The 288,358-nt window shown below is 36.8% G+C and overlaps 1 protein-coding gene across 1 annotated transcript; it reads right to left on the bottom strand.

Annotated features, from left to right (window-relative positions):
- Positions 1 to 70,123: 70,123 nt before the first annotated feature.
- On the bottom strand, positions 70,124 to 264,622 carry LOC131076995 (isocitrate dehydrogenase [NADP]). Its single transcript, XM_058014357.2, has 15 exons — positions 264,044 to 264,622; positions 263,914 to 263,957; positions 255,949 to 256,058; positions 223,625 to 223,662; positions 190,762 to 190,839; positions 170,417 to 170,470; positions 170,231 to 170,332; positions 170,001 to 170,092; positions 169,808 to 169,911; positions 139,784 to 139,852; positions 139,552 to 139,667; positions 71,467 to 71,501; positions 71,164 to 71,306; positions 70,627 to 70,749; positions 70,124 to 70,503 (listed from the first exon to the last, which is right to left on the bottom strand). The coding sequence occupies exons 1-15, from the start codon at positions 264,291 to 264,293 to the stop codon at positions 70,413 to 70,415; spliced, it is 1,449 nt and encodes a 482-aa protein (XP_057870340.2). The 5' UTR covers positions 264,294 to 264,622; the 3' UTR covers positions 70,124 to 70,412.
- Positions 264,623 to 288,358: the final 23,736 nt, after the last annotated feature.

Genomic DNA, 288,358 nt, shown 5'->3' with positions numbered 1-288,358 from the left:
GTGCTTAATTACAACAACTTTGATTTCCGCTTTCAAAATCGAATTTTGCGTGAAATTGAGTCAATTTTTAAATTTCAAAACTTGCATTGCTTTTGACATTCCCTCTAAAATCATAAAATTCAAAATTTCAGTTTCCCTCTCTTTTTCAAAATTCAAATTTTGCATTTTTCGACAATCTTGGTAGGGTTCAATTTTGAGATTGTAAATTTAATTTGGCCTATCTATAGATCGTAAAATCACTCAATTTTTTCAGATTAGCTTTAAAATCATCATAACTTTCGTCCCTGCAAATTTCGAAAAAAGTTGCCGGGACCGTGTGCACTCCGAGCGCCACGGTCCTTGACATTTTTTTCGAAATTTCGGGAGACTGTCGTGATTGCATTTAATAGCTTAAATCCAGAAGATTGGCTGATTTTACTGAAAATTGCTACCTTTAAATTCAAAATCTTCTCTCTCTTTCTAGTGCATGTGTTTTACAACAATAAGCCCTACTTACACTATTCCCGTTAGACGAAGCCGTAGAATTAAGTCTTTCCGAGGTTTAACTACCGAGGAGATGGAACCTAATTTGAGTAGCCTTTTTAACGAGGACATGGGTAATTCCTCTAATCCTCCTAATGATGAAGAAGCTCTCCATGAGGTTTCTGTAGAACAACTTGCGAAATTGGATAATCAATTTGATGATTTTCGACAATGGATGTCTCAAGAATACCCCGATAGTCAAGCTCTTCCTTTAATTGAGGGTCTAAAACATATGCTTCAAAGTGATAAGAATGGAATTGATATTTTGCGTGGTATTGCACACATTGTGGATTCGAATGTGATGCCTATAAAGAGTTGTGCCGAATCTTTAGGTTATACACAACCTCCCACTCAAGTTAATCATTCTATTCCTTTGACAACTCCTATTGCTAGCATACCTACCTTTACATCAAACATAATGGCCACTTCTATACAAGACATTCCCCCTGTGATCACCAGTCATGGGGGCAATCCTTCTTCTTCAATTAACCCTCTTCCTTCATTTAATCCGACTTCTTCACTCATTCCTTCAATGAGTGTTCCTATTACATCTTCACAAATGAACATGATGCAAGGGGGCAATTCATTCAATCATTCCATTCCTCCTTGTAGTGTTCCTCCTTTCCAATCATCTCCTATGACTAACTATCATAGGGTCCCACCACCTTACTCTTTACCTTCTTTCAATAACATAACACCTGCCCACATTTGATGTTGCGAGCCCGCTTTCTCTTGACATTGTTAGAGCTATTCCCCTTAAACATGTTGAAATCCCGCATTTGGAGCTTTATAATGGTAAAGGTGATCCTCTAACACATGTTAAGACTTTTCAAACAATTTGTACTGATTTTGCTTATGACCAAAGGTTGCTTGCAAAACTGTTTACTAGAACATTAAGAGACAAAGCCCTACAATGGTATTGCTTGTTGCCTTCTTATTCTATTACTTCTTTCGAACAACTTGCAAATGCTTTCATTCAACAATTTCAAAACAATATAAGTCCTAAAGTTACTTTGATTGATTTAATGCATTGTAAACAAGGTGTTAAAGAAAAAGTGAGTGATTTCATTGGTAGATATAAGCATTTGTATACTCAAATTTCTTTTCCAGTGCCTGACAATGATATTCAAAGAATCTTTATTTCTAATTTACAAAAAGATATTCGAGACAAACTTCTGTTTTCTGAGTTTACTTCTTTCCAACAGTTGTGTGCAATTCTTCACAATTATCAACTGACTGTGAGTCAAATGGAACAATCACATCCTATGACTCCGAGTGATAAGGGTGATAGCAGTCAACAACCATTTGGAAAGATTAAACCGAACAGAGATTCCATCAAATTCAATGAAAACATCATCAACAACAATGTGAATGCAGCATCAGGTGTGCCTCCTATTTCTAAGTTTTCAAGAAAGAAAGAAAGTATACTCCTTTGAATGAATCATTGCATAGTATTATGAATAAGTTATTGGAACAAAATGTCCTTACTCTTCCTCCTATAAGGCAAATAGATCCTACAAAAATTACGTCACCTTATTTTGATAACAAATCTTTTTGTCACTTTCATCGTTAGCCTGGGCATGATACTGAAAAATGTTTTTCTTTAAAGGGTAAAATTCAAGATTTGATTGATAATAATACTATCTCTGTTTCTGGAGTGAATGATAAAGGCAACACATCTGTAGCTCCTCCTAACCAAAATCTTCAGATTTTTACTGATCCACTACCTTCTCACACCTCTAATGCAATTGAGGCTAATGATTCCTCTCTCTCATCTGATGGTCTTGTGTCTATGACTCCGAATGTGATTAACTTTGTAGAGCAGCAAGAAAACCCTAAAGAACCTTCCATCACATTTGATTCTAGTGAAACTATTAGGGCACCCGATGGTCCTTTATACATAGTTGCAAAAGTCAAGAATACACCTTGCCGTGGAGTGCTTATTGATCCTTCGTGCATGGTTAATGTTATTACTGAAGAATTTCTTTTTACTTTGCAATTGAATCAAGTGATTTATGACAAAACAGATGTGGTTGTGAAATTATTTGATGCATTTTCTTCTCCTGCAATTGGTTCTATTACATTACCTATTGAAGTTCATAACAAATCCCTTGATGTGAACTTTGCTATTATTCCTTCTTCCGAACAATTTCGTGTGAAGCTGGGCTATCCTTGGTGTTGGTGTAAATAATTATTCATCATGGATATTATTACACTTACTTAAGTTTCTTAGGATAATGCATTTCATAGTAGTTTGGATATGAGACACTTGGGTGTTTGTGTCACATTGGGATAGTGTGTGTAGGAGAAATTCCACCTCTTATGGTGTTGATCTTGTTATTACACTATCATATCCACTTATTGTGGAGTGATAATTCCACCTTCGGTGGGTGATCCACCTCATGTGGAATATTATATTATTTCTCCTACCTACCCACACCTATTTCCTACCTACCCTTGTTTCTTATTGAGCCACATGTCATATTTGTGTGCTCATACATATCCCTAGCCTTGCCTATATAAGCAGGCCTCTATTCATTGTATTAGTGATAATCCAGTTGATTATTGATCATTTTCTATTGATGAGAATACAGTTTATTCTTGTCCCATATTATGTCTCTATCTTGTACATTTCATTGACCTCTTGATCTTGGCAAAATCCAACACTTGGCTATCTTCCATGAAAGCTATTGCTTCTCCTATACATAAGTGTTGAAATTTCCCCATAATGGTGAAGTTGTTACTGTCAATCATAGTCTCTTTAAACCAGCTGAAAGAACTTCTAGTGTTCCTATTGATTATTTTTGGCCTAAACAATTTCAATCCCTTCCTCCGCGAAGTGATCATCTTTTCAAATCTTATCAAAAGTGGAAAACAGATATGATCCTATCTCTAAGTGAACCTAGAACACCTAAACTTGACATTCCTATCATTCTTGAGAAGGAAGTTCTTCCTTTGAAAGATAAAACTAATGTCTTTCCTCAAGAAGATTCCCAACCCATCCCTATGGATGTGACTATGTCTATGCCTAATAAACCTTCTAAAAGTAGACCTATACCTCCTCGTCATGATGGACTTGGTCTCCTTCCTAAACCAAATATTCCTCCTTTATATGGAGCAGTTCCTCCTCCTTCTTTTTATAAAGAGAAGAGACCTTCCTCTTCTCCTATTATCCAGCCTAAGAGACCACAACCTAAACACCCAAGTGATAAGGATGAGAACATTCCTCCTCCTCAATCTTCTCCACTTCCTACTAAGACTAGACGAAATTGTTCTGCGCGTGAACGCCGACGAAAGCGTCGTCTTAGAGCTCAAGCAGCTGCTTCTCAAACTTTACAATCTCCAAAAACACCTTCAACAAGCATTATTCCATTTTCTCCAAAATCTCCTAAACATAAGATGCATGATGATCTTGATCCTATACGAGTTAAAGATCCTATTTTTATAAATCTTGATGATGATATAGATGAAAATGTTATTCATGATGAACATGTTACTCCTCTTGCTTCTGATAGTGAATATGAACTTGTTGATATTGACAACCATCTATCTAACGAATTTTCTAAAGCACTTATCCTAGCTCCTAGACAAGAACAACGTGGCTTGGAACATGAACATAGCCCTTGTTTGGATCTTGTGATAGCTCCATCTGCTGTGTTGGATGTTCCTCCTCTAGCATGTTCCCTGCCTTCCTGAAACATTGATCAGCAAGATCGGGGGGTAGATGACGTGCTAGACTAGTTTCATTAGCATAGCAGATTCTATCCTCCTCTCTTTTGTTACTTCTTCTATATGTTATTCTCATTCTTCTATTTGTTGTCCTTAGTGTTGTCTACTTGAGGACGATGCAAAGCATTGAGATCTCTTTTGGTCTCTCTCATGTTGACTCAAAAGACACATGTGTTCCCTTCTTCTAGGTGACTTTCCTTGATTGGGGAATGAAGAACAATTATGCATACATACATATGATATATATACATGAATTATCATACAACATACGGACCCCGAGGAAAGCGAAGTCACCTCGTGCTTTGTGTTTTGTGTCTATTATCCTTGGGTTTATCTCACACTTGGGGGCTAAATCTTTGTGATAACGTGCTCCTTTCCTTTCTCATTTCTTATGTGTATCACTACCTTAAAGCAATCACCCCCGTTGAGGAATCACTTTAACGTAGGGGGGCATACACCCCGTCTATCCTTTCAAGATACTTGAAAATTTCTTGGCGAACTTAGCTTTGCCTTGAAAATTTTCGGTATTTCTCTTGCATGACTCATAGTGAGGGAACCTTACTACTGACAGTCATGGTTCTCTCTCGTGATCTTCCCTTTTACTTTGTCAATCAAAGTTGTAAGATCCTTAGTCCACTGGGGACTTGGTGTATCTTGCCTCCTTGACGTGGTGAAAGCCTTTCAATGTTGTTTCCTTGTACTTTACCGGAAGTATGAGCATACATACTCCCGCTAAAGTGGGGGCTAAATGTAGCATCCTAAAATTGCGACACTTGCAATTTCGACTGCATTTTGGTCTTCACGATGGCGACGCAACACGCAACCTGAATGGAGACCCCGAAACCTGATTATGACACTAAAAACTGCATTTTTCAAGCACCCTGGCCTGAACCTCCTTTGCACCCTGCTGTCCCGGGAGGTGGGACCAGAGCGCCCAGCGCCCTGGTCCTTCAGGACCAGGGCGCCCAGTGCCCTGGTCCCCCAGGACCATGGCGCCCAGCGCCCTGGTCCCTGGCCCTATTTTGGGCCCGGTCTCCTATAGGACTTCGGGTCTTTTTGTTTGAAAATTGGAAAATTAACTTTCCTGGTCGGCCTAAGGTCGGGAAAATCAGTCTATTAACCCTAATTGGCAAGTGTATAAACAACATTTCCTCTCCCATTTTGGTAAGAGGATATGACGGAAAAAGCGTGGAAACTATACTCAAGCATTCAAGCATTCAAGCATTCCTTCAAGCAATTGATCATTCCAAGTCTCCATTCAAGGCTAAGTGTTGCATTCAAGACAAGGATTCAACCATTGAAGAGGAGATCACTTACTACATGCTACATACAACATACAACAAACAACAACATCTATACCTTCGCACATAAGGATACAAACAACCTTACAACAAGGTATTAGTACTTGTTTTACATTACAAACATTTACATTTACAACAATCTCTCATTTCTTGGTTAATTCCAAAACTGGGGTTTGACCTAAAGGCAAACCCCTAATCCCTAACCCCCCAATCGTCTTCTCTTTTCTGTGTGTAGGTTGCAGGTACACAGCTGAAATTGAAGATCTGGAATCCTTGTGCAGAGACGAACAGATCCCCCTTCGTTTCGCGGATTTTTCGGAGGACCGTGTGCACGCCGGGCGCCATCGTCCCGTCAACTTTTGCTCAAATTTGCAGGACAATGCCGTATCGACATTTTACTGCTAATTCCAGGTCCGCAACTTCATACTATATCCCTATCTCAGTTTATAAGCAAATCTTTCTCACTTTCTATGCATTCCTAGCTTAATTCTTCTATCAACATTCTTTACAAAAGAGGGTAGCCTTGCTGTCTTAACCCTTGAAACTTATTTAGCATCCAATCTTGCCTTGTGTGGGATTGGATCTTGTGGGTTTCAACCCCTCTTTTGAATGTAAAGTCTCCCAAGTGAAAACCATCAACCCTAGCAACCTCCCTTCTCTCTCCTCGGAGTTGGAAGAGGGGAGAGCAACTAGGGTTCGATTGCGATTTTTTCCGCTTTACACTTCTTCTTAATGTTATTTTGTGCACATTGTAATTGTGTTACAATCATTCTAATTTTTTTATGATATATTTATTTTATCGTAATCTCTTCATAGATTAATCGTAAGTTCTTGATTTTATTATTATTTTAAGAATAGGATGTTATTGTAAATTGAGATAATTATTTTATTGAATTATAAACTGTTGCACTATAAGATGATCAATCACAATGTTAAAATATAAAGTCATAAATAGATCATATATAATCACTAGAGGGCACCAAATCACAAAACAACATCACATATATAGTCACTAGAGGGTGCCAAATCACATAACAAGACTTGATATCATAATAGCAACAAAATGACATAATAAAAAGTCCTATATATAATCACATAACAATTCTTGATGACATAATAACAAGTCCTGAAAAAATAATAACAAGGAAAAGACATTAAAACAAGTCCAAATAACATAATAACATAATAACAAAACAACATCACATTTACAATCACTAGAGTGTGCCAAATCACATAACAAGACTTGATATCATAATAGCAACGAAATGACATACTAAAAAATCCTATATATTGTATACGGTGAAAATGGATACAACAATATTGAAAGACTAAATGAATTCAACCACAAAACCCTAGCCTAACAACAACAAAGATCCACCATAACATATGAAGATTACCTAAGACAATGCAAATCAAATGAAATCACAAAGATTATACCATCACATGTCCAATAGGGTTTGGATCTCCATTCTTCCTATCTCCATTGATCTTGCTTGATATATTTGCTCTCAGATTTTGTGTGCACAAGAGCTCAACAAAGAACAAAATGTGGTTGCAAGTAGGATCTCATATGCCAAGTAGTAATTAGCTCGATTCATTAGCTAGGTAGTTAGGGTTTAATAATGAAGGAAGCATCTCCTTATATAGAAGACACGATATGAAATGGAGGGATAAGATTGAGAGGTGTAAAAGGAGGTCAGCTATGATTAGAGGGTAGGTAAAGAAAATAATAAAATAATGAAAGGGTAGGTAGTGTATGAAATAAGAGATGAATGACATGTGTCATGGGTAGAAAAGGCTAATGAATTAATTAAATAAACAAAGATTTATTTAATTAATAGAAGAAGTAGGATCAATTAAATAAATAAGATATTTATTTAATTTAGGAAAATGACAATTTAAATAAATAAATGTATTTATTTAAATGAGAAATAAGGCTAGAAGAGGATAAATGAATTAATTAAATAAATAAAGATTTATTTAATTACTAGAAGAATTAGGCTTAGATAAATAAATAAATAAAATATTTATTTAATTAGACATGACAATTTTAGGTGTCTACATTTTGCCCCTCTTTGAGACAATGCGGCTTGTTGCATTGTTTCAAAGAAGATAATATGAACTGATACAAAGTTGCCCCAAGATGGGAGTGATATGCCCCCTCGAGAGATTGGATGAAAATGTTTGGAAAGATCGCAGACAATCTCTCGATAAGAAAGAAAGGCTAGAAAGGATTGACCGGATAGGATAGAGTGACAAAGTCACGGAATAAAGAAGACTAACTCGAGAGACGAGGGCTAAGGCTAGGGCTAGGACAGTCTATAAGATAGACCACGAGGGAAATACATCCTCATTGTCATCTACACCTCCAAGAGATTAGAGTGTAGAGAGAGAAAAGAGCAGCAGCAGTCAGCAGCGATGGTTTTGGTTCACAGATTTGACCACGTTCGCCGATTCTAGAGGCCAACAGAGGCAGAAGAGCCAGTAAGTACCACAAAACCTCCTTGTACTTTGTTGCATTTATTGTTGTCATTAATGCATGCTAGATAGGGTAATAAATGTGCTCTAGGATAGGGTCCAAAAAAATGTCAAAACGTGTAGGTGCATCTATGCTCGCTAGGCGTGTCTGCATAGGTGCTAGGCGCGTCTATGCTCGCTAGGCGCGTCTGCATTGGTGCCAGGCACGTCTATGTTAGGAAAAGCGTCTGTGCAGAATCCGGTCGCGTCTGTGTCATGTAGGCGCATCTGTGAAATTCAAGCACGTTTGTGGAAGGTAGGCACGTCTATGTAGAGCATAGGCACGTCTATTTTTTTAGGCGCGTCTGTGCAGAGCAGGCATGTCTATGCAGTCTATAAGTGTGTTTATGTCATGAAGGCGCATTTATGTCTTCAAGGTCAAATCGGCAAGTCTATGATGAACATACGTTGTTGATTGGATAAGTTGCTAAGAGGATACACTCAAGCAGGTCCTCTAGGGAAGACAAGGATAGGTCGAGGCACTTTGTGATGAACAGTGAGTACCAAGACATAGAGAGTACTTTGTGATGAACAGGGAGTACAAATATGAGCAGCACTTTGTGATGAACAATGAGTGCAAATGTGGGCAGAACTTTGTGATAAATAGGGAGTGGAAAACACGTAGTTCTTTGTGATGAACAGGGAGTACCACTAGGATAAAAAGCAACACTTTGTGATGAACAGTGAGTGTCACTAGGATAGAGTATCATATGTATGTAGATAAAAAGTAGCATTTTGTGATGAACAGTGAATGCCACTATGACTGACATGATTGATTTGATTGACTGTAGGAGTATCTACCTATGCTAGAGTCACGGGAGAGATTCCCATTGACTCAGAGGTTGCGACCTGAGTTGACAGCCGAGGACCGAGCTGCGATTGAGGCTATGGGATTGAGACATATTCTGTATGTGCCTGAGTTTCGAGCGAACATGGGTTTGCTGATTGCACTAGTTGAGAGATGGCACTTGGAGACGTGCATGTTCCATTTGCCGATGGGTGAGATGACAGTCACCTTGGAGGATGTATACCAGATTCTGAGGATACCGATCAATGGGGAGTTAGTACCCTATGATCGAGACGGAGACAGGGATGCCCTGAGATGAGTATTCCGAGACCCAGGACTGGATATGAGGGAAGGTTATGTCACATGGGACACCATGATAGCTACAGGATTAGCGCTACCAATAGTGCTAGGGGGAGTGATCAGTGGGTTCCCGTGTCTCGATAAGGCTACACGAGGTTTGGCTGTGGGTTGGGGGAGCACCTTGGAGACGGTGGTTACACAACACACCAGATATGCCTAGGGACCGTGTGTGCTAGCACACTTGTATTACGAGCTGCATCAGTTTGTTTGTCATGGATCCGTAGGATTGGGCTGCAGGGTTACATTTCTACAGGTGTGGGCATATGAGCATCTGCTAGTGACACGACCTAGACACTTCAGGGGCAGAGGTCACAGATGCAGTTTCATGCATTTGTACGATATGATCACCTTACAGCCATAGATTGGTAGGTTGGAGTACTGGTGGCGGGCTATAGATGAGATTGATATGGTTATATGGAGGTTGTACCTGGGATGCGAGCAGTGGGAGGATGATGCAGTAGAGCTACCCTACACCTTTTAGAGCAGGTATCTGATTGGGCGGACACCCTATGTATTGGAGAGGCAGTTGGTTGACAGGGTGGGTAGGCAGTTTGGCAGGATCCAATGGATGCCACGGGGTTCAGGGATGTACGCATGGACAGTTAGGGATCAGGCTCACTTTGGGTTGTTGCTATCATATGATCAAACTGTTACACAACTAGTGGAGATGATGCCCTTACCCTGGGATATGTGGCTAGAGATCGAGGATGCCGACAAGGATGCAGAGTACACAACATATTGGGTCGAGCATCCATTCCCATGCCTGACAGATCTAGGAGAGCTGCTAGATGGAGATGGTGGTGGGGATGTTGATGATGATGGAGATGATGGGGGTAGAGGCCGACGGAGAAGGCGGGGTGCATTTGGAGAGAGGAGGGTGGCACCGCGGAGGGAGGGTGGAGAGGATAGACAGGCTTAGATTGTGAGGGGTCGCGGTGGATTGCCGCTATAGGTGCCAGCAGCACAGGGTCCGAGACAGGTGCAGGGACAGGGACAAAGGCAGGTACAGGTACAACCACAGGCACGAGGACAGGCACCTGTACAGGGGGAGCCACAGGTAGAGGCACAAGGGGCCGAGGCGGAGGAGGATGAGCTTGTTAAGCTGAGGGAGATCTATCAGGGACAGGCAGATGAGATTCAGGACTTGGAGAGGGAGAGGGATAGACTCAGGAGGTGGCTCAGAGATACTGAGTGGGAGCGAGATCAGGCTATACAACGCTACACTGAGGCTGAGACATCACTGAGGGCTGGGAGGTAGGCGACAGAGGACATAGGGGCTGGATATGCCTATGTTCTATGGGCAGGAGAGGAGATAGGCTACTGGCGGGATCTATATTATGGTGCAGTGCCACCAGATTAGTAGGCGAGGAGCTTCCGGAGACCATCATGTACAACGACAGCTATGGGAGGGAGCCAGAGGAGACAGGCGTCCAGTGGTGGGGTTATGGGTCCTCCACTACCACCATATAGGGGGGACAAAAGGGATGATCCTAGGGCGGGTCCTTCCAGGGCTCAGATTTCATCGAGGCCAGGCAGCTCCGAGGGAGGGAGTTCATCATAGCCGTAGAGGGCTCCCTATGTATCAGTATTGTACCATTTTGTATTATGATGTAGACACCTTCGGGTGATTTTGCAGCCATATGATTTTGACATCATTGTATCATGACACTTTATATATATATATATATATGAGATGATTCATCTTTGCAGCAACTATATGCATGTGTACCTATGTGATGAGATGTTTAATGATGTATGTTTTATGTGATGGTTATGATATGGATGCAAATATGTACATGATGAAATGCAATATTTTTGTTCTTTTATGTTTTAAATATTATGCAAATGTGAATGTGAATGTATGAAATGCTTATATGTGGTAATGCAAAAGAACTATTTACATGATAAAAATGTAAGATTGCTAACATGTGTTGCATGCAGGATGTGATGCAATTGTGATATCGATATGTATGTATGAAATGCTTATATGTGGTAATGCAGGTGCTAACGACATGAAATGCAAATATTTTTTTTGGCGTGTCATTATACTCAGTCATGTGATAGCAGGCTCCACGGACTCAAGAGGGACGATGGAGGTCAATCAAGAAAGGGGGATGAAAGATAGAAGATATGAAAGTAAAAGAGCTTCTTGTGCGTTATCATCATTGAGCTTTATTATGGCAAGTAGGTTATGACAATCGAGGCATATGTTCGACCCAGAAAGTCATTGTACCCATTTGCATGGAGATAAGACAATAACAAACAAGGAATGCCCCAGTTCATACTAGACTCACAATATCCTCATATCCTTGGACAAGTCATAGCATTACTAAGAGACAATCCACAGACAACAAAGAAAATAGGTGACGATATCCCATCCTTGCCTTTCTAGTCAAAGACATCCTGAAAAAGCTAAAAGACATGTCACCAGAAAGATAAAATCAAAAGAAAATCAAGACTCAACACCAACATCCACTGTAGTCCTCAAGTTTAGTGTCTATTGTCACTTTTATAAGTCTTATTTGATTGTGGTCACAATGTTTACTTTCACAAAAGGATAGATAGCACTGAATCATAATGTTGTCTGAGTCTGTTGAAAGATTTGATTTGTTGAAGCCCATTGTTGCTGTTGTGTCTCATTTGAAACTGATTGAATCCATGAAACTGATACTTTATTGCGAAGAAGACGAAAATTTATTGCAGACTGGCGATGCAAGTGTTGCTTTATTGTGGATTGTGCGCAGATAGACTGAAGAAAGATGGAAGAAATTGTACTCCTTGAAACATGTGATGCTCTCAGTTCCACACCCATTACTAGACGTAGGATTTGCCTTAGCCACAGATAGGAGCTGATTTATTATGGAAGGAAAGGGATGAAAAAGGAATGTTTATTATGAATGGCTAACCAATCTTAGGTAGATCAACAACAAGCCATGATGGGAATGGGTAAGTTTATTATGGATGGATAGGTTGTGAGTGTGTGCAAAGTGAGAGGATGAAATTGAATCCTGAAGGAGGGAGGAGCAATGTCTCTACGCATGGCGCTGGTGACCCAGTTTTCACCATGGTACTTGCCCAGGGCGCCACCGAAGTGGTTTTCACCATTGGACGAAATGTTTTTCTTTACTTTTTGATTTTGTTTGTGTCACAAGGTGCCTGTTTGCCAGGTTTTCACCAAGTAACGATTTTGATGTTTTATGATTTATTTTTTTGTATTTTTTTTGTATTTTTGAGTTGGGGTACTCTGAAGAGCTATGTCTAAAACCTGCGAAGGTGCATGCTGTTGATAGGATCCTCCAAAGGTTCACCCTCTGTGGTTGAGAGTTGATATGCACCAGATCCATATGATGCTGTAATGATGTAAGGACCAAGCCAATTTGATTTGAATTTGCCCTTCTTCTCTCTATCCTGCTGATTCTTAGGATTTTCTCTGAGAACTAAGTCCCCTACCTCAAGTGTGTGAGGCTTTATCTTATGATAGTAGCTGCATTGTTCCTTGACTGAATGATATGTATAGCTCACGTGTCTGTCTTCCTTGATAAGGGAATTGAAATAGAATTACTAGTATGTGGACTACATAGGTCCATATGCGTGTCACTTGAAGAAGTTTGGGCATCCCTGATAACAAAGTCCTTCAAGGAAGCTCCATTAAAGGTCCATGATGTATCGCCAAAAGGGGATGAATGTGTGGAACAAGTGGATGAGTTATGAAGGCTTATGACTGTGAAAAGAAGTGAAAGTAGGATAGCATGATGGAGACTTAGGATCAACAAGTATGTTTTTTGGCTTGAAATTTTAGAACTTTTGCCCCCAGTTATTTTGGTATTAGGGGAGATGAACTCTTGTTCTTTTTCTTTTACAAAAGTTTTATCCTTGACTTTGATTTTTTCAGAGTCCAATAGCTTTTGATTTGGATTTGGACTAAAGGACTTTTCTTTATTATTGACTTTTAGATTTTTCTTTTCAAAGCTTTATTTTTCATCCTCGATGAGTAAGGGCTTTTGTAATTCTTGTTGATCCAAGTTTGGAAGTGGAGTGGAAATGAAATGAGTGGATGATATGGTAAGGCTATGTGATTTTTCAAGAGGGCTGGTGATATGCTCAATATATTCTTTGTTGGAACCACTCTTAGGACTATTGATATCAAGAGTTGCTTGCACCACTAGAAGAGATTTGCATTTAGACATAGTAGCCACAACACTAGGTGCTTCGTACCCAATTCCTTGGCATTGCAAATTATTTGTAGATTGTTCCTGTCGACTGAATACCTTAGGAGATAGTGGGAGTTGCTCAGTATGAAAGATATACTCACCACATCCCAGGTCTTTAACCTTGAATTTTTCTTTGAGCTCTGTTTGTTTTCATGTAGAAGCTTTCAATGATTCTGGATCCACATATGTTGAAGATGGAACAACTTCTCGATTGACTGGTATTGTTATTTTTGATCTAGGTTGCAGATTGTTGCAATATATGAATGGATTTGGGTCAGCTTTGATGGTCACTTCAACTCCATTGTGTGGAAACTTGATACATCGATGATATGTAGATGGTACTACATTCATCTCATGAATCCATGGACGTCCTAGCAATATATTGTATGTGAGATCAAGATCAAGGACTTGACAAACCACATCCTTTGTAATTGGCCCAACTCTGAGAGGTAAGGTGACTGTGCCTTTGGATGAACGCTCTTCATCATCATATGCCTTGATGGTAATTTTGTTTGTAGAATTCACAGCTTTATCAAAATATCCCAATTGTTTAATAGTGCTCAATGTACAAATGTTTAGACCTGCTCCTCCATCTATCAAGACTCATTTTATTCGATGTTTGTGTATGAAGGCTTCAATGTGTAATGGTGCATTATGTGGATGACTTACAAAGGTGTCATCGGCTTCTGTGAATGTAAGGGAGTGTGGAATGGAAAGGTATCCCACCATAGCTTGAAACTGGTCCACATTCAGATTGGTAGGGATGAAAGTGTCTCTCAAAGTTTTGTCAAGAATGGCTTTATGTGTGGGGGATATACGTAGGAGCTCAAGGATGGAGATGAACGTAGGTGTCTTCCCTAATAGTTCTACAAGGTCATACTCAGGCTTGGTCGATGAGGAAGTGGTGTTTTTGGCTAGAGCACCTTGCAAAGTGAATTCACCTTGACGGGTTGTAATGTGACATTCAAAGGTAGGTTCAGAAGAAGATCCAATTTCTTTCATAACGATCTTGGGTCTCTGGGTAGAATTCTCAGGGGTTTTGTCCTTGATGATAATGGTAGAGACATAATTGTACATTGAGATGTGATTGATAGTTGAATCAAAGTTGTAGGATGCTCTGGTATAGTTGGTTTGATCATCTGTGGCTACAGCTTTTCCCTTGTCATGCTTTGGGAATGGTTCCTTAAACATCTCATGTTCTTGATTGGATGAGTGTCCTTCAATCTCAATGTCACCTCTATCAATGAGATCTTGTATGATGTTCTTCAGTTGGTAACAATTTCTTGTCTTATGACCCTTGCTCTTATGAAATTCACAATATTCATCATCATTCCACCAATTTGGTTTCACCTTTGGCTCATATGGAGGAAAATCTAGAATAGTGATTACCTTATTTGCCACTAGCTTTTTGAAAACTGACTCAAGTGGTTCTCCCAATGGAGTGTACTTCCTTTGTGATTTGGAAGTTGTTTGAGTATTCACCTGATTGCTTGTAGAGCTTGATCTAGAAAAAACAATTTTGGGTCGCATTGTATTGGCATCAACAACACCATCATTCACTGTGTTCTTGTTTTTATTCCAAAATCTTGGCTTGTCTTTTCCTTTAAAGTCATCTTTGTTTTCCTTGAATATCTTAATGACTCCTTGTTCAATTAGGACCTTCTCTGTTGCTAAGCCTTTTTCAATGACGTCCTTGAAGGTGGACAAACAAGCTTTTCTTAGATCATAGCCAATGTCTTTGTTAACATTTTGGGTGAACATCTCTACCATTTGTTTTTGTGGAATTTCACAAGAGCATCTGCTGGCTAGATTTCTCCATCTTTGTAAAAATTATGCAAAAGACTCTCCATCTTTTTGCTTGGTGTTGCACAAAGTAGTGACTGACATGTCTGTCTCCATGTTGTATGAGAAATGTTGGATAAATGCCTCTGCTAAGTCACCCCATGACTTAATTCCAGGTGGAAGTTGGGAGAACCATTCCATAGCTTGATCACCTAAGCTTTGTGGGAATAATCTCATCAAATATGTCTCTTCTGCTGCCACTTCAATGCAAGCTATAAAAAATTGTCTTATGTGTGCCTTAGGATCCCCTTTTCCTCTATATTTATCAAACTTAGGCATCACAAAGTGTGTAGGAAATGGAGGCATTGGAATGCTCTTGTCAAATGGATAAGGACATATGTCTCTCATTGTGTAAATTGGCTTCGGTGTATTTATGTCCTCCATTTTCTTTTGTAAGTCCCTTATTTGTTGCTCCAAATTGTTCTTAGGTGGAGATCGACTCCTTGGACCATACCCCATGCTTGAGGCACAAATTGGAGGAGCATGCTGCATATATGGATGATATTGATCATACACATGTTAATATGGAGGAGGTCTATAATGATGCTGCGTATATGGACCACTTGGTACAGATTCATGTTGAGGAATGAAATATCTGCTTTGTCCATGTATACCATACTCTATAGGAATGTCATGAGTTTGTTCTAGTGTGTTGTCCCCAAATTTGATGCGGGGTTTCCTTGTGTCCAAATTTTGAGCATGCCTTTGAATATCCAATTGCTTTGGTGGTTGATCCTTAGCATTGGTATGTGATTGAGCATATTTTTCTACATAAGACTTCCATAATGGTCTACGAAGGTGAGTATCATATGCTTGGCCATGTGTGTATGGGACCTCTGGTTTTTGAAACAAAGATGATGGTGATTCAGGCACCATATGTGGTCCTCTATTGCCTCCACTATTAGGCCTCCTTTGATCCATGTTGGAGTGAGTTTGTTGCAAAGGTTGATTTTCCATTATTTGAGACATGTCAAAATGATGAGGTATCTTAGCTCCACTTTGTGCCATCACTTGTAGGAAGTATTGTCTATCCCTCCTCATTATTTCCTCCACCAATTGATTAAAATGAGGATTCATAATGGTGTCTTCCACTTCTGCTGAATGTACAGAAAATTTGTCCATATTGTCATTGTGTGTATCATTGTTGTTTGTAGTGTCCATGTTCTCAACATTTGGAATGTTTCGATAAGCATCTATGTCAGGTAATGTAGTATGATCAGAATTGAAAAAGATATCATTGTCATACTCATAGGAACTCATGTTTGCAGACTCTTGAGCCTCTTTAGCTTCTCTCCTAGATTTTTGGGAACGGGTTTCAACCATGAACTAGGTATTGACCAAGATGTGTGAGACTAGATGAAAATGGAAAGAGTATGGAAGACCAAGAGTTGGATGGAATGTAAATGAATCTGAGATGTACTTGCAATGTCCAAAGTGTAAGACCAAGTATGTATGTAGTAGAGTAGGTGTGACTTCCAAAGAGAGGATAGTTTCTCTTGATGAGGTAAGTTGACCTTGACTATAAGTATGACCAAATGAGACCCAAAGGTGATAAACCTTGATGAGGGACCACTTAGCAAAATGTTGTTGTATGTAATGTGTTAACAAAGTGTGATGAGGACAAGCAAGTGACTTTTTGACTCAAGTTTAAACAAATGTGAATGTAATGCAAGATGTAAAGCAATGATGGACTGTGTGAGACCCAAAGACAGGTTGAATGCTAGATGAAAACTTGGAGAAATAACCTAGGAAGCTCAAGAATTCTGAAACTGACTATGTTTGTTTGCTGGACTATAAAAGTTTTTCAATTCTGAACACAGACGTGCTTGTATATTGCACAGATGCGATTTCTTGACACATACGTGGTTCTGTTTAACACAGATGCGGGTCTAAGATTTTGTAAATGCAATGTTGATTCCGAGAACACAAACACGTTTCTGCCCTTCACAGACGTGGTTATATGACACAAACGCTATTATGTCAGACACAGACGCGTTTCTACAAAATTTGTGCAATTTTTTCCAATCTGTGAAGTTATTTTGTGACGAAATTTGAATGTTTGATTGTTTTTCGTGACAAGAGGACACAGTGTTGATGAGGACTCAATGTTTGCAAGTGTCTAGACAAAATCACTCAAAGAAAAGTGTGTTGTTTGATGTAAAATTATTTTGCATACACTTGAAGACACAAAAGACACAAGGTTTTGTTGTTTGGTCTTGAATGTTTGAATGTTTAAAATAAGTCAAGCACAATTCTTATGGCTGGCCAAGACAATAGTTGTTGATCCCACATGGGGTTTTACCCCTGAGGCTACGCTATTCAGAGCGGATACTTAGATGCTTGACCTCACTGACTCCACCCTCGGCACTCACTTCTTGGGTCAGCCAAGCATCAGTCCCCATGAAAACTCCTCGTGGCGAACTTTGTATCTCTACTAAGAACCGTATGTGTGTGGGCCACTACCAGAGGTACGACCTCCTGCCCCAACAACTAGAAGGATTTGGGCTTCTAAAAAAAAAAGGTGCTAGTAAGGGCATCCGCTCGTGTGGCCATACATGCGACACTTTTAGCTCTGTAAATACAGAAGGCTCCCAACCGGTAGGGGTTACGCCCTACAAATGATCAAATAAATTTGATCAAACGGGTTTATGGGGAGACATAGTGTCGGTATGAACTAATCAGCACACATTATTCATAGTTTTCACCATGAATACAGTTATTTATAGTGGTTTGGAAGAAGATGACTTTTCTTTTGCTACCACTTGGGTCGTTCTCTTCTTACTAGTAGTCCTAATGACCACATGGGAAGACAGGCCCTCTAAAGATTTAAACAAAAAGAGCCTATTGCTCAAGACACAAAAGAAAATGGTTCAATTTTAGTGCACCAATTGAAGTGTTTGCTAATCTATGAAAAACAAGGCACACTATAAAAATCCAAAAACCCTTGCCAAGGTTCTGCAACAAAGATTTGTTAGTAGTTTGGATTGTTTGAAATAATCACCCCTTCCTGCAAGCACACAAGTTAGGTAAATTTTAGATCCAAAAGACTTTGTGAAAATAGGGGCCTTCAACAAAACGATTTTGCTTTCGAGACAAGCTGCACCAATTTCGTTAGCTAGATTTGCAAATGTTAGCTCAAAATAATCCAGATCTAAAAAAAATAAAACCGAATGACTAAAAACCGAATCAATAAAACTCCAAAAATGACATCAATGCACACAAACACAGTTACCCCAAACACAAACGCGGCTCTCTGACGCAGATGCGCTTCTGTGAAACATAGACGTGGTTTTAGAACGCAAACGTGGCTTCTAGACACAGACGCGTCTAAAAACACCACAGACGCGACTAAGGAACATAGACGCGATTTTCGGAATCCGCAAAAATAAAATACTGTTGAGGATGTAGACGCGATCCAAGATGTCGCAAACGCGACAAAAAACCAAAAACGCGATCCGAAAGTACGCAGACGCGAAAATACCAAAATGCCATCGAAAATGTCAAATCTGTAACTTCAAAATACAATATTTGCAACAAGGATGTTAAATGCAAAAGGGACAAGAGTCCCACCGGGCGTGCCAAAATGTATATGGTGAAAATGGATACAACAATATTGAAAGACTAAATGAATTCAACCACAAAACCCTAGCCTGACAACAACAAAGATCCACCATAACATATGAAGATTACCTAAGACAATGCAAATCAAATGAAATCACAAAGATTATACCATCACATGTCCAATAGGGTTTGGATCTCCATTCTTCCTATCTCCATTGATCTTGCTCGATATATTTGCTCTCAGATTTTGTGTGCACAAGAGCTCAACAAAGAACGGAATGTGGTTGCAAGTAGGATCTCATATGCCAAATAGTAGTTAGCTTGATTCATTAGCTAGGTAGTTAGGGTTTAATAATGAAGGAAGCATCTCCTTATATAGAAGACACGATATGAAATGGAGGGATAAGATTGAGAGGTGTAAAAGGAGGTCGGCTATGATTAGAGGGTAGGTAAAGAAAATAATAAAATAATGAAAGGGTAGGTAGTATATGAATTAAGAGATGAATGACATGTGTCATAGGTAGAAAAGGCTAATGAATTAATTAAATAAACAAAGATTTATTTAATTAATAGAAGAAATGGGATCAATTAAATAAGTAAGATATTTATTTAATTTAGGAAAAGGACAATTTAAATAAATAAATGTATTTATTTAAATGAGAAATAAGGCTAGAAGAGGATAAATGAATTAATTAAATAAATAAAGATTTATTTAATTAATAGAAGAATTAGGCTTAGATAATTAAATAAATAAAATATTTATTTAATTAGACATGACAATTTTAGGTGTCTACATATATAATCACATAACAATTCCTGATGACATAATAACAAGTCCTGATAAAATAATAACAAGGAAATGACATTAAAACAAGTCCAAATAACATAATAACAAGTCCCAGGATAACATAACAAGTGTCATCATAAAAAGTCCATAATACAATAACATGACATGAGCTAAAATATATAATCTAAGAACTCTCGTGCATCTTATTTGCAGTCCTCTTCACTCCATATGAAGGTGGCTAAGATGAATCATCCTGCTACACGTGGTCCTGAGATGGACCATCCTGTGTGTGTGCAGTATCAGTGTCTCCACCCTCCTGTACATTATTAAAAGATTTTACATGAGAAGAAGTTACTTGCATAATTCACTTATAAAGTAATTAAATACTGAAAATTTAAAATAAATTACCATACAACCATGCTCTACAATGCCCTCACTGGTACGTGGAGGTCCACTATCATGAACAAGAAAAGTGGTTGTAGTCAAGTCCTGTAAAAAAAACATTGTACATCAATTTTCATAATCCCTATAAAAGCCAAGTACACAGTATAAACAAATTAGAAATTATTTTTCTAATCATCACTGCAAATGACAATGTTGACGGTTGCATCTGGCTCAATCCCATAGCCATACCAATACTAGTAGTGGTATCGACCCGAACAACATATATAAAGCATGAATCAAACTTGTATATATACATAAATTATAAAGTATATATATAGACTACAAGTTTATCGCAGAAAAGCATACATATGGTGTTTCATGTGCAGGAAAAGTAACTGATGGGTGAAGGCGTACATGTGATGCACCATCAAACAATCCAGAAGCCTACAATTGCAAAAAATAACGAACATGAATCAGAGTTGTACATAAATTAGTAAGCATATAAACACTTCAAATTAATGGATGAAAAACATACTAGTGGTATATGAGGCTAAGCCTCAGCGGTCAACGAGTCATGTGAAGAACTACCCACCTTGGTGCTACATGAAGCAACCTACAAAATTGAAAAAACATATCATACACATCATTACATTAATTTTTTTATTGTTTATTTTAAATGTACATATCAATACAATGTATCTAGATGAAAGTGCATATCGTAAATGGGGCACCAACATCTCTAGGTGTCGAGGTAACATGATGTCGGTTCCTCAATGATGTGGTATGATCCATCCTTTGTTCAAAAAAAGATGACTCATGTTATGGTTAATATGTGTATATATAAGGAATTTAATATTGCACTGTAAATTATATAAATAAATTTGTACCTCTGTAGGCTGATCATCGTCTGCCCACAGGAGATCAACATATGAAAAGACGACATCAACATGTGCAGCCTCCTCAACATCATCATAACCACCATGGGCAACATCAGCATCAGCATCATCAAAATAACCATCTCCTCGAGGGGCAGCGTCACTCTGTGGACCCGTACATACATTCCTGCAACTCGTGGAAACATGTGCTAAGCTGTGGGTAACCCTCACCTTGCGCAACTACTGTACCAAATTGCCCGACAGGGCACTCAATGAACCAAGAGCAGAATCCATTGCTCATTGATGGGTAGGTGTTGGAACAACCGATGCAGGAAGAGGAACCAAGGGATCATTGTGCACACAGTTTCAAACTCTGTCACTCAATTTGACCGCCAACCTATCCTGAGGCATGCCTCTCCCGACCCCTTGAAATGATCTAATATCAAAGTAATTGGGTTTTTTACCCAATTCAATTTCGGCCCACAATTTTTTCAAAAAATACATGGGGACCTCATGATTGGAGTGTGGCGGATAGTCAAAGACCATCCACCACCACTCCCAAAAGTGTCTAGCTATGCTTGGGTGCCTACGCCATCGAATTGAGATCCATGGCTTCTTCGGATCTATCTCTTCACCCATCTTAGGGTTCACAAAATATTGTTTCAAATCCATATTTGTTATTTTTAATTCATTGACTTGTTGGTATGTTAGGCCATCAGCATAAAATGCACGCAATCCCTCCCTCCAACTACGATAGCTATCCAACTCGCTATCTAAAGCCTATACAAACTGTACAATCCCTTGCATACTATCTGCAAGGCATAACAACTGCGGAGGTGGATGAGGCTCACGTCTAATGGTATGGATATCTCTAATCAAAGAATCAATATTCCTCCCAATGGTCTTCCTCAACTGATCAGGTGGAGGTGGAGGTAGAGGTGGAGGGGGTGGAGGTGGCGCTAGACCTAATAGCTCATCTATCTCAAACTCATCCATTATGTGAAAATAATCTACATATATATACAAACATGAAAATTACAATTACTATTTAATTTACATTTCACCTTCCAAAAAAAAATAATTAAATACAATTTACCAACTTAAATATAAAAAAATGAAACTCACATAGATCTATATTATTAATAGGTAGGTCTATTTTAATAATAAGCATCATTTAAGAAATATTATCCACTTAAATAAAAGTATAAGAAATATTCTACAAAATAAAACATCATAATGCCCATGCAACTCAAACAATACTTTTTAACATCTAAAGATGCATTAGTATAAGTTCCATCAAAATCATAAAAATAATCATGAGAGAGAGAATAGATAATGAATAATCATCTCCTCTAGACTCCACTGAGAGCTCATTCTCGATTAAGATTGTTTTTTAGTTGGCATTTTGGGCCATCATGGTGCATTTTTATGTTTGTTATAGAGAGATGGATGATTAAAATACCTATGATAGTTGTACTTTGGGACCCATAATAGTTGACCATCTTGTCATGAGAGGCTTCTAATCCTAGTTTAATGGTAGCGTTGTGTAGTTCATCTTTTCAAAGAAGGTAACTTCCATGGAATTACAATTTAGTTCCCTTGCAATATTTAACCATTATCTTCAATTAGGCTACCACTTTATATTTTCAAATTGATAGGAATCGATTCAACTACTCTCTTTTGGTTTTAACTAAATCCATTAAAGTCATAAGTTATATCTAAGGACTTGTCAATACATGGACTTCTTTGTTGTGTTCTTTGCTAGAATCATGGGATGATTTAGTGATCGCAACTAGTAGTACTACACTAAGTTGAAGCTTGAATAAATAGTACGTTCTCTACTCTTGGAGGAGTTCAAACCAAAAAAACTCTAATTTTTTTAAAGGATGCATTGGTTATTAGAGGAAGATAAAAGGATAAAGCAAAGAGAAAAAATAAGAAAAAGGACAAAGCTCCAAATCTAAAGTGAGATCTAAGTCTCTCAATAAATCCTATGTAAACTTTTTTAATTATGTCAAGAAAATCCACATAAAAATGAATGCAATAAAAATATTACAAGAATGAATTAAATGATGATTTAGATTCAATAAATTATTAGGATGACAATAGTAATATAATTGTTATATATTTGGAATGCATATATGTGAGGATACATGGATGATTAAATATATAGATTCTTTCCACATGACATTCTATTTCTCATTGAGGCAAAATTTTATATTTAGTGTAATATTTTTTAAGTTCAAAAACATCTTTAGATGTACATTGCGACATTGGTAGAAGGTGGAATTTAGGAGTAGTTGAAATTTATTATAATAATGTCATTTTAGAAACAATTGGGATACTTCACCAATAATGTCACTTTGATGAAAAGTTGAAACTTTCACAACTTTTTATGACACTTTAACAACAATTAATGTTACTTCAATAAGAGCTAACATTTAGTGGAAATCTATCACTTTGGTAGCCATTGGACTTTATGGACATACTACCTCTAGGTTGGCATTTAATATCTAGCATCTCAATGACTCAAATTTAGAAAAAATGCTTTCAATAACCATGTTTTCAAAGCAAAATAGGAATGACTACAATTTTTTCTTTGCTGAGCAGTATAAACAATTGAAAGCATTGCATTTTGGTAAGGATAGGGAGATCACTAAAATGATTAGTGATTCGTGGAATAATCTAAAAGAAGAAGAAAAATCCATGTTTTCAACAACCATGTTTTCAAAGCACAAAGTTTGGAAAGAAGAAAGTTTAGTAGTAGGATTGTTCCACATGTTATTAAAAATATAGGGACTTGTAAACTCAAATTGGATATGGGATGTTGACATTAGGAAGTCTAAGATTGACTATGTATTTAGTCTATGTGGTGGTGCAATTAGTTGGATGAGTAGGTGATAGGTTGTGGTTTCTCTTTCCACTATTAAGTCAAAGTATATGACATGTTATCATGTTTGTAAATATATAGTATATCTTTAGAGATTGGGCTAAGTTAGGAAGTAGTGAGGATTAATAGTGATAGTTAGAGTATTATCAAATTTAAGAACCCTATTTTTCACACACACAAAAAAACACATTCATATTCATTATCATTTTAAAGTTCAATTTAAACATAAATTAAACATCAAAACATAAATTAAACATCTAACTTTTACAAAAAAATCCTATAATTAAATACAACATTTAGAAATATAAATTTAAACATTCAAACTTTTACGCATGATTAAAATAGAGAGAGAGAGAGGGAGAGTAGGTAATTTGATATACAACGAGTTAGAGAGAGAATAGATAATGAGAGATAGAGAGTAGGTAATGATGGAGAGAGGGTAATGAAAGAGAGAGAGGGTAATGTGTGTGAGAGAGAAAGAGGGGGTAATGTGTGTGTGTGAGAGAGAGGGGGTAATGTGTGTGTGTGTGTGTGAGAGAGGGGGTAATGAGAGATTGAGAGAGAGAGAGAGCGTAATGATAGAGAGGGTAATGTGTACATGTGTGTGTGAGAGAGAAGGGGGGTTTATTGTTGATTTTCATCTAGGGTTTATTGTTTGTTAATTTTTTAGGGTTTGTTGTTCGTTTATTTTCTAGGGTTTATTGTTCGTTTATTTTCTAGGGTTTATTGTTCATTTTTTTCTATCTAGGGTTTATTGTTCATTTTTTTGTTCAGGGTTTATTGTCTGTTTTTTGAGTCTAATGTTTGTTGTTCGTTTACATTTTTGTTTTTTGTTTTTTTCCTACAGTTTTAAGTTTTTACTATTTTTTACTTTTCATGTTTTTTTCAATATTTAAAAACTAAAAACTATTTTAAACATGAAATTAAATAAAATAAAAAAATGTTTTTCAAACTTTAAAACACTAAAATAAAAAAATAACAATAAATTAACATTTTTTTAATGAAAAATAATAAAAATAAATAAAAAATAATATAAAAAAAAACTACGTACTTGGAAGGAGGTAAAAAATGGTCTGGGGGGTCAGATGGGATGAAAAAAATGGGTACTTGTGCTCCTCTGAAATGTTTACCCATTTTTGAAACAGTGAAAATGATGGAAAATGGTTTAAAAAAAAAATACATTCAAGAAATGGGTGCCCATTTAGCTTCGGGCATCCAAACCAAAACAGGCGTACGTTTCTGAAAAACGTGCGCTCGTTTTTGAATGCCTCGGACACCCAAAGTGAAACGGGTGCTCGATTTGTATGTGTATGTGTATGTATGTGTATGTATATATGTATACATATATACATATATACATATACATATATAACATTGCAATTTCTTATACTTTATTCTTTATGTATTATATAATACATACATTATGTATATATATATGTATGTAAATATATACATAAATATACATATGTGTATGTATGTACTTATTTATTTACACACACACATATGTATATGTATATATATGTAAACATATATATGTATATATGTATGTATGTATGTATGTATGTATACATATATGTGTGTGTAGATATGTGTGTGTGTGTATAAATAAATAAATACATACATACATCCACATATGTATATTTATGTATATATTTACATACATATATATATACATAATGTATGCATTATATAATACATAGGTATAAGAAATTGCAATAATATACATGTATATACATATACACATACACACACACACATGTGTATGTGTATGTGTATGTGTATGTATGTGTGTGCGTATGCATGTGTATGTGTATGCATATTTACACACACACACACATACATATACATAGATACATACACACATACATACATACATACATATACATATACATACATATACATATATATACACACACATATATATACACATACATACAGACATACATACATATATACATATTTGTATATGCATATGTATACATGTATATTCATACATATAACATTGCAATTTCTCATACGTTATTCTTTAAGTACTATATATATTTGCATCACCTTTCTTTGATATCCTTATGTGCCCCCAAAAGTCATGGAATATAAATTAGACCATTGTTATCAATCTAGATCATAAATCATTGCAAATGAAATATATCAATTACAAAGAAAAGTTGAAAATATCAAGAATGTAGATCTTGCACACCTATAAGTTCTTTCTATAGAGAGACATTTAAGATCAATAAAAATGCTAAAGACACATGGGAAATATGAATAGAATGAGAAGGCCTTGAAAAATCAAATATTTCAACATAGGAGATTAGGCCCCACTAAAGAGAACATGTGCACCAATAGTAAGCCACCACCCAAGAACACAAAACATCTCAATATAATCTTGGTCCCACTATCACCAAAGGCTAAAACTCACTAGAGAGTAGGAACCCATGCAAGATAAGATGAACCACTACCACCAAAGCCAAATAAGACCACAACTATGTATACATATGAAGCCTTAATATAAGTTATCTCCAATTGATAATAGACACATGGATACAAGGGCACATAGGCACATTGAATCAATAATATTAGAAATAATGGCAACACAAGCTTTGGTTGGGGATTAGTGTCATATGTAAACACTACTTTAAATATATCCAAAATTTGGGATGTATACCATAACAATAAGATGATGAGGATCCATAGGTGTAGTGCCCCACTCTCTTTTGGCTTGTCAGACGTTGTAGTTGTGTTTTGTGTGGTTCGACCCTTATTTAGGTGTTGGTCGATTTTGGTTTTGGTTGTGATGTTTGACTATGACTTTTGGATTCTTATGTGATATTCATACCTTGTGCTTTATGATTCATTGCAATAGTGATGTAATTTATGATGTTGTTATATGACTGTGAATGATGTTTTATTTGTCGATGTCTATGATGGATTGATATGATGTTGTTAAAGATGTTCTTATAAGATGTTATTCTTGTTCAGTAGTTAGTTAATTGTGATGGATTACTTATGAGTTCTTTGTGTTTATCAATGCATACTGATTGGTGTACACTACTTCTATGATGTGTTTGGGTGAAGGGGAAAAGCACCACACTTCTCTATATGGGCAAGCTGCATTGGTTCCATTCCCTTTTCACGATGTGATGTTATATGGTTTATATGCACATGTTCGATGATTTGTTTATGTAGCTGTAGGTACCGAGCATCGACTCCACTTGGATCTTTAGGTCTGAGCGTGCTCTATAACCCAATGGTAAAGTGGAAAAAGAGAGATATCAGTCAGACCCCGTGGTATCACCATTCCTACGGAACAAGTCCCCAGTCAGGTATCCTTGCATCATGTTTGTCCGATCTTGTTAGTCGTTAGCCTTGTTGGTCTTGTTGGTATTTTGAGTGGTTTAGTCTTAGTCCCTTACCTTTGTGTTAGTGTGATATTTTATTGGCAAAAATATTAATATTAATAGTTTAAAGGAAATTAAATACTAATGGTTAATTAATTGCTATAGTTGATATTGCGCGTAATTATATTTAGTCAATTACATTAGTATATGATTTAATCTAATCTATAATTTAGAAAATATGTTATTAAAAGGAAAATTAAATATTAATTATGAATCTTATGGTGTTAATGGGAATTAATTTTAAAAGGAGTTTTATTGGAGTGTATTCTATCATTTTCATGAGATAATCCATTAAGTATTATAATTATCTTTTTATTTGTTTTTTAGAATTAAATTATTTGCATGTGCATGTGGGAATTACATAAATAAATATTTTTAATAATTAATTAATTAGATTCTTTGCATGTTGATAATTGTGGGAGTTATATATTTGAAAAGGGGAGTTATTATTATGGGGGATTGCTTTTTAGGAAAAAGGGGGGGAGAGTCTTCCTGAGAATTTTCTTTGCAAAATACATTTTTTTGGTTGTGGGGATTTTCGGAAAAGTTTGGGGAAAACAATATGCTCTTGAAAGAAGATTTGGGAAAATATTGGAATTTCTCACTCGGGATCGCTAGGGTTTATTGAAGGAATTTGTAGATTTTTGTTGAGGTTTTCTGGAATCGCATGTGTTGTCGTGGATATTGTTAATCTTAGAGGATCCAGTTAATACTGAGAGGGGGGTGAATCAGTATTAACACCACTAGAAAAATTGAAACTCAAACTTATGAAACTTTCACCAAATCAAACATAAACCAAGAATAGAATCATTTACCAGTACCGATATCTGCTGATAATCATCCGCTAAACTGATATATCAATGCTGCTCATTAAGTGTTCATTAACCATGGATAAACTAAAAGTAAATCATAACATCACATCAGAAGCATTCACCATATGAACATGTTTTTCATGTGGAAACCCAAATAGGGAAAAACCATGGTGGGAAATGGTACCCACAAGAATTTGCACTCTTTTAGAATGTGCCCTGTTAGGAGCCTAGCCTGATTAGGAGCTTACAAAGATGCCCTCTTAGGAGCAAACCTTGTTAGGAGTCACCCGGTTAAGGGATTTAGATGATGAGCCCTGTTAGGAGCTTTGACTTGTTAGGATCAACCTTGCAAGAGGATTTAAGACTCTGATGTAGAGCTACCCTGTTAGGGGATTTACAATGTAAGGCCTATTAGGACCTACCCGGTTAAGGGATTTTGACTATTGTAACTATTAGGGAACAATAGTGAATGATCTGGGTATAGCACTCAACTGCTTGCTTGATCAGATCCAATTATGCTCCAAATCTAGAACACTCTCTGGTAGATCTCTCACACTCTAGATCGACTTTACACTCTTCTCAAGACCATCGACACAACAAACATCAACTATACCGACATAAATAACTTTTACAACTAGGTCGGCAACTAAACCCTAGATACATCAAGATTTTACAATATAGATCATCTCAGATCATATCAGATCATCATATAGATCATTACAACATTTTACAAGACAATATCAACCGTTGAGTGATTGTAACTCATCACAACAACTCAATCTGATACAAAGTCAAACCCTTAGAACACTCTTCTAAGCGCTTCGCTATTTCCCAAGAAATTCCATCCTTAAACGTGCCAAAACAACAATTCAATTTTTCATGCGGGTTGTGCCACATCATCTTCAACATTTGAACCTGATGTAGATCACCGCCAAACCAAAAATCATTACCGGTTAAGAAAATTATTTACCGTTCCTTAAACCCTTCTTAAACCCTAGCAAAAATATATCAGAAATTATAAACATGATTTCGAATTGTCAAAACATGATGCGGTTCTGGTCAGATACATATTCCAATGATACAAACTCACATTCCAAACCGCAACACTTCAATCATCACCAATCGCCAGATCCAATCCAAATATTTTCTTGTTTATTGGTTAAGGTTCTAATTCCCAGTTTCCTGTTTCATTACCGGTAAGCTCTTTTTGGTAGACCAAAAAGACTAAGATGACAAAATACAACAAAGGTAAACATCATTTGCCACCAATGAAAACATAAATAACTTCTCAAAGTCATCCAATCATGCAATATCAATCTCTTCATCACAATGTCATCACCAACAGTCTTTTACCGGTTCAGTCAACATTCTCCATCTGCATCAGTTATGCCAATCATGCCAACAGATCTCTTGGAAAATTTGTTGCTTCCTTTGTTGTGTTTTTTTCTAGATAGACATAAAGATATGTTCTTGATTCTATTTCCTCTTTTTCAGGTTATAATTTCTTCTTGGTTTGAATATAAAAAAAAAAAAATGTCAATGTGTCGTTTTATTGAATTGAGGAAATGAGTAGGAATAGTTTGATTTTGAGAAATTTGTTCCTTGTTGGATTCTTGAATTTGATATTCCCAAACTAAAATCGATTTCTAGAAAAGATGTATCCTGGGTCTCTTATTTTGCAAGATCTAAATTGTTCTTATTTTAATTTCATTTGAAAATCTGGGGTTTGTTTGTATTTTAATTAAAATATGGGTATTGGGCATTAAAAAATTTGTTTGGTTTATACCTGTTCTTTGACCCATGTTTGCTTATATATATATACACTTATACTTTTATGATTTTATGGTTATTTTTTACCTTCAATTAAATTCTTGCACAATCTATTGCTAAAATTTGTTTTTAATGTAATAATTTTATTTTAGTTGGCAGCATGGGGAGCCAAAGCTCCACCCACAACCTGCCCTATGGACACCACAGGCCATGGTGACCCACAAATGTGGGAAGGCCACATGTCATGGCTACCACATTTGTGGTAACCCACAAATGTGGGAGGCCACAGACTGTGGTAACCCATAGTCGTGGGCACCACGATCTGTGGGGTTCTGCAAACCGTGTCTCGCCAGTTAGGATGGAATAGGTATCAAAATCATATAACGTTTGATGTGTATTTTGAAATATTTATTTAATGAATTCTTAGTGTTATATATATATATATATATGTATGTATGTATGTATGTATATGCGTACCTGTATATCATCTCTTGGTATTTCGCTGCTTCAGTATAAGAGCTCATTTTTTGAATTGATCATTGTGTAGATGTTATTAAAATTATATATAACTTGCTTTAATTTATGAATATGCGTATGCTTCATCTTCGATCTCCGTATTCTTTCTTTACTCTCTTAATGACCAAATCATGCTTGCAATGGCATTAATGTATTATGATATTGAAAACGAATGATTTATGAAAAGTTAGCTCTATAGTGGGATTTATGATAGAATGATTGGTTAATGATATGTTTTGGGTTATTGATAAATTAGAGTTAAATTTGAACTAATGGATGTATAGAAATTAATTTAGTCTTCCTCATATTATATTAAGATCAAATTATTTTATGTATGACTTTATGAGATCCAGTTGTTGCTTTGATTCTTGTTAATCATTGTGGGTTGCAAGGTAATGTCGTTAATTGATGTTAAGTTCCAAAGGCTTGATCTTTGGTTGAGTTTCACCTTGTGCATGTTTTCACTTCATCTTGGAATGTTACATTAGATCAATGTCTTACATGACTTCTTGATAGTTGGACCTTGTTTATTGAGCATTGATGTACTTCTTCTCCTGATATTTTTGGATCAATAGATTTTCTTTTTTGTGTGCTAGATGATCATTCTTAGCCTTTTGTTGTTACACCTTTGGGGATAATTTTCTAGCAAGAGGGATAAGCCTTGCTATGGTTAGAAGCTTGTCACCTTGTGTTTTGGGTGTCATGGCCTTATGTTTTATTTTGATTCCTAGGAGCAAGTTAAGGGGGAGTGGCTTTCATTGGGGGTTGGGACCCAAAGTGATCGCCAAGGTAACTCAATGAGAGTTTGTAATCAAGTGAAAAACTAATTAATGAACTTGGGTGGGTAGTTATTTCACATGAGTAAAGATAATTCTCTGTTGCCTCTTTTGCCCACAAATGCTTGTATAGGTTTGGGGTAAGTAGAGAAGGGTCTGGAATGGCTTCCACCAATCTTGTCTCCACGAAAGGTTGGTGTGGTCCACTAGTTATTGTATGGGGCCTAGGGGTCGAGAGAGGTCACCAGGGTAACTCGGGATGGGGGTTGGGACCTAGTGAAGACCTACTAGGGTAACTCATGACAACCTAGTGATGTCACTCTTCCCTATTGCCACCTAGTGGTAACTTGTGTTTTGTTATCCGTCTGATGATCATTTGAGCCTCTGAAAGTTGGTGGTTTAATGTTTGTGACTCTTGTGATGTTAATGTGGTGATACTCGTGTGTATTTTGTCTTGTTGATTCTTTTGTGAGCCTCACACGTGTTCTATATTGTGGATCCTATTGTGAGTCTCATGTGTGTATAGCTTCATTGTTTATTTTGTGAGTCATGATAGTACCCTTGTATGTTTTGCTTCCACCTTGTGGGTCTAGCTCATACCTCCTATCATGGGGGGTGGACCTTATGGTACCACATGGCTGGGTGGAGTGCTATTCGCACCCATTGGGTTGTGGCTTGTCTTGCTTCATGTTCAAGGAGATTCATGAGAAGATTGAAGACTAATATTATTGTACTATATTCATGTTTTCATCCCATCATGGGGGCTCTTGGAGATTTATATCCTTGTGGATCCATTGTAATGTATTTAATGTTCATATCTAAACTCTCTAGCAATATAATATGTATCATGTACCTTTGTAAAGGATTAATGATGTAAATTGTATAGTAGTTCTTTGTTGGGTTTATTGGATGATGTTCAACCATGAGTTACATCGTTATGGGGCCTTGAGGACAATTGCAAGTTGTTAATTGTGTATCACTTTTTATCTTGTTGGATATATCTCTCTTGCATATGTAATTAAATCCTTGATAAAAAAATATTATTCGCATTTTCATTGTTTTTGTTGTTTAAGTCCTCTTGGCCTCATAGAGGGGCGTGACAATAGGGACCAACAACAAACATAAATTCTTGCACACATAAAAAAGTATGTACATATATACACAATATTGAGAAGTTGAATCTCTTGACATCCAAGCACATAATGAAAACTAATCATTTGCATGGTTACAGGTAGTATCAAATCCATGATGCATGCCAAAAAATTTAGCGAAACTCCAAGACAGAGCAAAGGAAAAAAAATGCTAAAATCCTCTCATCTCTATCAAATGCAAGTTTGATGAGCTAGTAACTCTAGAACTAATAATGTACAACTTTCTCAATTATAAAATTAAATAATTGGTACATTTGTGAATAAACAAACCACCAATGTACAATACACCAAACTAAATCCAAAAATTATGTTTACCATGATAGTTAAGAAGCTCAAAATAAAGTGAACATGAACCATACTATCATACACTCATGAACATTTGAGGTGTTCTCTTGCAATATTTGTTCAATTGAGCTGAAAACCTATTTTATATTTTAATAGGAGATAAAATATTATCATATTCTTTGTTATCTAAAATCTACATAGTTGTAAACTACTTTAGATAATTTAAAATAACTTTAGAAGTCTTACACTTGTAAGGTATACTTGATCTAACTTTTTCCTTGCACAAACAATATAATTTTCATGCACAATCAACTAAAAATTCCTACATCAAGTATGTCCCCAAACTAAACCATAACATGGTAAACTTAATTTCCACTAAAGATTTGCAATCTATCACTTTCATGCCAAGCCAAAAAATATTATGATCACTTACATGCTCATTTGCTTCATAGGTGCAAATCTACTACCACAAACTTTCATTGTAAGTGTTGATACATTGTTTCATGTTCAAACCACATGCATGATCGAAGACCATAGTAAAATCATCAACAAATAAATCATCTTCATGAGGAAACATATATGAGACTTTAGCTCTTCAAGTTTCCTCTTAGTTATAATTTTTTTGAGTGCAACTTGTTGTAGTAGACTTATAATAAGATCTCACTCAAAGAGAAAACCCTCAATAGTAACATACTCACTAATTAAAAAGACATTAGAATATTTTTGACAACAACTTCTTCCATGGAATGAGTTATATCTAATTCTAAATATAACGAGGGAACAAAAACACAACATTAATAAGTATTTGTATAGTTATGACGAGTTGAAAAAAATGATTTCAAATAAACATTTAAAAATTTAGCGTAAAAGGGAAACACCTAAGCTTTGCTACTTAATAAATTATCTTCAAGAGTAAAAACCCTAGATTGCACATTCATGTGTACATCGATATTTTCATTATCAAGTGAAGATTCAATAATCCCATCCTCATGCGCACAAGAGTCACCTTTGTATCCTCAAGGAAAACAAAGCAAGTGAGTTGATAAAACAAGAAGTCGCATTCTTGTTCTTTATTTGACATATCTGCATACACATCTTCAACACTATCATCCATAAGAACCAATTGATACAATTAAAAATTTATGTATATTGTCATCATTATGAACATATTCATCCCATGAAATAGAATCTTACATATCATGCTCATGAGAGAAAATATGTGCTACAGAGGAACCATTGGTGTCATCACTCTACATGGAACAAAGACAAGAAATACATAATGAATGTAGCTATAGTGCTCCTTCACTTGAGCATTTGTATGCATATTATCAACATGAATAATCCAAAGAGTTGATTTATCACACTAAAAACTTTTAAATACATCAATTACATATATATGACTATCATGGGTTACAATTTCATACATTTTCAACTTCTCTATTATAGAATGCATTTTGATTTTCTACTTTATAAGCCTCATTAACACACATAACATCTTCAACATTATTATTTGAAGTAGTTAATCCATCCATAACATTATTTGTATTTCAAGACAGTAAATTGATTATGTATTCATGTCTCATCTCTTCAATAAAATCAACTCACCTCATTGGTTTGGAGAATTCTAGTAGTCTTCATGCCTTTGAGAACTAGACTCAAACCAACCTTATAAGCCTTGAAAAATATATCAATACATGTAGGTATATTAGGCTAAAATCACTTAAGATACTAGAAAATATATTAGAAAACCTATGTTTAAAAGATGACGTGGACCCCCCTCCCCACCCCTTGGTATTTAGTAGTTTTGGGATAAGAATAATAAAGTTAACATCACAAGTGTTTTTATCATGAAAGGTAGTCATAAGGTCTCTCCAAGAGGATAAGTAATTTATAAAAATCTACTAAACCATCTCCTTATGTTCATGTAAAATGAACTAACAAAGAACCTCATCAACATATCTTCAGCTTCAAATTGAAACTTGACTATTAAACCTTCAAATAATTCAACATGCATATTCCTGTACTAGTTGTCAAGCCCATTAGATGTAGGCATTTTCTTTTAGATTATTTCCAACACAATTTCATGTTATAGGTTATCTAGAATTAAGTTAACTACTTATTTAAATATTATCAAGTGGGACAATGGGAGGTCAAGATTTCTAATTTTGAGTAGCAATAAGTTGGGGTTTAGAATACAAATCACATTAAAGAATCCTATTTTGGTTTTTAATTTCCTTTTGCTATCTCTTAATGTTATCTTACTCTTTCCTGGATGCATTTAGATTTGGATAAGGTGCAACTGCTGACATAAATAGAAGAGGCATCACTATAGAATCATGATTATCATATTCTTTAGCGTGCCTAATACTAGATGTATAAGATCAAATAGGTGAAGGAGTATCTCTAGGATAATATTTATACCATGGATCCATGATTTACATGTTCATAGATTCAAGCATGAACGAACTATGCATCTCTTCTAAAGGCACACTTCTTTTTTGTGAAAGAAACTTTATCCTTAGAGAACAAGAAAAATATTATGTATCGTATCCATTATTTGTTACACCTTCTTCAAATGTGGCTTGGGATCATATTAATAGGTTAAATAGTCAACACCAACTTGATCTTTAAAGCAATAATCACCACTCTTTCAAAGACGATTCTTGTAGCATAATTAATCTCTAAGCTAAAAAATATATTTTTGGGTGAATCTAGTAGTAAAGTCATTAGAGAACCTTGAACCTATTTAATTCTCCCTTATAATGATGTCATTTGTTGGATCTCAAAACTTCATTAACATATTCTTAGAATATGACCAATCTTGGAGCCCATATAATTTAAGGGTAGAGACTCATCGACAATACATGGGCAACTAGATACTGATTCTTGTGAGGGGTAAACTCACTTTCACTTTGGGCTTATTTGAACCTAAGAGGGATTTTATAAAGTATTCCTTGCAAGAATATAAAAAATGTTGAAACAATATAATAAACCGATTGGTTGCTACAGCTAATGTATAATAGACCCCAATTTTTTTAATTGAGTATATAAATTATTGGCTACTTGCAAAAAATATCATTAACTTGAAAGTAAATAATGGATGAGAAAAAAATTACACCATTTACTATTACTAAATATGTGTTCAATCTCAAACTATATTTCAATGCATAATTACAAGATTAAGACATAATATACACCCCTCTATAAATGTTACCTGAATGATTCACAATTATATGTATTTATTAAGCAATGGAATATACACTATAGGTTATATAAACCTTATGCTATGCATTATTCTTGAAAAAGGATGGATTATTTGGATTTCCAAATATGTGCCTATTCCATTGGGAAATAGAGTCAAAATTTATACATATAAGAATAAGATGCATGATGCTAAAATGTCCCACATATTTTATTTTTTTTTAAGTTGAAGTTTGTAAATACATTTTTATTCTCACAAAGTATAAAATATTCACTACACAATTGTACTCAAAAATGAGAAATTGATAACCAAATCAAAGGGAAACTTCACCAAACTGAATATATTGGTAAATATTTAAAAAATAAAAAAACAAAGGTCTGTAGCTATTTTATACTATACAATTATTAGATTCACAACGAACACAAATTTGCGTATGAAACTATCAATTTTACTATTCCCAGATCCTTTGAAAATGATCAAAATGATGAAATATGAGCTTGCCCAATTTGTATGATTCAAAATTTTAGGTAAAAATATAGTTAAAAGTTACCACTATAGAGCATCATGATATATATAAGCACCAATCTGCATAGAAGGCCAACATTTTCATAACACCCAATTTCACCTATAAACATAGAAATGGAAAAATATGAACACTATTTAATATTAATTCAAGTATATAAAAATAGGACTCGTGTAAAGTCACAATAACAAAAATAAAAAGTGCAAATAAATCTAAAAATATCACTCTGCAATATGCTCACACAACACACTTTGAAACCCTCCATTTGTAAGAACATTGCCAAACTGGAAAGTTGGAAACTCTAGCTCTTGGGATAGATTATGAATAGTAAAAACAAATAAAAAATAAATCTATAATATAAGAAACACCTAAAGCACTACTAAAATCAAATATCAACATTGAAACTAGTAGAAATTTTCACTTATTGAAGCTCCATTGCAAATCCCTGGAAGAGATTACCCTCATGTACCAAAGAAATTTTATTCTATGATACCAAATATTAATGGATTTTTGTATAGTGATCACCAATCTTCAATGGTTAGATGAAAAGAGATGCAATAACTCTAAATTTGTCTAAAAATATAGAGGAGAAAATTCAAACAAATTCCACTTGAAAAATAAATAAATAATATGGTTTTCATTGATTTTCCTCCAAAGATGCTCACTAAAATGACACTTTCAAGATTCTTCTCTAAAATTAAAAATAACTCCCACTATGATAACTTGTTATAAAATATGTCACAAATTTCATTGAATATTCTAGAATAAGGTGCAACATGATCTTGAGAGTTATGAATTGCGCCATAAGAAACCCCACACTCCATTTTTAATTCCCAACACCAATAAATAATAAAATATATTTAATATTTAAGTGGATCCATTTAAATATCTTGAATATATTAAATAATCATGGGTCCAAAATATTAAATAAATTATTTTTCAAACTCCTTCCTTAACCCACAAAAATTATTAGTGTAGCACTGTAAATAATCACTTTGTCCATTTACACCTTGTGTTTGTGCTCCTACTTTAGTCCGTCCCCCCCTCATCTCCTATCTGGGTCCATTCAATGCCTTAATTCCAACTTTTATGCTTCATACACCTACCAAATGATCCCTTGGGTTTGTGTCCTCCTCCTTAGACCCTAATTTTGGTCCTTGATTGAGGAGGACCAAAGCACCCAGTGCCTTGGTCCCCCTTGTTGGTGTAAATAATTATTCATCATGGATATTATTACACTTACTTAAGTTTACTTAGGATAATGCATTTCATAGTAGTTTGGATATGAGACACTTGGGTGTTTGTGTCACATTGGGATAGTGTGTGTAGGAGAAATTCCACCTCTTATGGTGTTGATCTTGTTATTACACTATCATATCCACTTATTGTGGAGTGATAATTCCACCTTCGGTGGGTGATCCACCTCATGTGGAATATTATATTATTTCTCTTACCTACCCACACCTATTTCCTACCTACCCTTGTTTCTTATTGAGCCACATGTCATATTTGTGTGCTCATACATCCATATGGCCTTGCCTATATAAGCAAGCCTCTATTCATTGTATTGGTGATAATCCAGTTGATTGTTGATCATTTTCTATTGATGAGAATACAGTTTATTCTTGTCCTATATTGTGTCTCTATCTTGTACATTTCATTGACCTCTTGATCTTGGCAAAATCCAACACCCCTCAATGTGGCCCAATTTTCAAGGGAGGGATGAGACCCATCTCTTCATTGGGAAATGAATTTGGTGGCTCTATATGATTGTTGAAGGTCAGCCTAATCGGTAAATTGACCTAGATACTCATGTATAAAGGCATTTGATCAGCCTAGTTTCATAACTAGCATTCCATTCAAGCAATCAAACATTCAAGAATTGAAGCATTCATTATCAAGCATTTTCATAGGTCTTCAAGCCTGTATATTCTTCATTCAACTGTTGTGGAGAAAATTACAACATTCATATGCAAGCATATGTGTGTGATTAGGGCTTTGTCATGTTCACGCCATTTCATACAATATATGTGATTACATTCAAGAAGCAAAGTATTATTATCTGAATCACTAGAGATTTGAGGTATATCCTTTCATTATTTATTTCAGTATTTACAATATTTCATTCAAGGTTAATTCCTAAATTGGGGTTTGACTTAGGCAAACCCTTATTTCCAGCCTATTTCTCCTTCTTTCTGTGTGTAGGAAGTAGGTACAGAGCTCCGATCTTTAGAATAATCTTTATTTACAGAGACAAATCGATCCCCCATTGGAGTGTGAAAAGTGCGGAGGACTAGAACGACCATCACATCGGTCTTGACAAATCAGGAGCTCCGTCTGGGAACAGATCTGAATCCTCTTACAAACCTCAGGTCCAGGTTTGTGGCTTGATCTGATGACTCTAGCTCACTATTCACGCATTTTTACTTCAATTCCAACACATTCACCTCAATTTCACTATCTTCAACAAATTAGTTCAACTCAAGGGAAAGAAGAGGCACATTCAACATCCCCTGGACTTAGATTAGCATTTAGACCTCTTAGGTTTAGATCTATCTAATTCCTATCTTTCCCTAATGTAATGACCCCTAAGCAAAAATTAGTAGTTTTTATACATCTAATGGTGGAAACTCTATTTTTTCACCATTACAGTTATAATGAGTACTTTTTCTATGAAATTGAAGTAATTAAATTTGAGACATTATAAGCCTGTCCTTTCCAAAATTGCTCATCCTCAAGCAATTGCAAACTATGAAGCTCAAGAATCATTGTGTCAGTGTGATGAGTCATTCTATATTGCCCATAGAGCTTGACTCCCATACTTGATAGATGATGTACCTCCTGCTAAAGAATACTATGCATTCCCATATAGTCAAATGTTCATACATGCCAATATCATAAATCAAATGGTAATGTCCATTTAATTTCAACCTTTTGCCTGTCAAGAGAGATATTGTTTGCTAAAAGCTACGAAAAAATCTCCTATTCCTTCTATATAACATAAACACTTTCCTCATAGTATTGAGCTCTTTCCTTGTGTTGAAGGCTTTTTCATTACTTTTTTTGCCTTTTCATCTGATTTTGATTTGATTTTGGGCAAGTTGTGGGCTTGGGGAGTTCACTCTCTCTCTGTTAAGCCTTGGGAAATTTCTTTTAACCCTCTTACTGAACCACTTAATGTGCATCTGATTTGGGCTCGCATTTCGAATCTTCCCCTTCATTTTTGGGAGCATTCTTGGTACGAGGCCATTGGTAACTCTTTTAGTCATTTATTGAAGGTTGATGATGCCACATCTTCAATGGGTCACTCCACCTTTGCTCACATCTTAGTAGATATTGACATCTCTTCGCCTCTCCTGGGGGATGTGGTTCTTAAGGTTGGGGATAGGCCTTGGACCCAACCGTTGGATTTTGAGGGCCTCCCCTTTCACTATTGGAAATGCTTATCTACGGGTCATTTAGCTTCAAATTTCTCTATTCCACATCACAAAGGTGCTTCTACTTGGTGGAAGGATTCTAGAACTGATCACTTGACTATCTATGCTTTTGATTTTGACTTTGTTGGCTCCTCTCAGGAGGATGAGATATCTCTTATTGTTGGTGAAGCTACTATCGATGCCTCTATTGTGACTTCTTTCATCCTTGAGGATTCAACTCCTATTGCTCCTGTTTTGTAACTCCGTTCTACTCCTACTGGTTCTATTGTTGGTGTTGTTCCTCTATAGTAGCCTGCTACTGTTCTATTGTAGCTCTTTGTTGGTGGTATTGATTGTAACTGTAACCTTGTGGGGTCCCCCCCACTTGACCTCTCTTTTGATGGTCCTAATGCTAGTATCTCCTAGACCGTGGTTTATCACAAGTAGAAGGGGAATTCCTCCCCACTCCCCCAAACCCCTCCTTGCCAAGGCTCGGGTGTCTCCCCCCTTCCTTGAGTTGGGTTTGGGTTGTTGCTGGTTTGACAGGTTTTTTCCTTTTTTACTTGTTCGACCTTGTTTTTTTCGGGGATTGCATCCCTATTTTGTTGTATCTCTTACTATTTGCGAGCTCTTGTATTAAGGTTCAACACCCTTGTTTTTTGTTGCTTTCTTAATAAAAAACATAAACACCTTCTTGAATAATATTTCAACCAAATTATTTTCTAAATTCAAATAGATAATAAAAATATAGGCATGCTCACCAAGCCCATCCACGACATAACTATTACCTTTATCATGTATCTTTGGAATAATAAAGATAAATTTATTGTACACACTTTTCCAACCTTTAAAAAGTAGTAAGAATGGCCACAACAAAATTATACAAAAATCTTTCTTTATCTCTCTAAAGGAAGATGATGTAATCTCTAGGGTGTTTCAAAATTTCCTCCTCAAACCTCCTCCATGAGAATCTCTCTTGTTTAGAACTACAAATATTGTAAGATCTAAAATGCCTAACCTTGATTGTCATGCAAAGCTTTCAAAATATTTTACTTCATTTTAGATTCAATCACTAGAAAGGTCATAATCTTATACCAAGTGAGATCATCTACTAGCACATACTTGTTATCTTTCATATATCCACTCAAGTTGTTAGCAACATATGTATACTTGGCATGTTCTATCGTGATAGAAATCTTCCTATGACCAAAAATAACATTAATAGAACCAACAATATGCATTATGTAAAGTACATCAAAAATCACATTTCTTTCCCCCTCTACATACAAATCATATTCTTGGACTTTTATCACCCCATTTTTTGCCCATCAATCAAATCAAGTTGATTCAAGGAGAAATTTGGTCCCTTGTGATTTATCTCCACCACAAATTTACCACAAACCAATTTTTTTTTTTTACAAAGCATACATATGATGGAAACTACCTCCCCATCATACAATAAGAAGCTCAAGATTTTCTACATCTTTGAAATTCATGCTCTTAATTTCTATGAATTTCCTCTTTTTCATTATAATCAATTCAACTCCATTGCTAAAAGCATCAAATTCTATAGAAAATGGTTGTGAAAAACCTAAAATAGAAAATAATTAATATGAGATGATTACATTATAAATACTATCCAAAGTTTCTTCTATTCTATTCCAAGTAGAAGCTCATTTCTTTTTCATGTTGGTTAAGGGTGTTTCCACATATGAAAAATCCTTACCAAACCTCCTCTCATGGCTACATATACTAAATAATATTCTCAACAAGGTTAGAATGATAGTGAATAACAAAACTAGAAAAATTTGAATCCTCTTTTGATCCACCTATTTTACCTATTTTACCATGAATTTGAAAGTAGCTAGAGCATTAAATGTCATAAACAAAAAAAACAATGTATCTCATGAAGCCTCTAAAAAATGTATTTTTAACATGTTCCTTGTAAAAACATATTAAAAAATAACTTATTCTCAAATCAATGTTTGAGACTTAGTAAGTGATAATGTCCTTAAAATTAATTTTCAACTCTTTGACATGTTGGAATCCTCTATCTAAAAGTAACCTAAATAAAAGTGACAAATGTTATAATATATCTTACCATGATACCTCTAGATCTACAATCTAGAAAATGACATGTATCAAATTGTATGTGGTTTTTAAAGAGTCTTCAACAATCATATATCAACTTGAAATTTCTACCAAAACAACACTATATAGGCTAAAATGATGGTACTTACTAACCCTAGTAGCCAAGAACTCCTAAATACCACATTAAGCAATGAGGTATTCCTAAAATTTGCATGCCTATATCTATTATTTGAAGGTAAAATCAGTTGAATGCATGAAATTACGCAAGTGAATAGTGGAAAAATCATACCATGGCAATAACACTACGTCCTTTTTCTTAGGCTCATAAATATCATGGTGGGAACTCACCTTGTGCCACTTGCAAAGACCTTAGTAATGATGGTGGGTTGAAAACTCTTCTTTGGCTACAAAGAAAGTGTCTATGGTGTTGGAAATATCAAGGGAAATAAATATAATATCACGAACCATACTCAAAGTGGTCCATGGGTCATGTCTATTACAACCAATGCTCATTCTTATTATGTCAAATTGGCGATTCTCAAGAAAGTTCTATATTACAATTTTTTTTTTATACCTTCATATGAGTGTAATGTTGAACACATCCAAATTAAACCAAACAATATTTTTATGAGGCATCACACCTTTAGTAAATGATACAATTATCACCCAATGGTCTTCCATCCACACAACCATTTCATCTATTGGATCCCCTTCTTCAATGCCTTGAATTTTTATCTCTTCTTTCTTGAACTCCATGATGCTAAGAACTTGTAATGTCTCATCTTTCATAAACCATACAACTTGATTATAGCTTGATATAAAAAACACCACAACTTAGTGACAAAATATTGAACATTAAAATGATACCTATTTTCTTTGCCAATATCTAGAATTAAACACCCCAAGGTGACTTTCTCCATTTGTCCACCATCCACAATCTTGACTTAAAATGTGTCACTTGGATCCCACAAGTGATCTATAAACCTTCTTTTATTCCAAATGCAAGAGATGGAGAACTCTATAGAAGTTGATGATCTAGCATCACAAGCCAATAATCCTCTATAAGCACACCACCTATCACATTGAGAAATCAAGGATAATTTTCTTAGTACAACTTGATAATTTTGTATTGATTGCACATAAAGATTATGCTTACAAAGAATAGATGAATGAATCCTTATGAAAGGACGAATGAAATCCTGGATGCAAAACTCTAAAGCATGATTAAATTAGTTAGTTCTAAGTGTCACAATCATAATGAACGAGACAACTTAAGCTATTATTAGCTTGATTAAATAAAAGTTAAAAACACCTAAGTTTTTCTTAAGTGAACAAAGTAATTAAAAGACCTAATTAATTAAATAATTATATATTGTCCTACTTACTCCTATACCTCCCCTTTAGATTAACTTAGGGAGGAGCTAAAAATATAATGATGAATGTAAAGATGCAAACATGAATGGGTCTTGGAAACAAGGCTTGACTAGGCACCCATGTACAAAGAAATGTAACTCTCACAAATGGAGAAAAGGAGAAAAAACCAGTGGGAGAAAAATACTCTCCAAAAGATAGAAAAATAAATGACAAAAAAGAGTACACGTGATTAAGCATTAAGAACACCAAATGTACCTGGAGAAAAGAAGAGATGATGTACCCCCCACAATACAAAGGCTCCAATGTCAAAGATGAAAGCTCGAGGATGAAACTAATGAAGATCCAAGAGTGGACAACCACATTCCACCCCTTGGGAAGAGAGAAATAAAATAACCAAGGTAGAAGCAAATCCATGAAAGGAAGTGGAAGGAATAGTCTCATGGTGTGAGTCATGGAAGGTTGCTCAACTATCCACATGTTTGAATCGTGATATGCCAGATCAAATGAAGTAAATCCAAACAACCGTGAATATAACCTAATGAAAAACCTCTAAAGGTACTGAATATGGGATGATATAAATACTCAAGATGCCATCAAAGAGGAATAGAATATCCTCAATGATGTCCCTAATGTATGGAGTTTGTGATTTATCAAATAACCCTACAATATCTGACAAGTACTCATCCCAAAAAGAAAAAAATTGGAAAGGAACTATCAACCTATTGAATTGAATCAATGGAAGCCATGCATGCACCAATGGCAAGGTCATAAAAAAAAACATAAATAAATATTGAGATAATATCTCAATTTTAGGAGTGAGAGTTGAGAGACAAGCTCTAACCCATAAGGACATGAAAGACTTGTGATATACTCAAGAATCTCAAAAGTACCATGACCATAGTGTATACAATATGCATCTGCAAGGGGAAAAAGACAATCTACTACAAGATCCTCTAGAAATAGAGAGATATGAGGTTTTATATATATCTCCCAAAGGTGATTCCAAAGTGTGTAGGGACAATCAATGTCCAATAAATCACACAGTGTCAAAATCAACACTAGAACCAATTACTCCTAAAACATGGTCATTAATGATACTCCAAGCATGCTTACCCCTCTCCGAGGCTGGTTGAGGGATGAGTCCATATATATAAGGGAAAAAATCAAGCCACCTAAGATGTGTCAAGATGCCTTTTTGCCAGGACTCATAAATATTTTTTGCCAGGTTGATTATAGAAGGATGAATAGAAAAACCTATGAACCTGGGAAAAATTCTAGAAAATTGGATTTGAGATATGCGTAGAGGACTCCACCACCTTTCAAATTCCTACTCGTTTGCAAAAATAGAGTCCACGTGCAAAATATGGCACCAAAAATGTGAAACTGAAGATCTAACTTCACAAGATTGGTTTTAAAATTTGGAGTAGAACCTTAAAAAATTACCAACACCATTAGATCGGTACTAGAACCAATTTTTCAATGATATCTCATTTGCATGATTTCAAGTCTGTATGACCAAAAAACTGAGCATAGGTCAAAAAGCCAAAAATGGGTTCCAAAAATGGATTCTCAAAAATATTCCCTATTGCCAAGTAAAGTCAGCTGAAATATTCTTTGATGAAATGACTAAAATCTAAGAAGGAATATGTTAGTTGGTGGACTATTCTCTACCTTGGGAATGTTGACAACATGCCTGCATGTGTAGGTTGATTTAATATATGGCTAAGCTCAACAAATGTCCTTCCCTGCGCAAATCTATGCACAAATTTATTTGAGAAAAATTCAAAAAACATTTGCAAAAAAAATTAAAATTTTACATAAAAAAAATGCAAAATTTTTGAACCTACATTTCTATGGTTGACTAGTAGACCTGCATGGAGTATTAATGGTGGTATGGTCATACAGATCCATATAACTATACGAAAATCTATGTTGCCTAAAAAATATGCCCCATTTTCAACTTGCCAAATTTTGACAATTTTACCTCTTCCTATGTCTTTGGACACATCTCCTTAGTCAATTTGAAATGACTAGCCAAAGGTGTACTAACTGCTTTTGAATTCTGCATGTTAAATCTTTTCAACACCTTCTTTATATTCTCACATGGGATAAAGTTAATGTTCCATTTTTCTCATCCCGTGAAATCCTCATACCAAGAATTTTCTTAGCTGCACCCAAATCCTTCATAGCAAATGACCTTGCTAATTTCTGTTTAAGTTCAAATATATGCTACATGTTAGACCCAACAACAAGCATGTCATCAACATAAAGTAATAGGATACTATAATTGCCATTTTCTAATTTCTTAAAATAAACACAATGATCAGAATGACATCTATGGTAACCTTGTTCCACCATGAAACTATCAAATTTGAAATACCATTATTGGGGTGCTTGCTTTAGGCCATATAAACTCTTCTTCAACCTACACACTAACTCCTCCTTACCTTTGACCTCATATCCCTGTGGTTGCTACATGTAGATTTATTCCTCTAAATCCCCATAGAGAAAAACTATTTTAACATCTAGTTGTTCAAGATGCAAGTCTTCTGCAACCACAAGACTCAGAACAATTCTAATTGAAGTCATTTTTACAACTCGAGAAAATATTTCATCAAAACCGATACCTTTTTTCTATGTAAAACCTTTTACCACAAGTCTGGCCTTATATCTTTTCTATCCTCCCTCCTCCTCCTTCAGCCTATAAACCCATTTTTTGGCAAGAATTTTTTTCCTACAGGTAACAGGACTAAGTCCCAAGTCTGATTCTGCATCAAGGAATCCATTTCCTCTTTCAAGCCTAGCTCCCACTGGTGTTTAAAATCCACCTACATTGCTTCTTCATATCCTTCTGGTTCACCAGAATCAGTTAATAAAATAGAATACAAAGAAGGAGAAAATATTTTAGGAGGTCTTCTTAACCTCGTAGAATGTCTAATACTTGTAGGAGTTTGTGGGATATTTTGTTGTTGTTTAGCATCAGGTACCAATGATATTTTATTCTCAGGAATCTCATCCAGCACCACATATTCCTTCTTGACCTGTTCATGCTTCTTTTCCTGCATCTATTCTTTATACATGACCTTCCCATTGAATACAACATCTCTACTTCTAATTATTTTCTGATTTTCAAAATCCCATAATCAATAACCAAAGTCATCTATTCCATATCCAATGAAGGTACATTTTTTATATTTGGCATCAAGCTTGGTTCTATTTTCTTTATCAACATGGACAAAAGCTTCACAACCAAAGGTTTTCAAAAAAGAATAGTTTACCTTTTTACTAGTCCATGCTTCCTCTGGAATGCCATCATCCAAAGGATTTGAAGGTCCTTTGTTTATTAGATAAATAACAATATGTACAACATCTACCCATAAATGTAGGGGCAGTCCAACATGCAATCTCATGCTCCTTTCATGCTCCATGATGGTCCTATTCATTCTCTTAGACACACCATTTTCTTGTGGGGTTCCTAGAATTGTCTTTTTTCCTTTGGATTCCATTGTAAGAACAATAATATTTAAATGCTTTGTTGCAATACTCACCTCCATTGTCAGATCCGAGACACTTCAAATTTTTTTTGTCTCATTCTCAACCATAGCTTTCCATCTCTTACAAGTTTCGAAAAAATATGATTTTTGTTTTAGAAAATACACCCATATTTTCCTAGTCTCATCAACTATAAAAATAGCATAATAACAAGAGCCACTAAGAGATGATACCTGAGCTGGTCCCCATACATCTAAATGCACAAGCTCTAATTTCTCACTCTTCTTCTCTTTCCCAACCTTGAGAAATTTGACTCTTTTCTATTTACCATAAACGTAGTTTTCATAAAACTCTAAATCGATCTTCTTCAATCCTAGCAACAAATTAAGGTAGAATAAGTATTACCAGTACACAAATACAATGTGCCTACCTTTGCACCTTTAGCTACTACTAATGCACATTTATTGACCTTCCAAATATTGTCTCTAAAGGCAATTATGCCGCCTTCACTACCCATTTCTCCTGTAGAAATTAAATTTCTTCTTAAATTAGGGACTTGTCTTACCTACTACAACAACCAGTCATTTCCATTCTACAATTTAATCTTTATCTTTCCTTTTCCAATAATTTGACAAGGCTCATCATCACCCAAACATACTTGTCCAAAATCACCTTCAACATAATCTCAAAAATATTTTATATGGGGTGTGGCATGAAATGAAGCCCCAGAATCTATTACCCAAGAATCATTAACATTATCTAAACACATAATTAAAGAATCTTGTAAAATATTACTTGCAACGTTGGCTTCCTTACTATCATCTTCATTTCCATCTTCTTGTTTGTTTTTTCGACACCAACAATCTTTCTTTAAATGTCCCGGCTCTCCACAGTACCAACAATGCTTTCTTCCTCTAGAATGAGAGTGTCCTTACTTTGACATCCCTCATAACATCTCACACCCAGTGCCTTTTCTTCTTTCCTTTGATCTTCCCCTATTCTCTACATTCAAAATAGTACCTGATGATGTTGAAATCTCACCTATGTTTTTCCGCCACATTTCCTCGCTTAGGATAACACCAACAACATCATCAAATTTCAAAGTGTTTGTATCAAAGACAAAGTTACTTACAACCATAACCAAGCTATTCCATCTTTTTGGCAAAGAACATTAAATTAAGAGAGCCCTAACCTCTTCATAAAAGTTAACTTTTACAAAAGTCAATTCGCTAGTAACTGTATTAAATTCATTTAAATGATCTACTACACATCGTCCTTCACTCATTTTTATATTAAATAAACGCTTCATAGGAAATGCCTTATTCAAAGTTGGGGGTTTCTCATACAATTTAGCTAGTGCTTGCATCATGTCTACATTCGTTGTTGCCTTTAATATATTGAATGCTACAGACAATGCAAGGCACAACCAAATGGTTCCCAGTGCCTTTTTGTCTAGAATATCCCAACCTTCATCTAACATCATGGTCGGTTTATTTGTCTTTCCTTCCAATGGCTACCACAAATCCTTTTGATATAGGTAATCTTCCATCTGCATTTTCCATAACTGATAATTCTAGCCGTTGAACTTCTCGACCTTGAATTTGGTTTCTTCCATTGCTCCCACTCAAATCTGAAAGTCCTTGCCAATTTACAAAAATACACAACTCTAATGCCAATTGTTAAGGCTTAGGCAGATTTGGAGCAAATACAAATTAACAATTATATATACAGTTTCAAATACACAAAGATGAAGAAAAACACAACACAAAATAACACAGAGGTTTAATGTGGCTCACCTAAGATGGGCTACATCCACAGAACACAGTCGCCCAATCTTTTCTTATTATCCAATAAATCAGTAGAACACCATTACAATTCCTTCTACATCCCAACCGCTTATAACATATAATATTTAGGGCAACATACAAAGTCAGTTAACAAAATTAACCCTAACCCTAAAAGCATATTCTCATAATCTTTTCCTCGTACTCATACTCTCGTATTCTCATACACATGTTCTCGTATTATTATATACGTATTCTCGTACACATATTTTGATTTATTTATTGATAATATTTTTTAAATTAAATTTCATAAATGAAGAAAAATTAATTTTATAAAATTAACTAAAAGTTTAACAAGTAATATGTAATTGAGAAATAGCAATTTCAAGAATAACTCAACAAAATCAAAGATTAAAAATATGATAATAATAATGAGACAAGTTAAAATTTTGGTATCAAAATTCCTTATTTTAAAAATAATGTTGAAAGAAAATCAACTAGTAATAAAAGAATGAATGGAGGAATTTCAATGATGTCCAAAAGAGTGAGAAATGAAGGAGGTAGACTTAAATTATAACATTAGGCTATTTTTAGTCATGTAGACATTAAAAATTATTCATTCAATATGAGGGTGACAAGAACACACCTCCATGTGAAGATGATAAGAATGTCAAAATATTGGTTCATTTGCTAGAAGAGAATAAGGCCAAGAAGAGATTGAACCTTCAAAAAGTTTAGAAAATAAAGAGGAGGGATTTAGCATGCAAAATGATTTGGAGCATCATCGAAGATGAAGGTGGACATGAGATCATTACACATATATGAAGAGAAGGTGGGGTTGAAAGATTGGAATTTAGTAGGGAAAAGATTCCAAGATTAAGTTTTAAGTGTTAATTAAGAAGTTATTTCATACTTCTATGTCATTGTTTTTGGCTTAAATTTGAGTAATTAAAGTGTTCTTATGAAAAATTTTCATTATGGGAAAATGATAACTTGGAAGGTTTTCTAGTTTGAATGGAGCAACTCTGTGTATACCATGTGTCTCCACAAATTTCTTTCATTTTTTAACATTTTATTTCATGTTTTTTTTTTCAAAATTTTAGCTACACAAACTATTAGTGCTATTGCTATAAATTTAAGGCACTTGCTTAAAAATAAGCAGAAAATCAAATATTGAAGGGGCCAATAACTCCACAAATAATATTTCTTAAATAAGTTGAACAGTGGTTGCTAGCCAAAATAAGTTAAGTAGAGATAAGAGGACCTACCATTAGAAATAACAAGGGTTAGAAGAATGAATGCAAATAAAGAAAAGGAGACGACAATAGAAGACTTAGAGAAGGGTACTCAAGCTTTAATCTATACATTTTATATCAAAAGAGGTGAGCACCTATGTCCCCTTCAAAAGAAATGAGAATATCAAGCTAGAATATTTGGGGGCTCAATTCCCCCAAAAGACATTGTTTAATCTATCTATAAACATTAGATGATAAATAAGCAAGATTAAGAAGATTACTCTATTGATGGGGGAGGAAGTCACTAATGTGGAAAATATTAGAAGAGAAGAAAAATAATTATTTCAAGAATTACTGTACAAAATGCAAAAAGATGACATTATGGCTCAAGAACTTCCCCTCAATAATATTCTTGAAGTAGTTAAACATGGTCAAAATGAGGCCCTTATGCCACCTTTTACCTCTAAAGAAATTAAGATGATCATCGTTCAACCCAACAATAAGAATAATAACTCTAGTTGAAGTCTCAACCCTAAGTTTGGACATTCACTTGGTAAAGTCAGTATTTCCATAGCTAGTGTTCATTTGATTGTCAACCCAGGGACGTAATACTTGAAATGGGTCTGCACTATATGTGCACTAAGTTCCTGCAATAGCTACCCTGCATTACTGCAACAACTAACATCTATGCGGAAAAGATAAGCAAGAATTGAAACTATTGAAAGACTACAGGAAAACTTATGTATTAACATAAATTCATTCAAGCAATACTGGCTAAGTTCAATGCTGCTAAACATAAATTACTCTGTTTTGATTTGGCTGCAGGAATAGTCAATGGATCTGTTTCCAATGGCTTCAGGAACAGTCAATGCAAGAATGTCTACTGCAGCAAAAGAAGAAAATTAATCTTAACAAAGGCATAGGAACACTCACCAAGTGGGGCCCCTTGGATGAGTGATTCCAGGCTTCCCAAAAACAACTCTAAGTGCTCAGAATAACATATTTTTATTCATTGTTCTTCGGAAGTCATTACATGATTCAACATCAAAAGAAAAACAAAACACTTGTAACTTTATTTCTAAAATCCTCTGCTCTCTTTTCTCTCTTTTCTTCCTTTTCTATCTAACCTACAAAAAGAGATAAAGACCTTTATTTAAAAGAAAATAATTACTTCCTATTACACAAATCACGCCAATTAGAAGAGACAGATAACTAATCAAGAAAGGAAACAACCGGAGTTAAGTCACCAATAATGTGGATCTAAACCGAACCACAGTCATAATACATCGTGGCGGTATTTTCAGCACTAATGTCTACTTGAGTAAGATGTCAGTAAACATTGCATAATTACTTTTCCTCTGGCGTTCCTTACGCTCATCAACATTTCTACTGATTCGATCTTTCAGTCTCCTTAAATATCTCCTACAACAATTGGCACGATAGGAGATCCTTCCCAACAACATCAATTTATTCCTGCAATCTCAAAAAGAAAGAACATACAAATCTATTTTAATTAATCAAAACATCTATTAATTTCACACATGATATTGCCTAAACAATCCGCATGGCAACAAGAATGAATAACATGGCCGCAGGAATAAACTAGCAAAGACAAAAAATGTTTTAATAGGTTCAGGCTAACATCTAAAATACATATAGTAAACTTTCGATACCTCATTACTAATATGGAAATCAAAATATGAGAAAAACATAAGAGTTCTGAGGATAAAAATATGCTAATGTCTCAACTCATCATGCCCCCCAACTTTAAGGTCTTGCTGATCCTCCAGCAAGAGGAAAATTCCTAATTCTGGCACTAACTCTTAAGTCACTAACGGTTCCTTGACCTGTTCCTTCTGAAGGCAAATTCCAATAAAACCCCTTCATCTTTTCTAATCTAGACCGTCTGGCCTCTTCTGTAGCTGCTTCATAGGGGTGATCTATAACCTGACATCCCAACAATGGTCACATAAGTATAGGGGGCTGAAAGATCAAAGGTAAGCAGTTATTGGTTTTCATCTTGCCTAGTTGGATAAATTTAGGGGCTTTTTGCATAGTTGCATGAAAATTTGACAGTGAATGAGGTTCTCCTTGTTTCAATTCTTCTGGCAAATTATTCCAGCGCTGAGTTAGGCCTTCAATTGCAGCTGCACTTTCATTTCGAACTAAATACTGATATACTTGGAATATTTCTTCCCTCATTGGCAACACTTGATTCCTCACATCTTGCCTTACCAATAGCTTCTGCCATTCATAATAGAGAACTCTTGGCTCTTTCGCTTCCTTCCTCAGTGGTAATGGACAATCAAATTCAATATCCCTATGTGTTATGGCCTGTGCTCCCATGCTGATCTCATTCTGAATCCATGACATTAAGGCTTTTATGTGGATATCACCAATGTATAACAAGGGATTCCACTCACTATCAGAAGTTACAACATAGTTATGCAAGTAAAGCTCACACAATAAATTTTTCACAGCTGTTAGGGAAGTCTGATAGGCATCATAAAATTACTCAGGGGTTTCTAAAGAAGGGCTAAGGTCCTTGATAATGCGGTTTAATTTAAAATTTAAATATCACTCTTTCAAATGCAGAGCATAAAATCTTGGCGGTGCCCTACATTGCATTAACTCTAAGACCATACTAGTGATTGTATAAACTTTGGCTTCTAATTCTTCAATTTTATTATCCCTTTTTTCAATTTCCTTTTGTTGTTTGTCAATAATCCCCTGTAATCTAGCCATTTCTATCTCCCATTTCCTATAAAATGTTAATGAAATAGATAAATTGTTGAGAGATGATGGAGGTCTAATAGCTGTTACCTTTGGATGTGGAATTTCTTCAACAAGTTCCTCAAGCTGTCCTGCCACATATGCCAGACTTGAAAGTCAATCAACATCATCCTCCTTCTGAATTTCAACCTCTGTTGGGCTCTCTTCTTCTGATGCTTCCACTGAAATAACCTTTGTTGCATCACTTACTAGACAGACTTTTTGGGTAGCACTCCTAGTTCTTCTTGCATAAACATTTGGAGTGGCTACAGGAATGGTTTCTACATGTGGCTTTTCTATAGGAGTATTTCTCTTTGGTCTATGCATCTTGGCTGCAGGGGAAACTTGAGTTTCCTGTGGCTGAACCATAGGTTCATATTCTTCATTAATTCCTTCTAATTCCTTCCCTTTTCTTTTAGACAATGTTGATTCTCTTTGAAAAAAAGTGGAAGGCTGCTCCATGTTTGTCTCAACCATCTCTTCCTCCGTAATAGTCACAGTTCCTTCAGCGATGAGCAATTCATTCTCCGCAGAAATTATGGGAGAAGAGGGTTCTCCCATTTCCTTCTTTTCAACTACTAACTCATCTACAACAAGAGCATCTTCAACCCTAAATTGCAATATGTCTTCAAATACCCCCCATTCCATCCATGAAACATCCCTAAGAGAACGTTCTACCAACAATTTTATCAAACCATGATGGCTGATAGAACGATTTCCATTCTTCCGTGTTTCTTTAGCACTTGTGGAAATGAGGGGATATAATTTTTTTGGAACATTCACTCTCTGGCCATGTCATAAATGACTAAGCAATTTGAAATGGGGTGAATGTTAATTTGAATACCTCCCTTCACAAGTAATGTACTTCATTACATATAAAGCCACCTTGGGCCACTCTGCTGGAAGGGAAACCCTCCTAGTTCCTTGCTTGTCCACTATTAGAGGTCCATCTGTGGGGCGTGTAAATTTTGCTCTGGCACTTCTAGCGTCTTTTGATTCTAGAAACAATTCTCATTCCTGTAGCAACCTTGTAACCTCAGTTATCCGCTGCTCTGTAGAAATGACCCTTAATCCTTTAACAACAACCACCCCTTCATTGAATGAATGCATAAACTCAGAGGCAATTTCTTCATTATAATCCGTTATTTTCAGAAAGTAGACAATCCAACCATGTTGCCGGAAATAATGCTCACAAAGAGCATCCTGTAGCAATGCATCATGAATTATTGGTTCATGGCGGATTGGATCTCCACCCATTTCTTAATCTATTAATGTAGCAATCCCTGCAACTGAGAATTGAAACTTCCTTACCTATTTCCAAATTTGGTGACAGAATTCATTGCTTTCTTATGCCAAAAAATATCTCATGAAAGGAATGATGGCAAGCAATCAAATCTAGGTATCAAAAAAGATGAGTAACTACTAATTTTGGAAACTAGACCATAAAACACCCCCCCAACTTACTTTGGCACGTGTCCACACAGGCTGAAAGGATTTAGGGAAGTGTATGTGGATTTAGTAAAGGCAATAATCATAATGAAATCATAAATGCCTAATTAAATTAAAATAAAATATGTACATACCTGCAAGCATGCGAAAAGAATGGCAAAATAAAATGAAATGATAGATAAGGAAATGAGATGCGATGACATGGATGGAAAAATTTATTTATAGAGAATAATATTTATTTTTGGCAGTGGTGCCAAAAATGTTCAACCCAAAAATAAGAATAATAACTCTAGTTGAAGTCTCAACCCGAAGTTTGGACATTCACTTGGTAAAGTCACTATTTCCATTGCTAGTGTTCATTTGATTGTCAACTCAGGGACGTAATACTTGAAATGGGTCTGCACTATATATGCACTAAGTTCCTACAATAGCTACCCTGCATTATTGCAACAACTAACATCTATGCGGAAAAGATAAGCAAGAATTGAAACTATTGAAACGCTACAGGAAAGCTTCTGCATTAACATAAATTCATTCAAGCAATACTGGCTAAGTTCAATGCTGCTAAACAAAAATTACTCTGTTTTGGTTTGGCTGCAGGAACAGTCAATGGATCTGTTTCCAATGGCTGCAGAAACAGTCAATCCAAGAACATCTACTGCAGCTAAAGAATAAAACTGATCTTGACAAAGGCACAAGAACACTCACCAAGTGGCCCCCCTTGGATGAGTGATTCCAGGCTTCCCAAAAACAACTCTAAGTGCTCAAAATAACATATTTTTATTCATTGTTCTTCAGAAGTCATTACATGATTCAACATCAAAAGAAAAACAAAACACTTGTAACTTTATTTCTAAAATCCTCTGCTCTCTTTTCTCTCTTTTCTTCCTTTTCTATCTAACCTACGAAAAGAGATAAAAACCTTTATTTAAAAGAAAAAAATTACTTCCTATTACACAGATCACGCCAATTAGAAAAGGCAGATAACTAATCAAGAAAGGAAACAATCGGAGTTAAGTCACCGATAATGTGGATCTAAACCAAACCATAGTCATAACACATCATGGCGGTATTTTCAACACTAATGTCTACTTGAGTAAGACATCAGTAAACATTATGCAATTACTTTTCCTCTGGTGTTCCTTATGCTCATTAGCATTTTTTTTGATTTGATCTTTCAATCTCCTCCTTAAATATCTCCTACAACAACTGGCGTGATAGGAGATCTTTCGCAACAACATCAATTTATTCCCGCAATCTCAAAAAGAAAGAACACACAAGAACATACACATCTATTTTAATTAATCAAAACATCTATTAATTTCACACATGATATTGCCTAAACAATCTGCATGGCAACAAGAATGAATAACATGGCTGCAGGAATAAACTAGTAAAGACAAAACATGTTTTAATAGGTTCAGGATAACATCTTAAATACATATAGTAAACTTTCGATACCTCATTACTACTATGTAAATCAAAATATGAGAAAAACTTAAGAGTTCCGAGGATAAAAATTTGCTAATGTCTCAACTCATCAATTACATTCTCCCAAGTAGTAAAAAGGACCCTGGGTTGATCGATTTCAACATGGTTCTTTAAAAAATTCTAACAAATTGTGGGATTCGATGTTTGGGAACTAGAAAAAGATTGTAGGAAAAGAAACACAATGTTAAGGAGGCAGAAATCACTTTTTTGTCTCTAATCCTAGGAGATAAGAATCCAAAATACTTTGATGAGTATAGGCCTATTGCTTTGTGTAATACCATTTATAAGATCATGACAAAATTAATGGCCCTCATATTAAAAAAATATTTATAGGAAAATTATGGGGGAACTAAATGTTTTTTAAGAAGAAAACATATTTTGTATGAGATTGCAATTTCCCATAAAGCGATAAGTTCAATCAAGTAGAAAAATGGAGGGAATGCTCCTAAAAGTTGACATGATTATGCTATACGGTAGAGTGGCTTGGTTATTATTGGAGAAAGGAATGAGAAGATTTGGGTATAGTGAGGATTGGTGCAAATGGGTTAGGATATGTTATGCCATGACGCCATTCTTAGTTGTGCTCAATTAGATCTCAATGGATTTTTCTTTAGTGACTAGAGGAATTCAACAAGGTGACCCTCTTTCCCCTTTTCTTCTATAGTCATTGAGAAAGTTCTTTGCCAAAATCTAACATGAAAAGAAAGGTTGAAAATATCATAGCCCTGTAGATTTCCTTGAGACTAGAAAATATCACATATCTCCAATTTGTTGATGACATCCTACTCTTTGGAGAAGCCAATACTAGAGAAGCCGAGATTTTCCAAAAGATTCTTAAGTTATTTGAGGTGAAAGTAGAGAAAAATATTATTGTTGACAAATCTAAAATACTGTTTCTAAAGGAAAATTGTGCTAAGACTTTGGATATTTAGGAGATCCTATGTTTTAATAAAGAGTATCTTCCAACAAAGGAAGATCATTAAATATCATAACTTTAAATATTTCCTCTTGATTACCAAGCACCACACATCTCCAATTTGTTGATGAAAACATACTCTTTGGAGAAGCCATTTCTAGAGAAGATAGGAGTTTCAAGAAGATTCTAAAATTATATGAGGTGACAACAAGGTTGAAAATTAATGTTAACAAATCTAAAATCTTGTTTCTAAAGGAGAATTGTTCTAAGGCTTTGGATATTAAAGAGATCTTGGTTTTTAGTAGTATATTTCAAATTTGCATTTGGAGATGTCACTTGCAAACAAATTATAGAAGGGTGGAAAAAGGTTTTCGATAGGATTTAGAACAAGTTGTCTTCGAGGAATGGTGGTTGGATTTATTTTCCAAGAAGAATCACTCTCATAAAAGAAACCCTTTCTACTATAATTGTATATTTTATATATATCTTTCATATTCTAGTTTGCAAAAGCAACAACAAATATCTTTAGAGCCTTCCTTTAGAATAAGAAAAAGGAGGGGAAAATGTATAACCTTGTAGGGTGGTCAATTTTTGTGAAGGTAAACACATTGGAGGATCAAGCTTCAAGGATTGAAAGTGGATGATTAAAGACGTGGATATGAAAGTATTATGGAGGATGGTGAGTGAAAAAGATAGATCATGGAGTAGTCTTGCAAAGTAAATATGTTATGGTAAGGGAAGTGTATGACAATGTTTACAAAGAGCCATTTCCAAGAGAGTTGGGGCTTTAAAACTTCCTTCCTAGGATGTGCAATAAATGAACAAAAAAGGATTTAGGATGGAAAGTGGTGAAAGGGAATAGATTAAAATTCTTGAGGGAGGATTCAGTAACCATGAGGCCCTTATCAGAGACGAATCACTAAAAACTTTGGTATCCCACTTTCAAGAGGTGATCAAAGAAAGAGTTGAGGACTATGTTGAGGTGGACATGGGGGTTTAAGGCTAGAAAAGAATCATGGCTCCAATCCTAAAGTCGATAAACAATTCCTTCAACTTAATCGATATAGTTTGAATGTGAATAAGATGTGAATTTTAACATAGAATTGGGTGAAAAATCTATGAATATGATGAAATAATTTTAATATGTATGGAATGGGATTGGTGTAGCTTATGGTTACCGACATATAGGGTTTAATGCTCCATTCTTTGTAACTCCTAGGTTTCGTAAACCTAAGTATAACAGTAAATAAGAAAAACATAAAAGAATTAGGTTAATGTCATAAAAAAATTAGAAGAAAAAAATTACTATAATTAAATCTCCACAACTTGGGGACAAGGACACATCCCCCCTACTATCCCCTATAGGGGACATGTCCCTAATACTTCCTCATAGGTAAGGGGATTCCTTAGGATGTTTCTCCATGTAAGAGGTGATGTGAGAATTCCCAACCATCCCCAAGATAGACTAGTGGTGCTTGGGTGTCCCTCCATTGTATTAGGAATGGATGGGAGCTCACTCACACAAAAAACCACTAAATAAACTTGTAAAACATGTATAATAAAACTACATTATTTTTTGGGTTATAATTTTCCTCAATTGAGCAAATCTCTTTCTTTTATTTTGTATACTACTTGGTACTTTTCCTCTTATAATGTATTATCTATTCCACAACACTTGATACTTTTGTCATGAATAATACCTTATTATGTTTTCTTCATCAATAGTGACATACATACGTTCAACACAACCATGAAGCGATATATAAAAAAAGTTTTAATAGTTATAACAACATGGATCAAACACATCCCTTTAAAATCATGGATCTCCCACTTCTCCCCAATGACTCTCTTTCCTCTCTCTCAATTTGAACACTAGTGTCAGTGCCTCTAGTTTGACGATGGTTTCTACTCCTATGATGTTATCTGTTGCGGATGTTTGTGGCGTTCCCTCGTCTTCAGACTTCCCCCCTCTTCCTCTTCGTGTAGGGGTTTCTGCTCTTGTGATTCGCGGACTGTTTGATGTTGCCGCTACTATTTGGTCTAATGCTCCTCTAGTGGTTGTTCATGCGGCTCCCCATGATCCCCATGGGGATTTGTCTGGTGCAACACCCACGCCCTCCGATTCTTTGGCTGTGGGTCCTTCTGTTGTCAGCCCTATGGATTATGGGGTTGAGGCTTTGCCAACTATTGCTGATGTTGTTGGTTCTTTGTCCAAACCTGTTAGCAAGCATAGCTTTTCTTGTGTGGCCAGATCTTCCGCCCAACCCTCGAAGGGGGTCCGTCCTCTTCCCTGTGCTAAATCCTCCCCTATGGTGGTTTGTGGATAGGATGTCGTGGACAACATTGGGTTCTACCAATGTTGTGCTCTTGTGTGAAGAATCTCTGGGCTCTGGCCTTCACTATCAGACCTTCATCACTAGGTAAGTGACTCTTGGCGGCCTTTGGTTGCTTTCAATATTGAGTTTTTTCCCTGTGCTAAAGGTTTTTTTGTCACTTCCTTAACATCTTCCGCTGATCGGGATTTGGTTTTGAGCAAGCTATGGGATTGGGGAGTGCACTCCCTCTCTATTAAGTCTTGGACAACTTCTTTTAACCCTCTCACTGAACCACAAAAATTTGCATCCAGTTTGGGTCCGACTCATCAATCTCCTTCTTCATTTTGGGGATCACTCTTGTTATGAGGCTATCAGTAACTCTATTGGCCATTTCCTAAAGGTTGATGAAGCTACATCCTCAATGGACCCCACTACCTTTTCCCACATTCTTGTGGACATTGGCATCTCCTCTACTCTCCTAGGAGACGTGGTTCTTATGGTGTGAGATAGGCCTTGGTCACAGCTGTTGGATTTTGAGGGTCTCCCCTTCCGCTGCAAGAGATGCTTTTCTTTGGGTCATCTTGCTTTAGACTACTATATTTCATGCCACAAAGGTGAATCTACCTGGTGGAAGAATGTTATTGTTGATCACTTAACAATCAATTCCCTTGACTCTGCGTCTTCTGGCTCTTTTCATGAGAATGATGTCGATGTTGTGCCCCTCACAACTACTTATGCTCTTGTTGCTCCTTTTGTGGCCTCATGTAAAGACTGAAAACGTACTAAATTCAATTATAAAACAAAATACTATTTATTCTTAAATAAACTCATAATTCCTTTAATAAGTCTATTTACTTCCGCTATTCCATCCTTAGCTCTAAATGATCCTTCCATTGATATCATAATAAACACGAGATTTCTATAAAGAGATAAAGATTCCTTATTCAATAAGAATATGTAAGTAGTATCTCAATCATATCTACATACAATACTTAGGCCTTTCCAATGCCTTAAATAACAAGAAAAATATAAAGTAAAGGATGAGATGCATCCATTGATCTGCAATCCAAGTTATCTTCAATGCAATCTTTAGAATGAAGACGAGAATAGGATTCAAGTGCTTTTTCCACCCAACCTTGAAGATTACACTTCCTCAGAATTCTTGGTCAATCAAGAATACTCGACCCTGCACGAATTACTTAGCAAAAAGAATTTGATAGACAAGATGGAATCTGGTGCATGCCTAGAATGATACATGTATTTTCCATTTTATAATTCCATTAAGAAACAAGCAAGATCAATCAAGGATATGGTAGAGAGAATAAAATATATCCATCTATTTCAATGATCAATAAGTTACTCGACCGAATATAATGCCATGCATAGCAATAAAATATAGTTTGGAAAAGAAAACTATTCTCTCTATAATTCCATATTCGGCACCTGTTCAGGAAGGTTACTTTCCCACAAACACAAACATATCTAGTTTTTCTAATATTCATATGAAATCAGGAGAAGTACATAGAAGACAATCTTTCTTTTCTCAACTCTAACTTCCCATTTTCCGCATGATAAAATTAGAAATTTAAAGAAAACAAACTTTCGTTAAAAAGATATAGAAGAAACAATCTTTTGTTTACAATCAATTACATCTAATAAGAAAACAATCTTTTGCTTCTATCTTTTCAAGTAACTCAAGAACAAGAATTAAAAATAAGAAGGTGTAACACATGTATGCATATTTAGCATATAGATAAAAGTAAAATTTAGAAATAGAAATTATGAGTACACATTCTTTTATCTTTTCTCATAAAATCCATATAGCGTAATCATACATCTTATGGTTTGAAATTTCTAAGTTTAGAATGCATAAGTTCTATATCTTTCCACATGTTTTTGACTATCTACTTCTTTTCTCGAATTTGATACTAACAGATGTTTTCCATGATCTAAAATGATAATTCTAATTGCATATACCTATATGGCTTTTTCAAATGAAATTTAAATAATCAAATCTCAAGATAATTATGTTCTTATTCTCTAATTATAAAACAAACCATTGCTCGTTTAAGAGCCTACCTCTTAAATTCGAACCAAGTCTGATATGATCAATGATGATCTTCTCCAATTCTGTCTGCAATACTTCTAGATTTCCAATGCTTTTCTTGTTCAATTCCTTGAGTTCTCTCCTCTCTATTCACTATTCTTTATTCTTTTTGTTCTACTCTCACCATTCTCTACCTATTCTTACTGTCTTTTTCCAATACCGTCTTCTCTCTCTCGGTGTGTGTTTTATGTTCTACTAATGATCCATATTTATGCTAAACGCACGCTATGTTTTTTGCTATAATTCAGCCTTACTCCCACTGTTATAATTGTTTTACCGTGCCACCCATGCATATCTAATGGCACATCGAGCAGTTTGCATGCCATGCAACGTTTATCCCAACAACTTTCACCACGTTTAACAGTCCTTATTCAACCTACAGACCATGTTCTACTCAAACACTAAGTGTCTATTAGTTGCATGGTCGATATTAATATCGACTCCCTTGCAAATCGATTCCAAGTCTTAGTGGCATTTAAGTCATGCCAAGTCGACTTCACTAATATCGACTTCTCCCTATAAACATGTAATATGCTTTGTTAAATATGACATGGCATTAATAAGTTCGCCAATATCATATCAATTATTATGCTTTTTAATTAAATCACTATCATATTTATATTTATATATATAAACAATGAATTTTCCATAAAACAAAATAATCAAATTTCATGAATAATCAAATATATTTACATATAATATAATTGCATACATATATGTTTATATATATGTCATTATCTAGAAATCAAACAGTGGAAATATAAGCACGATATTTCATCCATTTCATTATGAAATTTATTCATTATCTGATCACAAAATGCACATACAATCATCAAAATACATGTATAATCATTTAAAAACATTAAAATCAATCTTTCTTCAAATTAAAGAAATGTCAATTAAGATTACTCATACCAAATTCATCATTCTAATTTAAACAAACACACAAATAAAGTCATTTAAATCATCTATCTTTACAAGATAGAAATTATGAATTCTAATGTGGTGTGTGAGATTCCATCTATTCTAGCGAAGTCCAAGAGCGAAAACAACTCTACTCGAACCATGTTCTTGCCTTCATCTGCGTTCACTTGTTCCTGCATTCACTTGCACTCAATTGCTCATTAGCAATGACAATCCCAATTTCATAATAAAAATAATACTAATTATTCAATTGCATTTAAATCATTTCATTACATTTGAATCTCCTATTTCATTATTATCTTATTTCACTAAAAATTCCATTTCCATTTCATAAATAAAAAAATAAGCATTATTTTCCTAATAAAATAATTATAGATAAATATGGTTCGTGACACCTCATCGCCTGAGTTCCCCACTTCTACTTCTCTTGTTCTGCAGCCACAGTCCCTTGTTGTTGGATTTGCTTATGCTGTTGTTGTTTCGTGATAGCCTGTTGTTGGTCTACATCAGCCTCTTGTTGTTCTGTTGCAGCACCTTGCTGACACCACTATTTGTAACCCTGCAGGGTCCCTTCTAGTTGATCTCTCTTTTGATGGACCTAATGACAACATTGCTTGGACTATGGTTGCTCACATGTGGAATGGGAAGTCTTCTCCCCTTCCCCAAACCCCCCCTCATTGGGGTTTGGGTGGCTTTACCCCCCTTGAGTGGGGTCTTTTCGGTTCTCCGATTGGATATGATTCCTTTCCTATTTGACTATGTTTGTTTCTAACTACCTTTGGGTTGTTGTTCTTTTTGTCAACATCATCTCTCTTGATGTTGATTGTTGCCTGTTGATTGTTTTTTACTTTCTTAAGGGGCAGCGCCCTAGCTACCGCTTCTTTACTAATAAAAAACATGGATCAAACACTAAATGTTGAATTGATACTTCTATTGGGTGTTACTTTTAATGATATATATATTTTTTAAATTGTTACGGCGACAACTCAAAAATGACAATAGTAAGAAAAAAATTATGAGAATGTAACATAAACATATAGACATTTTAGCATATCCACATAGGAGCTCGTAATCCACTATCTAACAGTTCCTTCTCTCATTGTAAAGGTCTAAGTCTCTCCTACCAATTGGAGGCTCTATGACTGGCATATCCTCATTAGATTTGACTACCTCAATAATAAAATCTTCGCCATTATTGATATGGTATCTTGCATAATGTGTTCCAGTGGATTTCTTTTGTTTTTCAGGGGTTGTATTATTATTATATCTCTTCTAGAAGTCTGTGGATCCTGTCAATAGTGGTGTGTTATCAAACTGGTTGTAAGGTCATGTGTGTCCATATCTAACTTCATTCTTGTTAACTTGTACAATACCATCACTCAATAACTTCATAAATTTGAATTTGAAGATCTCCGTTGTCATTGTAACCTACAATGCAACATTGTAAGATATGAGTCTTTTGCAAGACTCAGCAAGGGACCTACCGGCACCCTAAAAAGTTTCCTCATTCCTCGCTAGCCAAATATGCCATAAAATTTCAGTAGAAAAGATTAGCCATAAAGAAATGCTCTGTTTAATCAACCCATTCATAAATCCAAATAATATTTCGTTCTAATTAAAAGTGCGCACCCACCCCAAAAGATTAGAACAAAACAAATTCCATACTTCTTTTGCATAGGAACAATTGTCTTATATTTTTTATTTGTCTACAAATGCTTCATATTTCAACATCAAAACGTTTAATTTAATATGACAACATTTGAAGAATCAACAACCACACAAAACATTTTTTTTTGGTACAAGAATATTATACCAAAGATATTTGAATAAATACTACCATTGCTTATCATTTCAAAGATAAACTCCATTTCATTTTAAGGTATTTAGTCGTAGAAGTTTTATTACATAATGTTTTATAAATCATTTTAGTGTTAACTTTTTGAATAGCAATACCATGATTCCATTTAAGTTGTTTAAAGGTATCTCTATCCAGAATACAATATTTGGGCATTTGAAGTATTTTATGTACCTCTCTAATAATAGAGTAAGTCCTCTTGTTGGAAGGAGGAAGATCAAATTCAAAGCTTAGAGAGGCCCATGATTTTAGTGGGCCTTCACATATGATTCCCATAAAACTCTTTAACTCTTTAGAGGATAAACTCATAGCAGAACAACCTTAAAGTCATGCTAAGGGTTTTCCTTTATGTTCTAACTTCCACCAAATTGACCTATAGGCGTGAAGTTTATTGTGATCATCTAGTGTACCTTTGTTAATGACATTGGTTTCACTAAATCTCAAGCCTTCCAAATGCTTCTAAAAATAGTGGATCCTACAAGAACAACTAGGAAATTGCAAATTAGCAAGTCACAAAAGGGAAGCATTTTGCAAGAGTTGGCTTGTTAAGGGACAACAAGTTAAATATTGTTACTTGTCAGGACCTTCCTTGGCTCATTCCCATCAAGACTTTAAGGATCCACTTGACATATAGAGCTATTTTGTGTAGCCTTCAATATTTTAGATCTCATCCCCCACAAATATTATCCAGACAACACCACTCCCATTTGATAGGGTGCCTCTTCCTCTTCACTTTGCCATCTAACCACAAAAAGTTCCTAGTTTTTTTAATCTCATTGATTTGATAGCTATTGAAAATCCAAAAAAAAGAGAATAATACATTAAAATCTTCTGGCAAACTTGGATTCTTCTACCAAGGATAATAACTTCCTATTCTACTAGTCTAGTTTACTCTCAATATTACCTTTGATACATAGCCACATGTATTTCAATAAGGATTGAGTGTAGAAAGGATCCCAAAATATCCAAGTTGTTTGGAGGGTCCTTCCTAGTGGGATTCATACTTTGCAAACCAATTTGGGGGGTGCCTTGCCATCCAAGCATGATTGATTTGGTCTTAGATAGTTTTTTTTTGTAGAGGCAACATAGAATAAATCCTTTTGAATGAGAGAACTCATGTTCTCATCACTAAGCTCCAAAAACATGGCAGTATCATTTTCAAACATGATATTTAGAAGGTCCTTCCCATTAGGGAGAGAGATACCTTTGATCCTAAGAGTTAAAGGAGATTCCCTCAAAAGGTAAAATGTTGCATGTGAAACAATAACAAAAAATGAAACAGCAAGAAGGCATCCTTGTCTAATAGACCTTTCAAAGGTAAAGGTATTAGATAAGGAGCCATTAACATTAATCTGGGCAAGGACATCTTTCAACAATATTTTAACCATATGGTAAAAGTTGTCAAGGAAACCAAAGGTTTCAAGTGTCATGAGCAAGAAAGACCACTCCACTCTATCATAAGCTTTCTCAAAGTCAAGCAAAAACATGGCATAATTTTGGTTAGTTTACTTAGCCCATTCTTTGGCCTCCCAATTGGTAAGGAGATTTTTCAAGATATATCTACCTTTAATAAAACTGGATTGAGTGTTGCTAATAAAACAAAATGTGCAACAACAATAGGGCATCCTTGTCTAATATACCTTTCCAAGGTAAAGGTCTTAGATAAGGAACCATTAACATCAATCTAGGCAACAATATTTTTCAATAAGGTCTTAACCATATGGCAAAAGTTGTCAAGGAGACCAAAGGTTTCATGTGTCATGAGCAAGAAAGACTACTCCACTTCGTCATAAGCTTTCTCAAAGTCAACCAAAAACATGACAGAGTTTTGATTAGTTTTTATTTGCCCATTCCATAGCCTCCTAGTTGGTAAGGAGAATTTCCAAGATATATCTGCCTTTAATGAAACTAGTTTGAGTGTTGCTAATAAAGGTAGGGATGATGTATACTAACCTTAGGGCAATAAACTTGACGAGGATCTTGTAAGAAACATTGAGTAAAGTAATAGGATGTTAGTTCTTTATGAGTGATTTGTTTCCATCCTTAGAGAGAAGTTTGATCACTCCTTTATTGATGTTGCTACCTAGGGATCCTCTACTTATAGCCTTTTTATAGATTTGTAGTAGATCTTCACTAACCCAATTACTATTCTTCTCGTAAAATTAAACTAGAAATCTTTTAACCCTAGGAGACTTACCATTGTTTAAAATATTGATTGCATTTTTTTATATCCTCAATGACGATCTCTTTATTTAATTTGATTGCATTCTCCCTGGATAATTTTCTAGAAATGAGTTGTTTGCAAAATTCTCTTGCATTATGTCTATTCAAATCATTTCATTCAAATGTGAAAAGATTCTTACAAAAGCCAAATAATTGCTCCTTAATCTCCTTAGGATCATAGATAATCTTATCATTAACCAAGATTTTATCGATTTTCTCCCTAATGCCTTCATTATTTATAAACCTAAAAAAGAATTCGGATGCTTTAACACCATTTTGCAACTAATTCATTTTATCCCTTACTCTAAGGCCTTGTACTTTATTAGTTTGACATTTTCTTAATTCATCTTTGATCATTATTAACTTCATTTAACACCATATTGGTAAGGCCATTCTGAGGTTGATTTTCAAAATTGAGAAGTTTCTTATTGAGACTATCCTCAAGTTCTCTTTTATACATTGCTCTTTTCTTTCCAATGGTTTGGTATATTACTTTCCAGGCACTAGTATTATGTTCTATCATTGTATGGTTGTCATATCTCTTAACATCCATCCATTGATCTCTCTAAGTGTAAAGATAGCATCATTGCAATACTCATCCTTTGGGAACTTGGGTTGAGCATAAAACTCCTTGCATTCTTGTGCACCTTGTCACCAACATTGTTCATAAGAATGCCACTTTAATAGGATGCCAATTTGATAACAAGTGAGGATGTACACTTACAATACATGCATAATCATTTTTGCCAAATATAAAACTATCCCTATTGGCATAAAATTTGTCAAGCCTATAGTAGATTCTTTTATTGCCTTTATGAGAATTACCCCAAGTGAACCAAATATTCGTGCTTTCATTCTTTTTCCTCTTCAAAGGATCAAAGATGTCTAGACTTCACTCTAGACCAAAAACATTTTTCATTGCCTTTCAAATCTAGCACCAAAACCCCAACTTTATCATCGTTTATTCAACTATGTTAAAATCCCCCTTGTAATCAAGGGGAAGTCTTGGAGAATGCAAAGCCATTTCCAAATTTCAGTTTTGACCCTAAAGTCATTAGGGACATAAACTAAACATTGTCCAAATTTGGCATCATCCTTCTCAATGATTACCCACACAACTCTATTACAAGGAGAGGAGCCAAATTTAGTCAGAAATTGCACCCATCTATTAGAGAGCAGAATAACAAAGTTGCCCTTCCCTCTTTTATGGTTAGTAGAGAACTAAGAAAAGTCCCTTTAGATGAAATTAAGATTTGTTTCAAGTGTAAATTTAGTAGCCTTCACTTCCTATAACAATACAACATCTTTGATTCTATTGAGCCTCAAGAATCTCCTAACAATAGACTTCCTGTCAGGTCACTCAAGTCCCCTGACATTCCATGATATGCATTGGAATCCCATCAAAAAGACTATTAGAACGTGTCCATTGTTTTCCTAAAGCTATTAAAGCATTTAGGAATACAGTATTTAGTCTCCTTTCTTTTGGAATAAGTGGTTGAAGATTCCTTGGTTCTTTTTTTCCTTTTGTTCTTTGATATATGCATTTTACCTTGTCCAGTAGGGATTAATTTATCTTTAGCTGCTCTAGCATTGGTGAAGGGAGAAGCAAATCTAGGGAACTGCTTCCTTTCAAAGACTTCTAAACTAAGCACTTGCCCACAAGTTCCTATAAGGAACTCATTGTTGTATTCCAATCTATTAACATTATTTGTTGCATGAAGATTATATAGGATATCATGACTTTCTTCCCTTGGGTTATTATATTTCTCATCCCCTTTGTTAAGGTTATCTAAAGGAACTATTGGCAACTCCCCACCTATATCCAAATCATGAACATTTGTCCATAAGTGGGTATAGTTATGGAGTCCAAGTGGGAAATATTATCACTAGTGCTAACGCTCAAATTACTTGGAATCTACAAAGGTCTATTGTACTAAGCAAATATAATAATATCGTTATTTAAGTAGACGTCTCCTCCATTTTTGGCTTATACACTATTATCAATATTTACCAATAGATTCATTGATTGTCCACCCGTAATATTAGGGTCTAACATAAAGTTAGCCTTCACCTTTTGGTTGCTTTCATAATCAAAATTACAAGGATTTGATAATACATTGGGTATAATGCTTCTAATTAGTGAAGTTGTCTCATTTTCCAGGGTTATTTGGATATTTTTATTACTGCTTTCATTCTTCAACCTCACTTCCTCTATAAGTGAAAATGGTCAAAGTTTCCAGTAACAACAATTTCACAGTTTTCTTGTTTACTCATGTTTTTGCTATTATTTAGGGCAATGTTCAGTCTAATTTTTTCCATCACAATTTATTGAGCATTCTTCTTTTCAAATTACAAGGAGTGCTCTAAACCCTCATTCTTATCATTCACATTGCTTGGGAGAAGCAATTGATTAATTGGCTCAAGCACCATAGAAGAGAGGGGATGAAGAGTTACAAATAAAGGATTCCAAGGAAACATTGGAAGTGCAATTAGTGGTAGATTTCAATGGAGAAAAGTCAAAGCCACTTGAATTATTAGGAGCCAAGTTATCATTAGGGTCAAGTTCCTTATGAACAAACCCACCCATGCTAATGGGTGTTCATCATCTAAGATTAAGTTACTTGGGTGTCTTTTAAACACTAAGGTATCAACATTATTTATTACAACTGAAACATCCATTCTTTTTTATTTCACACCAAAGTCAACAATTTAAACAATCACAACATTAGATCTATTCATCCTAGTTTTGGAGGATTTGAAAATAGGTTTAAAACTCACATTATGCGATGGTGAATTTATATTAGCCAAATTTCCTTCAAGGGGCATTAATAAGAGGTTTTGTTTGATACCCGCATTATTAGGCATGTTGAGGATAATTAGACGATTCCTCTTAATGTGACATCTCCTACAAAGATAGCACACGTTTAGGCCTCCAAGAATCTCAATATCAAATAAGAAGGTAGATTTATATATTGATATCAATCACATTTCTACCCCAAGCAAAAGATACACTAATGCCCTAGCGTCTACATGTGGAATAATTGATTTTGATTCATCAATTCTGAGAATCTTCCCCAAAAGGGACAACATTTATAGCAAAAGGACCCACAACAAAGGGAGGGCGTTTTTCATAGTCAACCACCTAGGGCATGATAGGGCCAAAACCTCCTCGTTTAGGGCACTTGGTGACCATTTTAAGGCATGAAAAACACCATTTCCTATATTCTAGTAATGTTTATCAATGATAGTTTCTTGCATCTTGTGATCTTTAAAAAACACAAAAAAAAGACGTTTCTAAATCATCTCATAGAAAGATACTTGAATGCCAAGTTCTTTCACCCAACTATTTTTAATCCTTTCATCAAGAAATTTACGAGCAGGTAATTTGTTGCAATCAACTACGACTAAGAAAATCATGATACTTTTAAATCTAGATCTTTTTAATTCAATACAATCTTCATCTAGGATTTGGAGATAATTAATTTCTTAGGACTACTACGAGATCCCTTACCATGTTGTCCTCCTCTATGCCATTCTCTATGTCCTTGCCACCAAAATTTGCAACAAAGTAGCAATGATCGATATATTCATATTATCCTTCACAATTACATAGTGAAAGGATTTATTACTGTTTTTATTGTTAGGAGCCCCATTCAAACTGTTAGATGGATCTTGCTCCATAAATGTGAAGTACAACAAATAGAAAAATTACCATAAATGCAATGAATACCATCCACACTAAATGCTTGCGATAAGAAAGAAGAAAATTTTGAAATAATTATGCAAAAATAACACCAAACACTAAATACTACGAACAATAAGAGAAAAAATTTAGAATACAAAGAGGCCACATATGGATAAGAACTCCAAACCTCCATGGAGGAGGGCTTCTGGTGCCTCCACCGCATATCTTGGATGCAAAAACCCTATACCCTTAATTTTTGTGCTTGCTTCTTCTTTAAAGATATGTTTCCAAAATTATATGCTAACAATCAACTTAATTAAAACATGTCCAACGTATAAATGAACTTTAATTTGATGTAAAATTATAATTAAGCGCACCTAAATACCTTCTAAGCTACTTAAACATGATGTCAATGAGTGAAAAATTATAATTAAATGCACCTAAGTACCTTCTAAGCTACATAGACATGATGTCAATGAGTGAAAAACTATAATTAAACGCACCTAAATACCTTCTAAGCTACATAGACATGATGTCAATGAATGTTAAATATTACATTTGATTTCAATTTCTAAATTATACATATTCTGATTGTAATTTCCATACATATTTTTAATGACTAATCTTTCAAAGTACTAAATTATATTGGCACCACCATTCCTTTAACGTCCCCAAAACTCATCCTTCCATTCTAAAACTCCATAAAACATAAACCATTGGAAAGCATTACAAAGAGAAACAATTAAAAACTAAAGTAAAAAGAGATTAAGAATGCAGATCCTACAGACCCGGGAGTCCTGGCTAACACGATTTGCGTATGGAAATTTATTAGCGAGTTTGAAAAATATGTGTCTAGCGTTCTTCAAAGACAAATGACATCTCTCTTGAATAGATGCAAAAATGCAAGATCTTTATTGCAAATGATCATTACATATGCTCATGGAAAAAAATGATGCGATAAGAGAAAGGACCACTTGAACTAGCCCCTCGTTTTTATCTACAAAAAGTAGCTGTCAAATAAGGCCGCATAAATGACATGGCTGTTTGAGAACCCACTACACTACTGCCAGTAATGGAAGTTGATTTACACTCTAGATAATTCGATCTTTGAATTTAGACATTCAGCAACAGCATTAATAAATTCTTCTGTATTCAAGTAGAGATTTCTCGAAACCCTGCAGGCCAAAAAATAACATGAATTGTAAACTATCTGAGAGACGACATAAAAGAGCTTAAAATGTATTGGCCTATGACGTACAAATCTTTTTTCCTATATAAGAAAATTAAAGTTTACTTACTTTGACCCATGAATTAAAATGGCAAGGTCCTTTGTCATTTTCCCAGATTCTACAGTTTCCACACATGAAGCCTCTAGTTTGCGCACGAAATCCAAAAGCTCCTTATTACCATCCAGCTTTGCCCTTTACAAGTAGTTTATGGTCAGTAAAGAGCTCTACCTTTTTTATAAGAATTAGAAGAATTACTGCTCCTCAAACATACAAAAAAAACCACCTTTTTAATGGCATGGATTTTGAAGCTAAAAAAATAGAATTCATATTTAACTCCTCAGATTAATTAGAGATACGTAGGTATGATTTCTATGAGCAATTCATTCTAAGCTTAGCAATTCTTCATAGTGAAGTGCAGAAAAGCAAGACGTATATAATGCCAAAAACACTGGATTCTACGAGTACTTCGTCTCCATGTTCAACAAGAGAGTTATCATAGAAAATGATCAACTACTAGTCTGTAAGTAGACGACACTTTTCCTCACATTTTCAAGATATCAATGTATGTGTTTACAAATTAATCCGATTTAATAAAATCATTTATACCTATGATCAAGGCAACGTGTCCAAGCAAATATTGATGCGATACTGTTAGTACTTGTTTCCCCTCCATTCTGGTGAACTCGAAAATGTCTTGTGACAGTTCCATGTGCAGCCTCAGCTTCAACAGTCTTCCCATCTGAGGATAACTGGTTGTTCACAATAACAGATGTAGGAAAAATAACAATCACATATAAGTATATATATAATCAATAAAAGACTGCAGTCCAGACTTTTTTGAAAAGATAAAACCAAGTCTACAAGACTTAACGCACTAAAAATAACATAACAACTATTAGTAAAAATTACCAGCACTGATGTCATCAATCCTAGGGAACCAAAACCTGTATCACACCAGACAATAACATATAGATAGAATAAGATGAGGACTTAAAATGTTAAAATTAGTATAAAAAGAATCAATTACTAGACTCCATTTGCCTTGCAACAAACATATCGTATTAACCTATAAATATATTGTAAACGATGCTCCCCAAAGTTTCCTGGACGGGGACGGTGGAACATGTTTCCAGCATCAGTACTTTTTGGCCATTTTTTAGGGGATGGCAGGGCACGAATATTAAAAAAAAAAAAATTATTAAAATATAAAGAAATTTCATATATTCATATGATAACATTGGTATAGCATTCTTCATAGACATTATAGAACCTTTGTAAGCATGGGTAATTAAATATTACGATGCTCTTTTTATATATATATATATATATATGAACATGCCTAACTTATGTGTATACTCAAGTGAGGGATTTTAGTATTAGAGTTTTCCTAAAGATTTCAAGACTGCATGTTTTGTTGTCAAACTTATTAACAAAGAGGAATGGTTAAGTAAAAAGATGATTATGTTCTAGTTTGACCTTAGATAGGATTGTTCCATGAGTTGTCTTTGCATAATGAAAATGGCATTTCCTGCTAACTACGACTTAACTCATATTCAAAAATCTAACGACTAAAGCATGCCAACTTTGTCTATGGCAGTCCTTATATACTAAACAAGTTGTCCAATGCATAGTTTGCAAACTCTGCAAGTACTCTCCAAGTTGCCAGGTACTCTACCTTTTTTGCTGGGCAAGATTTCACAAGTTTAACTTGCATTTTTATAGACATGGAAAAACATGGGTAAAAATGTCAATGCACGTAAAACACTGGTTAAAATGCATTTTTCACATGTTTTTGCTAACAATATTTAATTTGATACATTTTGTAATTGAATTTTACAAAAAAAAATATGTTTCTATAAGAGAGATTAATTTTTAGTACTTTCTAAATTGTTGAGTTCTGGCCGAGTTTTTGCTGAGTTGAAATTTTGGGCTTGCTGAGTACTCTCTCAGTCTGAATCTGCGAACTATGGTCCAATGTATGAAACAAGATAATGCTTGATTGTGAAGATGTAGAGATTTCCAACAGGGGATATGTATTTTGTAGATTTTGTGATTATGATTCATCATTGGTCTATTACTTAGTTAGAGTTATAGTTTGATGGGGGTTGAGGGGCAATGCCCCTCATAGATATCAAGAGGCAATACCCTAGGTGTGTTCCTTGTCATAATATGGAGTGGGGTTGAGGGGCAGATCCCCTGCTATAAAGACCAAATTAACACCTTCAAAACCACATAGACCTTCATGGCAACTGCCATTTTCATATTTTTTATAAATCCTAGTTGACCTGTCATAAACCAAACAAGCATTGAAAAGTTGTAATTTTTTTTTTTCAAACATGACTAAAATTGCCCTTGGGTATGTTAGGGGATGGCTAGCCATCCTTGTGACAAATGAGGGACATCTAGATGTCCCCTAGATGTCTTGGGGACAGCTAGCATCACCTAATGTACCCTGCAATTTTTTTAAAGTCCCCATTTCCTAAATTTTGACAAAAAAGGGGATCGGGAAGGGGGGTCAGAGGGGGCTTGGGGGGATGTTTCCTAGGCTTCCCCGAAATGCTCCCTATAGGAGACAAGGATAAAAACTTAGGGACGCATCCCTGGGGAGCGTTGATTGCAAAGTATAGGCTGGGAAGTATGGAAAGAAAATGAAAATGAGAATGAACTGAAAGCAAGGAAATTAAGACTTAAAACCCTAAAATAGCTCTATCTACACTCCAAGCCTATCAATATTTGGTTGAGCCAAAGATTATTAGTATTACAATTTGCCTGAAATATGTGTTAAAAATTAAAATAGGTCTATGTAACAATCCAGGCCTGTTCAAAACATGACTGAACACAAGATGATTGCATGTGTTCCCTGCAACAATACAGGACATTAAGATCCTAGTTCAAAAACTCTGCAGATCCAAATTCGGCTGAGACTCAACACTGGTAAATTTTCTGACTACTAAAAAAACACATTAATTTGTAAAACAATCTTCAAAAACATGCACAAAACTGAATTTAGAGAATTCATGAGCTATGTTCCACAGTGTTTCTGTGGCAGAGATAGCAAGAAATGTGAGGATGTGTTTTGGGATGGCAAGGAACTGGAGGCCACTTTAGAGGGATAGCAGGAGATGACAATGAATAAAATAGTGAAATTTTTGAAGTAAAGGAAATTTCAAATTTAATTATAATATTACATAACATTGGAGCTGAATTGGGAATTTACATGATTCAACATACAAATTAACAAAAAATTTACATGGTTCAACATATAAAACAAAAGGCTGAAAGGCTACAAATACAAAATGAAAAAATGTAAAAAATCTGAGAACCAATATATTCTGTAATTCAGGGAACATTTCTTGATTGGATATTTTATTTAGTAACCATCTCTTTCTCTCTCTAAATAACTTTGACATTTTGTTTGGAGTAAGGTTTTTAATGCTTAGACAACCGACAACCATGGCATTACTGTACTTTGCTAATGCAATATCATTGATGTTAAAATCCCTGCAGTATTCCATTAGTGATGACGCCTAGCACTGCAGTAAAGGTTGATTTAGATCTGGATTCTATAAAAAATCACTTTAACCACATAAAAGTTGCAGCTGTATATGAATGCACTAAAAAATTCGGTATACAATACAGAAAGAAAAAATATTCCTGGGTTTATGGAGCTTCACTGCCACATTGTAGAATTTTTTGGTTTAACTTATTCATAGCCATTTTTAGTAGTATTATGGTAGTGACAGGAATATCGGTTTACGCCAGGTAGTATGGGTATAGCTTTAACAAAGGCAGTCGACATTTCGTTGTTCCACTTTTTAGTAAAGGGGTAAAATTATGGTACACTATAGTATTAATATAATATTGTAATATTGATATAATGGTTATCTTAGTCATTTAGTTAGTATTTAGAAACTTCCTTTCATGTCTTTCACCTTTAGTTAGTTTTAGGAAGTTTCCTTTCTATCTTTTGTGTTTCTATTCTCGACCATTTCCATTATGGAAAGATCCTCTTGTAATCTCTATTCAAGGAGCTTTATTCTCCTTCTGAAATTATCAAATAATCTATAATTATTTCATGGTATCAAACCATAGGTTCTTTTTTGGCGAATTTTTTTAGCAAAAGAATTCATGGGTTTTCTGATTTTTTTCCACAAAAAATCATGGAAGCGTTTTGCTTGATTTTTTTCCACAAAAATCAAGGAATTTATGAGTACAAAACTTGCTAATACTAAGAACAATGACAATAAAGGATGATCTTTTGATAGACGAATTCCATGATCAAGCTTTACTTCGCCATGCACTAACAACTATGCAAAACTGATGCAATCTTCTAAGGAATAATGAAGAGTTTTCATATCATGAACATTCATTCACATACCCAAGATTGGTGCAATTCAAGTGAACATTCACAATCAAACTTGTGCTTAATGAAGTTTAGACTAACCATAAACTGCAACTTATAGTCAACAAATTACAAATGGTATGAACAGGAATTCCATCAAGATATCATGCAACATGTAGAAATTACACATAGAAATTACACAACTTATAGTCACATTTCTCCATTACAATCAATGAACTTCATCTAAACTTGAGAAGTGACAAGAAATCATGCAACATGTAGAAATTACACATAGAAATCCACCATGCTTCAATGAAGATCATGTATTAAATTCAACAAGTCTTAGCAACAATCTCTAGCTTCCTTCTCCTACTCTATTGCTACTTCTAATTGCTAACTATTGTCTATTATTGAACTAGTAACCTTTACAATCAGAAAACTAGGCCTTATATAGAGGTCTCTTTACATTTTGAAGGCTTGGATTGATTCTCAAATCAATGACCAAGATCTAACAATAAAACCCCAATTAGGGTTTGTTACAACAAACTCTTTCTTGACCAATGAAATAATTACAAGATTTTGGACACATGTCCATCTTTGATTGTGCACCAATCAGGAATGAGGTTAGGTATGATGAAACAAACTTCGACGAAGTGCCATGTGTCGCTTGTTCTATCCCTAGCTGAGTTAGGTTCAATGTATTTAGACGCACTAACTTGAAAAAATTTGATGGTGATAAATAGGACGCCACATCAGCTACATCATCACAAAGTTTTTGAGATTGAGACATATCTCCTAATACTCAACATTTCCAACTCGCTCAACATGATGAAGGTAGTGGGACATATTCCCAAATTGTATCATCTAAGTGATCAAACTTTCTAACTTTGATTAACTCTTCTAAAACTGTCTTTCCTTCTTGATCACTTTCAATCTTCCTTCTTTGTATTTGGGAATTCGTCCTTGTGATGTCCCGAACTCGATCTTGCATTGGTGCAGCTCTTGAGACGTGGAACATGTCGTTGCCTTGGAGTGTAGACCTTGACTTTGATCTTGTCACCCTTGTCATATCCTTCTTGTTGTAGAGCAATCTCACACATAGCCTTCATGTTGTAAAGTTCTTCCTTGCTTTGTCCTCATCTTGATGTTATTTGATCGCCTTCAACTCCGGAATAATGAATTACTTCCTTTCTTAGACATTCTTCATGACATTTGGAATTCCTTGTGATGCATTGCATTTATCTTGGACATCTTGACTCCTCCCTCTTGTTAGCCTTTCATCTTGAAGTGTAGAACACAACCCCTTGGATGTGACTGATTTCTTTGTAGTTCTAAAGCATGTTGAATTTGTGATCTTGGAATTCCGAAGGAAATTCAAGATAATTGTAATTGTATGTAATATCCCTACATGAATTTTGCTAGATTCCTAAATCTTTTCATCTTATCTTTGCATTTATTCTTATTTTTTCGTAAATGAATAAACTGTTATTAATTTATTCACAACCTATTAGTTAATATCATGTTTTTTTTTTGTTTAACATCATGATGAAACCCGATGGAAAAAGGGAATCGGACTTCTTCTTAATTCCTCTCGATGTTGATTCCTATTAAATCCTTCCTTCAATTCGCACCCTACCAAGCCTTGAATATGCTGGTCCTCTCCTTGACATCAAAACCTGCAAAGAAAGCAAAGACATTATGAATGAAAGGGTAACACAAATAAGCATACATCACCATTAATCAATTTATCCATCAGTCTGATTTACTCCTATTGACTTCTGATTTACATCATTTCTTGCCTGGAATTTGTACCCCTTTGCCCAATTTCTGCTCTCTAATTGCAGGTCTGCAATTGTTGCTTAGGTCTGCAACTTTATTCTGCGTTTTGAATTGAACTCAAATGATGCTTACATGAGCAGATTCATTCTTAACTTTATATAGCTGATTACACTTTGAATTCAGCCTCTAACCTTCTAGGTCGGCTGCCCTAGGGATCACTCAGTTTGCACTTTAAAACTTGAATTTTCCTTCATCCTAAGCCGACTTAGAACTTGCATCTAGCATGGGCAGGTTTAGGATTATTAAATACATTAAGGTCAGTGCATGGATGAATACTAAGGAGAAGTAGGCTAGGTAAACTTTGATTCAGTTTTCTCCTTTTGATCAGGTTGGCTGAGTGAAAGGTTTTCCCATGAATGGGTATAAATACAAGTTATACAACCCCTACCCAACATCATTCATCACTTCACACATCAAAATAATAGCTCTGCTCTGCATTCACATGTCAGGTGTGCATTTAGGACATTTTAAGTCAGATTTTGTGCTTAGGTCTGAGTTTCAATACTGTTGCTGAGCAAAGCTTGATACATTTCTACAATTTTCTAAGTTTGGAGTTCAATTAAGATTTGCACTATCCCTTGAGGTTGGACTTTACTCAAGTTTTGCATTGTTGAGGAGTTTAGTTGAATTCAACACTTTCCCTCCTTGCCAAGGTGAAAATGGACTTTTGTCTAGTTTTTGCATTATGTATGAACCACAATGCATTACGGATTTAGCACTAAATCAACATTTATGCCCTTCATCTTGGTATACTTTTATGAAGGTTCGGCTTCATTTCACCTACACAAGGCAGAGTTTGATTCAAGTTTGCAATGTTCTACACCTAGGTTGGACTTTCATCCCGATTTGCACAAATGCAAGGTCGGAGTTTAGTTTAGTTTTGCACAAATAGGATCAGAATTTTACAAGCTTTTGCACAAGGTAGATCAGAGTTTGAATTAAATGTGCAATGATCAACAACATGCTAAGTCGGACTTTGTAATGATCTTACATTGTGCATTGATGACAGGCAAAGTTCTCAAACCTTTTGTCACCTAGGTCGAACTTCATTCAAGTTTTGCAATTCTTCATGACAAGTTGGAGTTTGGGAAGGATTTGCATTGATCAGCACTTAGACACAAATGAAAACTAAAACTTGATATCCTTGACACTGGAACGACACTTAATATTTTGACAATTTCACTTGTGGCCCTTGACGATTCTAGTGTCCATCTTCAACATTGTAGAGCAAGACTTGCATATGTAAGACATGCAATTCCTAACGGAATCACAAGTAGATTTTCCACTCCAACATTTTCCAACCTTCCTTGCATCTTTGACAATTTTGATGACAACTTTGTCAGCTTTGCAATATTGAGCCACTTTCACCATTTTGACAACATTGACGACCTAGCAAGCTTACCATCATTGACAACATCCATATGATTGGCATCCATACCTCATTAACCATGCCCTAACAAGACATATCTCCTCTCACAAGCAAAGGCCAGTGATGCTTAAGAAACCACTGCCAAGCTAAGCAAACTAACAAAACAACTACCCTAAAAGCAAAAAAGTGGGGGTCCACATTTACAATGGGGTGATGTGTGATAACGTCACAACAATTTCATCCAAACATAGGAAATGGTCTTCACAATCCTCTCCCTTCAACCTTCTTTGAATAAGGATTGTCCAACCATTTGAAACTTACAAATATTTGCTTAAGAGATGGTAGTGAATCTACAATACTCTACATTATGATGAAATTAGTGGCAAACTGTGTGACTCCCAACCACATAAGCTCCTTTCTATTACTATATACTCTCATAAGATTTAGGACCCATGTGGTTGTAGATGTATTTCACAATGTTCTTTATATCTTCCACCATAGTTTTGACTCATCAACTTTTGTCTATCTTCAAGGAGAAGGTCAAAGACAATGGGTTGCACAAGGGGTACAAAAGAGCATAAGGGTGCCACGCATCACGAAGTTTCCCAAATATCACATATGCAACTGCATTGTCTATCGCAACTTGTGCAACACTCTCCATAACCACCTCCATCACCACCTCATCCAACATGTTGTATATAGTCACAACATTTTTCACTTCATTGGAGGCATCAACTAACCACATGAATACCAATGGTCCACTTGAAGCCACAACAAAGTTGAAAGAGTTGCGGTTTCTGCCATTCATCCAACTGTTAGAAAATATAGTGCAACCTGTCTTTTGCCAAACATCCTTTTGTTCTTGAATTTGAATGTCTATGTTTTCGACATCCTCCAGGCTCCAACAATGGTTCACTCAACTCATAAGGGCTTAGTGCCTCAAAACCTATTTCTTGCTATGGTCAATGCCCTCCCAATAAGGGTTCTTAACAACATTAAATGGTACGTTGTTGTAGTACCAAAAATTGGCAAATGACAACTTGTCCACATGATGTTTTTCTTCTGATTCCACATACTACCTTCCAATGAAAGTTACGCACCATAAGTGTTACCTGAAATGAAAAACCAAGTGTCCTTGATTGTGAATTGTTGCTGCCTACAACATGAGACCTCACATTGGTGAGCCAATGCAAGATGAAGAGCCCCTTAAACTTATCTCTGAAACCTACAAAACTCATGATAGCTAGCAGTGCCTCAGTGGTCCTCCTCTTTTTCTCATAGGATGAAAGGAGAGCCTTAGCCCCTTGCTTAACATCTTTGTTTGTTGCATTACATACACAAAATCTTGACTGCTGATCCGTACAAAGTGAAATTTGAGGTGATTAATGCATCCTCTCATGCACTGCCACAATTGTTGCATATCACCATTTTGGCTTTCTACCTATTTTGCATTGATTGCAAGCAAAGTCTCTAAGCTTGCCACCACTTCTATTGCTTGTGGATGACATTATTCTTTTGAAAAAATGAAATGAAACCTGAGCAAAAAATTAAAAACTAGAAACATTTAAAAACCCTAGCAGCTACAAGAAAACAACTAAAATAAATGTAATCCCTAACAGCTAGAATGAAAACAAAAGAAAAAGTGTTACATGCATGTCAAATGTGGTTGATAAATTTGTTAAAATCTACAAGTGATCACTCAAAATTGCAGAATATTGCTTGCATACAAATGCAATCTGCTCCAACATGTTGAAATATTGAAAGCTCAAACAATACAATGTGTGAGAGACTAAATTTGAGTGGTTTAATAAGTAGGATGAACTATTTTTCCAACTAGTGATTTTTCTTATTGGATTCATGAGATTTTAACGAATTTCGACATTTATTGGTTAACTCACTAACAATGTTGGCTTTGCAAGCAATGAGTAACTCACGAACCATGTTTTGCTCATTACTGGCAAGTAGTGCAGCTCATGAGTGCTTGTGAAATAGCTAGTTACTCATTGAGCTTTTATTTTATGGTTACAATGAGAGTGATTTGGGAAGACACTACCACACAAATAAAACAATCAATACTCAAAAGCTTGGGAGTTACCATGAATAGTTTACTAAAACCATGATCCAATACTAGAACCAAAATGGTCCAAGTCTAACTCCTCTCCAAGACTAACCCTTCCAAGATTAGAATGTAACTCCTTAGTTGATTAGTTGATCCCCATGACCAAGAAGGGTCCAAGTAAACCCCAAGCACTCTATGTGGGTGTAATAGTTATTCTTACACATCAATAATAATAACTAGTCAAAGATGCTAGTCATAATCCACCTAGAAGACCCTTATGTAATGACTTCTTACAACTGTCATAAGACCAATGACATATAGCAAAGTGTGCTTACAATGGAATCTCAAGATTTGACCCATGTGGGCTCCTTATTTATAATATTATATAATATTAAATAATTAATCTAGACCTAGGAGTTGCAAAGTGTATGATACTTTGTTAATCCTAACAGTCTTCCACATGTTGTATAGATTGCAAGAATTATATGATATCTTTCTGTCATGGAAAAGTAACCAAAGCCTATCTCTTGCTCACCCAATTGTTCACATCGCCAAATAACATAAAAACATACCCATCTGAAGACCTTCTACCATCCATATCCCTCGGCCAATTAGAGTTTACAAATCCATGTATGTCCACTATAGAACCCTTTCAGGATTCTTGTAGGTCCAAATCAAGACCTCTAAATGATTATTGATCTACTCCCAGACCTCTACATGATTACAAGTCCACTGACTAACCTCTATAGGATTGGTGTGGATCCATTAACAGACCTCCATAATAGCAAATAGAAATACTCTTAAGTGCCATTAAGGTACCTGGAAATCCTTTTAATTGCAGTCAAATGCTCCTTTGCATTAGCCATATACTGGCTCAAGACTCCAACTACTTTGGCAATATCTGGTTTAGTGCTAATCATAGCATACATTGTTAATGCATGGTAGTTTATGCAAGATAAGATCTTCCTAACCTTCCTTGTTCTGTTATTTATCTACATGCTTCATGTCTGATTTATATTGCATATGATTATCGGATTGTACAAACATTGCTTATCATTATGCTATCGGGCTAACAACCCGATAGCATATTAATGTCAATTGTTAATTGGCATTAATATGCTATCGGGGTATTAACCCAATAGCATATTAAATGCTATAAGTTATCAGGTTAAATTCGCCGATACATACTTGCTATCGGATGCATAAACATTGGCACCGATTCACATCTGTTATCGGGCTTAATTATATCGAGCATATTTGTTATCGGGTTTAATGAATAGACCACTTCATTTGGCATTAACATTGGTTAACAAATGCACCGGTTGGATTATATTCATCGTGCACTTTGAATCATCGGTGTTTATATGAACCGATTCATTAAATTGATCAGTCATTATATTATGATATTACAATATGCTATCAGGGTTTTTGAACCGATAATCAGCATTGTGTTAATGGTATAATTGTAAAGGCACCAATCAATGGGTGCATTGATCGGTCATGCCTAAAAGGCATGACTGGTCAATACACCAATTGACCGGTTGCCTAAATAATATATATGCCAATTGAATTCATTTGGAGAAGATATAGAAAATATTAAATGATCTCTCTCCTTCAGACCTGCAGATAAAAATCAGAATTATTAGACATTGACATAATTCCTCATATCCATATATAGCATTCATAGTTCATAACTTGTTCTTTAATTAAAATTGAAATAACTTTACATGGTATCAGAGCCAAGGTAATCGAACCTAAGGCTATTCAATTTTGATAAAATTCAAGGACTAAGTTACAAACTACATCACATTTCCATAATGGCCAACGCTATCAGATTCGAAGATAGACTCGGAGGTAGCGAAGATTTTTCAGCTTGGAAGTTTAGAATCAAAATGATTTTAAGAGAAAACAAAGTTGATTCATATGTCCAAACTGAAAGTGCACAACCAGAAGATGAAACCGAGAAATCCACATGGATCGAGGGAAATGATAAGGCTATTAAAATAATAGTGGATGGGGTAAGAAATAATATAATGCCCATCATTAGAAAGCAGGAGACAACTTATAAAATGTTCAAGGTACTTGAAAGGACTGTTATCACTTGAACCTGCACCCCTGTTTGCTAAGCTATCAACTCAGCAGGCTTGTGACACATGGGAACCCTCCTAGGCCTGTGGGTTGCCTAAAAAATGGAGTGAACCTCCAGAGTAAGCTGGTTCTTTTCAGATTCTGCACCTAAACTAACAATTTCTTCAGGGAAAAGAGTAAGGAGGAGAAAATGTAAAACTAAAACTTGAATCTAAGGTGATTGCACCAGATGGTATTCTTTTTGAAATCTATCTAAGCAAAAGACACACAGTACAACAATGATAATAAACCCTTTTTTACACTAACCAACAACCCATGACCCTTGCATCAATGCTTCATAAGCAGGCTGGATAATCACAGTCCTAAGAGGGAAAAAACCTTTTCACAACCTAAGACTATTAATCATAAAAACACAGCTAATGACCTGCAAGTAGTATATATGTTTCTGCATAAGGCATCAAAAGGAAGTGTAAATTTTAAGGGGGGCAAAAGCCAACCACCAAAGAACTGACTAACCCTGAAGATGCAGTAACAGAGAAAGATGAGGAGTAGAGGAGTAAACCAAGCTATTGTCCTTGCCAAACAGGTATCACCAAGCTTTATAAATCCTGAAAATGTGTTACAAAGACATCCCTTCTTGCAGAGAGAACTAAAAAATTACAGTCTGCTCCAAGATGAATGAATCAGAACCCTTACAAAAATGAAGGCTCCCAGTATATATGCCTGTTTCCAAAGTTATCAAGAAGACTCCACCTCCTCATTTTTGGTCGAGCAAACTCAAAAACCCTACTTTTTGGGCCTCAAAAAAATCTCAAAAGGGATAAACCTGAGCCAAAAGGCTAAGTCATCCATTCTGCAACCATAAAACCTCATAAATGCAACATAAATGACCCTGAAATGCCCCTGACAGGCCTGCAAGCCCTCATAAATGCAAAAATATCCCTCCCTTTGCCCAAACAAAATATCTAATAAAGTGATTTTTCAAAAAAAGATTTATTATTATCTGGTCAGACATTTGTTTGACTTTATTTTCATTTATATTTAAAAGTTTTAATAATATAAAAATAATAGAATTGTTTTATTTAAAGTGACAAAATAAATAAATCACTTTAATAACACAATTTTATTATTTTTATTTATTAAATAATAAAATGTAATAAAAAATATATTTAATAAAAGTGTTTGATTTACACTTTAGTAAATAGAATTCTTTATTATATTTTATTATTTTTTAAATATAAAATAAAATAAAATCAAACCTATGTTTGATCAAAAAATAATAAATTTTTTAATAAAAAGAAAAACTTTAAAAAACATTTGTTTACATCTTTGAGGGCGTATTTTTGAGTTTTTTCAAAAAATGCTTGCTAAGCAAATTGCAAGGGGGACTAAGTGATAGAAGATCACTTAGGAAGCAAAAGATGTTACAAAATGTTTAAAGTGATTAAAATCACTTGGAGGCATATGCGAACCTTGCCATGTGGCTTCCAACAATTAACGTGGCATAGAAGAGAGGAGAAAGAAAGCGAAGGAAACATAGGCGATTTTTTATGAAGATATTTTAGGGAAACAATAACCCTAAAAGCTCATTTTGCCTCTTCACTTTTGTCTTTCGATAATTCTGGAAACCGGCTCTGCATCCCTCTGGGCGCCGCTTAGGGTTCGAAGAAAAAAAAGTCACACACTCTTCAGTTCTGGGCGCATTTTTGAGCGCTGGGCCTCTGTTTCTCCTTACGGCCTGCTCTTTGTCTGCGTTTTTTGCTAGCTTCGGGCTCATTTTTTGGAGCCGCTGTGGAAATCCGTTGCGTTTCTGGGTACTTTCTGGGTGTTCGAAGTGACTCCTTCCTTGCTGGGCGCGATCCTTCCACTTTGCATCCATTATTCTGCACAGGTCCGCCATTCTCTACCGATTCTGGAAGGAAAAATGCTTTTTTTTTTTTTGAAGTATGCATGGCTTTTCTCTCTGTGTCTTTCTGAAATATTTCATGGCATTCGAACCTGCTCGGCATTTGCTTGCATTTTTTTGTAAAAAATTCATTTATGCAATCTGTTGCACTTCCTGTAAGCTATTAACACAGCACTGCAAAATTATCTTTCCTTTTTCTATCATACTTATGAGAATAATAGTTCGAACTGCAGTGTTTTCCATTTTTCTGAGTAATTGTGCAACTCTGTATGCTATTCTTAATTATAATAACACTCTCTGCTAATAAGTCAGATGCCTGTGATGCTTCCTGAGCACATATTTTTGGGGAAAACTGTTCACTTTGTAAACAAATTCAGCAATATAATTAACAAAGGGTTCTTTTCCAGTGTACAAATTATAACTACTCATTGCAGAGATGAATATTTCTGATTCCATGAGCTTCCATGCTCTACAAGATCTTTTATATGTAATAGGTGAAACCTTTGTCTCCCTACCTTCCTGAGAATGTGAAATGGGAACATGCTAAAGATGAAATGAATACAGCAAAAAAGAATGTAACTGCTGCCAATCGGTTGGTTGGATTGCAGTTGTATTTTGACACCTCCTACAGCTGATATATAAGCACCTGTTGCTCTTCCAGTGAAAGTGTTAAACAATCATTGCATCAACAGTGATTGAAGCCGCAATTTACAGCTACTCACAACTGCAAACCTTAGGAACTACTCTCTCAGCTACCTTTTTCAAAATTTGCACTGCTGGTTCTTTCTTCCCCTTGCAGTCACAACATCCGCTTCATCATTTTGTAGTACCACACTGTATGCTTCATTGCAACTCATACTCTGCAGTCTAAATGGGCAATTTCTACCAACTGGAATTTAGAATGAAACAAGTTAACTTGGTCACCACTATCCCTGAGGCCAAGTGCATCATCTTCATGTGGATCATTAAGATCACTTTCCTCAAGCAGTTTTAAACTGATTTCAAGAACAACTCCTTGCCTAACAGAAAAGGAAATGAGTTCTTCAATATGTAATTTCATAGATCTGCTAGCAACTGCTGGGACACGTATTGTTGAAGAATCTTCAATGCATGTCTCTACAGGTTTGTTGATTATAGAGGGCTTCCCTTCTAGCTGGCAAGGTGCTTGCAGAATTGCAATGCTTTCAATCCCTACTTTTCTTTTTCTGCTTCCAAATAGTGGCCGATGCTCAAGATCAAGCACATCCTCCTTATTAGCCCGATAAAATTTCACATAGAACTTACAGTCACAGCCATCATGATGTGGTTTCTTGTCACTACTTATGATTTTTGCATCATACCATGCCTTTTTATCCAATTCCGATAGAGTATGGATGTTTTCATTTTTACCATATGCTCCTTCCTCTGCACGTTCCAAGACACATCCTGTTTGTTTCTCCCTCATACTATTCTTGGCTGGAGTTTACTGATGTTACCTTCTAAACCGCCTTCAAAAAGGCAATCCAAAGTCTTAAATAGTAACCATCTTGTACAAAGGCCTCATCCATTTTGATGTTACTAACCAAGCAAATCTCTATCTAGATTTTGAACCCTGCTTTGAATGGTTACCAAGCCAGCAACTGATCCCAATGCTAAGATCCCTTGATCGAAAAAGCCGTGCCTTCATAACCTTCCAGATCTTCCTCATAATAGCTCACCACCCAATGATTTATTCCTTTCCCCGTGAGCCATGTTTGTATTGAGTTCGAAGCTTCCTTACTCTGATAAAGCTATAACATATCCTGTTTGTAATCTTTCTTGTGCCCATCTTGATTTGATTATATTCTAGCTTTTTGACAGCTCACTGATCATACGTGCCAGGAAGATCACATTAAGATCCACTTTTAGTTATTCATCCAAAAAGTCTGCATAATTTTAGGTATGTCATATGATTCAATCCTTGTGCTTTTTCTTTTTCTAATGACTCCTCATTCCCTATTCTTGCTCTCATATCCGACTCCATTTTTCAATTATCTTCATGATTAGTCTGTCTTGGAGATGCTTCTCACTCATACCTGAGTAATTGTGCAACTTCTCCATTTCACTGTTTGGAGGCCTGCCTTGCCTAGCTTCTCTGGGTTGTCTGAATCAGACTTCTGGTGTCTCTTCTTTGATAACTTTACTGCTGTGTGCATCCTTGAATGACTGTTTGGACTGAAAATGGTGAAAAACAAACACTAGAAACCATCCCTTTGTTATCTGCCATTCAATGTTGTGCATTAAAATTAGATATTTTATGAAAACTGTAGCTGCCATTTAAACATTATTCTCTTAAAATCTGCATATTATTTCCAAGGACGCAGCTGTCTTGAATTTGTTGAAATGTCTGATCAATCACGCCTTTTCCAGCTTATCATAAGAATCTTTTAGGCTTGATGCATAAAATGTCGTCTTGTTGATCTGATTGTATGAAACCTTGCCATTCTCCACATGAGCTGGGCTCAACCCTTGTGGGAGCCGCATTCATCTCCACTCATCTTAGTGAATTTCATAACCAGCAAGCTGTTCTTTTTCCTTTTCCTGCACATGAAACAAACCTGTTAGCAAAATGCATATTCATGGTGACTTTCCTTTGATCTGATCTTTGCCTTTTGGAGATTCCTTTGTGATGCGAGCTATATGCATTCGATGTATGTAGGGATCATATATATATATGCGTGCATTAGTACATATGTCAGAAATGCAGCCAGCTATTGCTTAGAACAAAATGTTCTAACACATTGTTTGTTTCAACCTCTTGCAGATATCAGAAAGAAAGCCTCAACGGACCAGGGGGGAGCAGCAAGACAAAGGCGACGACGAGCGTACCTCAACTGTTCCAGTCATTCAGGCAATGACTGGTTCCATTCTCGACATGCCTTTTCCTCATTTTTTCCTTTGTACTTGTGCATGCATATATGTATATTTCCTTTCTGCACTGGATGCACGTAGCTAGTCCCACGGCTCTTTGTGTGGGACGCAATTTTGAATATGAATAAAATACTTTTCTCTTGCAATGAGATGTTTCTCTCTTTGTTGTTACAGAATAGAAGTACTTAGAAACACCATCTTTAAAACACAAAAATAGAGAATAAGTATACACTAGCTTTCTTTTGTTCATGCTAGCATTTCTCAACCTATTTTTCAGCCAGGAGCGAAAAATAGGTAACAAGGACATTTGAGATATCAAATGTAAGTCGTACTCTGGCATTAAAACGAGAGATCAACCATATCAGTATGAACAAAGGGGAGACAATTAACTCCTACTTCATGAGGATATCAAGCCTAAGAGATGACCTAGCTTCCCTTGGATACGACATCCAAAGCAAAGAGTTAACACTCATTGCTCTAGATTGATTGCCTAGTGGATGGAACACATTCGTCCAAGGCATCAGTGCTAGGTCCAAATATCCTAAGTTTGAAAGACTAAGAGATGACTGTCTACAAGAAGAATCCCGATTGAACAAGGTAGGAATAAAACAGAAGAATATAGATGAAGACTTGCAAGTCCTAAATACAAACATCAATAAGAAGCACAAAAAGAAGCAATTCAGGAAAAGAAAAGCTAAACAAGGCAAGAACACTTCTAAGAAAGACCTATCACATGTTCAATGTTATAGGTGTGACAAATTCAGACACTATGTTGCAAACTGTCCGGAGAAAGGGAAGCAAGCCACATTTGCAAAAGTGAGGAAATCTAGAAGAGAAAATGACTCTGAGAACTATGTCCTCTACTCAACACTTACAAGCCATGCTTCAAACAAATCTAACTCATGGGTGATCGACAGTGGTTCATCCAGACACATCACCGGCTTTAGAGAAATACTAGACTCCATGATAGAGAAAGATGATGAGGAAGTAACCATCGGAGACGATTCTTCACATCCAGTCAGAGGAATTGGAACCTGCACCATCAAACTGAAGACAGGAATGTCACTAGGACTTGAAGAAGTACTATATGTTCCAGGCATCAAAAGAAATCTAATCTCCATATCAGCACTAGAAGATCAAAGATACAGAGTGATCTTCATGGAAAACAAGGTGTTGGCTTGGCCAAAGAGATCCTCCATCAAAGACGCTAAGGTCATTGGTCGAAGACAAGGCTATTTGTATGAGCTATGTACAGAGCCCAATCTAGCATTGATCCATGAAGCAACTAATGCAAATGAAGTATGGCACAGGAGATTAGGCCATCTGAATTATAGAGCTTTGTCAACCATGGGAAACCTTGTCACAAGTCTACCTAAGTTGAAGCAATATCATTCAGAGGCATGCAAAGGGTGTGCCTTAGGTAAAAATACCAAAAATGCATTTTAGAATAGTACTAGGAAAACTAGCAAAGTTTTGGAGTTAATTCATTTTGATGTATGTGGACCTATGTCCGTACCCTCGCTAGGGGGATTTTTGTACTATGTAATTTTTGTTGATGACTACTCTAGGAAGACGTGGATCTACTTTCTGAAATGTAAAGAATCAGAAGAGATCCTAAGTAGGTTTAAAGAGTTTAAAACATTAACAGAAAATCTCTCTGAAAACAAAATTAAAACCTTAAGAACTGACAATGGGGGGGAATACACATCAGGACTATTTAAAGACTTTTGTAAAAATTCTGGGATTAAGAGGGAGTTGACAATACCTTATAATCCACAACAAAATGGAGTAGCTGAAAGGAAAAATAGGACCATAGTAGAAGCTGCCAAAGCCATGATACTAGATCAAAATCTAAACTTGAACCTTTGGGTAGAAGCAACTAACACTGCTGTGTACATACAAAATAGATGTCCTCATTCACACCTTGAAGATAAAACTCCTGAGGAAGTCTTTACCAAGACAAAACCAGATATCAGCCATCTTAGGATATTTGGGTGTCAGGTCTATATTCATGTACCTAAAGAGAAAAGACTAAAACTAGAACCCTCTGGAAAAAGGGGAAACTTGTAGGATACAGTGAAACTTCTAAAGCCTACAGAATCTATGTACAAGGGCAGAGAAATATTGAACTCAGAAGGGATGTAATCTTCAAAGAAGATTTAGCCTTCAAAAGGGCCCAAAATACAATAGAACCTGAAATTCATAATCCTACTCCTAACCTAAAAGAAGAACCTACTCCTGAGCTTCAAAGGGAGTATCTTGAGGAAACTATAAGTGAAACACAAGACCCACCTATAGATAATCGCAAGAAAAGACCACTATGGGCCACCAAAACTATAGCAGAAGCTCAGAAGTTCGCTGCTCCTTCAGGAACCTTCAGGGAAAACAAGAGGCCTAATAAATTCATCAACTATGTTGCACTTATGAATGATCTCTCTAAAGCTGAACCTAACAATGTTTCAGATGCACTCAAACATCAAGTATGGATAGATGCCATGACTGAAGAATATCAGTCCATTATGAAGAATGATGTTTGGGAGATTGTTCCTAGGCCAACCAAGAAGTCTGTCGTGTCTTCTAAATGGTTGTTTAAAATCAAGCATGTTGCAGATGGCAGTATTGAAAAACACAAGGCCAGATTTGTAGCTAGAGGGTTCTCACAGAAGGAAGGAATAGATTACGAAGAAACATTTGCACCTGTTGCCAGGTACACATCAGTAAGAGCTGTCCTAGCCATTGCAGCAGCAAAGGGGTGGAAGGTACATCAGATGGATGTTAAGACAACATTCCTAAATGGTGAGATCGTGGAAGAAGTCTACTTAGAGCAACTTGAAGGGTTTGAAATTCATGATGCAAAGTCTCATGTGTGTAGACTCAAAAAAACTCTTTATGGGCTCAAACAGGCTCCCAGAGTTTGGTATGAAAGAATTGACACCTATCTCTCAAAGCTGGGTTTCTCTAAGAATGATGCAAATCCTAATCTCTACCTCAAAAGAAATAAAGGTGATATGTTAATATTAATTTTATATGTTGATGACTTATTAATTACAGGAGATGATCACCTAATAGATCAATGCAAGAAAGATCTATCCATAGAATTTGATATGAAAGACTTTGGGCTTCTTCATTACTTCCTAGGATTGGAAGTATGGCAGAATTCTGATAATATTGTACTGAACCAAGGGAAGTACACCTTGGACATATTGACAAGATTTGGAATGCTAAATTGCAGACCCATGACCTCTCCTATGGAAACCAACTTCCATAAACTTAAAGAAGCAGCAGCAGAATCAAGACCTACTGACCCCACTCAATACAGGCAGATGATTGGGTCCCTGATGTATCTAGTAAATACAAGGCCAAATATCTGCTATGTTGTTAATGCCTTAAGTCAGTTCATGTGTGAACCTAAGGAGATACACCTGGTTGCAGTAAAGCATATAATGAGATATCTACAGGTACCCTAAAGCTTGGTCTTAAATATGAAAAGGTTGGCATAGATCTACATGGATTTACAGATTCAGATTGGGCTGGCAGTGTGACTGACAAAAAGAGCACTTCAGGGTGCTGCTTCAGTTTAGGGTCAGCCATGATATCTTGGATCAACAGAAAACAATCTTCAGTAGCTCAGAGTTCCACAGAGGCTGAATATATTGCAGCTTCAATGGCTGCCCGAGAAGCAGTATGGCTAAGGAAATTGCTCATGGGATTATTTGGAGAACCTATGAAACCTACAGTCATTCAGTGTGATAATCAAAGCTGTATAAAACTCTCTATAAATCCAGTATTTCATGACAGGTCCAAACATATTGAGATTCCATATCACTATGTACGAGATATGGTTGACAGGAATGTGATAAAGTTAGAATATGTGTGTACAGGAGATCAGACTGCAGATATTCTGACCAAATCACTTTCCAGAGTGAAGGTTGATCACTTCAGAAAGGGTTTAGGTATGATAGAAAGGTAATCTGCTTTGTAATCTATACTTACATATATTTAAGATGTTTAAGGTGCAAACTTCTTTTTGGACTATCTCTTGGCTTCTTGCCACCTGTGTTCATATCTAAGAGGTGACAATCTCTCAGATACTGAACACTTGTATGTAGACATCATAAGGTGATGATCTTATGATAGTCAAACCAGTAATCATGTTGGATCACTGGTAAGTAATGGATGTGCCATGACTATGTTGTGATACAACATTTGTACAAATGTTATTGCATTATCACAACTTGGATATGATGAGAACTTAAACACTTCTCATATGGTTATCCTTGTATTGCGTGTTAGGCAATACTGATATCACGTGTAGGTGATATCTCAACCATTGATCATGTTGGATCTCTAGTAAGTCATGGATGTGCCATGACTATGTTGTGATAAACATTTATAAATGTTATTGCACTTATCACAACTTGGATATGATGAGAAACTAACCTTTCTCATAGACTTATCCTTAAGTATTGCATGTTAGGCAATACTGATATCATGTGTTAGGTGATATCTTGATGAATCTTACAGATCACATGTTTTGGTGATTTCTCACATGGTCAGGTGATGATTCTCTTACTTTTATCACATGTTAAAATAATACTTTATGTCACATGCTCAAGTGATGTTCTTCTATTTTGTATCATATGTCTTGATGGTACTTCTCATGTATAAATGATTTTTGCTGATTGACATTATCTTAGTTATGAAAAGGAAATGTGATGCAGGTTGCCTTATCTTCCAAAGCTAAGAGGGAGTGTTAATGCATGGTAGTTTATGCAAGATAAGATCTTCCTAACCTTCCTTGTTCTGTTATTTATCTACATGCTTCATGTCTGATTTATATTGCATATGATTATCGGATTGTACAAACATTGCTTATCATTATGCTATCGGGCTAACAACCCGATAGCATATTAATGTCAATTGTTAATTGGCATTAATATGCTATCGGGGTATTAACCCAATAGCATATTAAATGCTATAAGTTATCGGGTTAAATTCGCCGATACATACTTGCTATCGGATGCATAAACATTGGCACCGATTCACATCTATTATTGGGCTTAATTATATCGAGCATATTTGTTATCGGGTTTAATGAATAGACCGCTTCATTTGGCATTAACATTGGTTAACAAATGCACCGGTTGGATTATATTCATCGTGCACTTTGAATCATCGGTGTTTATATGAACCGATTCATTAAATTGATTAGTCATTATATTATGATATTACAATATGCTATCAGGGTTTTTGAACCGATAATCAGCATTGTGTTAATGGTATAATTGTAAAGGCACCGATCAATGGGTGCATTGATCGGTCATGCCTAAAAGGCATGACTGGTCAATACACCAATTGACCGGTTGCCTAAATAATATATATGCCAATTGAATTCATTTGGAGAAGATATAGAAAATATTAAATGATCTCTCTCCTTCAGACCTGCAGATAAAAATCAGAATTATTATTGACATAATTCCTCATATCCATATATAGCATTCATAGTTCATAACTTGTTGTTTAATTAAAATTGAAATAACTTTACATACATAAAGCTATGAACAACGCTTGCATAGAAGATGTGGCTTGTGTCTTCTATCTCATCTAGTGTGGAAGGGTACTGTGCTACAGAAAGCATTGTTTCCACAGGGATGGGAACACTCCTTTGCAAATCTGCATACTGAACTGCTGCAAAGTAGATTTAGCATACCTCTTGTAGCTGATCCAAAAAAATTGCCAACTCTTGTTGGTAACCCTACAAAACTCTGTTTTCAAGACACATTTGCTCAAGTGAATTGTTACTAAATCCAAAAAAGCTTGCATCAAGACCAAGTAAACTTCTGTCATTCAAGTTATTCCACATAAAATTTGGTCCTATCATGGTCCTGTTTGCTAACAGTTTTGCAGGGTGATGTCGATTACCTCAAACCTAATAAGGAATAAACAGAGATGATGTTAGGGGATAGGTCAAAGACAAAAAGATGGATTAGCATGTAAAAACAGAAAATAGGATTAAGACCTAGGTAAATCTCACCAAGGACATAAGAACATTGGTAACGGGTCATGTGAATTCTGTCTTTGAAAGCAATCAACAGAATTAGCAGAGACACCATAGATCCACACCTAAGGAGAAGAACTTAACAAGGCAAAACATGGAGCACAAACGAGGTGATAGAGTCTGTAGAAATAGCCATAAAAAGTGGAAATTTAGTCATGAAAGCACACCCGATGGGGAAAAGCAGAACAGCAGAAAACCAGTCAATCTTGGCATCAGTTCATGAAAGGTGACAATATATGAATTACAACAAAGGTGATAAAAAGAGGGTAATAGAGACATGATTATATGCCAAAAAGAAGGAAGAAGCATTATGAAAACACAGCCAAGGTGGCTAAGTCATTGATAAGTTCTGCCTCAGCACTTAAAACTTGGCAATGACATCTAAAATCCATGCCTAGGCTAAGGGGTGATAAACCAAGAATTCAGCGCACCAAGTGGCAATGCCCTCTCAAAAAGTGACAATGTCCTTAGTATAGCATTCCGGGAATTGATCATAAATGAGCTAATAAAGTGGAAGTGGATGCACCCAATGAAAGTTCTATCCAAAGTTGAGACATTTGCAAAGGTATTACAAAGTTCTCTCATCAATTAAATGATGGATCGTTGTGAGGTGGCATATTATAAATGACCAAATTCTAGGCATCATTGTGAGGTGGCAGTGCCATAATAGAATTCCGCCCAGCATAATTGAAGTGTCAAAAACCTTATGAAACTCCAACCAAGGCAAATTAAGGTTCAAATTAAACATATGCATACTTTCATAAAAACAGTGCCACTTATATTTCATCCCAAGAGCATATTCTAAGTGGCAAAGCCATTGAAAAAATTTGCCTTCCTTTATTCAATTGAATGGACAAAAATGGGTTGAAAAAACATTAAAAGCTTTCTTTCAAGCACTCATGTGCTTATATATGTATGCCATCCATCATTTCGACTCAAGGCAACTCAACCCTGTTATTTCTGGTGGAAGCAAGCTTGTTTGTGTAGGTATATTCTGGGTTTTATGTAATGTCCCCTTCCAATTTTTGTCCTACAATTATAATTATAACAAATTAGCGTTAGGGTTACTATTAACTAAGCAAGGTTTATGATACTTCTTACTAGGAAGATCAACATATTATATTTAAGCCCCAATCCCTACCTCTAACCTAATGCTCAACCCTACAAAGGATGGGAAATATGTAATGTACCCCTTTTTAGATTTACCTAATTTAGTCCTGAGACAACAATTCTAAATTAAAATGACAGTTAAAAAAATAATGAATATGATTTTATCAGAACTGAATGCATTTCATTATAATATTTAACTTAAGATTGTAAGACTAGTTTGGAAGATAGAACTTATCTTGATAGCTTCCTCTGATTTGTATACTTGAAATATATGCCTCATTGCTATAAATTGCTGCTGCTCAACTGAGCCTTCAGATTAGAGTAATAATAAAAAAGGTTCTTCACAACTTATGCTGTAGTTCTCTCTTTCAACATGATCTTCAAATGCTATAAAGTGACTATAAGTCTGCCACACGATTCCCTTCACAATGAAGTTCTTTATGTCATCTTTGAAACTACTATAAATCTGGTCACAAGTCTGATACAAAGAGATCACAATCTCTTCCTTATAATCTGCCCATCAAAATCATATACACTTCTGAATTAATCTTCTATATAATGCCTTATCTCCTTGGTGTATATATTCCAACTATCTTCTTCTAATACACTTACAACCCACTCCCTTAAATATGTTCTTTTATTTCCATACTCCATACACCTATCTCACTTAAAGATTTCTTTATATCTTTCTAAAGAGACATGATTATATCCAGGGACACCCTCTTTCACTTTGAAACATCATACTCTTTCACTACACAAATCGCATCCTTTAGTTTTGTTTATTTTCTTTGAAAACAAATCATGTTTCTTAATTAAACAGGTCACACCCTTTGCTGTTCTAATCTGGGTGCTGTCTTTGATGATCTCCAGTTTTCTTCAGATCTGAATATATTCTTTTCAAATCTCTCTTCTCATACGTCTGCTTGTGTATTTATATTTATCTTTTCACTTCAAATTTGCATTCCTTTATATACTCCTATCATTTACATGAAGAGAGACGAGTCTTTCAAATGGAGACATCTTTCCAAGAGTGGAAATTTAATTAAGAAGTCAGCCACAATTTGATTATTGTTTGTTTTAATAATAGTTTCCTTTGTTGTAGCAATCTCTGTCATTTAATAATCAACAATCACTCTATTTAACTTTTGTTAATGATATTAATCAACCTCTCTACAATATTGTCTTGTTTACAGGTATCAAGGTTGGTGTTGAGAAAGATAGATCTTGCACTAAGATTGTGTTAAAACACTTGGACCTTCACTACCGCTCTATGTCTTCATTGATGGATATTGAGGATTTTCTCTACTGTCTTTAGTGACAAATATTTGTTTTTTATTCAAATGGTTATCTCATTTTAGCGCACACCTATTCACTTCTACTTCTTCAATCACAAGCTTTGTTGAAGTAACTTTTGTGATATTGGTTGCCTTATACACAATTGGCATCAAGCACTTGTCTTCTCATGATAATGTTGGTTAGAACTCTAGGTTCGATTTCTACTATAATTGCGACTACGACATCCTTGACTGTAATGATCATGGCTTGGACATAAGCTATAACTGCAACTCTGACTTCAGGAATAGCTGCTTGATACCTTGTCTTTTCTAACCCTTATGTATGAACGAGAGAAAGGATTACGGAACTCCGAGTCATCAAGTTTCCTTATCGCATACTTCATCTCTTCATAAGATGTATACTCCACATCTCCCACAGTACCACTTCTTTTGCGATATACTTCTGCAAAGCATACATCAATAGCATGTTTCATGGGATCCTTTAAATCTTGGCACGATGCAGGAAGAGGTAATCCAAACACAAGAAGAGGGTATCCAAAGCATCTATACAAATTTCTTGAATGAATACCAAAATAGTAGTTACGGCTCTCATAGAATTGTTGATAGCTTGGATGAATCAATCTACTCACTCCATCATAATCTTTTATAGACTCTTTAGTATATTGTCCTTGAATTACTGATCGTCATTAATCCCATATGTTCTTTGCACCTCATCCTTCAGAATATGATTCTCAATTCCAGATATCATAATTGGTGCTCTTGAACCTTTGATGACTAAACTTCCAATCATGATGATTGTCTTCAACGTATTTCATACTATTGATAACATATCTGAAATCTTTTGATACAATTTTGTCTCTCTAGAAACTTCACAAAATTGTAGAACTTGGTTGCCATGATGTGAAAAGGGTGTGGACATTACATTTTGAGTGCCATATTTGAAGATTTCAAGGAAATTCAGCAATTTCAAGTCGAAAATTGCTTCAAGTTGCCATCACAAAAGATTCAAGAAATCAAATGGCTGCTAAAGAAATACTTAACGTACAAAAGACTGACATATTATCTAACCAAAGGTTTCATCAAGATTGTTGAAAAGATTTTAATGTTTCTGACGGTGGAGGTTCTAAATTCAAAAAAGAATGACATATCAATATGGTAGGCTACGAGTGAATTCATCATGATCAGGGTTTATGTTTCAAGTCATCAAGTTGATATTAATAGGCATTCATTAGATTCATGCTCATAGAAATTCAGCTACCTTACTAGGCTCTAGGAAAAAATTTGGCCATATTCTAGAGGATTTAATCAAGTTTTCAAGTAAAAATTGCATTAAACTTTTAAATATCACTAAACTTCCAAAAGTTTCTATTTAATTAATTCTTCTAGAATTAGTTTTCTTTAAAGTTGTTTTGTTTCAGTTTTTTCTCCAAATAGGGATAGGATCACTTTAAAGTAGTACTTTTGGGAATGTTTTATCATTATTTTAATTCCTTAAAAATGTTTCTGAAGAGCTTGTAAATAAGTGCTTTGAACACATAATTTGTTGATGATAGTTGAAGTCAAACTTATGCTGCAAAAACTGTTATTTGAACTTTGAAGTCAAGGTTGCTATGTTTGTGTGAGACTGCCACTCCCACTAGCTACAAGAACATCATGTGCAGGAGCCTCATTGTCATCTATACTAACTTTGCCAAGCTCTAAAGAATACATCCAAATTGGCACACTTAGAGGCTATATCCCAATTCTCTGTTGCCCCTTCGTCGTAGTTAATTTATGTCATAAGAGACACAAGTTGGAATGGACATAGATCAGATCTTCTACCTTTTTTGCAACCAACCAATTGTTCTTAACTGAGAGGATAAAGGAGTATGGACTTCAATTCCACTCAATGGAAAAACTCACTACCTGTTGGGATTGGAGAGAAAGTCAATACAACTTAAAAATATGAAAGAATGCTAAGAATGTTAAATCTTAAAAATTCAAAATGCTTACTTATAATAGAGTTTTGATTGCAAACGTTATGGGAATATTAAACTTTTCCCAAGGAGGTACCACCATGTATGAGGATCCATCTTTTACTTGTCTTGAAGAGCACAAACACTATGATTTCATCTCATGATGAAGCTACCAAATCATGCCACCACTTTCGGGTCTAAGAATTTTTTTTTAAAATGCTTTATTCTACCCTTCAACAACTTTTTTGTCTCTATATGATACCATTCTATTAGGCAAAGAAAGTTTGTTTGTGTAATATCTAAGAGATAATGCATATGCAAGGAGATGCAAGGGTGTAGTGATCTTGTTCCAACAATCAAGAATTAGTTTTTCCAACTTTCGGAAATATGTATCTTTGGGGTCTTTCTACTCTTCTACTCTTATGGACTTTTTTTTCTATCATTGAGTACATGCCATCATAAATTTTCTTGCCCGTATCTTTGTATTCACAAAAATAGACAACCCCTTTAAAATTTTTGTTAAAAAATGAAAATTTTACTCTAAGGCACACTTCCCGAGGTAAAAAAAAAGTCTTCGCGCTTGGACTGGCTTAATCCTCAATCCATCCTCAATCCACGTTTCAAATTTCATCGCATTCTGAGTTCATTTGCTGTGTTTTTCCTTCAATTTCCGGTTTTTCCTTCCTGACTGCAGGTGGGAAATTTCCTTGGATTGCAAGCTTTATTTTTCTCTTGTTTTAGTGTTGTAGGGAAATTTTAAGTCAACTACAAGTGCACTTTATGTAATTTTTAAATTTGTAACTTACTTTTTATTTCCCCCTTGTCGCTTTTTGTCTTTTAGTCATTGTAGGAACTTTTTGAACATATTACAAGTGAACTTTAAATTGTAAAGTTAAAATAAAACTTGTAATTTATTTAAAAAGTTTCACTTAAGTGATTTTAAGTTATGGTAGGGGTTTTTCTCCTCCATTACAAGGTTTATAGAGTCACTTTAAGTTGTAATAGGGATTTTATTTCCCTATTACAAGTTTTATTTTTAAGTTATTTTTGTGACTTGTTAAAGGAATTTTATTTTCCCTTTACTAGTCTTTTGTTGAGTTGTTTTAGGGGGTTTTATTTCCCTATGACATGTATTTTAAACTTGTAGTTTTCTCTCACAAACCCAATTTTGCCTTAATGCATGAAAAGTGAACAAAACTTGCAAATGGGTTTTAGAAACCCGATTTCATATGTTCTTTGCAAATTTTGAACTTCTTGCCCTTCTCCAAGAACTCAACCAGCTATTGAAGTCGAATTTGTTGAAGGATTTAATCGATTTTTGTGGAGAGATTTTAGGAGGAGGAAGGCATTTTGAATCCTAAGCAGTTTTCATGCATTTTGAAACTCTTTTTGTGCCATTTGGTAATCATTTTTGCTGATTCAAAGGTGTTAAAATAGCAAACACGTGTTCTTCAAATGCCACGATTTACCTCTTGGAAGTGCCACGAATCCTTCTTCTCCTAAGTCGTTTTGGCTTCTCTTACCTAGGCGTGGGGATTGGAAGCTTCATTTGACCGATTCTTCATGCATTTGTTAGGTGTTTTTGCTGCATATGATGTTTTTGAAAAACGTGGCTAGGGTTTGAATCTTCTTCTTTTGTCTATTTAAGAGATTCATTCTCTTCTTTCAAGGATTGCTTCTTGTTCTTGGGAGATCGTTTTTGTTGATCAAGGTATGTTTTCTTCTCTTGTTCTTGCTTTCTTTTCTTGTTTTAGTTTGTTGTAGCTTCCTTGATCAAGTTGTATATATGTTAGTTTTGTTTTGCTCTTGCCTAAAATCGGTTTTGTGAGAGATTTTCCCCTTTTGTTCCAAGTTTGCAAAGCAATTTGCAAATTGCATTGTCTTTCCCCATTTTCCCTCTTTGCTTGCATTCGGGATTTAAAAACCCGATTGCAAGTGAGATGAAAATAATTGATCTACCCCTTTGGTTGAAAAATCTTAACCATCTTTTGTTGAAATTCCAAGTTTCAAAGTTGGAAAAATGCTCATCCTTTCAAAATCGGGTTTTTAAAACTTGATTACAAGTTGAAAGTTCTTCCCATTTTCATAAAGATGATCTTCCCAAAATCTTTTCATTTTCACTCATATTCATTGCTATCATCTGTACATACCATTCCCACCATTTCCTACATGTCAAAATCTCATTTTTCACCCACTACTTCATTTTCTTTTTTACAAGTATAATTGCATTCGGGTTTCAAAAGACCGATTGCACATTTGTTCTTCTCCACTTGTATACTTGTAAAACATTCCCCAAGATCTGAAATTGGTCAAAAGCCAAGTTCCAAGCATCCCTATTTATTTCCCATCTTCCTCTCACAAAGTTGTGAAGTGCAAGAGTTAGAATTTTTCCCATTTGAAGAAGACAAATGATAGTTGCAGCTAATCTTGATGTTGCTTTGACACTTTTAAGTCTTCATCATAGCATATTAGGTTGTTCTTCAATGTCAGATTTACCATCATCTTCCGCTCCAAAGAAGATGAAATACAAATTTGATAAGTACTCGAATGAGGTCTCCTCTTCACAAGTTTCCTCTCCTATGGATCATATCAAGGATACGTAAATAGGGCATGTTGACATGTCAAATTTCATCAAAAGGGTGGAGGATCCAAAGGATAGCAATATGCAACGATTGTTGGACAGCCACATTCACCATGCTTCTTTTTTTTTGGTGGCTGACCTAGAACCCGAGTTCGTTCTTGCTTGTGCTCAGTATTTTGACAAGGAGACAAGAACCATCAAGAATGATGATGGAGAAGCCATAATCCATCTTGATGCGGACACCATTGAGAAAGTTTTCAGAATCCCATCTGCTGCCCTATACATGGAGATTTCCAAAAGTAGTGCAATTGATTACTATACCAAAAGGGAAAAGGATTGCAAGTGCCACATTAACAGGTGGATTCATGAACCACGAGTAGCTCTCACAAGATGGGCCAAATTGCATCATTGTGATTTCAAGTGGGAAATCGGAGACACCATCACTCTCCTTAGCAGAATGTTGGGTTTGGAACATTCTAATATTTTTGAACCCTGGATGTATCCATTTATCATGTTCATAAGGCAGTCCCATCACATCTCTTGGGGAGAAGTAATCAATGATGCTTTGTGTGAACAACTTGCAGCAGTTCCTACCACTATGAAGTTCTATATGAACTCATATCTTGTGTATATAGCAGCATCACTTAGACATTTCCCTGGTCTTTCTACCAAGGGTGATCGCTCACTTATACCTGTGTGGGAGTACTATGATCAGTTGCCCTTGAGGCCCAACAGATTGCATTACAGGAGGGTTCAAGATGCATTCTTTGGTTATTTTATGTGTCAGTTTGACAAGACACTAAAGAATAGAAGAGTATCAGATGAGGCATGGGAAAGGGTGAATAAATATGGCTACTTATTCCTTCAATTCCCGATTTTCATTTACATGAGAGTTGGATGTTACAGCGGACCGCCATACATGCTTCCTCGATACCCAATTGATAAGATTATTCTTATGGAGTTGGGAAGATAGATCATGGCTGTTCATGCACATCAATCTGTCAAGCATAAGGTGGGATGGGGATTTCTACAACTAACCCATTGAAGACTGGCCAATACTCCCTCATTACATCCACCAAAGCCAAAGCCATGGAGACCGAAATGCGGGAGATAAAACTCAAAAGGTTTAAGTCAAGAGCAGATTTTGACTACCAGAATATGAAGGAGAGAATCAAAAAGTCCTTCATACATGTGCATCGCATAGAGGATATTTGGGTGGATCTTCGTACAGAGAAAGAAGTCCGTAAGATGGATTATTGTAGGCTCGCCCTTGAGCAAATTGTTGATCTGAACTTGGTGGACATTCCGCAAATAATGATTGATGATGGAAATGTACTCGATTCAAAGTATGTTGAAAAGAGAGTTGATGAAGCACCACTTTCATCAATTTATTGGTCACATAAGGAGGGTACTTCCATTCTTGACAAATTTCAGCCCATCTTAGCTAACACTAACACTTGGCTCAAAAATAACGGTGTTAGACTCATTAAGATCAAGGTTGGAAAAGAAGATGATTCTACAGGACCTCTCGGACGTAAGTCTAAAATCCAAAAAGATAACAAGCAAGGTGCATCATCTTCAGGCACAAGAATCAAGCTGAGCATTAGTCGGGTGATGGTACTTCCTCCTAAGAAGGAGACAGTTCGTGGGAAGGAAAAATCCCAGCTTCGTATTCTTGTGATTGATCATGAAGATCTAGAGGAAGAACAACAGTCAGATGATGCTCCTAAGTCGCCAGCTTTGGAGTCACCTCATGAGGTTCCTTCCTCAATCCCCATGGAGCTACCTTTATCTCCTCCTGACACAGACGTGGATGCTTCTTCCATTATTCATGATGTTCTTGTAGTAGTGGATGAGTCCCCTTAGAATGCCATTTCGTTTTCAGCAATTGAGCCACCTCTTGATCATCAACAAAAGAGTATGTTGGAAATCTTCGAGGATATTCATGCATGTATTCATTTGTCAGAAATTGATACCTCTACTTTCGGCTTTGAGGAGTTTATGAGACAATCTTCATGCTCTTTGGTTACCGAGCAAACCATGGTTGCCATCCAGACAGATACTTTCCCCAGGATGACCACGGTTGTTCAAACAAAAACTGCTTCTCCTTTACTTTCAACTGCTACTAAAGGAGAGCTAATGGCTTTACCTCCATGGCTCAATTATTTCACTCCCAAGAGAAAGAAGTAGGAAATTTCTTCCGATGTCTTTGATTATCAGCAGCTTAAGCAATCTAGGCCCAAGGTTGCTAAAAGAGCCAAGACAATCTCAAGGGTAACAGTTGACAACAACAAGATGAAGGTGCCTGAAATTGTTGAGCCTCTTGTAGACAAGCCACATGAGGAGATGCAAGTTGTTGATTACAAGATCACAAGGGTAGAGTTGGGTAAGCAAACACATGAAGTAGTCAAGCGTGATGCCCAACAATCCGTAGCTTCACTAGTACAACGATATGATGAGATTCTAGCGAAGAAGGACAAGCTAGAAGAGGAGGATAGGCAATTGTTGCAGTTGTTGAAAAGATCACTAAATCCGCTAGTGAAGGGAGCAATCCTTCAAGTTCTTCTGGTCCACGAGAATCAAATCAAGGAGTTGAGAAAGTTGCTCAAAAGGTACAAGCATTGGAATCTTGGGTAGATCAGCTTCATGATTTATGTGCACAGGTCTTGAAGGAGGTTTTTCAAATGATGGTCAAATTGAAGAACATTGAGGAACAATTGAACCAGGGTTCTGACACTTTCAAATAGAACTTGGGAAAGGTGGAAGATAGCTTGACAACTTGGCTCAAGATGTAAGTGTTTTCAATTTTCTATTCAATGAGCAAGATATATAATGTTATTGTATTTTTAATGTAATTGTCAATTCACTATATAATAAATCTGATTATTATATTGTATGTTGCAGATGGAGAGAGAGCATTAATAAATTTCGATAATCCTCCAACATCCATCAATCGGTATATATACATGCAAGCAAAGGGGATCAAGTAATACCTTGACCGGTCATGTCTATTAGACATGGCCGTTCAAGATATTGCTTGATCGTGCCTTTTTAAAACCATAATCGTATTTAACCGATACCAATCGGTGTGAATGTATTTAATAAATACAACCGATACTAATCGGTGTTTGTGCATTACAAATTATGACCGATGCTAATCGGTATTTAAGCATTGGTTAAGAACCCGATATTAATTGGGATTTGTTTGCAAGGTTATGTATATACAAATCAAGGAATACGATCACAGCAAGATCGTATATGTGAATATCAACATAAGTTTGAATGATCATGCATACGATCATCATTATTGGTATAAGAAAAACCGAAAATGCAATAACATATAGAAGAGTAATTATAATAATCATCAGACAAAGGAATGATAAATGAAGTCTTATCATAGTCTATCGATGAGATAGATGATTGAATGAGAGACTTCATTTATCTCTCATTCAATCATTTATCTTACCGAGGCTATCATGTATCAACACTCCCTCTTAGCTAGGGAAGATAAATGAAAGACAACATATCTAGCATCACATTTCTCATAATGGTCAGTATTCCTTATGTAGTCTTATAATCTCACTCTCCAAGGGATCATATCACCTAGACATGTGACATGAAGTATCATCAATCATATGATACAAGAAATCACATCACCTAAGCACGTGACATGAAGTATCACCTAAACACGTGATACAAAAGTTCATCACATCAACTTGTGATGACAAGATATCACCTAAGCACATGATATCAGTATTGCAAAGTAAGCAATACTAAGGATAAATACATAAGAGTAATTAAATTCTCATTTAATCCAAATTGTGGTATGTGCAGTGACATTTCCAAATGTCTTTACCACAACATAATCATGGCACATCCATGATATACCAGGAATCACACATGATATCTGGTTTGATCATTATAGGATGGTCACCTTATAATGTCTACATACAAGTGTTCATCATCTGAGAGATCGTCACCTCTTAGAAATGTACACAGGGGGTGGAGCCCATAAAAGTCATATCACGACAAAGAAGTTTACACATTAAACATCTTAATAATATAACTACATGAATACAAAGCAAATTAAATTTCAATCGTACCAAGACCTTTTCTGAAGTGCTCAACTTTCACCCTGGAAAGTGGTTTGGTAAGAATATCTGTTGTCTGATCTCCTGTACAAATGTATTCCAACTAGATCACATTCCTGTCTACCATGTCTCGCACATAATGATATGGAATCTCAATATGTTTGGATCTGACATGAAACACCGGATTCACTAATAGTTTTATACAGCTTTGGTTGTCGCAATGAATAACTGTAGGTTTCATTGGTTCACCGAATAACCCCACAAGCAACCTAAGCCATACTGCCTCTCGAGCAACCATGGAGGCTGCAATGTATTCGGCCTCAGTGGAACTTTGTGCTACCGATGACTATTTTCTGCTCATCCAGGATATCATGGCTGAACCTAAACTGAAACAACATCCTGAGGTGCTTTTCCTATCAGTTACACTTCCAGACCAATCTGAATCTATGAATCCGTGTAAATCTAGTTCAACTCTCTCATATTTGAGACCAAGGTTTAGGGTACCTTGTAGATATCTCATGATATGTTTTACTACTACCAGGTGTATCTCCTTTGGTTCACACATAAACTGACTCAAGGCATTAACTGCATAACAGATATTCGGTCTCGTATTTACCAGATACATCAGGGACCCAATCATTTGCCTGTATAGAGTAGGATCTGAGGGTTGTGATTCTTCTATTGCTTCCTGAAGTTTATGAAGGTTTGTTTCCATTGGAGAGGTCATGGGTCTGCAGTTTAGCATTCCAAATCTCTTCAAAATGTCCACGGTATACTTACCCTGGTTTAGTATAATGCCATTAGAATTCTGCCATACTTCCAAACCTAGGAAGTAATGAAGAAGTCCCAAGTCCTTCATGTCAAATTCTTTAGCAAGGTCTTTCTTACACTGATCTATGAGGTGATCTTTTCCTGTGATTAACAAATCATCAACATATAAAATCAATATCAGCATATCACCTTTGTCTTGGTTATAGTAGAGATTTGGATCTCCATCATTCTTTGAGAAGCCTAGCCCTGAGAGATAAGTGTCAATTCTTTCATACCAGGCCCTGGGAGCCTGTTTAAGCCAATAAAGAGCTTTCTTGAATTTACATACATGAGATTCTACATCATGAATCTCAAACCCTTCAGGTTGCTCTAGATATACTTCTTGTGCAATCTGTCCATTAAGAAATGTTGTCTTTACATCCATCTGATGTACTTTCCATCCTTTTGCTGCTGCAATGGCTAAGACTGCTCTTACTGAGGTATATCTGGCTACAGGTGCAAAGGTTTCTTCATAGTCAATTCCTTCCTTTTGTGAGAACCCTCTGGCTACAAATCTAGCCTTGTGTTTCTCGATGCTGCCATTTGCAACATGTTTGATCTTGAAAAGCCATTTCGAGGAGACAATAGATTTTCCAGCTGGCCTAGGAACAATCTCCCAAACATCATTTTTCATAATGGACTGGTATTCCTCAAACATGGCATTCTTCCATACTTGATGTTTAAGTGCATCTGATACATTGGTAGGTTTAGCTTATGAAAGATCATTCATGAGGGCAACATAGTTGATAAATTTGTTAGGCCTTTTGTTTTCTCTGAAGGTTCCTGAAGGGGCAGCATACTTCTGAGCTTCTTCTACAGTTTTGGTGGCCCATAGTGGTCTTTTCTTGAGATTTTCTATAGGTGGGTTTTGTATTTCACCTTCATTTTCCTCAAGATTCTCTGTTTGAAGCTCAGGGGTAGGATCTTCATCTATGCTAGGGGCAGGAACATGGATTTCAGGTTTCAGGTTCCATGGAACTTTGGGCTCTTTTGAAGGCCAAGTCTTCCTAAAAAATTACATCCCTACTAAGTTCAATATGCCTCTAACCAGGTATATAGATTTTGTAAGCCTTGGAGGTTTCACTATACCCAACAAGTATTCCCCTTTTTCCAGAAGGCTCTAGTTTTGATCTTTTCTCCTTAGGTACATGAAAATCAACAGGGCACCCAAATATCCTAAGATGGCTAATATCTAGCTTTACTTTAGTAAAAGCTTCCTCAGGAGATTTATCTTCAAGATGAGAGTGAGGACATCTATTTTGTATATACATGGCAATGCTGGTTGCTTCTGCCCAAAGATTGGTATTGAGGTTCTGATATAGGATCATAGCTTTGGTAGTTTCTACAATTGTCCTATTTTTCCTCTCAGTTACCTCATTTTGTTGAGGATTATAAGGTATAGTAAGCTCTCTCTTAATCCCAGCATTTTTTCAAAAATCTTTAAACAAATCTGAGGTGTATTCCCCCCCATTGTCAATTCTTAAGGTTTTAACTTTATTTCCAAAGGAGTTTTCTGTTAGTGATTTAAATTCTTTAAACCTATTAAGGATCTCTTCTGATTCTTTACATTTCAGAAAGTAGATCCAAGTTTTCCTAGAGTAGTCATCAACAAATATTACATAATACAAGAATTCCCCTAGAGAGGATACAGACATAGGTTCACATACATCAGAGTGGACTAATTCTAAAACATTACTTGTTTTCCTAGTACTATTTTGAAAAGAACCCTTAGTATTTTTACCTAGGGCACATCCCTTGCATGCCCCTGAATGATACTGCTATAACTTGGGTAGACTTGTGACAAGGTTTACCATTGATGATAAAGCTCTAAAATTTAGGTGACCTAGTCTTCTATGCCAAACTTCATTAGCATCTGCAACTTCATTGATTAAGGCTAGGTTGGGCTCTGTGCACAGCTCATATAAGTAGCCTTGTCTTTGACCAATGGTTTTAGCTTTCTTAATGGATGAATTCCTTGGCCAAGCCAACACTCTGTTGTCCGTGAAGGTCACTTTGTACCCATTATCCTCTAGTGTTGAGATGGAGACTATGTTTCTCTTGATGCCTGGTACATATAGTACTCCTTTAAGCTGCAATGATACACCTGACTTCATTTTGATGGTGCAATGTTCCAATTTCTCTGATTGGATGTGTAGAGTCATCTTTGATAGTCACTTCCTCATCATTCTCCTCTACCATGGAGTCTAGAACTTCTCTAAACCTTGTAATGTGTCTGGATGAGCCACTGTTGATCACCCATGAGTTAACCTTGTTTGATGCTTGGTTTGTAAGTGTCGAGTAGAGTACATACTTCCAGTTCTGGCAAATGTGGCTTGTTGTTTAGCTCTTTCCGGACATTTAGCAACATAGTGCCCGAATTTGTCACACCTGTAACATTGAATATGAGAGAGATCCTTCTGGGAGGTATTCTTGCCTTGACGACCTTTCCTCTTCCTAAATTGTTTCTTCTTGCTTTTCTTATTGGAGTTTGTATTTAGGACTTGGAGATCTTCATCTATATTCTTTTGTTTGATCCCTTTCTTATTTAACCTTGATTCTTCTTGGAGACAGTTTGCCCTTAGCCTTTCAAACTTTGGATATTTAGCCCTTGCACTGATGCCTTGGACGAATGTTTCCCATATACTAGGCAAGCCATCTAGAGCAATGGGTGTTAATTCTTTGCTTTGGATCTCATATCCAAGGGTTGCTAGCTCATCCCTTAGGGTTGATATCCACATGAATTAGGCATTGACTGACTCCCCTTTGATCATAGCTATATGATTTATTTCTCTCTTTAAAGCCAAGGTTCTACTTGCATTGGATATCTCGAATGCATCTTCAAGTGCTTTGAACATGTTGTAGGCCGTTTCATGTTTCCTTATGATGGGCATAATATTATTCCTCACCCCATCAACTATGATTTTGATGGCTTTTTCATTTCCCTCTATCCATGTCGCTTTGTCAAGTTCAGTCTTAGGTTCTGTAGTTTCAACTTTTACAAATGATTCAACTTTATTTTCTCTTAGAATCATCTTGATTCTAAACTTCCATGCTGAGAAATCATCGCCTCCTCCGAGTCTATCTTCGAATCTGATAGTGTTGGCCATTTGGAGAAATGTGATGTTGGATATATTCTTGACTTGAATTTAACACAAAATTGAAAAGCCGCAAGTTTGATTTTACTATAGCTCTGATACCATGTAAATGTTTTCAATTTTCTATTCAATGAGCAAGATATATAATGTTATTGTATTTTTAATGTAATTGTCAATTCACTATATAATAAATCTGATTATTATATTGTATGTTGCAGATGGAGAGAGAGCATTAATAAATTTCAATAATCCTCCAACATCCACCGATCGGTATATATACATGCAAGCAAAGGGGATCAAGTAATACCTTGACCGGTCATGTCTATTAGACATGGCTGATCAAGATATTACTTGATCGTGCCTTTTCAAAACCATAATCGTATTTAACCGATACCAATCAGTGTGAATGTATTTAATAAATACAACCGATACTAATCGGTGTTTGTGCATTACAAATTATAACCGATGCTAATTGGTATTTAAGCATTGGTTAAGAACCCGATATTAATCAAGATTTGTTTGCAAGGTTATGTATATACAAATCAAGGAATACGATCACAGCAAGATCGTATATGTGAATATCAACATAAGTTTGAATGATCATGCATACGATCATCATTATTGGTATAAGAAAAACCGAAAATGCAATAACATATAGAAGAGTAATTATAATAATCATCAGACAAAGGAATGATAAATGAAGTCTTATCATAGTCTATCGATGAAATAGATGATTGAATGAGAGACTTCATTTATCTCTCATTCAATCATTTATCTTACCGAGGCTATCATGTATCAACACTCCCTCTTAGCTAGGGAAGATAAATAAAAGACAACATATCTAGCATCACATTTCTCATAATGGTCAGTATTCCTTATGTAGTCTTATAATCTCACCATAATCACTAGTACTTATATATTTGTTGCGTTCTAAACTTCTAACAGTCTGTTTTGCAGGACACAACATCTTATATTTCATTATCATCGATGTTTCATGTCTGCATCTACATATTCCTTAATTACTATTATTGTTCCTAAGTACTTACAAATACGCTGCATGCATGCATATATTTATTGTTACATACCCATGAGACAATATTATTATACTACTATAAATCTGCCCAAGAGATTGGTATACTATCTCACATACGACAGAATCCATATTAATATATATGTGTGTGTGTGGTACACACGTCCACACACATATGCACCCTTGTGGCGTGGAAGTTAATCGCTTATCTGTTTGCAGTCCGCATTCCACAGCTCCTCTTCCTTCACGCTTCCTCTTTTCCGTTTTTCTCTCCCTCCTTTGATGATTTGTCCTATCTTTTTATATCTTCCTCCCCATCGAAGGGGCATAGCCTTTGGGATTATAAATCTCTTTCCAAATAGGACATGTCTTATGTTCATTAATTACTAATCACACCACTTCCTTGCTATTATGACTATCGATGTAGCCTTTGGTAATTAATCAATACCTTTCCAGTGTATGCTGACTGCTGCTAATTATATGTCCTTTATTAAACATTGGATATCACATCATTCCTTAAATTATCGGTTTATTACTTTACCTAATGATATCGATATGTTTTGTAATCATTACTGATGTTTGATTATTGTCTTGATAGTTGTTATCAGAAGTTAACCAATCACATCCTTATTTATTATTGCAGCCACCCAATAGTATACACCCATTATTTTAGACGCCAATCTTTGTATTATCAACTAATCAATATTAACTCATCTCTTACTTCCCTTATCAATTACTACTGGTCTCTTAACACTTTGGGACTGTGGATGAATCGCTCCACATCACTTGGTCTTAGACTGTACATTTGGTTGGGTCGACATATCCTTGCAGTCAATAAAGAAATATCTATCTCCTTTCAATAAATATAATCTCTGCTCATGTTGTTACTACTTACTAGTCATCACTTGGCCCAATCAATGAAATTCATCATTAATATTACAAATCGCTGCTTAAGATTGGGATAATCTCCATTTGTTTTATGGAGTTTCCATGTCGCTGAAGTTATTTCGATGCCTTCTCTTTTCTTAGTCGATCTATCTTGTTTGATCGCTTGCATAGACTCCACAACTTCAAGACTATTCATGCCATACAAGGCGCATGGGATCAATTATTGACCATATAGAGATTACTGGTTATCTAACATATCCGACTTCTTTACGTATGATAATTTGATTCATTATCTCAATTTCTAATATTTATAATAATATTGCTTTATTCTTATTTGAATATTTTCAGAATATTATTAAATAATAATGTTTAATAAATAAACAAATATTTAATAATTTCAATTAATCTTTCATTAATAAATATTATATTAATAATATTTATTTCATTTAGGTTTTATATATATAATGATCAAGGAGGGGACATGACAAGTACTTACCTTTGATTGATAAATCTCCTTTGTGCAAGCTAGTTCCTTCACATAGCCTAGCAAATGAATTTAGCATCTTTGCAATCCCCACTTTTCAAAAAACCATCTTCACAAATGTGAAAATGGTGAAGAGAAATGATATCGGTTGTTTTTGCGCTTTGTAACTATGCAATGAATGATATTGGTCACTCTCAAGGTTGTATTCATGTTTTAGGGTTTTGTAAGCTTTTAAAAAATGTATTTTTAAGTCTTTTTTTGGGGCAAAAGACACGGGTAGGTCTTTGCACGCAAGCCAAAGTATCTAGGCATGTGATGTCCCTAGCTAGAATCTAAGAGCGACAACCTCTCAAAGAAAAAAGTCTACGAATCTTTGATCAAGGTATTAAAAGACAATTGAAGAACTAATTGGATCTCAATACATATAATAGTATCCCTTGCCCCTAGTGCTTGCACAAATTTCATGGCAAATGGCATGCCTAAAAATAAAGTGCTTAGTCTCGAACTCTTGGGAGGGGCAGAGAAGGAAAATTCTTCCATCCTACGAGATAAGTTGGTCAATCTCAAGTTTCAACACATAATTGGTGGAAACATACCCTTAATTGGCCAAGGGGAATTCGTAAGCCATGTGACCAACAATGTTGAAGACAATTTTGTTAACTGATGATACCATCTACAATCTATTAGAAACCCATAATAGAAAGCCAACTTGGGATAGGTAGGTATGCAAAAGTCTAGGTGACCTTGATGCATAGTCAATAATTATCCTCTCTAACAACTCTATTGATGATCTTTGAAGGAAGAAGGCTAGGAAGGCTTTTTATAAAATACCTGAATAAAGGAAGACTGTCAATAGGGATATCATTTAATTGAAGGAGTATGCTATTTGTTCAATACCAACAACACCAATGACTAGGAATGCCCAAGCACACAATCCTCTCTAAAGAACAAAGCATCAAATAAGAATATATCTCATGGCCTAAGTCTGAATCATCCAAGGATCTAAGCTTGTAGATAGATAAGGAAAGAGTAAAAATACATTCAGGGAAAAAAGGTTCGGTGGTAAGTTTTGCATGGATGGTGCATTGAAGAACTATGTGCTTTAAATGATTTGTACACTATAGAGTGGCAATCTCAACCTTCCTCATAAGAGCCAAGTAAGAAGACCCATCATAGGGCAACAAACCTAAAACTTTGAAGGAATATCCTCAAAATGTATTTGAAAACACTATCCGATATCTCTTACAAAGTAAGGCATATCCATTACGAAGATGCAATTGTTGAAGCATGCTTCAAATCAAAAGACGATCCAAAAAATTGAATTCCTAAATGTGTAAAAAAATTTGTTACTTCTATAAGCTCACCATTGTAAAAAAATTGAAACCTTGATAGAGTATCACTAGTTGTGTTGAAAATATTGAACTTAGTTTTACTAAGGTTCACCAAAAGATGGCAAAACTTGCAAAAATGAGCAATAACATCATGTTGTCTCTATAAACCATTGACAAAGTAAGCTAACTAAACAATATCAACAAACAAACAACAATTTAGCAATCAAAACATGATGTAACCTACAACCACTATCAACATGACCACATTGATGAAGAAAAACTTCAAGCCCATCAATGTAAATAACAAAAAAGAATTGGTACAAAAGGAAAGCCTTACTTAAGTTTGATGGTACTCATAGAGCCTCATGATGGCAATATTGAAAGACTTTAAAACACCAATATCAAATAATTTTTGGTGTCTCAAAATATAATATAAGAGCTTCCTTAAGTCTACAAAGCAACAAAATAATTTGGAAGACCATCGAGAAGCCCCATTAATAATAGTCAAAAGTTGGAAAGCACGATCGATAGTTTAGAAGTCACTCCTAAACTCAGATTCCAACTTCACTCTATGATTATCACTCTTCAAATACTTAGAAAGCTTCATGTTTACAATGTGGGCAACTTGGCATATTTTGGTAAATGTATGCCCAACCATGATATTCTTGTCATTATTTGGGTTTGAACTATCTCCCAAATTTTGGCTGGGGTATTTAATATGCTAAAACCAAGAAGAGGGTAACATCAAGCAAACAATTTTATTAGATTGATTTATTTAGACTTAAATCATCCATTTTTCCCCTTCTCAAGATTAATATCAAAATACATAAATCCTTAAATCCAAGCTATGAGATGAAAAGAAATAATACCAACAAAACTATGCAAGACAAACAATGCTAATAGAAAATTAAATCCAGTAAAAAATATATTAATGGCAAACACAAATTAAAACATATTATTTAGACTAGGAAACCCTTTTAGGAAAAACCTAGCAAAAACAAGGCTCACAATTTTAACTTGTAATGTCCCCAACAGATATTAATACTAATTTTCCTTCAATCCCTACTAATATTACTCATAAGTAAACACTTTAACCAGCTCTAGCAAAACTAGCTTCGATATGTAATGTCCTTGCTAATATATTAATGCAAATATTTATTAACCCTTCTATAAATATTATTTTTAATTGGCCGTTCTAAACCTTATAATACCATGACCAAATATTTAAGTTGCATATTTGACAAATTTAATAATATTATATTCAGCAACATACAAGCCCTAATATTGTGGGTAGGGTTCAACACTAAAAATAAATTGTAGTTTTAAACACACATATCAAGCTTAACAAAACCAAGTTTAGCAACTAATCTCAACAAGCCCTAATCTCTCTTCCCATATTTAGCAAACCCAAATGATTTCCTTTACAATCACACATAACATCAAATCTAGTATTAACACGTGGGTTGACAAATAAGAATAATTTGTACATTAGCACATTTGCTCAGATTTGATAAACCTAGTTCGGAAATATGGATTGGCATTCATTGGTACCTATTTAAACTTCATTCACAGCACACATGGCCATTCATGTACATACTTACATTTATAAAAAGAAATAAGTACATTACAAACATTGTTTTAGTAGCTTTAATGGATTTGGAGAAAGTCGTGTTGACATTCACACCCTATGTACTTCACTCTAGCTCAACAACTTGGGTAAGCATCACCATGAATGCCTCTAGAGTAATATCTTCTCTCTCAATAACTATAAGTGTAATTCTATCTTGCTATCATCAACCACCATTAAAGTTCAAATGCGGCATTTGGCTGTGCTGTCCTCATTTTTGTTTTCAAAATTGATGGACCATTACATAAAAAAAATTGTCAAAAAATGAAATTTTACTCTATGGTGTAAATGATGTTCAATTTTCCATTCAATATGCAAGTTATATTCTAGTTGATATTATCTTGTTCTATGTATTATCTATTTATATTATAAATCTGACTATCTTCTTTTGTATGGCAGGTGAGAGGAGCATTTATTGATTTCAATGTCCTTTCTCACAAATGCCATTTGATAAATATATGCAAGCTGGGTACGATCAAGCAATGCCTTGACCTGTCATGTCTTTTAGACATGACCGATCAAGACATTACTTGATCGTGCCCCTTTGCTAATCGCAGTGATAACAAACGGTGTATGTTTAACAACCGATACCAATCGGTGTATGTTTATCTTAACAACTAATACCAATCGGTGTATGCTTAACTTCACAGCTCGATATCAATTAGTGCGTATTTACCTTGCCACCCAATATTAATCGGTGCATACATAACCCAATATCAATCGGTGCAAGCTTATATTGACACCCGATACTAATTGGTGTTTGGTTGATCCGATAATCATTTGTTTACTATTAAATATGTTAACCGATATAAATCGGATTGCATTGGTTAGCCCGATTTAATAATCGGAGAACACAAATAATGTAACCGATATTAAATTGGGATTCTATGTTATAGGATGATTATCGATAGTTAAGCATTTAACCGAACTAAGTAGATTGATCATATACGAATGAAGAATGGTTATCAAATGAAGGATTAATAGCTTGAAGTTTTTCATCATAATTATCGATAGAATAAATGATTGAATGAGAGACTTCATTTATCTCTCATTCAATCATTTATCTTACCGAAGCTATCATGCATTAACACTCCCTCTTAGCTAGGTAAGATAAATGCAAACAATATATCAAGCATCACAATTCAAATGATAGTTAGCATTCTTTACACAATCTGACTCTCTAGAAAATCATATCACCTAATCACATGATATGAAGTATCACCTAAACACGAGATACAAATGTCCATCACATCCATCTTGTGATGACAGGATATCACCTAAGCATGTGATATCAGTATTGCCTAAACACGCAATACTTAAGGATAATCATATGAGAAAGATTAAATTCTCATCTTATCCAAGTTGTGATATGTGCACTAACACCTTATACAAATGTTTTACCACAACACAATCATGGCACATCCATGACACACCAGAGATCCAACATGATAACTGGTTTGGACATCATAAGATCGTCACCTTATAATGTCTACATACAAGTGTTCATTAACTTGAGAGATTGTCACCTCTTAGATATGAACCCAGGGGATAAAATCCAAAATGTCCTATCATGACAAAGAAGTTTACACATTAAACATCTTATTGATATGCAAATATAGATTACAAAGCAAATTACCTTTCTATCATACCGAAACCTTTTCTGAAGTGATCAATCTTCACTCTGGAAGGAGGTTTGGTCAGAATATCTGAAGTTTGATCTCTTGTACAAACATATTCTAATTGGATCACATTCCTGTCTACCATATCTCGCACATAGAGGTATGGAATCTCAATATGCTTGGATCTGTCATGGAACACTGGATTTACTGAAAGTTTTATGCATCTCTGATTGTCACAACGTATAACAGTGGGTTTCATAGGCTCTCCAAACAACCCCACAAGCAACTTTCTAAGTCATACTGCCTCTCGGGCAGCCATAGAAGCTGCAATGTATTCGGCTTCGGTGGAGCTTTGAGCTACAGAAGAATGCTTTTTGCTGATCCAAGATATCATGGCTGAACCTAGATTGAAGCAACACCCTGAAGTGCTTTTTATGTCGGTCACACTTCCAGCCCAATCCGAATCTGTAAATCCATGTAGGTCTATATCAACTTTCTCATATTTGAGACCAAGTTTTAGGGTACCTTGTAAGTATCTCATAATGTGTTTTACTGCAATCAGGTGGATCTCCTTAGGCTCACACATAAACTGACTCAAGGCATTAACTGCATAATTGATATCTGGTCTCGTATTTACAAGATACATCAGGGACCCAATCATTTGCCTATAAAGAGTAGGATCTGAGGGTTGTGATTCTACTATTGCTTCCTTAAGTTTATGAAGGTTTGTTTTCATTTGGAGAGGTCATGGGTCTGCAGTTTAGTATTCCAAATCTCTTCAAAATGTCCAAGGTATATTTATCCTGGTTTAGTATGATGCCATCAGAGTTCTGCCATACTTCCAAACCTAGGAAGTAATGAAGGAGTCCCAAGTCCTTCATATCAAATTCTTTAGTAAGGTCTTTCTTACACTGAACTATGAGGTGATCTTTTCCTATGATTAACAAATCATCAACATATAAAATCAATATTGGCATATCACCTTTTTTTTGCTTATAGTAGAGGTTAGGATCTGCATCATTCTTGGAGAAGCCTAGATTTGAGAGATAAGTATCAATTCTTTCATACCAGGCCCTAGGAGCCTGTTTAAGCCCATAGAGAGCTTTCTAGAGTCTACACACATGAGACTCTGTATCATGAATCCCAAACCCTTCAGGTTGCTCTAGGTATACTTCTTCTGAAGGTTCCTGAAGGAGCAACATACTTCTGAGTTTCTTCTACAGTTTTGGTGGCCCATAGTGGTATTTTCTTGAGGTTCTCTCTAGGTGGGTTTTGAGTTTCACCTACATTTTCCTCAAGACTCTCCCTCTAAAGCTCAGGAGCATAGTCTTCCTCTATTATAGTGGTGGGGATATAGACTTCAGGTTCTATTGACCTTTGGGCTCTTTTGAAGGCTAAGTCTTCTTCAAAGATTACATCCCTACTTAGTTCAATATTCCTCTGACCAGGTATATAGATTCTGTAGGTCTTGGAGGTTTCACTATATCCTACAAGTATTCCCCTTTTTCCAGAAGGCTCTAATTTTAATCTCTTCTCCTTAGGTACATGAGTATAGATAGGACACCCAAATATTCTAAGGTGGCTGATATCTGGCTTTGTTTTAGCAAAGACTTCCTCAGGGGTTTTAGCTTCAAGATGGGAGTGAGGACATCTATTTTGTATATATACAGCAGTGCTTGTTGCTTCTGCCAAAAGGTTGGTATTTAGATTCTGATCAAGAATCATGGCTTTGGCAGCTTCTACAATTGTTCTATTTTTCCTCTCAGCTACCCCATGTTGTTGAGTGTTATAGTAAGCTCCCTCTTAATCCCAGCATTTTTACAAAAGTCTTTAAACACATCTGAGGTGTATTCCCCCCCATTGTCACTTCTTAAGGTTTTGATTTTATTTTCTGAGTAGTTTTCTATTAGTGATTTAAATTCCTTAAACCTATTAAGGATCTCTTCTGATTGTATACATTTCAGAGAGTAGATCCAAGTTTTCCTAGAGTAGTCGTCCACAAATATTACATAATACAAACATCCCCCTAAAGAAGGTACAGACATAGGTCCAGATATATTAGAATGAACTAACTCTAGAACTTCGCTTGTTTTCCTAGTACTATTTTGAAAAATACCTTTAGCATTTTTACCTAGTGCACATCCCTTGCATGCCCCTGAATGATATTGCTTTAACTTAGGTAGGCCTGTGACAAGGTTTCCCATTTGATGATAAAGCTCTAAAAATTCAGGTGACCTAGTCTTCTATGCCAAACTTCATTAGCATCTGTAGTTTCATGGATTAGGGCTAGGTTGACCTCTGTGCATAGCTCATACAAGTAGCCTTTTCTTTGACCAATAAATTTGGCTTTCTTGATGAATGAATTCTTTGGCCAAGCCAACACTCTGTTGTCCATGAAGGTCACTCTATATCCATTGTCCTCCAATGCTGGTATTGAGACTAGGTTTCTCTTGATGCCTAGGACATATTGTACTCCTTTAAGTTGTAATGATACACCTGACTTTAGTTTGATGGTGCAGGTTCCAACTCCTCTGACTGGATGTGTGGAGTCATCTCCGATAGTTACTTTCTCATCATTCTCCTCTTTCATGGAGTCTAGCACTTCTTTGAATCCTGTAATGTGTCTGGATGAGCCACTATCGATCACCCGGGAGTTAACTTTGTTTGATGCTTGGTTTGTGAGTGTTGAATAGAGTACATACTTCTCGGGGTCTTCTTCCCTTTTAGATTTTCCTGGTTTGGCAAATGTGGTTTGTTGTTTGGCTCTTTCTGGACATTTGGCAACATAGTGCCCAAATTTGTCACATTTGTAACATTGAATCTGTGAAAGGTCCTTCTTGAAGGTGCTCTTTCCATGACGACCCTTCCTCTTTCTAAATTGTTTTTGCTTGCTTTTCTTGTTTGAGTTTGTATTTAGAACTTGGAGATCTTCATCTATATTCTTTTGCTTGATCCCTTTCTTATTTTGCCTTGATTCCTTTTGGAGACAGTCAGCCTTTAGTCTATCGAATTTTGGAAATTCATCCCTTGCACTGATGCCTTGGACGAATGTTTCCCATATGCTAGGCAACCCATCTAGAGCAATGAGTGTTAATTCTATGCTTTGGATCTCATATCCAAGGGTTGCCAGTTCATCCCTTAGGGCTGATATTTGCATGAAGTAGGCATTGACTAATTATCCTTTGATCATGGCTATGTGATTTATTTCTCTTTTTAAAGCCAAGATTCTACTACCATTAGATATCTCAAATGCATCTTCAAGTGCTTTGAACATGTTGTAGGTTGTTTCATGTTTCCTTATGATGGGCATAATATTATTTCTCACCCCATCAACTATGATTTTGATGGCCTTTTCATTTCCTTCTCTCCAAGTTGTTTTGTCAGGTTCAGTCTCAGGTTTTGCAGTTTCAGTTTTTACAAATGATTCGACTTTATTTTCTTTTAGAATCATCTGAATTCTGAACTTCCATGCTGAGAAGTCATCACCTCCTCCGAGTCTATCTTCAAATCTAATAGCGCCTGCCATTAGAAGAATTCTGATGTTGAATATATGCTTTGCTTTGAATTTTTCACAAAATTGAACAGCCTCAAGTTCGATTTAACTATAGCTCTAATACCATGTAAATGATGTCCAATTTTCCATTCAATATGCCAATTATATTCTAGTTGATATTATCTTGTTCTATGTATTATCTATTTATATTATAAATCTGACTATCTTCTTCTGTATGGCAGGTGAGAGGAGCATTTATTGATTTCAATGTCCTTTCTCACAAATGCCATTTGATATATATATGCAAGCTGGGTACGATCAAGCAATGCCTTGACCGGTCATGTCTTTTAGACATGACCAATCAAGACATTACTTGATCATGCCCCTTTGCTAATCGCCGTGGTAACAGACGGTGTATGTTTAACAAACGATACCAATCCGTGTATGCTTAACTTCACAGCCCAATATCAATCGATGCGTATTTACCTTGCCACCCGATATTAATCAGTGCATACATAACCTAATATCAATCGGTACAAGCTTATATTGACACCCGATACTAATCGGTGTTTGGTTGATCCGATAATCATTTGTTTACTATTAAATATGTTAACCGATATAAATCGGATTGCATTGGTTTGCCCGATTTAATAATCGGTGAACACAAATAATGTAACCGATATTAAATCGGGATTCTGTGTTATAGGATGATTATCGATAGTTAAGCATTTAATCGAACTAAGTAGATTGATCAAATACGAATGAAGAATGGTTATCAAATGAAGGATTCATAGCTTGAAGTTTTTCATCATAATTATCGATGGGATAAATGATTGAATGACAGACTTCACTTATCTCTCATTCAATCATTTATCTTACCGAAGCTATCATGCATTAACATATGGAATGCTTCCCGAGGCAAAATTTCGCCTTACCCTTTGACTAGACTAATCCTCAATCCATCCACAAACCACGTTACAAATTTCATCGCATTTTGGTTTGGTTTGCTATGTTTTTCCTTCAATTTCGAGTTTTTTTCTCCCTGACTACAAGTGGGAAATTTTACTTAAGTTGCAAGTTTTAATGTTTTCCTTTGTTTTAGTCTTTGTACGAAAAGTTTAAGTTAATTACAAGTGCACTTTATGAAATTAGAACTTGTAACTTACTTTTTATTTCCCCCTTGATTTTTTTTGACTTTTTAAGTCATAATAGGAACATTTTGGATAAGTTACAAGTTAATTTTAAATTATAAATTTTAAAATAACTTGTAATTCTTTTATAAAGTTCCTATTTAAGTGATTTTACTTGTAACAGGGATTTTATTTCCCTATTACATGTTTTATTTTCAAGTCGCTTGTAAAGGGAATTTTATTTCCCCATTACAAGTTCTTTTTACAAGTTATTAAAACTTGTTAAGGGGATTTTATTGTCCCCTTACAAGTTATTATGACTTGTAAATCTCTCTCAAAAACCCAATTTTGCCTTGTGCATGAAAAAGTAAACATTGTAAATGAGTTCCTAAAACCCGATTTGCTCTAGAATGGAGATAAAGTTATTTTTAAACTTGTAATATGGAGAAAGAAAACTGATTTTCATGTTATTGGCAAAATTTGAACTTGTTCTCCCTCAAGAACCCTGGGAGCAAATTTGTTGAAAGTTTCAATCGGTTTTTGTGGAGATTTTCTAGAAGGAAGAAGGCGTTTTGAATTCTTAGCTATTTTCATGCATCTTGAAACTCTTTCCATGCCATTTGGTGGATTTATTTGTTGGTTTGAAGGTGTTATAACAGCAACATGTGTTCTTCAAATGCCACGAATCTTTCATCTCCTAAGTCGTTTTGCCCTCTCTTGCCTAGGCATTCGGGTTTGATGTGGTTTTGACCTCTTCTTATGCCATTTTGTTAGGCATTTTCGCTGCATAAGACGTTTTTGAAAAACATGGCTAGGGTTTTGGGAGTTCGATTTGTTGCTTATTTAGAGGTTTTAAGTCTTCATCACAAGGATTGTTGCATTTCCTTGTGTAGCGTCGTAAATTGTACGCACTTGCCACCGTGGTACAATTTCACACCTAGTTTAGCACCCGCCTTGGTGCATTTTACATTTTGCATTGCATGTCTCCTTTAGCACTTAATTAATCAAATTAATTAGGTCTAAGGTCCTATTTCATTATCCTGCACATCATAAAGTTGGGCCCTTTCGCTAAAGCGTGCCCTTTTCATTTTATTCCTCCAATACATCATTCAATCAAAAACCCTAATTAAGTCCTATTTTGAACTTGGGGGCTTGGTTTCGGGGGTCAAAACATCTCGAAATCACCTGTAACTTCGGGATTCTCTCTAAAATCATCATATCCGAGGCCCTGAAAATTTGGTGAAAAGTTGTCGAGACCATGGCGCCCAGAGTGCACATGGTCCTGGACATTTTTCTTGAAATTTTAGGAGCACAATCCAATCATAAAATAAAGCTTAACCCCAAGAAATTGGCGGGAGATTCAATCTCTAGGTCGGCCAAAAGACGAAATTACGACCTAGGGTTTCATACATAAGAGCTCTCTTTCTTCATTTGAAAGGATCCGAATTTTGTTTTGAGGAACCTCATATGCAGCGAAAGAGCAGATCTTTGAAGACTTCAACAACATTCAATATTCATCTATCAAGCATTTATCAATTTCATTCATCCATTTAGGGCTTTGAAGGCATTGAAGAACAATAGGAGATTACCGACTGAAGATTGGCTTGTACCTCTCCCTTGGGTTGGGTATGATTTCATGTTGTTTTCATGTCTTTGCATAAGCTTCAATACATCACTTATTCATGCTTTAGATCACTTTGCATCTTGATTTAGAGCATTTACATTATCATTTACAAGCAATTAGGGTTTACTTTCTAGGTTGCTCTAGTTTGCTTACTCGCATTTTAGGATCTTGCACACACACAAGGTCTGCACACACAATACATTTTACAACTTGGCTATTCGTGGAGGTGGAAATCACCGAAGCGGGGGTTTGACTAAGGCAAAACCCTATATAGCCACCCACCATACCCCTTTTCCAGATATAAGTGCAGGTTTCGGAACTCGGACGACGTCGCAGGTTACAGATCCGGGAAGAGCAGGTCAAAACAGCACTCCACACCAAATTGCAGAGCAAAAGACCTGGACAGGGGCGTGGGGCGCCCTGGTCCTGCCAGGACAGGGGCGCTGGGCGCCCTGGTCCATGGGACAGAGGCGCTGGGCGCCCTGGTCCTCCTGACAGACAGCATTTCCGACAGTTTCCAAAGTGCAAGACAGCAGTTTCAGGAGCAGTTTCTGGCACAGTATCAAGACAATGGCGCCCGCGCCCCCGTCCCGAACATTTTCAATCAGATTTTGACTCCGGGTACACATCTGCATTCTTATTTCGTCCTTGTGTTTATAGTTGTTCATTGTTTAATCTCAATTCTGCAATCTTGTTATTAGTTCGTGCATGTATTTTGGGATTAGGACTTGAACTTGTATCATTTTATTCTTCAATTTAAACAAGGGAATAGAAATCCTAATAGGTAGCCTGTGGCTCTCTCTTTCACAAAAAGAAGTAGCCAATTGTGTGATACCTCTAGGCTCTTTCGTATTCCGTAATGTGTGTCAAAAGGTAGGATTAGGGCATGTTAACCTAGTCTCGCTTTTTCCCCCACACACCTTGGAAGAGCATTTGTATTGAAGCAAGGTATGATTTCTTTTCATTTTGTTTTTATTTCTTGTCTTGTTGTTTTTATTTCCTTGCTTAATCATGTTAATTTTGATAGTTCTTGCCTAAAACCGTTTTGTGAGAGAGATTTTCCCCTTTGCAAAGCAATTTGTAAATTGCATTGATCTTCCCCATTTTCCCTCTTTACTTGCATTCGGGATTTTAAATCCCGATTGCAAGTAAGATGAAAATAATTGATCTACCCCTTTGGCTGGAAAATTTTAACCATCTTTTGGTGAAATTCCAATTTCTAAGTTGGAAAATACCCATTCTTTCAAAGTCGGATTTTTTAAATCTGATTACAAGTTAAAAGTTCTTTCCATTTTCTTGCAAGTGATCTTCCCAAAATCCTTCCATTTTTGTTCATACTCATTGCCTTTATCCATACATACCATTCATGCCATTTCCCACATGTCAAAATCTCATTTTTCACCCGTTTCTCCATTTTCCTTTTTACAAGTATCCTTGCATTCGGGTTTCAAAAATCCGATTGCATGTTTGTCCTTCCCCACTTGTATACTTGTAAAACGTTCCCCAAGATCCGAAATTGGTCAAAGTCAAGTTTCAAACATTCCCATTTATTTCCCATCTTTCTCTCACAAGTTGTGAAGTGCAAGGGTTGGAGTTCTTCCCATTTGAAGAAGAAAAAATGTTAGTTGCAGCTGATCTTGATTTTGCTTTAACACTTTTAAGTCTTCATCACAACATAACAGGTTGCTCTTCAATGTCAGATTTACATTCATCTTCTATTCCAAAAAAGATGGAAGTATAAATATGACAAGTACCCGAATGAAGTTTCCCCTTCGCATGTTTCCTCTCCTTTGGATCATATCAAGGATACAGAAATAGGGCATGTTGACATGTCAGAATTCATTAAAAAGGTAGAGGATCCGCAGGATAGTAATTTGTTGCGGTTGTTGGACAGCCACATTCATCATGCATCTTCTTTTCCAGTGGCGGCCCTAGAACCTAAATAAGTTCTCGCTTGCACTCACCATTTTGACAAGGAGACGAGAACCATTAGAAATGATGATGGTGAGGCAATAATCCGCCTTGATGCGGATACTATTGAGAAAGTCTTAAGAATACCATTAGCACCTGTGTATATGGAGATTTCAAAGGGTAGTGCAGTTCAATACTATGTCAAGAGGGAAAAGGACTGCAAACACCATATTAATAGATGGATTCATGAGCCACGAGCCGCTTTCACAAGATGGGCTAAATTGTACCGTTGTGACTTCAAGTGGGAAATTGGAGACACCATTACTCTCCTCAGCAGGATGTTGGGTCTTGAGCACTCTAATGTTTTTGAACCCTGGATGTATCAATTTATCATGTTCATAAGGCAGTCCCATCATATATCATGGGGAGAGATTATCAGTGACGCTTTGTGTGAACAACTTGCAGCAATCCCTACTACCATGACATTCTACATGAACTCATACTTAGTGTATTTAGCAGCATCACTTAGACATTTCCCTGGTCTTTCTACCAAGGGTGGTCGCTCGCTTATACCTGTGTGGGAAAAGTATGATTAGCTGCCCTTGAGACCCAGCAGAATACATTTCAGGAGGGTTCAAGATGCATTCTTTGGTTACTTCATGTGTCAGTTTGACAAGACTCTAAAGAACAAAAGGGTGTCAGATGAAGCATGGGAAAGAGTGAATGAGTATGGTTGCTTGTTCCTTCAATTCCTGACTTTCACTTATATAAGAGTTGGATGCTATAGTGGGCAGCCATACATGCTTCCTAGATACTCAACTGATAAGATTATTCTTATGGAGTTGGGAAGATAGATCATGGCTATTCATGCACATCAATTTGCCAAACATAAGGTTGAGATGGAGATTTCTACAAACCAACCCATTGAAGGTTGGCCAGTATTCCCTTATCACATCCACCAAAGCCAAATCTATGGAGACCGAGATGCGGGAGATTAAACTCAAAAGGTTTAAGTCAAGGGCAGATTTTGACTATTGAGGTATGAAGGAAAAGATCAAAAAGTTCTTCATACATGTGCATCGGATTGAGGATATCTGGGTGGATCTCCATACAGAAAAGGAGGTTCTCAAGATGGACTATTGCAGGCTCACCCTTGAGCAGGTTATTGATTTGAACCTGTGGACATTCCGCAAGGGATGATTGATGATGGAAATGTGCTTGATCCAGAGTATGTCTCACGAAGGGTTGATGAAGCCCCACTTCCTTTAATCCAGTGGTCACACAAAGAATGCATTTCCATTCTTGAAATATTTCAGCCCATCCTAGTGTTGATGTGTCTTTTGTACACGACCAAACACAGAATAAAATATCTAAAGGTGCCTTATCCTTTCGCAGAAGGATCAATCAGAGCAACTCCAAGGTTCTTATATGTAGGTTCTCTACTTGTGGATAAGCACCAGTGTTCATTGTGTTTGTTGTTTTATCAAGGGGCCTTATGTACTTTCTAAGAAAGCTAGTTCTTGCAACTACTTTTCAATGAGGAAACTGGATATTCCTAATACTAACTGATATTTCAAAAAGGCAAAAGATAGGGGATTCGAGAGGGCTATGTTAAACTAGGCATAAGAATGACTAAATGGAGAGTGATCTTGGTGAAACTTTACCAATCTTAGTATTGCCAAAGAACAACAACTCTACTGGAATTGGTGCGATCTTCTAAGGGAATTCAGTGATTTTCAAATCATTAATGAACATAGATACTATCAATTGGATACATATCGGTATTCAAATGATGATTGAACTCTGAACAATTTCAATATCTCCAGTTGACCACATAGGGCACACTTACAATCAGTAAGAGGCTAGTGGTTTGGATTGTGAGCTTCACTATAAGATCAACCACAGCATTTATCACTGAATATAACTCTAACACCTAAATACTATCTTCAATAAGAGCGATTCAAGAAAATGAACAACCATGTACGAAGCCACAAAGATTGCAATAAAACATCATAACTTCAATATATCATTGATCTCATAGCAAGATAAAACAGCAATTGTTCAACTTTCTCTCTTCACCAAATTTGTATACCTACTCTTCTTCTCTGCCGCAAATAAACTTATTCCTCTTAACTCTAACCTACAAAATGAAATAAGTGAGAGCTTATATAGCCTTCTCAAATACAATGAATGGCCTAGATTTAAAGAAGATCAAGGGCTGAGATTTTGACACCTAAACCCTAATTAGGGTTTGCCACAAAAATAACCCTTATCCGATAAGCATTATCATAACATAGCCAATAAAAATTGGCACAAATAACGAGGAAACATCGTCCAATAGGAATTGAATTGCCACACCATTTCATAACAACTTCTCATCTAGAATTTTGTTCCCTTTCCCATGTTCCTTTCTGGCATATTCAATGAATCTGGACGTAATCCCTTCAATCTCTGCAATGGGAATCTCAGGCAGGTTCTTCATTCGCTCTTCCAAGTGAATGACCTCATCAAAGGCCGAAAGAAGAGTCATCTCCCATCCATGTTCCAACTCTTTTGTCTTCCCAATCAAGAACATAGTAGTATACATCTGATTTCACTGCTCTTCTATGATTATGTCTTCCTCTCTACAAAAGGTGACCTTGATCCTGTCCTCCAATTCTTGGGCGTCCACATCTGTTTCAATCCCTATCCTTCTATCAAGGATTGCACATAATACATCAAACAACTTATCCTGAATAGGATGGATAGTGTCCTCAATTCGGCTGCACCTACTATTGATGTCCTTGAATTGAACTTCTTTCATTTGGAGCAAAGTTGACTATTGTTGGAGATTGCGGGTTCCACCATCAATTATCCTTTCTTGTGCTAAAACCTGCCTTGATGTCCTTCTTACCACTTGCAATACAGGGATGACAATGTCTCTAGTGTGAGTGAACGCATCCACAGTCACCACTAGATTATGAATGATCTCAAGGACTTGGACAGCTCTGTGGATTGTCTTCATCATTCTTGCTACAAATTCCATGGCCACCTTGTAGAATCCATCAATCCATGTATTCATGAGTTGGACCAAATTCTTCATCTTTTCTGCCTGATTTATTCACTCAAGAGGGAGTGCCTGCAAGGGTGAAACTACTGGATCATGTCGTCTCAACGGTCGGTTAAGGTGGCTAAAATAATTTCTCCAAGCGTTAATCTCCTTTTCCAACCTTTTATTCTTTTCCATTTCTTCCTTTAGTTTATCATTAACTGCCTTGACTAAATCAGTCACATCTTCCATGGCTTACTCAGAGGTAAGTGGACCAAGGTCAAATGTCTCTAAATCATATTCCTCTGCCATAATCTCATCATCGTACTTGTCAACTGCTGGTGTAGCTATCTGTATCTTTCTCGATCTTGCATCATCTCTAATTACCTTTGACATCTTTGCAGCCTTCTTCCTTTCGATCTCTTCTTGAGAGTTTCCTAGAAGACTTTCCAAATCAAATACTTGCTCTTCATCTTCAACCACAACTACCTTTGTAAGTCTTTCTCTAAGCCAATTTGGAATGGAAGATTTTTTCTCCCTTACTTGTATTTCCTCAAGAAAAAGGTCTCTCGGCTCTAAAAGGAGATGTTGCTTCATCATCATTCTTTTCTTCTTGTTGCTCATTAGCACCAACTTGGAGAGGAAGAGACTGATTCGATGAGTGCTAAGGTGTCTTTCCTTTGTCTTGTTTGTCATTTTGTACTGTGGATTCCATGGACTCATTTATCTCATACACCTTCTCTCTTTGATCCTCTCCTTGACTTATCTCCTTTTCATGTCTAGAAGAAGAACTCGAGGGATGATCAAGATTCACCTTTTTTCTCTTCTTGGACGATTCTCTCTTTTCAGGTCCCTCCTTTCCCTTTGATCCCTTAGAATGAGAAGTGTTCTCACTTGCACTAGCCTCTCCTTTCGTTCTTGTTTCTAAGCTGAATGTCATAGCTATGTTTTGTTCCTTCAACTTTTGATGTTGGACATCCACCCATCTGCGAGTACAACTCAGGACTAGATCCATTAATGCCCTTAAGTCTACAACTTCTTGCTCATCCCAATCTATCTTCACTTCCGTGTCTTCCTTCTCATAGGAGGATTGGAGATATCTACCATTGTCCTGTGCTTGATCAGCTACTCTATAAACATTATATTTCATGATAAGATCCAAAGGTAATCTAGAGTGCATCTTCCTTTATACCTCCACATCATCCTAAACATTCATCCAGAAGTCCTCTACTTGAAACACATGCATGTACTTCTTCCCAACTGTCTCTTCCATATGACCATTAGGATCGAAATTCTCTCTCGAGGTGAAGGATGTGAATGAATACAGAGATAGTTCCTTTTCTGCATCTTCGACTACTTGAGAATTAGAACATACTTCAATTGAATTTCCTAGTGAAATAGGTATGGGGATACCATTCCCATGCTTATGTCTTGATGCTTTAGCACAAGCTGCCAACTGTCTAGTCACTTCAAGTAGTATTATTCTATCCATAGGATACCTTGGCAACATATAAGGAGGTGAAGGACATCCATGGACCCTAATGTAGGTGAATTTAGGAAATTGAATGAACCATGCACCATGTTTCTTCACAAGTTCTTATGCTTCTAGAGATAGTCAATGGTGGATCCCTCCTTGTAATGTCCTGGTGATATGCATTGTGAAAGTATCGTTGACTAGCTTGTAGTAATTCTTAGGTGGATGATGCAATTGAGCATAAGAATCACATACTCTTATCTCTCTGGGTCCTCTCCCAACAACTCCTCTGTGTGGTAATCCTACATATTCAAAACATATGGCTAAAGAATATATAACATATGAACTCATGTGGAATGACTTAGTAGGGACTAGCCTCCTCAACTGCACATCTAGGTTATTGCTAATAATCCTGGCCTAGTTGAACATTCCTTTCCCTTAAACGATCACATGTATAAAGAAGAACAACCATCTGTCGAAAAAGAAGGCTTGGGAAGCACCTACAATTCGATTGAGCATGGTTATCAAGCCCCTGAATTCCTCTTGGAAATCAATTCTGTGAGGTGTATTGGGTATCTTATTCAAGCGAGGCCTACTCTTGAGTAACCAATTCTTATTGATGAAGTTCAGACAAATATTAGGGTCATCTTTGTAGATAGACTTAGCTCCTTCTAGGCTTTTGTAGATCATATCCCTCTATTCTGGAAGATGAAAAGCTTCACTTATAGCTCCTTCTGAGAGATAGGCGAGGACAGTTCCATCTTTGGCTACAATTGCCCTTGAATGTGAATCATAGTGCCTGGTGCATTCAATCATTAGCTCATGACATCTGCTTGCGGGAGGGAAGCCTACGGCCTTGATGATTCCACTCTCAATCATCTTCTTGGCTATGGGTGATGGCTTGCCGATGTAGGGTGCTTCTCGAAACTTCCTCACATTGAAGTTTTCTAAGTTGGTGTCTCCAAAACTGCTCCATTTGGATACGATCTTTGTCTCCAAGTCGTCACTCTTTTGATCTTCTTTAATAAGAGCTTGTCGGGTAGCGGATCCACCTACCTTGGGGGCCGCCATTTGCTACCTACAAAAAGGCCTCAATTAAGTTTAGGTATAGTACCCTAGATAGGTGATTTGAGACCTTTAAAGAAATAATTGAACTTTAATTTGAAAATAAAATGATAAACCCTTAAAATTGTGAGTTTCAAAATTGATACCACCTATGAATCAAACCAGATTATTGAAGACTTAACCTCAAAAAGATTGATATAGAAATTTGAATCAGATCTTCAATACACCTTCAAAAATCTGATTGTGTATACCTTATCCTTGATTTCTAGCTATCAACCTGAAAAGATGGGTAAAAAAGGGAGATTGCTGCCGAAAAGCTTCAGGGCTGCACCTCCGGTTTGCCCTTGCTGATTCAGACCTTAACTAGCTTCATTCAATTGACTCCGACTTGACAGAAGACAAGACTCAGGCCTAAAAACTTACAACCTTGACCCATCTTGACTCAAACATTTCAACCTCTTTGCAAAATATATACCCTTTCCATCTTTGAAAGGCAAGATCCCTCTAAAATTACATCAGGGCTCTAGGCATAAAACAAATTACTTTCCCAAGCCGAAGTCAAATTTGGCTTCCAAAGGAACCCTAAGCAAGCTCTACAAGCGAAACCCTAACCTACCCAACCTAGGTGACCACCAACTCACTCAAAACATCAAGCAAGCAGAGAAAAAACTAAGCTAAGAGAAAGCAAGACCAAAAAAAGAGAGGGGGTCCCCATTTTGATGGGGCGATGTGTGAAATGGTCACAACACCTAGCTAACATCAACACTTGGCTCAAAGGTAATGGTGTTAGACTCATCAAGATCAAGGTTGGAAAAGAAGATTATACGAGGTCTCTTGGACGTAAGTCTGAGATTCACATCGACAACAAGGTGCGTCATCTTCAGGCACTAGGATCAAATTGCGGGTTGGTCGGGCAATAGTGCTTCCTCCTGAGGATGCGACAGTTTGTGGGAAAGAAAAGTCTCAGATTCACATTCATGTGATTGATCCAGAGGAAGGACAACGATCAAATGATGCTCCTAAGTCACTGGCTTCGGAGTTACCTCGTGAAATTCCCTCCTCAGTTTCCATGGAGCTGCCTCTATCTCCTCCAGACACAGTAGTGGATGAGTCTCCTCAAAATGTTGTTCCCATTTCAGCAGTTGAGCCACCTCTTGATCATCAATAAAAGAGTTTGCTGGAAATCTTCGAGGATACTCTTGCATGCATTCATTTGTCAGAGATTGATACCTCTGCTTCCGGCTTTGAAGAGTTTATGAGACAATCTTCATGCCCTTTGGTTACCGAGCAAACCACGGTTGCCATCTAGACATATACTTCTCCTAGGGTGACCACGGTTGTTCAAACAGAAACTGCTTATAGTTTACTTTCAGTTGCTATTGAAGGAGAACTAGTCGTTTTACCTTCATGGCTTAGTTCTTTCACTCCCAAGAGGAAGAAGCAGGAAATTTCTCCTGATGTCTTTGATTCTCAGCAGCTCAAGCAATCTAGGCCCAAGGTTGCTAAAAAAGCCAAGACAATCTCAAGGGTAACAGTTGATAGTAATAAGATGAAGGTGGCTGAAATTGTTAAGCCTCTTACAGATAAGCCACGTGAGGAAATGCAAGTTGTTGATTACAGAGTTACAAGGATAGAATTGGGTAAACAAATGTATGAAGTGGTCAAGCATGATGCCCAACAATCCGTAGCTTCACTAGTACAACAGTATGATGAACTTCTAGCGAAGAAAGACAAGCTAAAAAAGGAGAACAGGCAACTTGTTGCAGCTGTTCATAAAATCACAAAACTTGCTGGTGAAGGAAGTAATCCTTCAAGTTCTTCCGGTTCACAAGAATCAATTCGAAGAGTTGAAAGAGCTGCTCAAAAGGTACAAGCGTTGGACTCTTGGGTGGATCAACTTCATGAAGTGTGTGCACAAGTGCTAAAAGACATATTGCAAATATTGGTTAAGTTGGAGACCATTGAAGAAAAATTGAATCATACCTCCGAGACTTTCAAACAGAACTTGGAAAGGGTTGAAAGGTGCTTGACGGTTTGGCGCAAGATGCCTCGACAACAGTTGAGTATTCTTCAGGAGCATGCCATTATTCCTTCCAGGGTCATGTATCTGAAATTTAAAGAGCTTCTAGAGAACAAAGCTCTCATTCTCAAATCCCTCATTGAAGAGATTGATGACGCAATGAGATTGCGAGTTGAAGTATTCCAAGGTGTTGTTTCTCACTGTGAGAAGGCCTCTTGCAATATCATGGGTCAGAATGGGAAGTTGATACCAGAAGAAGTGCTCGCAGTTATACAGATGAAGATTCATAATGAGTGGAGGAGTGAGCAATTTTCAGCTGCCTCAATTCAAGTTTTGATGAAACATCAAATCTTCTTGCATGAAATCCAATTCACTTTGGAGAAGAACAACTCTATGCTTCTTCAATGCCATGATACCATTGTGAAGACCATGACTGTTGCCAAGAACACCCACGAGCTGAATCCTACTGAGCTACGAACGATCATCTAGAAGTTTGAAGGATTCATGTCTTCACATGCTCCAACTTAAGTGTTTTTCAACACTTGGTTGCATTTTTTTCAAAATTATAATCTCTTAGTTGTAGTTTTTCTTTTGACAAGTTACTTGTAAAAACATTTTGTAAATTGCAAGTCAAGTCATTACTTGCACTTTTGTAATTACAAGTAGACGAGTAACAAGTCAATTTAGAATAGGACTTGTAACTTTGAATAAGTCATAGTTATTGAATAAGTCTTGGTGGTTGAGAGAATTTCTCCAGTTAGTTAGGATCCTCCCACCTTTTTCTCAAGACTCCTCTCCTATAAATACTTGAGGGGGTCTATTGTAATCTTTATCTTTTGGAAAGCAAGCAAAAACTCTGTCAAATTTGTAGCAAAGAAGACTTTGAGCTTTTATGTGTAAATTGAAGAATTGAAAGGAATAGAAGAAAATTACTCAAGTGTTGAGACTTTGTGCTATATTATTGAGTTTATGTTCAATATTACCTTTCTTGCAAGTGTTTCTTAAAGAGCTTAATCAAATTTGATTTGCAGACTTTGTGCTGCAAGTATTGGAGATTGATTTAGTTAAAATAGAAGTTCTATTGAGAAAAGTCGTAAGACTTTGTGCTTACACTCATTCTTGAGGGAGATTAGAAGTAGATTTTATAATAAGAAATAGCTGTGAAACTTTGAGCTCACACTAGTTCTTGTTGTCTTGTGTAAAAAGAAATAAGTTATTTTAGACTTTGTGCTATCATAATTTGTTCTTGATATAATTAAAATAGAAAAGGGTAGATAGGACTTCACATAGTCAAGACTTTGAGCTTGATATTGCTGTCCCGTCCCGAAGGAAGTGACGGAAGTCTTTGAACTTTCAGGAAACTTCATTTCATTTCTCTCATTTCATTTCAAAAACTTGTTATTGTTGTTTTATGTTAAATTGCTATCACTTTTATGTGAAGAGAAAAGAATATTGGCTTTTTTGAAAAAAGAAGAAAGACTATTGTTCCATCCTATTTTAGTTTTAGTATTAGATAGATAGGGGGAGTCTTCCCTTAATTAGGAGAGTTTTACTCACACATTGTCATTGAAGCCACAATTTTGTATATTCCCCCAAGTGTACAAAATTTTCAACCAACAGGCTGAGAGTCACTCCAACCAATAGGGTTTTCATCCCTCACCACTCACAAACTAGTGGGCTTTTTGTTCTTGAATTGTTATTGATTCACGGGTTTTAGTCATTGAATTTATTCTTCTAAACATGAGTGCTCAAGACAATTTTTGTTAGGGTTTGGTGTTTGTTCAAAATTTATTTTCCTTCTCAAGCTTCCAATCCAAAATGCCATCCACAAAGAGGCCAAAACTGGCATGGAGATCGTTGGGTGCCAAAGTACATAGATAGGCATGCTCATATCTTGCCAACGTAATCCCACACAAAATCCTCATCCAAGTGCACTTAAAGATACGGGGGATGTATGAAGGAAGATACTCAAAACCTACAACTCCCAAAAATAATCGTGTGAACATCTATAGCCATAAACCCCAACTACTACATTAATGCTGACTAGGATAAAATATTTAGCTCCCATGGCGAGAAATACACATGGAGCCACGTCCTCCAAGAAAATAATATTGTTGGCAATAAGGCACCACAATTGGAGACATATATTGAAAACAAGCATCACAAAGCATGTTGTGTCTATTGGTAGGAGGGATCAACAATAAGAAATGGCAGTAGTGGTTAGAGTTTGGGCACCACGGATACCCTACAACTCATACCACAAGTTACGGATTGAGAGTTGGAATAAAACAGTGCACGACATGCAATGGATTTCAAAGAATTGATTCATTTACAGAATGAGCAAGACGCTCATAAATAATACAAGGGTATTTACAAGAATAGCAAGTTTCTAATAAGAAACTACTAAGAAGATCGTAGAAGATCTTACTAAAATAGAATATACACTATTGAGCATTACTACTAAAATTAACATTATTTTAATATTCTAATACCCTCCCTTAATGCTCAATCTATTAACTACACCTATAGACCGCCTGAATTTTACAAATTTATCAAGACCAAGGGGCTTGGTGAAGATGTCTGCTGGCTGCTCCGAGGTAGGAACATACAGCAACTGGATAGATCCGTCTTCAACCAGCAATCGAATATAGTGACAATGAGTTTCCACATGCTTGGTTCTTTCATGGAAGACTGGATTCTTGGTGAGTTTGAGCACTCCCTGATTATCACATAACAAGGGAGTTGGACCTACCTGGGAGACATGCATATCCGCAAGCATTCGTCGAAGCCAAACCGCCTCACAAGATGCCTTAACTACTCCCCGATACTTTGCTTCTGTCGAGGAGAGAGCCACTGCCTGCTGCTTCTTACTAGTCCATGTGACAGCACCAGATCCCAAACTAAACACATACCCTGTTGTAGATTTACGGTCATCAACCGAACCTGCCCAGTCAGAATCTGTGTAACCACTGAGTGTAGGATCAGAACTCCGAGTGTACAGAAGTCCATAATCTGGAGTGCCACTCACATAACGCAGCACACGCTTCGCTGCTATCCAATGATCAGCCTTGGGAGCTATCATGAAGCGTGAAATGTAGCTCACTGCAAAACTAATGTCAGATCTAGTGGCAATAAGATAGATGAGGCCGCCCACTAGTTGCCTGAACAAAGATTCATCCACAACTAGTGAAGATGACTAAGCTGAAAGTTTGAGCCCGAGTTCCATAAGAGTAGAGGCAGGTTTGCAATCCTACATTCTGAATCTATCCACAAGACTTTTGGCATACTTGGATAGAGAGAGAAAGATACTGTTCTCAGTCTGCTAGACTTCAACTCCTAAGCAGTAATGTAGAAGTCCCAAATCTGTCATATCAAAGGTGAGGCACAAATCCTGTTTGATCCCAGTGATCAAATGTGTTTGAACTGCCAGTAATGATTAAGTCATCCACAAACAGAACATCATTACTAGTATGCTTGATATACAGGTTTGCATCAGATGGACTCCGTTGAAAACCATGATCTGTCAGGTACTTATCAATTTTCATGTACCAAGCCTGAGGAGCTTGTTTCAGACCATAGAGTGCTTTGACTAGTCTACAAACCTTCTATTCTTAACCAACAACCTTGAATCCTGGGGGTTGCGTCATGTAGACTTCTTCCTGTAAGTCACCATTCAGAAAAGCACTATTGACGTCCATCTGATGGACTTTCCAATTGAACTGGGCTGCCAAGGCAAGAACAAGTCGTATGTTACTCATTTTGGCTATAGGAGCAAAAGTCTCCTCGTAGTCAATGCCTTCTTTCTGTGAGAACCCACGAGCAACAAGACAAGCCTTATACTTGTCTAGGGTTCCATCAGCTTTGTATTTTACTTTGTACACCCATTTGCAGCTAATGGGCTTCTTCCCTGAAGGAAGATCAGAAAGGGCCCAAGTGTGATTCTTTTGAAGACTCTGGAACTCAACTTCCATAGCCTGTTCCCACTCAAGTATACCTTTAGCCTCTAAATATGTCTGAGGCTCAAAAACACTGTGTATGTTAGCCATGAGAGCAAAATTGACTGTATGTTGTTGTTTGCTCTTCTTACAGGAGCTTCTACCCTCAATGAGCTTAGTATCCCTAAGATCACCAATGGTCTTGGCCCACCATTTAGGCCGGAGAGTAGAAGTGCTAACATCTGGAGGAGCTGGAAGAGGCTCAAATTCAAGAACAAGAGCAGCAGCAGGAGGATTATTCTCCGAAAGGAACTCAGGTAGTGCATCATCGAAAATGGATTCTGCATCATCCCTCCCATCAGGCGAACCTAATGGAAGAAGAACACTGGGAGGCTGATCCTCAAAACAATGCTCAAAAGAAGGGGACTGAAAGAATCTTTTGTCTTCATCAAATACAACATCACGACTAAAGATAAGATGTTCAGTGTCTATATCTATCAGTCTGTAGGCCTTATGGTGATCACTGTATCCTGTCATCATGAGTTTCTCACTTTTGGAATCCAACTTGGAGCGCTTAGCATCTGGAATCCTAACATAGGCAACAGAGCCAAAAACCTTCAGGTGGCTGATCTTAGGCTTCCGACCAGACCAAACCTCTTCTGGAGTCTTCCCCTTAACAACCTGAGTAGGGGAACGGTTAAGGAGGTAGACAACAGTAAACACTGCTTCAGCCCAATACTTATTCGAAACACTCCTGTGTTGTAACATTGAGCGAGCCATCTCAACAACCGTACGATTGTGACGCTCGACAACATTGTTTTGTTGAGGAGTGTAGAGTGTAGTCAACTGGCATTTGATGCCATCGGTATCACAGAAGTTGTAGAATGCAGAAGAACAAAATTCTCCCCCGTTATCTGTCCTAAGAGTAACGATGCTACATCCAGACACTTTATCAACTAAGGACTTAAACTTCTAAAAGATACTAAATACATCGGATTTGTGTTTAAGAAAGTACACCCACATCTTTCTACTAAAATCATCGAAAATAAGCAAAAAGTATTTGCAATCAGTAACAGAAGATGTATTCATAGGACCACAAATATCAACATGAAGTAATTGAAGTACCTTAGATGCGCACCAAGACTCTCCATGTGTGAATGAAGTCCGATGCTATTTGCCAACTTGACAAGCGCCACATACTCCAAGATGCTGAGTCTGAATATTAGGTAACCCTAAAACAAGTCCCTCCCGAGATAGCTGAGAGAGATACTGAATGTTGAGATGTCCATATCTCTGATGCCACAAAGTGCTGAGAGGGGAAACACGAGCTGCCAGAGCCACTTCAAGAGAATCACCAGTGTCAAGAAGCCTATATAGGCCATGATCCTCTAGACCAACAACAACAGTAAGACGAGTCTCCCGATCAATGATGGAACACTTGTGAGCACTGAACTCCACATCTAGCTGAGGAGAATTCCTCATAATCTGATTGACAGAGAGAAGATTAAGTTCCATACCAGGAACATAGTACACATTCAGGAAGATGAGATTCCTGCCACCAGACTGTATCTAAACAGTGCCTCTGCCAACAACTGTATACTCCTCACCTCCGCCGAATACAACGGAATCACTGAAAGATGAGAAGTCTATAAACCAGTCACGTCGATGAGAAAAGTGACGTGACGCACCAGAGTCGATGTACCAAGAAGAAGACCTGGCATGATCTGAAGACCTCTTAGCCATAAAGGCATAAAAGGCAGACTCCTTCTGCTCGGAATGTTCAGCAACATGCGCCTTCAGGTGTGACCCTCCCTGCTTCTTTTGTTCAGAAGCGATCCTCTGATGGCAATCTATCTTCATGTGGCCGTACTTGTGACAGTAATTGCACTACACATTCTTCTTCTTAGCATCATCCTGTGTCTGAGAAGAGCCTTTCTGCTGAAAAGGCTGAGAGGACTGAAATTTGCCTTTATCCTTGTGAAAGGATTTGGCTGTAAAGGCATTTTCCGCGGAGGCTGACGTAGTACTACTACCAAACTATTGTTTCCAGTGATCCTGCTGTAGAAGTTTGGTGCACAATTCTGAAAACTTCAGGTCAACATTAGTTGAAATAATATTGAGGGTCTCAATGAAGTGTTCATACGATTTCCGAAGACTTTTCAAAGTGATTACTACCATGTCTTCTTCCTCCATAGTCCGACCAATAGCTTCAAGCTGATCTCGAATGTCCTTGATCCTCGTGAGGTGTTCCTATAAGGACATGCGTTCATCCATCATGATGGAGAACAGCTGATTCTTCAGAAAGAATGCTCGGCTCTTGTCAAATGTCTCATGCAATTCCTTCAAATGCTTCCAGATGTCGGAAGTTGTCTTGCCGGACAGAATCTGCAGTAACTGATCATCAATCACGGAGAGTTTGAGAAGCATAACTGCCTCCCGATTGCGTTCATCAAACTTATCTTGATCTGCACCAAGTGTACCAAGACTGAGCTCTTTTCCCAAAACAAGCTGGTCAAGATGCCTATATTTGAAAATGGTCAACATACGCTGTTTCCAGATGTTGTAATTGTTGTTATTAAAGCGTTGACTGCCTTCTAACATCAGGTTGGTTAGAGAAGCTATTTGCACGTTTCCCAATGCACTGAAAACGAAAAAAAATTGAGAAGAGGCGCTGGCACATAATTCAAAAATTTTGAATCCCACTGCAAAAACAGAGGTGGATGTAGGTACAAACTTCAAAAAAATGAAGTACGATTGGCATGAATTTCAAGAAAAAAATTCCAGCTGACCCAAAAAAATCCAAAGACAACCCAGAAATCCTTGCGAAAAACCCAAAAGGAACTTGCTGTCAGAATCTGGATCCGTTGGCTCGAAAATCGAGACACAAAAATCGAGGCACCCAGAAAATTCTGACGACGACCCAGTTGAGATCTCGAAAAACCCACCACGAAACTGTACTCAAAATTTTTTTTGACTAAATCTAAAACCCTAGCCGAAAGTCAAAAAATGCGGGTTTGACCAAGTTGCAGGTTGCAGAAAAAATGGCGGGTCTGTATTGCGCCGAAAAAAGCCAAAAACCCTCGCCAGACAGATGCAAACAGGAAGAATCCCGTAACACGGCATAAACACAGTCCAAAACGGACTTTTGAACACAAAAAAATTTCGAAAATCTGCAGCAAAACTAAGAGGCCCGAAAAATCTCAGAAAAGAATTCACAAATTCTTTATTCAGGCTTTGATACCATAAAACAGTGCGAGACACGCAATGGATTTCAAAGAATTGATTCATTTACAGAATGAGCAAGACGCTCATAAATAATACACAGGTAATTACAAGAATAGCAAGTTTCTAATAAGAAACTGCTGAGAAGATCATAGAAGATCTTACTAAAATAGAATATACACTATTGAGCATTAATACTAAAATTAACATTATTTTAATATTCTAATATGGAAGGGAGGCAAGCTAGTGAGAGGAAGTCTGACTTTCTAACAAAGGCTTGTGAAGAAGCGAGGTTTGGTGGAGAGATATGACATGATGGACAAGACTAATAGCTTGACAAGAGAAGGGAATGAGGGCAAGGGATGGTCATGAGGGCAAGGGATGGCCATGAGGTATGCCTAAATGAGGAAATACAAAACCCTAAAGTTAGTATAGAAGACAGTAGACTTGGTAGGAAAGTCATGCTAGTAAGGGAAGCTCTACAACTCCAACAACTTACGGTAACTTAGAAAATTGGTCATGCCTCCATACTTAGAAGTTTTGGGGATGTTAAGAAAATGCATTGGGGATGAAGGGCAAGAATTCATACACAAATTCAGATCAAAAGGAACAGGGGCAATAGGAAATAGGTATTTCAAACCACAACATAGATTATGGAAAAAGAGGTCATGACATAACTCAATCGTTCACAAAACTTCTGAAGTGTATTCCATGTCCAAGTATTTATAGGCGCATCACATGACCCCTCATTCCTAGCCAAGGTGCAATAATTATCTTTTGACCATGACCAACAAACTCAAATATAGTTAGAACACAAGTAAATCCAAGTTATGAAATGACAAGAAATAATATTTATAAAACTATTCAAGACAAGCAATGCTAACAAAATCTTATATGCAATAGAAATAAAATAATGGCACACTCGCAATCTAACATGATAATTTATCCTTAGAAACTTTTCAAGAAAAAACCTACAACAAATAAAACGCAATCACTACAACTTGACTGTTCACAGTAGAGTAAGATATTTTTCACTTGTGCTTAGCCCTAATCCATGTGCAAGTATTTATAGGAACATTGCATAGGCCCTAATTCCTTAGCTAAGGTGAAGCTCCAAGCTCCACAAAATAAGGTGGGGTGTAAAACATGTGAAGTATACCACAAATCCAACAAGAGACAATGTAAATGTGACCTCGCCCTCTAATATAAATATCAAAATATCTTGGCAATTGATAAGGATGCTCACCATAGCAATGTCATCTTTTCTGCCCATGCTTGCTGCAGCAGTTTAGTTAACTTAACATACCTTGCAACTAAGTTGGTATATATTATCTGCCAATGTGGAAACCACTATTTCTTTTGGTTGTGTGATGGAGGATAGGGTAAACATTTTATTAACTATTCCCAAATAATCATAACCTAAAGTTCCAGCAATCAACTAAATAATAGCTCTATGCTGGAAAAATGCCCATGTAGATATGATCATTCACTACACATGTATCTCGGTCTTCAAGCTAATATCCATTCTAATAATACCATTTCTCATCATTCATGTCCATCATATAATGCAGTAAGAGCTAAAATGAAAAAAAATTCATCAAGTTAAATCAGAAACTCCTATACCACCTTGTGCAAGAAAGTCACTTTGAACATCCCCATCATAATTTTTGCAAGCCCAAACATACCCGCCTTCACTTTTGAGAACATAAGCCACCATGTCATCTATCAGCCTATGTTCATACCTACAGCACACAGTAGAACTTGTTTTATAACATATTCATGAAACCATTGAGAGATTCAAATGAAAGCTACTTGAAAATCCACATAACAATAAAATTGATTAAAAATTTAGAACTACCAAATATTTGCCTCTTCAAACTTGTCTTTCCACTTCTTTTCATATTCTTCTTGCAAGATGTCCTTGAACCTAGTCACAAGCATTATTTAAAAATCAGATAATCTTAAAAATATTTATACTGTAATACATATAATTAATAAAATACTCAGCTTATTCCATTAATCATTGCAATAGTTAATAGAGTTGGAGAAATTCATAATGCCAACATGATGTAAGAACAAAATATTTTCTCAAAAACAATATCCAAAGAAACCTTCCATAGATAACACAAAATTTAATCTAAAAATGAAACCATGGAGATTAAAAGATCCAAGAATTAACCATCAAAATGAAAGTGATAGCATCTTAAACCACAGAATACTCGAAAATTTGCATCAATCAGGATAAATAAAGACATTGCAGATGAAAAGACTTGATAAATTCTAGTGAAGTAAATAGGAAAAATAAAAAAAATCATGGAAACAAATACGTGGACCAAACCAAACATAATGAGGAAAACATACAACCTCTAGAATTTGCAATATATTATGAAAGGTATCTATCTCAAAAAGAATAGCAATAGAAGCTACCGATAAGATTAATATTAAGGGATACAAAAACTATGGTAGGACATCATGATATAGATCTAATTAAGTATGATTAGTTAACAATTGTTGTTTCCCAAAGACCTATCAACTTGACAGGACACATCTGATCAAATGTGCCCCTTAATCCATAAATCAACAACCTATAACCATATTCGCTCATACTCACCTATCTATTGTTATATTCTTGTTTTATATTCAATATGTAGCTACTACAAACATTTTTTTTTTTGTACCTAGTCGGTATATGACAAGTGGTATCAAAGCTAACTATCCTTTATTTTGTACTTAGCAAGATTGTTTTTTGTTTTTGCCCTCAAACTTCAAAACTGTCATTTGGTCAAAATTCAAGTCTGTGATCCGAAAAAACTGCTTTGGCTTGTGGCAAATTTCTCAATGTCTCATGAAATTTTAAAACACAAAGAAAACCAATTTTAAAAGACATATATTCCCCAAAAAAGAAATTAAAAATCTATTAAAAACCAAAGACATCAATATCAACAATTAAATTTTGGTAAAATTGAAATATAAAAATAAAAAGCCCAGACTATAGATTATGAAAAGAAGCTTTAATTAAATTATTTTGTAAACGAAGCACATCGAAAAAAAAGCAATTAAAGTAACATAAAAAACCTAACATATAAAAAAAAAGTAAAACATTTGAATCTTAAATCATATAAATAAATGGGCATAATTCAAGGGTAATGCTTTATAAAAGGGTTAGCTCTTCTCAACTAATAAATTAATTATTTTAGTTAATCACAACACATTGAATGGTGAAGTTAGAAATTTTTCAAAATATAGAATTAAAAAAAAATATCAAAAAGCTTTTGTTTTTGTTTTTGTTTTTTAAATTAAATAATAGAACACAATTAAAGGTTAAAACTATATATTTTCAACTACTTTGTATATAACAACTATTCTCTCCCACAGAAAGAAAATGACATTTTTTTAAAGATTATCATGGTAACCTCTAGTACACAATTATTTTTGGAAATGGAAATGGAAAATTTTGGTGGAATAAATACCAAAAAAAAAGCTCTTTCCAAATCAAATATCATGCTTTTCCGAAGACGAGGCAAAAGAAATGGTGGGATAATGTGGATACTAAATTTTAATTTAATTTAATTTTGTTAGCCCTTCACTTCAACCTAGCTTGTTTATGCATGGATTTTTCTTATTCAAACGTGCGTACTTGTGAACGGTGTCACACATGGATACCTTGGATTGATTGCATGTATGAAATAATTATAGTTTTTCCTCTCCCAATTATGCAAGAAATCATGCAAGCTTAAAAGAAAACAATAAACAAAGAGAGAAACAATGAGATTAATGGTAACGAAGAGGTCAAAGAGTTTGCAGGTCATGACAAGTGAACTTGTGAAAACAAATCTGATTTTGACTTCCGAAGTCCATGAGGCAATAAAGAAGCATAACAAGGCAGAGGTTGAGGCAAGCAAAGCCAAGTAAATGAAAATAAATATGAAGGTAAAAATTTGCATCAACCATACCTGGGGATACTTTCCAAGTGAAACAAACTTGTTTCGGGGATGGGGGATGTCGGGAAACGTTTCCTCAGTATTTCCAATTTGCAAAAAATTGGCGGAAATGTATCCGAAGAGCGGGGATAGCATCAGAAACATGGGGGGATGACCGTCCATCCAAGGGATGGCTAGAGACGACCCAAACATCCCTTGACCATCCTAGGGATGGCCGCTCGTCCCCCCACTTTTCAACATGATTTATGAATATTAATATTTTGTTTTAGAACTAAAATACAATATACACGCCACATTATTGGAATTACCAATGTCAATTTCTATACACCCAATTTTTGCTCTTTAATTATAAATATATGATATTCATTATTACATATGTTAGGTAATAAGCCACAAACCTTGAGTTTATTAAAGTTTATATAGTAGAGTCCTATCTTCATATAGCTTTGAACTGAATCACCTAGCCATATACTTCACACCATCGGGTAACATCAAATCTAGAAAACATTAATACTTGCATCCAAGGGCTTTCTTGGACAAGGTGGGTTGGTGTCGTTTATCACGTTAATTTATGTTTCATTTATCCGATTTTTTGATCTGTGGTTATGTGACATTTGTTTTTTGTAATTGACAAGAATAGATATAATTGATTCTTCCAATTAGAATACTATGAAAAATGAAGTATTTTCAGTCTTATACATAGTATTAAGTTACATCATGTATATAAATTTATGAATTTCAACTCTCATTTATCAATGTTATCCTATGAATATATTTAAAATTTGAAATTTCCCTATATATTTAAAATTTTCCCTATTTTTTATATAGCCCTCCCCTCTAGTGTCCCCTCTGTCCCCTAAAATGGCCAAAAGAAAATCCAAAAAACCCATTTACCTGTCTCCCCATCCCAGAAACTAGGGGTAACATAGGTGTGCATAGATCAATGGTGTCAAAGAGGTAAAAATCCCAATGGCCCATCAATTAATAGCCAAATAATAGACACAAGTGGCACAGAAAGAGCTACAAGCTATACACAATGGTCAAGGAAGCCAAGGTGGCATTAAAATAAGATTTAAGTTTATGTATTTTCAACAAGAGCCTTCAAACAAGTAGTTCTAGGCTGCAGGTGGTAGTGTCTCATTTGAAAAGTTCACCTTCAAGTAGAGGAAAACAACCCAAGTGGCACCAAAGGAAAGGTGAAGGCAGAGGTGTTTATATAAGGTGGCAGTATCAAAGGGAATTTATCCCACATTTTTCGGGAGGGGAAAAGAGATAATGTTTAAAAAGAGAACTCCACTAAGCCTAAGGCATCTCCAAAGAGAAAAGGTCACAATTTACTTGTGACACCAAGTGACCACAAGTGGTTAATTTGGCAGCTAGTTAGAACCTCAAAGATTTTTTGGCAACTCATTAGACTCCCATATTTTTTCTGGCAGTTTGTTGACTCTACAGAGCTTCCTTGGCAGTTTATTGACCTTTTGTGGTTTAGTTGACAATTTGGTTGATGTTACTTTCAGCAATGAGTGGTGAATAATAATTTTTAAAGGCAAAGCGATGGAAATAATAAAATTTACAAGAAATGTCATGTCAATGCTTATGGTGACTTGTTAGTAGCCAATTCTGACTGCTAGTAGTTAAGTACAAACATACTGGTTGCCTAATTGACCACCACCAATGGTTCAATATTGCACCAAGACAGACCCAATCCAAAAAAAACCAATTTTATTGCATACTTAAGATCATCCTTCCCCTTTATGATGTCATTGTCAAAGGTTCCATAAAGCATAAAATGAAGACATTCATGTCACATGAATGAAGTTGAAGAGTTTCACGATACAAATTTTGAACACATAGACATGAGAACTTGGTTGGAAGATCTGTTGAAAGAAGGTGCCAAAGAGCCCCTCATTGCCTATGGTTAAATCATTGTTCTTGGGTTCCCAAACTAAATTCCATCAGTGAATCTTAGATTGTGTCAAGTAGAATCATCCTAATCCACACACCGTCAAAACCATCTATGGACATGACAATGCAAATGTCAATCCTAAGTTCTTGAAGGTCATCTTCACGATTCCAAAAGTCATCGAGTGATTCTTGAAAACTCAATGCAAACCTTCAATGCCAAAATCAACAACTACTAATTCATAAATAAAGTGTTGATCTTCATATAGAAGGAATTATTCTAGGATTGAACTATTTGGGTGAACAGAAATTCAAAGATAAATACAAACACACCATCATGCTTCTTAGCACAACCATTGGAGAGTTGAATGCCAACTCATTCCAACCATGGATGTTCTTCATGAAGCAAGTTTTCCAAGAACATTGAGAATTCAAGTGAGCATAGATAATTAGAGACAAAATTCACCAATAGCTAATTAAGGTTACAAAAATGTAATACTTCTACATGACTTCCTACTTGGTGTACGTACTTGTTGATGTGTGTTTTATGCACATAACATTTCAAAATAAAATACCAAAGTAATTTACCCTCTCTTGAACAAAATCACCTCAGATGCTAAGGGTAAGATCAACTAAAATGATTCCAAGCTTTCTACATGTCAAGTCTTGACGAGTGGTTAACTCAATGGTCGATGTGAATTGTTGTGTTCACTTGGGGACTTCCGCAAATGTTAGGATTATCTTCTTCGATCATGAAATATGTGGAATAGGTGTGCTAACAAATTAGGATTTAGCAATGTAGTTCCGGACTTAATTCTTACTAAAAAATGGGCAAAAGGAATAGGGTTCGGGAAATCTATTCTAGGCTTACAAATGTAGGAAATGATGAACAAATTTAGTGGAATCAAACTAGGCAAGGTCTCACAAACAAGTATTGACACAAGCTTAGTGCAATCGTCTAAGGTATACTCAAGGATTTTTAGACTATCACCATCAAATGTTGACACCATCCAAGTTGATGCTTGGCAAGGGACGTGTAATAGTTGAAGTTAAGCTTACTCAAATTTCCAGTCGACCACACAAGGTGCACTTACCCGCGGCAAGAGGCTAGTGGTATGGATTAAGGATTCCACATAAATATATTCAACAAATCTTTCATTCAATCTAATAAACATGAAAATAAATTCTAATCTAACTTGGAGGAATTGAGAACCATGAATGCAAAGACAACATTTGAATAGCAAAATCACCAACAATTGAACAATGATTTAGATTCAATAGCTGTAGCATATACCAACAATTCTACAAAAACTCTCCCTTACAAATGACAGACAAGGAGGTATATATAGAGTCTCTTACAAAATGGATGACCAAGATTTAAACTAAATCAAGGGCCAAGATCATGCCAACAAAACCCTAAAATTGCCCCAATTAGGGTTTACATCAAAAATGGTGCCACCAACATATGGCCCAATAAAAAGATACCTAGTCATCAAATAGGGAATCTTCTAGAAGATTCCTCCTTGCATCTCTCTCTCTCCTAGCATACTCCAAGAATCTAGCCAATACAGAATCTAACTCCTTCATGCAAAATGCTAGGTAAAGTATCTTGCTGCAAATCAATCACGTCCAATAAATCCAAGCAAGCGTCCAAAGTGTTCTTCCAATCTGGCATGAGCTTCTGCGAACTATGAACATGAATCAACAAAGAGACCAAATCATCCATCTGACTGACAAAAATACATAAGTTTCATCTTGTCTCTTAATTCAGCTAAGTGTAAACCACTAGCATCACTAACATCAACACCCAATAACTCCTCAATTGAGCCAAAGATCTTCATCTGAATGTCCTAAATCAATCCTTCCATCTTTGTACAACTCAGCTGGGCATTCTCATAACTTGATTTCTTCACGGCCAATGAACAATACTAGCCATGGAAATTATACTTGTCTCCACTGTGCACAATGCTATCACTGATCAACGTGGACTTAGGAATCTTCTTCAAAGCTCTGAGGCGTGGAATAGTCTTCTCCTAAATAGGCCGGAATTCTTCCCAAACTCCCTCCAAATACTGGATTCTAAATATGAGCCCTGTTGTCCTATCATATACCTGGACAAACTGAATAAGGAAATCATCTACCTGTTTCCTTGCACTCTCAATCCACTTCTCCACCTCCGAGAGTGTATCTCTTGCTGCCTCATAGTGTGAATGTAGTCCATGATCAACCGCAATAGGGGAAATAAAGGTGGGATTCTCACGCCTTATCCCTGCAATATACTCTCTAAGTCTGATATTCTCTTCTCTGTACTTCTCCTTCTCTTCAATTTCTCTATTTAACCTTGCGTTGATCGCCCTAAGGTTATCACCAACCTCCTGAAACTCTTGCTCTCTTGTAGTACGGCCAAGGGTAACTGAAGTAATCTGGAAATCCATAGTTGTAGCAATGTCCGTTCTCACACCTCCAATAGGAACAGCCACCTGCGCGATCCGCATTCTTGTCTCATCTCTAGCTATGTGCGACAAAATCTCAGATCTCTTGGGTTCTTTCTCCTTATTGCTCCTAGCTAGGTAGTCATCAATGTTATCAATAGGTTGTACCTCTATCATCTTCTTACTTTTTTCCATACTTTTCATCAGCCAATCAAGAATAGCGGCCATCTCCATACCACCATCGAGACACATATCTCGATCAAGTTCTCTCAATGCCGAGATAACATCATCATCATCATCATCATCAGGATTACTCCTAGTCAAATCATATACCTCATTTCCCAAACTAACCTCCAAAAGGAGGGTAGGGGATCCCGGTTGATCATCATTCTCATTTGGTGGAGCAGATGTCGATGTGGCATGTAAATCCTGAATATTATCTGGTAGTATCACTATGTTGGAACATTGATGGGTCTCATTATTCTATTATGTTATTTCAACTTCCTTAATTGATGAGACACTGAGAGGGGGTGAAGGAATGATAGTCGTTTGTTTCTTTTTCTTGACCTCCTCAATCTTTTTCCCTCTGCCCTTGACTCCTCTTGGCATGTTTTTCCTTCTCTTGGGAGCTTGACTCTCTTCATCTACATGAATCCTGACATCATTGATAGTCCTCTGATCATCCTCGGAAGTAGATTCTTTCGGTTTCATCTTTTCATAAGTGAAGGAAACGCCCATGTGAACTAACTTATTCATCTAAATATCCACCCATGTACGAGAGAAACTCAAGACCTCTCTCATCAATATATTTAAATATATCTCTTTTGATTCTGACCAATTAGGCAGTAAGATTGCCTTCTTCATTTCATTTTCATACTGTGGATGCGTATGATCTCTGTCATCTAACACCTGATCAGGAATGAGGAAAAGTCCACACTTCCTCATGAAATCCACTGACATTTTGGACCACATTCATCTCTTCACTGCCTGCTCGTCCATTAGGTTGGCCCAATAATCTTCTATGTCTACCTTGTGGATGAACTTCTCTCCCCTGATCCTTCCAACTTTCTTATCTGGATCAAATCTTTCCCTTTTCTTGAAGGTTGCAAATCGATAGAATGCAAGTTCCTCACTCGCAGTGCTGGTGGCTAAGGCAGACTGGCAAACCTCCAATGTCTTCCCAACTAGGGAATGTCATGCCTGTCCTATGCTTCTCTATTTGAATAGAATCAAACTCTAGAAGCTGTCTCACCACTTCCAACAAGATCATTATGTTGGAAGGAGACCTAGGAAGCCTGTAGGGTTTGGATTGAAAACCATGAATCCTAAGGTACGTGAAAGTGGGAAACTGAATATACCACGATCCATATTTCTCTATTAGCTCTGTTGCCTCCTTGGACAACCTCTTGTGGATTCCACCTTGCAGCATCTGCATGATGTACATTGTGAATACATCATTCACTCTCTTATAATCTTCAATTATGTACATGTTCAACTGGGGATAGCACTCATAACTTCTGAATTGTCCTTGCCCATTCTCAACTTCACCTTTGCATATCAATCCTTTGTATGTAACAAACTGTGCAAGCAAGTATACCAAGTAGGAAGTCATGGCGAATGACTTGGACCACTCTACACTACTCAAGCCGAAACTCCAAATTGTCACTTATGATTCTAGACCAATTTATTAATGTTCCTCTAAGACAATCCTGGATGAAATAGAACATCCATCCATAGGGTATTGTACCCTGTGGCATCCCCATCACTTGGTTAAGCAGGAATACTAAGTCACTATATTCCTCTTTGAAGTCTATGCACATGAGTGTCTTGGGAGCCTTGGAATGATGAAGCCTAGGCTCGATCATCCACTCTTTATTCACTACATTTTTACACGCATCCATCTTCTTCGTGTATCGATCTTCATATTCATCCTTAGTTACATTCTGCATATCTGCTCCACATGGAATTCCAAACACCTCAGCAATCGCATCTTCAACAAGGTAGGCAATGACAACGCCCTTAGGAGTCTTGATCATTTCCGCGCAAGGACCATAACATCATGCACACTCCAGGATAAGCTCATTGCACTATATGTACTGTGGGAATCCAGCGGCTTCAAAGATACCACTCTTCATAATGTTTACATATGCTAGGGAAGGAACCTGATTTCCAACACCGAACATCCGCTGTCGCATCAAGTTAAGGCTCAAGAAATGCATGTTATATCCACAATCTCCTTCCATCTCGATGACATCTTGGATTCTGGATAGAATCCATTCTCCACAATTCTCCATTGTTCTCTTCTTTCCTTAAATCCAGACTTCGACATCGTAACTGTACGACGCTTGAAGTTAGAACTTAGGAAAAAATACAATATTCTTAATAAAATTCTTGACTTCTTAATGATTTAGATCAATTAAGGTATGGAAATCAGGAAATTAGTCCACCCTCTAGTTAGATTTTAACAATTTAAATACAAAATGTGACAAGATTAGGGTACGAAACCCTCATGAAATCAACACCTCCTTATAGTTAGAAATTTCGGGTAAATTATAGTGCAAAGGAGTATATCGGATCAAGAGTGACTGAGAGGGGGGTGAATCAGTGATTTAAACACTTTCTTCAGCAGGGATATACCGGTAATAAATAAAATGAACCGAATGCTAACCAGTAGCTCAAACAATGCAATCGAAGTGTCTGAAATAAATTGCTATAACATCAACATAGCTCATACACAAGAGTGCATCACACAACACCAGATATACGAGGAAAACCCAATGTGGGAAAAACCTCGGTGAGAATAGCTGTTGGAGATCTTCTGCTCCAATGCAGCCTCACAATGTAAAAGATCTGATTACAATTTTAGGGTACCAACCCAAGAAGCACTAACCCCTGACTTATGAGCACCAACACAAAGGAGCACCAACCCCTGCACAATAGGCTACAACCTAAAGGAGCTACAACCCCTGCACTAAGCACCAACTCAATGAAAACAATATAAAACTCAGTTATACAAATGAGATCCCTGTCGCAAAAGAAGTTTTGCAACCTTAAAAAATTATCCTCTGTCGGTTTCAACCTTACCAATCTGTGTATCCTCCATAGACTCTGTTGTTAGACACAATGTACCACTGAGAGGGGGTGAATCAGTGGTTCTCTACTCTTTTCCCTTTAACAACCTTGATGTGTATACCGGTTATGGGATCTAACAAAATGCAGACTTACCGGTTAGTGAGGAGACAGAAATACAAATGCAATCACACAAAGGGACATCACATAACACCATCATATACGAGGAAAACCCAAGATGGGAAAAACCTCAGTGAGCAATGTTGTTGGAGTCTACTGCTCCAATCCAACCTCACAATCAAATCTCTATTACAATGTTTAGGGCTACAACCCCTGATTTAGGGCACCAACCCAAGGAGCACCAACCCCTGCTAGTTTATGAGCTACAACCCCTGCACCGAGCTACAACTTAGTATTCACAATAAAAACATCAATTACTAAGGTAGTTATCTTGTTACAAGTGAATCGTGCAACCATTTCATATACCTCACTCTGCCGGTGAGATACCTTCTCTACTACACCGGTACATTTCTGTTGTTGCTCTCCTCTGCTCTGCTTTACTGGACCTCCTCCTCACTGCTCTGCTCTTTATCGGTACTAAACTATGTCCGTTCTATGTCTGCCTTCTTTGCAGCTTCCTTCACTTCTGCTCTGTCGGTATGGACACTACTGGTTCTGCACTGCTACCAATTGAACACTTCAACCTGGTTCTCCCTCACACTCAATCTCTTCTCAGATATTCGTTGAGCACTTGACTGATTTGCTCTCACATGCAGAAGTAACACTCAATCACTTCGCAGCAGCACTCTCTTCTTCTATTCAGCAGCACTTAACAATGTCTTTGGCCTGCATATTTATAGTCTATTTTTCCCACCAAAGGCCAATTCAAATTCTAGGTGGTTAGGGTTTCCTTATCATCCTCGAGGCAAACCAAATCCAATCAGATCTTGCCCGATCTGATCTCCCTGACAGCCAACTGTACACCTCCACCATTAACGCGCCTTCTTGATCGCGCCTACTATCTCTGGCGATCTGCTTTTTCCCTTATTGGTTGATTTCTTGGTCAACCACCAAGATCGGTCTTGATGTTTCCTTCATCCACCTCGATCTCCTCAAACACTTTTTGCTGGCTCTAAGTTGTCTTCCAGACCTCGAGCCGCAAACCTCTGCAACGACTCTACAACACGTCCCATGATTTGTGGGATCTTCCATTAATGTCGACCAACTCTGCAACTACTCCATCAGTGTATATTCCTTCTTCATTCAAATGCAGGTCCGCTACCTTGACTACATGTGGCATCCAAGTCAACCAACTGCCAGCTTGACTTCTTCATGTCGGTCTAGATAGGAGCACCGACCAAACAATCTACCAGTTCCTATTTCCTATCGGTTTACTAACCCTGTCGGTATCTCACACTCTACCGGTTCACTCATCATGTCTGCACTTGCTGAACCACCGGTGGAACACCTTGACCGGTCGCCAGACATGTCAAACCAAAACATGCACATTCTCATCAGGTAGGAGTCTTCTGCACCTGCACCTTGTCCATATTACCAGTGGGCTTTCATACCGGTAACCACTGTTGATGACAACATGTCATCAACCTTCAACGAACTCCATCTTTATCAGGTGAGAACCTTATCTTCCTTGTCTCTTCTCTGATGTTTCACCGGTTAACATACCATGTCAACTATCACCAATGCAGATTCTAGTAAATGTGTATGTCGGTGGGCAGCACACTTTCCTTCTTGCCAGTGAGACACATTACACCAAGTCATCACACTCCAACTATTCTGCATCAACCTTCCTTCAGTATCCCGGTATCCCATGTATATTCCTGCAAACTCACCAGCATTCTTCTCCATCAAACCGGTTCTACTCTCATCTGGTTTGTCAAGATGACAAACACACCATCTCAAATCCTCATTCTTCCTTCAATGTCCTGGTAGCACACCCTGCTTATCCGATGTGTATTTCTGATCTCATGCTCTGGAGGCTTCCTCATCTTCCACTTGTACAACTGGTCTCTGCATTCACTCATCTGCCTATCTCAGGGAATCATTCTGCCGGTACAAGTGTGACTTTACTGAGGGGAGGATACATCATTCACATGACATATGTCATCCTACACACAGAGGGAACATACTTTGTCAACCTATCACCTAGCCTGGGAAGCTTCTTCATCCGGTGGGAGACCTGCTAGTTATCCTTAAACTAGCAATCTAGTGGCCTTCTAATACTTCTACTTCTCCTCCGGTGTTGATGTGAACCAAACAGTATTCAGCTACTTCAACATAACCAATGCTCATCATGTAATCTCTTCATCCGGGTTGTATGCAACGCCATATCAACAACCCTTTTTCAGAGTGGTCACATTACTGCACATCAAACATACCGGTACATGTTGGTTCTTTCATCTGCAAGAAAATTGTCACGTGGTTGTCACCAATGACAACACATCAAATCTTCTCCCATACTGGTCCATCTTCTATACCGGTTGACATCAAACTCTAATGCCAACAACCTCTTGTTCAATAGTTGACATCAATGTCAGTGATACTAGTAACATCCTATACAAGTTGACATCAATGACAACACAATGCCAACATCTGCAACTTTGCTTTGCTGCTAATTCTAACTTTGCTAAGTCTCCTCTCACAATATCTTCACAATTCCACTCAAAACGACCGGTTTACCCTGCTTCTCCTTACCGGTATAGTCTTCACTCATAAACGCTTCAAGTGTTTATCTCTTTGGCTCTCAGACAACAATTTCACACTCTCCTTCACTCTTCAGCAGCACCGATCACAGTCTCAAGTCATCATATTTAATCTTGATCTTTCCCACCAAAAATCAATTCAATCTAAGGGTGGTTAGGATTTCCTTCTCCCGACCAAATTTGCATCTGATCTAATCCGATCCGTCTTGGATCAATCACCTACATTGGAGGAATGCATTTGTATGCGTTTTCCATCATCAATGCATATTTGCTAAAGATTGCAATCCCGACCATGATTTTCGGCCTTGAAATCTGTCGACTCTTTATGGCCCAACTGTTTCCTTCTCGAGGTCCTCTTGCAATCTGATTTCTTTGCTTCGATCCAGGCGCCAACAACTCCCTGATCTTTCTCTATCATTCATTCTTCCTCGAGCCGCATCAATCTGTTATCATCCCATGATTTATGGTTGTTTCAATCATGTCGACTAATTGTTCCAACAACTATGTCGATGGAAACTTCACCAACCTTTGCATGCTTGCCACCTTAGCTTCACATGGCATCACATCGGTCATATACTCAGCTCACCGACACAAGGTCGGCTTACACTTGAACATTCAACAAACTCATAGCAGCACAAGCCCTTACTGGTGAGACCTTCTCCTTCTGTTAACCGGTAGTGCACACTACAGCGATAGCACATCTTCACCTTCGGTGGCTTGTGATCATTTTAACATTCTGCCTCTTCATCATAAACAAGCAGCCAACCTTCAAACCGGTTTATGCTCTACCGGTTATCACTCAACATGCTAACACACACATGCATCTCACCTCATACCGGTGAAGTCACTGAAAGTATCAATACCTACTTGTCTTCCATCATACCGGTTGACAAGCCTTCATGTTAATCTTCTTTATGTCGGTTCAATCTTCTTCATACCGGGTTGACATACCTCTATCGGTAGCTTGCAATACCGGTTGACATCAATGACAACTCAATGCCAACACAAGCAGCCATGGCAAAGTTGCAAACCTGTAACAGCCCTCAAATGGTCAAGTGATTGACTGAAAATGACCTGAAAACTCTCCCAAAGGCAAATCGTTAAGTTTGGAGTTGGCTGGCAATGAAAGTTTAAGTCTGAAAAATGAATGTACAACCAACAATGAAGGTCACCCCTGCTGCAACAATGGCGTCAAAGTTCAGATCTGAGGTAATGACAGCAAGTAGGAAGCAATGGCAGTAACAACCATGCATGAATCCACCAAAATATGTCATAGAACACTTGCCAAATAGAAATCGTATTTTCCCAGCGATGCCGCCACCTTCAAATCTAAAACATGTCTTCAATATGTATGCAATCTGCCAACAATGAAGGTCTGAGAACAGCAAATAACCAAGGCGATATCAAGGAAAATCTTCAAAGTTTGGAGTGGAGGAATTCAACACAAATCGCCCTTCACCAAAATCGTAGATCTCACCCAAAAATGGCGAACTTCACCAAAATCGTGGCAAATGATCTTCAATATGCACTCCAATCAGTCTGAATCAAGTCTGATAACAGCAAGTTGAATGGCGGACTTGAGGGAAAATCGAAATAAGAATCCTCTAAAATCACCAAAAGTTGCCAAAGTAGAAAGTCGCCACTTAGGAAAAGATCGCTGTCTCCAAAATCAAAAATCTGAAAACAATGGAGTCAATAAACTCCAATGGCAGCAATCAAGTGGATTGCCAAGATGGAAAAAAGGAGGAAAAATATAAGTCTTCAATCAAACACCTCTCCAAAACACTTCATCAAAAATCACCAATAAGAGAGAAAATCGCCCTTACATGGAAACACCTGGCAAACTTAATAATAAAATAATGTTGGACTTCTCTCTTTAAACTTGCTTTCATCACCAACTTTCACCACACAAGCAATGTGGGATAAAACACTTTGTTCTTATACTTGCTTGGGTGAAACTGATTTGCTTCTAGAAGATTAAAACATTAAACGCTTATTGCAAATCATTTAATTGTTTTTAAAATTTATTAAATAATCGTTGCTTTATTAAAAAACAATTAAACAAGGCTCACTTTATTAAAATAATGCAATTTAAATCAAAATTTGAGCCACTTGGGAAAATTGATCCAAGTAGGGATTTAAAAATCCCATCAAAATCATTTAAAACGTCAAAATATTCCCTATAAGGGAAAGCGATCTAAGTTTGGATAAAATTTCCCAACAAAATCCATCAAAATGCACACAAAATGGGGCTAGGGGAAAATCGACCTTAGGCTGGATGAAAATCCGGACTCAAAAATCACTTCATTCACTCAAACTACCCCTCGATGGAAAATCGACCTCAGTCTGGATGAAAATCTAGACTCAAAATCATCAAAAATGCTCTCAATGAGTCTGGACTGAGAGTCTGCACAAAAATACTCGAAACTTGTCACAAAAGACCTGGTGGAAAATCGACCCAGGTGTGGAACGTCATCCGCAATTCCATCCATACTTCCCTAGTGGAAAAAAGTCAGTAGTCAAGACAAATCCTGACACTTAGTCAAAATTTAATGCTTCCACGGGAAAAACGACCCTAGTATGGATTCACAATGGTGGAAAAATGGAGCAAGTATGGATTCCAAGGGAAATCCATGTCCAGTCTGGATTCTGAGAGGGAAAAACCATGGGTAGTCAGGAATATGAGGGGAAAAGCACCTCTAGTATTGAATTTTGACCTTTTAACCCTTAGAATATGGATTTTCATCCGGAAAATGATGATTTTTCCACTCAGAATCACTTAGGAACTTCGAAACTTAATAAAACTCAACTGGACTTAGGCAAATTCATCAAAAATTGGAGTGTAGCACAAGGAAATCTATCGGGATAAAGTGCGAAATCAACTTGAACAACTCCCTAGAACAGAGAAAACAACTCCAAAAGGTCTGAAAACACCTTAGCCCTTAAAATCACCGATGAGGACATTTAGACAAATTTAGGATCATATAAAAATCTCAATTTTCACACGCTTGATCCTATAACCTCAAAACCCTAAATGGCCCTAGGCATGATCAAAATTCTGAGACTCGGGCACAGGAAACACAAATTGCCCACTAAGCAGCCGAAACACTAACAACGCAGAAAGCAGGAAAAGAGGGGGTCCCCGTTAGCAATGGGGCGATGTGTGAAAAGGTCATAACATCTAGCGACTCCACGAAGGAAATGTTCCAGAACATTTTAAGAACAAAGCTCAATCCGACCCTTAGAATCTTCAATTAATCCTTGCATAACATAGCAAAAGGTTAGAAAACACATTTGAAAAGATGGAATCCAAGAATTGTATCAAGTTACTTAATCATTGAGTATCCACGTGTGTGCAATTGCATTCATTAACTTCACGAGAATATTGTAAAATCAAAGGATCTAGTGAAACTAGCTACGTAAGATGTCCATACTTCATAAGCGGCCTATTGTAACCTCACGAATATTGCTCCACTGTCGGCTAGCCATCTATAGCCCCGGTGGAGTCACTCGCATATCCCCATTAGCCAATTTAGATATTTCATTTCTTTGCATTTCTTTCTTTTCTTTTTTTTTTTTTTGATATTTCCTTTCATGTGCTTTCATATTCCGTCAATTCCTTTGGCTCGTAAGCAATGAACTCTAGGGTTTGAGAATTATAATGGTACTAAAGAAGGATATAAAATTTTTCACTAGTCACAACTTTACCTGAAAATCTACAATAACTCGGACAAAAATAATGTGTAAAATATAATAATCAAATGGTGCCAGCGTCAAAATACAATAAAAGTTTTCCAATCCTATCAAATACAGATTCAACCTATGATACACTATACAAAAACAATCTCTAATTCAAAGAGCTTCATGAGATATCATTCAAGAAATGGACCGAACAAAACTTGGTGAAACGCAGAGTGTGTCTTGACAACTCCCACATGACAAGCGGATATCCCTCGGAACTAACACCTAAGCAAAGCCGACCTAAAACCTAAAGCAGAACCAGAAGCAGACCTAAACTAAGGCAAACCAAAGCAGACCTATTCTAACTATGATACAAGGGGTAGGCTTCAGAAGAAGCCTAAGGTTGGAAGTAATGCTTGAGGAATTGTCCATTGACGGGCAACGGAACATCCTCACCAGTTAAGGTTCTTAGCTTGAATGCATTCTCTCCCAGTATCTCAGCAATATGATAAGGGCATTTCCATTGTTTGTCAAATTTGTCGTGATCTCCTCTTCTTTCGTGGGCTTTATTCCAATATAGCACTAGCTCAGAAATCCTAAAGGCTTTTACCCATGCTTGTCTGTCAAACCCTCTCTTAACTACGCTCTGATGTTTGGCGAAATTCTCTAATGCTTTATCTCTCTCTTCTTCTAAGTTCATCAACTGTGTCAATCTCGTTTGCACTCTGTCTTCGCCCTTCATGTAATCTTGTATAAATCTTAATGTGGGGATCCTCAATTGTACGGGGAAGACAGGCTCTTGGCCATATACCAGAAAATATGGGGAAGTCCCCGATGAATTCTTTACTCTCGTTCTATCTGCCCAAAGGGCGAATCTCAATTGCGTGTGCCAGTCTTTTGGATTTTTCTCTACCAACTTCTTAATCATACTCAACAAATTCTTATTCCTTGATTCGGCTAACCCATTACCTTAACGATAATAATTCAATGAAAACTTAAGGGTTATACCATATTCAAAAGCCCAATTCGAAAATTTCAATGATGTAAAGGCAGAACCATTATCACAAACAATAGCATGTGGACAACCAAACCTGGTAATGATGTTCTCCTCTTAAAATTTAATCATAGCTTCAGTTGTACATAACTTCAAAGCTTGAGCTTCTGACCAACGAGTACCGTAATCAGTCGCGGTTAGAATTTACCTGTGTTGCGCAAAAGAAGGCGGATTGATCATACCAATGAAGTCGATACCCCACATACCGAACGGTTTGGACTCGATCACAGGCTGCAACGGCATAGCTATATTCTTCTCTCGAACGACAACAACCTGGCATGCGTGACACATCTTCACGTGTTCATGAGTATCTTGGAACAAAGTAGACCAGTAATAACCTGCTCTCAAAATTTGGTGCGCAGTAGCCAAGCTCGCACCATGACCTATCCCAAATCTGTTGTGAAAATGCTCCATAATCTGTTTTGCTTCATCTTTGCCAACACATCTCAAATATATTCCTTCATGATTTCTTCGGTATAAAACCAAGCATTGTAAAATTTAAAATATTGACACTTCAATCTAAATGCTCTCTTCTAAGCAGGGCTCATACCCGCGGGGCATTTCTGGTTTAATAAATAGCAAACAATATCCTTATACCATTCATCTGGAGTGACGTCCTCAATTGCATAGACTTGTTGGACTAATCCGAGTCCATCAACTGCTTAAGTCTGCACTAAGGCTTGACCTCGAACAAGTCTCATTGGTTGAATCTCAATGTCATACTCCTGGATAGTGGCGACCCACTTTCCTCTCCTTTCTCCTAATTCATTCTACATAATGAGTGTCTTAACTGCTGCATCTGGGACAATGGCATGAACTTTTGCCCTCAAAATGTAATGTCTAAATTTCTTTATTGCTTTTACCAAAGCATAAGCTTGTTTCTCTACATTCAGATATCTTAGCTCCGCATCTTTCAATGGTGCGCTCATAAATGCTATGGGATGTTCATCTTTATCTTCATTCTTCTGTGTAAGGACTGCAGCACAAGTATGTTCTGAGGCGAATGAATACACATAAAAAGGTCTTGCATAATCAAGACTGACCAAAACAGGAGCCTCAACGATGGTGGACTTGATTTCTTCAAATGCTTTCTTTGCTTTTGTCGTCCATTCCATCTTAGCATCTTTCTTCAACATTTCATTCAGTGGTCGTATTATCTCAGCAAATCCAAAGATAAATTTCCTCAAAAAATTAAATTTACCGAAGGACTTCAGTTCTTTCTTACTGCTTGGGACGTTTATCTTGGATATAGCTTCAACTCTTTCTGGATCAATGGAAATTCTTTTCTCTGAGATAATATGTCCTAACAATTTACCTTTTGTAACCCCGAATATGCATTTCTTAGGATTAAGAGATATCTCGTACTTTCTGCATCTTCGAAATACCTTTCTCAAATCTTCAATGTGATCTTCTCATTTCCTTGAGAAAATTGTAATGTCATCCATGTAAATAATGATGCATTTTCCAATCAAATCTTGAAATGCAATATCCATAGCTCTCTGGAACGTGGCTCCAACATTGATTAAGTCAAATGGCATCCTTCTGTATGCAAATGTACCCCACTTTGTGGTGAAGGTTGTTTTTAATCTATCTTCATATTCTACCATCACCTGATTGTATCTTGAATATCCGTCCAAAAAGGACATCATTTGCAATCCATTCACAATTTGTAAAACCTCATCCAATGATGGAAGTGGGTAGTTATCTTTCTCTGACGCTTTATACAAATTTCTGAAATCAACACAAAGCCTTACCTCTCCACTCTTTTTTCTAAGTGGGACCAAATTGGCGACCCACGTCGAGTGTCGCACGGGAAAGATAATCCTTGCTGACAACAATTTCTTCACTTCTTGATATATGAGAGGTTCCAGCAAAGGGTTCACTAGCCTTTGTCTCTGCCTAAATGGCTTACTGACTCGTTTCAAGGGAATAGTATGTGTGATTATTGACGTTCAAATCATCATATCCCCATGCAATCATATCGGGAAAATCTCTCATGTTCTTCAATATGCCTTCCCTTTCACTGGGCGTGCATGCTTTCCCTATGAATACATTCTTAACTTCTTTGTCATTTCCCAAATTCACCGTTTCACAAGCACCTCCACTTGAGTCGTGCAATCTTTCTATTTCCATTTTATCTTGATCAAATATTCTTTCTAGCTCTATCATTCCCCTAGGAATGAAGTTTGTTTTCAAATCTAGGATACCATCTAAATCATACTATGCTTCTTCGACTTCCTCTTCATCAATAACCTGACTCAGGAAAATATTTGCATTTGTCAGAAAATCCAATATATGCTTATCGTCTTCAAAAACTTGGAAATTGGTGACATTATCTGGTACGGATGGAACTGATGCAAGTTCCACTGTAAACTTCTTCAATCCTTCCATGGCAATGGGTGCTAAGGAACTAGCAACCTGTGCAAGTGCATTCGCCACTTGGTTTTGTGATCTGTATATTGACTTGATATTGAAAGCATCAAAGCTTTCGATGAGATCCCATATCCTATTGCGGTATTTTGTCGATTTTTTGTCGTGGCAGACATACTGCTTCCACACTTGTCTCACTACAATCTCTAAATCTCCAAACACATGTAAAATCTTCACTTTCTTCTGAATGGCTAACAGCAACCCATGAACTAAGGATTCATACTCAGCAACATTGTTCGTACATGGAAACTGTAATCTATGAGAGGCGAAATAAGTTTCCCCTGAGGGACTGATCAATTCAGATCCGGCTCCTGATCCTTTCTTTGACTTTGAACCATCAAATCTCAATGTCCAAACTTGATCTTCGTCATGTATTTCTTCTTCAGTTTTATCTGTAATTTCTTCATCTGGCCTAGGAGAGGCCTCTTTAATTTCTTCAAGTGTCAAAATTTTAGGAATTCTCTTATGTATTTGATTCAAAGCTACCTTGCACATTGTGCAAGAGAATTCAGAATGAACAGTATTGTGAATTCGGCACCAATTAGGCAACAATAAATCTTGAATGCGAGCACGATTGCCTAACTCAACTCCCTATTGAATATTCTTGAATACAAATCTTCTGAAACTTTCAAACATATCAACTTCTTCATCTATATCATGATCACTTTCTACTACAATTTATGTGGAATTCACAATCTCATGATTTTCTTCTATCTTTTCAACTGGGTTTTGAAGCATCAAAACCTCTGCAGCTTTCGGTTTGTAATTCCCCAGATCGGTTTCTAGGAAAAGAAATTCATTGTTTTCCCCATATCCCGTTATCATCAATCTTAATCTTGGGGTACTATCTATCTTGATCTGGTTTGGTAGACCTCTCCATGGCAGCCACATATGAGAGAATTCGGTCGAAAAGTAACCATTCAATCTCCTTGACCAATCTCGACTTAGGAGCATGCCATATTCATCTGGAATGTCTACAACTAATATATCTATGAAGTGTTGGACTTTTAGATCCGCAACCAACTGCATATGAATATTGTTTAACTCTCCAATCACAGGTACCTCTGTCTTATCCAATTGTGTAACTCTTTTACTAGTTTGTATGGGAACGAGACCCAATTTCTTGCATATAGCCTTTGGCATTACATTACTTGAAGCTCCGGAATCTACCAGACAATTATGCAAAAGCTTGCCGAAGATTCTTACTGAAAGCAAGAACGGGGCTGGCTCATCTTGATAGTTTACTGCTGGTTTATCCCTATGGACTTGCAAGTTTTCTTCTTTTTTCACACTTTCTTTGGAAACTTCATCATTTCTAACCGCATCTTTGATAGAAGCAATCTCACTCTTAGGAAGGATTTCACCCTTAGTGAAATTTTCAGTCAAAACTGGTGAATCCCTAACTCTCTTTACATTATCTCTTGTGAGAAAAGCTTTGCCTTCTAACATATCTTCTTTCTTTGGCACATTTGTCGTCTTTACTAACTTGTCTTTGTTGGGCATATTAGATGAATTTTGAACTACACATGCCTCTTCTGATAATTGTTGAACATTTCGTTCATCCTGAACCATATTTATGCTTGCTTGAGGAACATTTGTACCTCTCTGAATGTTGGAACTGGTTTGAGTTGTAGCTCTCCCGACAATATTCTCATTTAGTCCATTCATTAATGTATCTCTGATCTCATACCTTCATTAGTTCGAATAATGGTAGGCTTACCTTGACTTTCTTGAATTCTTCTAACACACACAGACTCAGCCGCTTCGATTCCTCTCTTGGAGGGAGATTGTTCTTTTATCTATACTTAGGTGATTCTTGTGGATAGCTTGGTGTATTGCTAGCATTTGGATTTGGTGGTGTAGCAAAATTGTTCAGAGGAATGGAAGTAGTTAAAGGCTCTTGATTCCTCTGATTCCTCTGATTCCTCTGATAAACTTTGGGTCCAGTGTTTCCTAATGACTGATGAAACACTTCTTTTATTCCTTCAACCAAAACACTGTTATTCAATGGTGGGAAATAGTAATCTGGATCTTCGATAGGCCCATTGGCTAAAGCAGGTGGGAACTGAGAACTAGGCGGAACCATAGGTCCATTCGCTGATTTTGGAGGAAATCTCCCACTTTGATCACACACTAAACTTTCTTCATAAACTGGAGGAAACTTGAAATCCTCAATGATTAATGCTTGGTCATATCTAGTAGCGGGAACAATTTCATATCCCATTGTTGGAGTGCTTTCCGATGCTTCATCATTTCGCACTTCCTTCTAGAAAATATCAGCAACAACCTTGAATTCGGGACAATGCAATTCTGAATGCTGACTAGTGTTGTGTAATCTGCACCAATTTGATAAAGAAACCTCCGCAAGGAAGACTCTGTCAGCCGATTGACTCTCCGAACCTAGCGGATTGTCAAGAGGTGACGACACATTTCCGTTGCTGGGCGCAATATTCCACGTTTTCTTCTGATAGTTTTGATTATTGCCACGATATACTTGGTTATTATGATTGTTGCTCTGATAATTCTGATTGTTACTTTGGTAACCCTGATTGTTATTTTGATTACCACCTTGAAAATTTCTATGCATAGTGTAGAGCTGATTGTTCTGAATCCTCAAATGAGTAACCTCTGTAGATAATTTCTTTACTTGGTCTATCAACTCTTTCATTTCTTCCTTCTCCTCCTGTGTCCTCGTGGATGTCACGACATTTTGTAGGTACACAGGATGCGTCTGCGGAGCTTGAGAAATGGGTGCTCCAAGATGGAGTACAACTAATTTGATGGCTGAGCAACTGGATACATTGGTTGTGGAACTTGAGTATGATGCACCAAGGCTTGACTTAAATTCTGAATTTGATTTGCGGCCGCGGGCGACCCCAAATTGAGCAAAGGTCCACTAAGATTCTGACGCAATATTTTACTAACTTCTATCGCCTTTCCATATGCTTCGTTCAAATTTGCCGGAGAGGGATGAGTTCACACAAACATAGTTGTAAGTGGATCTAGAGCATGATAGTATATCTCTAGAGCATCTGGAATAAGATAAGGAGTCTGCAACCTTGTATAAGCCTTCTGAAATCGGTTGTTGAATGAATTGATAGGCTCATTCATTTGTCTTTTACATTCAACAAACTGTCTATGCAACTCCGATGGGGAAATTTGGATTCCAAACTTTCCGATGAATGCTTCATTCAATTCCTCCCATGAGGTGATGGATCCTGCAAGTAAATGGATGAACCAATGATACGCCTCTTCTCCCAAGGAATAGGAAAAAAGTCTGCAAGCCACATCTCCATACTCAATTGGTTTGTTTCTCACATGGTCTTCAAACATCTTAATATGATCTTCCGACATCCGGCTTGAGTCACTAGCATTGTACTTTGAACAAAAATTGTCCGTATTTTTCGGCATCTCATGAATGTCATTGAAAGCGAGCGGTGATGGGTTGGTAACCAACCAGGTAGCACCGTTTGGAGGTGATCCTTAATTATGGGCCATCTCTTGGTCTTCTTGTTGAAACTGTTGAGCTTCCTCTTGATTTGGATCTTGATCTTGAAATGGAGGATCTTGAAAAATATTGTCTTCTCCCAGCACGTCCCTTTGATTGAATAATCTATCTCTATTTGCTATATTTGAACTCGGTGAAGCCTCTCGCCTCCCAAGTCTGGATCTGCGAGGAGTCCTCAACTCACAATGTCTTCGTTCTCCAGGAGTTGACCTTAAAATTCTCTGAAGTCTCTTGGGTGAAAAGAAATTGATGCGCTCCAACATGATCTATCTAGGATCAATCCGAACTTGTTGTAATCTTTCCGCAAGTAGATCCCTTTCAATCTGCTCCTCAATTTGTTCGTCAATTCATTCAGCTATCTCTTCTTCTTCGTCCAGCACAAAAGAAACTCCAATGTATTGTGGTGCACTCGTTTTCACTTCCCAGGCAAAGTTGTTCAAACTGATATAACCTTTCTTCTGTCTCCCAGGTCCGGTTGCTTAAACTCGAGTTCGTCCAAGTCAAGCTCGTTCGTTCAATCGGGATCAGGCAACACCATTGTGTCTCATATCAACTTCAACTAGGTCAATTTCTTCTTGGCTGATTGGTAAACTAGTTCTCACGATGAACTGCTCCAGGAACAATGATAATCGGAGGCAAGTTTCCCAACTATTCTTTGTTTATCACTGCTCTCACTCGTCTAAATTCAGCGTGACTACTTTGGTTTCTCCAAGCAAGAGTGTTGAATTGTGAAATAGTCTCTTTGTTCACCTTGGATAAGTTCTTCCTCAAGCAACACCATTCCGGAACATAATCTTCGAAGATGATCGCAAATCGGGCCCTCCTTCTAGCACCAAAAGAATGTTGATGTGTGTTTTATGCACATAACATTTCAAAATAAAATACCAAAGTAATTTACCCTCTCTTGAACAAAATCACCGCAAATACTAAGGGTAAGATCAACTAAAATGATTCCAAGGTTTCTACATGTCAGGTCTTGACGAGTGGGTAACTCGATGGTTGATGTGAATTGTTGTGTTCAATTGGGGACTTACGCAAATGTTACGATTATCTTCTTTGATCATGAAATATGCGGAATGGGTGTGCTGACAACTTAGGATTTAGCAATGTAGTTTCGTACTTAATTCTTACTAAAAAATGGGCAAAAGGAATAGGGTTCAGGAATCTATTCCAGGCCTAGGAATGTAGGAAATGATGAACAAATTTAGTGGAATCTAACTAGTCAAGGTCTCACAAACAGGTATTGACACAAGCTTAGTGCAATCATCTAAGGTATACTCAAGGATTTTCAGACTATCACCATCAAATGTTCACACCATCCAAGTTGATGCTTGTCAAGAGACGCGTAATAGTTGAAGTTAAGCTTACTCAAATTTCTAGTCGACCACACAAGGCGCACTTACCAGTGGCAAGAGGCTAGTGATATGGATTATGGATTCCACACAAATATATTCAACAAATCTTTCACTCAATCTAATAAATATGAAAATAAATTCTAATCTAACTTGGAGGAATTGAGAACCATGAATGCAACGACAACATTTGAAGAGCAAAATCACCAACAATTGAACAATGATTTAGATTCAATAGTTGCAGCATATACCAACAATTCTACAAAATCTCTCCCTTACAAATGACAGACAAGGAGGTATATATAGAGTCTCTTACAAAATGGATGGCCAAGATTTAAAATAAATCAAGGGCCAAGATCATGCCAACAAAACCCTAGAATTGCAAATACACAACTGAAACTATTCTATGTGTCTGAAGACACGAGTCTAACTACATCATCCTCTGTTTTGAAAATCTTCATGCTACTACAAGACACTCTATGATCGAGGTAAATGACATCTTGAACTAGAACAAGAACTTGCACCCTTGATAGTCTTTGTGTCTTTAACCAGCAAACTTCAACCTTTCACATGCATGGGGTAGTACCATTTCTTCAAGAGGGAAAGGGCTGCCTTCCTCTTTTCATGTTATGACTATCTCTATCTTGAAAGCATTCTATAATTTGCATCCATGAATTGTTGTTGTATCTCTTCTTCTTTTGTTTACTGATGAAGAACCCATTACACCTTATTCAAGATGATATTGTTATAAAACAATGCCCATGCCTTGATTTGTTGGTTTGATAGATCATGTGTCCAAACAAGACTGACAAGGGAAGGGATAAATTGATGCGAAAATGGGCTCACAAGTGAATTTCGAGTTTTGAGGACTGCATTACATGTGTGGAAAAACAAGAGCATTAACTTGCAATTGTGGAGAACAAACATGCAACTTCATATGTGTAATGGGTACCTACAAGTTTGCACTTGTAATTGGACTTTTAAGAATCATTTTCAATTGTTTTTTAGTGCATTTTGGACCAACTTCGGGTTCTGGAAGGCTGACTTCAAGTATGAAAATGGTAAGAACTCTTGTGAAAATGTAACTTGCTCAATCAAATGTCCTAGACAAAAACAAAAGAACTTGGGATGACCCGAAAAGCTCTATAAATAGATGAAGGAGCCACCACGTTGACTTTTCTTGTTGCAGAAAAAAAACAACTTTGCATTCAACTCAAAGCACAAAAAATGGCAAGGTAGAAGAATCCCATAAGACGTCAAACACTTATCACTGAATGTTGAATGCAATACGCATCACAATATGGCGGAAAACATGGGCAAAGCGCCAAGAAAAGCGGAGCTAAAACAGCGAAAATGGAAGCAGAAAACCCACACGTTGGTATGCATTCAAGGCGCCACTCCCATGAGAATCGGATTTCAAATTGCAAGCCACCACAAGTTTGCTGCCTTTGGAGAGGAAAAACATGATCGGGTTTCTAGAATATGACTTCAAGCAAAGGGCACAAGCTAAGAAAATATGTAATTGGGTTATAAAAACCCTACTACATGTTTTAAATAAAATTCTCTTTTCCTTCAAACCTCCAAAATCGGGTTTCAAGCACACCACAAGCAAAAGCACACAAAACATATAAAGACCACAAAAGACATGTAATCGGGTTTTTGAAATCCAATTACAAGTTTTAAAATAAAGAAAAATAAAAGGAAAGTAGGAAATTTTAGGAGAACTTACAAGTTCTCATAAAAAACTTGTATTTTTAAATTCACTTGCAGTATGACCAAAAAGTTCCTACAAAACAACTTAAAAAGCAAAAAGGAAAATGGAAAAGAAAAGACAAGTTACAAGTTACACATATTCATAAACTTTCACTTGTAATTGTTGGAAAAAGCTCTTATAACATAAAAACACAAAGTCTCTTTTACCTGCAAAAGAAGGAAAATTTCCCACTCGCAATCCAAAGAACAAAACCCGATTTTGGAGGAAAGACCAAGCAAACGAAATCAAAATGCGATGAAATTTGAAAAGTGGATCAAGGATGAACCGAAGATTAGTACAATTCAGAAAGAAGAAAGAATTTTGCCTCAAAAAGCGTGCTTTAGAGTAAAATCTCCAACTTGCAGTTACTACTCTGAAACCCGAAATTGCATAGAAAGCTAGGAAAATGAAGGCCAAAACTCACCAAAAATTGAACAACAATGGCCAACACACCCCCAGATGATTTGATACTAACAAATGTGAGTTTTTCACCTCGTAAAACATGCCTTAGAGACAAAAATGACACATTTTGAGCAAAACTCTATAAGGGTTGTCACATTTTTGAAAATTCAAAAATGAGGACAACAGAATGAAGCATATGCATGCATTTGAGCCTTCATTTTCAAATAAAAACTTTATTGGCTAGCTTGTCACATGCTTGACTTCCTTTTTCTTATGGACTCTAATTATCAAACATTACAAGTACACAAAAACTTTAACAAGCTACACAAGGCAGCATTGCCAATCAAATAGCCTGTCCATATTGGTCATTTTGCATGTGGAGATAATGCAATCACAACAGATCTAAACATGGATCTCCTTTGCTATGGCATTCCCATGGAGAACACAAGGCAGCATTTTGATCCAAAGAGAAAGATGAAGGAGAAAGTGTCCAACTTTTTGGGAGAAGGTTTCAAACATACACACAACAATGAAGACTTTGGAAAAAATTGTAAGGATGACAAACACCTATGAAACTAGTAGCATGAATGGAGGTCTGATCATCCAATTGTACTGGCCCTTGTACAAGTCTTGTGACCTTATCATGACCAACTCTATCAAAAATGCATGTGATAGGATCCCAATCAATCTCTTTTTCAAGGCACTTGATACTTCCTACCAAGGACCAACTAGGAATCAAACCACATAAGCAACAAGGTGCTTGGATAAAAATCTATGACAAGGGTCATCCAAGAGCCTCTTCTTCATCAAACCATGTGGTCCTAAAGAAGCTATCCACCAAGGGCAATAAAGGAGAAGATGACAATGACAATGATGATCCAAACCAAAGAAAAATCATAGTATTTCCTCTTACCGATCCCCCTCAAGATCCATATGTAATCATGAAAAAAGATAGAAAGGAGGTTATAACTGATAGAGATGAATCTAATGAATCATTTGACATCAATCCCAATGATAACCAATAGTTCACTACCAATTCCTACAATATTAATTGTTCCTTTGATTGATCAATATTTTCTCCAAGTTGAACTAAAAGGAACAAAAAAATCCTTATTCAACCCAAACTTCTTAAATGTAATACACTCAAGTTGCAAAGCATCTAAGCAAGACCTATAGCATAGATCTGATTTGACACTTTTATGGGTCAAATGGTGATCAACACAATTGCGCCTCAGGGCAAAGAAAGCTTGGTTAAGGCGAGGATCAAAGATTTTGAAATTCAACACCATGCTTTCCCACAAAATGATCAAGACGATATTCTAAGATGGTTTGAAAGGTATAGAATTTTGATATGTTGCACAATGTTACTAGGATGAGGATGGCAGGACAACAAAGGACATGTTTCAAGGACGACAATCAGAGGACCACTTTGTGGGGACGGTGGGGGATGGCAATATGTATGTATGTATGTATGTATGTATGTGTGTATGTATGTATGTATGTGTGTTTGTGTGTATGTATGTGTGTGTATGTATGCGTGTGTGTGTATGTCTATATGTGTGTGTGTGTATGTATGTGTGTGTATGTGTGTGTGTATGTATCTGTTTGTATGTATGTGTGTATGCGTGTGTGTGTGTGTATGTATGTGTGTGTATGTGTGTGTGTATGTATCTGTTTGTATGTATGTGTGTATGCGTGTGTGTGTGTGTATGTATGTATGTCTATGTGTGTGTGTGTGTGTGTGTGTGTGTGTGTGTGTCAAATTTCTACAAGTTAATGAACAACAATATAACGTGACAATGTTAAAATGATGTTGGATGGTGTCTACCAAAACCTGCATGCCAACCACGATCCGAAAAGAAACTGTTTGTTTGTACTTCTCCATAATACCACATTGTACCAGACCATGGCAAATGCACCTTTAATCTCTTTTGCAACTGACAATAATAACTGACACTAATACCATATCAAAAATTTTGAAATTTGATGCAATTTGAGAAAAGAAATCAGAAATCCAAATTCTTGCTGTTAATAGTAACTGCTATATACTTATATCATTAACTATAAATATAACATAGTTGTTGTCATTGTTGTCATTATCAAAATATGAAAACTCAGAGAGTACTCAGCAGGACTTCTGGGCCTCACAAGTCGAGGAGCTCACTAAGCCGACTCACCAAGGACTTGCAAGTTGAGTCTTGGAGAGTTCTAGCGAGTACTCCTCCAAGTTTTGACCAAGGACTTGTCGAGTCCCAGGCTCGAACTCTTGAGTCCTAGCTCTAGGCATCTTTGGAAAAATGAGGTCAAACTCGTCCATTTCAGGTCTGAACAGAAAAATAGCAAGGGAAGGAGCAAAGAAAACAAGCATTTGGGCAGGAATAAAAGGGCGTCAGGAAGTGAAATTACACAAATGAGGTTAAAGTTGTCAACTAATTTTATTCTTTTTGTGTAATTCTATGGTTTTTGTTTGCCACATCCATGCCGAGTTTTATGCCGAGTCCCAAGTCCAAGTCAAAATTTTGGGCTGCAGAGTCAAGTTCAAGTCCGAGTTTCAAACTTTCGTCATGATTAATTTAATTGCTGTTATAGTGCTGTCATGATGTATTTAGTGCTGTTGTTTCATGTTGTCATGATATATTTAACAGTATTTTTTAAAAGCTATGACTGATTTTCTTTTACACATTATTTAAAATTGCTTTTCAGTGAGGGACACTTGGCTGTCCCCAAGATGGCCAATAGACATTTGAGATATGCTCAACTGCTTTGGGGAAAGCCAAGCATACCCTATGCGTCTTCTGTCATCCCCAATTTTGGGGATGCATTCAAAGATGTTTCTGAATTTGCTCATTCCGGGGGAGGAGGCCAGGGTACGTCCCCTAAAGCCCCATGTAACATACGAATTATGGCAACGAGGGAGATGGAGACAAGGGTTTAAGGGGTGTGGATGCATCCCCGTGAACGTACAAATTATGGTAACCACGTTTGAAGAAGTATCTTGTCTCTAAGAGAAAAGGGGAGCCTTCACTAATTACATCAACAAAGATTGTGTCAAGGGTGAGTATTCAGGTCCTATTGTTGTGGAAATGCCTCCCACATCCAATGTACAGTGCAACAAACTCACCCATGTAAGTGAATGGATGGCTTATGAGCAGCATTCAAAGGGTATTTCTCTAGCAATCTTCAGCTTGCTCATGAATTTCTCCCATCTCTATGGGACGCAACTTAGAATTAGCAGGAATATCTATCAGGACCTTCTCCAGACCCTCCAATCATGTAGTCAAGCAAGAGATTCCCTGGGGCAGATAGTAAATTCCCCCAATTTTATCTTTGATGAGACCAAGATCGGAATCAGTTGTCAAACAGCATCAGAATGGTGGCCTAGTCTCAAGCATTGTGTGTGTGTGTGTCTGATTTTGTGTGTGGATGTATGTCAATAATATTAGCATTGCAGTAGTTATGTTTCATTTCAATTGTTGTTGTCTAGAATTCCTATAATATTCATTATTACCAACATTATCCTTACTCCCTGATGCCTGTTGATTAAAGAATATAGGATATAGTGATCATAAACAATGTCAAATCTAAAACATTTCAGCCAAATGGAAGAAAACCTGGACACTTCACCAAACACTGCATACCTGCCATCATATTTTTTAAGGATGGTATTTTTTGTAGTGAAATAGAGAGGCCACTTCTTGGAGTATGCCATCACCATTGAAGAATGAGCAAAGGCTCGAATAGACTGCCAATACACATTAATTTGATTTAATGTAAAAACAGCTGGGCAGTGACACGAACAATAAATGCATCCATAAAGGGAAAAATAATGACCTTCTCAACGTTGAACATAGTCATTGCCACACCCCCTCCATCTTTAAAATCATATACACCAAGTTCTAATGGTTTCTCTCCTGACTCTGGAACTATAGCCAAAAACAGGAGTTCAAGTCTGGTTACATAAGAATCTCATAGAGGATTCTATAAATTCACTCAAACTAAACTTGACAAACCCCAAATGTAAGGCATTACCAAGAATCCAATGATAGCTTCCAGATACATACCAAATACCATCTTGAGTTTTCCTGGTTCTTTAATGATAGTATCTGTAGCACTATACTGATCCCCAAAAGCATGCCTACCAATACATATAGGTTTCTTCCAACCTGAACATGATCCATTAAGAATTCACTACCTGTAAATTACAGCATCCGTGATAACAAATTAAAAAAACACAAACTATGAATTACCTGGGACAAGTTTAGGGACATTCCTGCAGAGAATCGGCTCACGAAAGACAGTACCTGTTACAATCAACAAAAGCAAATCCTGTTAAGTTGTTCAGCACAAGTCTCAGACTTCACTACGGGCTTTTCTTCAAATGGCTCAGTTTTACCTAGACAAACAGGTGTGGTCATTTACATTTAAACATATGCAATATGTACAAGTAATATTAAACAAGATTAAACCCTTTATGCCCTAAGAATAAGTATTTAATGATTTGATTACTAAGAAATACACCCTATTCAAAACTTTAACACTTCAACAATATAATTAAAAGTGTGATAAGTATTCATACATAAAGGAGGTAGATTCAAATTAAAGAAGATGACAGCTAGCCAAACTGATGTGCAAACTGTAGAGCATACCAAGAAAGGACAAGACTGTGGAACAGAATTCTGTACAATAAATACCTTGATTCCCCTCAAGGAGAACCGAATTTCCCTCAGGCAAGCCTTCCAATGGCTAAGATATCTGGAATTTTATCCATATTTGTATATCACTCGTTTTTCCTATAATACAATAGCAGGCAGGGCAAGATAATAAGGTGCACATTTGGTCAGATGACTGGACTTGCAGCAAATCCTCTAGCCATCAGGAGCATCTAAGAAGCTTGAGGATTATGATGTTCTAGGGTTTATTGTAGAGTGAGTGAATAACTGAGGTTGGCAATGGAAAGAATTCAAATTGACTGAGAACAGTCAATCCTAATAGCACTCCAATGCTGAAATCTCAAAAGCAGCTCTTCCCTATGAATGCCAATTCAATCTTGATAAATTAATTGGGAGAGATATTTTTTGGGAAGTTCAAGTAAAAAAGGCTTATAAATTGGACCTATTGGGAGAAAACATGAGCTTTTCTAAGTAACCCCATGGTAATGCCTGGTAAGGGGTTTCCTTGAGTTTGAAAAATTATATGTAATAATTGAAGGACTCAATCCACATTTCCTGCAATGAATATATAGGCCCACGACAACAATAAACCCCAAAAAGAGTATAATCTGAGTCAAACAACCATGCTCATTTTGCAAAATCTATCTCAATGCAATTTGCTCTGCAACTACTCTTTGAAATTTGATTGACCTGCCATAGCATAAATTCTTTGCAATGTAAAGGATAATGGGAGTTTGTGAACCATTTCAGTCAGACCCTCATCATTCTAATAGTTGAGATTGACATATAATGCAGTCAAGAAATGGTGTTAGCTCAAAATCATTGACAGAGGTATGCATGCTGGACTGGAAATCATTCTTATAGTTGGAAAGTGTCAGATCCCCTCACAGTAATGCAAGTTCAGTTGAAAAGTGATGAGTAATTATAGATTTTCCTATAATTCTAAGAATTAACTCTCAATCATAAGGCAATATTACAAGGTGATGAATGAAAATTCTAGTTCAATAGGGGTTAAAATTTAAGATACTAAAATTGCAAAAAAGAAAAAAGAATACATAAATCTAATGAATTGGAGTGTAAACAAAGAAAGTAAATAAACAGTTGAAGAAACCATAAAAGGAGAGAGCAATTCTAAGAAATACTTGTTGATCGTCAGGAATTATTACCAGGTAATGAACAAAAAAACTAGCTTGGTAAAATACTAAAATTGCAAAAGAAAAGAAAAAATGAAAAAATAACATAAATCTAATCAATTTGAGTGTGAACAAGTAAAATAAGGAAACAAGTATGAAACCATTAAAGGAGAGAACAATAGAGACGCAATGGAACAGAGTAATTTCAAAACATTGGACGATCTTAAAGCTTCTGTAATAAATAACAGCTCATAGAAAAAAATTACATTAACTCCAAACTTAATAACAATCATGTCAAGTTAGATTCAGAGTTGCTAAAACTTAAAATCATCTATGCGCAACAGTCATCCATGTACAAATTAAGTTAACAACTCCAGATTTTAATTCTTTGATGAACATTTATAAATAACATAGAGCTCAAATTTAAGGACAAATCAGATAAGTATGCAGTGAAGTCCTTTAAACGAATTCTCTTAGTACTTAACAATGTTAGGGAAACATATATGCCCAAAGTTGCATTCACTTACAAAAATAAGAGATATCAAACCATCATTGTCAACCCAAAAAGAGAATAGCTGATAAGTATAGGGAGCTCCAAGCTTGTATTAAAAAACTACTTGTACTTGTGTCTCTTTACAATTCTAAGATTCTTCCTCCCTTTACATGCTCAAGCTTAAACATTTATACCTAAGTTGCCAAATTATAATGGGTATGGGTTTAGGGATGTGAGTATAGTATGCAGGTACTGCAGAAACTTTTTGGGGCATTGGGCACGTTTGGGTAAGTCCATACAAAAAACATTTAAAAATTATAAATACATACATATTTGCAGCCTAAAGACAAGAATTAAAGTTAGAATACCGCATATTATGCATATGGTAAACAAAACTACCATAAATATTACAAATATTAAGTACAACATACTAATTTTATCGAATTGTCAAAACTTGAAATAGATATTTTTAATTTATTGTTCATTGGTTCAATATTAAAAGGCTACAATTAGCAATCAACATCATATGAGTCATCATGAAGACTAACATCAACTTCATCATTGACATTAAATGATGTAGGTACATTAGAAGAATCACATGAAATTCCACTACCATTTGACTAAAAGTATGTTGGGTATCCAACTCCACAAAAAGTGAAGATTGTCTGGCAGCTGAAAAGTCCAAATCAGTTCACTTTGAATCTACATCTGTAATGTCCCCATTTTGAGGCCCTCTTGTAGTACAGCTAGTGCTGGTCTCCAGGTTGATGCCAACATGGTTAGGGGAGTATTTTGATGCTGCAAGTGTGTTCAGACGGATTAGTGGAGATGAATGACACTTGTTAGGGTGATTTTGGACAACTTGTCCAAGACTTACTATTTTTAGTAACTGACAATTTCGACACCGATTTGTTAGTTGGGAGACTTATTATTTTTAGTAAGTTGCTATTTTTAGCACTTACTATTTATAGTAAACACCACTTTTGGAAACTGGTCATGGCTTCAGTCTCCTCTCAGCTTCAACATGTAGCATCTTCAATTTCAAAGCTTGAATAGTTGGGCCTATGTTTAGCATATTACTATTTATAGTAAATGCTATTTTGGGGTAATTGGCCTCAGACTTGGCTTTAGTTCTCTAGTTGGTTCATGGATCGCCTTCTAGGAATCTTTTAGAGTGTTTGATAGATACTTGTTATTTTTAGTAAGTCATTGGCATGATGAAGTCTAACCTTACTATTTGTAGTAAGGCATCAGGATGATCTGGCAGGCCTTGGTGATCTTCTGAGAGTTAGCAGATTATCCGAAGATTATTATTTTAGCTTATATTAATGATTGGGGGATTAATTCAAATATTATTAAAGTTAAATGCTTTAATAATATTAAATTAAATTAAAAGGTTTTAAAAGGGGTATTAAATGCTAGGGCATTTAATAATTTAATAAAGCCAATGTATTTAGCTAACTTGGACGTCCATCATGGAGATATTAAGTTATATCAAGAAAATATATATTTTATGTGCTTTTTAACGATTAAAAAAGCACATGAAAAATCATGCCCTTTGAGGAAGATATAAAAAGTTAAAAAGCAATCAATTCTTCATTTATTATTAAGATTACTTTATGAAGAGTTGGAGAAATTGTGAGCAAGGGTTTGTTGTAATTGGAGAATTTCAAGCTTTTGGGAACAAAAACTCCCAAGAGTTCGAATGCTTGCAGGTGTGCAACATCATCCAAGAGAATTGATTTCAGGAGGTTTCATTCAAGGGCTTCAATTGAGCTTAATTTCACATAATTTGACAAAGGATTCAAGAATATGTTCAGGGATTGCTGATCTACAAGTTGAAAGCATTCTAAAGGGCAGATCTGAATATTCATTGCGCACATTTCAAGAGGAGTATCTTTGCAACTTTCAGCCATACCAATTTGAGGGTTTCAAGAGGAAGCGTATGGCTCTCCTAGGGCACATTTTGAACCAAGCAATGCTGAAAAGGGATGGTGCATCTTCTCCTAGCCAGCCACCCTCATTCTAGCTTCAACATGCTCAAACTTGGATGTTTGAATTTATTTGTATGCACTATGCAATTCACCACTTTAGGCGTGAAAACCCAAGGTTGATCATCATTTTCCAAACTTGTGATTATTGCTTGTAGCTGGTCAACAAATATTATCAGCAAATAATATATTATCTATTTCCAGGCAATTCAGGTATGTTAATATTTAACTAATTTAATTCTAGCAAGAAAACGTTTGACTGTGAAGTTTGTTGTTTTAAATCATATAGTTAAATTGCAATTCACAATTTATTTCTAGCATTATATTTCTCCTGTAAACATCAAATAAAAATAAATAAAGAGCAATTAAATCATAAGTCAAAAAATATCCCTCAATTAGAAAATTAAAACTTCAGAACACGGGGGGTTATTACAACATCCCACAACTTTATGCCCCGTTCCTTGTACTCATTTTGCCTATGAATAATAAGGCACAAGTTGGAATGCACATAAATTAGCTCTTCTACCTTACTTGTTAATTGGTTTTGTTTTACTAAGCAAATAGAGTATGTAATCGAATTCTACTCACATGAAGAGGAACTAGCAACCTATGAAGCAAAGTGAAAGAATTGTGAATCAAATTTTAAATTTTAAATTTTAAATTAATAATTTATAATTCTATAAAAATAAACAATTCAAATATAGAGAGTATAATAAAAATTAAGAAACTTGCAATAAAATTTTGACCAAAAGAGTCTAGAGGTGTGGTGATGTATGGCTATTGAGGTACCACCAAAGGTGAACATCCTTCCTATATATGTCATAGAGAGCCAAACCACTTTGACTATTAACGTCTCCAAACTCAACAAACTCTATTTGTAACTAAATCCTCCATTTCAAAATCAAGAAAGAGTTTAGTAAGTTCTTTCCTACACCCTTCATTGAATCTTTCATCTATATATGGCGGAACTCTTGATGAAATAACAAAATTTAATGTTTTTAAATTTGGGAATCAATGCAAAAGGAATAAAATGTAGTGGGGTAGTCATTTTGTTCCACCACTCAGCACAAATTGTCTACAAATCTTTAAAGAAAATTTCTTTCCTTTTTATTTATGATGGATTTTACTTTCTCAATAATTGCATCAATGTCATCATATACCAATCCCAAACATAACTTATCCATAACAGCAAACTGGATCATGCTCATGATGGGATCAATGAAACTAAGAGGATATTCCACTTGGTCCTATCAAATTTCATCTAGGATCATCCACTTTACATTTGGTGCCCTCTCACCATTGGATTGCCTCCATAGGGATCAACTTTGGCTACTAACCATGCTAGAAAGTGGCTCTTGCACCTTCAAAAGTTGTCTCAAGACAACTATGTTGGATGCAAATTGGATCTCAACAACCTATTCAAAAATTAAAATTAAAATTAAAAAAAAACAAAGAAGAAAGCTATAAGCATACTTAAATTTTTTTAAATAGATTAGTAACTAGTAGTTACTAAAGTAATATATAAAAATTAAAATTGTAAATTTTCAATTACCTTCAACAACTCTAATCACGAAAATGATCTAAAAATGACCTACAACATGGTGGTTTGTCATGAACATTTGGTTCTCTTAAGCCTCAACATAGATTTGATTGATCCAATTTGCTTTTTTGCCCAACTTTTGTAGCATGAGGTTGACTGAGTGGACAACACAAGGTTTCCAAAACATATGTGAAAATCATGTCTCAACCAACATACTTGACACTCTACAATTCTTTGTGTTGTTCATCATGACTCAGGCAACATTTTGAGGACCCACTTCCTAGATGCATTGTACAAGAATTCGGCAATAAATTGTGCATCCATCACCTAACCCTCACAATCCACACCTTTCAAAAGGATTGCTTCTTCAAGGAATACTACAATCACATTAATCAACAATCGTTTCTTGTATCCTTCCATTCATCAAAAACAATTGACACCCATGTTTGTTTCCATGAATTCTTAATGGGAGCAAATGAAATGTTTATATTTTTTTACTTGCTTTGCTTGTAAGGTATTGGTTACCTTCTCATAATCTAATCTTTAGTACCCTCCTAGAGCCTCATTTGCTTTTCTCAACATATCTTGCAAATATGGTAAACAAACAAAATTGAAGAACAAAATGTTTGCATAGACATCTCGCAACAATTTGATTTGCAATCTCTTGAGCATCATTCTCAAATGCCCTATCTGATGATCCCTCATTCTCTTCACATTAACAAGCTCTTCTTCATTCCTACCCAAAAATGGGTGGCCATCTACTACAACATCAAGGAAGACACTATGAGATAGAGAAGGTGGACCTTTGTGATCCCCTTCTCAAGGATTCTTATACTACGGGCAACTCTTGCATTTACTTCATCTTGCTCAATAATATATTCTAATATTTAATGAGGTGGCACACCTTACCATTCCTTCTCGAACATACTTTGATTCTTATGTTAGAAATGGCACAGAAATAGGTGTTCACTCAACTACACAAGCTAGCATACTTCTAATCACAAACACTACATATCCAAACAAATCTCCCTACACCTTCTTTGTTGTATTATTTGTACATGTATCCATAAAGTTGAACTTGGGTCGATTTAGAATATGGCTTGACCAATGGAGCAAGTACTGGTTGCATTATACTCTACAAGAAGTTTAGAAAACAATTATTGAACAATAAAGGTCTAATTTTTAAATTTGTATAATATTTTAAAACATTAAAACTAATATTTTATATTTATTATTTATTATTTATTACTCAAAAACTAGTGCAATTATATTATTAGTTATTTTTAATTTAGTTTATGGCCTTTTACTTTAAGTTTGCAATATATAAATTAAGAAAAATATATATATTAATATTTAATAATGTTGCATGTGTATAGCGTATACTAGTTTTCAATTCATAATATTATATTATCATTATATGATATATATAATATACTAGTTTAATTCTTAAAATTATTTATGATTTCATATAAAATTTAATTATAAAATTATAAATATATATGTTACTATTAAAGTTATGATATACATTTACAGTTTAATAATATTTTTATTAAATGATGAAAATGGAAATCGAAATTTATAGTCCATGATACCAAGCAATTTGTTTTTGGCTCTATAGATGGCTTATAGTAATACAAGACTGCCCCATACTCCATGTAGGAGGCACCTAATTGTGCTACAAACAAGGCGTACATACTGGATCTTCCTTTCAAGAGTACAAGTTCTCAACCGTTAGTAAAAGAAATCTTACTTGGTGAGAGATTGAGGGTGGAGATTCTATACTGGTTGAAGGTGTAGGAGCAATCACAACACATTTTTATGCTTCAAAATCGCATTTGCATAGGATTTCTAAATTTCAAGTTTCCCTTTCCAGTGTTCAATGTTCACTTTTAACTTTTTGTTATGTTATCAGGCTCGAAGGAGTATTGAAACACTAATATGAAAACATTAAACTTTTCAAAACAATATCAGCTAAGGTTTTAGCTTTTATCCATTCAAAAAAGTTTTTAAAAGCACCAAAATTGCACCCAAGTTACTGAATTGTGTCAGTTTCTTCATAGAGTGTCTACATCAACATTGAATTTGTCCAGATTCAGCTAGTAAGTTGCAAAAATGTCTCAACCTCCAAAATAGCAAATCCTATTCAATTCCATAGGGATTCTATGACATACTTGATTCCAGGACATACTGTACCCATAATTGGAAAGAACATTGGTTGATTCAGCAACTTAGATTAAACAAAATTGTGATATAGAGAGTGTGGAAACACCATAAAAAATATTTCCCAACATTGGAAAGTCCAACCAACTATCACAATACAGTCCCATGCTATAGTAGGGTCCACCTTGCTTCTTGCAGTTGTACGCCTACTCTAAAGCTATATGCTCCCTTGGATAATCACCCTTACAGCCTTGTTTGAAGTTGCAACCATCTATAGTATGGCCATGCTCGATTGTAGGTTACATTGGAGTTGCTTTGCCATACAGTAAACTTCACTGATAGTGGCCACAGCCTCAACTGTACAACAAATATCTAATTTAACCATAAACAAAGGTTGTACAATGGCAAATAAATTAGTGGACTAATACTCGAATTTCCTTTTTGTAATAGAAAACCATCTAGCAGAAAAACAAAATAATTGTGCCATGCAATAGCCTGCAAACAACTGTACAATGTGGCAAGGAGCCTCGATGGAGTGGCATCCAAATTCTAAATAGAGAAGTAATGTTGAACAATTGAGTGAAAATCTGCTAATTGTACTATGACCAAATTCCAAATTAACCGTATGACCTCTAGTCAGCAGTACAGTGTGGGTTCTAGTTAGCAAAGTTTGGATTTTGGCTACTATAAAGTACAGTGGTTCAGCGAGTACAACACAATTTGTTGCTGAAAGTGAAGTATGGCTAGAAAAAAGATTATACTTGTACGGTCCACAATAATTTGTGGAATTATATGAGCATAGGCATCTCCATTCCCTATAACATCAACAAAATCTTCGGTATAGAAAGCAAAACCCAACAGAGGTGATAATTAAATTATATTTTTATTTCAAGTAAAGCATTCAATAACTTCACATAATTAAACTTAGCAAAGGATCCAAATCATCATTTCTAGGGTTTCAAGCAAACCTTCAAAATCTAGAGACCCAAGATAGGATTAATAAGTGGCAGCCACAATTTCAATAATATTATATTGTGAAAAAAATTGCTTATTCAAATGCTGTTATAGCTGAAAAAGGAAAAAATCAGCAAAATGCAAGGATGTCATCATGTCACCCTCAGCTGTAAGGCCAAAAATTTGATGAAAGAAACAACTAAACCCTTAGATGAGGCTTGTGTGAAGTATGACACACCTTGGGAAGGTTGGCTCCTTCCAATGCAAGCTGCAACTTCTTCCCAAAGAATGGTACAAATAGTTCTACCCAGCAAGTGGTACCCAGAATACAAAGAGAATGAAGTAGTGGAAAAAAAAGGCAGGGCCAATACCTGAAACCCTGTGTTGGGAGAGTTGAACAACAACAAAATCAAAAGGTTTGAAGGGTAAACAAAGAAGATGGGCGGAGCTAAAAACTTCCCTTTTCACAATTAAGGTAGACAAAATGTTATGGATGCCCTACTTCTGTGCTAAGGACTTCAAAACTTATCTAGTTTGGAAGGTTTCTAGCTTTAATGGAAAAAATCAAGAATTATTCATGCACTACATGGATCAAGAAGTTTGAATCACCTACACACCCAAAAAAAATTTTAGAGTGTTCAGGGTAACTTCAACTTCAACTAGACTATCAATACAAAAGCTCACTAACAATAACCCAACCCAAGCACAAAAGGGAACTTTATGTTTACACGCTATGCAGGAAAGGTACAACCAACTAGAAGGTAGCAAGAAAGTCAAACAATGGAACAAAGGATAGAAAAAAGAAAACCTAGCCATAAAAATATGGTATTGCGTAATGGACACTACTGAGAACTGGCTGGTTGGTATTGCATGGATCTTTGAGATTGCAATATGGATGAAAAATTATATGATTGGGCTAAGCCAGGGAGAGTTATACAATTGAGGAGATTTGCTATATGCTTGAGTGTATGATATTTTTTCCGCAAACACATGCTATTATATGAATCAACATACCATTAGGGTATTTTTAGATGCAATGCTCACTCAGTCACTACCTAATGGCAATCTATAAACAGATACTTCCAGTTCCTATGAATTGAGTTGTTCATTTATCTTCAAATGGAAATCAATAGGAGCACAGTTCACATATATCAACAGCCAAGAAGAAGCTATAAAGGATAGCTGAAGCATCACCAAAAAACATAGAGAGAGAAGCATACAAAACCTTGAAAGAGGATGATACAGATAGTGTAGAGGATACTGAGTAGAAGGGGGAACCTTGGTAGCTAGAGGGCAGCCAAACACTTGCTCCTACATTTGCTCCTCACACACCTATCCTCCAACAATCAAATGAGGCCCACCACACAGAAGATTGGTTTGATCAGTTAGGTGCTCCTACTGACACACTGAATATTACTTATACAAGCCACACTCACTAAAATACCTATACTTCCAACTGTAGTAGACCCGCCAAGGCCACTCCAATAAGTGGAGTTTTAGCCAGTTATAGAACTAGAGCCACACCACTCTCAAGAAGAATTTAACTCTTCCATTGCACAAACACTCTTTAGGCCAAGTAATTCTTCTTGCTACCATAGGGATTCTATTTTAGTACAATTTCCTCAACAAACCCTATAGAGGCCTCTTGGTAATTTGTAACAATTCATACAGTATGGCACCAATGACCCAAACCATGCTCAATGTAGCCAACATAGTCTAAAGAGTGATTTTTTTGTATTCCCTACTAATCTTAGAGGATGCAATTCATATTAAGAAATTTGTCGAAGGATGTGCAGTTAGTATATAATGACTTCGTAACATTTTGTTGATATGTTTGCCCAGCTATATTAATTACTTATTGGCTTGTCAATGGTTGTTGATAGTCATGTTCTACTTGGCAACTATCAAGTACTATAAATAGGCTTCTCATAGTCAAGGAAGGTAATCTGATTGTACCATAGTTTAAAATATCACGGACTCGCGAGTCCTTGGGAGCCCCGAGTCAACTCGCCAAGGACTCGTGAGGCGAGTCCCTACGGAAGACTCGCGCGTCTTTCACAAAGAATCGCACGAGTCTTTTGCTCGGACTCGCGAGTCTTTCGCAGGGACTCGCGGACCCAGAAATTACACCCGTAAAGGGTTAAAACACAGCTTTTTTTTTTAATTTTTCACATCATTTTTGTTTTTCTTTGGTTATAGCAGGTTTGTAGGGTTTGAAGGAGTAGAGGGAAGAAGAAAAAATCAGCAAGAGAGATATAGGTAAGGATTTTTTCTCTTTCTTTTTTTTTCATTTGAATCATTTCAATGTTTTGAAACTCAAAAAAATCTTGAAAAACAAGGAGATATGCTGCCAAAAAAATTTCTATTTCCTTTCCTAAGTTATTTCCTCATTTTTTTTTCTTGTTTTTGAATGCTATTTTTCCCAAATGATTCATTGTCATTTTTTTTGTTGATTTTCCATAAAACCCTGCTGATTTTTTTATTTTCATGTTAAATCAGCAATGGCAAGTTCAACTCCAAGGGCAACCCCAAGGTCAGGAAGACAAAGAGATAAAGCATGGAAATATGGGATTGCAGGAAGCAAAAAGGGGGAGGTCACTTGCACCGAATGTACAAAATGGATGACTGGTGGAATCAATAGATTAAAATGCCACCTTGCACAAATACCTGGATATGGTGTGGAGGCATGCCCCAAATCAACTCCTGAAATTATTAGAGAGATGAAGGCCATTCTTGCTGAAAATGATATGCATAAGGAAGAAAGGCAAAAAACAAGAGAAGCCATGGCAGCTGCAATGAATCCCACATTGTCCACTTCGGGTCCCATTGGTCACACTCGGGGTCATCAGTCACTTTCATCTTTTGGTGACAATGAGGGTGAGACTAGTGGCACTCCTGTTAGATCAGACCCTAATTTTTTTGTACCACGCAATGTTCCAGGTGCACAACCTTCACTTGAACAAGCATGAACAAGCACGGATAGCAGCTTCAAACTTTTGGATAATCTATCTTTCAATGCAGCAAACAATGTGTATTGGGAAGGTTTTGTTAATGCAGTAACAGTTGCGAGTAAGGGTTTAAGGCCCCAACAGGTTATGACTTCAATGGGCCATTGCTAGAGAAAGTTGTGCAAAATACACAAGGTGTGGTTGATGATCAAAAAAGGTATTGGAAGAGAAAAGGATGTAGCATTTTATCTGATGGATGGACAAATGGATGGAATAGGACTCTTCTCAACTTCTTGGTGGCTTCAAATGGTGCAATGGTATTCATAAAGTTTGTTGATGCCTCAAATGAAATAAAAAATGCAAAGACTTTGTGTAATCTGTTGGATGGTGTGGTTCAGGAAGTTGGAGTTGAGAATGTTGTCCAAATTATCACAGATAATGCAGTTGCATATGTATCTGCAGGTAGAATGCTTATGGAGAGGCATCCTTCGATTACATGGAGTCCTTGTGCTGCACATTGCTTGGACTTGATGCTAGAGGACATTGGGAAGATTGGATGGGTGAAGAAGGTGGTTGAAGATGCAAGAAGTGTCACCAAATTCATCTACAACCATACTTGGGTGCTTGCTTTGATGAGAAAACACACAAATGGCAAGGGCCTTGTGCGACCTGGAGTGACACGATTTGCTAGCCACTTCATCACTTTGCAGAGCATTCTTAGTGTCATTCCTCATCTTAAGCAGATGTTTGTGTCAAATGCTTGGTTGGGGTCTACATACTCCAAAAGACTTGAAGCAGAGAAGATTGTGAGCATTGTTTTTGATGAAGGGTTCAATAAAAGTGGAGAGGAGTTGACTACGGTAAGTAACAAACACAAAAGTAAAGTTTATACAATCTTGTCTATTTGCTGATTTTATTTTTTAAGGGTTGATTTTGTACTAATTTAAAATTTGTTTTCATTTTTTTAGGTGACAGAACCTTTGGTAAGGGTTCTTCGTATGGTGGATGGAGAGGGCATGCCAATGGGTTTCATTTATAAGGCCATGGATAGGGCCAAAGAGGCCATTTCACATTACTATCGTGGAAATACAAGAAAATGTGAAATCCTTTGGCGCATCATTGATCGTAGGTGGACAAACCAACTCCACCAACCGATACATGCCTTCGCCTACTTTTTAAACCCGAAATTCTACTTCTCTGATTCATTTAGGACTGATGAGGAGGTCATGGCAGGTGTTATTACATGCATTGATAACATGACACCTGATCCTGAGTTGAGAGACAAGGTTCTTGATGAGTTGGAGGTGAGATTTGACATTTGCAATTGCTCTATCTTTATTTATGAATTCGGAAATGTTAATTATTGAATTTGAGTTTGACACTTTGACTATCTATTTCTGAATTTGGAAATGTTCATTGTTCAAGATCTACAAAAGTGCAAAGGGAAGACTCTTCTCATCACAACTAGCAATTGATAGGAGAGGAAAACAACAACCAGGTAAAAAATTTAGTAACTTAGTTCAATAGTGCAAGAAAAAACCTACAAACTTGATTGTTACATTTTTTTCTCAATTCTAATATTTCTAAATGTTTTTTGTAGATTTATGGTGGGAGAATTATGGTGCTGGCACACCTAATCTTCAAAAGATAGCTATCCGTGTTTTGTCTCAGCCATGCAATGCTTCTGGGTGTGAACGAAATTGGAGTGTATTTGAGAGCATTCACACAAAGAAGAGAAATAGATTGTCACAAACGTGGCTCAATGATCTAGTATTTGTTCAGTACAACCTTCGCCTTCGAGTTAGACAAGTGGAGGGTGTTTCACATGAGGCCATTGACTTGCATGAAATTGATCCACATGGTGATTGGACCATGAATGAACAAAATGATAGTGACGATGTCCTCCTTACCGAAGAAGAAATTGCAGAAATAGAGAGAGGAGCAGCACAAGATGCAGAAGGAGCAAGATTGGATGAAATGGAGGATAAAGATGAGGACGAAGATGAGGACGATGATGAGGACTTTGACTTTGAAGAAGAATCATCTCACCATTTAGATACCACAACACCCACTGCTACTACTTCTAGCTCAAGGCCTGAAAAATTGAGCTATATTAGGAAAAATACAAAGAGGAAGATGTAGTCTTCTCTTTGGTTTGTTCATTCACATTGTTGTTTTTCACATTTGGAGTTGGACTTGGACATATCATTATATGTAATTTTGTGAACATTTATATACTTATGCTGCCATTATACATTTTAGAGTTGAAACTTGAAACTTGAATATGCTACCATGAATGATGAAATTTCAAATATTGCGTGTTTGTAGATCATATGACATGTGTAATGTGTCAATTATGGCACTTATGTTCTCTAGATGCATTAATTTCTTTATTGTTTTTTTGTAAAACTACAGTTTTTTTTTTTGCCGCGTCTTTCGCGAGTCTTTCACGAGTCCGAGTCCGAGTCCGAGTCCAAATTTTTGGTTTGCCAAGTCCGAGATTTTCAACTATGGATTGTACACACAATCCTTCCGAGTCTACAATTAGATTTTACAAGCACTACTGAAAATAAAGCATTCAATCATTTTCATCTACAAATATATAGCATGCATTGTTAAATTTCATCTGTAATATTATTATTTAGTAGTAAACATTTGGTCTCATTGCCTATAACAAAGGTCATATTCATAAAGAACGAGCATCTGCCAACACTTTTTGACAACTATACTAGAAATCCTAAACAAAGAATGGAGAAGATTAGAGCGTATTTAAGGGGACAATCAAGAAATCATACAATCGCTTTGACCAGTGGAACAAGAATGAAGGAGGTTGTGTGAAGCAGCCAATGCCTAAAATCCATCAAAGTCAGCCAAGTAGAAAGTTGAAGCAAAAGTTGGAGCCGAAGCGTGAGTCCAAGCCATAGTCAATAAAGAAGACACCAAAACATCCTACTAACTACAAACAATAACCTAGAGCATAAGGAGGAAGATTACGTTGACATTGCCAAATATCTTGCCCTTCCAAAAGAAGTGTGGGTGGATCTCACAAACCAAGTTCAATTTGTATTATCCCACCCCCTTGTAGAGTTGTTTACTCCTGAACTCTGTTGGTTTGTATGTTTTGTTTTGATGTTTTGTGATTTTTTTGTGTTTTTTGAATAAATCTGACTTATTTCTCTTCTTTCAGCACTCAGACATTTTGTCAAACACTTGTCAATTCTTCTCCACAACTGCTGTATACTTGTTTGTTTGTATTTGAATGGCATATAAAGTTTACACAAACTGAAATAGACTCAAATGAAAGTATTCAAATGACTGAAACTAGATGGAGAAACAATGCAAGTATCTTTTAGTCTTCTGCAATAATGATAATTGACTGAAATTGACATCTACAGCTGATAGTTAATTTTTCGAACACTTAGTATACAAACTAACCATACAATGGTAAGCTACAGCACTAGTAAACTTCCCATGCAACCTATTAATGCAATAAGATAGCTGGTAAGCATCTACAGCCAAGGGACATTAAGGCGAACACTTGGCAAGCAACTCACCCATGCAAATGAACATCTACAGCAAGAAGGTATTATAACAAACATATCATAGGCAACCTCAATTTCCTTTCATATACAATGATGTATAAGCTGATTATAATCTAATCACCAAAACTTTGGCTTGCAATGAGAATCGACTGACTTGATTATTATGCAATGGCAAATATTAGCAGCAATTACAACTGCAGTACAGATGCAGACATTAAGAACCTGGAATAATGACCAGATGGCAGCAATCAAATAGTCTCCAATGAAAGATCTCGCAATAGTCTGCTAATCAACTCCTGAACCCTTGTAAAATCCAGAATATAATCCCTTCCACGACACTAAACTGCAGATTTCATAGATATCACTATTCACGTGTACTGTAGCGTGGCACTGTTCACGTGTACTGTAGTGCCTACTGTAGTGGGTACTGTAGCGTCACTATTCACAGTACTGTAGCAGCACATCAAACCCTTGTAAGCCCTTTGGGATTTTTCACCAATATGCACAATCTGGACCTCTATATGAAGCCCACAGATAGCAATAATTTTGCTGGTATTTCACAGCATCAAAATTGCAAACACATTGAAGAGTTGGCGTTCTCCAATGGCTGGAAGCAGGCAGAAATCCTTGCCCTCCGGTTTTCAAAAATAAAATGTCATAAACAATACTCAAGAATAATCATTCCATTTCCCAATGCAAAATATATATATATCAACCAGTCGATTCCTTCCAAAAAGCACATTAATGAGCATTTAAATGTTTTTAACTTTGCACTTAAATATTTAATATTTTATCACCTTGGAATAGGTGCCCATAAATAAGTTAAATAACTGGTCCCCTTTTAATGATAACTTGACCGTCAATAAATAAGTGCAAATAAAGACCTTATAATATGCCTTCAACAATTAATTATTAATAAAGGATTACTTTACTAATAATTAAAAATAACATAACTCCATTAATACTCATTATTTCTCGATTTCGTCTGAACCAGGAATTCAACCACTGCATCCACTACGCATCCATTTGCCTTGCTAAAAATAGAAAGGGTCCCTCTCAATCAATCACTGACTTCCTATAAATAGTAAGTGTAAAAAACTGAGTCAAACAAAGGCCAAACTGAACCAAACGAAGAGCAATCCTGAACACTTCTGACCTCCGGAAAGGGAATAAGCCTCCTGCACTGCCAACTGGGACTCTCTAACCATCTGTCTTAGCCTACGAGGGCCAATAATAGGCTAATCCAATCATAAACCACATCGTCCCAAAAAGGGGGCATAACACAATCCAAGCAATCAACAAAGACTTCTATATACAAGGAAAGTCTTCATCTTGAGATGAAGTCTTCAAAAAGAGAGAGAGAGAGAGAGAGAGAGAGAGAGAGAGAGAGAGAACTATGTGGTAACAAAGAGTTGTTGATCAAACAACAAACTAAGTCAAAAACACTAAAGCAAAGGTTTTCAGCAGAGAAAAGAGAATCTAAGGGCAATCACTAAAGCAAAGATTACTAAAATCTTTAGAAGACTAGAGGATTCTCACATGTGTGAAAATGCTAGGAAAGCACCAAAACATCAAAAATACAGCTTCTTGAGAAGAAGGTTCTAGTCCTTGGATTCACATCAAGGTCAAGCCATGGTGAATTCACTAGCAAGCCCAAGCGTAGAGAGTTAAAATCTGCCTATGTTGACCAAAGATGGATTTGAAGATCCCATGGGACTACAAAACTTGTGAAACTATTTTGGCACCAAAAAGACATAATGATAAAAATTATTGATTAGGATCATTCCTAGCCACCCTTATAGGTGTAGCACTTTTGACTAGTACACTGAGATTCAACCAGACGAGTGAATAAATGGGAGAAATTATAGAAGGCTTTCAAAGAAGAATTTAGATTACTTTGGGATGACAATTAAATTATTGCCAAAATTCACAACACCCAACAAGAAAAACACAAGCATGTGAGGGCTATAATTGTTGCCCAAAAAGTTGTTAGTAAAATTGGAAAAAGGACCAACTGACAAGTTGAAGAAAAGATGTTTCATCAAAGGTCACATTCCTTCTTTTTGGATGGAAATAAAAGTAGTACCACTTTCATCATACTCAAAAGCATACAATAGAGTGATGGGCATAGAAATGGTCTAATTCCATCTTCTGACTTCGCTGGAAGAGAGTTTGTTAGCTGTACTATCAAATACTTTCCATTATCAAATGGAAAGAAGATAATTTAATATGGAATACTACAGAAAAAAAATATCAAGCATACAACTATCCCAATTTGGACCTGCGTATCCTCACAATCTCTCATATAAGCTATTATCTCATTACGAATGTACAACACTGCATGATTATAGTGGCTTAACTACCTAGCCACTAACTATTACTTTCTATGTTATCTTGGTCACATGACACATTATTTATGATCAGTTACATTTTCACATTATTATACATGACAACTATAACTTGTGTAAAGCAATGTAGCTGTTGGACCATTCTATGGTACAAGAATAACAGTCATTACAATATGCACAAAAAATCCCCAACAACATTTTTGGACAGAGATGTATAGCTACCATGTGCAGCGAATGGGTTTATACAGTAAACATTCAGCAGTAACCCATTTCATCCAATGATCGACACATGCCTGTTTTCTTTGTTGTTATTATTTTTATGATGTTATATCAACTCAAAAGTATGTAGATAAATACAAATTCAAAAAATCTTTCCATACATGTTGACAATCTAATGTCCCCACTCTAGTTAGTTTCAGTGACTGATGGGTTAGCCTATTATTTTGGACTCTCGTAGGCTAACGTTTTGGATAGAGAGTCTCAGTGGCAATTCCACTTCTTCAGTTCAATCTTGGGTTCAGTTCCAGGGCCTTAGCAGTCAATGTGTGAGCTTAGTTGAGGGAGTAAGTCAATCTGGCAGTTGTGCTATTTTTAGTCAGGGCACCTAGACACATGGGGGTTATTCAGTGTTGACTCCAACATCAGATGGCACGTCAAAAGACTGAATAATGAAAGAGATATTAATATTTTAGTGGTTAAGTTATTTAATTAACTTATATGGTTATTATAAAGTCATAAAGTGACTTTATTAAATTAAAAGCCACTTAATATTATAAAGGGATTTTTATTAAATCACTTAAGTGAATTTGGGCGTCCAAGTTGATTATTAAACTATGCAAAGCTAATTAAATACATTTTAATGTATTTAAAATGCATTTGGGCGTACTTCTTGAAAATTGTGTCATTTGGGGGTTATAAGGAAAATGAAGGCAATTCAAACTCTATTATTTATTATTTAACATTGCTTGATTTTGCTCTGTGGATTTTCTGAGACAAGGTTTTGATAGGGTTTGCTATTGAAGAACGTTCATTCCTAATGGATCTGTGATTCTGAGGCTGTGAAAGATTAGTTGAATTATTGCAAATTGAGAGGGCTTCATCCTAGAGTCTTATTGTGCTTCATCAAAGTTTCTTATTTTCAGTTATTTGCAGATTTTACAATTAGGAAAGGGATTTCGGACTTAGTCGCCCCAATCAGCAATAGTTGGCAATGGCATCAAATAAGCAGGCCGTACATTTTCTTGGGCTGGCCGTACACCATCAGCCAGGCACGTGGGAATCTGGAAAAGGGCGTGGAATTTGGAGGGCTGAAAAGCCTTCCCCTTTGGCATTTAGACTGCTCCACCTTGGACGCCTAGCCTATTCAAGCTACTTTATCAACTTTCTGGCTCAGAGAAATCATAATCTGGACTTGTATGCCTATTTTGGTTAGTTTCCCAGTTTTGGCTGGCAAACTCCAGAATCCTTTAATTTAAATAAGTTGAGAAACTACGAGTATGTTTTATGTATTAGTTTCATTTGCAGCAGTTATCTTATTCATAATATAGTTGCAGTTGCTCTCAATTTTGTTTCAATTCAGTTTTGAGTAATTCTTGTCTAGTGCACTTGTCAAATTTTTATTTAAATTTGTTCAAAACCCTCGAAAATACAAAAACAAATCCGAATTAGCATTTCGGGGAAGTTAGAACCAACGGGGTTCTTACAGACAAGCACCAACAAAACAAAAAAAAATCATTTTTTCACTCCACAAAAAACCTGTGTGCCCACCAATTCTATAGAATAATAGATCTTATTAGTATTTATGAAAAAAGCAAGACTCCAAGAAAAACTAAAAAAAATGTTAAATATGCAAAATAGAGCAGATTCAAGGAGAAAATATGAGTTTCTTATATTCCAAAAAGTAAATGATGCTTAAAAATAATTTTAGCATTCTAATAAAATGTGACATCTTGCCTAGCTTTCTCATAACGTGGACCAACTTATATTGGTAATAAATGTCGGTAAGCAAGAGTTAAATACAAATATATAGACAATTCAAAAACATCCCAAAAAAGTTCATAACAAACATGTTTAATATCAAATCCTACATCCTATAAGATACCACAGTGAATTAAGATGTGCCCAACTGGAAATAGAATTATGGGAGTTCACTAGGCTTGAGCAATGAATAAGGGATCTGAATGAAGAAAAACTAAGAAAGCATAGAAGGAAGGGATGGCAGGTGCAGAAACTAGAGCACCAAATTAAAAAAACAGAGTAAGCATCTCTACTCCCCTGATTGTTCAAAGTTAAAGGAATATCTAAACAAAATTTAGAAATGTAAAAAAAATATAACACATGGAAAAGGACAACTTGAGAAAACAAGAAACTTGATAAAAAGATGAACCAAAATCATTGGCACGAGCATCATCAGAGTTGACATTTCAGATAGAAATGCTGCATGGCACAACTAAATGGTTTAACCAGAATGGGTGTAAATTAAGTATATAGAAAACATAAAACAAGAATGAGATAGTAGACTGCAAAGTGTGAAATTTAGGAGCCATAAAAAGAAAAGAGTACTTTTAATAAAAATGCAGTTCCTACCAATACCTAACAAAAATGTAACACCTTGTGACAACCGATGTTCATGATAAAAGATATTAATTCAGCGACCAACAAAAACAAAAAAGAAAAACAATTCAGGCACTGATCAATCTTGTAGGCTCATATGAGTGGCAGAAATGGAAGGGGAATAAGCCTTTGACATGTACATGTAACTTTCTTTCAAATGATACACTGAAAGGTCTAAATGGGTAAATAAGAACAATTACCATTCAGTATGTTCCTTATTGTGCCATTGGGGCTCTTCCACATTGACTTCAGTCCAAACTCCTTAAGTCTTCCTTCATCTGTGTAGCAACAAATATACACACTATGCCAACATCAATTTCTAAGAAAAGACCTAACTTACCTGAAAACCATTTTAAACTTGAACAAGATAAAGCAAAAAACTTATTAATTGGATCTTGAACACATGTACCATATATTAATAGTCACAAGAGTAGTTTCTTTATATTATAGCTTTCAATAGCCTCTGCTGGTATCAAAGGTACTGAAAACCACAAAGTTTCAAAGACATAAAAAATTTGAAGTCTCCCATTCTCACCTCTGATCGGATATTTCTATTTCAATGCAAGAAGTACTAAAAACTATTTAATTACTTCATCAAATAGCAGATAGCATTCATGCACTCTCTTCATCAATCATTCCTGAAGGGTCATGTCATTTATGCAAGTGCATTCAATCAGGCAAATTGCAGGCAATTTCACTATTTTTAACTTTTGAAGAGATGAAAAGAAAATCAGTAACGACTACTGACAAAGAATGGCAATGAAAATATATCATGTGGTTACAATAATGTTTGTGCCTGTCAAATGTCAACTGAATTGCAGTTTTCAGCCCTTGAAATTCATAAATAAAAGCAGTTGTCAATTGCATTTGGAATTTTTATGTGAATTCAGTTACTGTAAATAATATTAAAGCAAGCTTTTAAAATATAAAGATCTCCACCAGATGAAGTGACGTCCAGCCCAGAAGTGTCAATAACAATTTAAGATCAAATATTCAAATATTTGAGCAGTGATCATTCTTGCAATAAAAGTACTAATGAACCCAGTATATTGAAGTGACCACAAACAGAGTACTAAAGTGAGTGTTACTTTGCACAACCTGACACATTAAAGTCAGTTTAAATTTACATTGCATTGTGAGCTTACTATTACACCATTATTGAAATGAGTTTTACCATCACAGGATTTTTTAATTTAACATTCAGCCAAACAGTGTTACACAATTTATCAGATCACACAAGATAACAATGTAGCTATTAAATACCTACGTGAAAAGATGTTACAACATCATATGACAGTAACAAAAAATATGTATTTCTTTTCATGATCCACCACCAATAACAACAAACATAAGACCTTTCTTTCTGGAGTTGTTATACAACTACTTGTGGTTTCCATTTTCTCAAAAAAGAAAAAAACTCAATAATATCAATCAGAAGCAAAGTGAAAGAATTTCCTCTCTACCTATGTGCAACATTATTCTGCCAAAATGTGATCAAAATTCCTTGAATTCAATGTAACCTATGATTAAGGATTTCCATGTTTTTTCTATCGAAAATTGCCAAAAAGTTACTTCCAATCCAAGCACCCAAATAAGATAATTGGAAAATCATGTGATTGCAGTTAACAATTTTTTTGTAAATGAAATACTCTATTCAAAGATCTAAACGAATGTTATCTAAAATTTATTCTTGGCTTCTAGTTCTCCACCACGTTTTGTCTTCTGTCATCTAGCATCACAATAGAATCCCTCACTTGAGTATCTCTAGTGAGGTCATCTCCTAGTGTTGTTTATAATAATGGCAAAGCCACACACAAGCTGTAGAATCTCAGATCTGCCACCTTTGCTCCCTCCAAGACATGGAAATTGAGGAACAATTCATTTTTAAATGCCCCATTTACTAAGAAATTTGGAGAAGATATCAATACCTCTAAAAGGGCTCAAGCAATAATCTATCTACTTTCTTCAGAATTCAAACCAGTAGTGCCTGGCTCTTTTTCTTCATGAGGTCATCACCCTATAATGCAGATCCATATTGGATGAGTCTGGAGGCTCTAAAGCCTCCATATTGATCACTAGTAGTTACATAATAGAGCAGATAGATTAGCTAGGCAATACTTCTCTTAGTGCACCATTAGTACTCAAATTCCCTGAAAGATTCCCTTTCTGCCCTGATCTGAAATTTTCTGATTTTCCATTTGCTAATTGGGGTTTTAGGGGATGTTTTTTTGGTGCTTTGACTTGCGTTTTGTTTCCAGGAATTTTGTTTAGGTTTAATGCTTGTTTTGTTTTCAACGAAGGAATGATTTTGGATGCAAAATATAAGAAAATAAAAGACTGATATACAATTTCCGAATTCTGATTTTTATATCAGCAAACAATAAATTTCAAATTTGGAAGATTTAAGTCATTAGAAATGCATTAGGCATACCAGGAGTCCAACGCCTGGAAATGTCTGTTTTATTGAGGGATCTAAAAGAATTCGCAAATTAGGAGTGCCCAAGTGGTTTCAGCTCCTCCAATGTGCTTTATTTGCTTCTACTAAAATTATCTAAAACTTTTATTGAAGAAATAAGAAAATCTGATACAGGTTCTATCAAGATCACTGAATTTGCCTAATTTTCCACAAAGAATTGCTGATGTGAATTTCCTTCCTTTTCCTAACCCTAATTGCTGCTGTATGAACAAATTGACGCCACAGCTGCCTCCAAAGTGGTACGGCCTGCAAGGAATGGCCACGTGGGTGCTGGAAATGGTTGTGGCTGCCTTTGGTTGCTTCTTAAAACTGATTTCCTTGCTGCTACAGGTCTCCAATTGCTGATAAAGTCTGATTTTGTAGCCCAAACAGAAATTCTGGATGAATTCCTCAGTTTTGTGACTTGGGATTTCATCCAAGCTCACCTGATATTGAGGAAATTTCGTTCCCCAATGTAGATCTGCTTCTGTTCAAAGTTTGCAGAGCTCAAATTCTCAAAGAACACTGAAAAATTGAATCATCAAATGCAAAAATGAAAGCTTTCAACACTTTTTATCAACCTCCAACCCTGGACGTCCACTTTAGGGTTCTAGATGCCTTCAAAACTTGGAATATTCTCCTTCTAGGCTGTGTCCATGCTTGAGGGTCTATTATTCATTGAATTTTGCCCACCTTTTTAAAACAAACTTGCCTAGTTAGGTGTGCCAAGGTGAATTTATGATTTTAAGTTGAAATTTAATAATTCTATTTTTAGTATAAAGAGCTTTATAATGAAATATCATAAAGTACATATGAAATAAGCTATCCGAGGCCAAAAATGGCTAAGTATGAATCCCCCTTGGTAGCACTGACATCTCCTATCCACTGAATTTCACCTGCGGAGATGGATAACAGGTGAATCTTTGATTCTAAATGATCTACTAGGAAAGAGGGGACATTACAGTCCTCCCTCCCTGAGATTGCTTGCCCTCGAGCAAACGCAATGTTGGATGTTGTAGAATTACTTCCCCTTCCCATCCGTCATCCTCTATAGGCAAGTCTTTCCATTGCACCAAATACTCCCGGATCACTCTATTCTTCAACCTCCTCTCACGCATATCTAGGACCTTAGCTGGTATCATTATCAATCTGCCCTCTTCATCTAATGGAGGTAACTCTGGTGAAGTCATTATATGCTGTCCAAGGGCTTTATTTAGGCAAGACACATAGAAAACATTGTGAATCTTGCTCTCATGAGGCAGCTCAATCTCATAGGCAACCTCCCCAATCCTCCTCAGTACTCTGTATGCCCATAGAAGCAGGGTCTGAGCTTTTTCACTCCGCTTTTCTTAAGAGTGCTCTGTCGGTAAGGTTGTAGATGCAAAAATACCATACCACCAATCTCAAAAGCCTTCTCCACCCTATGTCGATTAGTATATATCTTTTGCTAATTTTGTGCATGCTATATGATATCCTTAAGCATCTTAAGGATGTCTTGACTTTCCTGAAGCCAATCATGAGCCAGTGGCACTCTACTGTCTCTTAGTGCCAAATCCACGAAGGACAACGCATCATATCCATATAAGGCATGGAAAGGAGTCATGTCAATAGACATATGATGTGTAATGTTGTAGCAATACTCTCCCAGATATAACCAGCGTACCCATGCTCTTTGTTGTCCTGAAGCATAGTTACGTAAGTACCCCTCAATCCATTTGTTGACTACCTCTATTTGTCCATCTGTCTCGGGGTGGTAACTAGTATCGGGAGTCAACTCTGTGCCTATAAGTCAGAATAACTCCTTCCAGAAAGTACTCATGAACTTCTTGTCCTGATAACTAACAATAGTCTCAGGAAGACCATGGAGACGAAACACCTCGACTACCTGCGAAGCTGTGTAGTCAACTGCAATAGGAAAGAAATGTGCATATTTCATCAACCAATCCACTACTACATTGATACAGTCTTTCCCTTGTACCCTCGGAAGACCAGTGATAAAATCCATGGATATTCCTATCCATTTCTACTTTGGAATAGGCAATGGTTGCAACAAACCAGCGGGAAATGTATGCTCTGACTTGTTTTGTTGACAAGTCACACATTCCCGAACATAGCGCAAGACTTCTTCTTTGAGACCCTTCCAAGTGAATCTCTCCCGTATTTGTTTGTATGCCTTGCAATATCTTGGATGTCCTATCATTGGTGTATCATGAATGGCTCATAAGATCTAATCTTTTAATTTGGATTCAAGATCCAAATAAATTATGTTTTTGTAGTATATCACATCATCATCCATTGTATACCTATCATCCTGAAATTGCCCATCAAAAATCTCGCATGCTTGCTGATTTTTAGAGTACTCAACTAAAAGTTAAGATTTCCAATCAGCTGAAATCTCACACAAAGAACACAGTGCAGCAACTAAAGGTTTCCTGGAGAGTGCATCAGCAACAATATTTTTCTTGCCTTTGACATATTTGATGTCAAAGCCATACGCCTGAATTTTATTAACCCATTTTTGCTAACGCCCTGTAATGTCCCCACTTTGAAATATAATTTAATAATAAATAATAATAATAAAATTAAATACAAAGAATAAAAATTAAAAAATCAAATTAAACCATAAAAGAATATAATTAAATATAATTAAAATTTAATTAAGTTAATGAATGGTCAAAAGACATGGAATGAAAAGTTGTGTCTCCCTCAAACATGAGATATAAAAGGAAGAAGAGAATCTCATTTGAGCGGTGGGGGTGGGGGGGGGTGGTCATTTGGGAATCAGAAGTGCAGATCTGATCATGAAATGTTGTGTCCCTTGCAAAGGGCAGATATAATGAAGAGTTGCACTCTTTCAAAGGGTGCTAATGATGGAAAGGGTGTGTCTCTTGCCAAAGGGGATACAGGATGAAGAGGTATGACCTCTCTCTTACATTGAGAGATATAAAGGAAAGGAATCAAAGCATCTAGTGACATCACCATCGATTAGATCAGATCAGATCAGAACTGTTATTAAGTTACAAGCAGTAACATCCTTGTTCTTGGTGTTATACATGGGGATGTGCTTAATAAGTATGCTTAATATATGAAACCTGATAATGTTTTTATGCAGAGTTTAATAGTAATATTAATATATGCAATATTTATAACAGTCATACTTTATTTCATATACATTAGAAGTTAGTGTACTCAGCGAGATATTGACATATTTACAGTCTCAAGCTCTTAACCAGTTCTAATTCTTTCTCCCCAAGGGAGATGGGTGCTGCTAGGGAAGGGCAGAGTAAAACCAGTTCAACAGAAAGCCCCAAGGGTGAAAGGACTCCTAAAATCTGTGCTGCAGGCCCCAAAGGTGAATGGACTGAGTTCCGGTAATGTGGGCTACATTAAGGAGGTGGTGTCAAGCACCCTAGGCATCCAAGCCCTCTTCTGGGAATGGGGTCAGATTGGTTTGGATTTAGGCATGGTTTTAATGGCATCATAAGTTATATTACAGAGAATTAGTTATTTATGCTCAATTAATCGTGATAGAAGGTAATAACATAGATGTTGCTCCTGAGAACTAACAGCCTATAAATAGGGGATATTAAACACTCACTAAGTTCTTTCTGCTCTGAGAAATACTTCAGACTATTGTGATCCGTCCTCACCACTAATCTACCACCTACCAGGCACTGTCTAAAGTTTGCTAGCACATGTATGATTGCAAGCATTTCTTTGTCATAGGTGGAGTATAAATTCTCATTATCCTTCAGTTTCCTGCTCTCATATACAATAGGATGATGATTCTGCATGAAAACTGGACCAATACCTTCACCTAAAGCATTGCACTCTAACACAAAAGGCTAAGTAAAATCCGGAAGGGCCAATACTGGACATGAACTCATAACCTGCTTCAGCCTGTCAAAAATACTCTGAGCCTCCTTGGTCCATCTAAGAGCACCCTTCCTAATGAGGTATGTCAAAGGGGCTGCAAGCTATGAGTATCCTCTAACAAATCTCCTGTAGTATGCACACAATCCGAGAAATCCTCTCTCCTCTAAAACATTACTAGGAGAGGGCCAATTAAGTATTGCTTGTATTTTCTCCTGATGGACCTTCACTCCACCTACACCAATCACACGTCCCAAGTATAATATCTTTGTAAGTCCAAATTTGCATTTGGACATCTTGGCATATAAGGATTGTGACTCCATAATGCCAAGTACCTCATCTAGGTGTCTCAAATGATCCTCCCATGATCTGCTATATATCAATATATCATCAAAAAATACCATTACAAACTTACGTCGCTGCTTGTTTAAACTGTGATTCATGCAGGACTAGAAAGTAGCAGGAGTGTTTGTGAGGCCAAAAGGCATCACCAAGAACTCGTAATGTCCATAGTGGCATCTAAACGCAGTCTTATGGATATCCCCCTCGCGGACTCCAATTTGATGATATCCTGATAAAAGATCATTCTTTGAAAAATATACTGCCCCGTGGAGCTCATCCAACAACTCATCAATGCACGGTATGGGATATCTATTCTTAATTGTCTTCTTGTTTATGCAAGATAGTCAATGCACATGCGCTCACCAAGATCATGAAAGAAGCGAAAGGACTAGAGCTAGGTCTGATGAATCCCATATCCAATAGCTCCCGAATAGTTTTCTCAATCTCATCCCTGTATGCCTTAGGATGTCGGTAGGGGGTGTGTTGTGACCATTTCACACATCGCCCCATTAGAATGGGGACCCCCTCTTTTTTGCTTTTTTGTTTGCCTGTTCTTCTCTCTACTTTTAGGGTTTTGAGTGAGTGAGTTGTCTGTCTGGGCTAGGGCTAAACCTTAGGGGTTTCTTTTGGATATTATTCGAGCTGAGTCCAGTCAAATTTTGAAAGTTGTTAAGCGTCCTCCCTAGGATTGAGATTGTTGAAATAAGGTAAGCCTGTCAGGGGAGTCAGATAGGTCTCAGGTTAAGTTTAGATTCAGGGTTTTTGGGGTAAAAATCCAAATTTTTGACTAAGTGTTAGCATTTTGAAGGTGAAATTGTGGGTTCTTGCCTAGATGAGTTTTGATCAATTTTGGAGGTAAAATGATGCTTGAAACAGAGAAGTCGCTCCTGTCCCTTGTTGAGGGCCCAGGGCGAAATTCATTCTAAGTGCAAATTCTTGTTTTGAGAAGGCTTGCTAAATGACCTAACCTTGCCTTGTGAAGTGATTGGAGACTTGAATTTTGAATAGTTTAGCCAGAAAGGATGAATTTGCTCCTGTCCCTCTCTGAGGGTCCAGGGCGAAAATGTTATTTAAAGCATATTTGTCACTGACTTTTCTATTTTGTTTTGTGCAGGGTCTCCAGGAGGGATGATTGGACGTGGTTTTGATGCTTTTGAAGTTTTGAAGGCATGAAAATGATGAATTTTGAAGGTTAAAGGAAAAATCGCTCCTGTCCCTTGCTGAGGGCCCAGGGCGAAATTTTGAATTCCCCCATCTGGTAGTGAAAAAGGACCAAGTGTTGAGCATGAATAGAAAACAAGTGACTTTATCCACCCGCCTGAAGGAGTTTTAGCTTGGGATGATGAAGGATTTTATTGGAATCATCAAATTCGCTTCTGACCCTCTCTGAAGGTCCAAGGTGAAAAAACTTATTTGAGTCAATCCTGACCTTGTTCGGTCAAATTGAGTCATCAAAGGCATGGTGAAGGATAGTATGAGCATAATAAGATATCCAGACTTGATCAAGGATGATGAATTGAAGGTGTTTTGCCCAAAAGATGAAAAATCGCTCCTGACCCTCTCTGAAGGTCCAGAGCGATTTTCTTTATATCTATCATCTTATGACCTTTTGGGACGCGAGGATTTATTCATGGCATGAAACAAGATAACATCTTCCTTAGCCAAGGGATTTCGAGATGAAAAGTGAAGCAATTTGATCATGATGGCAAAAGGCGCTCCTGACCCTCACTGAAGGTCCGGAGCTTGATTTTCAAATTTGCACTATTCTTGCAGGATCAAAGTGATTTTATGATTGGAAGAGATCAAGGAAAGCATGTTCTATCCGTTGAATATAATTTGAGTGGTCAACAAAGGAGGAAATCGACCCAGAAAACAAAAGGCGCTCCTGACCCTCACTGAAGGCCCATGGCGTTTTTTCAAGATTCTCCTCTTTGTTTGAAATTTTGAGGCAAAACCTGACTTGGATAGGAGGGAGAGATGATGTTTTGTACCTTAGATGCGATTGGGAGTCTAAAGAACAAGGAAATATACCAAGAAGCAAAAAGGGCGCTCCTGACCCTCACTGAAGGTCCGGAGCTAGACTCTAAAAGTGCAATTTTCTGGCAAGGACAAAACAAGTTTTGTGATTGAAATGAATGGAAGAGGGTATGTTTTGCCCGTTGAAGATAATTTGGAGGGCTAAAAAAGGACGGATAAACTTGAATTTGCAAAATCGCTCCTGTCCCTCACTAAAGAACCAGGGCGAAAAACCTAATATCCAGCCTTTCTCTCCAAGTTTGGACAAATCTAAGCCAAGGCACAAGTTTGAAACGATGTTTGAAATGCCTTGAAGTGGAATTGAGATGCAAAGATTACAAATTTTGATGACAATTTGCAAATTCGTTCCTGTCCCTCTCCAAGGGTCCAGGGCGAAATTTCCAAGTGTGCCCACTTTCCTTGAATATCGAGATAACTTTTTTGTTTCCAAGACTAAAAGGGGAGTGAAGAACGATGTTCTACCCCTTGAGGGTAATTTGAAGTTGAAGTGATTAAGAATTTGTGCAAAAGACTCAAGATCGCTCCTGACCTTCATTGAAGGTCCAAGGCGATTTTTACAAAACCAATAGCTTCCCTCCAAGATTATGCTAAGGCAAGGTTGTGCAGGGGTGGAAAAGGTCTTCTAAAGCATGGTGAACAAAGATTTGACTTCAAAACTTGATAATCCTAGGCTAAAATACAAAGGTCGCTCCTGTCCTTCACTAGAGGCCCAAGGCGAAAATCTTTAGAGCACCTATTTTGCCTTGCGAAAGCAAATTAAGCATGCATGGAATAATGAAAGAGATCATCGCTTACCCCACAACGAGAATTGACAAATAAAAGATGAAGGATTGAGAGCAAAAGTGAAAAGGCACTCCTGACCCTCTCCAAGGGTCCAGGGCGAAAAGGTCCTAATGCACTTTCCTCCTAGAGATCAAGTGAAATTAAACTCAAAACTCCAATTAGAAATGCCATTTAAATGCCTAGATGAAGTCTTGAACAAGAAAAATGAGGAATGCAAGGCCTAAATTGAAAGTTCGCTCCTGACCCTCTCCAAGGGTCCAGGGCGAAATTAATGGCATTCTTCATTTTTACCATATTTGAGCATTAATATCCTCCAAATTGCATTAGATGCCAAAAATTGCTAACTTCGAAATATTTGAAAAAATTAAATTAAATTGGCATTTAATAAAAGACACATTGGCATTTAATAAATTAATTTTGAGCCTTTAAAAATCGAACTTTTATTGTTAAGGCATTTAAAATTAATTTTTGTGAAATTAAAATTAAAAAATGGAGCGCTTGAGGTCTTATTTTTATTTATTTTATCAAGTCGGCCTCTCCTTTTTGCAATTTTATTTATTTTTTAGGCCTATTTTGACAAGTCGGCCTAGGGGGAGCAAGATGGTGAGCGCTCTATATATTGGAGGTGTTTTTTATCATTTCAAATCATTCACTCATTGCTTCAAGTGCGAATTTGGAGAGCAAGAAGGAGGTGCGAAATCTGGTCTATTTGGAGCGAATTTATCTCAAGTGTCGGAGGCTAGAAGGAGGTGGAGTTAATTCTTGTGAAGACTAAAGGAGGCGCATTTTGTTCAAGGGAGAGCTTTGATCTACATTTTGCCTAGCAAAATTCACCTATTTTTGCATCATTTCTTAGAGTTAGTACTCAAGTGGAGGTATGGCGAGATCATCCTAGTCCCAATGTTGAAGCTTTGAATTTTGGACTTTGTTTTTTGAAAATTGCATAGTTAATTAGGAAATGATAACTCAAGATTTATCATGAAGTTTCCTAATTAATATCTTTTATCTTCCTTTGAATCTTCCTTGCTACTCTTCAAGATATTTTACTAATTATGAAATGTTGTGTAGGTGTCAAGATGGCGACTCCAAAGGTAGGAGCATCTACTAGTCGTCCAGCTCTCATGAAGGAAGATCAGAAGAACGAAGAATTGGAGACCAGGATCGTGTCCAAATGGAGCAATATCGGAGATACCAACTTGGGAAACTTCAGTGTGAAGAAGTTTCGAGAGGTCCCCTACATTGGCAAGCCATCACCTGTCGCAAAGAGAATAATTGAAAGTGGCATCATCAAGGCGGCCGGTTTCCCTCCAGCAGTCCAGTGTCATGAGCTGATGATCGAGTGTGCCCGCCATTATGACTCGCAATCAAGATCGATCGTATCCAAGGAAGGAAACACTTTGGCTTACCTTTCAGAGGAGGCTATAAGTGAGGCTCTCCATCTTCCAGAACATAAAGATATGATTTACAAAAGCCTAGAAGGAGCCAGGTCAATGTATGAAGATGATCCCGACACTTGCTTGAATATCATCAATAAGAATTGGTTACTCAAAAGTCGTCCTCGCCTGAGCAAGATTCCCAACACACCACATAGGATCGACTTCCAGGAGGAGTACAGAGATTTGATAACTTTGCTCAATCGAGTTACAGGAGCTCCACAAGCCTTCTACTTTGAGAAGTGGATGTTCTACTTCATCCAAGTGATAGTCCAAGGAAAAGGAACGATTCATTGGGCTAGAATTATTAGCCATTGCCTGGATGTGCAGTTAAGAAGACTAAAGCCTACCAAGTCATTTCACATGAGCTCATACGTCATATATGCCTTGATCAGGAGTTTCGAATATGCAGGGCTACCTCACAGAGGAGTGATCGGAAGAGGACCCGGAGAAGTGAGAGTTTGTGGCTCTTATGTTCATTTGCATCATCCTCCTAGAGGTGACTACAAGTTAGTCAATGACACCTTCACGATGAACATCACTAGGATATTGCAAGGTGGGATTCACAATCGACTATCTCTGGATGCACAAGAGCTTGTGAAGAGGTATGGTGCTTGGTTCATCCAGTTTCAAAAGTTTACATATATCAAAGTTCATGGGTGTCCTTCACCTCCCTACATGTTGCCAAGGTATCCGGCAGACAAGATAGTACTACTTGAGGTGACTAGGTAGTTGGCAGCTTATGCAAAGGCATTCAGACACAGGCATGGAAATGGAATTCCCGTGCCCATCATATTGGGGAATTTAGTTGAGGTATGTCCTAATACTCAAGCCTTGGATGATGCAGAGAAGGAATTGGCTTTATATTCATTCACGTTCTTTGCCTCGAGGGAGAATTTCGATCCTCATGGTTATATGGAAGAGATAGCTGGTAGGAAGTACAAACACGAATTTCAGGTAGAGGATTTTTGGATGAATCTCTCAAGTGATTTAGAAGTGAAAAGAAAGATGCATTCCAGATTACCTTTAGATTTCATCAGGAAATGCAAAGTTTATAGGGTGGCTGATCAAGCACAGGATAGTGGCAGACATCTCCAATCATCTTATGATAGAGAGGACAAAGCAGTGAAGATAGATTGGAATGAACCTGAGGCTTTAGACTTGAGGGCTTTGATGGCTCCAGTTTTGTCATTTACTCGTAGATGGGTGGATGTACAACATCAAAAGTTAAGAGAACAGAACATACCAATGACTTTTACTTTGGAGGAAAGACCAGAAGAAGGAGGAGCAAGTGCAAGTGAAGACAATTCTCATCCTAGAGGCGCGAAGAGGAAAGAAAGACCTGAGAAAAGAGAGCCCTCCAAGAAGAAGCACGAGGCCAATCGAGATCGCTCATCAGGCACATCTTCTCGACATGAAAAAAGGACAAGTCAAGTTGAAGGACAAGAGAAGACGGTGCCTGAGGTTGATGAATCTATGGAGTCCATGGTACAGAATGATAAACCTGAAAAGGGGCAGGCACCTCAGCATTCATCAAGTCAATCTCCCCAAGTTGATGAGCTACATGAAGAGAAGAATGATGATGAAGCGACATCTCCTCTTCGAGAAGACGAACCATTGCCTAAAGAAATACAAGTTAGAGAGACGAGATCCGCCATTCCAGACTGGTTGAAGGAGAGACTGGCGAGGGTGATTGTGATTGAAGATAAGGATGATGTAATTGACTTAGAGAGCCTTATAGGAAATTCTCAAGAAGTAACGGAGAAGAAGAAGGCCACCAAGATGTCCAAGGTGATCAGGGATGAGGCAGGATCCAGGAAATTGCAGATAGCTACACTAGTAGTGGACAAGTATGAAGGTGAAATTCTTGCAGAAGAGTATGATGTAGAAACATTTGAGCTCGGTCCACTCACTACTGAACAGGCACTGGATGAGGCAACCGATTCATTTGAAGCACTTAAAGACAAGCTTAAGGAAGAAATGGAAAAGAATAGAAAGCTTGAGAGAGAAGTTGATGCTTGGAGAGGCTACTTTAGTCATCTCAATCAGCCCTTGGGACGTCAGGATCTAGCAGTGTCTCCTGTGCAAGCACTTCCCTTTGAATCAGTTGGCGAGGCAGAAAGAGTCAAGAGTTTGGTTCAGCTTATGAGCTCTTGGATTGACAAATCCCACACAATAGCCGTTGAATTTACAACAAGAATGATGCAGACAATCCACCGAGCTATCCTGGTCCTTGAGATCGTCCACAACCTAATGATAACGGTAGCCGCTTTCGCTCACACTAGAGATGATATCATTCCTGTTCTACAAGTAATCAGGCAAACACCAAGGAAGATCCTAGCACAAGAAAAGATAATGGATGGAGGAGCTCATAATTTACTTCAGTGGTCATCTCTACTCCAGATGAAAGAGGTTCTTTTCGAGGACATCAGCACCAAATGCAATCAAGTTGAGGGCATCATCCATCCAATTCAGGATAAGGTGTTCGAAGTGTTGTGTACCATTCTTGGCAGAAGGATCGAAGTTGAGACAGATGTGGACCTTCAAGAGTTGGAAGAAAGAGTCAAGGTCATCTTTTGCAAAGATGAGAATGTCATCACAAATGAGCAACGGGATCTAATGTTCACTACTATGCTCCTGATTGAGAAAATCAAAGAACTCGAACCTGGATGGGAAGCTGCTCTCCTCACTGCCTTTGATCAGGTTATCCACTTAGAGGAGCGAATGAGGAATCTTCCTGAGATTCCCATTGCTGAAGTTGAAGGAATTGTGTCCAGATTCATTGCATATGCTAAGAAAGAACATTGGAAGGGGAATAAGGTTCTAGAAGAGAGGTTGTTATAAAATGATGTGGCATCTTAATTATCATTGGTCTATGTTCCCTCGATTTTTGTGCCAATTAAATATTTAGCTATGCATTTAATAATGTTCAACTAAAAGGGGACTTTTTGTAACAAACCCTAATTAGGGTTTAGGTGTCAAAATCTCAGCCGTTGATCTTCTTTTGATCTGGGCCGTTCATTGTAATTGAGGATGCTATATATACCCTCATTCATTTTCATTTTGTCATTAGAAATTAGAAGATTAGAAATTAGATGATTAGAGATTAGATATTAAGGAGATAGTTAGAGCTTTGGAGAGAAGAAAGTTATTTTGTAGCAAGATTGAGTATTGAAGAAAGAATTTCAAACAATTGTTGTCTATTTTGGCTTTGAGATCAATAAAATATTGAAGTTATGGTGTTTTATTGCAATTCTTGTGGCTATCTTCATGGTTGTTTACTTTCTTGAATCATTCTCAGTCGAAGTAGTATTTAAGTTTGAAGGACTAAGTGTTGGGCTTGATCTTTGGTGAGATTCACGTTCCAAACCACTAGCTTCTTACTGATTGTAAGGACGCCTTGTGTGGTCAACTGGAGATATTTGGATTGCTTGAACCTTCAATCATTATTGAACTATTGATACATATCTTTATGGTAGTATCTGTAATTCTTGATGATTTGAAAACCACTAATCACCTTAGAAGATCACATCAATTCCAGTAGAGTTGTAATTCCTTGGCAATACTGAAATTGGTAGAATCTTACCAAGTCTAGCCTACATCGAGTCATTCTTAGGATTAGATTAGAATTCATCTCTTGCAAACCCTATCTTTTGATCTTTTTTGAGAACCTGTTAGCTTTAGGAAAATCCTATTCCTGCAGATCGAAAACGTAAGGCCCCTTGAAGAAACAGCATTCACAACGACCACTGGTGCTTATCCACACGTAGAGATCCTACAACGAAGAACCTTGAAGTCACCCTGATTGATCCCTTTTCGCGATATCTTTAGCATTCAGAGGCTTTACTCAAGAGAGGATAAGGTACCCTTGGGTATTTTATTCTGTGTTTGATAGTGTACAAAATACACGTCAACAGGGTGGTAATTGCGGGCTTCACGCCCTCCTCAAGCTTTATAACGTGCTCGAAACCTCAATTAGGAGGTACCCCAGGGGGAATGTCACCAAATACAACTTTGTGCTTATCCAGTATTGTCTGGATATCTATGTGAAAGGATCTCTCATCCTGTGAAGGTGTCTTGGACATGATATAGCACTATGTTGCCCAAATGATGTCATGGTGTCTAAAGATAGTCTCCATCCTACGAGATGACACTTCCTTGGGCCCTCCATCTGATAACACCCTCAACACTGTCTTCTTTCCTCCTGCTATAAACTCTAACTGCATCCTTTGGTGGTCTATGATATATCTTCCAATAACTTGTAACCACATCATAATCCTCTAACAAGGACATAGAAATCATCTGTCAGAGTATAATCACCCCATTTGAATACTTGTTGATGTGTTTTTCATGCACATGCGAACAGAGAATAAAATACCCAGAAGTATCTTATCCTCTCTTGATCAATGTCTCTCAAATGCTGAAGATTCACGCAAGGATCACTTGAAATAACTCCAAGGTTCTTCAATGTCGGGTCACGACGTGTAGATAAGCTTTGTTGGTTGATGTGATTGCTCGGATCACAAGGGGACTTATGTTGTATATGAATGCTTAGATTGTTGGAACTTACATCCTAATTACTTGCTTGGAGAATTAATAAAAAGGGCAAAAGATGTAGGCTTTAAAAGACTGCACCACTCCTAGGAATGCAAGAGACAATGGACTACCTTTGGTGAAATTCCACTAAGCCTTGCTTTGACATGCAAAGCAACAACTCCACAAAGTTTAGTGCGATATTCTAAGGAAGGTAAAAAAATGATGTTCGAATCACTATTAATAACAAGGATACCATCAAGGTGATGCATATCAAGGTACGAATAGCAATTGAAGTTAAGTTCATTCAAGGATTCCAATTGACCATGCAAGGCGCACTTACAATCAGCAAGAGGCTAGTGGTATGGATTAGGAGTTTGACCATTGATCATGCACAAAGATCTTCCATTCATCTAAAAACATGAAAATGAATTGAGAAGTAAAGACAATGCAAGTTGCTGAAATGACAAATCAAATTCACCATAACTTCAATGAAATCAATTGTCCTTTACGACAAGGTTTTGGAAACAATCTTTGCCTTCTCTTAATCTAACTTCTACTCTAATTGCCAACTAACTATTATCTATTGATTAACTATTTATTATTCTCTTATTTTATTCACTATTCGCTATTAACTCTTTACAAATGAGAAGCTTGAGCTTTATATAGAAAGCTCATTACAATGAGCGGCCAGGATTGAATCTACATCAATGACCAAGATTTTACAATAAAACTCTAATTAGGGTTTGCTACAACAAACTTTATTCTGGCCAATGAAATATTTACAATGCTTTGACACATGTCATCTTTAGAATATTCGACCAAAAGATAGTAGGGGTAGGTACAATGGAGTTTGCACCCCCTTGGGTGAGCTTGATTCGTTCAATCAAGACATGCTGATGTGGAACTTCTCTAATTGGTGGAGTAGCGATTGGGACGCCACCTCAATTTGCACTTATACTTAGTAGATCATCATGAAGGAATGTTGAGCAATATCTCTTGATACTCAATATTAGTCACTTGCTCAAAGCTTGATGTGATGATGATGATGATGGGAAGTTTGACCCTCTGCCCTTGCTCACCTATCTTGCCTTGGGGTGATTGTATGACCTCTCCTCTTTTGTGAAATCTTTGAATATCCTAAAGTCCTTCTTGCGTAGTCACCTCCTTGGTATCATTGTGCTTGCCAATGAAATCTTTCCTCTTGAATGTCATGTTTGCCTTGTGTTGTGTTTTGGATGTTGCTTTCAGTCCGCTTCTCCATCCTTTTCATTAGTTATTCCAAAGTTTTAAAACTCGGACTCGGCAAACCAAAAATTTGGACTTGGACTCGGACTCGTGAAAGACTCGGCAAAAAAAAAACATAGTTTTACAAAAAGAACATAAAGAAATTAATGCATTTAGAGAACATAAGAGCCATAATTGAAACATTACACATGTCATATGATCTACAAACACGCATAATTTGAAATTTCATCATTCATACTCATAGTTTCAACTCTAAAATGTATAATAGTAGCATAAGTTTATAAATCTTTACAAAATTACATATAATGATATGTCCAACTCCAAATGTGAAAAACAACAATGAACAAACTAATGAGAAGACTACATCTTCCTCTTTGTATTTCTCCTCCTTCACACCCTACAAACCTGTCATAACTAAGCAAGAATGCCAAATGAGGGCAAAAAAATTTAAAAAACTCACTTTTAAAGCTTGCATGACGTTTTTTCTGGGTCGCGCGAGTCCATCTGAAAGACTTGTGAGTCCGTACAAAAGACTCGCATGAGTCCTTGCAAAAGACTCGCGACTCTTTCAGATGGACTCACCAGGACTCGCCTCGCGAGTCCTTGGCGAGTCGAATCGTGGCTCCCATGGACTCGTGAGTCCGTGGTGAGTCCACAAGTCTTAAAACACTGAGTTATTCCTTCTTATGCCTTGAATTCATCATCTTCCTTATGTGAAATGCTTCAAGTGCCCATCAAAAGTGCCTAGGGGGGAATTTCGCTCTCAATGAGGAGCAATAGAAGTGGAAATCGCTCCAACCAAAGAGCAATGGAAATGAAATTCGCTCCACTTAGGGAGCAATGAAAATGGTAAGAAACCCAACTCTCTTAGGTAAATTTCATCAATCTTGCCCTCTTATACCTCAAGATCATCATCTCTCCCATATGAAATGCTCAAAATTATCATCAAAATGCTTTAAGGGTAAAAATAGGTCAAAATAACCTTAAGAAGAGCCATGGAATCAACTTCGCTCCTATGCAAGAGCAAATGAAGCATACTTCAATGGAACAAGAATTCACTCCTACTAGAGAGCAATGGAAAAAAAATTGATACTTAGCCAGATTTTTTTTCACTTGCTCTCCAATCATCAGCCCTCTTGAGTTTAAGTCCTCATATGCAAGAGTTGCCAAGTTTCCTTCATCAAATGCTTTGAGGAGGATTTTGCTCCTAGATTGGGGCAATAGAAGCCAAATCCGCTCCTAGAGAGGAGCGATGGAAGAACATTTCACTCCAAGGAGAAGGCAATGGAAATTTTCTGACACTTAATCAAATTCTGCCCTTCATCACTTCAAGTGCATCAAATCAACCTTAAGAAAGGCTCGGAGTCAATTTCCCTCTCAAACTCAAGAAAAGGAATACAATTTCGCTCCCAATGAGGAGCAATGGAAGTGATTATCTCCAGCGATTCCTTCTCAAAATCTTCATCAATTTGATCCTTCCAATGATTGAAAGTGAGATTGCATTCAAGGTGGAGGCTATAGATTCATTCCTCATGAGTTAAAACCCACCAAATCACCTTTGAGTATGCCAAGACAGTGACTCCGCTCCCAAGATGGGGCAAAGGAAGCCAGATTCGCTCCTAAGAAGGAGCAAAGGAAGTCACTTTCGCTCCAAATAGGGAGCAAAGGAAGTCATTTCCTACTTAGTCAAATCTTCAAGTTGCTGGCTGAAAGTTGAATTCCTCACTTGACCAAGGCAGCCTACGATGACCAGAGGTTGTCTTAGATTCTTCAGGAGGCGAAGGAAGGAATTTCGCTCCTAAGAAGGGGCAATGGAAGTGCAATTCGCTCCAGCAAGGGGGCAAAGGAAATTTTCGTGTACTCAACCAAATTTTGCCCCTACGACCTTCTTCTCAATGAAATGCAATCAGGCTACTTGGCGGCTTTCTTGTGTTCCTTTGGACTTAATATCCTTTTCCTGGATCATGTTTGATGTGGCAGCAATTAACCTTTGTTATGCACATACAGGTCAGAGTTTTGGTGTTTTATGCACAAGCATCCAGCAACCTTCAAGATCTTTGTACAAAATTTTCATCATGACTGAATTTTATCTCTTGTTAGCATAATCAAGTCGGCATTATGAGCTTCATGTGCACAAGAATTTCAGCATTTTGACATCCAATTGCACAAGGAAGGTGGTATTTGGGGCTTCATTTGCAGGAGCAAGTCTATTTGATCAATATTGTTCACCTTATTTCACTCAGGCAGATCGGTGTTCTGTGCTGTATTGGCACAAAGTGGCATCTTTCACCTTTGTTTTAGACAAAACCTCTCTTTACTTGTGAATTTCAACTTCCTTATTGTATTGTTGATCAATCCTTCTTATGATTATATCACTATGTTAGTGAGGTCTTATTCTGCTTCATGTAAAGTAATCCTTGAATGCTTCCTCCAACTTGATGTTGTCTTGAAATGTGAGTTGCTTATCTTGAATTTGATCTTCTTGGCTTCTCCACGTGACTGGTCTTCCATGCTTCCTTAAATGCTCATCTTTCCCAGCCTTCCATCCTTGCTTCAAAACCTGAAATTGAACATAACTTGAATTAAGGAGAATGAAATAAACCTCAACCATATACATCCTTTATTTAGAATGAAGAAAGAAAATAACACTTTACTAATCACATTTTGAAACCCTTTCAGGTGGAAATGATAATCTAAGCTGATGCTCTAGGTCTGGTTATTGCCCGGATTTCACTTGGATGCAACTTTTGCCTTTGTCTGCTAGAAAATTTCGCACTAATGCCAAAAAAATGAGGATACCTCCAAAATTGAATCAAAACAAACCTCAAGCCTTCGCCTCAATGTCTGACTGAGAATTCACCTTGATCATGGAAGAAGTTTGTCCTAAAAATCAGATGGAGGTCCCCTTATCTCTGCTCATGAAACTCAGTCCTAAACCTGCCGATGAATTCACTCAGGCCTGTACCTCCTGAATTCTCCTTAGAATCTGACTACCTCAATTCAAATATGAATTCGCACCTTTATCTTGTCATTTACTTGTGCTCTTCTTATGATCTGATTTTGAATTTAAATCCCCCCCATGTTTTGTTCATGTGACACATCTTTCACTTCAGAGGCCAGCTTGTTTATTTCCTTAGTCCCACACCTTGCCTTTATATTTTATCGTGGATTTAAGGAGCTTGAGCATGTGTTATAATAGTGAGGTGGATGCTAAAAAAAATTAAATGCCTTAGAGCTTTTTCTCCATCTTAGAATTTGTTGGGGCCCAAGCATGCTACGTGGTACTGGGGATGCAATTCTTAAAAAGATTTTAAAATCCTCACATTAAGGCTTGTGGTGGGGCCCCATAATATATGGCATGGTAGAAAGGAATTAAAGGCAATGAGGTGGATGGAAAGAGGTGGTAAGGGATAGTCACGGGGGTAGGAAGTAAAGAATGGGATGTAGGGAAACGAGGGGTAATTGAAGGTGGATACGGGTTTATAAGAAGTGTTGCGGTGGGAGGTAGTACTTAGGAAAGGGAATAAAGGGGTACGGAAGGTGGTAAAGGGAGTAGAAGGTGATAAGGAAGGGATTGGGTGTAGGGTATAAGGGGTAGTGAAGGGGCTGACGGTAGGTTAGGATGTAAGTTAAGATGTGGTTAGGGTTAGTGAGGGTGAAAAGGAAGGATAGGAGGTATGGTGATAGGGGAACAAATAGTGGATGGGTAGGATAAGGGAGAGGTAGTGGGTAGGAAAATTAAGGGAGGTCTAGAGAATATGGGTGAAGGTAGAGGTAGGTGGAAATGTAGGTGATGAAAGAAGATGGAGGGATAAAGGATGTAGGAAGGTAGAGAGGTGGAGGAGGTGGAAGGTAAGGGAGATGGAAGTGGTAGGATGTAGGAGGTGTAGGTTAGGAAAATGGGAGTTCGGGAATGAAGTTAGGAGATGAGGATAGATAAGTGGGTAGGGAAGCTATGATAGGAAGGGTAGTGGCATAGGATGATTAATAATGAAGGATGTAGGGGAATGTAAGGGATAGTCAGGATGGGATGTAGGTAGTGTTTGGGATAGGTTAAAATGCAGGTAGTAAGGGATGGCAGGTAAAAAGGTTAAAGGATAGGATGGAGGTTATGTAGGTGAAGTGGGTTAGAATATGGAGATGGATGGAAGGAAGGGTAGATGGAGTATAGAAAGGTAGGTACAGGGTGAGATGGAAGGAGAGGTTTATGGATGAAATGTTAGGAAGGTGAGGTGGAGAGGGATAAATGATGGAGAGGTGGAAGGGAAGGTGAGGGTGCATGGAAAGAAATGGAAGGAGATGGGAAAGAGAGAGGGAAGGTAGAAATGGAAGGAAATGGAACGGTGAAATGGTGATGGCAATGGTGACGAATGGAAATGGGTGTGATCGGGTTTGGCCGCCCACTGACAATGCTGGGAGAAGTGGAAGTGATTATGCCTTGGCTGGGCAAAGGAAGTGTTGAACCTCACTTCATCCTTAAGAGAGAGACCTGATCAGCTCCTGAGCAACTACAAACAAAAGGTTAATAGCAAAGACTCGGAAACAACCAATAACTAAGCTAAGACAACTAACCTATAAAGTAAAAAAAGTGGGGGTCCCCATTTGCAATGGAGTGATGTGTGAATATGTCACAACAATACTGCGTTGAGAAATCCTCCTGGTACAACTCAAAATAGCTCCATCTGCTACCTTCACTCCAAAACCTGAAAACTCTTCTAACCGTATCCCATGTTTCTCAACCAACTGCTAGTCAATAAAATTGTGGTTGGCTCTAGTATCCACTAAACATACCACTCATTGCCCTTCCAATATTCCTTTCAACCGAAAGGCATGAAACTTGGGGTATCCTGAAAGTGTGGCCATAGTATCCACTAAACATACCACTCATTGCCCCTGCAATATTCCTTTCGACTGAAAGGCGTGAAACCTAGGGTATCCTGAAAGTGTGGCCATAGTGACATTGGCTGAAGCCGATGCATTAGTTGTACCAAGCTCCAACTGAGGTGTCTCATTCACAAGCTCCTCCTAGTTATCCTCAACATTTGTATCCTGTACATTCTCATCATCCACATCTAAACACACCTCAATCAGATGGGCTTTGCCTTTCCCAATGCATTTGTGTCTTGGTTCCCATGGCTCCTTACATGTAAAGCACAGTTTCTTCCTCCTCAATCCATTTCGTGACTTCTGGTCCATCCTGGGAGGAGGTAGATTACCCTTCTGATGTTTAGTTGGTTTTTGGAAGGGTTTGGAGTTCCTAGGAAAAAATTTATTCTACTAATAGGAGGTGTGTGGGGGAGTAGTGTCTAAATCTAGGGTGATTTGTATAGCCTCCTGTAGGGTCCTGTTGATGTGTTCACTAGGCACATGCAAACTCAGAATAAAATACCATAAGTATCTTATCCTCTCTTGAACAAAATCTTTTGGATGCTGAAGATTTGCTTAAGGATCACCCAAAAAGATTCCAAGGTTCATATATGTAGGGTCACTAGGTGTGGATAAGCTTAGTTGGCCATTGTGATTAATGTTTCATCAAAGGTCATTTATGGTTCGAAAAGATTTAACAAGTGATTGGCAGATGGTATGCAATGAGATTTCTTCCTAAGACTATCAAATGATTATCAAAAAATGGCAAAAGATGAGGGTTTAGAGGAATTCTAAGCTACTCTACAATGAATGGATGAAGAAATGACACAAGTGAAACTCAACTAGTTATAGCATCGCCATACATGAACAACTCTACTAAAACTAGTGCAATCTTCTAAGGATGTTTGAAGATTCTCAAATCATTGCTAACCATAGACACCATCAATTGAATGCATATCAATGATTAAGCAATAATCGAACTTAACACTTTCAAATGTTTCAATTGACCACACAAGGCTTGCTTACAATCAGCAAGAAAGCTACTGGTATGGATAACGAGCTTCACAATATATCAAATGCGATATTCCATCATGTAATCTAATGCTAAAACTATCATCACAAGATTGGCTTGAGAAGATAAAAGAACCATGCAATGAGCTTCAAGGATTGAGCAAAAACACCATAACTTCAATGTTTCATTGATCCAAAAACCAAATAACAACAATTCTTCAAGTCTTTCTCTTGCCACTATTACTCTCTCTTCTACTTTATTGCTATTAAAATCACTACTCTCCAACAATTCTTCTTACTATTAACTTTTACAAATGAAATGAGTGGAGCTTATATAGGACTCCCAAATACAATGAAGGGCCGAGATCAAATGAAGATCAAGGGCCAAGATTTTGCCACCTAAACCCTAATTAGGGTTTGACACAAATGAAAACCCTATCTAGATAATTATCACCATGAATCAGCCAATAGGAAAATAGTATGAGTCAACACGGAAACCGAGGAAGCATCCTCCAATAGGAACGCGACACGCCACATGAGATCATAACAAACTATCTTCTAGAACTTGGTTCCCTTTTTCACGTTCCTTTCTAGCATATTCGATGAATCTAGTCACCATCTCTTCTATCTCAGTCATCGGGATCTCAGGTAGAGATTTCAGTTGCTCTTCCATGTGCATGCCTTCGTCGAAAGCTTTAACGATGGCATCCTCCCATTTAGGTTCCAGCTCTTGAGTTTTGCTTGCCAAGACTACGAACTCTAGCATATCATTAATTTGCTCTTTGGTTCTCATACCATCAGTACCGTAGAAGATAACCTTTATTCTTTCTTGTAACTCCTTGGCCTCCATAACGGTCCCTAGATCAATCTTTCTTTCCAAGACAATCTATGTTACTCCCACTATCTTATCATGGATTCGATGCATTTCATCTTGAACTTGACTACATTCGTTTCCAATTTCTTCGAAGATAATATTCTTTGTGCAAAGCAGGCTACTCCATTGCAGAAGATTCGGTGTAGTTCCTTCTTTTCTTACTTTTTCCCTTGATAGGACCTCTCTTGGTGCCTTCCTTATTACTTGAAGCACTGGGATGATAACATCTCTAGCATGAGTAAATGCTTCGGAGGCCTCTATGAGCACATGAGTTCTCCCAAGGACTCTTATGACTATATCAAGTGTTTGCATGATGCCCTTCATAAACCTACTCACTCTAGTGTATGAATCCTCTATCCATGTATCCATCAACTGTGTTGAATTTCTCATTTTTTCCATGTGATCAACTGACTCCGCGAGAAGCAAGGGAGGTGGTGTAGCTGCTGGACTTTGATGTGTCAAAGGTTGCTAAAATTGTTGAACGTAGTTCCTCCATGCATTTATCTCCTTTTCCAATCTTCAATTCTTCTCTATTTCATCTCTCAACATATCATTGACGGCTTTCACTAAATCAGTCGCATCACCAATGGCCTGCTCGAAGGTGAGTGGACCCAAGTCAATGGTCTCCATATCATACTCATCGGCTGTAATCTCTCCTTCATATTTCTCAACTCTTGGAGTAGCTATTGGCAGCCTTCTTGATCCTGAATCATCTTTGATCACCCTTGACATCTTCGTAGCTTTCCTCTTCTCTGTACTTCTCGAGTTTGGCTTAAAAGACTTGCTATTTCATATGTTTGTTCTTCTTCTTCGACCACTTACACCTCTTGAGCTAGCCTTTCTTTTAACCATTCCGATATAGAAGATCTCCCTTCTTGAATTTGTGCTCATTCATACATTTGCTCATATCTAGGTGGTGAAGTAGTTTCATCATCATCCTCACCGCCATCTTCAATCTCCTAAATGAGACGAGTGAAATCTTCTTGTTTTTGAGATGCCTTCTCTTTGCCTTTTGCATTGTGGACTGTAGACTCAGTTGATTCATTGGCTCCTAACTCAACTTTTTCTCCATCATTAGTTCTTTTGGTCTGGAAGGGGGATGATTCGCACTTGATTTATGCTTCTTCTTTGCGGGTTCCTTTTCACCATGATTTTCCTTCCTCTTTGATCCTCTTGAATGGGATGGTTGGGGTGCGCTGCCACTTGCACTAGCTTCATCTTCTTCTCTTTATTCTTCTAAGTGGAATGTTGGTGTTATATTTTGTTCCATCAACTTTTGGTGTTGCATATCTATCCATATGCAAGTGTACTCCAAGACTGGCTTCATTAACTCCTTCAAATCTTCAGTCTCCAAATCTACCCATTTGAATTTGACTTCCTTATCTTCTGTGGCGTAAGCTCCATGGAGATATTTGCCACTGTCTTGAACTTGATTGGCTACATGGAACAATCTGCCTTCCTTGATGAAACTCAGAGGTAGCCTAGAATACATGTTCTTTTTCACCTCTATATCATTTTGGATATTCATCCAATAGTCTTCAAGATGCCATCGACGCCTATTGTTTCTTCCCAAAGCTTCCTTTACATTGCCATATGGATCAAAGCATTCTCTGATTGTGAATAGATTGAGTGAATGAAATGCTAACTCTCACTTGACATCCTTGGCTACATGAATAGATGGGCATGACTCAATGGAATCTCCAAGTGTGATGGGAAAAGAAACACCAGCTCCATGCTTATGTCTATATGCTTTGATGTACGCCAATAACTGTCTCACCACCTCGAGTAGCACTACTCTATTCGTTGGGTATCACGGCAACATGTAGGGAGGAACGGGAGATCCTTGAATTCTGATGTAGGTGAACTTCGGGAATTGGATGAACCATGCACCATATTGCTCTACCAACACTTGTGCTTCTGGAGAGAGTCTCTGTTGTGATCCACCCCAAAACAGCTTTGTGACATGCATAGTGAATGCATCATTCACCCTCCTGTAGTGTTGTTTTGGTGGATGTTTAAGTTGTGGCTAACATTCATACACCTTGATCTCTCCAAGTCTCCTTCCAACTACGCCTGTATACATGAGTCCTGGATACTCAAAATTTCTCGCAATGGAGTATATGACGTAGGAACTCATATAGAATGTTTTGGTGCGCATTAATCTCCTTAGTTGCTTATCAATACTATTGCTAATAAGTCTTGCCCAATTGATCGCCTTCTTGTCGTGGGTGACAGTCTCAATGTAGTAGAACATCCATTCCTCAAAGTACGAAGACTCAAGTGCACCAACCAATTGATGAAGTAAGGTGATGAAGTCTCTATATTCATCATTGAAGTCTATCCTGTGCAGTTTATCAGGCCATCTGCTTCTCCCTCCTCTACTCTTCTTCAACCAAAATTTGTCGATGATCTTTGCACAAACATCAAGGTCATCATCATAGGCTAATTTAGCTCCTTCTAAGGTTATGTAGATCATTTCCTTGGCCTCGGGTACATGAAATGTCTTGCTGATTGTTGTCTCTGATGTTAGAGTATTCGGGTATTTACTTGATTAATTAAACATTATTTGTTTAATTATTTAAGTTCCCTTTATCTCTTTTACACTTAAGCTAACTTTAGGTGCATATAATTAATTATTATGTGCAAACCTAGGTTTTCCCTTTTAGGGTTTCTTGACCTTTTAAAGGTTGAGTTCTTTCTTTTCATTGTATGAAGAAGGATTATTATTGAAAATACATTTTGGAGATTATTGAGCTCTCATCTTTTGGAGCATATTTTTCCTGTGTATTCTTTCCTTCTGTGATTTGCTTCATTGCTTCTCCTTGTAACAGGTTTTTCAGCTTGCAGAGATTTTTTTGAGCTCCTGTGGTGTTGTATTTTCTCAACTCCTATATGGTATCAGAGCTTCAGATTTGCAGCTACCTGTTCTTGTTTTGAGATTTTTGGCTTTGGAAGCAGATCTGTGGTTTTAGGAATTTTTTATGTACCTAGGGTTTGAGCTTTTTTTTTTAGCACTTTGGACCTAAATGGACCTCACCATCATGCTCAGAAGGCCCGAAAACCCCTATGGTCATATAAAATTTGACCTATTTTGGTTCCTGAGCCTCTACGTGAATTTTTTTCTCAGATCCAGGCCGTACGGCCCTGGCACACAAATTGAGAAAAAAAATTTTAAAAAATATTTTGCCTTTTTACAGCATGCAGGCCAAAATTTGCTTGTAAAAAAAATTTCTTAAAAAAAAGCAAAAGGCGAAACAAAAATCAAAAAAATAGGGTTTTAAAAATAAAATAAAAAATTTCGAGTTTGTGGGTACCGCAGGGTACCGAACTAACAGGCCTGTCAATCCGGCCTCTGCGGCCCCCACCGGCGGCCCCTCCGGCCCCCACCGGCCGCCGCCTTCAGCCCCCGCCTTCTCTTCCCGACGCTGCAGCTTCCGATCCCCGCTTCCCGGCACCACCACTGCTGCTCTCCCCGGTCCCGCCGCCGCTGCGACCCCCTCCCGGCCTCCCCACCTCCTCGCTACCGCCAGCCACTGCTAGCTCCCTAGCCGCCGCTTCCCAACGGCCCCTGCTGCCGCCCGTCGGAAACCTCCCCGCTCGGCCCAACCTCCTCCACCGCCCGACCACCCAGTCGGCTCCACCGCCCACCGGAAACCGCCACCAGGAACCGCTCCGGCCACCTCCCGCCGCCGCAAGCCTCAGGCGCCGCCCGGACTCAACCGCCCAGCCACCGAGGAGCCATGAGGGGGTTGATATATCTTGTGTTTTGTTTATTTTTATAAAGTGCCATCATGCATTGTTTACTTGGAATCTTGCATATCTTGTGCTTTGTTGTACATGCACTATTGATCACATGCCATGAGGGGGTTGATGTTTGCCTGTTGTTTGCCATCTTCCTTTGTCAAGTGAGTGTTCCTTCCTCAACATTCGCCTCATGATGATGTGTCTCAGCACCTTTGATGTTCTTGGTTCTTCGTCATGCAGTTTTTTTTGCCTGTCCTTTTCAGTGTTCCTGTCCCTCTCCCACTTCCGCATTATGGGGAGGTTTATCCTGTTGGTTCTACTGCTTTCGTGGTTCGATTGATCAGCTCTTCAAGCTTTGGTTTCTCATGCCATGTGTATCTTCGATTTCAGTTGTTTTTGCCTTGTTTGCCTCCTGATTCGAGTAGTGTCATTTGAGGGCACTCATGCAGATTACAGTCTTCTGTACCTGGTCATATTCTATTTCAGTGGAGGTTCTTCAGATCAGTAGTTATTCTTCGACAGAGTTTGCAGGTTCTTCATGCTTCAATGGTATTCTTTTCCATCTCTTTTTGGAGTAGAGTTTTGTTCCCATGTGGTTTTCTCTATTTCTCCAATTCATAGAGATTTCATTGTATTTGGGTACCTGATCAGGCCTTGTTGTCGGGACCCATCTTTATTGCTTTCAGTAGTTGTTCTAGGTTTTAGCTTCTCCCTAAGTCTAGCTTAAGGGGGGTGTTAGAGTATTCAGGTATTTACTTGATTAATTAAACATTATTTGTTTAATTATTTAAGTTCCCTTTATCTCTTTTACACTTAAGCTAACTTTAGGTGCATATAATTAATTATTATGTGCAAACCTAGGTTTTCCCTTTTAGGGTTTCTTGACCTTTTAAAGGTTGAGTTCTTTCTTTTCATTGTATGAAGAAGGATTATTATTGACAATACATTTTGAAGATTATTGAGCTCTCATCTTTTGGAGCATATTTTTCCTGTGTATTCTTTCCTTCTGTGATTTGCTTCATTGCTTCTCCTTGTAACAGGTTTTTCAGCTTGCAGAGATTATTTGGGCTCCTGTGGTGTTGTATTTTCTCAACTCCTATATCTGAGAGATATGCGAGCACCTTCCCATCCTTTGCCATAATTCTCCTTGATTCAAAGTCAGTGTTGAGCACAATCCACGATGAACTCGTAACATTGCACCGCGGGAGGAAAGCCAACTACGTTTATGAGTCCACTTTTAATCATCTTCTTGGCTATTGTTGAAGGTTCATTGATGAATGATGGGTGGTGAAACTTCTTGGTATCGAACTTGCCAAGATGAGTGTCTCCAACTTTGCTCTAATTCGATGAGATCCTACTCTCGAATGCACTTCCCTTCATATCTTTCTTGATGAGCACTTGGCGAGAGAGAGTCTTGTTTGGTTTGGGAGCCGCCATCTTTCACTTCAGATTTTACTGATTTCACCTTGCTTGAAGACTAAATGATGATAAAAAATCTACAAGAGTTGGGTGAAGATGAACAAATTCGCCCTCCAAAGGATATACTTGCTGATCTTGGGCTGAATCTGCTGCTGATTATTACCCTTAATCCTGCAGCTTAAATGGTTAAATTTGCTTTGATAATGATTGAATTCTCCTTCCCTAATGAATTTCGCTATCTTGAATTTAGAATTCGCTAATTGCTCATGACCAAATTTGCTGTTCTGCTCCTGATTCTGAGATGTTTTAATTCAAAGTGATGTTGAAATGAGGATTTCACATTTACCTTTATAGGCACCTAAGGTGAGTGGATGTGTCTTTTACCCTAAGGCCGACTTTGCCGTGAAATAAATTAAATCAAAACTTACCCTAGCCGACTTACCTCTAGATCAATTTTAAATTTGTTTTGGGTGCTCAAATCATGCATTAATTGATTTTGAAAACATCATATGAACTTCGCTCCATTTTGTCAACTCATGAAGTGCACTTCGCTCTCAATTAGCAACTCATGAAGTTCATGTTGTGTAAAATTTGCTCCTCCTTGATTCATGAAGTTTGCTCCAATCCTTCAACTCCCGAAGTAAGAACTTCGCTCCAATCCTTCAATTCATGAAGTAAGTTTTTTGCTCCAAGTTGAGAGATCATGAAGTTGATATTCATTAAATTTGCTTCATTCCTTTGATTCTCATTTTTTCCTAAGAAGGCTTGAAAGTGTAATCTGCTCCAATCTCTCTATTCATGAATCTCGCTCTTAACCATCAACTCGTGAAGTTCATGTTCACTCTCATAAGTGAATTTGTGAAGTTCAATTGAGAAGTGCAACTCATGAAGTATAAAATTCGCTCCAAAACCCTTGAACTGGAAGTTCGCTCCAATCCTCCCACTCATGAAGTTATAAAATTGCTCCAAACCGGCATCTCATGAAATTCATTTGGCATTGTATCTACTCAAGGCGATCATCCTTCATCTCTAACTCAACTTCGCTCATGTAGGATTGCTCATGCATGTTCATTGATGAGATTCGCTCCAAGAAGTGAAGTCATGAAGTTCGCTCCTAGATGACAACTCCCGAAGTTCAAGTTCACTCCAAAGGGTGGAATCATGAAGTTCGCTCCAAAATGATGACTCATGAAGTTCGCTCCAAAATGATGACTCATGAAGTTGTGTTTTCCAATTCGCCTCATCCATTTATACCCAACTTCACTCTTAAAGAAGTAGATCGCTCCAATTTGTGAGATTATGAACTTCGCTCCAAAACACCAATTCATGAAGTTGTCAACTTCGCTCCAAAACCCAAACTCATGAAGTTGTGAACTTCGCTCCTCTTGGTCAAGTCATGAAGTTTGTATTTCGCTCTAACTTAACAATTCATGAAGTAGAGGATTTCACTCCAAAAGTCTAACTTATGAAGTTCGCTCTTGAGTGTTTGATCACGAAATAAGCACTTGTTAAATTCCCTTCACTCTTCCACTTTCAACATGAAGAATTTTGCTCCTAATGTGCAACTCTTGAAGTTCGCAAGGAATTGCTTGAACATGAATTTCGCTCCAAAAGTCAAACACATGAAGTTTGCTTCAATTCCTTAACTCATGAAGTAGGAGATTCGCTCCAAAGCACAAAGTTGTCAAGTTGTCAAGTGGTTTGCTCCAAATTGCCCAAATATGAAGTTCGCTTCAATTTGTTAACTCGTGAAGTAGTTTGTATTGATCATCTTGCATCTTGATGAAATTGTAAAATTCGCCTCAAATATGCAACTCATGAAGTTGATTCTTGATTTCTCCAGCATGAAGTGAGAGTGTTCACATATTTCTCCATTCTTCCAATCATAGGCCCATCCAAGTGTAGTACTGCGAACCGTATGGCCTCATCTTCTGGCATCGGTTTCGGGGAGAGGAAAATATCCAATTTGTGCACCCAAGCACATGCACTAATCTTACCACTGCCATCAAAAGGAGATAAGGTGATCTTACTAGTAGCCCGATTAAGTTCAGTATTTTGTTGTTGTCTAAGGCCTCTATCATTACGATTTCTCATATTATCCCTGTGCTACATACAACACTGGTGTAATGGGAAGGCATCTCTAACATGTTCCACGAGACGTGCCCACTCCTCATTGGCTGCCATAACCATATGCTAAAATGCAACACCCTCCTATGGGTCTACAGGGGGAGGCTCGTCTCTACGAAGGAAACAGGGCTGCATAGGTCTGTCCACTGTTCAGGTACAAGCCCTGTCATGTCTAGGTGAAATAGATGCACTGCCCAATGATGAAGGGGCCCTACTACTCCCACAGCTGGCAGCTACAAATACAAACCTGTCATGCCTATCCCTCTGGCGTCCCAAGTCCAATCTCTCCAATGTGTCTTGGAGTCTGTCAAGTGCCTGAACTATCCTTAGCTGAGAATTTGCCAGAGTTCTCAACAACTCATCCAGGTCAGGGCGGTTTTGTCTCTCCTCCTGTCGAGGACCTTCTAGAATATGGCCCATGTCAAAATTCAATTGTGCCTGAGCTCTTCTGTGTGTATAATATCTGTAAGGGCAAACTTTACCCGTGTGCATAGAATTTTATCAGAGGACCCTCAGGGTGGCAGGAGCATGCTCTGATACCACTGAAAGATTCCCTTTCTGTCCTGATCTGAAATTTTCCGATTTCCCACTTGCTGATTAGGGTTTTAGGGGATGTTTTTTGGTGCTTTCACTTGTGTTTTGTTTCCAGGAATTTTGTTTAGGTTTAATACTTGTTTTGTTTTCAATGAAGGAATGATTTTGAATGCAAAATATAAGAAAAGAAATGACTGATATACAATTTCGGAATTCTGATTTTTATATCAGCAAACAATAATTTTCAAATTTGGAAGATTTAAGTCATTAGAAATGCATTAGGCATACCAGAAGTCCAATGCCATGCCTGGAAATGTCTATTTTATTGATGGATTTGAAAGAATTCACAAATTAGGAGCACCCAGGTAGTTTCAGCTCCTCCAATGTGCTTTATTTGCTTCTACTAAAATTATCTAAAACTTTTATTGAAGAAATAAGAAAATCTGCTACAGGTTCTATCAGGCTCCCAGCAAGATCACTGAATTTGCCTAATTTTCCACAAAGAATTGCTGATGTCAATCACATATGCTTAGATAAGTCTGATAAATCACTTTATTTGCTGATTGCTAAAGCTGACAATGAATTTCCTTCCTTTTCCTAACCCTAGTTATTGTTGTATGAACAAATTGACGCCATGGCTGCCTCCAAACTGATACAGCCTGCTAGGAATGGCCACGTGGGTGCTGGAAATGGTTGTGGCTGCCTTTGGTTGCTTCCTAAAACTGATACTCTTGCTGCTATAGGTCTGCAATTGCTGATACAGTCTGATTTTTGTAGCCCAAACAGGAATTCTGGATGAATTCCTCAGTTTTGTGACTTGGGGTTTTGTCCAAGTTCACCTGACATTGAGGAAGTTTCATTCCCCAATGTAGACCTGCTGCTTTTCTGAGTTTGCAGAGCTCAAATTCTCAAAGAATGTTGAAAAAATGAATCATCAAATGCAAAAAACGAAAGCCTTCAACACTTTTTATCAACCTCCAGCCCTGGACGTCCACTTTAAGGTTCTAAATGCCTTCAAAACTTGGAATATTCTCCCTCTAGGCTGTGTCCATGCTTGAGGGTCTATTACTCATTGAATTTTGTCCACCTTTTTAAAACAAACTTGCCTAGATAGGCGTGCCAAGGTGACTTAATGATTTTAAGTTGAAATTTAATAATTCTCCTTTATAAAATTACTTTTATTAAATATTTATATTTTTAGTATAAAGTAGTTTTTTAATGAAATATCATAAAGTACATATGAAATAAGCTATCCAAGGCCAAAAATGGCTAAGTATGAATCCCCCTTGGTAGCACTGACATCTCCTATCCACTGAATTCCACCTGCAGAGATGGATAAAAGGTAAACCTCTGGTTCTAAATGATCTACTAAGAAAGAGGGGACATTAAATTCCCCAACCTGCTCTTTCTCATAATGGTGGCTTTACTCCTTTCCATCAATGTGAGTCGACCAAATTTCAACAAAATGGATCAACTTCTTACCAGTCACCCCCCAAACCACACAAGAGAAATCATATTTTAATGTAAGTATAGGACATATGCCCAAATGTGATGCCTTTTTTCTGTAAATTTTTTGCAAGAAAATAACGAGTTATAATTTTTTTCATAGGCTAGGCCTGTAATATTCTCAGGAACAACATAGAAGAACACTCTTGCCTTGTCAAAAGCATACAAACCATATGCTTATAAATTCCACTTAATTTTCAACATGTAATGAAGAAAACAAGTTTAGCATAGATAATCAGAAAAGTTAGAAAGGACCTAAAAAGTCAAAACTTACTTACCAGGGGTAATTGTTGCACACTTTACTGCCACATTATACCTGCATTAATAAAATTTGTAGCAATTATTACGTTAGAAATTTATAACCAAAATTTCTTTTTATTTTCAATTGGAAGATTCTCAGGTATCATTCAACAAGATAAATGCCACAACTAAAAAGTGGGACTCAAAGAGAAGTCAGAAGCAGTTAATCTCTTAAATAAATGATCAGCATTGTTACCATCTTTAGAAACCCATATTTGTATAGGAGAAGAGAAAATAACAAAAAATAGAGAATTTGAGAAAAACTAGATAGCCTGATTCAGGAAAAAAGTGTACATGCATATTTGTATATTGGAAAAATACTATATAACAACTTAAACGTACAAAAAATTGAGTGGTGGGCTATCCAAAGCATTTAAATTGGTATTATCTACAAAAAGAATCCAACGGGATTTGTCTATTAAAATATTTGATGTTATTAAACAATAGAGCGAGAGATCTATATAAAGAATTTACAAGAGACGATGTTTCCAAAAGAAACAATCGTAAACTAAAGCTGAAAATAGAAACTAACTGAAGAGGACTAAGATGACCACTAAAGAAACATTCCAATATTCTAATACCCTCCCTTAATGGTCATCGTTCTAACTACCCAGAGAAAAACAGAGAAGGCTGCCCCCTTCTTCTCAAAACATTCTGCTACATGAGCCTGCCCCTGACCATGTCACTAAGATGAGCCTGCAACTGACCTTCCCAGAATTTGGAGAACTTTTGGATAACACAAATCGCCCACAAACTTTTGTAGATGAGCAAAATGCCCCAAAACAGACTGCAAGAAGCCATGATTTTTGAGGAATTAATCGCCAAACCCAAAAACTAAAGATTAAAAAGCATCATTTTTTCAGAAAAAATGGTAAAAACCCTCCATCAGGAACACTTGTACCCATGATTTTTGATTAAAAAAAATCAAGAAAAACCCAAAATCCCACATGAACATCACGAATTACAAACAATACACAATTTTTTAGGAGAATAATCGATCAAAACCAAACTCAATTTTTGAGGTGAAAAATCGATCAAAACCCAACAAATAATTTTTTATGGATACAAATTATAAAACCCAACAAAATAATTTTTTTAGGATAAAAATTATTAAAACCCTCCTAGAATTCTTTAAGGGAAAAAAATATTGAAACCCATCAAAAAAAATTTATTAAAACCCATCAGAAATTTCTACGGGAAATAATTTATTAAAACCCATCAACACAAATTATTAAAACATGTCAGAAATTTTTTTAAGGGCTCCAGGCGATCAAACAAAGAGGTAGATCACTAGATTGTGTGCCCTAGTAGCATTGTTGCACGGAGATGAAAACATCGAACAAGGTCCAACTCCACAAAGCCCTAAATTGCAGGTACAGAGGATCTGAAACCCTAGGTCGCAGGATGCAAAATGCAAATGCAGATTGCAAATTTAAAACACCACAATCGCAAACAAAAACCAGAAATCCGTGGGCACAAAAAAAACAGAAGAAAACCTCCACGATCTTCAAACGCAACACCCAAACTGCCCACGAACATAGGTCCACGAACCCACAAAAAATTCAAATTATAGCTCCAAAAGAGCCCACGAAATTCTGCAAAGATTTCAACAAAACCTCCAACGATTTATAAAAAATCGAAAAAAACATATTTCTAGAAAACAAAATTCTAGATAAGAAGAGGTTAAAAAAAATTTCTCAAAAAATTCGCGAAATTTTATGAAATCCCATTGGCTTGCTTTGATACCATGTTAAAATATTCGATGTTATTAAACAATAGAGCAAGAGCTCTATATAAAGAATTTACAAGAGACGATGTTTCTAAAGCTGAAAATAGAAACTAACTAAAGACGACTAAGATGACTAAGATGATCATTAAAGAAACATTATGATATTCTAATATTGTTGACTATGATAGATTTATTCATCATGATCTACTCCTAATGAGACTAGGATTTCTAATTCCCCTCTTTTACAAATATGAGCTGCTTTTCATAAATGGCATTATAATAATAACATATGATAGTTCGAATTTGAAAAGGTGGCAATCAAATTTGTAACACATCAAAAAAATTAACTTCACAATCCACACATAAACATTCCATTCTACTCTCCACTTTACATAGGTCTCCATGTTGCAGGGTTAGTGAGAAGGTCTGACAACTTAGGCTTGGGTGTTTAGTTAGGTCGTCTTAGCTTGATAAGTTTAGTAGCTATTAGCCCTTGCCTATGAGGAGTGAATATGTCTTGTCAAGTCAAGATTGAGGTTGTGTTGTCAACCTTGTCAAGGTGGTTAATGTTGCTGAAAGTTGTCAATTTGCAAAGAAAAAGTCTTAGGGTTTGAAATAGCATGAGCTAGGGTTTTAATGTGAAAATAGACTAAGGCATGAGTTCGCCCAAAAGATTGATCTTGATGAGTGTTTGCTAAGCAAAATCAAATTTGTGCGAATGAGAACCTTGAAATGCCAATTTAATTGAGGTATGAATAAAACATGAAATCAATTTGGTATAAATGAAATGTAAAAAATCTAAGTGCAAATAAAGCTCAAATCACCGATTTGAGAAAAAGGTTTTCATCAAGTCCAAATGAAGATCAAAGTCCCTCCAAGTTGATCAAGTCCAAATGAAGATCAAAGTCCCTCCAAGTTGATCAAGTCCAAACGAAACTTGAAAGGCCGTCATGATGATGAGATGCAAAGCAAAATTCAAAATTCACTCCAGTGTGCAAATTGCAAAACAACCAAATTTGGCCGATCAAATCATAACATGCAAGCTATCCAATTTGCCCAACTAAGTATGAAGACTGCAAAGCTACTCAAATTGCAAAGGACTTCAATTGTAAAGATCTTCAATTGCAAAGGCCTTCAATTGCAAAGGCCCTCAATTGCAAAGGTCAAATGTTGCAAAGGTGCCTTCAAAATCCACCCAAGCTTTGCAATGTAAAGGTGCCTTCAAAATCCACCCAACTATGCATGTTGCAAAGGTGTCTTAAAATACTGCCTCCAACCAAATGTTGCAAAGGTGTCTTAAAATGCCGCCTCCAACCAAATGTTGCAAAGGTGTCTTAAAATGCCGCCTCCAACCAAATGTTGCAAAGGTACCTCAAAAGGCCGCTTAGACCAAATGATGCAAAGCAAGTTCAAATCTCTGCCAAGATTGCTAGATACAAATGAAAGCTAAAAGACCGAAAGTGGTGAGCAAAATGAGGAGGTCAGCCTTCAAGAATGAACGCTCCCAAGCAAAAAACAAATTAAAATGTTTCTTTTAAGATGCAAGTCGGCCTATGAGGGAGTTGGAATGAAAAGACACATCCTTAGCCCTCAACGCCTATATAAGAGAGTATTCTTGTTCATTTCAAAACATCGTCCAAGGTAGTGATTTTGGTGACAAATACAAACAAGTTTCAATCTGATCTACAATTCAGTATACAAAACACACCCAGTCCAGCGATTTGATGATCATGTTGATCATTACATTTGATCAAAATTCACTTGAAGGCAGTGATTTTGGTTGCGAGAAGATTAGAAGATCAAATTGAAGACATCTTTTATCCACTTTGAGGGCAAAATTGTGTGAAAATTCACATTGCATCAGACCTATAGCAAGCACAAAATCAGACATATAGAAGTGGAAGGTAAATGAAATTGGTGTGCATTCTATGTATTTGACACACTTTTGTTTGCTTTGCAGGTGATTAAGGAATCAAGGATAAGTCAACATCAAGATCAAGCTCGAGTCATGCAAAGTAGAGATCAAAGTCAAGGTCCTGAAGCATGGAGGAGACAACTTATTTGATGAAGGAAAGTTTTACAATCTTTAATTCCTTTCAGGAATCCAAGAATCAAAGACAGTACACCAGGGGCACCATTCATCAAGTGGATTATGAATAAGAGAAGATCAATTATCATCATCACATTGAGCAAACTGAATAATGTTGAGTATCAAGAGATATTACTCAATACTCATAACGATGAATCAAGTCTACAAGCAAGTTGAGATGGCATCCTAGTCATCATTACACCAATCAGAGGAATTCCACATCAACATGTTCAGATGCAATGCACCCGACTCGTCATATGGAGGCACAAACTTCAAACTACCTACCCTCATTTTCTACTAGTTCACATTCAATATTGAACCTAAAATGTAATTTTCCCATTGGCTAAGAAGAGTTTGTTGTGACAAACCCTAATTAGGGTTTTCATCTTGTAATCTCGGCCATTGATCTCAAATCAATCTGAGCCTTTGAATTGTAATGAGCTCTCTATATAAGGCTCAATCTTCTCATTTGTAAGGGTGAATAATGAATAGGTAATAGAGGTTAATAGCAAATAGTAGATAGCAGTTACAGTAGAATAGGAGAAGAAGGCAGAAATTGTTGCCAAAGTTGTAAATAAACTTCCTTTTCATTGAAGTTATGGTGCAATGTGTTGTTTCTTTACAAATGCATGGTTTCTTGTTGGATCTTCATGTTAGACAATGAATAATTAGATGAATGAAAGGAATTGTGTATGATTCATGGTGAAACTCCTAATCCATACCACTAGCAGTTTGTTGATTGCAAATTCGCCTTGTGTGGTCAACTGGAATACTTGAATGAGCCTAAGTTCAATTGTTATTCAAGCATTGAAAAGCATTCAATTAATGGTGTCTATGCTTGATAATGATTTGAAAATCATCTAATTTCCTTAGAAGATTGCACTAAGCTTTGTGGAGTTGTTGCTTTTCATGTCAAAGCAAGGCTTAGTGGAGTTCCCCCAAAGATCATTCATTGTCTCTCGCATTCTTAGGAATAGCGTAGTCTTCCTAAACCCGATTCTTTTTGCCCTTTTTATATTCTCTAGGTAGGTAGATAGAATCTAATTTCCAGCAATTCAAGCATTCAATTATTCAACATAAGTCCCCTTGGATTACCAGCAATCACATCAACCAACTGTGCTTATCCACACGTCGAGACCCAACATTAGGAACCTTGGAGTTATCTTATTTGCTCGCGAAGCATAACATTTGAGAGACTTTGTTCAAGAGAGGATAAGATACCTTGGTATTTTATTTTGTGTTTGATTGTACGTAAAAAACACATCAATAGAGATCAATGCAGCAATTGGGATTGTTGTTTGGCTTCTGCATCCTCCATCTAGACAAACTATTATATACTTTAATGCAATCCTTGTTGGGTTAGCCCTCACTATTCTGGATAATTTGAAAATCTTCTTAGTTTTACCTTCCTGTCTTAATTGCTCCACTTCTTCAAGTTACTCCCTTTTCTCCAAACTTTTGGGCTATTCCCTCGCAGATCACTCCAGCATTTCTTTCATTATCTCTTGCAAGAATCTTTGGCAGTAAAAAATTTTGGAGGGCTTATATCTTTTCTTTGGTACAATATGTCCTCGGCAAGTAAGAGAGATCTTTATCCTGAAGAATGGTTACCATTAACTCAAGTTCTTCAAACTAGTGCAAGGTCAGTGAGAAAAAAAAATGGTTAAGCAAGAAACCAATTTGAGGAACCAAAAACTTGGAGTAGTTCAAAACTCAAATCATATACTAAGAGAGATTTCCCCTATTGGTTGTGGATACTATGTGCCATATGTTAGCCTAGAGGTGTCGCAAGAATAGATTTGAATCCATAACTTTGATGTCCAACTCTCATGTATCTATAGAAGAGGAAATTAAGGAAGAATAGATAGAAACAATAATAGAGGCTATATGTATAAAGGGCCATTTGTCATAAACCAATAGTCCTTGAATGAGCACTCCACCAATTCCTTTAGTTGACACATCAGTCAAACCTACAAAATGTTTGTTAGGATTAGGTACTCTCAAAATAGGTGTTGAGGTCAATCTTTCCGTTAAAACTTAAATGTCTTCTTACTCTGCTCCATCCAACAAACTATTTTCCTTTCCTCTGAAGTGAGGTAATCAGATTTGCAATTTTAGAAAAACCTTCTACACATCTCAATAACCAACTAATCTCATGAAATTTCTAACACTTTTCTTAGGGTCAGTCATCTATTATAACCTTTATTTTAGCAAGGTCCGCATCAAGCCTGTCTGCTGGTACAATCAGCCCACAAAGTGTATCTTCTTTTCAAAGAAAGCATGCTTTGATAGTTTTCCAAATAACCTATGCCTCATAACTTCTACATAAACAGTTGTAGATACTTCAAATGGTCCTCTTCATTCTTTGAATAAATCAGTATATAGTCTAATACAAAGTAAACAAAATAATCATGAAATACGCTATCCAGTAGATTCATAAAAGTGGCAAGGGCATTAGTAAGTCAAATAGCATTATTATAAATTAATAGTGCCTAACCTTGATCAAAATGTGCTTTTGTAATGTCCCCCTACTAAGGCCTAGTCAACTTGGTGACCCTTAGCCTATTTTCATAAGTTCACGTAGGCTAATCATCATAACATCATAAGAAAATCAAATAATATCCATTACATCTACATGCATACATCAACATAATAATCATAGAATCGTAAAGAAAACCATTACATAAATCATACAAATTGCATATATGTAGATCATCAAGAACATCATCACTAAACATAAACTATCAAAAATAGGATCTCATGTGTGTGTGTGTGTGTGTGTATGTATGTACATATGTATACATACATATACATATGTACATACATATATATATGTATATGTGTACATATATGTATGTATGTATATATGCATGTACATATGTATACAAACATATACATATATATGTACATATGTATACAAACATATACATATATATGTACATATGTATACATATATATACATACATACATACATATATACATATATACATATACATACATACATACACATACATATATGTGTGTGTATGCATACATACATATACATACATACATACATACATATATATATATATATATATATATATATGTTGTGATACATCATCATAATGTTTGTACATAGGCTACATGAGTGATTATTATACATATGCAAGCCCGAAGGAAAAAATGATATGCAGTCTATAAATAAAATTTGGTATATATACAGAGTCTCCGCTATGATGTGCTTCCACCCTATAAGTGGGCAGTTGATGGCTATGATGGGCTTGCTTGTGGCTGTGAAGAACCTACATGTTGCTATGAAGAACTTGCTAGTGGCTGCATTGGTAGTGGCCCAATAACTTCCACACAAACTAATCTCTATGATTGTGAACTAGCTGAGCACCTCAAGGAAACAAATCTAGGTATTCACCTATTAGTAGGAACCAAAGTTTGACAACTCAGACTTGCCAGCCCAAAATTTGGGCTTGAATTCAGGACTCAACACTGACTCAACGGGAAACAAACCAAAGTTTTTTAAAAAAAGAAAGCTATTAATGCGTTTAGAGAACAATAAAAGCCTAATTTGAATATCAATTTGTCATAATTCAAATATTACACATCATATGATCTTCAAACGCTCAATATTTGAAATTTCATAATTCATACTCAGTTTCAAACTTTCAAATAGTTTATAAATGTTTGCATATAATGATATGTCAAAATGAGAAAAACAACCAAATGCAATCCACATCTTTCTCTTTGCCCTGCTAATGTAACTGAATATGTTAGGCCTCAAACTAAAAGGTGTTACAATATCAAAATGATGATGAAATGTTTCTTCAACATTGTCTTTTTAGATCTCAAATGCCCCTCTTCTCCTCTCCTTCCTTTCTTGTTTTTCTTTTCAGACTTTTTTTGGACAAGATTGGACCAAAAAAAAAGTGAAGAAAAAGTCACCTTTTTACATCTTTTTACCTCCCTAGCCCCATCTAAGCGGACCCAAGAGTCCGCACCTAAAACTCAAGAGTCTGAGTCTAGGACTTGAAGAGTCTTGGGAAAAGACTCCAACCTGTACTCCCCAAAACTCTTCCATGAAAAGCACACAGGAAGTACTGAGGGAGTGGGTGAATCGGTATTTTAAAAACTTCCCAAAATCTGAAACCACACGATATTTGAGAGATCAAACAACAAAGAGCAAACATAGATTTTTTCTCATGGAAAACTCTTACGGGTAAAAAACCACAACACAATAGCTTTCAATAACAATAAATGGGCACAGACCCAGATTACAACAATGAGCACCAACTTCGAACATAGAAGCACCAACTCCAAATTAGACATCAACTCAAAAAAAAATTCTGAAACTGAACAGAACACCTTTCACTAAGCACACAGCACCTCTATATCAATCCAAAAACACACATTACTTCTGAATTTCTAGTAGTAGAGATATCAACCAATATGAGCTTACAGTAGATAGAAAATTATCTTTGTTTTATCAGATAGCACAAACACCTTCAACACACTACTCCTTCATACAACTAGCAGCATAACTTCCCTCAACACGGCCTTATTCTCATATTCTTTATGCCAACAGTAGCATACAAATAAATTCCTTTCAATAACATCGTTCCTTCTATGTTTCTCCACCAAACCGCATGCGCACACAAACCTCTATTTTTCAACAATAATACTTTCTCAATTTCATACTTGCAGTCCTCAATCCATGCTGCTCACATTTTTTATTAAAATGTTTTTTTCTGAAAAAAGTCAGTTATTCAAAACGCTATCAAATCTTTTTCAATAGCATTCACTGTTTTTTAAAAAACAACGAATACTTTAAAAACGGTCCAAACACATCTTCTAAAAATCTTCACACCCCTAACTCATCATTCATCTCTAGAAAAAACTATCGAAAAGAACTTCAATTAGCCAAGCCAAACTGCTTCATTTAAAAAACGACTGCAAAAGAATGTATCAAGTCGATTCCAAATCCTACAGATTAATCAAACCAAAATCTCCACATCAATCCACACGACAAGTGAGAAGAGATAAAAAACGCACGAACACAAAGAAAAATAATTTCCGCATTTCTATCACTATGTAATTCAATTTGATTCATGACATCGAAGAAATAGTCTCTACCGAAAAGTTCCATATCAAATTTTTAATGTCTAAAAAAAATGATTATAGAAACAGTGTTCATCTCTAACACGATTAAAAGAGATGTCAGAAAGTCTATCAATTCAACCCTTAGTATACCATGCATACATCCAATTTGGATGCAATGGCATATCTGCCCAACTTCGACACAGTTACAAAAAATGTACTTTCTGAAAGCGTTTTCATCTAGAAAGAAAGTCGTGTGAACCAAACACAACAAGCCCAAAGCTCATAAACAGATGACTGAAGAAGTAATCGCTCTTTCGGATAGCACGTGTGAACAAAGCGGTTACACAAAGACTGCTGACAAAATCAAAAATTCTACAACAATTAACCCTGCAACTAACACTCCTATACATACCAGTATGCCATCATCACAAGCTACAAAACAAGTAATAAAGTTTGAAACAAATCAAGAAACACAATCGCACCAAAAGAATATAAATTCAACTCCACTTGTTAGATAAACTCATGCTCTTTGGTGAAAACAATCGATGACATAACACATCAGACTTGGCAAGGGAAACATGATGTGGACACCAAATTAGCTTAAGTTGACGGCAAAATAGCTCAAGCTAACACTTAGGCAGCTTAACCAAACACTCAAGCAGCTGAATTAAACAGCCAAACAAGTGAAAAAGACACACAAGCAGCTCAACTAGACTAGGAAGGAGCTCAAGCAACTCAACCAAGTACCCAACCACCTCAACCAACCAACCAAGCAGCTGAAACACAACCAACTTGCTCAACCAGCTTAAACAACTCAAGCACCTCAAGCAAACAACCAGGTAGCACAAACCATTATTTTGAGTAATCATCTAAGATTTATACAATCATCCTTTGACATCAATGACAAAATATCCAACAATTTCCCCCTTTGTCATTGATGGCAAATCCAACTACAACCAACCTGAAAACAAAACAATGTTGCTCCCCTTGAATTACTGCTCCCCCTTTGACATCAATGACGGATTTTAATTTACAAAATTGAGCTGGGGCATAATATGTGACAATAGATGGTCCCCCCGAGTTCAATCTGAAATTTAGCAGAGTGAAATCACTCCCAACCTTTCCCTCAAGAGCTCAAATGTTTCCTTTGGCAAAGGCTTTGTAATCAAATTTTCTACAATCTACTCTTTAGGAGAAAAACATTCAAATTTAACTTATCGATTGCTAACTCGCTCCCTCAAAAAATAATATTTCAAGGGAATATACTTAGTTCTAGAGTGCATAACAGGATTTTTGGAAGTATTGATGGCATTCCTGTTATCACAAAAGATAGATATAGGATGATTGAATTCTACCTTAATGTCCCTCAATGTTTGCTTCATCCAAAGAACTTGTGTGCAACATGACACTACTACAATATACTACACTTCAGCTATAGATAATGAAATAGAAGGTTGTTTTTACTCAACCATGAAACAAAGACAACCACCAAGAAAGAAAGCACCACCACTTGTACTCTTTCTATCATCAACTAAAACACCCCAATCTGCATGAATATAAGTTGTAAGTGTGAAATCATTGCCTTTAAGATACCATAAACCATAATCCATAGTACTCTTAAGATACTTTAAGATCCTCTTAATCACCTGAACATGAGTATCCTTAGGAGTGGCCTTAAATCTAGCTACATAACCAACAGCTTGCATAATGTCAGGTCTAGTAGCTATAACATATAACAAATTTCCTACCATAGACCTATAAAACATTTGATTAAATCTGGAGATTCATCATCTTTACTAAGTTTGCATCCTGTTATAATAGGAGTACTTATAGGATTATAATCCTCCATTCTAAACCTTTTCAACATCTCTCTAATGTACTTTGTTTCAGAGATAAAAATACCTTTATCAAATTGATGAATTTGTAAGCCAAGGAAGAAGGACAACTCACCCAACATGTGTTTGCCCTCTCGGGTAAACGGTTAAATGTAGAAAGTAAATGCACAGAACATAATGGAAATACATTAAATAACCAGTCTCTATATTAATTCAACAGTCCATGTACATCAAGTGCTTATAACATTACATTTGACACGACTATCATGATCCCACTTCGAAGAAAAGGTACACAATATATAATACCCGAAGGGGTACGACACAACCGTCGCAACTCCAACTACCTACCCGTCAGCTAACTAACTGACCGTCGTAACTCATTATTACCGACGACAACATAAACATAATATAATAACATAATGATTATTCCCGTCAACATCATCCCCCCCAAGAAAAGAAGTCGACTCCGACGACTTAATACAAAATAGAGATGAACGGCAGGAACTACTGACGCTAGTTGGGCCCGGATCTTATACACTTGCTGCGTCCTCGCCTGAAAACCCTTTTCTGCTACCATCTGATGCTCAAGTGCAGATTTCACCAATATTGCTTCCTTTGCCATCACAGTCCTCCTGTGCTTAACCCAAACATGTCTGCAAAACACGTTTTTCAGTCTCAGCTTCCACCAACTACTACTCAATTGATACTATCTCCCTAGCCAATTTGTCCTCGATAGCCACCCGTGCTACTCTCCCGGCATCCAACTCCTGGGTACACTGAACTAAGTCTCACATGACTATTGCCTCCAACTTGGTGGTCAGCTCCTCCCGAGCCCTCTGTACATCCACCAAGGCAACCTCACGTCCAGCCGAGACATACTCCGAGTTCCTCAAAGCGTACCAGTCATGCCTGGAGGTGGCCACAATCCACTGGCACAAATGCTATGAGACACCTCAAATCCTCCATCACACTCCCCAAAGACCAAACACTGAACTGAATAACTCCCTAGTGTCATACAACTGCGCGGACCTGCAATGCCTTCCCTCAAACTCTGTTTGTTCCCAACCTCCAAATCCGTCTCCCTCTACGGCTTATGGCTTCCCCGCCAATGCTTAGCTGTAGGCTTCTTTCTCACAATACAGACAACCACAACACTTCCCGTGGTCTTCTGTAGCTCAAAATAAATTGGGGGTTTGGGGGCAACGCCCCCAGCGGGGTCGAGGGGCAGCGCCCCTCGCGGGGTCCTGGGGCAACGCCACCAACACCAATTTACACCCCTCAAAACCATACGAAAGTCCATGGCGCACAGCATTTCAGTGATATTTTAAGATGCCAAAAACCCTTCTTTTCCACTCTGAATTTCCAGTGTCCTGGCTTCAAACTCCAGCGAATCATTTTAAATCTGGTCGTCGTCGTTTTTTTTTTGTTTTTTTTTGTTGCACTGTAATGTCCCCGATGGCACCCCGGCCATACAACCTCCCTGTACGGTCAACAACAGCACTGGCACCTCCAATTGTGCGGCCACCTTCCCGTGCGATCAACACCCTTCTTATCGTACGGACACACCTCCGGTCAACAACAGCACTGGCACCTCCAATCGTGCGGCTGCTTGGTCTACCTGTGGCGGTCGTTTTGCCCTTACGTGGCTGTGTGGATTGTGCAGGCTTGGTCTCTTTTTTTCTTTTTCCTTTTGCGGCTGCTGCGCATTGGTGTGCGTAACCCTTGCTGTGCGTGTTGATCGGGCCGTGCGGTGCGTGGTCGGGCCGTGCAGTGCGTCTTACTCCTTTATCCCTTGCTGTGCAACAGTGTTCGGTGTTGTGCAGTGGTCGGGTTGTGCGGTGCGGTGTCTTCTTCCTCCGCGAGGGGTTTTATTGCCAAGGTCGGGCTGTGCAGCGTTCGGTGCGGTGTGCGGTGGTGGGTTCATGTCTTGACAACAACCTTCGGTGGCTCCCACCGCACGGTGTGACCGCCACACGATGGTGTCACCGTCGGTGGTTCCACCGCACGGTGGTGTCATATTAGAGTCCTCTGAGTCCGAGTCTGAAGAGGCGAGCACTTCGCCGACATCTTGGGTGTGTAGGTCAATGGTATATTTCCGCCCTCCCTTCTCCATGGAAAGTGTATTTTTCTTCCAATTGTGGTTTACCCTCGCGTTGATCAACCACGCTCTCCCCAGGATGGCGTCATAGCCTTTCTTCTTCGAGGGAATAACCACGAAATCTAACAAGAATGGTTGTGTACCAACTGTCACTTGCTGGGCCATCAACAGGCCGAGTGGCTTAATGCCGTGTTGGTCCGCTCCCACCAGGTTGAATGTGGGTGGCCACAGGGTGGGCTTCCCCAGCCGGTTCCATGTTTCTTCTAGCAGTACATTCACCCCAGATCCCCCGTCCACAATGGTGTCCTTCAGAATGGTCCCACGGATACCCATTTCTACCACAGCTGGGTGTCTACCACTGCTCACGACTAGTAACATCGGGTCAGTCGAAGGGCTGACGAAAACCTCCAACTGTGGTGTACTCTTCGAAGCGGTATCGGGAACCCCTACCTGTGGTGCACTCGACGATGCGGTGGCGGGAACCCCTACCTGTGGTGCACTCGACGATGCGGTGGCGGGAACCCCTACCTATGGTGTACTCGATAATGCGGTGCTTTGCACATTGGTGAGGATGGCAGTCCTTAATTGTGGCATAGAGTCTAGAAGGTCTTTTACCTTTATCAGCACCTCCATCTGCAAGATTTGCCCAATGATGTTATTTTTCGCTTCCGTACGGAATGATGTACTCGCCACCTCGTTGTCCCGTCATTCGGTCGTCATCTCACGTTCAATATTGGCCTTTGCCTCCCGTAATCTCTCCTTCTCCGTACGGGGCTCAGGATAAGTGGCTTTTTTCGTCTGGGCGTGGGTGATCGCCAGTACTTCTTTCTCACCAGTCTTCTCAGCCTTCTCAATGTTGAGGAGATTAACCCCTGCCTACGGGCAATTTGCGTCCTCATGGTCGCCTGGCCCACACCAACGGCAGAGGTGCTGAGGGGTGGCTTCCTTCGTGCAATCACGGGCGAAGTGCCCCCACTGATTACAGGCCCTACATTGGATAATTGGCCGGCCCTTAGCGTCATACTGGATACGGCTTCCGTTATTGGTATTGTTGCTATTCCTTCCGCCGCCGCGTCGGTTGTCCCGGTATCCTCCAGATGATGTCGTTGTGTTAGTATGTTGGCCGGTACTCGCTGGTGCGGATGTTGTGGCCTGCTCCATGAACAAGGCCTGGTTCATTTGCATACCTCGGGTTTTCATGTTGTATGGGCACTCCTTGGTGGAGTGTCCCATCACTTGGCAAATCTCACAGAATGCCTTCTTTTGGCAAGTACCCTTTGTGTGCCCTTCCTCTTTGCACTCAATGCACCATATGTCCCCTTCGTTCCGACCAATGCTTCTCATTATTTTGAATTCCTTTCTCATTCGCTCCATGTCTTTCTGGAGCGCTTGCACCCGTTTGCCAGCTTCGTCGTCGCTGCTGCTTTCCTGTGAAGAGTCATCGTCCTCAGATGAGGATTTATTACTTTTCTTCTTCTTTGATGTTTTGTGTTCGCTCTCCAGGTCCATCGCCCTATTATAAGTGTCGTCATATGACGTCGGGGGTACAATTTTCATCTTCCTCCGTAGGGAGGATTTCAACCCTTCAACGAACCATCGTTTCTTCAATCCATCTGCGGGTTGGCTTTCCATTTTACCCAAGAGTTCTTTCAGCCTCCAACTGTATGCCCGTACTGTCTCCCTGGTACCTTGTTTGGTACTGTATATCTCCATTACAATTTCATTGTCATCACGGAGCAACCGAAACTCCCCCGTGAATTCCTTCTGTAGATTGGCCCACGTGGCCACTTTTTGCTTGTCCACATCGGAGTACCAATCTATGGCAACTCCTCGTAACGTGGCTGGGAACTGCTGTACCCAGTCATCCTGGTCTGTCACTCTGTTGGCGGACCAAATGGTTTCACATGTACAGCAGTGCCGTAAGGGGTCTTCCTTGCCCTCCCCTGTGAACTTTGGCAATTTTTGTTTACTCGCCATCCCTCCGCTGGGTCTCGCTCCTCTAATTCCTTGTGTGCTTGTACGTGGCGATCCTCCGCCTCCTACAACTGAACCTCCACTCGTGGGTCCTCCGAAAAAAGTTGCTGACACCGAACCAAACAAATTGCCTCCCGTACGGTACCCTTGTGCTCCCTCGGCACCTTCGATCGTACCGTCACCTTCCGGTGTCTCCCTCCGGTTGTCCTCTGAAATGGACAAATTTTTTAGCAAGTCTCTGGTAGCGTCGATCAAGTTTAGACTTCGCCTTGTTTGTTCCACCAACTCTTCGCGGCTTCTTACCCTACGGTGGTATTCTGGCGAACTGTAGAGTTCTCCTTCGGCACCCTCTGTGACTCCTTCTGGCAGCCCTACAACAGTGTAGACAGTGTAGTTCTCTCCGTCTATCTCTGCCTCCGCAACCTCCGTGACACCTCCTGGGTTCCCTTCGGGCAACCCCTCGGCCGATCGTCCCTCGGCAAGCTACTTTAGCCTATGCCTTCGTTCTATCTGCTGTCTGAGATTCAATGCGGTTTGTGCCACTTCCCATTCGTCACTCTGTATCTTTTTATTTTTGTCCTTATTTAGTCTATTGGGCATAAGTCACTTCCATACACAGCAAACACACGCCATGTACACAAAAAATCTTTTATTATTTTTATTTTTATTTTGCCTTTTGGCCACAATTTATATCAGCAGTGTGTCAGGATTATTACAAGGTTCAATTTCCTCCTGGCCTGGCGCCATCTCGTTCCGTTACCTGTCGGCTGTTCTCTTCGTAGCGTTGCAGGATTTGTTGTCGTCGCTCTTCCTGGGCAATCTCCTCCAAGCAGGCTTGTTGTGCCAGCGATGCCTGTGCAAGCAACCGGGGGACGTGGTTCATCAACCGGTTTACTGCCGGGCTAACCTCCAGCGCTGTCCACACGGCACTTGGTGGGATTTCTGCCTCCGCCGCTTCTCATCGAACGTATGTCTGAATGGCTACCTGGAGCAAAATTGAAAATTCTCGCGTTGCCGTGTCTTCTCCTGTGTAAAGTCTTGTCCGCGCGTCGTCGGCCTCCAGGTTTACTTCACCAACGAGTAGGCCCATTGTGTCTATGAGCCATCCGTGTCTTCCGTTCCCGAGTTCGTCTAGGCAACGGCGCCAAATGTTTGCCCTCTCGGTTAAACGGTTAAATGCAGAAAGTAAATGCACAGAACATAATGGAAATACATTAAATAACCAATCTCTATATTAATTCAACAGTCCATGTACATCAAGTGCTTATAACATTACATTTGACACGACTATCATGATCCCACTTCGAAGAAAAGGTACACAATATATAATACCCGAAGGGGTACGACACAACCGTCGTGACTCCAACTACCTACCCGTCGGCTAACTAACTGACCGCCGTAACTCATTATTACCGACGACAACATAAACATAATATAATAACATAATGATTATTCCCGTCAACAACATGGACATTTCAAATTCCTTCTTCATATTGGTAGCGAAAACTTTACACATTTCTACACAATAACTACCAAAAATCAGATCATCGACATAAATTACTATAATCAACATGTGATTACCTTCTTCTTTGACATATAGATTGTTGTCCACTATCCCTCTTCTGAATCCCACCTGCAATAGGCAACTATCAAGTCTATCATACCAAGCACATGGGGCTTGTTTAAGGCCATTAAGAGCCTTTTTCACCCTACATGAATAGTTTTGATTTTCTGATAACACAAATCCATCAGGCTGTTCTATATACACTTCTTCATTCAAGTTGTCATTGCAAATTTGACATCCATATGAATAATCTTTACACTTATAAAAGAAGCAAAAGATAAAAACATTCTAATTGCTTCTAAACATGCAATAGGAGCAAAGGTTTCATCAAAGTCAATACCTTCTACCTAAGCATAACCCTTGCACACAAGCTTTGCCTTGTTTCTCACAACTTGATCGTCCTCATTCAATTTGTTTTTGTAGACTCATTTTGTGCCTGTTGCATTCTTGTCTTTAGGCCTAGGAACAAGTTCTCATGTTCCACTTTTCTGTTTGTCTTCAACTGCTTCTTCAAAAGTCTTAGACTCAATTATGGACAGCGAAGAGATGTCTTCATCCTTATAATAATTTACATTTCTTCTTGTAGCTCTAGGTCTTTCCTCTTGCAAAATCTAATCAATAGGATGCTTCTTTTGAACAAATTTGGAAGGAGTCTTCAAAGATGTTCTGATTGTGGTCTTGTTTTGATCATTAAAAGGTGCGTATCCGACTGATATATTTGTTGTTCCAAACTAATTATCCGTTTCTCCACTATAAGGATGTGTATCAGCTGCTTCATTTTGACCATTTTCAGTAGTATTTCCAGTATTATTACTTGTTGTCCCAGCTTGCATACCAGACAAAGGTTGTTGATCAGCACTTTCAGCTTCATCATTCTATAAACTATCATGACAACCTTGCAAATTTTCACAAGTGTTAGAAATCTCATGAACACTAACATTAGTGCTTTCAACAATCTTATGCAATCATTTGTTAAAACATTTATAAGCTTTGCTTTTGGAAGAATAGCCTAAAAAGTTACCTTCATCAGCTCTAGGGTCAAACTTACCAAGATTTGTCTTCATCCCTCTTAATGTAACAAGGGCTGCCAAAAACTTTAAAATACTTAACCGAAGCTGCCTTACCATTCCAGGACTCATTCATCATGTTACATGCCATTTCTTGGACTGATCTATTCTTCCTCTCAACAACGCCATTTTGTTGAGGTGTTCTAGCAGCTGAATATTGTCTCCTTATTCCATTTTTTTCACAAAAGCGTATGAAATCATTGGATGTAAACTCTCCTCCATTGTTTGAATGTAGGCACTTGATTTTCAGACCCTTCTCATTTTCAACTAAGGCTTTGAAAGCCTTGAACTTTTCAAGAGTCTTTGACTTCTCCTTCAAAAACATAACAAAAGTCATACGTGAATAATCATCAATCAAGAGCATAAAATATTTCTCACCTTGCGTACTAGTAGTTCTTGTAGGACCACACAAATCAGTGTATCAGCTCAAGAGGCTTACTACTAGAATACTCCTTTGATTTGAAGCATCCTCTTGTCTGTTTACCAATCAGAAAGCTTAGTAAATTGTGGCATATCTCTAACATCTTCCTTTCTGTTAATCTAAATGAGACTCAAAATTCATATGTCCCAATCATCGAAATAGGATTCGTCCAAAATCGCCAAGTTTGGGCGATTCTCGAGTCGAGTTGCCCTCCCCAAGTTTGTCAGGCTCGGACTCGAACGAGTCCAAAGGGTCAAACTCGCCAAAATCGCCAACTCGACGGAATCGCCAAAAATCAAAAGTCCCGATGGCTGGACTCGGCCGGCATTGGCCATAATGAAAGTCAAAAAAAAACACAATTTAAAAAGTTTTTTTTTTATGTTTTTCTTTTTTGGTTTATTATGCTATGCCACTAAAAGTGTGAACTTCATTTCATTCATTTGGCAAAATAGGAGGAGAAAAATGAGTTGTGAAAAGAAACAAGGGTTCATTGAAGAAAAACCAACAAGGAGGAAGCTCAAGATTTCATCCATTCATCGCATTGGAGTTGCATTGTGCTTTGATTTGGTGTATCAAGAGTTGGAAAGGAAGAGTTTGCAGCTCATTTCAAGCTTGTTGTAAGAGGTAAGTTTGATTTTTTGAGTGTTTTTTGTTTCTTGTAAGCGAAAATTTCATTTTCTATTCATTTCAAAGTAGGGTTTGTATGTAGGGTTTGTAAATCTTTATTTTTTTTAAAGTAGGGTTTGGAATTTTGATCAAACCCTACATTTCTTTTTAAAAAAATTTACATACCCTACCTTAGTTTTTTTGAAAAAAATGTACAATGAGAATGAATGCACGAATTCTCAAATATAATTTTTTTTTGCACTTGTAATGTTTTATTGAAGCAACCTTCACTTTCTTATTTGCCTCAATTTTCACAAAACTATCATACAATGTCTTTTTCTAGACCCCACATAGAAAGGACCCCACTTGGAAATTTCATGAAGATTTTCCTGGGCAAAAAAAAGAGCAAACAAAGTGTAAGTTTTGCAAAACAATATTCCATGGAGGCATTTATAGATTGAAATACCATATTGCTGGTGTATGTGGCCGTGATGTCGAGCGATGCCCGGCTGCAACTATTGAGACTACACACAAGTGCTATGTAATGGTTGAAGCACTTGAAAACAAAAAGGAAATGGCAAAGAAGCAAAAGGAAGATTATGTGGCCATTGGAAGTGGAACAGCTTTAGGTTGTGTTGAAGGGCCTTCTTCCATGCCTCCATATCGTCCCACTCACCGTGCTACTGCTAGCACTTCTGCTTCCGTAGGTGGCAATGCTAGTGCTCATGTTCCTTGCATTGCCAGTGGTAGTGGGAGTGTTAGCATTGGACCTAGAATTCGTAAATCTAGGTTGGATTCCTTCTTTGAGCCTCGCTCTACTACTGGGTCCCAACAGTCGCTTGACGGCATGGGTCGGAATGAGGAGGTTCATGATGCCGCTAAAATGGCAGTTGGCAGGTTTTGGGTCTACAGCAGTGTTCCATTCTTTGCAGCTAGGTGAATATTTTATGTTTGATTGTTTTAAATTTTTAATATTTATAGTTTGATTTTTTGTCGTACATAGTACATACTTATCTCATTTAAGAGTTGCATTGTACTTTGATTTGGTGTATCAAGAGTTGGAAAGGAAGAGTTTGCAGCTCATTTCAAGCTTGTTGTAAGAGGTAAGTTTGATTTTTTGAGTTTTTTTGTTTCTTGTAAGCAAAAATTTCATTTTCTATTCATTTCATTTGAAAGTTTTATATTTTTTTCCAAAATCCTTTGTATGTAGGGTTTGTAAATCTTTATTTTTTTTAAAGTAGGGTTTGGAATTTTGATCAAACCCTACATTTCTTTTTAAATAATTTACATACCCTACCTTATTTTTTTTGAAAAAAATGTACAATGAGAATGAATGCACGAATTCTCAAATATAATTTTTTTTTGCATTTGTAATGTCTTATTGAAGCAACTTTCACTTTCTTATTTGCCTCAATTTTCACAAAACTATCATACAATGTCTTCTTCTAGACCCCCACATAGAAAGGACCCCACTTGGAAATTTCATGAAGATTTTCCTGGGCAAACAAAGTGTAGGTTTTGCAAAACAATATTCCATGGAAGCATTTATAGATTGAAATACCATATTGCTGGTGTATGTGGCTGTGATGTCGAGCGATGCCCGGCTGCAACTATTGAGACTACACACAAGTGCTATGTAATGGTTGAAGCACTTGAAAACAAAAAGGAAATGGCAAAGAAGCAAAAGGAAGATTATGCGGCCATTGGAAGTGGAACAGCTTTAGGTTGTGTTGAAGGGCCTTCTTCCATGCCTCCATATCGTCCCACTCACCATGCTACTATTAGCACTTTTGCTTCCGTAGGTGGCAGTGCTAGTGCTTAAGTTCCTTGCATTGCCAGTGGTAGTGGGAGTGTTAGCATTGGACCTAGAATTCGTAAATCTAGGTTGTATTCCTCCTTTGAGCCTCGCTCTACTCCTGGGTCCCAACAGTCGCTTGAGGGCATGGGTCGGAACGAGGAGGCTCATGATGCCGCTAAAATGGCAGTTGGCAGGTTTTGGGTCTACAGCAGTGTTCCATTCTTTGCAACTAGGTGAATATTTTATGTTTGATTGTTTTAAATTTTTAATATTTATAGTTTGATTCTTTGTTTGATTTTTTGTCGTACATAGTACATACTTATCTCATTTAATTTATTTGTGACAGGTCTCCTTATTGGCAAGAAATGGTTGATGCCCTTACCATATGCAGGGTGGGGTTCAAAGCCCCTTCTGAATCTGATTTAAGGGGACCAATTTTGACTGAATTAGTGCATGATGTGAAGAGGGAATTAGCTGATCAACGCCAATTATGGAGTACTATAGGTTGCACCATCATGATTGATGGTTGGATGGATAGGAGAACTAGAACTCTCCTTAATTTTCTTGTTTCTTTCGCAGGTGATTGATTAATTTTAATATCATTTAGTCATTAATTTTTTATTTTTCATTTAATGATTTATTGAATGATCATTGATCTTGCTTTAGTTTTTATTTCAGGGGGCACTGTTTTCATCAAGTCCATTGATGCCTCCGCACATTGCAAAAATGCCACATTCCTGTGTGAGAAAATAGAGGAGGTGATCGATGAGGTGGGTGAGGAGAACGTGGTGCAGGTAGTCATCAACAATGCAACAAATTATGTTGCTGCAGGTAAACTTTTGATTACAAACTAATTTTGTTTACAAATTAATTACTATTTTGTAACTTCATTAATTACAATGCAACAAATTATGTTGTTGCAAGTAAACTTTTGATGGAGAGGCACCCGTCTATAGCTTGGACTCAATGTGTCGCCCATTGCATTGACCTCATATTGGAGGATATTGGAAAACTCCCATGGGTTAAGAGATGTGTGGAAAGGGCGAGAAATATTTGCAAATTTATATATAATCATTCATGGTTGTTAGCTCTTATGAGACAATACACAAAGTAGAGGGAGTTAGCTCGTCCTAGAATCACCAGATTTGGCACTAACTTCATTACATTATAGTCCATGCTTCGCTGTAAGGCGGCCTTGAGACATATGGTTGTTGGTGAGGAGTGGTCTTCCTCTTCCTATGATGCTACCCCTGCAGGGACGGATATGGCAGATTGCATTTTTTATGAGGGAGGCTTTTGGAGTCCTTGTGATGAGATTGTGAAGGTAATTTTTTTATAAATTCTATAATTTAAGTTTTTGTTCTATAACTTATTCATCATTTTCTCTTATTTGCTCATTTTTCTAAATTACACAATATTTGCAATTTTGTAGCTTGTTAAGCCCTTGGTGGTTTTCCTGTGAGTTACGGATGGAGAAAAGCCCACAATGGGCTACACATATGAGGTCATGGATAGTGCCAAGGAGGCCATCAAATCCGTCTATGCAGGAGATAAGAGCAGGTATCGACCCATTTGGGAAATCATTGATAAGAGATGGCATAACCAACTTCACAGGCCCATCCATGCAGCAGCATATTATCAGAATCCGGCATCCCATTTCAGCCCTACTTTTAAGGCTAATGAGGAGGTTCTTAGTGGGCTGTACTCAGTCATGGAGAGGATGGCCCCTAATGGTTATTCTCAAATCGAACTTATGCAAGAGATACAGTTGTTTTGCAATGCTCAAGGGGAGAACTTCTCTCGTACTATCTACAAAGAAAGTAGGACATCTATGATGCTAGGTAAAAATTTAAAATACATTCTAAGGCATAATTTTAATTTTATTATATATTGTTAAATGAGAGTACACTGATTTTTTTTATTTTTCTCATTTCAAATTCAGATAATTGGTGGAGTTTTTTGGCCCAAAGAGACCAAATCTTCAAAAGTTGGCCATTCGCATTTTGATCCAACCATGCAACGCATCTGGTTGTGAGAGCAATTGGAGTATGTTTCAGCACATACACTCCAAGAGGCGCAATAGATTATGTGTGGAGGATGAATGATCTTGTCTTTGCTCACTACAACCTTCGCCTCAAAATGAAAAGGAATGCATTAGCTGACAACTCCCCTATCATTCTAGCTGAGGTTGATCCTGAAGCCTAGTGGGTCACTGAGACAAAACCTGTCTTTAGTGACGACGACATTGATTGGGTCAACCAGGCAGATGCTGAGGCTGAGGCTGTAGGCATGGCAGAGGAGGAGCAGAGATAGGCACAGCAGAGCCAGAGGCAGACAGTGACACAGATATTCCTGATGTTGGCGAGGGTGGCATGGTGTCACGAGGAGAGGCTATGGATGTCGAGTCATCCAGGACCTACCTTAGACGCCTTCACAAGGGGACGAGGCCGGGGGATGCAGGCTCCTCTAAGGCTATTGCTAAGCCATAGGCTTGTAATTGCTTTTACTTTTGGTATTTGTATGGAACATTTGATCATATGATGACATGGATTTTTTATTCCATTAGTTTTGTAATATTGTATACATTTGACAATATTTGTATATCTATGTTTGTTATTTCCTTCTGCTACAATTTGTGTTTATGCTTATGTGATTGATGTATACTTGTGTATGTAATCAAATTAGCTTCTATTTGATGACGTTATTGTGTCTTTAAGGTGTATTTAATAAAGGGTGCATGAAACAAGTTTTAAATCCTTAAAAATCTCTAAATTTCTTGAGTTTTTCACTATGCCGAGTCAGGTCTGAGTCTCAAGTCCCGTTTCTTTGTTCTCAATCTCCTATGCCATAACCATGTTTCATCAAACTAACTTAAACAACATGTTTCAATCTTAACATCATCAAGAATATACAAACTGTCAGCTGCCCTACTAGCATCCACAATGTGTACACCATCTAACTGATTTTACAACAATCTGAAATAAAAACTAAGCTATGTCCCTAATCACATAAGTGGCTTACACTCAGCAAATGGTCTTTCAGTCCTTCTACAAACAAGACATTTTTAACTTTTTTCTTACCATCATTCAACATTAGTGTTCCTTTACCTGCCACCTTCACTGATTATTACCTCCAAACCTTACTTTGCCTCCATTAGATTTCTTGAGAATCAAGAACTTATTCTCATCTCCAATCATATGTCTGGAGCGGCCACTATCAACAAACCAAATGTCCTCCTCATTTTGTGCAAGAAGGGCTATTTGCATGATTAAATATTCTTCTAGGACTTGTTTCTCTTTTGTCCTCCATACTTTGGTACTCTCCTTTGCTTTGCCCTTTGTTTCTCTTTTGTTTCTCTTGTAAAATATAACATTGCAATTTCTCAAGGAGCAAAAGAATTCCTACTCATGAGTCTGAAATCTCTTCTAGCAAACACTCTATAATTGATTGCCTTGTAACCAAAATAATTAAAATTATAACAATAACCATTAAAGAAAGAGTTGTTAAACCTAGTCATATGTATTTGTCTTGAGGTAGGAGGTCATTTACATTTCTGATTTTTGGAAGAGAATCCTTTGAGCTATCACCATTGAAGGTCTGTTGTTCTTCTTTTGTAGTTTTAGAACATCCACCTTCTTCAAGGCCAACTCCATCTTTATCAGTAGACTGTTTTGTAAGCCTAAGAGATCATCCAATGACATAAAACCTTTTTGATTTATCTTCTCATAAATCAAAAATGTTGAAGATTTATTTAACTTCCTAAGAGAAACTATTTCAACTTCAAGCTTCTCACAATTTTCTTCTTTGTCCTTGAGCTGACTTTTAATTTCTTCTTCTATTCTCTTTGCTTCTTCAATCTGAACCTTCATATTGTCATGTCCCGTCCTTGATCGTTATATATATCCTAAATGAAACAATTACTATTACTATTAATATAATAATTATTAATGGATGCTTATTTGAAATTTATTTACTTATTAAATATTATTATTTAGTTAATATTTATTAATATTAACTACTAATAATATTCTTGAAGTATTCAAATAAAAATAAATTAATATTATATTATAAACATAATTTATATATTATAAATTTTAAACATAACTGTAAACACAATTTATATATTTAACTTGATATGAACAATTTCATCCATATAAAGTTAGTCAGAAGATGGCAATTTGTTATACAACCGTTTCTCAAATTAATCTAACAAAGACATAATTAACATACAAGCAAATATACATAAGTCTGATTCATCATATGAGTCAATTTACTTAAAGTTAATTGCCATTAAAATAATAACAGTGAAAGACTGATTATCCAAAGGAACAATTAGTTACAAATAGACAAGGATTTGTTTAACATCTATTTTCAAAGGAACGATTTATTGTAAGAAGACGTGGATTAGTCAATGTTACGACTCATGAAAAGATTATATCAATGATTGCTAATGAAGAAAGATACAAATATTAGTTACGCTTCTTAATTGGCACGGGATGATAAAAGATGTGTCTCTTCAATGATCAAAAGGTATGTCTCATCATGTAAAAGCATATATATGAAGATTGAAACTACAGAAAGGAGGGAAGGATGGATCAAAAAGAAATGTTTAAGTAACACGTATGATTTAATAATATGCAGCAAAGTTATTTCATAATGCACAGTGAATAGACCAGACTTTGGGGAAATTCGTGGGGATATAAATAAAAGAGGTATATGTATATTCTGACAGTCATAGTAAGTTACAGACAGTAACATTCTTGTTCTAGGGTGGTCTGCATGGAGATGTGCTTAATATGTATGCTTAATATATGAAGTCTGTCAATGTTCTTATGCAGAATTTAATGAATAAAATATTAATAAATTATAATAAACAAAATACTGATAATAATATAATTATAATAAATAAAGAAATATTGATAATTGTATAATTATTATTATTATGATATTAACGGAGAAATGCTCTACAGATGAATATAATAGTAATAGTATATAAATACATAATATATATATATATATATATATATATATATAAAGTAATGATTTGATCAAACCAGAGAAACGAATATCGCCTGGACTCACCTGGACTCGGCGAGTCCGAGTGCGAGTCACCCTCGCCGAGTCCTGGGGACTCGAACTCGGACTCTGCCGAGTCCAGGAGCCAGACTCGCCAGACTCGCCGAGTTTGGCGAGTTTGGCCCAAACTCACCAAACTCGGCGAGTCCCGTGCCTGGGACTCGGCCGGCGGCGAAGTCAATGAAAAGTTAAAAAAAAAACAATTTTAAATGGTTTTTTTGACTTGTTTTTTTTGTGTTATTTTTGTTTTATACCTAAAAGTGACTTTCATTTCATTCATTTGCAAAAATAGGAGGAGTAAAGTGAGATAAAAAGAATAACAAGGTTGATCCTGAGGCAGAGTGGGCCATTGAGACAGATCCTGTGGCTGTCTTTAGTGATGATGACACTGATTGGATCGACCAGGTAGATATAGAGGTTGAGGCTGTAGCCATGGCAGAGGAGGAGCAGAGAGCACGAGCAGAGAGAGGAGATTCAGAGGCAGATGGTGATAGTGACACAGATGGTGACAGTGACACAGATGTTCCTGATGTTGGTGAGCATGGCGTGGTGTCACGACGAGCGGCTATGGCTGCCCAATCATCTATGACCTACCTTAGACGCCTTCGTAGGGGGCCGGGGCCTTCATCGGAGCCGACGTCGGGGCCGGAGGGTGCAGACTCCTCTGCGCCATAGGCTTGTAGATGTATTTACCTTTGTTATTTGTATGGAACATTTGATGATGATCATATGATGACATGGATTTTTTATTCCATGAGTTTTGTAATATTGTATACATTTGACAATATTTATATATCTATGTTTGTTATTTCCTTCAGCTACAATTTGCGTTTATGCTTATGTGATAGATCATAGATGTATACTTGTGTATGTATTATGTAATGAAATGAGCCAAGTTTGATGATGTTATTGTGTCTTATTCAATAAAGGGTGCATGAAACAAGTTTTAAATCTTAAAAAATCTCTAAATTTTTTGAGTTTTTCACTTTCCCGAGTCCAGCCGAGTCTGGAGCCGAGTCTGACGCCGAGTCCCGAGTCCGAGTCCGATTTGGCCTTGCCGAGTCCGGTCCGAGTCCGAGTCCCGTTTCTTTGGATCAAACAAATAAATATTATAATATAAATCAGAAGAGCTCTTAAGTTAATATCACGAAGAAGAATATGTTTATTGTTATGACTGTCTGTGTTTAAGGAGTTGGGAAAGGAAAAAGAGAAAGGAGAGGAACAGAGGCTGCGCCAGCAGAGACGGCAAAAAAGGTGAGAGATTAGCATGTACGCCACAGGAATATATATGTGTGTGGACGTGTGTGCCCCACACACACATATATATTTATGATGGATCTGTCATATGTGATATGTCACCAATCTCTTTGACAGAGTTATAGTATCATCATAATATTGTCTCATATATATGTATAAATATATGTACATGTGTGTATCCACACACACACACACACACACACATATATATGTATATGTATATATCTGCAATCTAATTGTTCATGTAGGATCAATAATAGTAATTAAGAAGTATGTAGAGGCAGACATAAATTATAAATTAAAATGATAATGAAAATGTAAACTGTTATGAAATGCTGGGTGCTAATGAATAACAATAATTTGGCTATGTGATGGAGGCTATTGGGAAAAATCCCCTTAGCCTAATTCGGGATAATGATAATCCCGGTAGGCAGTATATACTGAGTACTCGTGCATATATGTTAAAGGCTTGGGTGTAGGAAGCCCACCCAAGACGAGACGGATCTTGCCGGTCCTCTCTGGTAGACTTGGATGATAAGATGTATCATCCAAGGCAGGAATTGATCATATGACGATCTTCCTTGGTAGGCTTGGATGTAAGATGCTACATCCAAGACGAGAATCGAATTATCCATCGATTTCCCTGGTAAGGCTTGGAACCATAATTGATTCCAAGAAGATGGGCATTACAACCCGCCTAAGGACATATCCCAATACTTCACCCGTATCCTTTTTATTACCTAAGAATTAAGATTTGTTTTAATTAAGTAATTGAAGTTTAATTGCAAATTAGATTAGTAATATATATTTTGTTGCATTCTAACAGTCTGTTTTGCAGGAAAGTGATCTATAACTAGTAGGGACATTACACATATCTACTATCAACTTTTTTCCATCCTCTAAGGCTTGAGATTTCTTAGATTTTTCTTCACTTTCTTCTTGTAACAGCAACTTTAAGCTCTGATTTTTCTTAGCTTCTTCATTTCATTTAGAGCACTTATCAGCTCTTGCTCAAAATCAACTTCTTCCTCTTCTTCATCAAAATAGTCATCTTCTTCTTGGTTTTCAATATAGTTTCTTTTAGAGCCATGAACAGAATCTCATCATTTAAGGACTCCTCTTCACTCGCATCCAAAGAACAGCTTTCCTCCTTAGAGTAGAAACTTCTCTTGAAGTTACGAGTCTTTTTTTCCTTACCAAAGTATTTCTTTTAACTGGACTTCAACTTCTTTTCGTAGTTGTTGTCCTCATTCTTCTCATAAGGACATTTGGCTGCAAAATGTCCTCTCTTGCCACAGTTAAAGCACTTTAAAGGCAGCCTGTTTTTATATTTTCCAGAACCTCTTTTTATTTTTTTCACAAAGTGAGCCTCTTCAAAATCAGATTCACCATCAGAATAAACACTTGACGCATATTCTTTTTCTTTTCCTTTCTTTGAAGCTTTAAAGTTGTCTCCTTTTTAGATGAGGAATCAATATTTGTTCTCATCTCATAGGCAGTTAGAATACCATGGAGCTTGTCAACAATCATTTTGTCAAGATCAACAATCCCCTCAATAGTTGAAACTTTTGCATCAAGTCTCACGAGTTGAGAGACCTTGAGATATTTTGAACTACATTACTATCCTCAACCTTCTCTCCAAAACCCTTTAAAGAGTTTACAACTCCATCAACTCTAAAAATTTAGGCAGCAACATTCTCTTCTTCTCGCATTTTAAGACTTCCAAACTACATTCTATGAGACTGAAGTTTAGCCTTTCTAACTTTATGATCTCCTTTATATGCCTTTTGAAGTTTCTCCCAAATGTCATGAGCAGTTTCGCAATGCATGACTTTTACAAATTCAGTCTCTGACAAGCCACATAATATCGCATTCATAGCTTTTGCATTATGTTTGAATTCCTTCTTCTCATCAACATTCATTGGAGGAATTGAAGGAATTGTGTAACCAGACACAACACTATTCCAGACATCAAATCCAAGTGACATAAAATAAGTTCTCATTCACACACTCCAAAAAGCATAGTTAGAGCCATCAAACAAGGGTGCTCTGTTTGTAGCAAGTCCTTCAAGTGCATTCATTATGTGCTAACAGATCAACCTACAAGCTTTTAAGCTTTGTTTCCAAAGGTATCTGGCTCCAATACCAATTGAAAAGCACACAGAAAATACTGAGAGGAGGGTATGCGTGAGTATTTTAAAAACTTCCCAAACTATGAAATCAAATTTGAGAGATCAAACAGAGAGCAAACACAAAAAATTTCTTATGGAAAGCCCTTACAGGTAAAAAACCACGACACAATAGATTTCAGAAAAATAAATGGGCACCGACCCAGATTACAATAACGAGCACCAACTCACAAAGAGAGCACCAACTCTCATCGAAGCCCCAACTCCAAATTAGACATCAACTCAAACAAAAATTCTGAAACTGAAAAGAACACCTTTCACTAAGCACGCAGCACCTCTATATCAATCCAAAAACACACATTACTTCTGAAATTCTAGTAGTAGAGATATCAACCAATATGAGATTACAGTAGATAGAATATTATCTTTGTTTTATCAGATAGCACAAACACCTTCAACACACTGCTCCATACAACTAACAGCATAACTTCCCTCAACCCGGCCATATTCTCATATTTTCTATGCCAACAGTAGCATACAAATGAATTCCTTTCAATAACATTGTTCCTTCTATGTTTCTCCACCAAACTGCATGTACACCAAACCTCTATTTTTCAACAATAATACTTTCTCAATTTCATACCCCAGTCCTCAATCCATGCTACTCACATTTTTTATCAAAATGTTTTTCTAAAAATGCCAGTTCTTCAAAACGTTATCAATTCATATCAAATCTTTTTCAATAGCACTCACTGTTTTTTTAAAAAACAACGAATACTTTAAATAACAGTCCAAACACATTTTCTAAAGATCTTCACACCCTTGACTCATCATTCATATCAAAAAAAAAATCATCAAAAAGAACTTCTTCAATTAGCCAAGCCAAAGTACTTCATTTAAAAAACGACTCTGCAAAAGAATATATCAAATCGATTCCGCAGATTAATTGAACCAAATTCTCCACATCAGTCCACACAGTATGTGAGAAGAGATAAAAAATGCACAAGCAAGATAAAAAAGTAATTTTCGCAATTCTATGGTTGTGTAATTCAATTTGATTCACAGCATTGAAGAAATAGTCTCTACCGAAAAGTTCAATATCAAATTTTTAAAGCCTAAAAAAAATGATTATAGAAACCGTTTTTTTTTTCTAACCACGATTAAGAGAGACGTCAGAAAGTCTATCGATTCAACCCTTTGTTTACCACGCATACATCCGATTTGGATGCAAGGGCATATCTGCCCAACTTCGACACAACTACAAAAAACGTACTTCCTGAAAGTGTTTTCATCCAGAAAAAAAGCCATGTGAACTAAACACAACAAGCCCAGATCTCATAAACAGAAACGTGAAGAAGTAACTGCTCATTCAGATAGCACAACGTGTTAACAAAGTGGTTACACAGAGACTGCTGGCAAAATCCAAAATTCTGCCACAATTAACCCTGCAACTAACACTCCTGTACATACCAGTATTCCATCATCACAAGCTATGAAATAGTTAATAAAGTCTGAAACAAATCATGAAACACAATCACACCAAAAGAAAATAAATTCAACTCCACTTGTTAAATAAACTCATGCTCTTTGGTAAAAATAACCAATGACATAACACATCTGAATTGGCAAGGAAAACATGATGTGGACACCAAATTAGCTTAAGCTGACAGCAAACTAGCTCAAGCTAACACTTAGGCAGCTTAACCAAACAGTCAAGCAGCTGAATTAGATAACCAACCAGGTGAAGAAGACACACAAGCAGCTCAAGCAGACTAGCAAGAAGCTTAAGCAGCTCAACCAAGTACCCAAGCACTCAACCAACCAGGCAACTGAAACACACAACCAACCAACTCAACCAGCTTAAGCACCTCAAGTAGACAACCAGGCAAACCATTACTTCGAGTAATCCTCTGAGATTAATAATGGCCCAACAAAGAGTGGAAGAAGGTTTACAAGTTTTGTCCTTAAATTGATTAAAATGTATGAAATAAGATTTATTATAGCCCAACAAAGAGTGGAGGAAGGTTCCCGAGTATTGTCCATTAAAATGATTATATTTATACCATCCAAGCTTCAGACAAACATTGCTCATAGTAGACTACATCTGCTCACTATGAAATTATGTAGTTTTACAATTGCACCTTTGAGGTAATTAGAATGTTTTTATTATATTGCAGAAGTTAATGCATGGAATGTTGTAGGACTTAGACAAGTTCTATGTTATAAAATATATATATTATAGTGGCCCAAGAACGTTCTCAAGACTGAGAAAGTTATACCAAGATGCAATATTGTTGAGGTCTTGTTACCCATTATTCTTCTTCCAAGTGTTCATAAATCCTTTTTTTAAGGGCTCCTTGAATTATGCTATCTATCACAACCACTAATCGAACCTTCGATAAACCAATGGTTGAGGCCAAACCAAGATATGTAAAAATGTGTAATCTGAAGTAAGGACTAACCATACCCCTGATGCACATATCCACTTTGTGTCCTCTAGAATATACTAGAAGTAGAAGTTGTCAAAAATAGTGCAGAGAAAAAAGTACAACAGATATACCAAATTACCCTCTTTACTGCTAGGAATAGAACCAAAAACCAATTAATAGGGATTAGTCAAAACGGAACCTACAAGCTAAGTATCAAATGGATCAGCCAAGAGTATTCCTAAGTCAAACATGTCAAAGTTATTCGGGTAATAAAGACCATGTGCCAATACATTGAAATTAGAACCAACTAGAAAAAAGCAGCCACACATGTGATAAAAGAAAAACATAATACACAAGTATCCCCAATCTAGCTTAAGAAAGAATAAAAAATGTAATGAATAATACGCAAAATTACATGGAAAACAAGAAAATATTTTTAGGAATGGACAAAGTGATCACAACACTGTAAATATAAGTTGTAAACATCATCGAAACAACACATTCATATCATATTGTAGTATTCTAAACAAAAACTTGGAGCACTAACAATTCAAACATTAGATATTCATTTTACGAAAAATTAAGTTGTTATACTTTTCTAACATGACAAAACAAAACCTTGAATATACCAGTAATTGTTAAAAAAGAAAACCAAAAAACACAAGCTACAAATACAAAGTGACATAGACATCAAACATTGATAATCATTTGAATTCTATTCACTTCCATATTAACACTCCAAACTTATTCCATTTTAGGAATGGAACAAGAAGCATGTTACACACAGGAAGAGGCCGATTCCAAAGCATTTCCATCAACTGCTATGCAATATTACAAGGTATCTGCAATTATTGAGCATCAACGTGATGGCAATAAACTGTAACTTCTAACTACTCAACTTTGATTCTTAGTAAATTCAACCTGAAAATGCTTCAAGGCACATAGGAGTGTCTATGGTACAAATGAAAATGCATTGGAAACTGCATGGGTCTCAAGTGCATGATAATTCTATAGATCTGGTATAATTAACTGTCAAGGCATCTACCATGTTATTTTCCATAGGGTGCAATATCATAAATACTTCATAACAGGAAGTGCAAGCATTAGGCACTTGTGATTATTTTCCTAGTTAGACTTACTTGAGAGTGGCCTCAGCACTTTCCACAGTAACTTTATCATTGGTTGCATCTCGATTCGGCAGTCCAAGATCAAAGTACTTTAAATCCAGCTCCAAATATGGAAATATAAGCTGCAAAAAAAATAGCTGTTGTGTGAACTTAAGCGTCTTTTTTATATTTATATTCAAAAAAAATGCATCAAGGATGTCTAGAAATGCCCCCCAAGTATCAAGGATTGGTGCAGGAAACATGGGCCTAATAGTATACAGCCTCTGACCAAAGAAAAGTGTTTTCTCAACTTATGGTAAAGAAAGATTCATAATAAAATATTACAAACAAAAATTTTAAGCTCCAGGGGATTGTGATGTATTATCAATGGTAGTTACCTGTACTAGTGTAACCCAAGTTCATATCCCTTTCACTGCAATAATAAGGCCCATAAATCTGATGCATGTGTGGTGAGGCTGTGTTGTAATGACAAGGGGATAATTTCAAGCATAAACTGTGTTTACAAATCTTAGTATGTGGTATAAGAAAAGACAATGGCAATCCCAACACCTCCCAAGGAAATTATATTTCTGAAACTTTTTGAAGCAACTTAAAGATCTCAAGCAGTAAGGAAAGGTAATATGACTAAAGAAATTATTCAAGAGCAAAAGACAAAGTTGAAGAGAAACCATAAAGTGCAGAGTGACCAAACTGTTAAAAACACGAGTGAATGATGGATCGTATTGAGAATCAAATTGGGTTCATGTTAAGGACAACATTAGAACATGGTCTGAAAATAAGGAATACATTTGAATAGTTATTCTTTATACATAACAGTTTGGAAAGTTTTTGATACAGTAATTAGAGTGTTGAAAACCATAAAAAGAAGAGAACTTGTGGATTTCCTCTTTGTCTAGGGCTAAATCATCCTAGTTTTCCAAATCAGTAAAAGAGAAAAGCATGCTTCTCATGGTGGAAGTTTGCCAGATCCTAAACTTTGGCAAAACATCCCTAAATTTTAGTAAAACTTGGGGATTATAAAGACTAGATACAACTCACCATGACAAGCTTTCTAACTTTCCACATTTTTTAAATAGTGGGAAGCTAGTCAACTTCTGGCATTCCAGTAACAAACCAATTCTGCACTACTGGTGAATTCATTGATTGAAAACAGGTATGTGGTATATCTAACAGATACAACGTAAAACGAAAGCCAAGCATTGAACGCAAACCAAAGTAACCATAACTGGCATGACTTACTGTTTAACCTTGGAAAAAACTCTGTGGTTAAGCATGCTTGAGTTAATGTATAATGAATAGTTCTTAAGGCACAACAATTTATAAGTAGGGGCTCTATAATGAATGGTTCATAAGGCACAATACTTGCTGAAGGTTTTGCAAATTGGGTTGCAAGCTAAGTGTGTTTAAACTTGGACGAAACTCCGTGGTTAAATGTCCAAGGTTAAATGCGCTTGAGTTGGAGTAGTTCTAGGATGAATGACCTCCCGGCCCAATGCTTCACCTTTGTGAGCATCACCTAGATGCAATGAGTGCTAAGTGGATCATTCATTCTCATGAGAGATGGGATCTTGTGAACCACTACTCATGAAGCATGCGTCATTGAGTTTGACTCAAAAACTACACAGTTGAATCCTAATAGCAATATCATAGTTTGACTTGCTGTGGATAATATCTCCTACTTATGTACTATTCATATTTTGAAGTGTTTAAAGGAGCAATTGTTCTCTTTATTCTTGTCTTTGCATATAACCCTTCCGCTCATTCTCTCATTCTACCTCCCAATCAGCTATTTTATTCTTTCCTCTACCTTTAATTTAGTTGCTAGCCTCTTGTAATGCTACCTCTAGTTTTTTCTTTTCTCTCTCCAAGGCCTATTGATCTCTTTAGCTCCACTGCATCAACTAATTTTTAGACCCAAAGGCTGGCAGGACTGCTTCTCTAATACCAATTGTAATGTCCTGTTCTAAAAAATCTTTATTTTTGCCTTAAATAAATATTCCACATTCATAATAATAGTTGCACAATGAACTACAAATATTAATTTAACTTTAAACCTATAATTTTGATAATTATAAACTTCAGATTTGAAGCTTTAATATAAATTTGAAAATATTACATGTCTTGAAATGTTTCTGCTAAAGTTAGGGGTTTTTATCCACTAACTAGATGAAGAGATTAAAGGTTTTTGTCCTTGAATTTTCTGATCTTTAAGGGGTTTTGTCCTCAAGATTGCTGAATCTTTAATTCATACTTTATAAGAAACATAAAAGATATATCTTTTGAATTGCTGCCTCCTTCCTCTCGATCTATCTTCCTTATATACCCCTTTCTCTTCAATAGTGTAATGTCCCCTCTTTCAATAGGATTTATTTATAAATAATTATAATAAAATTAAAATACAAAAGAATAAAAAAAAAAAGATTAAAATTAAAATGTATTAAAAAAATTTAAGTTTAATGAATGGTCAAGGCATGAAATGAAAAGTTGTGACTCCCTCAAACATGAGATATAAAAGGGAGAAGAGAACCTCATTTAAAATGAGGATGGGGGAGGAAGAAGAAAGAAGGAAGCATGTGAAACAAGGAGGGATTAATGGAAGTAGAAAGGAATGGGTAGAAATGATGAAGGGCTGTAACTCTTTCAAAGGGTGATAATTATTAAAGGTTATGACCCTTGCAAAGGGCAGATATGATGAAGAAGTGCGACTCTCCCTCACATAGGAATATATAAAGGGGAGAAGATTTCATTTGAGGAATACATCCAAGAAAGATAAACTTGGGGAATAGAAAATAAGCATTGTAATGAATAATCAGATGTGCAGATCTGATTCGAATAATAAGACAGCAATGAGGAGACACCATTTGAATGCATCTCTCTTTCCAAAGAGATGTGTCTTCTCAATGAGATATGAAGATATAAAATGAGTCAGCAACTAATGGAAGAGGATCACCATCAAATCTCTCAGGCAGAATCAGATTCCAAGCACAGTCAGTAAATAAATACATTTGCCAAGGAAGATCGAAGCATTCAGCATAACAATAATTCAGTCCAGGATCGACTGATAGAGGTTGAACTGCATATAAACCAAAGTGAATTCATTTTCAGATCAGGCATAGTACGACAGACTAATACTATATCAGATCTGCCTTCCTCAACAGTATCCTTCTTACAATCACTTGTTGCTTATGCATAATAGATAATGCTTAAGTGTAAGTTCCTATAGAAAATAAGGTGTGCTTGATTGTCTGAAAACCCTCTTGTGGGATAAGGCCTGAGGAGTAAGATGTGGGTGGCGAGCAGGCCCATAAAGAGGCCATCCTAGTAGGACCATTGCAGCCAAGGACAAAGAGAGCACTTACAGAGTCAAGTAACCCCCTTACAACCTCCCCCCAATCCTGCAAGAGAGCATGTGTCTTCAAGAAGATGAGACATGAGGTGAAAACAAGTACAAGCTGCCAAGCAAGCAAGAGGGTTGTGGTAGACATCCCCTTGGGCTTGGTGGAGAAATGGCTTTGAGCGAACCCATCATCTCTCTTCCTCCAAACTCTAATATGCTTAGTAGTATTATTAGTAATCTACGATTATGATTGATTTACTTAGCATATATATATATATATATATTTTGAATATATTGTCATGTTGTGATTACAAGATTCAAATTCAGGATTGCAAAATTGAAGAAATATTTATTCAGTAAGATGTAAGTTGTAACCCTAACCCTAAATTTGTTGCAATTGTGATTTTAGGGCAAATTAGGAAGAGAACACTACAAATAGTCATAACCCTTCATATTCCCTTTGGCCTTTTTATTGTTAATTATCATTTAATCTTTTATTTGGGAAAATCATAGGTGTATGACTAATCCCACAACCTTGCTGTCCTTCACTACATTATAGATATTAGTCGATCATCTCTCTTCCTCCAAACTCTAATATGCTTAGTAGTATTATTAGTAATCTACGATTATGATTGATTTACTTAGCATATATATATATATATATTTTGAATATATTGTCATGTTGTGATTACAAGATTCAAATTCAGGATTGCAAAATTGAAGAAATATTTATTCAGTAAGATGTAAGTTGTAACCCTAACCCTAAATTTGTTGCAATTATGATTTTAGGGCAAATTAGGAAGAGAACACTACAAATAGTCATAACCCTTCATATTCCCTTTGGCCTTTTTATTGTTAATTATCATTTAATCTTTTATTTGGGAAAATCATAGGTGTATAACTAATCCCACAACCTTGCTGTCCTTCACTACATTATAGATATTAGTCGTGCTTGGATCTACCGCCGCCTATCTTCTGTAATTGATGATCAGTGATTAACATTCTTTCAAGGCCCACGGAAATATATGTGCATAAAACAATTTTTCGTTTAGAGTCTTAAAGTTTGGGCAGGGGCATTACAGTCAGTGATATGGTTTAATTCTGCTAGTTTTATATTTTGGTAGAGTCAAGTAAGTTATTTAATTCAGGATTTAAATTGTTACAACCTGACTTTTAAATGGGGCTAACAAATGATAACATTGAAAAGAGAATGCCAAAACCCAATACAACATTAAATAAACAGGGAAAGATACTATTCTAGGCAAGGATGAAATTTCTAACAGAAGCACAGTTGTCCGTTCTCCAATAATATGTCATGAGTGGTTACAACAACTCAATATCAGTTACTCTACTTGAGCATATAGAAGTTTCCACAACTTCACCTTCTTCCAAAATCCTAGGAAGGCCCTCTCTAATGTTGTCAAGGCTTGCAAATTCAAAGTCTGCTCCTACCGGGCAATCAAGGTGCCAATAAGAACCAGCTAGACGATCAAGTGACAAACAATTATCGTGTCCTCCAATTCATTGCAAATAGAATTAAATGGTTTTAAAATTCCCAAGACAGAACTCCTTCCTGCCGCTCTAATCCAGGGATTGTGGGGAGAATCTGTAGGGGAAAATGATAAAACATTCTTGCAAAAGATCTTAAATGGTATTGCATAGGTTGAAAAGACAATGAGTATAAACTAAGAGAATTGTATAGTACTTTGTGGATCAGCATTTCAAGGCGAAGTGCATGCTCCAGGACTCTTTTGAGTTCTTTTGAGAGCTTGCAGCTAATGGGTGTCTCATCATTTCAGCATTCTAGAGGGAAAATAAGTGTTTAAACTTGAATTATATCACATTGTGCAAGTCTGCTACGCATTTTCCGGCATGAAATTTGTTTCCATTTGTTTGTCATGACACTTGTGTAAGCGGGAAATCATAATTGTTAATCAGAATTAATTAGGCAACCACTAAACCTAATCCAATTAACAAATTTCGAATACAACACAATAAGAATAATGCTGAAATCAACAATTAAATTAATTGATTCAAATGGAATCCATTGCTGATCACAAGCATCAAGACTCCTATTGCTCTTCTGCTCCTTGTGGTACGTTGGCTCTCAAAGTCACGCTTGGAAACTTGCAAAATAACAACACAAAAATTCGAAGAGAGTGGATATCAAAAAAAGGGAATTGATGTTCAATTTATAAATTCTAGAGAAATGATTTGGATGGCTGAGATTGATTTGAGAACTGATTCGATTGACGATTAAGATTTCATGTGACCAGTTGGTGAGAGAGAATCACTCTTGCCGATTGAATCTGATTGTTAGATGAACTAACTTGGTTGAGGAGATAACTAATTTGATTGGGAGTTGAATGGAATTGATGGATCAGTCAAGAAATTTGATTGGATAGTTAACAGAATCGATTGATCAATAGACTGATTTGATTGATCAAATGACTGGATTAATTGATCAGTCAGAAAAAGGTGATTGAGATTTAACTGGTTAGTCAGAAAAGACTGATTGAGTGTTGACTGGACGTCAATGGCAGTTATAATTTTAGCATGTACTATAGGAAATTAGCATGAAATTCAATTTAATTTGCATTCAGATTTTTGAAAATGCCAAATGACATACAAATTAATAAGAAATTAAATGAATTTGAATTTAGGGGGGATTTGATTTGTTCGAAATGGAGGGAAATTAAAATAAATAAATTTATGAAATTTATTTAATTTGGAGGACATAATTAAATAATTTGAAGAAAATATTTAATTATGGGAAAATAGAAATTGAACTTAATTAAATAATAAAAATCATTTAATTAAGGTAAATAATCACAATTAGATAAATAATAAAATTATTTAATTAATTTTAAATGAGGAATGGTTAATTGATTAAATGATTAAAAGGAAATTGAATAATTAGTTTATGAAATATGAAAAATATTAATTTAGAAGAACAAAATTAGATTAATTAAATAATTAAAATTATTTAATTAATATAAAGGAATAATCAGCGATGTTAATGATGGGTCAATTTAAAGTGTCTACAACTTGTACTCTGCATATTTTAAATTTGTGACATAAGACCTGCACATTAAATGTAGGACATGTGTTTGGAAAAATGTCTATGTTACTGAACATACGCTGTGTAGAAAAAATAGGCATCCATTTCTAATACTTGTTATATGTTGACAAAATCCTTTTACAAAATGTGACATAAGGGATGTGTATAGAATAGCAGTGCCTAAATAAACTTGAAACTGTAGTCAGAATTGGATATGTGGCCCCTGAGTTTAGTTCCAAATATTATAAAGCCTAGAGACACTTCTGAAGGCCAATTCATGACTTGCTTCAGCAGTGCAACTAGATGGCTAGCATTCACACAATCTGGCTTTCTTTTTACTATGGAATGAAGGTAGTTGGAAGCTTCTTGATTCAGTTAAATTCCTAATACATTGTGAATGAAGAACCAAAATCAGTAGAAGGTAGACAATAGATCTTGTAACACTATGTTGGCATGAGAACTAAACTTCTACATTATGAACTTGGTTGGTGATGATCAGGATTATTGTTCGTATTGTTGGAGTTGTATTGCACCATTGCATCTAAAACCAGGATCTAGGCAGCCTTGACAAGGGTTTGTGCAACTCAAGTCATCATCCATAAATGAGGTGCTACTGATCTACATTGTCAATGTTTAAGCATATGCCACATGTTCATTGTTTTATACATTTTATTGATAGAATGCAAAGCTAATCTCATTAACTCTTGGATGTATTGCAGTTGGATTCCTCACAACTTCTAAAATGATCCATGTTAGGATTTCTCTATTTGGTATTATTACTGTTATGAACTGATCATGATATCATAAAGCAATGCTAGATGACCTACATTGATAAACTTGTGTACCTATATGTTCCTGTCATAGGTCGTATGCATCTTTCATTTAGCTGAAATGTTGACTGGCAATGATCCCATTTGTGGAATGTTAATAATGATTACATAAATCATGAGGTAACAATTGTATACAGCTTTCTGAAGATTGCATTGTTTCAACATGATTTTTGAAAGAAAAAGGAAAAAATCGTAGTCATGATGACCAGTTATTACACAAACAAGCTATTATGCCATCAAGTGGTAGAGTTATGTGCGGTGAATTGTCATCTAGCCTAGTAAACATGGTCTGACCGATAAAGAAGGTGCTTTCTGGAAGACTTCGTTAATCAAATCGCACATACCTAAGGCAATATCTCTAGAAGAACGTGCTGAACGAGTTGCTGATATTTGAGCACTTGGATAAGTATGCTTACACTATAACTCATATTTGCCAGCTGCCCTCTTTGTTCCAAATCAGAAGAAATGGAATTTCAGTAAAATCAAAAACAGATAAATATATCCGAAGCCAATTGAACGAAAAATAACAAGTATTTAAGTGATGGGCGCCCTTCAACAAAATAAAACAAAACTAACTAACGTAAATGAGATAGCTTCTTAACAAGACGGACTACAAAAATACAGCAGAGCATTGGTGCTTTCCAGTAAGTCTTCGATCGCTATAGAATATGTCAATATAATTGATAGTGGAAGAATTTTGTTTAGTAAGGAAGAAGAAGTGCCCAGATTAAATAGTAAAGCATGCTGACCTTGTTTTTGATCATGTGCCAGATGACCCTTGTCATTTCGTCGCCTGCAACTCACACCCATGTAGACGTGAATTTAAAATAATTTTTTTCACAAAAACAAAGAAATCTATTGGGTCTAAAAATGCATTACCATCCATTTCTACGATGGGATTTTCCACTTTGATTTTATGAACGGGAACTGCAGACATGAACCTAGCTGAAGCTGCATTCATAAAGATAGAAGGAGCAAAACTGTTTTTGTGTAGGTCTAAAAAGCCCCCATTTATATTTCTACTATATGTGGGGAGCCGAGAGGGCGCTGAGAGACCCCAACATGGCCTTGAGCTTGCCGGCACCGACTGGCAGCATTTGTAGATGGAACTCATTGCTCGTTTAATCATACTACTACTTCCGACTGTATATTACTCAAATCTTTCTGTTGCCGAGGGTGGTGTTTTTATTATTGTTAATTTGGCGTAATATTGCTCCACAAAAGGCAACGGCTGTTCTCCGAAATGCCCTGCTTCTTTTCGTTGAATTGAAAGGATTTTAAAGAATACAATAATTGAGTCTGTAATACTAAAATTTACCCATGTCTCAGACTCAAGAATTTTAATGCTTAAGAATACTCATCAAGGCCTTCCCGAGGTTTTCTAATTACATCCATGTCTAAGACTTGAATTTTAATACTTAAAAATAGTTGGAATTTTAATGCTCAAGAATACTCATCAAAGCCTTCCCGAGGTTTTTTGTTTTTTTTTGAGGTATTCTAATTACATCCCTGAGATTTAAAAGTTAATGTGACTATTAATTGCACCTGTTCTTACAATTATTAAGAGATTTTTAAGTGGCATTCTATTAGAAAAGGATTTATTTTCATTCGAGGGCTTTGATTTGAAAAAAAAAAAAAAAATTCAATTATATTCAAATAATATTATGATAAAATTGATTTTTGGTTTTTTTTATTTTGTTTAAATGTTAATATTTTTTAACATTTAAATAATGAAATGTTTTTTTTTATTATTTCTAGGTGTAAAAAGTATAAACTTTTTGTCTCATTTTTTTTAAGGTGTCATCTCTATGTTTGTCTCACATCAAAGCTTATGAGAGCTAGTTCTTAAATAAGTAATGAGGATTTTTTTCTCAATTTAATTTCAACTCTTATATATGTTTTTCACAATACTTGTAAGTTGAGCTAAACTCAACAATATATTGTATATTGTTGTATTTTTCTACTTGTTTTCTTCTTCCATATCATTGCTCTAAATTTTTTGTTCATCTTGATTGTTATGCCTTTGTTAAGGTTTGGTGATTCCTTTAGGTAAATTTATCAATTACTCATTGATTTGTGATTATATTTTATGTGTTCTTCTTATTATGCTTTCAATGTTTTAAAGTAACACTATAACCAAGTCACAATAGTTGCCTCTAAAGAAAAGGTACTATCTCTGCAAGGAAAATTTTATAGGGAACTGAAACCTTAATTTTAAAATTACTTGTGAATAAATGCTTTTGGGTCAAAAAAAATGTGAGCAACAAACGACAAAGAAGTCAAAATGTGAAATAGCAGAGCATATGCAAATAGGCAAGGATATCGCCCTCAATGGGTCTTCGAAAATGGAGGTTGGGTTGATAAATGCAAAGGACAACCCCAATACAATAATCAACATTGGCAAATAGACAATAATTTTGCTCTTAGATGCGTGACTAAAGAAAATAATCAAACCAGGGGACACTTAATTTCTACAAAAAATGAGTGGCAACTGGTAAAATCAAGAAGAACTAGAACAATCAAAAAATTATCTTGAAATCTCCTAAACCCGAGTCAGGTGGCTACAAGGGCAAATAATGTGTCAATAGCTATCCCTCGGAGAACTACAGAAGTTAATAAAGGCCCTGTAGAGCATCTAAGATGGGCAAAGCAGAATTTTTTTAATGTTGGCACTAAGAACCAAACTGCTCTAAGATCAAATCATAAGACTCAAAGGAATCGGGGTAATTTGGCAAGGAAAACTCAATTTACAAAGAATCCCCAATTCAATTACACTCATCAGAAAATCAATAGGGTTAACGGACCGAATACTGCTTCACGACGGCACCAAACCAATAGTGATTCCATGGCAAAACCAACGGGAAAGACTCAATTCAATAGGGGAGATTACAAGGCATTCATCATACACAATTAAACAATGGAAACAAGATGGAATCACTGTGAAAAGAATGGTCTATTAGCAAAGTGGACCGGATTAGGGCATCCAATTAACAACATTGTGAGATAGTGAAATTGGGCATTCCTGAATCAAGTAAATATCTCTATCCCTCCTAACCACTTTCTTTTCATAAATTGTATAGATGAGACATTTAAAAAAAACTATTATTTGGGGAACCTGTAATTTATAAAGGTTTTAGTTTTCATTTTCTTGATTGGAAAATCAACTTTAACCCTAAATCATATAAGCCCAAGAGCTTTCCCAAATGTATTAAAATTCCATATTTACCAATAGAATTGTTACATATGGAAACCCTAGAGGAGATAGGAAATGTTGTGGGGTCCTTTATTGGAGTAGAAGAAAACTTTTTCAACTCTATAAAGGTTAATATTCAATTAGATATTGATGTAGATATTAAGAACCTAGAACCTCTAGAACTAATCACAGCAAAGGAGGCGTACTTTATTAAGCCTAAATTTTATGAAGGTCCCATTCAGAGTATTGTATTAACCAAAAAGGATAATGTAATAAATAATTTTATCAAACTCAACACAAAGCCCTCACAAGATGAGGGGATCAACATAAAATTTAATAATAATAAGGGGAGATTTGTAATTGAAAGCATTTACCCTGAACGTGATGTAAACCATGATGTAAATGCAAAAGTAACCGGAAGCAAAGCAACATTGAACCAAATATGAGCAAAGGCAAAGTCTATTCAAAAAGAGGTAAGCAAAGCATTGAATTGTCTAAATAAAACTTTCAGATATAAGTTGGAAGGAAAAGAGGAAATACAAGATGAAGCTAAGAAGGATATTTGTGTTGAGGATGGAGCAATTCAAGATAAAGTAGAAGAGGACCAGATTCCTATAGAGTTAGAAGTTGTTTATGATATGTTGGGAATAAACCACGCCATTGGATTAGAATATGAGATGGAGGAGGAGGATAGTGATTAATGAAAAATAAAGGTTAGTAAGAAAAATTCTAGAGGTAGATGCTAAGGAGGTGGAGGAGAATGTGGAAGAATTGGATAATGAAAATTCTAAGCAAGAAGAGGAAAACCTGAATACAGTTAAATTAGGTTTGAATTTAAACTGCCTTGATAAAGATACTCCAAATTGTGGAAAAACAATAAAGAAGAGAGGGAGAAAATCCCTAAATAAACTAAGAAAAATTGCAGGGGCAACAAAGGATCAAGCTAAAATCACATCACTCTTACATAATGGGAAAGGGAAGTGCCTTCCCAAGGAGAAATGCATATTACATCCTATAATGTTAGGGGCTTGAATGCCCCTAACAAGTAGCACCCAATTAAGCGCAGTTTAACAACTCTTAATTCAGAGATGGTTATGATATAGGAAACCAAACATAGGGAAGGAGATTGGAGTAAGTATAGCAAGAAGCTAGGAATATGGGAAGTGGAATATACTCTAGTAGAAGGGGTTGTTGGAGGTTTAGCCATCTTATGGGATCCCAGGAGGGTCTATTTCGAGGCAGTTATAAACAATACTCATTGGCAGGGTGGATGGGTGAGAAGTATAAATAATTATTTATGCTTCTTCCTTATTAATGTATATGAACCTATTAGTACCATTGGTAAAAGGAATGTATGGGCTGAGTTAGAAAACTTTATGATACATAATCCTGATAAAAACTTGAACCTTGGAGAAGATTTTATGGAATTTTGGAGCTTACGGAGAAAAAAGGAGGCATTCAACATGAGTCACATGCACAAAAAGATTTCGGAGAATGGGCGAGGAATAATATTCTGATGAATATTAGAATGAATAATGGAACTTTTACCTGGAATAACAGGAGGCAAGGTTTCAACCATATTGCAAAAAAATTAGACATATTTTTCTTTAAAGGAAATTTAACAAAGATTAGTATTATACTAAGTTCCTTGATTTTAACTACAGCAAGCTCTAATCACTTCCAATCTCATTGGAATTGGGGGAGAAGAAGAGACCTAGAAATTGTCCTTTCAAGTTTGAGAGCATGTGGTTTCAGGATAAAGAGTTCTTAAACTTGGTAGAAAAATGATGGAAGGAGGAACAATTCTCTAGTTCTAAAATATTTTGTTTCATTTTAAAGTTGAAAAAGTTAAAACATAAAATACTTTAATAGAACAAGGTGAACTTCAAAAATATTTTTATAGAAAAGGAAGAATTAGAAGCAGAACTAGATAAAGTAAATGAAATTCTTATAAAAGATGGAATGGGTCATGAAAATATGTCAGAGAAAAAGAGTTATTGCATAGGTACAAAGACACATTGACAACAAAAGAAATATATTGGAAACAAAAATCTAGAGAAATTTGGTTGAGCAAAGGTGATACAAACTCAAGATATTTTCATAATAGTACCAAACAAAGAAAAAATATTAACATAATCTCCAAAAATAAAAGAAATTAGGAGTAACATAGTGGAAGACCCTAGAAAAGTAGCACGAGAAATAGTCAATTTCTTCAAGAACACCCTAAATAATTGGGATTGTTCAAATTTAAATTCACAACAGTACATGTTAGAAAATATACCTAAAATAATTATAGAGGAAGAGAACAAAATGCTTACCAGTAGATTTTCTTTAGTGGAGATAGAAGTTGCATTGAACCAATAACACTCTGATTAGGCATCTGGGCTTGATGGTTTCCCAACATGCTTCTTTCAAAAATGTTGGCCTTTTTTAGGAATAGAAATGATGAAAGTAATAGAAAACATGAGAAACTTAGGTATAATTCTAAGGGAGATCAATAACACTTTTGTCACACCCATCCATAAAAAAGACAAAGTGGAAGAATTAGATGACTACAAACCAATCTCACTTTGTAATACAATATATAAAGTGTTATCAAAAACACTAGCAAATAGACTTAAAAAAAATTACCCTCCATTATTTCAGAAGAACAAACAAGATTTGTTGCTAGCAAATACATCTTGGATGGAGTGATCATAGTGCAGGAAACAATTCACTCTGTCCAACAGAACCTAGAACCTAGCATGCTAGTAAAACTTGATATTAAAAAGGCATGTGATAAAGTAGACTGGATATTTTTATGCGAGTGTATGGAAGCTTTTGGTTTTGCTAAACAATATATAAACTTAATCTTTAGTTGCATATCCAGTCCCAGGTTCTCCATATTGATTAATGGATCCCCTTAAGGGTATTTTTATATTTCGAGAGGGCTAAGACAAGGGGACCCAATCTCACCTTTTCTATTTATAATCATGGCAAAAGCATTTGGTAGGGCAATTAGTAGTGCTTGAACTCAAGGGAAAATGAGAGGGATTAAGGTAATAGAGGGAGTTGCAAACATAGCTCATTGATAGTTTGCATATGACAATTTGCTCTTTGACAAAGGGAGCAAGATAGAGGCCAAAGCATTCAAGACAATTTTAAAGAAATATACAAAGGCCTCGGGTCAAATGGTTAATGCAAACAAATTAGAAATTTACTTTTTGAATATAAATACCTGAAGAGAGGAAGAAATTTATCAAGTATTAGGCTTTAAAAAGGAAATTTTCCTTGTAGATATTACGGATTATCTCTGGATAGAGGGAGCAAGGTAAATAAACTATGGTGATCCAATTGTGACAAAAATGGAGCGCAAGATGGATTCATGGAAAGGAAAATGATTATTTAATGTTGGCAGAGCTACAATGTTGAAATCAGTCCTTTCTGCAATCCCCACCTATCAAATGTCTTGCTTTCCTTTAACACAAGGTGTCAAAGCAAAAGTGGATAAGAAAATGAGGACTTTCTACTAGTAGGGGTATCAGAAGATAGAAAAGTAGCGGTAATCATCTAGGATAAAATTTGTAAGCTAACTGAGTCAAGAGGTATAGGGCTTAAAAATCTAAGTTGGCAGAGTAAGGCATTAGGGGAAAAATTAGTTTGGAAAATGTATAGAGAACATAACAAAAAATGGGTTAAGATTCTTCAAAAGAAGTATTTGAATGGATCAAACCTAAGTAATGTCTTCAGAACAACAAACCCCCCAAAAGGGTCTAGGGTATATAACTTCATCTTAAACTATAGGAAATTGATTATAGAGAGAATTACTTGGGACATAACAGAGGGTAATAAGGCTCTCTTTTGGAGAAACTCTTTGGGTGGGTATACAGCTTTAGATAATATCTCCATCTCCTCGAGAATTAAAGAGGTGTTAAAAGATCTTTGGGGCAGATATCTAAAGGATTGTATAGAATGCCCTAGTGAGGATTATGCACTCAGATGGAGGTGGAAGGACTTGGATGATACACTTCTAACAGAGGCAAAACAAAAACAAAACAAAAAACTAAGAGGCATCCTAGCATCTAGGCAACTCACTATTAAAAAAGGAGGGGATAGATTAATTTGGCTAGGTTCTAACAATGGAGAATATAAAGTTGAAGATGGCTATGTGGAATTGATTAATTCACAACAATGGGAGAGGATAGAAATCCCCTTGCATTTGTGTTGGGATAAAGTATGTTTACCAAAACAGGAATGTTTTCATGGGCAGCACTACAAAAAAGAATTATGACAACAAATTGGTTTAGAAAACTTGGTTTTGAAGGCCCTTCAAGATGCATACTATGTGAAGCAAAAGAAGAAACTATAAATCATCTTTTAATGAAATATCCTTACACCTCAAGATGTTGGAATTGGCTATGCAGGAAATTAGATTGGAATATAGCATTATCAAACAATCTAATGGATACTTTGAAGAGTTGGCCAAACATATGCAAAAATAGCCTTTATAAACTAATTTGGAGAATAACTCCCTCTATTTTGGTATGTGAAGTTTGTAAAGAAAGGAGTAGGAGAATCTTCCAAAGTAAGAAAATGGAAGTAAAAAACCTATTTAATAAAACAGAAACAGTTATAATAGAAACGACCAATAACAGACAAAAACGATAACTTAAAGGATCGTGTTTTCTCTATATGGGATAGTAAAATCGGGAAAGAATGGTATGGTTTACTAATTCCTCCACATTATGGTAAAGGGGGAAAGAGAGTAAACTTCTAAGGGAACAATGTAAGCGGTCAAGACCAAACTTTGGTTGGTATAAACTTAACTTTGATGGTGCATCTAGAGGTAATACTAGGATTTCTAGAATTGGATGTGTCATTCATGATTGGCATGGTTCTATTTGTGTCAAATTAGCTAGACCTATTGGTAGGGTCACAAAAAACATTGCAGAATTAGAAGCATTGACAAAAGGATCATTGTTAAGTAAAGATCTTGACATCAAAAAATTGGCCATAGAAGGTGACTCACAAACAATCATCAATGCAATTACGTTGAAGAGTACTCCAAATTGGAAACTAAACTCTAGGTTGGAAAGAGCCATAGAATTATTGGATTATTTTGATGATATATTGATAAATCACATTTCCTTCCTTGCTTGCTTCATCCTTCGTTCCATCCTTCATTTCCATGTTCAGTTGTTACTATCCTAACTGGGTGGCTTGCATGTTAACTCGTTGATCCTAAAGTTCCCAATGGTTGTTGTTACCACCTGTACCTCTGTGCATGCAGAGGGCGCCCCCGTAGGGAACTTGTTTGGTGGTTTGGTTGAGTAATGAAAGAAAGTATGGCTTCCCTTTTTAGTAGTAATAATTATTAAAGTAGGGTGTAACCTACCCTACAAGGTGAATCAATACGATTTTTAAAAAAAAATTATGTTGTCTTATAAACCTTCCAATAGTAAAGAATGTTTTTTGAGTGCTTAATCTAGCAGGTGTATTAATCTAGTATTCCTTTCATTTTATTTCTAGCTTGTTTCAACTTTAATTCATCTAGGTTTCAATTCAATTGCCCCTACCATTTTAAAGGGAGCTTGTTGTAGGGTTTTTGGTTTATTTCCAACTCGTTCCTTCCATTTCATTTCCCTAGAATAGTAGGGCATTCCAGGAAGGTCCAGATTAATCAGCTTGCTAGAGTAGGCTTTCAATTTGAATTCATTTGAATTGCCCATAGAATTGTAGGGGAATACAGAGGCAAATAAACTTGCCAACCTTGGAGCTGATAGAAATATAATAGAGAAGGTATGTTGTGAAGATTAATTAAATGGATAGGGAATAGTGCAAATTTAGATTCCAATCTACGTAACCAAAAATCGTATTAAGGGAATGAATCTTTGGGGTTGAGGTATGATTAGCAAGATATGCTGAGTGGACATAAATGTCACTCATTTCCAAGTAGTGTTAGAGATGGTAGGTGGGGCCCTTGGAAGAATTGAGAAGAGTTTAAATTAATAAGAGAGTTATTTAGCTCATAATGATAGAATTATTAAGCAATTTTAAAAATATTTAATATATTTGGAAATTTTAAAAAAGCTCTCTCGATGTCATCACAATGCATCCCTACGTCTACCAAGCTTTCGGCAAGTTCTTCTGGTGGGAGGGAGTGGAAACATGGGTCGTCATTTGTGTCCTTCCCACGTTACCCTCAATGTGATGGTGGTTCTGGTTGCAGGGGATCTGAGGTGGCTAGAAATATTTAGCTCGAGGGTTATGAGAAAGGGGAAATGCCTTCTGCAATAATAGGAAAGTGTTCCTCTCAGAGGCAGGTAGGGTGGGTCATAGGTTGATGGCTTCCCCTTTTAATAAGGAGAAAAGAGAGAAGAAAGAAAATTGGTAGTTATTTGGCTTCAGGGGTGCCCACAATAGCGACTTTCTTGAGTGTTGGGAAGAGCAAGCAACTGCTAGGGCAACTATAAATTTGGATGCAGAGATTGCCAAGGAGGTTTATGAAAATGAATAATACTTTGTTGAGTTGGGATTGATAGGAAGGTTTCAAGGCTTATGATCAAGCCTTGGTGAGCTTCACAAGTGGATCTCAGAGACCAGGGGCCCTATTTTGGAGGGGAATTTGCGGATTTATCCAGGTGCTCGAGGTTTCTTCGTGGTAATCTTTGACAACTTGGAGGATAGGAACAAAATCTTTTGCAAATAATTCTAGAGCTGGGAGGAGAAACATACTCTGCTACTCAAACCATGGTATCCAAATTTTAACCTAGTTATTGAATCTTTTCATCGGATCCCGATATGGGTAAAACTCCCTAATTTACCATTACAACTCTGGTTCGAATCTTGTTTCAAAGTTGTGGGTGATTCTTTGGGGAAATTTTTAGGGGCAAATAAGGGTTGTTTGGATTATTTTCACACCACTTATGCACACATCTTAGTGGAAATGGATTCATCTAAGGCCCCTCCCACAAAAATAGTACTACAATCCAGTAAAGGGATGTGGGTTCAGTTAGTGGATTATGAAGGTATTCCCTTTAGACGCATAAAATGCTTCCAAACTAGGCATTTAGCAGCCAAATGTGATAAACAAAATATCAATAGGAAGGCATCTTGGTGGAGGGAGGTTTCCCCTCTTCATTATTCAGTCGAGAAGGATGTGGGGAGCACTCAAAAAGAGATCACAGATAATGAATCTTCATTGAGTGGTCGAGAGAAACCGTATTTGAAAGACTTGAACAAGGAGGTTTGCAAGGGTAAGGAAGATAAGCAAGAGGCAGATTCTTCTCCTTCAAATCCTAGGATAATGGAAGAATAAAAAAAAATAGAAGTGCCTCTAAAGAATTCGGTCAAGATGAGCACCATTAGTAGTTGTCAAGTTACTCGAAAGGAAGTGGTGAGGAGCATGGGACTCTCGAGGGTCCCCCTGATCCCAATACAAGAGAATCCCTTCCAGGAGGGAGGCTGGGAGGAACTTAGAAGAAAGAAGGAAATGGAGGCTCCAAAGGAGAGCCATTCCACCCTTGATCCAGATCTTTCGCATTTTTATACAATGTTTCCAGCTATGGCTAGATAGTAGTTTGGAGAAATGGTTGTCTAGATGGAGTTCAAATTGGGTCGGACCAGTTTTATGAATTTCAAATATTCCTTGTCGCTTCTGAACTTTCTCCATCATTTTAATTATAGATATTTGGGCTTTCTCTATCTTTTTATCTATAGCTATATGATTAGTTTTAGTTTATTGCTTGAAAGTTTTTGAGTTTGGCAAGTATATGTAATCTACTACATCTGATGTAGTTCTGGATCATAATCCAGAGTATTTTGATCCGAAAAGCAGATGTAATACTCCCTTTTAAATATTTATAAAATCTTGGCTTCGGCCTTTTATCGAGCAAAAAAGTGATAGAATTATTAATCCATAAGTAATAGACTCTTCATACGTGTCGTGGCATGCAAAAATACCATTTTTTGGATATCTTGTAGATTTAAAGATACCAAACTAGCTAGTATTTTTAGGTATATGTGTCGAAAGTAAGTTAGTTTTATTACGAAGAAAGTTTAAAGGATTGGAAAAGCAAAGATTATGTAGTCAAACTTACGATTGGTGTCTGCAGATGACAACAGACTGATGGCATTCAAGGGAGAAGTCAAATTTGAGAGATGGGGAAAGATTTTGAATGAATTGGATGCTTTGGCGAGTCAATTAGTAAGGGATATTATAGGAGAGGGACACATAAACAATGAATATTGTTACTAAGTAAACTATGATATTCTTGCTACTTTTATTTCCATATTGCTAGTTGTAGGTACTCAAAAGGATGAAGCCATTCAATTATGTAGGAGCATTTTTAAGGAGGAATTTTTGGATAATTTAGAAGAAGTTGTGGAAAGTGTCGATAATAATATGATTATTCCATTTCCAGAAGACTATTTCAGTGTGGAAAGAATAGGGGAGGCTCGAAACCCTGATGTAGCAATAGAGAAGCATCCCCTGCTGCTGTTGAGAGATAAAGTGATGCAACCATGACTGGTGAATCCTCAAAGAGAACGAACCGACTCATGTAACAAGAGTAACACAACAGAAGCAGTAGGAAAACATAAAAAAAATACACATTTAGATCATATTATGCTCATAGAACCTCCAGTAACTAATTGGTTCTCATCATACATTCATCATAGAACATCCAGTAAACAACTGGTTACATGTCGGCTAACATGCTAGATTACAGCCCGACCAGAACTCTCAAAGTCATCTGAATCGCTAATCATGAATCTAAAATTACATATTCCTCTTACTAACTCTCTTTTCCTTCCAAATGATTATATAATAGCATATATATACCCTCCAGAACATATCTGGGTCGGCCACAAAAGATTACATTCACCAATGCAGGAAAATAAAACATGTAAATAAGTCGACCCTAAGAATGAAATAAATTCCTTCAAAAAATAATAGCCAAGAAGTATGGATTGATAGGAAGGTCAACCACATGCCAAAGAACATTGGACAAGACCCCGAATAGATCCACATGCTAAGGAATTGCTCCGAAAATGAAGGAAAACCAACTAGTAAGCTCAAGAACAGTCCCAAAACCCAGAAACAGTCAAACCAGGAGCAATAACTAGCCAAAAAATAATGCAAATGAATTGAGAATCTGGAATTAGGCACATGAACCAGCCTGGAAGCCAAAAATAAGATCTGCAATGAAAAGCAAGCCACCACTGGAACATATCGGTAGGAACACAAAAAACTATACAATGAACTGAACAAGAACTAAACTAAAAGAAATGTTTTTGGTTGATGCAAGATTTCTCATAGATCAAGGATGCTCTTGCATCAGACACCCCAAGTAGAAAGAGATGTTCTATGAGAGGCAACTCATGAACATCGAAAAGGATTCGGGATATAGATCCCATGCTCACTCTTGATCCAAACATCCTCCTTATCTGCAAACCTCTTCCTTAGATCCTTTAGAACCTTAACGGGATTCTCTAACTCATGCCTCTCTTTATTTCTCTTCCCTAGCTTCAAATCTGTATACTGTCTATGCTTACTGCTCTCTTTTTGTTGCAGTTCTGGTTTATTTCTGCCACAAGACTTCATTTGGTTTGTCACCATAAGATTTATGTCATCCGGTTTCATCCTACCATCAGACTTATATGTCAGATCCTTCTGCAACCTCATATCACCTCCTGGTATAACCTCTACAACCAGTTCTCAACACTGTAAGTCTTCTCGAGACTCAGATTCTTCACCTCCTTCTCTTTCTCTCTTAAAGAAGCCAATATGAACTTCTACCCATCCTTCTCAATAGTGATTAGGTTTCTTCTACAATCATAAATAGCTCTTCTATCAAACTATCAGGGTCTTCACAACCAGACATGACAAGCACTCATACACAAAACATCACACAAGACCTCATCCCTAAAAGGCCCAATATTAAAACTCAACAAAAACTGTTCTTTTAGCTCCAACTTCTGATCATCTTGTAACCAACTTACCTTGTAAGGACAAGGATGATCAAGCCTCTTCCATCCAAGTTTCTCTACCATCTCCTCAGATGTCAAATTACAAGTACTCCCAGTATCCACAATAACCTTGCAACACTTACCACCTGATTTGCACACAATCCGGAAAAGACTCCTCCTCTCAGTAGATCTGGTATCTTCACTGCTCTGCTCCACCGGGATTCTTTTAAACATGAGGGATTCTCCTTGCTCTAGTGCACACTCATTTTTGGTAACTCCACCTTTTAGTTCCTCATTATCCATACAACTTTTTGCCATTCCCTACTTACACTCATAGAATCTATGACCGGTCTCTCCACACTTGAAACATTTATCGAGAAAGTCTCTGCTGCTACTGTCACTGCCTTTTCTCTATATTTTATGGTCCAATTCTTTATTCCACTTAGGTTTTGATTCTTCTTCAACAATCCGCTTCTTTTTATTGCTACTCATTTGTCCTTTGCATTTCTCCTTTCCTTTAGGGTTATTCTACTATCTTCTTCTCACCTTATCCTCAGTCTTCAAAGCATACTAGTAAGCTTCTTCAACTATGAAAATCCTCAACATACTCATCTCATCCTAAATCTTAAATGCAATTCCATTTATGTACCTCACCACCTTTTCTCTATCCATCTCTTTATGTCCAAATCTAATCATCGCCTTGTAGAATTCCTTAGTATACTCTTTCACTCTCATTTTTCTCTGCTTTAGATTCTACAACTTCTTGAACAATTCCAACTCAGAGAGTCCCGATATGAACTTATTGCACCATTTGCCTCCATTGAGTGATATTTAATTCACCATTCTCCACTCTGTCTCTCTGCAATTCTTTCCACCACAAGGCAGCAACCTTCAACTTAGTTTGTGCCAACCAACCTCTCTGCGGGTCCTTAATATCCTCAAACTCAAAGTAGTCTTCTAACTCTCCAATCCAATCAATTGGATCTTTTGGGTTCAACGTTCTGGAAAAGTTTGAAACCTCCACTTTATGAAATTTACTCACTTTTGCCACTGCTCTCATAAATCTGTCTACTCTTTCATCTTCCGATCTCTCAGCTTCCTCTGCCTCAAGCTCTTCACCGACTTCTTCATATTCATCCTTAGATTTTGGATTCCTCCGCAAACTAGCCAATGCATTTTGGATCTTATTCCTCATCTTAATTTTGAAATCCTCCATCATCTATTCCATCCACAGGGGGTTCATCCTTCTAGACAGCATCTCCTCCTCTGCTCCGGTGAACTACCTCAACTCGACAATCTGACTACTGGTTTCGGTTTCCTCTTCTTGGTGATCTACCGAATCAACTTGCAGCTTGCCTCCAATCGACAATCTATCCACCCAAAGGAATGCCTCAAGGTTCACAACCTCCATCAACAGGTTCACAACCAGCTTTGATACCACTTGATGCAGCCATGACCAGTGGATCCTCAAAGAGAACGAATCGACTCATGCAACAAGAGTAACACAACGAAAGCAATAGGAAAACATAGAAAGAATACACATTCAGATCATATTATCATCATAGAACCTCCAATTAACTAACCGGTTCTCATCATAGATTCATCATAGAACATCCAGTAAACAATTAGTTGCATGCTGGCTAACATACCAGATTACAGCCCGACCAGAACTCTCAAATTCGTCCAAATTGCTAATCATGAATCTAAAATTACATCTTCCTCTTACTAATTCTCTCTGGCTTCCAAATGATCGCATAATAACATATATATACCCTCTGAAACATATCCAGGTCAGCTAAAAAAGATTACCTTCACCAATGCAGGAAAATGAAAAGTGTAAATAGGTCGGCCCTAAGAATGAAAGAAATTCCCCCAAAAAATAACAACCAAGAAGTGTGGATCGACAGGAAGGTTGGCCACACGCCAAAGAACATCAGATAAGACCCCAAATAGATCCACACGCCAAGGAACCACTTCAGAAATGAAGGAAAACCAACCGATAAGCTCAAGAACAATCTCGGAACCCTAAAAGAGTCAAACTAAGAGCGATAACTAGTCGTAAAAGAATCCAAATGAACAGAGAATCTGGAATTAGGCACATAAACCAGCCTGGAAGTGAAAAACAAGATTAGCAATGAAAAACAAGCCACCACTGAAACATACCGGTAGGAACACATAAAACTATACACTAAACTAAACAAGAACTAAAATAAAAGAAATATTTTTGGTTGATGCAAGATTGCTCATAGACCAGGGATGCTCCTACATCATAAAGTTGCATTTGAGCAGAGGAAATAGAACATAACAAGAAACATTGATTATATTCAAGTGGCTCCATTTAAAGGCGGATTTTGGAAATAACTAGTGGGTTGAATATATACGAGAGCAAAGGGTTATCAGCCTCCTGATTATTTGTCAAATGTAGAGGTGGAAAGAATTTAGGTATTACCTATGGTGGTGATTAGGTTAAACTAGGTTCAAGGAGAATCAAAGAAGAAAGGCAAAGCCTCTAAAAATGACCCAACTTCAATCAAGGACAATGCAGGACCATCCTCTACCACTGCTGACCATATGGACTACGATTATGTCGACCGTAGTATTTTTGTGGATTGAGAGTTTTAAGGGTTTGTCTGGTTTTATGCAATAGTTATCCTGTCCTATATAGAATTGGCAAGAATTTTGATTCCTAAAAATCTATGGATTGTATAGTCCTTGTTTTTTGTTAGGGTTGCTTATAAAAATCATTTCAAGAGTAGACAAGGTTCTGATATTTGGTCTGTGGGTTATAAAATTACTTGGTACAAGTGATACTAGGGTGATTATAGGAGCACCCAATTTTGTTTGTTTTAAGCAAAGACTTAAGGATGATATGGATGTTTATATTGATAATTATATTATATAGAAGCTTAGCAGTTGATTTATTCTAGTGTTTGTCTTTCTTTGAATGGATCTCAAATGGTTTTAGATCAATATCTCAAGATATGTTTTGATAGAAAATATGGATTGAGGATGATAAATTAACGTGTCTTTTGATATAATCATAGCATTGGAAACCTGGGTTAAAATATATTCTATGGTAGTTTCCTTATGTTGCAATTTAGTTTTTTGTGACATGCTGAGAATTAGGATAAGATGGTAGCATAGGAAAGTATCAATATTTTACTCTATGTTGATTACAGTGGCCTGCACATATAATGATTGTCTTTCTCATAGCAGTTTTAATCTTGATGTAAGCTTAGTTTATCTCTACTAATGTTCCTTTCTATCATATTAGTTGAACCTTGAGATTATAGAAAGGGCATCTACTTCTAATCATCAAGAGTAATCAAGGTAACTAAAGAGGTATGTAAGTTCTTTAAGGTTTTTATGCTTGGAAGATTTAGATAATCTCATTCCACTTTGAGTTTCATTTCTGGCTTCGGCCTATTATCAATAAAAAAAAAAATGCTTTTAGGTCATTTCTATTTGTTTCTTTTTAAAATTTATGTTCCACCACTACATTCTTTGCACCCCATATAACACCACTAGTTTGGAAAGGAATCCAAATAGAACTTTTAAATCTTATAATGTCATAGATTTACCTTCTCATTTTTTTTGAATTGCATAAATAGCTCTCCAACCTCCTTGTATTATTTTCATCCTACTTATGTTCCAACTAAATTTATTTTGAACTAAAGCCAATATACTTGTATTCTAGCCCTACCCAAATACACTATCCTTTAAAGTAAATTTAAAAAACGTCTTCTTCATTTTCAATGAGAAAAATAGAATTCTGGTTTTTCCAATGTTTGCTTGCATGCCTATCTTTTTAGAAAAGAGTTCCACAATTTAACACATTCTTAAAATCTTTAATAAAAAATTTTAAAACTACAAAAATATATATTTTAGACTTTCTTATAAAAAATGGGTTATTGCCCTGAACACCATTGCATGTTGTCAAAATATAAAAAATGTGTTGTCCTTTGATCGACTTGTATGCATTTCTTGGATTTAAGTTTTTATTTTTCAAAATTAATTAATTTTCTTATATTACTTCAATTTCTAACTTTCTTTAAAATATTCATGGTGTTTCATTCCACACATGTGATGGTGACTTAGGTATTCCTATGCCACTCTATGTCTTTGATCCCTCTCATGAAATTCCTTTTATTTCTAAGGATATTTTGTTGAAAGATGGTGAAATCAATTATACTTTCTTTAACATTGCTCTACCTACTTTTGCACTAACACTCTCTCTTCTACAAATGAAGCATTGGTAGATGAAGACTCTTATCTCACGTCAAATCCTTCAAGGATAAATGTTGAGCATATCACTTCAAATTCTTCTACAAATCATACTAACTTTAATTATCCCATTAATAGAATTTTTATTTTTGGTGTCCCTAAAGAACTTAAGAAACAAATAATCTACGTTAATGGAGAAAATCTAAAGTTGAAAAAAAATTAATGATCATTTAGGGTGATCCTTCTATAATACACCCTCTGAGTTATTACTTACATCTTGTCGAATCTATTACATCTAAAGTTCCTATGACTACTAATTAGAAATCAATAGCCCACATGTATAATACTCAAATAAATAAACAAAATATTGATGTCTCAACATCTCTTCCACCTTCTTAGCCTATTCTTCCATCTACTCCTAAACCTATTTCAAAATCCTTGGGAGAGTATGATCTTATCGACCAACTTCATGTTACTCCTATTAACATATCTCTCTAGGATTTTCTTCAAACTTATCATGCTTATCATGGTATGCTTTAGGAGGATTTTATAGAAGATACTTGTGTCATCTTCTTCTAGACCAAATGATGTGAATGCTTTCACATAATGTATTCTCTCTAATGCCCCAAATATTATATTTTATCAGCATGCGCTTCGTCCTCATGAAGTACAAAATTAATTATTATTTTTTGTCGGTAATAATGATTTTTTATTAATAAATTAGGATTTGAGTTGGCCCGAACCAAATGGGGCTACAATCAGGGAGCCCCTTCCCTAGATACATCGCCCCCTACAAGATGTGAAGGGGAAATACAACCTCTCCCCTCCTTACCCTGCTTATCTTTCTTTTGTTTTACTTCTATCCATCCTTTCGCTTTTGCCTTCTTCGATAACTTCATATTTGAGCCCCCCACACCATCCACCCCTCTATCCTAACTAAGTTGCATAGATTGGGGCCCATCAATCGCCCCTGTTGCACCTCCCCCCAGAGGGCCACACCCATCCTTGAGCTCCTGCATATTATCTTTGTCACCATGAATAGAGGCATGACTTGCAAAAGTTGTTGATAACCAATAACACTGAGAGGGGGATTATACCGGAATAGAAGATTTCATCTTTAACAAAACATACATACACCGACAGGTATATTGGTATAGATAGAATTGAAAGGAGTAATGCAACCAATAAGCCAAACAAATAAATGAGAACCATAACACGCAGATTTATACGTGAAAAACCTCAATGAAGAAAAACCACGGTGGGATTTGTAACCCACAATATCAATTCACTGGCCATATGAATAGATATTACAATATATGTTGAGGCCTTCACTTGCAGGAAGGCTTACAGCCTAGAGCACACTTCTCATCACAAAAGGAGTCTTGCTGACTACATAATAATCCATACTGCAATTTGAAGAATGGTGAACTGCTTAGTATAACATCTCCTATGCCAGAATATAGTTCCGATTTAAGCTATGTTTGTTCAGGTTAAAACCTTAGTACCAGAATAACCCTTACAATGAATTCCTCACATACATGGTATCTCTGATATATTTCGCATTACATTACATCCATAACCTTATACATTCATTCCTCTCCTTTTTTTTTATCTATGCATATCCTATATATACCCTACACAAATTTATGCCTTATGTCGGCTTACAAGGATATATATAATTACATAATACACGTCGGCCTTATAACATAAATGAATAAGTATTAAGCAAGTTGATGATACCATATCCAAGATGTGTCGGCCTCTAATACTGATATCCTTTATCATACCATGTGGGCCTGTATTGCCGGTGACCAAATAAATCTTCTATCATGTCGGTGTCGGTGCTAGTGTAGAATCTGTGAAGCGCTTATCGGTGTACCATATGAAGCCTGAACCCAAAAACATGTTGGCATCAATGATAACATAATGAAACCTAACCAGTAGAGTGTCACTTGCCAACAATATCCGCCTTTGGCATTAATGGAAACACTCGTGTGAAAAATGGTCATGGTTTCATTTGCTGGTTTCATCCTACCCTTCTCCCCTTGAGCTGAATATGCAAAATGCTCCAATACTCCAGAATTAAAAAAAACTTTGTAACTCCCCCTAATGTATGCAACCCTTCATTCTTTTCACATGTATACTACTCCCCCTTTGACATCAATGCCCAAAAATTGTAAAAAGAAATGTCAAAGAATGATAACGGTACATTGTATATCTAAAAAACAATGTTTTACCGAAGCTTGACCAATTTCAAGATTTCTGGGTAAGCTTTCTCTAATAACTCCACATAAGTATCCTAGCCAGTTTTGAGTGTGCCAGAGATAGATACAAGTCCACTCAGTAAATATGCAAGTGATTCTTTCTTATTAACTTCTGTTGGTGTGGGCTTGCCAAGTATGTCCACACATTCCCTCTTATGAACACCAAGTGAATCCAATCTTGGACTCACCCAAACCTATGAGACTTCTAGCTCTCCCTATGATCTTATCTCTTTCTTTTTCAAGAGAAAAAAAATTGATTCTCTAGAGTTAAAATTTGTCCATCTATAGATGTGGTCAGTGAAATTAGTCCATCAAAAGAGTTAGCAATATTAGCAATTTTGTCTTGTACCTCTTTTATCTTTTCATCCATAATTTCAACACAAGTCTTAGGTGGAATAATTGTTACATTACCAGTCTCTAGTTCAGTGTCACTCTCCTTCCTCCTTTTGGCAATACCAGATGCAGCTGATGGTGTAGCCTTAGGTGCCTGCTTTTGTGTCGGTACTTTGATGTTGACTTTCCTAATCAGTTGTCTCTTTGGTTCCACTTTAGATTCTTCTAGTTTCTTCCTTACAACCCTTTTGAAAGCTAAAGGTGTCTCATCATCAGTCTCAAAATCTGCAGCCTCAGGTTCAATGTGAACTACCGGATCCTTCCTCTTTCTCCCTTTCTTCAGGATAACATCAATGAGTGCCTTAATGTCCTTAGAAACCTTTTGTACAAACTCGCTTGCCTTACCTTCTTGTTTTTCCCTCTTCTTCCATTTGAACTTAGTTTCAACCTCAAACGTCTTTTGTTGTGTTGTTCCACAAGGTTTTTTTGCTTCATCTATTTCCACATCTATCAGAATTTTTGCGTAAGCATCAAGGATTAATGCATCCACCTCATATCCCATTTCCTCTATCCAAATCTTTCGAAGCTTGACTGCCTCCATTAGAGTCACATCCTTCTTAACCATGAAACAAATGTTGGTAGAGTATTTCTCTACAATTTGCTCAGGTATCCTTATTCTAGACCTCATAGATTTTTGGAAAACCTTGAAGTAACCCCATACATTGTCATCTCTAAGACTTCCCAATGCAGCAATTGATTGCTTAAGTTGTCTTCCTACTGGGATGTCAAAATCCCATTGCTTCCTTCTAGAACTAGGGGTATCATTTAGAAAGTATAACATAATACACACTAACATATTTCCATACCAGAAGGTGCCCTTCTTCTCACCCTTAATCTTTCCTAAATTGATCAATAACTTCTCAAGCATCCAATCACAGAGATCTAACTTGATATTTTCTCTCATCATTCTATAAGCGGCCAAAATACACGAGCTGGAAACTGAATTCAGTTGGTTAGACTGAGTTACCTTGTAACCTATGATCATGTTGCCAAATTTGATGTTGGTGTCGATGATAGTGTTCACCTTCATTAATCTGTTGTCTGATGTAGTGTCGGTGATTTTCTTTACTAAGTCATTTGATACTTTCTTACTTGGATGTTGCCTTGTTGATGATAAACCAGTGATTGCCCGAATGGCTTCCTTAGTGATTTTGTAGGGTCGGTCCAGCCATATGAATTCCCCATGTACTCTGCTTAGTAAATATCTGACAATCTCATCCTCGAATTTCAGAATATCCAGAATATCTGTGAGCCCTGGATCTTCAATGTGTTTATATGCCAGTTTGATTTTACCATATTCTCCCATGAGTTCATTCATATACATCCCCTTAATTTCTTAAGTACCTAAGTCCTCTATATGATAATGAATATAAGCCCTAACATCTTCTACATATACCACTCCCTTCGAGACGCTAGAAAATGCTCCAACCGAATCTTCCTTGGTAGCCACATGTGGGTATGGTTTGAAAATTGGCCTGGGGCGGTCCTTAATTTCTACTACAGTTGGATTTGCAACAAATATAGGAGCAGAAGGTGATCCTGATTTCATGATTCAAGAAAAATACCTTTAGAACTCTATTGATGAAAACCTCTTATCAAGTCCTTCCAAATCGTTCAAGATAAAATTTGATTTCCTTTGAATAGTTTCTAATTGCGCTAAGTCGCTCTGAATTTCTCTAAAATCGCTCTAAATGTTGGGTGATTAATAATGAAGTGTACTCGACGTTTTATCCATTGAGAAAAACCTTAATTTTCTGTTGACATAAATGATTGCCGGTGAATGATACCGGATCTCACTTTGAACATATTAATGTCAGATAATCCTTTCCAATATCTGGAACATCTTCCAGAGTCTCCTCTGAGGGAATATACATTATCTTCATGAGATTTGCCTACCCCTAAGGCATCTACCTTAGTTACCAGATGTGCTCACTGCAGGTGCAGGAGCGGTCTCTTCTACCTGATAGGTAACCGGGACATTCCCATCTGATGATTGCTCTTCAGTCTTTCTGACCCATCTCTGAGTATGATCTTGTTGGATTTCATTAACCTTCTCTTTGCCTTTATCATTTATTCCTCCATTGCCAAATGGTGGATTTTTGCTTCTACAAAACCTAGCAATATGTTCAACTTCATTGCATGCATAACATGTAACATTGTTCTTTTGAATCGCCTTGCTAAAATCGGTGAAATTACTTGACCTGCACTGATTAACCATATGTCCAAATTTTCCACAAGCATGGAATTTTACACTCATTCTGTAGTCTTTTGTCTTATGACCAATTTTATTTCATTTAGAACATTTACCGGGAGCAGAATCAGGGTTCTGATTTGCTCCGTTTCTACATTGCCTAGCCATGTGACCAAATTTATTGTAAAAGAAACATCTACCATTGAATTTATAAGCATTGGATTGTCTTACCAGTGTCTTAAGTTTTTGATCTCCATTAGCAGTACCAGAACTCTATCCTTGCTCAAATCTAAGTTTACTAGAATCTCTAACCTACCTCTATCTCTTCAGTAACTCATCAAGTTGTGCTGAGTTGATCTTGAATTTTTCTTTTTACTCACTTGCAGTAGTTAAATCATCTCCTAGTACTGTTATTTGTCTCTCAAGCTCTTTATCATTGCTACGAGATTGTACCAAATTAGACCTTAATATCTCATTTTCATGAGTCAACCTACCACATTCTTCAAATTTGTTCTTCATGAATACATCAAGATTTTCTTACTTTTTCTTTCTGTCCTCAATATCCTTGGATAACCTCATAGTCATAGTTTGCATTTCATTCTTCATAACCATGTTCTCCTGACTTAATTTCTGACATTGTTCCTTAAGTGCTTCTTCGTCATCTTGATTTTGCAAAAGTTCCTTTCTCCTAGGTTGAACAGATGAAAATCTCTCTTGTAGGACAAGAATAAATTATTTATCAGAATTCAACTCATCTTGTAACTTTAGGTTCTTCAATCTTTCAGCATCATAATTTCAAGTGCCATCTCAAGCTATTTCTCTAAAGCTATATTTAATGATTCTGGTTTTAGGATCTTCCTCAAGCTATTAAACTTCTTCCAAGGCATCTTCCTCGAGCTATTAAACTTCCTCCAAGGCACAAGGCTCTGATACTAATTGTTGATAACCAATAACACTGAGAGTGGGGGGGGGGGGGGGGGGAGGGTGGGTGAGTTAGTGCTATATCGGAATAGAAGATTTTAGCTTTAACAAAACATACATACACCAACCAGTATATCGATATTCACTGGCCATGTGAATAGATATTATAATATATGTCGGGGCCTTCACTTGCAGGAAGGCTTACAGCCTAGAGCACACTTCTCATCACAAAAGGAGTCTCATTGACTACATAATAATCTATACTACAATCCACATAATGGTGAACTGCTTAGTATAATATCTCTTATGCTAGAATACAGTTCTGATTTAAGCTATGTTTGTTCCAGTTAAAACCTTAGTACCAGAATAACCCTTACAATGAATTCCTCACATACATAGTCTCTCTGATATATTTCGCATTACATTACATCCATAACCTTATACATTCATTCCTCTCCTTTTTTTTATCTATGCATATCCTATATATACCCTATACAAATTTATGCCTTATGTCGGCTTACAAGGATATATATAATTACATAATACACGTCGGTCTTGTAACATAAATGAATAAGCATTAAGCAAGTTGATGATACTAGATCCAAGATGTGTCACCCTCTAATACCGATATCCTTTATCATACAATGTGGGCTTGTATTGTCGGTGACCAAATAAATCTTCTATCTTGTCGGTGTCGGTGTTGGTGTAGAATCTATGAAGTGCCTACTGGTGTACCATATGAAGCCTAAACCCCAAAACATGTTGCCAACAATGACAACATAATGAAACCTAACCAATAGAGTGTAAATTGCCAACAAAAGTATCACCTAAAGTCACCGCATTTGAACCACCAACCAAAATATGATCAAAGTTTTCAGCCTTAGGAGCCCTTTCCTTAGAATCTTTAATCAGACCCCCAAATCCTGGGAGGAAATCTGATTCACCTCCACCTTCTCCACTATATAAAAAAAAGATTGATCTCTTTCCACCAATATGCAGGTCGCTCTACCTTACGCCTATCACATGAATCAACATTATGACCAATCTTAAAACATCTTTTGCATCTAAATAGAATCCCTTCAAAGTCCACAACCTGAGACCAACTACCTTTTGATGTGGAAATAGAAATCTTTGAAGGGAGATCCTTAGACATATCCATCTCAACCAAAATCTGAGCAAAGGTAGTGTGCAATACATTAAGAGAGCCTTCATCAACCATTAAAAACTTACCTAACAAGTTCCCAACAACTTCAAAACAAGAATCAAACCAAAACTGCATTGGAAAGTTTGGGAGCCTGATCCAAAGAGGAACATGATCAAAAGATTTTGTCAGTGGATTAAAAGTCGGATGCCAAGGTTTAAGCAACAACGGGTGACCATCCTCCCAGCACCATTGACTGCAGCCAAGAACTTTGTTCCTATCCACCTCATATTGAAAAACAACAATGAAAACCCTTGAGCATGGGGTTAAACCTGCACACAATCCTCCACAATGGGTTCCCAACAGACTGAAATCAACTTATGAAGATCACCGAGGCTTGGTCAAAACCCTTTGAAATGTCCAATCAGCCCTAAATCAACAAAAACACTTTCATTCTGCTCAACTTCCAACTCTATCTCCCCAGTTAGATTGACGACAACCGACAAAGTCGTCGACCCTATAGGCACATCAAAAGGCCTGATTTGTTCAAACTGTGAGGCAACAAATCTCCTTTTGGCATTTGGTGATGAATCCCCCGATCCAAAGAATATCCATGCCTTACACCAAATGACCTAACATTCATTGCAGAAGGTCGAAACTGGGAGTAAACGCCCATCCCACATCGGCCATAAACCCCAAACTCATCCCCATTTTCTTCCCAGCAGGCATGAAGATCTCCAACGCCACCATGCCAAGGTCATTTGGGCACTGTAGTAGGTTTTCTCTTCCCATGACCGCCATTCACTACAAACACCCAGCTGGAAGCCCTGCAATCATGGTTTTTCCCCGCATAGGGGCGCCCTAACACAGAAACCCTAGCGTTCAAAGCTAAATGCAACGCCATTTTTAAGAAGAATGT

This window comes from Cryptomeria japonica, chromosome 6 (assembly GCF_030272615.1).
Source record: "Cryptomeria japonica chromosome 6, Sugi_1.0, whole genome shotgun sequence".
In the NCBI taxonomy this organism is placed as follows: Eukaryota; Viridiplantae; Streptophyta; class Pinopsida; order Cupressales; family Cupressaceae; genus Cryptomeria; species Cryptomeria japonica.
The sequence above is the reverse complement of the archived record's forward strand: the minus strand, read 5'-3'. Positions and strand labels throughout refer to the sequence as shown.

Bases quoted from the DNA above. Each gene is read 5' to 3' on its own strand.
- LOC131076995 (XM_058014357.2), bottom strand. From the start codon at position 264,293: ATGATTAAACGAGCAATGAGTTCCATCTACAAATGCTGCCAGTCGGTG. The intron at 170,093-170,230 runs GTATGTATCTGG...TTTTGGCTATAG, and splicing joins AAAACTCAAGATGGTATTTG to TTCCAGAGTCAGGAGAGAAA. The intron at 139,853-169,807 runs GTATGCAGTGTT...GCTTGTGACTAG, and splicing joins CTTAAAAAATATGATGGCAG to GTTCAAGGACATCTTGCAAG.